This window comes from Cyclospora cayetanensis, unplaced genomic scaffold (genome assembly GCF_002999335.1).
Source record: "Cyclospora cayetanensis isolate NF1_C8 unplaced genomic scaffold, CcayRef3 CcayRef3_contig_58, whole genome shotgun sequence".
NCBI lineage: Eukaryota > Apicomplexa > Conoidasida > Eucoccidiorida > Eimeriidae > Cyclospora > Cyclospora cayetanensis.
The window spans coordinates 1-223,872 of NW_020312568.1; the positions used below are offsets into that span (position 1 = coordinate 1).

The 223,872-nt window shown below is 51.5% G+C and overlaps 20 protein-coding genes, 1 non-coding gene and 2 pseudogenes across 21 annotated transcripts; 10 read left to right on the top strand and 13 right to left on the bottom strand.

The window, feature by feature from the left end:
* Positions 1 to 3,296: 3,296 nt before the first annotated feature.
* Positions 3,297 to 6,428, bottom strand: LOC34623014 (probable nucleolar protein 5-2). The gene is made up of 7 exons (XM_026335059.1): positions 6,014 to 6,428; positions 5,603 to 5,701; positions 5,204 to 5,391; positions 4,696 to 4,875; positions 4,162 to 4,360; positions 3,633 to 3,848; positions 3,297 to 3,508 (listed from the first exon to the last, which is right to left on the bottom strand). Exons 1-7 carry the CDS (start codon positions 6,426 to 6,428, stop codon positions 3,297 to 3,299), a joined length of 1,509 nt encoding a protein of 502 aa, XP_026190844.1.
* A 1,112-nt stretch (positions 6,429 to 7,540) lies between these two features.
* LOC34623015 lies at positions 7,541 to 16,597 on the top strand. Its single transcript, XM_026335042.1, has 9 exons — positions 7,541 to 8,993; positions 9,105 to 9,976; positions 10,207 to 10,731; positions 11,032 to 11,178; positions 11,326 to 11,571; positions 11,724 to 14,273; positions 14,588 to 14,712; positions 14,926 to 15,461; positions 15,639 to 16,597. The coding sequence occupies exons 1-9, from the start codon at positions 7,541 to 7,543 to the stop codon at positions 16,595 to 16,597; spliced, it is 7,413 nt and encodes a 2,470-aa protein (XP_026190827.1).
* A 906-nt stretch (positions 16,598 to 17,503) lies between these two features.
* Positions 17,504 to 19,475, bottom strand: LOC113146752 (uncharacterized protein YloA-like). Its single transcript, XM_026335043.1, has 3 exons — positions 19,430 to 19,475; positions 18,214 to 18,287; positions 17,504 to 17,806 (listed from the first exon to the last, which is right to left on the bottom strand). The coding sequence occupies exons 1-3, from the start codon at positions 19,473 to 19,475 to the stop codon at positions 17,504 to 17,506; spliced, it is 423 nt and encodes a 140-aa protein (XP_026190828.1).
* Positions 19,476 to 19,879: 404 nt separating this feature from the next.
* On the top strand, positions 19,880 to 26,361 carry LOC34623017 (DNA gyrase subunit A). The gene is made up of 12 exons (XM_026335044.1): positions 19,880 to 20,332; positions 20,836 to 20,948; positions 21,166 to 21,285; positions 21,420 to 21,489; positions 21,745 to 21,881; positions 22,025 to 22,134; positions 22,740 to 22,932; positions 23,054 to 23,244; positions 23,547 to 23,877; positions 24,321 to 24,945; positions 26,024 to 26,180; positions 26,216 to 26,361. The coding sequence occupies exons 1-12, from the start codon at positions 19,880 to 19,882 to the stop codon at positions 26,359 to 26,361; spliced, it is 2,646 nt and encodes an 881-aa protein (XP_026190829.1).
* A 715-nt stretch (positions 26,362 to 27,076) lies between these two features.
* Positions 27,077 to 29,263, bottom strand: LOC34623018. Its single transcript, XM_022736157.1, has one exon. It carries the CDS (start codon positions 29,261 to 29,263, stop codon positions 27,077 to 27,079), a length of 2,187 nt encoding a protein of 728 aa, XP_022592390.1.
* Positions 29,264 to 30,229: 966 nt separating this feature from the next.
* LOC34623019 (protein CASP) lies at positions 30,230 to 35,505 on the top strand. Its single transcript, XM_026335046.1, has 11 exons — positions 30,230 to 30,279; positions 30,658 to 30,767; positions 31,243 to 31,542; positions 31,924 to 32,084; positions 32,321 to 32,477; positions 32,663 to 32,766; positions 33,049 to 33,183; positions 33,526 to 33,614; positions 33,898 to 34,222; positions 34,254 to 34,631; positions 34,786 to 35,505. Exons 1-11 carry the CDS (start codon positions 30,230 to 30,232, stop codon positions 35,503 to 35,505), a joined length of 2,529 nt encoding a protein of 842 aa, XP_026190831.1.
* A 714-nt stretch (positions 35,506 to 36,219) lies between these two features.
* LOC34623020 lies at positions 36,220 to 39,276 on the bottom strand. The gene is made up of 6 exons (XM_026335047.1): positions 39,015 to 39,276; positions 38,497 to 38,902; positions 37,947 to 38,013; positions 37,397 to 37,492; positions 36,641 to 36,734; positions 36,220 to 36,395 (listed from the first exon to the last, which is right to left on the bottom strand). The coding sequence occupies exons 1-6, from the start codon at positions 39,274 to 39,276 to the stop codon at positions 36,220 to 36,222; spliced, it is 1,101 nt and encodes a 366-aa protein (XP_026190832.1).
* A 6,134-nt stretch (positions 39,277 to 45,410) lies between these two features.
* On the top strand, positions 45,411 to 45,731 carry LOC34623022 (stress-response A/B barrel domain-containing protein UP3). The gene has a single exon (XM_022736161.1). It carries the CDS (start codon positions 45,411 to 45,413, stop codon positions 45,729 to 45,731), a length of 321 nt encoding a protein of 106 aa, XP_022592394.1.
* A 3,278-nt stretch (positions 45,732 to 49,009) lies between these two features.
* On the bottom strand, positions 49,010 to 49,081 carry Trnac-gca. Its single transcript has one exon. It is a non-coding gene; the product is annotated as a tRNA-Cys (tRNA).
* A 1,314-nt stretch (positions 49,082 to 50,395) lies between these two features.
* LOC34623024 lies at positions 50,396 to 55,228 on the bottom strand. Its single transcript, XM_026335048.1, has 5 exons — positions 55,148 to 55,228; positions 52,377 to 54,805; positions 51,828 to 52,304; positions 51,242 to 51,362; positions 50,396 to 50,824 (listed from the first exon to the last, which is right to left on the bottom strand). Exons 1-5 carry the CDS (start codon positions 55,226 to 55,228, stop codon positions 50,396 to 50,398), a joined length of 3,537 nt encoding a protein of 1,178 aa, XP_026190833.1.
* Positions 55,229 to 58,491: 3,263 nt separating this feature from the next.
* LOC113146753 lies at positions 58,492 to 64,502 on the bottom strand. Its single transcript, XM_026335049.1, has 10 exons — positions 64,281 to 64,502; positions 63,943 to 64,046; positions 63,329 to 63,751; positions 62,779 to 62,902; positions 62,342 to 62,518; positions 61,188 to 61,458; positions 60,726 to 61,094; positions 60,027 to 60,383; positions 58,866 to 59,267; positions 58,492 to 58,775 (listed from the first exon to the last, which is right to left on the bottom strand). Exons 1-10 carry the CDS (start codon positions 64,500 to 64,502, stop codon positions 58,492 to 58,494), a joined length of 2,733 nt encoding a protein of 910 aa, XP_026190834.1.
* Positions 64,503 to 71,415: 6,913 nt separating this feature from the next.
* On the top strand, positions 71,416 to 74,505 carry LOC34618135 (probable nucleoredoxin 1-1). Its single transcript, XM_026335040.1, has 5 exons — positions 71,416 to 71,539; positions 72,132 to 72,203; positions 72,537 to 72,688; positions 73,737 to 73,882; positions 74,445 to 74,505. Exons 1-5 carry the CDS (start codon positions 71,416 to 71,418, stop codon positions 74,503 to 74,505), a joined length of 555 nt encoding a protein of 184 aa, XP_026190825.1.
* Positions 74,506 to 75,773: 1,268 nt separating this feature from the next.
* Positions 75,774 to 78,202, bottom strand: LOC34618136 (probable RNA 3'-terminal phosphate cyclase-like protein). Its single transcript, XM_026335050.1, has 3 exons — positions 77,957 to 78,202; positions 76,365 to 77,852; positions 75,774 to 76,043 (listed from the first exon to the last, which is right to left on the bottom strand). The coding sequence occupies exons 1-3, from the start codon at positions 78,200 to 78,202 to the stop codon at positions 75,774 to 75,776; spliced, it is 2,004 nt and encodes a 667-aa protein (XP_026190835.1).
* Positions 78,203 to 78,912: 710 nt separating this feature from the next.
* Positions 78,913 to 87,820, top strand: LOC34618137 (WD repeat-containing protein 3 homolog). The gene is made up of 12 exons (XM_026335051.1): positions 78,913 to 79,878; positions 80,908 to 81,588; positions 82,153 to 82,272; positions 82,773 to 82,863; positions 83,668 to 83,803; positions 84,271 to 84,533; positions 84,731 to 84,903; positions 85,440 to 85,859; positions 86,457 to 86,711; positions 86,936 to 87,111; positions 87,379 to 87,460; positions 87,656 to 87,820. Exons 1-12 carry the CDS (start codon positions 78,913 to 78,915, stop codon positions 87,818 to 87,820), a joined length of 3,528 nt encoding a protein of 1,175 aa, XP_026190836.1.
* Positions 87,821 to 91,253: 3,433 nt separating this feature from the next.
* Positions 91,254 to 91,677, bottom strand: LOC113146751 (ataxin-8-like; the record flags this gene model as incomplete). The annotated part of the gene is made up of 2 exons (XM_026335041.1): positions 91,254 to 91,511; positions 91,543 to 91,677. Coding segments are annotated over 2 exons (393 nt in total), but the record flags the coding sequence as incomplete, so codon positions are not given.
* An 849-nt stretch (positions 91,678 to 92,526) lies between these two features.
* On the bottom strand, positions 92,527 to 94,001 carry LOC113146755. The gene is made up of 3 exons (XM_026335052.1): positions 93,810 to 94,001; positions 93,398 to 93,506; positions 92,527 to 92,843 (listed from the first exon to the last, which is right to left on the bottom strand). The coding sequence occupies exons 1-3, from the start codon at positions 93,999 to 94,001 to the stop codon at positions 92,527 to 92,529; spliced, it is 618 nt and encodes a 205-aa protein (XP_026190837.1).
* A 7,994-nt stretch (positions 94,002 to 101,995) lies between these two features.
* LOC113146756 lies at positions 101,996 to 114,418 on the bottom strand (annotated as a pseudogene).
* A 1,061-nt stretch (positions 114,419 to 115,479) lies between these two features.
* Positions 115,480 to 136,422, top strand: LOC34621136 (protein pyrABCN). Its single transcript, XM_026335053.1, has 43 exons — positions 115,480 to 115,612; positions 116,205 to 116,309; positions 116,538 to 116,634; positions 116,976 to 117,138; positions 117,780 to 118,124; positions 118,606 to 118,707; positions 119,142 to 119,248; positions 119,521 to 119,627; positions 120,165 to 120,245; positions 120,827 to 120,943; positions 121,279 to 121,416; positions 121,928 to 122,076; positions 122,325 to 122,414; positions 122,542 to 122,625; positions 123,026 to 123,185; positions 124,118 to 124,197; positions 124,522 to 124,633; positions 124,973 to 125,013; positions 125,479 to 125,610; positions 125,942 to 126,029; positions 126,241 to 126,334; positions 126,747 to 126,863; positions 127,277 to 127,337; positions 127,685 to 127,752; positions 127,914 to 128,095; positions 128,350 to 128,610; positions 129,003 to 129,254; positions 129,964 to 130,061; positions 130,368 to 130,462; positions 130,862 to 130,959; positions 131,298 to 131,431; positions 131,640 to 131,735; positions 131,919 to 131,984; positions 132,372 to 132,444; positions 132,615 to 132,678; positions 132,774 to 132,823; positions 133,145 to 133,274; positions 134,031 to 134,175; positions 134,337 to 134,439; positions 134,917 to 134,997; positions 135,557 to 135,811; positions 135,986 to 136,081; positions 136,298 to 136,422. Exons 1-43 carry the CDS (start codon positions 115,480 to 115,482, stop codon positions 136,420 to 136,422), a joined length of 5,175 nt encoding a protein of 1,724 aa, XP_026190838.1.
* A 793-nt stretch (positions 136,423 to 137,215) lies between these two features.
* Positions 137,216 to 139,601, bottom strand: LOC34621135. The gene is made up of 2 exons (XM_026335055.1): positions 138,797 to 139,601; positions 137,216 to 138,696 (listed from the first exon to the last, which is right to left on the bottom strand). Exons 1-2 carry the CDS (start codon positions 139,599 to 139,601, stop codon positions 137,216 to 137,218), a joined length of 2,286 nt encoding a protein of 761 aa, XP_026190840.1.
* Positions 139,602 to 144,200: 4,599 nt separating this feature from the next.
* LOC34621132 lies at positions 144,201 to 153,532 on the top strand. Its single transcript, XM_026335056.1, has 13 exons — positions 144,201 to 144,693; positions 144,819 to 145,645; positions 146,204 to 146,398; positions 146,802 to 147,846; positions 148,226 to 148,489; positions 148,703 to 149,096; positions 149,226 to 149,398; positions 149,818 to 150,080; positions 150,373 to 151,687; positions 151,907 to 152,673; positions 152,860 to 152,997; positions 153,191 to 153,327; positions 153,445 to 153,532. The coding sequence occupies exons 1-13, from the start codon at positions 144,201 to 144,203 to the stop codon at positions 153,530 to 153,532; spliced, it is 6,099 nt and encodes a 2,032-aa protein (XP_026190841.1).
* A 1,079-nt stretch (positions 153,533 to 154,611) lies between these two features.
* On the top strand, positions 154,612 to 155,737 carry LOC113146757. The gene is made up of 3 exons (XM_026335057.1): positions 154,612 to 155,118; positions 155,312 to 155,422; positions 155,651 to 155,737. The coding sequence occupies exons 1-3, from the start codon at positions 154,612 to 154,614 to the stop codon at positions 155,735 to 155,737; spliced, it is 705 nt and encodes a 234-aa protein (XP_026190842.1).
* A 2,639-nt stretch (positions 155,738 to 158,376) lies between these two features.
* LOC34621131 lies at positions 158,377 to 160,506 on the bottom strand. The gene is made up of 3 exons (XM_026335058.1): positions 160,138 to 160,506; positions 159,751 to 159,956; positions 158,377 to 159,619 (listed from the first exon to the last, which is right to left on the bottom strand). Exons 1-3 carry the CDS (start codon positions 160,504 to 160,506, stop codon positions 158,377 to 158,379), a joined length of 1,818 nt encoding a protein of 605 aa, XP_026190843.1.
* Positions 160,507 to 202,557: 42,051 nt separating this feature from the next.
* Positions 202,558 to 210,027, top strand: LOC113146758 (annotated as a pseudogene).
* The last annotated feature ends 13,845 nt before the right edge of the window (positions 210,028 to 223,872 follow it).

The window sequence follows — 223,872 nt, forward strand, 5'->3', positions numbered from 1 at the left end:
TTTCCTACATCTGGAGCGCTACATCCATTGCAGACGACTTTGGCGCAACCAGGTATTGTAAGTGTGAGAGTAGGCTTGTCCTACGATCCACTAAGATTCAGCCTGCGTTGTCCGATGTGTTCATTCCTGCCCTCCTCTTTGCTTGCTGGGAAGGACGAAGAGGTACGTACCATGGCAGCGCAATGGAAGTCCGTGCCTGCATCCCAGGCAGCTCCACTACTCTGCACACGGTTTCACATGCTCCGACCGTCGAAACACTCAGCCACCACGCAGTGCGCAAGATGCTTCTACAGCGTATGGACCCGACTCCATGCTCTGAGGCCTACTTAACAATACAGCGGTAGAAACTGCAACGCGGCCTGATAAATTTCAAATCATGGTTTGCGTGCTGGAGACCATGATATCATTTCGAGTGCAATGGATTACTGCCTAGCAATGCTACGCTCCATAGTCCAGCAACTAGAAAAAACCCAGAATGCATGACCCATTCTGGCCGTTCGGCAGAATCGGCGAATAGGCTACACTGTGAATGGCTGCTGCTGTTGGATTTTCGTACGCGCCAGTCGGCCTATTCAGCAGAACTGCCGTAGCGAAAACGTAGTTTAACTGTGAGTGTAGGATCCGCTACGATTTCGCCAGCCTCGTCCGCTTGCCTTTGCTTGCTGGGCCCTCAGCTGCTGCCCTTTGTAATCCCACTCCGCGAAGTGCTGGATCGACTAAAATTGACACAGCAAGACTCGCACAATTGCATTGCCAATGCAGGCTCGCCTGCAAGGTTCTATGCAGAGCATGCTATGCTCTAGAACCCAGCAAACAACTAGTTCTGAAAGCATTGGAAGAATGTCCTTATGCATTCACTGGAGACAACTAAAATGCCCATGGGTTCTGCTAAAGCAAGAGATGAAATTAAACAACAGCAGCGTGCCTAATATATCTGCTGGGCACACGTACACGGGGACACTGAACAAACATTTTCAGTGGTCATGCAATCGTTATACACCCGTTTTGGTGAAACCGACTACGTGACCGTTTTCCCACACATGCAACATGGGACCCAATGTAACATGGACCGTTTTTTTATGGAGCACCTTTAAGCTATTGCTCTGTTTCGTATGTGGTTGCTTCTTCAACTGGCATGCAAGTCCAGGCATGCTACCCTTTTTTGCCTGAAGGTCGCTTCCTGATCTACGGCTTGCGCTCAGCTACTCTGTAATGGAGCCCACTTGCTGTTATGAGCCCGCTGAGCTTTACCACCGCGGTTGAGCTGTTGTTGCCGCTGTAACACGTGGCAGTGTCTGCACTTTGTGGCCTGCTCCCGTTACTCCTCGTGCTGCACCCCGGGGGGTGCTTACCAGAACTCGCACGAGTTCCAGTTGAACTTGGAGGCGAGGCAGTGGTGACAAAGGCGTGTGATGCTTCTGATTATCAACACACTCACTCCAGGTGTCACCGGCAGTAAAGTTTGTTCCAAGGCTAGCTTCTAAGGATCGTCCCTCACTTTTAAAATACAAGTAACACACGTGATTCAATAAAATATGTCGGTGGCTTTAGTAGAGAGAGGACAGAGCGGTCGACGGAGCGGATTGACATTCCCAATGGTATGTATGCTCTTGCACTGCTTACGCGAAGATAAGCGTCCCATTTTAATTCGCAGTAAAACTGATTTGATAAGGAATTCTGGACAGTGGGGCCATACGTTAACCTTGAGTTTCGGTGGGTGGTTTGACATGCTGTACGCTAGCTCGTTATTCACGGTATACCCACGGCTCTAAGTAAGCAAAAAAAACAGGAAAACAGCCCTCTTCGAAGTAGGAACCTGTGTCTGCACCCACGTTTCGTCCTTCCTGCATTTCAAATGCCATGCAGTCCATCGTGAACTCGATTCTGTACGTGTTTATTGATGCCATAGCTTACATCTTGGCTGTTCGTGTCATACATGTACTGTAGACTAAAATCTGACTAGTGTAGTCTATCCATCTGAGGATCAGTGAGCAGCTAATCCGTGTTGGCATATCTAAGGTATTGTAGGGTGCTGTTCGCTCAACGCAAAAATACGCGATGTCGTGCTCGTGTGCTTTAGATGCTCTGTGCAACTAGCTTTGAAGACTCACAGTGACCCGGCATGCAGCTATGGCCGCACTGGCTGCCCCCCTGCCCCCTCCTCAGAGTGACGAGAGGGGCGGGTTGGGGAAAGAGGGAGTGCTTTAGGGGGGGAAAACCTCAATTTCCGACTCTAGAAACAATCTTCGTCGCTACTAAGCCCCTCTACGCATACCTTAGACAAGGGGAAATGTGCACGCTCGCAATACATTCACATGCGGGAATGAGATAGCATTCGACAGCATAATCTTCGTTGTTGCCAAAAGGTCAAAATTCTACGCCTAGTGGCTTGCGTCTGCTTGACGGTAAAACAATAAGCTGTAACTCAATATTTTCACCGTGGCCGCTTACTTCTTTTGTTGACGTGAACATCCCATTTGCATGGGTTGCTATGCAATAATAGGGCATAAGGAGGTTTTAATAAAGCAGAACGTGCAGTGCAGCCTACTAATGAATCGCTTGCGCTCTTCGGACTTGTGCACTATCTTGCCACACATTCTAGAGCAACAATGTACTTGCACCCAGTGCCACTTACAGCAAGCGTTTGAAATTCACCCACCCTGAGACATTACTCTAATACACTACTCGCCCAGTCTCTGCTGTGAAGTACACCACATCATGGGTGTATGAGCTCGCAATATTGAGGTGCACCTAAGCGCCGCAAAGCACCTAGGGTAAGCCACGTAAAAGAAGCCAAGGGCGCTGAAATGCAGTCCGGGTGAGGTAGAAATTAAGAGGAGGCCAAGAGGCCTTTCGCCCCGCACAGTAGAAACGGTCCACAGTGATTGCTAGCAAACCAACACCATCCCTCGCCATCTCCCTGTCCCCTACTATATGGGGTCTTCTTAGTCTGACGGGTAATAAATATGTGTGCATTCCTGTTGCAGGCCCAGCGTCTTAAACCCGAATAGGGGGGCTCTACGCAAACTGGTTGCATCCCATAGATGAGATTCCCGCCGAATGGGCAGCAGTCTCGAGACAACCGCTACACCCTCTCATGCGACCGCAAATACCTACCACCATTAAGGCTGGTTCGGCGCTTCTTCAAGCCTGCTGCCGCTGCTAGTCCTGGTTATTCTGCAACTAATATACAGGGAGCTCCCAAGTGGATTACAGGCTAGCACCATTCTTTGCGGCCCAGCATGGCCTCGTGTAGGCTGCGTCACCAGAAAAAGGGTCCCTCAACAGTTGTTATCTTAGTCTTGTGCCTCCGCTTTTACCTTTTTCTTCCTCGGAACCTCGTCAGTCGCTTCATCAGCCCCGAACCCAACATGCTTCATGTGCCTCTTCGGAGCATCTGGTCCTAGGACTACGTCCGTCGAAGCGTCATACTTTCTGGCCATACCGTTAGTCGCGCGGTGAGGCTCATAGCGCTGGAAAGAAGGCTTGGCCCCAGGCTTACCTCCAGCTGCACAACCATATCGAAATAACACAAAGCCTGGAACCCAATATCCGAAATGCCATCCATTCCACAAGTTCAAACAGCAAGTAGTAAGCTCCAAGCGCCCTTCACCACGAAAGCTGAATCTCACCGCTCGAGAGTTGTTGCTCGAGTTGTTCGAGTTTATTTTCCACGTAGCGCCTGCATGCAATCGCTACCGACGGCTCCGCAGGCGCGTGGTTGCCTGCAGCGGCCACGGGATCTGTTCCTGCTGCTGTCTCTGCGGCTGCTGTTTCTGCAGCCTCGGTTAGCGCGTCAACTCGGACGCAGAGCGAGAGCTTAGCTGCCAGCACGCGAGATATCTTTCCTGTGAGCCAATACACGCATCGGAGGATTGACAACTAATGCAAATTCCACAATCAAAGAGCTCCGATGCGAGAAGGCAGCCCTCTCAGAGATAAAGCAGGGAATTCTAGGGCGCCTGAAAGAACGAGTGTCCACTGGACTCGCCAGCAAGAGGGTGAAACAACACAAGGCAGCATTTGGGAGGCTACACGAGCGAGAAGAAAAAGATGCGAAGCGCCGACACGCAAGAACGATATACTTTAGTCTCATGCAGCTCGTGAGTCCCCATTTTCTGGTTCCGACATTTGTCGCTCTCGCACAAATAATCGGTTTACCCTTGATTTTAGGTGTCGCCTGTCCCACTAGGGCAGCATGATATATGATGCCGTATTTAGGGGTGTTGGACTTCGTCTTGAGCGCTCTAAACAGCGCCTTTTCGGCACCAAGAATCTGCAGCGTCGATGCTGGCTGCTTGGATAGAGACAGCAGACTGCCACTGTGAGCCATCAACCGAGCGCCAATGACTTCGCCTACCTGGAGACAGGAAAAGGGGGACGCAGACGCACCACAGAAAAGGAGCATGAAGCAGCAGTTTCTCTCCCCCCTTTCCTCTTGCGTGTGGACGTGCAGCAGAGAGGGGCAGCGAAAGCAAAGGCCCATGCAACTGCGCAGCGGAATATCCAAAAGTAGACGCGAGAGCCTCTGCATGCCTCAATTTAGCGCTCGTGCTTCTACATTGCCCATCTCCCTCGTCTACAACATAAGCCCCCTAGTGCTATTTATATCCCAATGCGAAAACGGCCTGTCAGGCCCGTCGCGACAATCTGCGCCTTGAAAGCTCTTCCAGCCGGCATACAGCCTTTGCTTACCATGTGCGTCAGATTTGGAGCCACAGCCTTCATTCTAAGCTTCAGGTACTCAGCAAGGTTGGCACGATATTCGACAAGCTCTTCGACCCTTGACGCTAGAGAAGTGATGTGGAGCAAATCATCGTCTGTCATTTCTGTCCCCATAGACGTCTCGGCAGACATACGCACCTCGGAGCATATCTGCAAGATATACACATTCAAGGTGCAGGACGCAATATACTGATAGACGTGGTGAACGCTCTTAGCCTCTCGCTCTCTCTAAACATACATACGTGTAATACGTATCTACGGTGAGCTGTGGCTCCTAGGGATATACACCCAAGTAGAGACTAGCGCGGCACAAACGCAAGAACGGCACCCTAAGCAGCTGCGCAAAAACCTAGACGCAAAAATGATTAGATCATTCTATACGACTCGCTGAGTTCTGCCATCCAGTGAAAAAATCTGCGTCTTTGATGCCCGCTTTCAAGCCCCCCACCCTCTTCGACTTTCCTAGCAGATGACTCACCTCATCAGGTAAAATCGATTCAAGATCTGCATGTTTGGTGTTCGTCCTAAACCCGATAAGCTTGACGGCTTTTGCAAAGACGAGGTTGTCCGTTATAACTTTCGCTAGCTCGGGGAAGTGCCACCCATACCACTCCTTCAAGCGCATTGCAAAGTTGTTCAGCTCTTTGTCGAGGTCGTCTAGAAGGGCTGCATCATGAAAGCATGAAGCAGCAGAAAATGCACAGAAAATCCCGATGCCGCGTGCTGCTAGAAGCCACTAGAAACGGCCCCTCTGAAGACCCCTCGAGAGTGCCCCCCGCGGCACAGCGCCATTACAATCTCGAAGAGGCTACGAGAGGACGACAGGAAACACCAATCTTGAAACCTTCTACAAAAAGTGGGATCGCTTGCTCCTTACCAACAGCTTGAATGATCATAGTGTCGAGTTTCTCTGGACTGAAACGAAGCTTGAATCTATTTAAAGAGTGCGATAGAGACATCGCCATCTGCTGACGATCTGTGCATCGGGAAGCATACACACAAATACAAGTTTCAAGTGCTGAGTGGCTTTCAGGCAGGACTGGCTCCATGGTGCCGACTAAGAGGCCGCAGATCTTGGCTATGGAACCTGTCGCCAGCCTCATAGATGTGTATATACACCCGCCCCCACCCCTCGCCTCTCGGCACCCTGTCGCAAGAAAAAATCCTCTTGATCAAGATTCAATAAGACACAGGGGTCACTAAAGAAAAGATTACCCTCCTGGTACCGCTCCCTAGAAGACCACAGCACTGAAGAGCGAAGTGCCGTGCAAGTAATCGTTGAACTGACCCTTTTCCTCGATGCCATCCATGAGAGCTGCGAACTGCTCTTTGATGCCTCTGATTATTTCGTGAGTCTGTGGTGAGAAAAGAACTTCTAAACCCAATTTATTCTTGATCGCAACCCCCAACGCCTTGTCCGCTACAACGAGCTTGCTGCTCTCGCCCTCCGCCTGGAGAAGGTTCTTCTTGAGGAACTTCTTCAGACCCTTGCCAACCTTCGAGTCTACTAAAGCGAGCACCTCCTCAGTCGCCTGCTTGGTATCCTTGAAGCGAGAAAATGCGTGCAGCTCGACAACCCGCTGAGCCGCCTCTGGGGATGCAAAATGCGCCTGAAGGGCCTCAACGTCCGAAACCTCCAAAAGCTTCCCCTTCTTTATACGGAACAGGGCGAAGCCTGCAGAGGTTTCTAGCAACGCCAACATCTTGCTGTCGAGTTACCAAGCACCCGAGGCTGCCGTCTTCCTTGCGTTCGCTGAGCCCTTTCAGCTACTTCGTCGCACTTATAGCGATCTCGTATGCCCCCGGTTTACGACGAACTCCCGAAGTCGCCTCAGACTACGGCGACGAGTTCGCAGAACCGTGTGGACTGTCACCGCCGTCCCCCTCACTGCCGCTCGCGCGCTGGCTCCCTGCGGCTGAGGGCAGACGGCCCCACAGGGCAGATCAGAATGCTAAGAGACGCACAATGGCGATCGAAACACAGAATTCGCCGAAAAGCTGTGCAACTGAAGCACTCAGAAGATCAACAGACCACAGCGGTGCGGGGCCGTGGCAGCGGCGCCAGCAGCAGCAGCGGCTGCCGGAAGAGAAGGGGCAAAGAGTGCGAATACAGCAGCGCGATTCGAGGAACGCTGCAGTTCGGCCCAAAAAAAACTTATTGCAAAGAAACGGACAAGAAGCACAAAACGAAGCAAGGGGCTCCATGCCTCCCGATGCCGCAGGGCTTGTGGGGATGACACTCTCTCCCTGCAGCGGCAGCCTTGGTGGCTTCATGAGGGGGCCCCTTGCTTCTGCGATGGCTGATCTCCGGAGGCGTGTCGATATCCAAAAGCGCCTCCTTCTATTAGCGCGACGAAGAAAGGGAAAAAATTGACACAACAGGATGGCTGTGCATATGATCAGTGCTATCAGCCTCCAAAAATCCGATCTCCCCCTTCGGCGTAAGGGGCCCCCGATCCCCGGGATTGCAGCAGGAACGCGGCAAGAGGCCCTTGTAGAGCTGAGGAGGGGCCCCCCGGTTTGTAGGCCTTCCGTCGGTGGTGGCTATTTAAGGCCTGTTTTACTCGCCTGATTTCGAAATGTCACACGAAGAGATGTGCAATACCAGCGTCGAGAAGCCTGCATCAACATCAAAAGTTTTGAGCTCCAGCAGCCGATGCTCAAAACTCGTCCCTCCGCGCTCATGAGATCTTCGCCCTTTGCCCGTAATGTTGGCTTTCAGTTGGCGATCTGGGATTTTCGGGGTGGTGTAGAGGCTTCAGACTATCAATGAGTTTCTGTCTCGCAGCGTGTGCTTGGTCCTACCCCAGAGGCAATGGCGCTGTGGCTCCGCGACTCGGAAGCTAGCGAATGTTACCGCTGTGGCGTGTCCTTCTCAGCCCTGATCCGCCGACACCACTGCAGACAATGCGGTCTAATCTTTTGCTGGCGCTGCTGCTCCCTATGCAGGGAGTCGAGGGGCCCTCATGCGGAAGGCGCTCTGAAGCTCTGTCTCGCGTGTCTTTTTCAGAAGAAGCGACAGATAAGGCTGTTGACCCCCTTGTGTCAGCAGCAACAAGATCTGGACGCAATGACGGAATGGATGCAACACGCATGGGAATCTTCCACCGGGGGCCCCATACATGACTCGGGCTGTCTTGACACCCCTAACCCCATGGTTCCCCTGCCTCCTCCAGCTGATGCTGGTGAGACGAGCCGTTGCAGTCACACGAACTCGCAGGAGAGGCTTTCAGGGGCTTCGAGGGAGGCTTGCCCCAACGGCCTGCATGCGATGCGTCTGCTGAGAGAAAGTGTTTCTGCACACTGCATGCTGGAAGGCATCCCCGCAGCCGCCGTGACAGTACTGCTGCACCTTGTCGTTCGCGCTATCTCCGCCGTGCAGCTACCCCCCTCTGCTGCTCGCTCCCTTGGAGATGCCGTTTACATTTGCTGCACCAGGGGTGAAGACATCCGACAGTCGCACACGCTCTCTGGTCTAGCAGTCCCCTTGATGCTGCAGCACAAGCAGCAGCAGCAGCTGCTGCCCATGCGAAAAGCTCGGCTCCTGCTGCTGGCTGGGAATTTAGACATGCAGCGCAAATGGGGCTTTAAAGACTTCCCGGGGGCCAGTGTTCCGGTGCTCCAAGGGGGCCCCCTTGGGGGCCCTGGGGGGCCCCCTTCCGATGAGGGGTTTGCTCGGCTCGAAGTCGAGAAGAGACGGCGAAGCCTCGCATTACAGGTGCTGCAGCGACAGTTGGCCTTGCTGCAGCCCGACGTTCTGCTGCTTTCCGGAGGTGTTTCTCAGTCGCTGTCAATCTACTTGGCTAGTCTTCGGGTAGTCGTAATACCGGGTGTCTCCGTTGCCAACTTGGTGAGGGCGAGCAGGGCCATAGGGGCCCCCCTATGGGCGTCTCTTGAAGTTGCAACGACCTCTTTGCTGAAAAACGAGAAAGCCTTGGGCTGGTGCTCCGTAGAGTGGGGGCCCCCCGCCCCTGGCGCGTCTGCACACCTCATTCTCTCCGACTGCCCCCCCTTCCGCCTCTGCACGATCTGTCTTGTCCTCCCGCCATCGGCAGACGCTGCGCGGGCTGCTGCGAAGGCGTCTGTAGCTCTGGCAGCAGAGCCGCTCACAGCAGTAGCCGCTGCAGCCGCAGCAGGGGCTGCCGCGCAAGAGCGAGCAGCGCAGAGGTACAAAAGGGTTCTTTGGAGGGCCCTTTGGACTGCTTTTGGCCTGCAGCAGCAACTCAAATTCGTTGCTGCATGCTGCTATCCAGGGAATCACCGTCTCTGTCCGTCATGGGTTCAGCAGGCAGAAGAGATGCTGCTGCTGCTGCGATCGTCTGCAGCAGAGTATCCGCATGGGTGCTTACAGGGTACGTGGAGGGGAGGCTCTGCGGAAGGGGCACCGCTGAAGGACGGGAAACAAGCGTGCGACGACGATACAGACACAGCAATCAAGCAGCTGCAAAGGCCCAATAGTGTGTTCTGCCGTGCAATTGCTGGCGATAACCGCCTAGAGAACATTGCAGCAGTGCTAAAAAAGGAGTTTCGGGGGCAGACGCTAGTGCAGTGGCTGCGGTCTTGCGGTTCCTCGTTGGGGTCAAGAAGCCCCATGGACCTGGTCCGTCGGCTGCTGCAGTGTATGTACACCGAGACACACCCGCGGCAGAGCTCGAAGGAGCCTTCAAACGCGCCAGCCGTAGCAGCAGCAGCAGCGGGAAATCACGGCAATGTCGCTGGTTCAACGCAGCTACAGTTCCTAATGCTGGTGGATGCTGCAGATTCTCCAAAGGGCAGTGATGGACCGCCAAGAGTTTCCCAGGAGGACCTCTGCTTCCCAGATCACCTCCGCGTCACCCCTCCCGGCAGGCTCTGCTGCAGTGCAGAGGCCCCCCAGCAATATGAGGATGCGAATTCTGCTGCCTTCGGCGCAGACGGTGCGGAACCTGGAGATGCCGATTCAACTTGGAGTCGCCTCCTGGAGGAGGCCTTTCTCCTGGAGGCGCAAAGGCCCTCCTACGAAATCAGCTGGAGCTGCCGGTTACAGCATTGCTCCTCCGGATATGCGGGGGCCCCTAGTCCCCCATGTGTGCTGTCTTTCAACCCCTTTGGCGCGACGCTAGGCGAAGTCCTATGCAGCTGGACGCGCTTTATTCTGCAGCAGCCTGGTGCGCGTCGCTGTCCAGCCGGAGATGCTAGATGCAAGCGGCCGCTCTCCGAGCACACGCTCGCTTTTTCGCGCGATACTAACCGCGTTCTCATCACCTTCACTGTCAGTGTTGCTCTGCAGATCCTCAGTGCTGAGCCAGAGGCTTCGTCGTGCCCCCAGATAGCCGACTGCCGATTCACGGCAGTCCCTACTTTTAAGTCCTCGAATTTGACTGCTGCTGCGTCGCCGAACGTGTAGGCGGCTTCCTGCCGCGGAACGTAGGGTCTGTATACAGAGGGCTTGAGTCGAGCTTCGCTCTCTCCTTGCTAATGCATGCTGCGGCTGCTTCGCAGGAAGGACTCCCCGCGCACCCTGGGGGGCCCTCTCATGTGTCCAGTCCGATCCTGCGGTGTAGCAGGATTGACGGATCCCCTAGTCTGTCTTCGGGGCTTCCTGATGCAGCAGGAGCATCAGCTAGAGCAGCAGCACCAAGCAATCCGGTCAGTCCGCATGCGCCTCGGGCTGCCGCAGCGTCTAGCGAGGCAAGTTCTTCTCCAGCATCAAAAGATCTCGACGCAGCGACAACAGCTTCAGGGGTGCACAAGGGAGCATGCACAGGTGGGTCTGCCCAGTGTGCAACTTGGTGGCAAACTTGCAGCCGATGTGGAGGCTCTCCCCTAGCACCGCCAGAAGAGATTGGGCGCTTCGGGGATATCCCATTTGTCCAGCTCCTAGAGCTGCTGCTTACGGACGAAACCTTGCGCGGAGACGGCACCTGCAGCGGGACGCTTATTCTCCAAAAGCAGCAAGGCCTACAGCTGCAAGGGCAGCTGGCGGCAGGCACTGAATCGTGGATTCCTTCCGGGTGCTCGCATTTGGTATTTAGGGATAGGACGTTCCACTTTGTCTGCGGAAATGTTGTAAGGCGCACCCTCCCCGGCTGCTGCTGGTGATCTCCCTCGTGTATTGGTGGCGCTGCTGATGGCGTTGCCTCGGAGGCGTGTGCTTGCAAGCGAAGTTCCCTGGAGTAAATGCGTATGAACAAACCTGATGGCTTTTATAGAACGAGTCTCGCAGCCCTGTGTCTGACGCTGTGATGTAACCTCGTTTCCGTCGTATATGTATGTGTATGTGCTAAGATTTGTATGCTCCCCTCCTATGTATCGCTTCCGCCTCAGGGTATGTCCTGCAAGCACCAGAGCCGAAGACTTTATTCCATATGCCGTCAAGGGGGTTCCCATCTGCTCCTCACTCCCGTCGCAGGGGGCCCCCCGGACTGCGACCCGACGCTAAGCTCGGATGAGGACGCAGCAGAGGGGCCCCCAGCAGAGGGGCCCCCAGCAGCAGCTGCAGAAGTAGCGCCAAGACTCCCCGCTACCACTGCCAGCTTTTCGAGTCTGTCTGGCCCTGAGCAGCATGCAGACTTGTGCATGAGTGGCGGCATCTGCTCCAAGGCGCGTCTGCTTCTGCAGGTGGCGGCAAGACGCCTGGGAAAAGCTGTCGTTGGCAGTCCCCAGGGGGCCCCCCACTTGGGGCCCCTTGACTGCAGTGCTGGGGCGACACCTTCGGGGGGCTTTTGTTGCTTAGAAAAGGCCATACAGAGGACTTTTGAGGCGGCTCTGAATGCAGTCCGTGATAGAAAGGCAAGTTGCAGGCATGCAATTTGCGATAGTTTTTTAGCAGCAGCAGCAGCAGCAATGGAGGGAGCAGCAGCCCTTGCACCCTGACAGTTGTCACCATAGAAACAGCAGCCTGAATAGGAGCAGCTACCCTTTGACCCGTCAAGCTCGTTTCCCTTGGGAAGGCGGTGCGTCACGGTTCGGTGGCCTTTTAAAACGTCTATCGTATGGTTTCTGCGGCGTTTTTGCAGGCGTCTTGGGCAAGACGAGGGGTGGATTTTCTGTTGGTGTCTGCTGCTGCAGTGCAGCAGCAGCTGGTAGCCGTGGATATGCAGGAAGGGGTGGTAACGCAGAGCGGCTCCTTTGCAGCGTCTTCCACGCCTTCTGCATCTCCTGCTCTTCCCAGTTCTGCGGATTCACCGGCACGACACCCTCCTGGCGACGTAGCCTGGGAGCTTTGGACTGTGCTCTCTAAGCTGCTGCTTACCCTTCGACGCGAGCTGGGCGTGCTGCAGGAAGAACTGCAGCAGGCAGCAGCAACATTGACCTTGTTTTGGTGCTCGTTGCAACAGGTTGTGGAGGCGCATGCGGGCCCCCAGAATCAGCAGGAGCATGGTGGTTGCTGCGAAAGGCAGCCGAGCTGCTCAGCCTCTAGAGGGCAACACGAAAGGAGTCCAGCAAACGCAGTGCAAGCACGACGGAAGTGTGGCTGTTGGTGGGCGGCCCAAAGGCTACTGCAGGTTTGTGACTTTTCGTGGAATTCTCTCGAGAGGATTTTTAGGCAGCGCTTTACCGCTATCCTCCGGAGCTTCTCCTTTGCCGCAGAGGCGGCCTTGCAGGAGTCGTCCCTGCCGAACGCCTCCGCTTGTCTCCCCAGGCCCTCTGCCAACGACACCACGGTGTGTGAGCGAGCATCATCTTCTGTCGGACTTGCTGGTGGGCTTGCAGGCGAAGGGCAGGCCCTAGAGCTCAGAGGTTTCGTTGTGCTAGAGAGCACAGCAAGGCTGTGTGCAGGCAAGGCCTTCCCTTTGACGCGGCGCGCAGCGGAACGTCCCAAGGGATCAGACGCGGGAGGGGTAGCACCGGCTGCAGCATCCACAGCACCTCCAGTCAACAAGGCACCAGCATGGCAAGAGAGCAGTCGATATTTGAGCCCCGCGATGCAAGGGGGTCACCAGCAGCTCCAGTCCGTACAGGAGGCCCCTACTGCTGCAGTGCAGGCGTGCAGATTTGCAACAAACGGATTACGTACGACATCACCGACGGCAGTCTCAGGTGCAGGGGCAGAGGCAAGCCCGCGGTGTCAGCAGCAGCGCAGCATTTCGTGCGAAGTCGTGTGGCGTCTACGCCGCAGGGAAGAGGTGCTCAAGTCCAGTGCGCGAATGAACACGCGAGCACTGTCTCCAATGAGGCTGCGTGACGGCGAAGAAGCGGCCTCAAGGCCTGTTGCCAGAAGTCCAGCCCCACAGGTGGTAGAGGGTTCAGGGTCGTCTGGAGCCACAATTGGAGGCGCAGAAGGTTCTAGAAAAAAACGCGTATCTGCTACTGCGCAAGCTGCACCAAAAGCCGTGCATTTTTCGAGGAGTTCTATCAGCGGTACAGCTGCCGCCATGGAGCCATTTGACGGTTCCCTTCGGGAGGGGCCCTGGAGGCCCCTCAAGTTGGGGGCCCTTCGGGCTAGCGCACCGGTACAGCCGACTCTACGGGGGGGTGTTCACGACACCGCAGTTAGAGAGCCATGGTTGCATGCGGTGGATTCCTTCTTTGGCGGCGTGCGCGAGGAGGCTGATTGTCTGCAGCATCTGCATCAAGTGACACGAGAAGCTGTGCGGGCACTGGAGGCATCCCTGTCTTCGGTGCTGGAGGAGGCACGCGTGATCGATCCCAGCGCTCAAGAGGGCCTCCACGGCTGCTTGAACTCGCAGGAGGCTGGAGATGCAGGGTCGCTCATCGCTGCTGCCATCCTCAGCAGACACGCGGCGCTGCAGCTGCAGCGGCGATGGGCAACTGATTTCTCGAATGTGTGTGGCGGCTGCTGTGGGGGCTTTTGTGGACGCTGCACGCGCGCGTCAACGGGTTCCAAATCTCCGGAGGCAGAGAGCACCACCTCTCTCAAGGCATGCAAATGCTGCCAGGGGACTTGCCCGGGTGCTCTGCACCGCGCACGAAGTCGAGCAGCGGCCCTAGGCAGCAACACGGGGATGCGAAGGTTGCAGGATGGTGGCCTCTTAGGAAGTGGTGGGTGTGCTCATGGCTGCTTCCTGCTTCCGTCTGCGCTGCGCAGTCTTCTTTCGGACCAGGCAGAGGGCCTTTTGAAGGATCACGAAGCCTCAGAGTGTTTGCCCAAAAGGAAAAGCGGCGCAGAGTTGCCAGCGTTCGCAGTGTCTGCTCCAGCGAGGGATGGAGATGGGGAAGTGCCGGTACCGCACACTGACGCGTCTGCTGAAGCCGTTGGTCTCCAGCAAGGGGACTGCTTCAGTTGCTGTTTGTTTGTACCGCCATTGTGCTCCGCGCAGTGGCCTGTTGCACGCGGGGCGGAGCCAACAGGACGCAGACCACGACTTGTCGCTCTTTCTTCAGAGGACGATTTGGAAAGAGTTCGTTTGGGCGGGGGGGGCCCCTTTGAGTCGACAAACAGGCCTGTGGCAGCGCTCTCGCAAGTACAGAGTGCAAAAGAAGATAGCTTGCTAGTGCTTCGCGACGTGCTTGAGGCGCCAACGGACGGTACAGACCCGCATATCGTGGTGCAACAACTCGGAAGGGATCGAAGTCATACAGTGACTCTGTTCTTCGCTCCGCAGGTCAGTTCCGAGGGGCCTCAAGACAAAGACACTGTGCTGTCTGGCTGAAAATCACTTTGCTCGGGGTAAAAGATACTCAGGGGGCTTCAAGGGTGGGTTGCTCTACCGGAGAGTCTAATGGTGGGTAATCTCTAAGCGTACAGATAACTGGAGCGGCATCTAGATCACTGCCTCCTGCTGTTGTATGAGGCTTGGCTCCTGCAGCCTTCGCTGCCGGCAAACAGGCGCTGCAGATGTTGGGCCTTTCTGTAGTCTGATATGTGCAGTCAGTTGAATCGTCTCTTTTCGCTTGTTTGTTTGTGTATGGGTTTCAGTTCCACGCGTTGCGGCATCTTTTATGCAGCGACGATCTGCAATTTTGCTGTTCGATAAAGCGGACGAGGCCAGTAAAGCTCTATGGGGGCAAAAGCGGAGCGTCCTTTAGCATCTCCTCCGATGGGTTGGTTAAAGCCCTAAGCTTCACGCTGCGTATTTTGATGAGTCTAATGATATGAAGTCGTGTAGCTTAGTGTAGTGGGGTATGTCCGATGCGCTGGTGCTCTTCTTGGTTGTACAAAGGCCACAGAGCCTCCTCAGCACACAGCCAGTCTCTCTGCTGCCGTGTATATCTGTTGACTGCGGCTCTGCACTATTCCATCTGCTTATATGTCAGGCTGTATATTCTCAAGGAGATAAACCGCCACGAGCTCAAGTTGCTTCTAGCACAGGGAGATGCCTTCTTCCGTCGTTTCTCCGGGGCACTCTATGGATCCAGACCGTCTGCCCTTACGGCTCTCTTTGGCCTCTTTCAGCTCACGACAACCGCCAGCACAGAAAAAAAGTATTTTGTTGCAATGCGGAACCTCCGATTCAGGGAAGGAGGACACCCGAAGGGACCTGTGAAGGTCTTTGACCTAAAGGGACTTGGGTGGCAGCGCTATGTTCCTGACAAGGAAGCAACCACGTGCAGCACCACCCGAAGTAGTGGTGATAGTGCTAGCACTAGAAACAAAGGAGCTGACGCTGTAGTGACAAGCCTAGGTGTAGCAGCAACTGGACGCAACGCACAAGCAGCAGGCACCGCGATGCCCGCAGAAAGGACAGGCACTTCTATGGGGCCTATAGCAGAGGAGCAGACAGGCAGCTGCGCAGCGTCAGGATCCTCCTTAGGAGCACCGGGAGGCAGGGAGAAGACGCGCATACAATCAGGTAGAGGAAGAATAGATTGGAACTCGTGAAATCGAATAGACTGGAGCTCGTGGAATTCGTTTTAGAAGTACTCTTGGCACACAGATATGCTGAGAGCGGTTCACAGACTTAAAATAGCAAGCCAGTGACAGACAGATAGGCTTGTTAGTGTGTGATATGTCCTTTCTACGTCTGCAGATGAAACTCCATGTCTTGCGCTGCCTGCTACCCTGGCATGCGCCTTATCGGCGTCTGGTGCCTCGTCTGTCGCAGTATCGGAAGCAACCGCAGTGGTAGCAGCAGGAGAGGCTCCAGAGTCCTCGTCTGCGCAGGCTGCATTAGAGGGCGTACCTGTACTGTGGGATCAGAATTTACGGGAATATTCTGGTGGATTTGCGCTGTGTTTAATTCCTCCTGACAATACCACGCTTATGGCCGCTCTGAAAGAAGATCTCGAGCTTTTGCAGCGCCTCGAAGTCGTCGATTACTCTCTGCTGGTGGTGCTGTACGAGGAGACTGGGGAGCTTTGTTTCGGGCTCATTGATTTCTTCCGTCGATACACCTGGGATAAGCAGGTAGAAAACATTGGGAAATCTATTGCCTACATGACCAGCGGACTCCAACCGACTGTCCTCTCGCCTGCAGACTACAGACAGAGGTTTGCAGAAGCCCTCGGCGGATTCTTCACAGCTGCAGTCCCCGCAGCGCCGTTCCCTCCTCGAGAATCCTTTGCTGCTCTCATAAAGGGACTGTCACGGAGCAGCTCTACATCGAAAGCTAAGGAAGATAACGCTGCAGATGCCGCTGTCCACGTTGCAGCTCCTAGATATGGCCGACCAGGGGTAACAAAGGAACAGATAGAACGTCCTCGTGGCACTCCTGCAACAAATGCTGACCTCGCGTCTGCTGTGTTTACGCTGACTGCGGGCTTCCCAGTATTGAAGGACGAATTGCCATTGCGGACGGCTTCCAATTCGCCTCCTAGGAACCGGGCTCCTTCTCCTGCGGCTTACTTTAGAAGCATTATCCTAGACCAGCAGCTGCGCGATTCTGGAGGAAACATTCCGTGGCCGCCTCCAGTGCAAGAGGAAAAAGCACAGCCTCCACAGCAGGTGTATGCTCACAGGAAGTCGGAGGAGTCTGTGCTCAATCGCTGAGTGCTGCAGCATCTAGCGGCAGGCATCTAGCATGCTCTACATAGTTTTCCCTGAGTTGCTGCTCCCTTCACAGTGGAAACAGCCGCGCGTTCAGTACTACTTTCGGGGTTAGCGGGTGCTCTTACGTAGGACGCACACTAGGCGTGAGGAAAGTTTTAAATCCTGGGCAGACTCCTACATTTGGGGGACCCTGAGAGGATCTATTGCCCAGCTTATGTTTGTTGCGTCACAAAAAACTTCATTTTTTTGTCCTTTCTACTTCCGCTTTTAGATTTTAGAGCGCACTCTGTCTTCGAGCACACAGACAGGGGACCCTAGGGATGGCCCCTCAGGAGGCACCTCAGTGCTTTCGACTCTATTAAGCCGCATTGTTTTGGGAAAAAATAGCGTCTACAGGCCAGTCCTGCTATTTGGTGACGCCCCCTCCGGCTAACTGTCGGTCCCCGTGCAGGCGTCACGAAAATCACTAGGCCTGTCTAATTCGAGGCATTGGAGGACTTGTGCGCAGCAGCAGGTGCGTCCGCTACTACAGCGACGCTTTGCGTTGTATCAGGCGGCTGGTTCAGTGTTTTCTTGTTTTTCTTGCTACCTAGTTGATTGTTTCCCTTGAGTCTCTCGCGGAGAACCTCGAGCAGGCGCGGCGCAACCACGGAGGGCCTTGTCATGAAGGTCACAAGAAACACACATCGGCAAATGAATGCATGCAGGTAGAATTGGCGTGAAAAGACCCCACCTAGTTGCACCCACACTACCGCGACACAGACACACACACAGACACACAAACACACACACAAACACAGACACGGCGGCAAGGCAGGACAAGCTTTGAGGAAACGTAAGAACGGGTGCGGAGCCACTTTGGCTTAGCAGCTTTGTGAGCTGCTCCTTTAGATGTAGGGGGCATTTTTACCTTCCCGCAACAACTTGTACTTGGCCCCTAATGGAAACGGTTCCTAAAGGAGATCCTGGTGGCTTGAAGACGTTTCTTGCCGCTGCGCACACGACTCGGCACTGTTTCTCTTCTCGCCCTTTTGAGAAATACGCCGCACAGTGAGCAGCAAATGACAAGGCCTCCGAGAAAAGGCTCTTTGAAGGCCTGTTGCACGAACTCTCAGAGGGCCATCGCAACAAGACGTGGGCACCAGGGAGACCCTCCGCATGCAACCAGAAATCGGAGGGCAGCGCCACTGAAAATGTGAGATGCTCGTTCTGCAAAAATAAACAGACGAAGGAGGACAAAGCAAGAGGCAAGGGGGAAGGTTACGGGGGAAGAAGGCGCTAAGAGAGAGCGCAAAAAGACTTGTAGAACGAGTTAGGCTTTAGTATCGAGAGAGCTTCCAACAGCGGCCCTGCTTAGGGTGGCACGTCGATAGAAGGGTTGTCACACGTAGAACACAACCAAGGCTTGGGGGATCAAGACGCCGCGTAGGCTTACAGGCCGGCATGCAGGGGGGCAGAAAAAGGATAGAGGACAGCGAGGAAGGAAGGGGAAGGGGTGACAGCTGAGTGCACGGAAGACGAGAGTGCTGGGAGAGTGGGGTTTCTTTGGGGAAGAGGCCAGACATGCGGAAGGCGACTTTTTTGGATTCGAGACGGCGTTCGCATGCAAGTTATACCTGTTTCGCATTCCGACCGATAAGAACAATGGCGCTATTAGGGTCACCGGGAACGACTTCGAGCCGCAGAAGGCCTCGCGAAAGAGCGTTTTGCTTCTGTGATCCCTGTCTTTTCTCAGACTTCGATGCATGTGCAAGGGAGACCCGTGGTGTCGCTGTCGCCTGCAGAAAGTGGCAGCAGCAGCATGCACCCGACCGTTGAATCGTCAGGCGAGGGCATCGGAATTCATGGAGGCACTTTGCAGTAAAACTCTAGAGGAGAGGCAGAAGGCGAGCGAGCCGCAAAAGAAGATCTGGGAAAAGCAGAGGCCAAGGATCCGGGGGAGGGGCTGATATGAGACCTGCTGCTCGCTTGAGTGTTCGCAGTCTGTGGGAAGCTTTTCACGGGCGGAGCTCTGTGAGGCAGTAGCGCAATGCCGAAAGAAGTCGCTGCTTCCAAGCCGTATCCAGCGGCTCCGGGGAGCGGCTGTCCTTGAGGGGGAGCCCGACCAAAGGGACAGGGGATTCGCAGAACACGAAGGCAAAACAAAAGCAAGGCGATTCGAAGAGAGTGAAACAACAGTCTCGCTGTCTGGAAGGGAGGGCGGCGCGTGAGCGGGTGTTAGGAAAAGCAGACGCCTCCCCGAGGCAAGTGACCCCGGACCATTGAAGTGCCTCAGGCACGTCCTGAGAACTACCTGAGACCAACAAGGTGCGTGCTGCATTGCATTGGGTAGCGGCGAGAGAAACAGGGAAAAGGCGACTCGTGCGAAGCAGCTGAGGCGCATCTGCAGGGACGGCGAGACAGCGCGTGTCTGAGGCACCACCTGCACAGAGGCAGAAAGGCCCTTAGGGCCTCGGTTGGAGGGGCACGATCATCGGTTTCCAGCAGGATTCAAGTTCCCAAAGAAAAGCAAAGCGTTTACGTCCCCGTATTCCAAGTGGCTATGCACTTCGATGCTTGAGGAGGGGCCCAAGGGCAGCTGTAGCCTAGCGATGGTGGGGGGACCTCCCGGGAGGATGGGAGGGTGGGCGGTAAGGCAGCTAGCGGTGGGAACTGGCCGCAATGCGATAAAAGCTCCCCAAAGAAAAAACAACCACTCTTCGAAACCAACTTTAAGGTATCCCCCTGATAAGCACGGCTACCCCCGCGTGGTTTACTCGAGCTTCACTCGGAGGACCCCAAGGCATCCACCGACCCTGTTTACAGTCTCCTAGTCTCGAAAGGCTTGCTTACAGGTTACACAGTGCTCACGCCAATTGGCGAACGCAGAATGGTTCATTGTGAATCGTAACTGTGGAATCTCGCTTCTGAGCAACTGTCTTTCGGTTCCGAGACCTCCGAAGAAGAAGGCAAGAACGAGAGAGAGATATATAAAGGGCAACCGAACCGCTATCCGCAAGCCTTGCCGCTTTTTCACCCTCGTTAACCCCGTCCGGCAAATGCCGTGTTGGTGTTCTACACACACTTCCACTACGCGGCACTTTGAACCCCTCAGGGAGATGGGAGCGACCGATCCGCGAGGCCTAAGGCCACATTTCTAGCGGGGTGGCATCTGTAATCCTAGGCGTGCATATGTATGCATATATATGTATATATGTATATATTTATCGGCATCGAGGCTTTCAAGACTTTCCCGACACTCAAGGGCTTTGGCGCTTGGCCGTAATACTTCGTAAGAACAAGATGGTCGTGCTTGGGGGGCTGTGCTGCCTCCTTGCTGTCGCCGTGGGTTGCGTGCCTCGAATTGAGGCTTTTCTGTCTGCGCCGCAGCGCTGCTGCTCTGCGGCCGTCTGCACGCCTGGACTGGGGAAAGTCTGCCCCCTCAGTTCCCCCCTGCATCTGCCTTTTACGAAAGAAACGGCAAACAGCGGCGTGCGCGCATCGCCTCTAAATCGAAAGCCAGCCCTCTCCCACTCTGACTCTGCCGAATCCGCTTCTGCCCAACCAGGCAGCACTGCGGCCGTAGCAACAGCAACAGCAGAAACAGAGGGAAATGAGGGAATCCCCCGAGAGTTTGCAAACGAGCTGATAGAGAGCTTTGGACTCTATGCCGTCTCCACCATTCATGCAAGGGCTCTCCCAGACACCCGGGATGGTCTCAAACCGGTTCACAGACGGATCTTGTTTGCAATGCAGGTACCACACATACACACACACACATGCACGCAAGAACATTTATATATACATATATATGTATGTTCAGAGGCTTAGATATCTGTCTGCATGTCTACGTGTCTAGACACACACATGCCGATAGGATGCAAAGTTCATGAGGAACCCGTTGAATACACCAAACTCAGCAACGAGGCCCTGATGAGGCCTTGCTGGCTTTATTAACAAGCTCTACCGTGTCAAAGCCTTTGGAGTCCAGGCAGACTATCTGGAATAGTAGATCTCCGATTGCATGGGCGTTCATGCTAAGGTGTCCACCTGGGTCCGCGAAAAAATGTTGTTCCTGCAAATGGAGGGCTCAACGAAGATGTGCGCGCTTCCGAATGTATATAGGATCCAGGCGCTTCTCGGCTTTTTGATGGGTTGGATTGCTTGAGGCTCAGTCGAAGCGCTACGCTGCCGGCACCAGGCGGGGTGTCTGTACGTACAGGTCTGTGTGGAGCGTGTGCCTGCGTTCGGTGTCGCAGCAACTAGGCCTGAACCATAGTGGGCCGTTCAGAAAAAGTGCAAGGGTTGTAGGAGAAGTTCTTGGAAAATTTCATCCGCACGGAGACAAAGCCGTCTATGACGCCCTCGTCAGGTGCTGTGACAGCGCTTTCCCAGCTAGACAAGCGGCAGTGGCTATAGCGGCAGCGGCCTTGGCAGCTGCACTGTGGGGTGGTTCGCTCGAGCAACTGTAGAGGGGCGGCTCACACTGGTCAGCGCAAAGCCGAAAGGCTGCAGCCATGCGGTAGAGCTGCGCATCCTCCGCAGCGAGATGCGCATTTACGCGCTTACGGTTTTTGGTCTGCATGCAGGCTGGCGCAGCCGTTCGTCTCGCACTTGCCGCTTGTGGAAGGCCACGGAAACTTTGGCTCGGTGGATGGAGATCCCGCGGCTGCAATGCGATACACGGAGTGCAGGCTCTCCGCCTTCTGGTATGCCAGAATCTAGAACCTGTGGGAAAGTCTGTAATGCGCGAGTTCTTTGGAGGAAGGGGGAAGAAGAGACGAGGGGGTGTTGGGCCCTCGTGTGCCGATACATATTTGCATATGTATATGTGTGTATTCAGCCAGGACGCGCTCTTTAAGGACTTGCACACGTCGGCGTGTAGCTTTCGCCCAAACTTTGACGCAACGGAGGTGCAGTGCCAACCTCGCTTCCCGCTGTCTCTGCCCGCGAAGGCCTGTGCCCTCTTTTTGCCAATGACGTCAGGGGTGTATTTTGAACCCTTCGGGTTGTGTGGGGTCGAAGGCATTGGCCTCGTAGCAAGTACGGTGCCGGATGTTTGTACCTGGGGATATCGAGGATCTCTGCGCATGCAGATATGGCAGCTTAGGGCCTGCCGATGAAGCGCTATACCTATTTGAAGTCCTTGAAATAACATGTCGCTGCAGGTAGAGCCGGAGTGTCTGCCTGCCCGAGTTCCTCTCTTACTGCTGCAAGGGACGGCGGGAGTTGCAGTGGGCCTGGCAACGAGCCTGCCGCCTCATAACTTGAAGGAGGTCGTCGCCGCTTGCATCGCGCTTATCGAGTGCGTTCACACTCGAAGTCGGCCCTCTTTCGAGCGTCTCCTTGCTGTCCCTTGAGAGTACAGTAGCTCCCAGTGTAGCTCTTTCTCACCGCATTTCTCGCTCAATCCGTGGCAGCCATTTCCTGCTGCTGCTGCCGCTGCAGTAACCGGCGCCTTCCCGACAGCTCGCTATACCGCCTTCTACCAGCACCCGACTTCCCCACAGGAGGCTTGCTGGTGGAGGGTAGCGCAGCGGCTTTGGCTTACAAGGAGGGTCATGGCTCGCTGCGCCTGAGGGCAAGGGGCTTCTTGGAACAAAAAACCAAGCCGAGACATTTCACAGCCAGACAGAAACACGAAGGACACGATGAGGCTGACAGCGAACACACCCAAATCGTCGTCACTGAACTACCCTACGGCGTGAACAAGGTACCTGAAGCTATTAACAATCACTCGCAGAACGCGAAGTACGCGAAGGCCTGTGTGTGTATACGCCACCCTCCATCGCCTCCGCGTTTGCATGCTCCTTCTGTTTTTCTCACTTTCCCTGTCCTTCTGCGTCCTTGCCGCTCTGCTTCTACGCTCGTGTTCGGAACGTCTCTCTGGGTGCTTGTAACTGCCAGATTTTCTGCTTCCATATATCTGCTGCGCATGCATGCCAGGGAGAGCTTGTGCGTCTGGCCACAAGACTGGCTGCAGACCGGCTGCTTCCCGGCGTTGCTGGTGAGGCGACACTTCAAGACTTGAAATAGAGGGATTCTCAAGGCAGCCCATTCCCTAGATAGAGAGAGCCACCAGCCGCAGTATCCTGGTGCCGGCGTCTTGCCGTCAGGGTATAGAGCTGCGAGTTCAGGCTTAAGGATTCAAGTGCAGTGCGAGCATCTACGGAATGCGCAGCCGTACGAGATGAGAGCGACTTTTCCGGAATTCGCGTTGTCTTCGAGCTTTCGCCTGAAGTGCCTCCCCGTGAGGCCTGGAAACACTTGCTGGCACGGACGCCGCTTGAGGTGTCTGTACAGTGTAACTTTGTGGCCCTGAAAGACGGGAAGGAACCTCAGAGGCTTTCTCTTAGGTAAGCCCTTGGTGGCTTCACTCATATATGCATACTGTTCAGTTCGGAGGCGTCTTTTTCCACAGCCGGATCAGGGCCGCAACGTTTGAGACTTTGAATGCGAGATGCATGCACCTCGCAGGGGACTTTTAGAGGCGTGGCTGGAGGCGAGGCTGAAGGCTGTGCGCGCGCGCACTCAACGGGAAGAGGAGTTGCTGCTGGAGGAGCAGCACCTATTAGAGGGCCTGACAAAGGCCGCAAGCTGCAGCAATGAGATCATCAAGCTGCTGCAAGACAGCGCGGATGCGGCTGAGGCAACTCAAAAGCTTACAGGTATCGTCAGTACTGAGGGCTTCCATACTCAAGGAAGGGGGGAGTTGTACTCCGCACTGCTCAAGAGCCGGGTGTATACATGTGCATGTATTTACATGTGTATTCCTAGCCTGGCAACAATGCGGGTGGCCCCCGACTGTGTGTATCTACCCGGAAGCATTTAGCGTTGCTATCTCTACAAGCCTCCGAACAGTTGCCAGCATGCTTCTACCTGTTGTGCGCGCGTGACCCAGGTGTAGGCGTAACAGATGTGGTGCCTCGCACTCTGTGCCTGTGTGTTGCGAGTGGCTGTAATCCCGCAGAGCGTCCGTTTGCGTTCACGGAACGCCAAGCTCAAGCATTGCTGCGCATGCGTCTCTCCAGTTTGCTGCGGTTACAGCAGCAACAGCAACAACAGAAGCTCGAAGAGACGCGCCAGAAGGCCGTAAAGCTTCGGCACCTCCTTTCGGATGATAGGGAGCTGTATGGAGTTATCAAGGAGGAGCTTCTTGAGGTGGCCACGAAGTATGGAGTACCAAGAAAGACGCGATTCCTCCGAGGGGGCCCCCCGGGGAGTTCGCAGGCCATCGATGCTGATGCCATCCTTAATGGGGGGAGAGACGAGAGTGCAGAGACACCCAAGGATACAAAGAGGTATACTTCGCCTAAATAAAGCACCGCGTGCGTCTGGAGGGGGACACAGTGTCATGCACTTATGGATGCTGTTGTTCAAAGAATGACATGTCGGCGTCTGCATAGGGAGGCCTCTCTACGCTTAGGGGGCCTCCAGTGGTCCTGCACATTCGTGCTCCTGCGGAGAGCACGGCTCCCCATATTTTTCGAGACAGGATTTGCATGCGACTTCATGTCTTCGTGCTTGAATTGTCGCTTATCCGGATAAAGGCCAGCACTCCGCTGACGGTGCAACGTGACTCGTGCCTCGGAATGTACCTGGTGATGCTCTGCTGGACCTACGCATGGAGACTCCGCGTGACAACACACTGCATGCGTCTGCATGAGCGTGGGGAAAACCGCTACTTATTGCCTGTTTGTGCTGCTGTATTGCGTTCTGATGATGTGTGTGTCTTCCTGAACAGCTACCTGCTACTCGTCACTGAGGGCGGCCTGTACAAGAGAATCCCTGAGGCTGCGCTTAGCCTCCAACGCAGAGGCTCGACGGGCCAGCGCTGTCAGAGTGCGGGGGGAGTACGTGCAGCTGCAGGCACCAAGTGGACAGTTGAGGCTTCACAGTCGCTAGACACTACCAGCCGGAGCAGCAGCAAGATGAGCGCCGTTGTAGCAGCAACGGCGTGTCGAGACAGCGACTGGCTTATGCTCATCTGGAGAGACGGGCGGTGCCTGTCTCTAAGGGGCCAGCAGCTGCAACGTCATGGTCTAAAGGCCTCTGGGTCGCCCCTTGCTGCTGCAGTCTACAGCTCGCGCCGTCGCGTTACGGGCAAGGCAGCAGCGGCAGATGGTACAGGGGAGGCAGGAGATGTGGCAGGAGAGGGGCTGTGCTGCGTGGTGCAAGTGAACAGCGGCGAGACAGACGGCCGGCTGGTAGTCGCTACGCAGAAGGGCCTAGTGAAAGCTGTACCTCTGCGCCTGCTACTGCCCTCTGGAACGGCGAGGAAGCAGCGCCTCAGACGACTGCTGGCCCTCCGACGTGGAGATCAGGTTGCAGGCTGTGTAACTATATCGGAGGGTGGGCAGCAGAAGGGGGCAGCAGAGAACCAGAAAGAGACAGAGGCGGCAGCAGCGGAAGCGCAAAAAGGCTGCTCCATTGTAATCGGTAGGTTGAAGCACTGGTGAGGTTTTCTTGTTGCATCCCGTATTCAGGCAGGGGCACCATTGAATCTTGCTCGCTGGTCACACCCCAGTATCTCCTCTAAACGCGCATGGAGGTAAGGACCTTATTTTACCGGATCGCGGCATACCAGGTGCCTCCGCCTTCCACACGGTTCCCTTTCTTCTTAGGAACCGCCCACGGCTGCGCCTTGAGGTTTGACGGACAGGCTCTGAGGGACGCAACGCCACTCTCCCATGGCATCAAGGGCATCACACTCAGGTAAGCCCCCGTAACCCTTTCACGTAAAGCGCTGCATGCATGTGGGGCCCTGGAAGGAAGGAAAATGGCTCAGAGGGTGCTTTGATAGGGTGCCGGGGAGACTTAGTGTGCGGGAAAGGACAGAGGGAGCGAACTGCTCGACGGACGATACCCCTAGAGCGCTGAGGAGGCAACTGCTCCCTCGCCAAAGGAGGGCAAATGTGTCTTTCGTGAGGCGTTTTGTGGGGCCGGCGCAGGAAGGGAGACAGAGTAGTGGCGGTAACAGCGGTGCCTTCTGAAGCCGAACCCGCGAAAGGCCATCTGCTTCTCGTCACAGAAAGGGGACGCGGTAAGGCAGCAAAACGTACAGCCGAATCTCCGCCTCAGCCCATCCCCTGCCTGCCCTTGTCTTGCTCTCCTTTTCTGTGCACTCCCTACGCCTCAGGGCCTTTTTCGTTGCCTCTATCACTATCCGCTTGCGCATCATGCTCTATGGATCTTTTTTCTGAAATGTTTTTCGCTGCCTAGCAGCTCCCTACCCCAGCGGCTTCCCGCCTCGAAAAGCCCTTGCCCCGTAATAGGCGGCAGCGTGAAGGCGGGAGGCGAGCTCAGCAGCGCACCGTTCTTCGGTTGCCTTTGCTCCGTTTGCACTCAGGCAAGCTTCTTAGCCTCAAGCATCTCAAGCTTCAGAGACGGGGAGGCACTGGCAGCTCTATAATCCGGCTGCAAAGCCCGAAGGGGCCCCCTTGTGAGGGAGCCTCTGGAAAAGAATCGTCAGAGGGCCTTAAGGACGAGGCTGCAAACGGCCCCACAGAGCAGCCAGCTGCCCTTCTCCTTGGGGAATCTAAGGAGAAGGGGTTCGCGCTGAAGAAGCGCAAACTCGCTCACGACGAGACGCGCGAAAGAGACAGCCTATGCGCTTTGCGGTGGGTTGGGCAATCGCAGCGCTCTCCCCACCAGGAGGTTGCCATCTTGAGCCGAGGCGGTTTCCTCGCGCGGCTAGAGGTGGCTTCTGTCCCGTTACACAGCAACAAGCGCTCGAGAGGTGCAACCCTCCTGAAGCTGAAGGAGGGGCAGCGGCAGGCAGCTGACGCTGCTAGTGCAGCTGTGCTGCTTTACGAGCAGCCCCCCCGCAGGGGGGAAAGTGACGATGCCAAAAGAAAAGTGCAAACCGAGGAAGGCACGACAATGCCTTCGCCCGCTGCAAGGGCGGATGTTGGTACCCTATCTGAGAACTCTTGAAATGTTTGTTTTAATGTGGCGGAGTACTGAGGCGGAGTGTATCGCAACAAGCACTTGAAGGTCAGCTAGCGCCAGGCAGGGGTCCCTTTGGCTCCCTGCCTTCCTCCCAGCGTCCCCGACGCGGAGGCGCAAACCTTGGGCCCTTCAGTCGCGACACTGCACTGTCGGCAACGGCATGCATCCCTCTTAAAGTAAATACAGCAAACACACGGAGGGTGGGGGGGAAAAAACCTTTTGCCAACCTCCACGGAACGAACAGGTAGAAACGGAAAAATCTACGTTTGGTTCCCGGCAGAGCGACCCCGTGGGAGATCCTGGCAGCCTGCCGAGATCTCGGTAGTCCTTTGCGCCTTACACAGCGCGGAGGGGGTGCGCAGTCAGGGGGTTGTTGGATAGCCCTCATGCGGTGGCTCGTGACAGTGCCATGTCAAGCCCCCTGCCTCCTTGGAAAACGGAATGGCACAGCGGGGTATCAGCAAGCATATACATACATTGGCAGCGTCGCGCAGGAGACCCCTTTCGACGGCTGCTCGCCGAGATGGTCGAGCACCCCCGCACCCACGCTTAGTCCTCGAAGAATTTGCTTCCGAGATCTGCGAAAGAAAAGGGCCCTGCTTGAAGCAGCGAGTCTGACCGCGATGCCGCGTTTGACGTAACTTGGGAGACGGTGCGCTCTCCCCGGAAGATTCCCCAGTGCTGCGGAGGAAGAACCGCCCCTCCCTCCACCAGCACGAGGCGCCTGAGCACAGGATCCTCGAGAGACATCCCGCCCTCATGACGCGTCGTCTCGAGCTGCTGCAGGAGGCTGCAGACCGCTTCGGATAGAACCCGCGTTGCCTGACGGGGCATCGCGTACTCGAGAGCACTGCCGTTCAGAATAGTGACTCCACGAGGAGGCCCCTCTCCAGCGGGGGGGGCCCCCTGGGGGCCCCCCTGCACCGACCCGAACCATCGGGTAGCGGCCTCTGGGTGCCCCCCCAGCAGATCGACGATCACAGCTCCCGCCTTCATCCCGCGCATCCACTCTTGCGGCAGCAGTTTCGGAGGGGGATCCCCCGCGGCGCTGTCAGGGCTGCAGATCACAATGTCGCTCTGCTCGGTGAAGCGTCTCAAGCGCTCCCGCAGCTCCTGAAACTCCTCCAAGGCTCCCCACGAAGGCACTCCGCACAGAATCGCCAGGAAAGTTGCCCCCAGCGACTCGACGAGCGGCTTCACAGAGAGGCTGGGATCGACCACAAACACCTTTGCCCCCGCCCGGTAGGCAGCCGCGGCTGCATGCAAAGCCGCAGTGCCCCCCCCCAGCACGAGCACCAAGGCGGGATCTATCCGGCCCGCTGCCGTCGTTAGTCCCTTGACGAGCCGCGGCAGCGCGTACAGCGCCTCGATGACTGCCCTGTATCCCCGGAGCGCCTCCAAACCCGGACTGGTGGCGATCCCCCTCGCTTGGATCGCGGGAGAAGAGACTGCCAACGTGACAACGAGCCAGTTCAGCTCGGCAAGGAGAGACAGTAGGGCGGAGCACCGGCCTGCGGGATGGCAGCACAGGAGGAGGCGGCTTTTCGCCCCCCTTCTCGCGCTGCCTGCTGTTCCCTGAGGATTTCCCCCGCCGGGTGCTCCCTCCCGCTGCATGGCTGCGGAGTTTTCCGGCAGAGCCGTTGACGAGCTCGACCGCTCCGAGAAGGGCAGGAAGCACTCCAACGGGGGGGTCGAAGGGTGAATCACGACGTCTGCCACCGCGAGGATCTCCTCCGCAGTGCCCAGCTGTGCGCCGAACACCACATACTCCTCGTCGGCGTAGGGGCCCTCTGACTGCCCTGCGCTTTCCAGCAACACCGCGAACCCCATCTGCCGCAGCCGCTTCACACCCGGAGGGTCCAGAGGTACAACAACCCCACCCCCAAGGCGCTCGCGCAACACCCCGACCGTCTTCTTGGGAGCTGGCCACGCACGGCTCTCCGTGTCTGCGCATGCAAACTCCTCTTCGATCCTGAGGGGCGGCCAGCTCCGAAGTTCGCCGGATTTTCCCACTCCCAAATGCCGAAGCGCGTTGTTCAGGCTCGAGAGAGACTTCTTTGCTTCCCCCGGCACAACCGACACCTGCGGATTGAGAAAAACGGGGTTGTTGCGCCGGCTGCCAGGGGGCCCCCGGGGGCCCCTTGAGCGCATCAACGCGAAGACGCGGGGAGACCTCCACACCTCGATGATGGCGCCATCCATCGGCCTCATTCTCTCTAGAAGCAGCGGATTCACGATGTCGTTGGCGCCCACAAGCAGGGCGAGGTCGTAAAGAAAGATGGTAGCATTTGCCTCTTCTCCCGTTATGATAAAGTGGGAGGGAACCTCTTGCAAGTAAAGGGATATGTGGCCTGTTAAGCGACCCGCAATAGGACTCACGGCGAAGGCGACTCTTGCGCCGCAAAGCAGCAGCTTGGCGATTTCGGTCAGCTCTGCAAAGCAACGGCTCAGAGCGAAGCCATACCCCGGCACAATAAGGATGCGATGCGCCTTGGAAAGGGCTGCAGCCAACGCACTTATGTCCGAGATATGCCAGCAGCCCTCGAATCCATGCGAATCGCGACGGTGGTGCTGCTGCTTCGTGGGAAGCTGCCGCTGCTTCTCATGGCTGCCGCGATGGCGCTGGTGGAAACGTTCTTGCTGCTGCTGCTGCGGTAACGGCTTGGAATGAGTGGCGCTGGAGGAGGTAGGAGCCATGCGGGGGGAGAACGGGGAAGAGGAGCCTAAGAGCGGCATCCTGCTCGTACAGGCAACGAGAACGTAGGGCGACCTACCCTGAACTCTGGCACTACGGAACCTCCTGGGCAAAGGCTCGAGCTAGCCGTTTTCCTACATAGCAGGAAAAGGCAGCCGCATGCTTTGGGAGTCTTGCTAGAGAGAGAGGGAGCAACGGACAGAGGGCCCTTAGTCGTCCACCCCCGCACCCCCGGCCAGTGGGGCCCCTTTTTAATGAGAGATCTGCCTTTCAGAAGTACTCATTTTCAAGAAATCCTGTCGAAATAAACTCTTCGTAGCATATACAGACACAACGCACTGCATGGCTTGGAGTACGCTAGTCAGGGCAGCATCGACCGCTGCCAAACACCTCGAAATCCAACCCTTTTGCTGCACACCCGCGGACATAAAGGGTAACGTTTGCGCGGAAATTGCATTTCTCGTCGTAAACCGAGAGAACGCGTGAATATTGGGAGGTATACAAAAAGGGGCTTCGAGGGCGCCGCTTTTGATACCTTGCAGGAAGCATTCATACAACAGCAGGGAGGCCTCTCATCGGTAATCCGAAAGGCTGCTAGGGGGCCCTCAAACGCGTATGCGCAATGATTGAACAATGGAAATACACTCTGTGCGCTTACATATAGTCGTTTTTAGGTATATGCACGCTTTTTCATCATGAGTTGTCCATGGTATAACCCTGTATGCATGGCTGCTTGATTCCCCTGTGCGGCGCGCATTTCTGCAAAGCCCTTCTTGTGAGAGGAACCCCGACTCGAACGCATTGATCGCGCGCACACACGCACATACACCGACACACAAAGACACACACAGACATACACATTTGCATTCCTGTTGCTAGCTCCTTGTTGGCGCCTCCCCTCGCCTTCCCCAACACTCCCTGCCCGCTGGACGCCCTCTGCGGAGGACCCTTAACCTGCAGAACTGCCCAGAGACATCTTTCGCTTTGCGTCTCCCCCACGACACGCTATGGACATCATAGGGGGCGGCAGCACGACGACCGAAGCCGTTGCTTCATGGTAGGCTGCCTGTCTTTACACTATGCCCTGCTCCCAGCCCCCAACCTTCCGATTTTCCCCCCGATTTCCCCCCCTCCGTTTTCCCCCTCCGCTACGTGTTGCCGTATCACCCTTGAGACCCCGTGAGGTGTCTACGCACCTCAGAAAGCTGGGGCGTTTCTGCGCTGTCAAACTCTCCCCATGTTTCCTCCTGCACACACGCCGAGCTCAAAAAACAGCCTCCGCCGATCTACGTTTCGGAGTCTCACGCCAGGCCCCTGCTGCTGCATATAGCTTTCCTTAACTCGTCTTCACCAAGGAGGCTGGAGAGAGCGGTGGAACGGCTCGCCTCCAACATCTTGCCACGGAAGTCTTCGGTTTTTTTTCTGCGCGCCTCAGGATTTCTTGCTGGCAGGATGTCCGCTCCTTCGCACCCTTTTGCGACGAGATCGAGAAATCCAAGCGGGCCGCAGTCGAGAGCAGAAAAAGGCTTGCCAGCGAGACCAAGGGTGTGACATTACTCACACACACAATCACACATACACACACACAAACACATACAAACACGAACACACACAAACACATACAAACACGAACACACAAAAACACATACATACACACAAACACACACAAACACACCCACCCACAAACACACACATATTCACACAAAAGCACAAACACACAAAAACACACACACACAAATACGCCAATCTCTGGGGCATTTTGAACGCATCACCACCTTCCCTCCTTCTTGAGGATCTCCTCCTTCTCGAGACGCAAAAGAGAGCATCCATACAGCCCTCTGGTAGTGACACCCTTCTGGGTCGCCTCGAGTGTCTCGAGGCGACCATGCAGGCGCGCACTATTTCCTGAATTTTTAAATTCGCCATGCGCTCTCACGCGGTGCCGTGTAGTCTGTGAGGAATTCTAATTGCGTTTCCCTCGCATGCCTTCCTGTGCGCAACATCTCCTTCTCCTCCTCAGTTCACCGTCGCCTCTGGTCGTCGCTCATCGCCGCCTCCTCCGAGAGCACACACGGAGAGGGTCGCCCTCCTTCACCAGACAATGCGGAGGAAGACCAGGAGTCTGCATGCCCGCTTCGCATGCAGCCCCCCCACTCCCCGAACGGCCCCTCCGAGACGCCGGCTGCTGGCGAGCACCTCAAAAGCGCAACGGAGCAGCTCCTCAAAGGGTACCAACAGGAGGTAGATTCCCTCACCAAGCGAGCCAAAGCAGCAGAATCCGCCTTCCTCAGCCTCCTGCAACGCCTCCTCCAGCAACCGGGTATCGTACACGCCTCAAACTATATATCTACGTGCACTTATATTTGCATGTATAGATGTGTATGTATATGTACACGTATGTGTATAGATGTATAGTGTATGTATGTGTATACGTATCTGTATAGACGTATATGTATGTATGTGTACATGGACGTATGTGTGTGTATATAGATGTATGTGTGCGTATAGGTGTAGGCAAAATTGTTTATACAGATCCACACGTATACACGCATACAAGCACCCAATTAATCACGCATACACGCGTAGCAACACACCCATACATATATACATAGAGAGCCACTGCTGCTATTATCTGTTCTTTAGCAGCGCCATAGCGCCATCGGCAGCGTAGGGTGATGGTTTTTGTGATTTGCGTTGCCAGATCTGATGGTGATCCTAAGAGATTTGGAAGCCACATCAAAGCTGGCGGCTTCTGCACCTTCAGCCTCCGAATGCGAGTCTCTGAAGAGACAGCTGCAGCTCCAGGCAGACGCAGCCAGAGAGCTGGCAGAGAAGAATGCGAAGCTGGAGAAGGAATACTTTGTGTGTTTTGGCCTCAAGGGCCTTCCTACTTCCCAGCATGCATGCGATGCCACTGAAGAATAGCACAGCAGTATTTAGGGAAAATAGCGGCGTCGGAGGCGCTGGTTGTTCTTCTTTTCACGCATTTCTCTTAAACGACCTGCGCGAAATCTGTGCAAAAAGAGATTGAGCTCGATACTGTATTGGCGGTTTAGTAACGCCTGTTTCAGTGCCTTGTGTGGTGATGGTGGCTGCAGGAGTTGGAGTGTGAGATTCAGCGGGCAAAAGACCAAACGATAACCGTGCGGCTGCTAGAGCGGCAAGTGCAACAGCAGCAGCAGCAGCTGCAGCAGCAAGAGCAGCAGCTGCAGCAGCAACAGCAGCAGCTGCAGCTGGCTCTTGCTGAAAACGCCCAGAGCAGCGCGAAGAAGCTCCAGGCTGTAAGGCCTTTCCGTCGTGTGCCTTGGCATGTTGACTTTAATGCTTGGACTGTTCAGACACTCGAGGGCGCACGATTTGTTTGGGGAGGGGTGTATGGGAGGCACTATCGGATACGTGGATGGCTGCGTTTGTGATTGACTGCATCCGGTATGTTTGCGTTCAGCTGGAGGTTGCAGAGCAAACCCATCAGCTGGAGGACGCTCACCAGCAAATTGCTCGGCTGGAGAGGCGGCTGCAGCAGCAGCAGCAACAGTTCGTGTCGGTAAGAAGGCGACGGGCGTTTTTTGTAGCACTGCTTTTGCTGTAGAGGGTAGAGCAACTTTCCGTTGCGCCTTGCTTCGTCACCTTGCTGCAGGTGCACTGGCGCATCGCGCAGAGAGCTGAGAGCTCCTTCGGCGCGGAGAAAAATCTCCTATGCGGGATAGTCGTGGGGTGAGGGGGGGAGTGAAGTGCATCACAGTGGAGAGCTTATCTTGTGGAAACCTCTTGTTCGTACTCGGACTGTTCAACCAGCAGCATCATGTGTCGGTGTTGGGGGATGCAGACTCAAGAAGCGCTGGAGAGACAGGCACACGCCTTAGCGGCAGAGCTGCAGCTTCTCACGGAAGCCCAGCAGCGAGAAGTACCCAGAGAAGGAGGCAAAGGCAATAGCGTGGCAGCGCATACAACCAACGCACTGGTAAGATCGCCAGTGCACGAGAGTCATGACCAGGGGCAAACAGCGTAAGGCTGCGCTTCTCGACACACAGCGGCGCTGTCCTCTTGCGTGAACCGGCATCTTCATCTTCCGAACTGTGCATGTTTTGAGTGGCCGCTTCGTCGCAAGCGCCGCCGCTGAACCCAGCGAGCTTCGACGTTTAATGAAGGCGAAACAGAAACAGAGAGAGGAGAGAGAGTAATAAAAGGAACAGCGCGGGAATGGCACGTTGCAAGAATCACGGCTCCCAAGGCTGGCTCGCTGGCTTACGTTCTTTGTCTTTGTTGCTGTGTGTGTGTGGATCGACTGCTTTGAGGCCTTTAGAAAGCATTGCAGTCTGCGCAAGGGCGGATAAAGGAGCTCATGGAGACAGAGAAGAGGCTTGAGGCGGATGTTCAGCGCGAGCAGCAAATGTACTGACACCCGCACAGCCCATGTCATAGGAGAAGGAGCAGCAGCTGCAGTAGCAGCAGCAGCAGCAGCAGCAGGCAACTGCAGGCAACTGCGGCTAGCCAGTGTATGCAGGTGTCTGTGGATGGAGGGCCTCGTGTGTGTGCCTGTGCATGTGCAGTCAGGTGCACTGACATGTGCAGAGTGTGGCATATATAGATACATGACGATACACATAGACATGTATATGTGGAATATATTCGTATATCTGATACGCATGTGTGCTGGACTCCTGCTGCCCTCCAGGCGATCCCGACTGGAGGAGGCGCATGCCAAGGCTCTTGCTGCCGCCTCTAAGAAAGCCGAGGATCTTGGCATGCGTCTCGTGAAGCTGGAGGTAGAACTGGCGCAAAGGGCAAGAGGGGTATTACCGGCACCCCGCTGTGCTCGCTCCCTGTTTAGCCTCTATTGTGGTGTATGTGTGTATGCCGCTCGCGCGTTGAGTGCTCCAGAAAGACAGCTGGGGGTGTTGTACTTTCTTGCCTCCGCCCCCGCCCCCCTGGGGTTTTTTTTCGATCCCTCTCCCTCCTGTGCATGCGCTCTTGTTGGGAGGCGAGCAGCAGCCCGCACGGTGAGTGCTGTGCGTCCTTGGTGTGCCTCAGGCGGAAGTGCAGGATCTGCACCGCGAACGGCTTTCAGGAAGCTCCGGGAGGCTCCCTGTGGGCTCTTCTGCCAGTTCTGGGTTGGCAGCGGATCCGCGCGATGCGCTGTTGTCAAGTCTCCGGGATGAGAACGCGCGTCTGCGAGAAGAGCTGAAAGCTGCGCAAGAGGCTGCCGAAAAAGCCTCGGAGGCGAGGTCTGCTCGACTTGACGGAGTTCAAGCCCTTGAACCCAGCCTTCACGCGCTTCATCCTGCTGCTGCCGAAGCCGCGGCTTCTGGGGGGGCCCCTCCTACGGCGGGTTCTGTGGGGACGGGCGTCTTGCAGCTAGTTGTCGCCCAGCGCGAAGCCTACAAATCTAAGCTTGCTGAGACCGAGCAAGTGCGCATAGACCCTTCCGACGTTCTAAAAACATGCCTTTTTTCACTGAATGAACCAGAGGCTTGGCGCCACCCAGCGCGAATTCCGATGCCTTACACAGCCCTCCTGCGCCTGCTGCGATGCGTGGTGTGCGGACTCCCTCTCTGTGCTGCAGGAGAGAGACTCTTGGCGCGCCGCAGCGCTGAGTGAGCAGCAGAGCCGTGCGGCACTCGCCGTCGAGAACTACAGCCTCTCCTGCGCCCTGAGGGAGGGGGGGGCCTCGCACCCAATTAACGCCCCAGAGGCGAACCTGGTGGCCCTCCGGGGGGCCCCCGGACCTTCGGGGGGCCCCCCCCCCGCCGTGGAGATACTCGGGGCCTACAGCGACGGGGAGGGGGCAGAAAGCCTCAGCGAGGAGACTGACGGCGCAGCAGCACCCCTGCCCTTTGTGACAAGCCTTGGGCAACGAAGGCGGCAGCACAGGAGTCGGCGAGGCCCCCCCTCCTTCGTAAAAGGCGTCATGGCCGTGGCAGACTGCGTGGCAACTGCTGCTGCAGATACAGCGCGCAGCATTCTGGGTTCCCGGGGGGGCCCCTGCGCAGACACCCGGGCCTCGCGCACCCCGGATTCGACAGCAGACGGCCGCAACACGCCGGCGCGGGGCAGCGGACGCCTCCAGCAGCAGCAGAACTGGCAACATCTGAGTGTTGGCGAGAGGGTTGTTGTCATTTGGGGCCGCATGCTCCTGTCCTCGAGAGCTACGAGAACTTTCGCGCTCATCTACTTCACTTTGCTACACACGTTGGTCTTTCTAGTCCTCTTCTTCGCAGCGGACTCCGCCTCGAGCGCAGGAGGCGGGGGGCCCCCAAACGTGCACGCGTATCTCAACGAGTAGCGCGATCCCGGGGGGAATCCACCGGTGTCTCCCTGCCCCCCCAACACCCTACAACAACCCCACTACAACCCCCGCAGACACATTCATCTAGGGTGCTAGGGTCTGTACACCCGACGGGGCAGGCGGGGGAGGACGAGACCCCCCGGCGTTTAGATAGCGCCATCTGTGCACACCGCTATTTACACTCGAAAGACTCTTGCCCTCGCATTTAGGGAATCAGAGAGCCCTTTTACTTGCGTTGCATGCAAAGCTGAAACCCCACTCGCCAAGTGGCGATTCTAAGGACGCATTGTAAGCAGTGTTCCTACCCCATAGACCCCCTAATGAAAAAAAGGAAAAAGCTGCCCCCCATGGCAAGCCAGAAAACGCAACGAAAAAGCTGCACGGAAACTCCTGAGGATCAACGACAGATAAAAGCCCCAAAGCCACTGAACAGGGGACGCGTACCGGCGCAACCCGGCCGGCCTCCCTTCTTTAAAGCGCAGGGGGGCCCCGCCCCCTCGCGCATGCACGACAGTCTCTTGCAGGGCCCTTAGTGTCGCCGGCTCGGCGCAGCAGATCGTTGTGTTTGGGATATGCAAGGCAAAGAGACACCTTGTTAGCGATAGAGGAAGGCGAACGCGGCTGCGCCGCTCACGCAGCGCGTTCAAGTGTATCGCTGCACGCCAGGAGAAAGGCGTTCGCTGGAAAGTTTAGCAGGGAATGAAATGAGGTTTACGGGGAGGCAGGGGCGATTTCAGTCCCTACGGTAAACTCCTCACGAAGGGCCTTACAAATGTGGCAAATAAATTCGTTAGGGCCAGCGCCGGGTACAGTGCAGCCCTTATGAACACCTGCACGTATGTACATACACTCGAGAGCCCTGAGCGTGATAGTGCCACTGCACTTCACTTGGGAGTTTTCCACGAACGCTTGTCTCGGGCATATCAAGATAATGATAGACGAGCAGTCGCTCGCAAAGAAAAAATGCCGGGGAGCCCTCACAGGAGCTCACCTATTCTGCAGTCGACGCAGTAGACTCTCTTGCTGGCCCCCTTTCCCTCGCACTCGAGAGGCTCTACACAAACCTCGCAAAGCTTGTTGGCGCTGTTCTTCTTGCTGCATGCGGCGTAAATTCCCTCAGCCGTCTGCGTGCCATGGAGGACAGCCCTCCCCCTCTTTACGCGCAGATATCGTTCTTTGCATTCTGGGCAGATGCGGCTACGATTCGAGTAAAAACAGGATATATCCTGACGCGCAGAGCACCGCAAACGCCAGCATGCAATGCAGACGCCAAAGGGGTCATCTTGAGGCAGAAGCACGCAGGCTGCGCTGGCCGCCTTCCGGCAAGCGAGCAGCTGCCATTACAGGGAACACACCCCAATTTTTGCCGGCAGAAAAAGCAGCATATTTCACGCACTTTCCCCCAAGCCTCTTGCTGCTTCGCTTACTCCCCCCGTTCCCTTCCCTTCCCTCAACTCCCGCCCCCACTACTAGGCCTGCCAACGCACCAACGCTTCTTCTTCAGACAACTGCCGCCTGCAGCAGCTGCAGTAGCCGCAACCCTTGCAGAACCAGTCACCGTCTGGCACCTGCATGCCACATCCGTAAACACCAAACCCCGCCCCTTTTCTGCGGCAAGCGAGCACTGAGATTTGAAACGAGAATGCCTTCCTTAGCAACACGCTTGGGAGCAAGGCGACAGCGCGAATACGCGGCGGGATACCGCACGAAGCTTTCAGAGGCAACACAGACACCACCACTCCAACAGTGCGAGGAGACGCCACACAGGCAGCACCGCAGCTAACCGCAAAAGCTCCACAACAACACACCTCCACGGCAACGCTGTACACTCATCCCTCCTAACATGCACAACCCACCCTCCTCCCCTCGCGATCATTTTCATTCGAACCTGAAGCACTGGCGGAGAGAGACACTCCATGTGGAATGCCCGATCACAAGCATCGCAAATCAACATCGTCTCTTCATTCTTATTGGACAGGCATATCTCGCAAATCTGAATGTACAGCGCACGCACAGCTGGTGACGCCCTCCGTCATCTCGTGCGAATAGGCTGACAAGGCGATGATAGTGATGGAAATGCAACAGCAAAAACAGCATCCCGTCAGGGGAGCTCCCCGACAGCTACGCAGGCCTATTCATCGTCTCTGTTCAATTCGTGAAAGCATCGCCATAACAAATTTCCTCCACCCCTTTTCTGCATCTCTTCTTTTAAACAGTCACCCTCGGCATACAGACAGACAGACAGACAGAGAGACAGACACATATGATTGCGCTATCCTCCGCTTTCGCGCATCTTCTCTACGCTGTGACTGCGACCCGCCTTCCCCGCTGTGCCTTGCGCATCAACCCCACGCGGTTCCCCCCTTCCCTTATCCCTCTCTATCCACAACTCGACCCTGCATGCGCTAGCCGAGATGCCGATGCTGGCTGGGCCCCACCTTGCAATCCGCACACTGCCACGGAAATCGGGTAACCATGTCAAAGTTCAGCGGCGGCTCGCAGCAGCTGCGCGCAGAAAACGTGCATGCAGCCCGTACAAAGCGTTCTAGTGTACAGACAGAGATAAACACCTACAAAGCGTTCTAGTGTACAGACAGAGATGAACATCTACAAAGCGTTCTAGTGTACAGACAGAGATGAACACCTACAAATAGTTCTAGTGTACAGACAGAGATGAACATGTACAAAGAGTTCTAGTGTACAGACAGAGATGAACATGTACAAAGAGTTCTACTGTACAGAGATAAACACCTAAAAAGAGTTCTACTGTACAGAGATGAACATGTACAAAGAGTTCTAGTGTACAGACAGAGATGAAGACCTCTCTTGTGCAGTGTTGTAGAGTGAAATTTGCAGAGCCGCTTCCCAGGATTCAGAATGCCATTTGTGTATGTCTGGGAAAGGCGCTACTCAGCCAGCCAGCCATGGTCGGCTAGCGGACCCCATCGCAAAGAGGGTAGCTGCTGAATGGCAGCCTTTGCATCGCACCTTGCATGGAAACATCGCCTGCACTTGGAGCATATGAGAAGGCCTTTGAGGTCAGAGTCGTTCCTGCAGTTCTTCTGATGACACCACACGGCAGGCCTCTCGTCGACCTCTTCTTCTCGAGAAGTTTCAATACCTGCTCCGAACGCATGCAGCAGGAATTCCTGAGTAAGCACGCCGCCGCTCCTCGGCGTACATACACCCGAACTCAGATCTCCACTGCCCCCCCTGCACACAGAGGGGCTTCCCTGTTCTTCGTCCTCTTCTCCTCTGTTGGGGTTGTAGGCGTCCGGCAGGAGGGTAAACGCTCCGACGCATGCAGACGCTGGCACGCCACTGCATGCATCGGAAGCCCCAGCTGGCCAGACGCTGCAACTTGGGCAGCGCAGCTCGCCTTCAGCTTTCACCACTGCGAGACACACACAGAGAAGAGACACCCCATGACAGCAGCTCCCTGCTCCGCAGAAGCTGCTCGCCCGTCTGCAGAGAGCCGTCCTGCGCGCTTGCGTGTGCGTGCGAACCTTTCTTCTCGCAGGCGCCGCAGTATTCCCGTCGGCTGCTTCGCCGGATGCCTTCCTGATACAGCTCCCTCTCCTGTTGCACAAGGCACTGAATAGCTTTCAGTACCGCCAACTGCTGCTCCACTTCCCCTGCAGCGGCGGAATTCGCAGCGGTAGCCGGGAGATCAACGGGGCGTTCCGATCCAGAGGCGCTCCAGGGGCCCCTTCCATACGGCAACGGAGAGAAAGCTCTCGCACAAGAGTCGGCGAAGTAATTCTTCATTTTGGGGATAGTGGACAGCCTGGAGTCGCGAAGGAGGGTGCGGGTGTCGAGGGAACTACGAATGCGCGTGCTTCGCACGCGTAGGCCACTGCGGGATGCGAAGGACGCGAGCTACTGGCAGCGGCAGTGTCACATGAGCGAACAACGATGAAACACAACAATTCGAGCCATATCTGAAACAGCGGACGAAATGAAGGCTTGGGAGCTACAGGGCAGCGGTTCTTAGGGACGAGCTGCGTGGTTATATCGGCCCGGGATTTGAACATGCGCTGCTTCAGACGGCAGCGGTGTCCAGTCCGGGGGGTATATATTGCGCTTGCTGCGTGATGCTTGAGAGAAATTGATTCTTCTTTCAGCGTGCCTTTGCCATTCTTCTTGCCGTTCATCGCGACGAATCCAATGGTGCGCCGTAAGCACCACGGCGGTCGGCATTCCAGGTGTTCGTACACCTCAGAGTGCACCAGCCGTAGCGACAGCGGCAGTCCATCTTCGCGCTCTAGAGCCCCCCGATGTCGGCGAACGAGCAACTCTAGTGAAATGCACTTAGTCCGTAGCTCTAGGCGCCCCAAACACTCCCGACACCACAGGAGAAACAGGAACCCCGAAGGGAAAACAGTAGCCGAGGCGGGCTTAGCAGCCGCTGCGGACGATACTGCGTTGCTGACACAAGTCGCCGCGCTCAAAAAGAAGGTCCAGTGCAGGGGAATCGCCTCCCCAGGGGTGTATGGGGGCAGCGTGCAGCAGCCGATGCACTTGCACCCAGCAGGTAGCTGCCACCAAGAGTACCCACCCCAACAGCAACAGCCCCAGCAGAGCCACCCGCATCATGTACACCATCATGCTACCCAGCGACTTCTGCTGTCTCCTAGCCAGCTCTCGTGGATAAGGCCTCCCGACAAGGCAGTGCTCGAACCTACGATGCCTGCTCGACCAACTTCCCTCTCCTCAGCATCAGAGACTTCGCCTGCCTGTCCATGTGTCAGCACGACCGCCACAGACCAGGCGCCATGCAAGCATCAGCAAGAGCAGCCCGAGAACCCACAGCAGCAACAGCTCTTGCAAGAAAAACGGCGGAGGCTTTTTGAAGCCTTAGAATCTCGTAGAGCTCTGAGGCATCGCCTCGCAATGCGCTGGATCCGTGACAAGAACTGGAATAAGCTCATTGCGAGTTCTTCTCTTGGTACCCCGGCAAAAGCTTCGCGTTTGTCGGGTTCTGCTCCCGCTGGAATGGCGCAGCAGCAGCAGGAGCACAGCACACTGCCAAGGACTGTACCTGCAGCAGATGTCAACTTCGTCTGCCGAGATGCAGCACCACCATCAGCCTCATCCCCCTTACCAGCACCTCCAGCAAAGGCCTTCTTCAAGAGATGGAGTTTTCTAAATCCACACAACCGAACTGGGGAAGGCCTGTATCGCTCTCATAAGTTGACGTTCTGCAAATTTTACAGACAAGGTCCCTATACACAGGTTTTTATGTAGCTAGATCTCTTGTTAAGTGTCTTCGTTCAGCTTCTTCTGCGGCTACACCTGCTGCTGCTCTACTGTCCCCTTGTTACTTTCCTCGTTCGGAACGCTGCTGCTGCAGGCTGCTGCAACAAAGGGGAAAGCTGCCCGTATTTCCACGACCAAACGCAAAGCCGCGCATGCGCGCTTTACCTTAAAGGCAACATGAGCCACATCATAGCCATGCCAGAACCTATTAGCCCTTTCCTTAGAACCTCCTGCAAAGTTGTTTTCTGTGCTGAGCTTCCTCAAAGGCCCTATTTCCCCCCTTCGACTCCAGACCAGGGAGCCTCTCCTGCCTGCTCGACTGACGCGCATGCACCTGCATTTCCTCGAGTTTCAAGTCTCGTGGTGGTAATCGTTGCTTCTGCGAACGCGAGCTGCCTCTACGCCTGATGACACTGTCTCTCTCTTTGCCCTCAGGTCTATGTTTCGAGCGTTCGTGCAGCCTGCTTCACGTTGCTGAGCTTGTTCCTGTATGCGGCAAATTCCTCCAGGGTGCGAGTGACTGCTTGCGCAGAGCTGCCCGTTCCAGCTTTCTTGGCGTTGCTGTTTCTTCAATAAAAGCCGTGAAAACGGCAAGCTTCCCCTTCAATGGCCGTTCAGCATGTCTTAAGGGGCTGCGGATGATGGTGTCTCCCTCTAGTCCTCCGGAGCTCTGTGTATATGTCTGCATGTATCTGTGGCTGTGTGCGCGCTGCCTTTCCTTTCTCCTGTCAGGCCTCTGTATTCTGGGTGCTCAGTGCATCTACAGGCACGAAGTCGATGAGCATACGCAAAAGGAAGCTGCTGTTGCCGTATGCCCGCTGCTACGGATGCTGTCTGTTGCTGGTGCATGCGCTGCCTTTTGAACGATTGCTGGCTTGCAGCCCGTCTTCGATGGCTCGCGACCAACACGGCCTTTTAGGTGCACCGGCATCTGGGTGGTGGTAATGGTGGGGTTGTTGTTATTATGTGCTACAGGGTGCTCGCGAGGGCTCTAGCAAGACCTACGCGCAGAGGAGAGGCCCGCAGGGGCCCTCTGGGGACTTGGGGGGGTCTACGACTCTTGGGGGGGCCCCCTACAACAGCAGCAAACTTGACTCTAAGACGGAAGGCATGGAAAAAAAAGTAAAGGGAGGGGTCACTCCCTGCCCTCGGTACTATGCTGCTGGACATGTTCCACTGGTTGGCTCGAAGCAGGCTGAAGAAGCTTTATCGGGGAGTTCCCCCGAGGAGAGAGTGCAGCCTAAGGAGGGCGTCTCTGCCCAGACCCCTCCGGTGCAAGGCGGTGAGAGTATGGAAGACTGGCCAGAAGTCTATCTGCCGCTTTGAAGCGAGGAGGCCTCTAGAGCTGCTTGCTGCTGCCGATACTGTGCATATGCCTTGCGTTCTAGAGCGAGGTTTAGTGTGATCAAAATGCAGCCAAGACGCTGCCGATGGAACGTAGATGAGCGGTAACGGTGGGGCAAAGGGCTACGCCTTCTTTTATTGACTAGGCTGCTTTTCATGATCATATCCTTGCCTGTGGCGGTTGATGCGTGTATTTATTTGGAGGGATGTATATATATATATGTATATATATATCCCTCCAGACCCCTTCTGTCAACTCCTGCGTAATCGGCCCCTCTGCCCCTTGTGCGCGGGAGATTCAAGAGCGCTTCAAGAGGAGCTCATTCAGAGCATACACATGTGCATCAAATGTACATATTTATAGATATGCGTTATGTCCGCATTCCTGAGCGCTGTCACCGCTGTGTCGGGGCTCTCCTCAAGCGGATACTGTGCCGTCTCCATCTGCTGTGACGTGGACGCTTGCCGTAGCGTCATGTTGCACCTGTGTTCTGAGATTCCCGTGGGGTAGTAATATAGAGTCACCTCTGCTGGCTCCGGTTTCTTTGGAAAGGTTGTCGGCTTCTCGGCTCTCGCGGTCTGGACTCACGCGTAAATGAGGTCTACAGTTTTTCAGCGATCCCTTCCATCGTGGCGGGGTTAGAATGCATGTGTATGGCTCTGTGTTGATCTGCCCGCCCTTCAGTCTCTTCGAAGGTTAGATGGACGGCCCTGTCTCGGAGGGGTCCTGCGTGGCTGCACCGGGAGTGTTCGTGTGTATTTATTTGCATGCGTGTATCTACCTCGACACGTAGCGCCCCTAGATGCGTAGCGTTGTTGCAGTGCCGTTGATACGTAGGATCTTTGCTGTGATAAGGCGGCCCTAGAGGAGCTGGAAAGAGCAGCTTTTTTTCCTCCTCATTCCCACAGCCCCTGTGAAGCCGCTCTAAAGGGGGAATGAGGGAGAAATTACGCCTTGTAGATTTTAGAATCACAGGCCACCTGCCCAAACGAGCGGCGTCCGGCTGACGCCGCTCAAGACCCCTGAAGGGATTTTGTTTGTCTCAAAAACCTCTATCTACACAGTGGTCCTTTTCTGCGTAGATCGCTGTCTCTTTTTCAGTTTTTTCCCTTTTAGCACACAGGATTTGGCGTACGACACATGCGATGCCCATAATCACCTGCTTTACTCTCAGAGGGCAACTGCTTGTGTTGCTCTTCGAGTTAGAGTGTGGCTGTTAGGTTGTGCACTGCGCGGCTGGCTTTCCCGAGTCTGCGTGCAGCCTGTTTGCCGCACCTAGCCAGCTCATCATACCGCAAGGAGACACACGGTCCCCTCTGCAGTCAGCTTGTGCTGCTATTTCGGAGTTCGGTGTGTATGCCCTCCGCACAAAGCAGGGAGCATCCGCAGCTTTGAACTGAGACGCCCGTCCCTGCTCTGTTTCGCGTCCACCAACACGAGACTGGGGGCTTCTTGGTGACGACTTTACACGCCACTGAGAGAAAGAGCAAGTTGGCAGTCCTTCTGGGTGTGTTCAGGCACGTGATTCTCTGGGGATGGGCAATCAGGGAAAACGGCCCGCTGTCTCGCGGCGCCTTCGTGCTCCACGTTGGGAGTTCTGCATTTTGTGAAATGCGCACCCGGTGTATGCGTATCTCCCCTTCTGGGGTGGTTAAGTATCTTCCCTATGCATCGCTGTAAATATGATACGCATAACACAGCTTCTAGACTTCTCGCTTTTATTTTCCATATGTTCCGTACTGCTAAGATTTTTGCCTGACTTGTGTATATCATGCCGCCATGCCAAGGCGTACAAGGGGACGAGCGTTGAATCCTCGTTTTACCCGCCTCCCTACAGGCGACCATCAGGTTCAGACCTTCCTTCTGGGGAACAGCGTCTGCCGTTTCACGTGTTTGTAGAACTACAAGGTATCTATAAATCCAAAAAATGGCCCCCCACTAAATGGTCCTGCTCCCTTTTAGCCTCCCGTAGCAATTCGGCAAGAACTATTTTCCAAGAGTTGGAAAGTCAGCACCGCTTTAGAAGGCCTTGCAGACTCTGATGCCACAGTTTTTTCGTACTACCTCCCGGTAAGAACAAGTGTATATGGATTGAAAAGGAGCAAGCCTGTCCATACATAGTGTGAGCATACATGCACAGTCGTACATTACTATTCACGTAAACAACAGATAGGTTTATGTATTACGGATGTCCCTTTTCATGGAAAAACTTGGATCAAAAGATGAATGCTGTGGCAGGCGAAAGTGTAGCACAACAGGAATCAGTTGACTGGCTGCTTGCAATTCGTAGCACACAAACTTTTGCGTTGCCGCTTTTCATTTACTTTATGTGTATGCAATAGGATTTAGTTATGTCATGGCTAATCGGCTTGGTCGCTCCTGTGCATGAGCTGTTGCACTGCACAGGGAAAAACATCAAGATTAAGAGCTTAACGCTGTGTACCCGTGTGCCAAGTGCTATGTGCGGCGGCGTGCAGATGCATGCCTAGAGTGCCCCTGAAGTTGTAGCTGGTTGCAACGCGGTTGCCGTACCTTCCCTCGAACCGAAAGCTGTGGGATGGCCGCAAGAGATAGGCAGCGCTCTTATCAGGGAAAGGAAAATGGGTTTTTTGGCATGCTTTGATAGACTTTGGGCGCTGATTGATCTGCACAGACTGACTAGTAGATTTGGAACACATGGTGCCGTACTGGCTTGGATCACTAGGGACTGAACTTTGATGCATTTTCCAGAGGCGGTAGAGGCAGGTGCCCGAAGCACTATGCCTCAGCGTGTGTCTTCTAGGACGTGAGACACAAATCAAGGAAATATGCCAAAAGCTGTCCAAAGGGTGAAGCCACTCTGTGTGGGCTTCAGGCGACAGCGCCACTAGCACCACACAAAAATGAGTGCTGCTATTGCAGGCGATGCCTCTTTAGCGTCCAGAAGAGTCTAGAGCGCCGTCCAATCTCGACAACCAAAGGCCGAATCACTCAAATAGCCACAGGAGCGCTGCATACCAAGGAGAGCCACTCAAGGCCTACGAGGAAAAAGGCATATGTACAACCAACATACAAGGACATATGTAATGCTCTAGCACCAAAATAAAATGACACATGAAAAAACACAACAGGCAATCTTGGAGAACGTGTGGGGAGATAAACTGTCTCGAGTTCTCCTCATTAGTGACCCTCTTCCAACGGGCTTGTACCCACAGGACGTGCCTCCGAGATCTTACAGAAACCTAACCGTCTATCTTAGCTGTTTTTCTTGTCGGTCTATCACTCACGTTCCTTTTCCTCCGAAATATTCAAGGTGACGATGGCAGCAGTGATCCCGGCGTTTCGCGTTGTGCATGTGGTCTGTTTCAAGTTCAAGCCGGACACTCCACCCTCTGCGCTTCTAAATATGGCTACAGAAGCCGAGGCCCTACCCGAGTGCATCAAGGGCATGCCTTTTGCCATTTCTTTCCGGCCAACCTTCACTCATGAACGTGCTAGGGGATTCACCCATGTTCTGTACTCCCAATTTAGCAACGCCGAAGACCTCAACAGATACTCAAGTCATCCAGCTCACACAAGCTTTGTCGCCAAATACAAACCATTCTTCGAGGATGTTATGGCCGTAGACATCGAGTTATAACCGCATGCATGCTCCTGTTCAAAGCTACTTGGGACGCTTGAATTTGGTTGCACAGTCCCGAAGAACCACATAGGCTACATCAGGAAATGTGAATCGACTACAGGATGCTCCATAAGAACCTTTGACGGCCTTGAAAAGGTGGACGGGAGCCGTCTACGGCGGTGCAGGCCATCCTCAGGCCTTCCCAGCAAGAAACACTGTTAGAACAGGAGAGAATCAGTTCTGAAATAGTGTTTGCGCAACTAATTTACAAAGTCTACGGCTTTTTCATGACGACTATTTGCCCCGCATGCCGCTTCCACCAGCACATGTGCGATTTGCTCTTTAGGGTGTAAGGCTCTACTGAAGCGTTTTTTGCCATGGCGTACGCGCCTAACCATGGAGCGCAGTCTGCTTAAGACGTTCAGGGTATTGGCTTGCGGACGAGCTCAGTATCACTAGCCTTGTAGATATCTACAGCAAGCGGTCTCGGTCTGCCCGTTTAGTTGTTTTCGGTGCTTCCGGCTAAAACGAAGCAGAAGGGTTTGTAGCACCTGGCTAGTAGCGCTTCGGTGGGGTAAGAGCTCCGATAAGAGCTTTGGCCTCTTTAGCGATGAAGCGCATTGGAATTTACGACATCATCTGGAAGGCCCTCGCACGTTGTCAGCCCTTCGATGCTTTTGCCCCCTCGCACAATGGATATGAGACCATGCGTGTTTTTTTCCGACGTATGGGAGCTGCCGCAATGAACTCTCCATAGAAAAAAGTGCCAAGCTGGAACCGGTGACGACAAATGTGACGGTACTTGCCCATGGGCTTCCATTCTCGTGTGAAGAAAGCTCTCTCATGCTTTTAACGCTGCCCAGTTTTCAACTGGAAGATGGCGAGCCCCCTTCCCTTGCCACAATGCCGAAACAGACGTCTTCTGTCATGCGATTTCCTCTCCATCTTCCTCCCTTTCTTCCTGCAAAAAAGAGTCATGAGGGCGAGCTTTTTTATAGGACTACGTGTTTGAATGTCTGTCTTTAGAGGCCTCTATGGCCCAACCTAGTTTAGGGTGAACGTATGCGTGGGAAACTGTGTCTCAAGGGCGGAAACGCATTCTTCAGCTCTGAGTCTCAGGTGGTTATATGTACCTCTTTTCTCCTCAATTTGTCTGCGAGCTGGCTCCCTGTCAAACTCCTGAATAGAATCCGAAAAATCTATTGTTCACCATAATGATCGCCTTACTTTTCAAAGCCTCTTCATAGTCCAACTGTAAGCAATTTCCGATTTCCAGTGTTTCGTACCTTTTGGCATGAGCATATATCTTACCTCCCTAGCAAAATCTGCTTCTGCTTCCATGGCATTTCGTTGTTCCTCCTCCACACCTTCACGGTACGCCTCGAGAGGGAGCTTTTCCTTCACAGCTGAAAAAGTACACCCATAATAAATTTACGGAACAATGCACGCCACGGCAGGAGTAAACTCAGCGTGCATTTCGTCACTGAGAATTTGGTGGCTGGGGGTCGTGAAGTTCACTTTTGTAGTCAGTGGCTCCTTTTGCTCAGATTCATGTGCTATGCGCCCCTCGCCTTTATTCAACATTTCACTCCCTATCTTTCCTTTTGTCATACCCGGGGTTTGGTTATGAACTAAGCGGACGTTCTGTGCATCCACCTTTGGTATTCGTTTTAGCCCTGCTGCTTCAGTAACTTCGACTTTAGGACGACTTTTGCAACCAAGAGGCTTGTTGCTGCTTTCAATGGACAAACGAAAGTGCAGTTTACGTGTAGTGTTCGACGATCGCAGAGATGATGGACGAGGGAGACGGCACTTCCAGGGCAGACTGCCGCGATGCAAGAGTGGTGTGGAGCGGAGACGCAGGCATCGTCAGAACACAAAGAAATACTAGAAAGAATAAGAAATTCATGGAGGAAAAACGCATTTTCCGCCCCTTGAGGTTTATCATAGGCTAGTTTGTCCATGGATACGGGGAAAACCGCTAGTACAAGGCGCCTGAAGGTGCGTTGGCACTCTCTAATGTGTAGGTACGTGTGGGAGTACAGCAAAGGGAGCAATCCTTAAAAGTATTCCTTTGCTCCAAGAATCTCAAAGGAGTGATTACATTTGCAAAGGCTTCACTTCTTTGAATGACTTGAGATGGCTCACAAACAGTGTTTTGCCCAAGAAGAAGTTCATGACTTGGTTCAAGAATCTAGCTTGAGTATTGTTTCTCGCGGAAAACCGTGATTGCATTAGAGTTGGAGTAGGGAATGTCCATTGTGTTGCCATCTTGAAGCTGAAGAGCTGGATTCGTGTGGAAGGAAGCGAGAAACAACAATCTGTAGCAATCATGGCGGGAACCCATGCCAAAGATTGTGGCCCGCATACATTATCCCTGCGATATCAATGCAGCAGTCATATTCTCGTACTTTTCGACATGTGAATACCCGCCATAAACAAATTTTCAGTGGATAAATGCACCATGGGGATTCCCGGTGGTGTATCTAAATGTTTGCCAGTAACATGACCGTGACATTACCAGGTCACATGCCAGCTGTTCCCTTTTGCGGTGATTCCCTTGACCCAAAGAGCACTGTACTCTCTTACTTCACAGATTTCTGGATTGCCTTCCTTCGGCACTATCCTTGTACAAAAGAGCCGTTTGAACTGCGGAGAATGTTTGTTGGAGCAATTATTGCACTAGAGATGGGAGAATGTTAGACACTATGGAGACTCCTTCAATCTGCATTTGCTTCCGGTGTGCTCTTTGATTTTATAATGTGCATGTGGCCACTGTTCTGGTGAGATCATTGTGTAGATTTCGTTATGGCCCTGTGCCTTGTACTTTGTTCTATGACAATGGCAAAGTTAGCCGGCCGGCAGAGTGGAAGACAATATAATGCGTACTGCGCAATCAATAGTGTGCAGAAGCAACAAAGGGTTAAAGCGATGGCTGAAGCAAAGTGATGACAACCTTTTGCATTCATATTTAATCATCTTCCTTTCGGGTGTATCTGCTTTTTCAGCTGGTATTGCTTCAGTAGTTCTTTTCAAGGTAACGCTTCTATAAACTAAATTAACCTATTATGGTATAGTGCTTTGATAGCCTTCTTGGTTTCATATTGCTCCGTCACTATGACTGCCGACCCGCAGAAACGTTGCTACGTGGCGCCGAGACGCCAGAATATTGAGGAAAGAGCTGAGCTCGAAGGGCAAACGTAGGGTTTGTCTTAATATCCTCGTTTCTAGGGACAAACAATAAGCAAAATTACTAAAAGTAATGAATACAATGCATCATTCGCCCGAAACAGAAAAGGGCGCGCACGGAATTGAACCATGAACCTGCCGATCTGCAGTCGGCCGCTCTACCATTGAGCTACACACCCGCAGGCGGAGCTTGAGTTCCTTTGGATTAGCCCAATAGCAATCGGAACAAACGAAGAATGGAAAACGCGCATTTCATAGAAAAAAAGCGAGTGTACTTGTTTATCCTTTTCGTGTGCACTAGATTTACGCAGCATCTGTACACTTTGCGAACTGGGGCGTCCTCAACGATGCCCTCCCTCTGGGCTGACCTCATGGATTCAAGTTTCGCGCAGCAGTGTATACACAGCATATAAATGTACATAGAGGTTAAGCAGTAGCAGTCGATTATTCGTCTCATAAAGACGTGCCTCTACGGAATGCATCAGGTCATCAGTAAAATTTTAGAGCCAGCAATGCGCAATTTCGCGCTGCACCACCCCATAGGCAGTTTAGACTGTGCCCATTGAGATACCAAAAGTGAAAGGAGTAACAGTAGTTACGCTACACGACTAATGGTATGAACAGACAATTGCGGAGTCACAACTGGCGTGAACAACAGCAGCAACTGCGGAAGTAGTGGGTGCGTTGTTGCGCCGGAAAAGGTTTTGGTGGAAGAAGAGCAGTAGCTGGCCCCAATCGTACAAAGAACTCGGCCTAGGGCTAATCAGCGACTAAAAGCAGACTCGCTTAGGAACCACTTAAAGAAAGAACCGTTGCTTGTAGATAGCAGGAGGGACTGGTAGAAAAGACAACACATCTGTGCATAAATAGCAAGGGGATGCAGAAGAAGCGCCTAGAACACAACGAAGCACAGCTCAATAAGCATACCTCAGAGGCGCGTTCACGAGAGGTACGCAGGGAGAGAGACAATGTACTAGGAGGGTGCAGCCCATCAATCGTGCAAGACACTTGATGATTGAGAGGGTCGCCTACAGAGAAAAACCGAGGCAAGAGCACGCGCTTTTTGCTTTCTACTGCGCTTGTTGCTCCCTGTATCCTCGGTAGAGTTTATGTGGTGGATGCTCTAAAGAAAGCGATGGTCTGGCGTGCATTGACACCGTCGGTTCGACGCCTCTTGCATGCATGCACGAGTTGATGCCTCACGTTGGGCACCCATACACAACTAAACAATTTGTGCTGCGTTTTACTGATATCAACGTGCAGAAATATCCCAAGATACCTTGAAACAAACAGCCTGCTGCGCACACCTGTACTCACATTTGTACGTATGCATTTATACACCGTGAACGACGAAGCAGACCAATCCAAATTTGCAAACTGCGACAGCCACCAGGTGCAGCCTCCCCGGCACCTGCAGCCTAACGCGCCCCCACTGAGGGAATGGGGTGATCCAGGAAGGGACATAAAAACAATCCCGCTTGCCATCGGAGACTTCAGTCCATGATATCAAAGACTTCCGTCTCTTCATCCTCCTCTTCAACGCCAGCCGCGACTGGCGAGTCGGCTTTCGAAGACGGCCGAATCGCAGAACCGGCAGGCGCTGCACGCTGCTGTCTCCTTAAGTTGGGAACTCCTACTCCTACCGCAACCCGCGAAAAAGCAACTTCCATGCTCCCCACTTCGTCAGACTGCTGCCCTCTAGCCGCCTCCATCGGCGACGCTGACACACCTCCTCCGCGAGCATGCGTTCCCTTGGCTCCGTTACGAACTCCAGAATTTCTTCCGTTGGAAACGCCAGCACTGGCGGGCTTCAGGTAGAGGGGCAGGAAGGCGTATTGCTCTGCAGTGGCTTGAGGATCAATGTGGTCTCTCGCGCTGCTCCTCGACATGAGAATGTGTGTGCCATCGTCCCCCTGCTCAACCTGAGGCAAACACACAGCCAGCAGCGGGAAGGCCAAGCCACCAAACAGGAAAAAGAAGCGCTAAGAACAAAAAAGGAATCAAATTCTTTGCACATATTCAGACTCACACACACGCTGTGGTAGACCTGACGGAGATGGGGAGGAAGGAAGAAAGAAGGGAAGGAACGAAGGGGGAGGAAAAAGGGGAGAAGATTAATGCAGACAGCCCACAACGCACGCACCAGCAGCACACATACATATACATACACATACATATATATACACATACATATACATACATATACATATACATACATCCATACACATGGACATACATACATATAGATACACATACATACATACATACATGCACACACACACACATATACATACATCCATACACATGGACATACATACACACATACATACTTGACCCACCTGAATAGAATGCCCAATATGGAGAGTTTGAAAGCGAGCACCCTCCACAAGGAGCTTTTCCCTCCAATGTGGATCGTGATGTAGCAAACCTAGTGCTTCTAGCTTCTCTGCACGGCGCAGCCTGTGTCAGAAACCGCAGACGGAGACTCCGCAAGCGAAGAGCATGAAGATGCGCGGAGAAACACGTGGCATGCACATGCGGAGAGAATCCATTTCTCGATCCCGATTCTCCCCCTCTGCCTCGAAATAAGGGGCACTACTAAAAACAATTTTTCCTCGCGCCAACGCTGGCGGGGGGAAGGCAACCGGCAGCGGCCCCTGTGTGTGCCGTTAGAGCTAAAAATTAAAATGCACAAGAAGGAGGTTCAGTTCAACAAAGCAGACACAACAAGGCGCGCTATATATATATATACATATGTGTATATATATGTACGTATATATATCCACATCGAGCTCCCATAAAGGGTGCAAAATACGTATTCCCGCCAACCCTCTTTTATTTCTTCCTCTCCTTCCCACTCCCTCCCCTCGTCTTGCTCGCAGGCTAGTACGCACGACTTTTTCGCCAAGCATGCTGAAGAATTACCTCCTTGCGTTGCTGGGGTGCAGCAGAGGGTCGCTCCACAGAGCTACCGGCTGCAGCGTGGATCTGTAGAAGTGCCCAGGGAAAATGGCTTCCCGCATGTTCGTTGGGCGTCTTCCCCGTCGCAGCACGCTCAGTGGATTCTCCAGCAAATGGTCGATTGCATCTCGGAGTTTCGAATGCGGTTGCCGCCGCTGCAGAGAGGGTGTCTGAGCCGGAGTGTCTGCGGCTTTAAGCCCAGTGCCTTTTGCTGCTTCTCCGTCAGCTTCTCGTGTGGTTCCCCGCGAAGAGGAAGGCGCGTCATCCGCAGCGGCTGCAGCGCCTGCCGCAGTGGCTGCAGCGACTGTGGGCGCTGCTTCGAGCTCTGGTTCGGGTTCGAAGAGGACGCTTGCCGTAAGCGTTGAGCCGGCAACGAGTGTGTCGGTTTCCTCCTCTCTCGCAGTGGATGCGCCCTCCGCACTCGCATCTGCGCTGCTGCTGCTGGGGAAGGGAGCGGCGTTGCTGCTGGTGACTTTGCTCGAGGCGTCCTTCTTGCGAGCAGACAGAGGCGACTTCTTCTTGGCGCCTGCGTCGGCGCCGCTGCCCGCCCTCTCCCCGCTGCCTGCGGCGGCTTCTTGAGTCGCTGCCTTCTTCCCGCGCTTGCCGTCTGGCACTGCAGCCTCCTTTGTTGCAAGCGGCTTGGGAGCGTTCGGCGGAATATCCGCAGAAACACCCCCCCCACTCGCCCCCCCCCCCTCAGCACCGGCAACAAAGCCGCCGCCAGGAACTGTCTCCCCACGGCAAACCCCCACGGAGACACCGAGCAAGGCGCACTCCAGCTCCAACATGGGGTCGAAGAAATTTTCTGCCGAGAGCCGCATCGTTCCCCAGTGCACGCCGACGCCGACTTCCGCTCGGATATCCTTGAAGAGCATGAGAGCCTCCTGCGGATTGACGTGCTGGTAGCGCAAATCCTCGTTCGGCTCGTAGGCGCCGATCGCCAAAGCCGCCAGATGGAACGGACCCAAGAGGCGACCTACCTTGCGAAACTCGTCGAAATCTTTCCTGAAATAACTCGTGTCGCCGCCGTAAAAAAAGTTGTGACGGGGCCCTTTGATGGCGAATCCCCCCCAAAGGGAGGTGTTGTGATCAGCCTTGGCTGGGCTTCGCCCGCTCCAGTGAACGTTGCCAACGTAGGTGATGGTGAAGCGATCTACAGCCGCCTCGCTCGCGCGCGCCTCGCCGAGCGACCCCTCAGCGCCTGCGGGGGGAGCTCCCGCGAGGCGACTGGCGCGAAACTGCTGCATTCCCCCCCCCGCCCCCCCCGCTCCTGCGTTCATGGGCAGCCTCCCCCCCCCGAGAGAGCGATCTTGAGCCGCGCTCCGAGCATCCACGCCGCTCCCGAGAGGCGGAGCTCCGCCCCCCGCCCCCCCGTTAGCCGGAGCTGCTCCTCGCACCGAGCGATGCATGGGCGGCATCTTCTTCTTGCTCGGCGTTGAAGGCATCCCCTTGTCTCCCCCCCTGTCATGACCAGAGAACCTCCCGCTGCCACTCCCCTCCGAAGCATGCAACGCGCCGCTAGAGGGCCCCTGCCACCCGCTCTCGTCGCTAGAGGGAGCGCCGCCACCATTCGGCGAATGCGCCTGCGAGAGAGCGTCGCCGGCAGCCGCCGGCCTAACCCACACCCCGTCGCTGCACGCATACTGCCCGTTCCGCGGCATGCACGAGAGCGTTCTGCTTTCTCCCCACGTGAACTCGCACACGCGTTGCGGCGAGCACCCGTGTTTCACGAGGAACCACGCAACCCCTTCGGGAACATACCACATCAAATGCTTAAAACGCTCCTTGTGCGTCCTACACAAGTGCTTAATGTCGCGCTCCATGATGTGGTCTTGGTGATTGTGAGACAAGATGACCAAATGCAGATCGGATGGCAACTCGCTAATGCGCGCAGGGGCAGGTCGAAGCCGCTCCCCCAGACTGCCACACAGCTTCGAATTCACGAAATTCAAGAAACGCTTCGCCAAATCACTCATTGCACCCACAATATCCTCCCCCAAAACAGGATCTATCAACACGTTCAAACCGTCGATCGTCACAAGCCCCGACGCATGCCCCAGCCAGGTGTATCGCACCCCCGGTTCTGCACCCAAGGAAGGCGCCCCTGGACCGCCATAAATATCCGTAAATTTTGGTTTCAGAACTGGCAAATGCGTTTTTAGAACCCTAGGAGGTGGCTTTCGCGCGACGCGATGATGCTTGATCCACTTGGGGAGCCACTTCAGCTGATCCGCCATGAGCCAGAGCTGCTCTCGCTCCTGCTTCGTGAACACCGACCACGGATACAGGTAGTGCCCGTCCACTTTGACGGCTCGCGTGAGCTTGTGCGGATGCACTGCGTCTGCCAGCTGCTTGTATGCTCTTGAATACGCCTCCGACATAGACAAGTGCCGGGGTGTAACGCCAGCCCGCGCCTCCTCCGCTAGAGAAGAAAACACGGGAGAAAGCGCGGGAAAAAAAGGGGAGTTTCCGCTCTTCTCGATCGCGCTCTGCAACAACTCCTTTAGCCCAAAACCCCCTTGCTGCAGCAGCAGCGAGCGCAACGCTCGAGGCAAACGAATGGTCTGCTGCTTCACGTTCTCAACAACTGACCAGCCTTCCTCCAATAACACTTCACGCAGCTCCCGCCCTGACGACGCTGCTTCAGCGTCCTCTGAACTGAACTCCGCGGAGACTGTGGAAATCCGCTGGCGCCTCTCTTCAGAGAATTCGCGCGAATCTGCTCGCCTTCGAGCCGCTGCTGCTCTTGCCTTCAAAAGAGAATCCAATGCCTTCCACGACAGACCCGCAACAGCCCCCCCAGGAGCTGCCGCTGCACGCCGCCTCTGCTGCTGCTCGAGTTGCAACAACAGCAAGACGCGCTTAATAGCGTCTTCCTCACGAGCTGCAAATTGCCGCCACGCAACGCCATCCGATTCCACAGAAAAGGCGTCCACTTGAGGCTCCGGCAGAGGTCTTAGCAGCAGTCCCTCCTCCTCCTGCTGCTGCTGCTGCTGCTGCTGCTGCTGCTGCTGCTGCTGCTCCGCCAGTCTCCCCGCAGCAGAAGACCAATAGGGAAGCCATGCCCCCACTGCTGCTGTGGCTGTGGCTTTTGCTGCTGCTGCTGTTGCGCGGATGGCGTCTACCGACAGCTCCTGCTTCAGAGTCTCTCCTCTCCACAAGAGCAGCAGTAACAAAAGCAATCCTCCTGCCACTGCACTGGCGATGGCGCGCTTATTCACATTCGAGAGCACCCCTCTTGTGCCCCCTGCGGTTGCCCCTTCAGCTGCTGCTGCTGCCGCTGCTGCTGCTGCTGCTGCTGTGTTTTCGGTTACGGCGGGAGCGGGAGCGGGAGCGTCGCTTTCTGGTGCTCTAAAGCCTTCCATTTTCCGCGTGGGGAACGAAAAACGGCGAGGCTTGTAAAGCCTCAGCGGCAGCTTCCAGATCCCACAGGGGCAGGAGGGGTTGCTGCACGTCGGTGAGGCTGCCACTGCTCGCCTGAAGAGGCGTCGCAGAGGGAGCGATGGCAGACAGAGTTGAGAAGACGCCGAGTGCCCCCCTCGACGTCCAATTAGACACGTTCTGTGCGGCTTCTGCTCCGGCTAATCAGAGCCTGCCGTCGCGAGACAAACGGGAGGATGCACCATTCGCTAGGGCGGAAGTATCGCTGCCTGTGTCTTAAGGCATAGGAAAAATCCATTGAAAGAAATCCACAAAGCAGAGAAAATCCCGCCTCCGACGGGCAAGGGAGCTGGTGGTAGGGTGCGAGCAGGGCCTTACTGCACCCGCGTGTTTCCCACCGTCTTTAAGAAGGGGGATCGCTCTGCGTTCAGAGAGCACCGCCTTCTAAGTATTCCTCATTCTTAATGAAGAAGGCATTTGCCATGAAAGGAAATGATGCCACGCCTTCAAAGGTGCCGTGCCAGAGACGCCGCGCGGCTGCGGCTTCCTTTCAGCAGTCCCCGTTCCGATCGGTCCGGGAGATCGAAGGGGGTGGTGCATGGCACCTTGCTGGGGGAGCAAATTACTGTGATGGGCGAAGTTTAGAGAATTTAGATCGATAAGACGCCGGGAAATTCTTTTTGAGGCTTGCTTGCGCCGCAACTTTAAGAGCAACACCCGCAGCAGAAGGCGGCAGGCAAGTCCGCCTAAGCCGCCGCTACAGAGAACGCATGCTGGAAAGCTGGCTTAAGTGGTGCCTCCAGGAGATGCTGCTGCTTCTTCCTACTTCTGATTATGCTTGTTGTGACAGCCTGCCTCTGGGGAGTGCGAGGCGGCGCGGCTACTTAGAACGCAGAGCAGTCATGGGCCAGGCGGTTACTGGGGCACCTGTATGTACACTCGAGGGTGTTGCATCCAGTGTTGAAGCCGCGCTGCTTTGTGCCTTCGTCCTCCGGACGGCTCCCTGATGGATGTACCCGTATCCACAGGCTTGCACAAGGGTTTAAGGGGAGAGGGTGGGGGATGTTCTGGGGGGAAACGCGCGCCTTGTCGCCAGCGTGCACCTTGAAAAGCCTGCACTTGCCACAAAATCGCCGCTATTCTCGTGTGGCGCACCGGCATACACAGACGGCTCATTGGCTCTGGGCCTGCCCTCATCAAAACAGCTCCCGTGGGCTGTATGCGCAGGCTCAGGTCCTACTGACGCTGCAGCCTGCGGGATTGGAGGAGGAACACCTTTCCTCCTGGCGCGTTGCAAAGGAAGGCGCTTCAACATCACGGCAGGCCAGTGTGCGGCCCTTACGGACGCCTTCCCAGCTTGCTTGGAAAGCACGCTCGGCGAAACAAAAGCTGATCAACCAGTGGCGAGCCTGGCAAAGTGAGCGCTCTAATGTAGTCTTCACCCACGCAGATACGCGTGGCCTTTTTGCAATGGGCAGCCGTCTATGCGTAGCTGCACTGCCTACGACGAAAACGAGGTGCTTCTTGCTCTGTGAAGCTGTAAACGCGCATACCCGAAACTAGTGAGCACAAAAAGTGCAGTTTCGCTTCAAAAGTCTATGTAGGGGAGATACGTACCGCCAGTCGTACTACAAAGTTTTCAGAAAACTTTAGATTGATTTTCAAAGAGCTACGACCTTATTCCCAAGCCCCAACCACTCTAAACTCCGGACAGGAGGAGAGGGGGCATGGAGCGGGGAGAGCTACACCAAGGTGCTTTCCACTGTATTGAATCCATGCATGAAAGCATTAGAAAGAAGTGACAAGTTGATTTTGTATTTGTATGCCTACTAGCGCACTGCAGAGACCTGTTGCATCGAGCGAAGAAGAGTTGGCATGGAATAATAAGTCTTGCAAGGCGTTAAACCAATAAGAAAGGCCAATTCTTTGATGCCCAGTGTATAATGTTTCCTATTTCAGAAAACAAAGCGCAGCTCAACGATCAGGCAGCCCATTCTTACTTGTCTTTTTGCGCGGCAGGGATGGGAAACCAGTTGCAGCAGGCAGGTAGAGGGAGGGATGTACCGTAGCGAGTGAGGCTACGGGTACACCCTTTCTTGTACACTAGTTATATTTACACCCTGTTGAGTCTAAGCACCCGTCTCTGAAATTGCACTTTTGATCTGACAACCCTTATACGAAGAGAGGCTGCAATAGCTGAGCGAAGCTGCAATATCTCTCTGTCTCGCTCTTTGTCTCTGTCTGTCTGTCTCGCTCTGTCTCTGTCTGTCTCTCTCGCTCTGTCTCTCTCTCGAGCAACCTGCCTTCCTGCAGCCAGGATTTCGGCGCTGCATTTTTTAGAGTTACCAGCAGTGCAGCGCGCTGCACAGCTCGGCGTATGGCTAGCTACGCTGCGAATGCCAATCCAGCGGAGTGGCGCAGGGGACCAATAAGGAGCGCTCGCAGGCCTAAGACTCCATGCCTGACAAGTTCGCGCCGTCTGACTAGGTAGCTAGCTAGTCAGCTAGCTAGCCCGCGGTGCTTGTTGAGGAGCGCTAGAAGGCGTTGCACATGCCCAGCGCGTCCGCAACGGAGCATTCAGGCCAGATAAGGCTTGTGCAACTGGCTCTCTTTCTCTATATATATATCTATATACACATCTATATATACATCTATATATACATCTATATACACATCTATGTACATACATCTATATATATATATATATCGGCCTCCCCATGGTACACATAAAACCATAGTGCACAGCAGCCACAGCTACAGGGCAACTTTTCTGCGCGGTCGAACTCACGAGCTCGTCACGTGGGAAGCCTGCAGTTCTCCCTCAGTGTCGCTACAAGCGTGATGCTAATCAACACACCCCAGACAGCCGCTCTGCTCATGAGCCCTAGTAATATCCGGCAGCAGAAGAGGAGAACAAGTGAACTGCTGAAACAGGGACCCTTAAAAAATGCCGCATGCTACGGGGGAGCGATTCGCATATCTTCATAGCGTATACGAGTGTGCGGCAGATACACATGGCAAGCGTACATGCATGCACTTATGTATATATATAGTCACATGTGCACATACACAACGTATGGGGCTTGTTTACTGGCGCATGCGCCTACGGGCTGCGGGCTGCGTGCTGCTGCTGCTGCATACAGACAGACGAAATACGGGAAATAAAGGGAGGCTGTCGCCCACAACGCTCAATGCACTATTGTTTTTTCGGCTGCTGATTAGCGCCGAAAAAGTGTGCTTTGAGCGCTCACTTCCAGTAGATCGCCCATTCATGCAGCCTATCGACTACTGCAGGGATGAGGGCACCTGCGCTGCTGATGATGATCTGCACAAGAGCTTCTTCAGCTTCCTCATCGCTCAGGTCCAAGCGGAAGCGTTCCTTTACTCGCTCTATCGCGATGCACACGCGTCTCCCACTTGTGCTGCTGCTGCTGCTGGACGATACAGGGCGGGGGGGAGAAGCCGCTGTCGGTGCAGGACGGTTCGTTGGTGCAGTTGCAGCGTCACATGCTGCTGCGCCCGAAGAATCGTCTTTAAAAGGGCGAGAAGGAGACGCAGACATCTCGGCGAGTGGTGCTGGTGTACCCCGAGATGCCTGCTGCTGATGATGCAAGACACTACCAGCAGCAGCAGAGGCAGCCGGAGTTGTCGTTGTTGCACTGGTGATCTCGCCTGATGCAGCAGCATTTTCTAGTCTGACTCCTAAGCAAGCCGAAGACGATACAGTCGCAGCAGGAGCGGCGTCTTCACCGGTGGTGACCACTGCGGGCGGACTGCCCTGTGGCGATTGCTGCGTTTCTGGCTGCTTTCCTTGCACCGTCACGAGATTCTTGGTGATATCCTTGAGGCTGGAGGTGGCCATACACTCGAGAAGGAGGCATATGGGATACGCGTGTGTGCGAAGGTACTTGAAGCAAAGGCAGCAGAGATGCAAGAAATAGGCAAACTCGGGAGAATCCAGAGATCCTAAGACTTCGATCATTTCCTTGCAGATCTTCATGGGGGGGGGGAACGGCTTCGGATCTACAAAACGCAAGACAAAGGGGAGAGGGAGAGGAGGAAAGGGGGATGCAGAATACATTCTTTTTTTCTCCAAGTCAAACGGGAGAGGGAGAGGAGCAAAGGGGGATGCAGAATACATTCTTTTTTTCTCCAAGTCAAACGGGAGAGGGAGAGGAGGAAAGGGGGATGCAGAATACATTCTTTTTTTCTCCAAGACAAACGGGAGAGGGAGAGGAGCAAAGGGGGGTGAAAGAATACATTCTTTTTTTCTCCAAGACAAACGGGAGAGGGAGAGGAGGAAAGGGGGATGCAGAATACATTCTTTTTTTCTCCAAGACAAACGGGAGAGGGAGAGGAGCAAAGGGGGGTGAAAGAATACATTCTTTTTTTCTCCAAGACAAACAGGAGAGGGAGAGGAGGAAAGGGGGATGCAGAATACATTCTTTTTCTCTCCAAGACAAACGGGAGAGGGAGAGGAGCAAAGGGGGATGCAGAATACATTCTTTCACCGCGGGGGCATGAAACATGTTTCGCACTGAATGTAGAGCCATACACCGGAAGCACACATAAAGGGCGAAATATACTCGTGTCGAGAGACAAGAATCCATATGCACATATGTATTCATACATCTAGGAATGGCGCACGGATATGTAAATCAGATTATACACAGCTTTGGAGCAGTCAGCATATCTAGCAAATTAAAATGACACAACTGGCCAGGCAATGCAACAACAACAGGGTTCATCAGGGAACACCCCCTTCCCGTGCATGCCTCCCACCTTCTCCTAAAATAAATCCAAAGTCAATGTGCAGCATGCGACCATCTGGTCTGATCAACAGGTTGTCAAGATGGCGATCTCCCACACCCAGCAAGTATGTTGCAACACAATAGCCTGCACAAGAAGCTAAAAAGTTGCGTTTAAGCGCATCCACGCTGCCTTCAGCATCGCCAGCACACGTGCCGGGGGGATGCGCGGATGCGCTTGCAGATTCCATGAAGGATAGCAGAGAACGATTCTCTCGTTTCACTTGCGCGAAGGAAACACATCCTTCCAGAAACTCAATTAAACCATCGGATGCAGAAAATGCAACAACCTGAGCATGCAGCCAACAACACCACGAAAGCCCAAACGCCTCTGCCAATGCCTCCAAAAGGAGCGTTTCCGATGATGCGAGAAGTAAACTCCTATGTGTACAATATGTGTATTTATGTGTGTGTATTTATGTGTGTGTATTTGTGTGTGCTTATTTATGTGTACTTATATATATGTGTGTGTATGTGCGCCTGTGTGTCCATACACATAAATATAAATATATATATATGTATATTTGTACATATTTATATATATTTATATATATGTATATTTATACATATTTATATGTATTTATATATATATACACGCAAAAACCCTCTTTAGCGACTGTCCTCTCATAGACACATCAACAGGCACTTAAGAAGAGGGGAGGCAGGAGAAGGCGGGAAAGGAGAGGGCTTGCCTTGTAGGGTGTGAGTTTCAGGTCCAAGCCATAGCGCAGGAGGATGCGATTCATGTAGGCAATGAGTTGCAAAACGAGAACATCCTGCCTGAGATCATCGTCTTCTTTGTACAGAAAGCGTTGCAGTCGAAGAGTCTCCTGTTGCTGCTGCTGAGGCTGCGCGTAGTAGATGAGGGCTTTGATGACTAGGGGATATTGGCTGCTCTTCATGACATAGCACTCCTGAGCGATGATGTGCAGCAGTACAGAGCCGTCATCGAAGGGCAAGGGGATGCCGAATTCTGCCGCTGCAGCCGCAGCAGCTGCTGCTGTGGCTTTTTTTTTTTCATCACTCTCAGACGCATGAGCGACTGTAGTCGAAGGTTCTAAACAAGCGCGAAGGAGGGCAGCGGCTCGTGCAGCAGGGGTGTCTTCCACTGCAGCAGCAGACGCTGCTGAGGTGCCTGCATCTGTGTCTAAAGACGCTAAACTAATAACGCCTTCTCCTGCTGCTCCTGCTGCTGCTGTACGTACAGCAGGAGTTCGAGCCGTCTCGGCAGCCTCCGCCGCAGCAGCCAATGCAGCCAACACCGTCTTTTTACACGACTTCCCATCATTCGCAAGTGTCTCATCTTCAGAATGCAGATCTGCTTTCGGATCGTCTGGCTGCGCCTGCAGTGGGGATGCAGCTGCCGAAGTGGGGAACAGCGAGGCAAAAGTATCGCGGCAAAGGCGCTGCAGCGGTAAATGAAAACGCATGCATAACATGTGCACATTTGCAGCAACAGCCTCCAGCGCATGCATACTGGCGCGAAGACGGGAGGATACGAAAGGGGGGGGAAACTGGAAGACGGGCTCTTCTGAGACAACAAGAGAACATATGCCCTGCTGGCAAGTGAGACGCACTTCTAAAAGCAGCCGAAGCCGTTCTGAACGCTTGTCAACCCTCTCCCTTCGGAGCTTGAGCTTGGCATCGAGGGAGTGCAGCAAATTTCGCAAGACGCGCTTTGCAGAAAGACACCAAGTGCCCGAGAAGCAAAGAAAGCAGGCACAGACACACACACAGATATATACATATGTATGCATGCAGATGTGCATACACAGACACACACACACATATAGATGTATACATATGTATGCATGCATATATGCAAACACAGACACACACAAGGAAAGACACACAAAAAATACGAATCCTTGCATGCCCGCGGAGAGAATGAAAAAGGAGCAGCTAGGAAAGAAAGGCGGCAAAGGCGTCACATGCATAGTGGCTATGCGTGGAAGGGCGGGGAAGCAGCAGGCAGCTTGCAACACGTCTTTCTGAAGAGAGACTTCTGGCACGATTCGAAAAACGGGAGAAAACAGAGAGCGCTGCGAGAAACGAAGGTGTAGCCTAATTGAGTCCAAAGGTTGAACTTAGAAGCGAATGGAGGGTTGATCGTAGAAAAGCTGGCACTACAGAAGAAAGGAGACGAGAGAGAGAGAGATGCGCATTGTAAACAGCGCGTATACATCAAGGCAGGTAGAAGGGGAAGACTCGACCCTTGAAGGGAGGTTCACGTCAGCTCCTGCGAGTGGTTGCTGTCGCCGTTTCAAAGCGGGCAAATTTTTTGCCTACCTGCCTCTCCAAGAGCTGGAGAATGCTTGCTGCCATGGCAGCCTGTTGCTGCATGCGGGGAGGCAGCGGTGAGTGCCCTTGTGCCTGCGTGTCTGCGTGAAGAAGGAGACGTCGTTGCCTTCTACGCAAGCACTGGAGGAAGCGTTGCTCAGCGCGAACAAAAAGATGCCCGTCCGCCTGCATTGTCAATGCAGTGCACCGCACCACACATGCATGCGGAGGAGAGAAAGCCTTCACATGGCGGCAAGATGGCAATAAAAAAGTCTGCATGCGTGGCAGGGATGCTGTGGACGCCTGTGCGGAGCTAGCGAGCACTCCAGAGAACGCTCCGCCTGCCTTTACGGACCGACTTCGCCAAAAGTGCCTCGTTTTTGCACTAAGCGGTGATCTCTACAGGCGGGAAACAAGCCTACTAGTCCCAGACGGAAGAAGCCTACCGAATGCTCTTTCTCCGTCTGCAAAAGCCAGAAAAAACTGGAGGCAAGCGAAGAACTGCGAAGGCTACGCCGAATGAGGGCTGCACCGAGACGGCAGCCGCTAGTCGTTACGTGCTGGTCGGTCCTGAGCATCCAGAAAAAAGGAGACAACAAAACATCCCACAGAAGCAAATATGCACATGCATTTATATATAGGTAGGCCCCTCTGCGCGCGGAAAGAAACCTCTTGTACTCCCCAGTAGACGTAAGGCAAAAAAACACATAAACTGGGGCAGGATTCGCGCAAAGATCTTGCAGTACAGAGAAAGATATACAGACGCAAACACATATCAATACACATATATATATATATATCAATATATATATATATATATACATTATGTATAAATCCGCGAGAAAAGTTGCAGAACATACACCCTGCACGGTATCTATTCAGTGTAGGGTTCCCGCTGTCTATACACCGGACTGCACTGCACAGGGCACGCCACACGAACAAAAGAGCTCTATCAGCAGCAGCAGGATAACGAGGATGTGGAAAAGCGTGAGTGACCTTATGAGCTGTACGAGCTGCTGCATGAAGAATAAAATCTCCGAATCTGGCACCGCTTCTATGGCTTCCACAGCCAGCCGCTTGACACGCAAGTGAACGGCAGCAGCAACGCTGCCGCTGCTGCTGCTGCTGCTCTTGCTGCTGCTGCTGCTCTCAAGTGCCTTGGCAGCTGTCAAGGACGCGCCTGTGGGAGATTCAACTCTTGCTTCTGCCTGTGCTGCTGTTGCAGCTGCCGCAGGCTCAAGCTCCTTGGAAAAGAGAAGAATACCTAGCACTTCTTCGACAGACAGCCGAGCGGCGTCTGCCTGCTCCAACAGCTCCAGCGCCTCCTGCTGCTGCTGCTGGCTGCTGCTGCTGCTGCCGCTCCAGTCCACCGTTTGCAGCAGCCGCGGCAGAGCGAACGGAATTCGTAGCAAATGAAACCTGCAGCAGAAGCAGCAAGAACACGCGCATGCGCAAGAGCAACGGCAACACACCACCCAGTACACGTGTGGCACATGAGTAGCATCCCGTAGGGGGCGCTTTGCACTTCCGCCGCGCCTCCCTCAGTTGTGGTTGCTGCTGCAGTAACACCAACCCCACCACCACCAACCCCACCACCACCATCAACACACCTATACGCCCAAAGAAGGGCTTTCTCCGCCGGCTTGGCCGTTGAGGTGGCGGCAGTCCCCATAGGGACCTTCTGGAATGCCCTCGTCACTGCAGCAGGAGGCACCTGCTGCATGACAACACCTGCACAGACACCGCAGCCGCAGCGTCTCGCCGGTGCTGCAGCAGAAAATCAAGCCACGGCATTCCTGCGGTAGATGGCCTTTAGAGCGCTTACTACGCAACCGACCCAGCCGTTCCATAAACGCCTCCCTTCTCCCCCCCTTCCCTCGCTAAGGGCGAGACATGGGCAAAATGCACAGCAGCGAAAACCGGAGCATCACTAAATGCAGCAGCAAACTAATGCAGTATCGAAAAATGCAGCATCGAAAAATGCAGCAACAAGAAATTCAGCATCACTAAATGCAGCAGCCAAAAATGCAGTATCACTAAACGCAGCAGCAAGAAATTCAGCATCGCCAAACGCAGCATCAAGAAATGCAGCATCGAAAAATGCAGCATCAAGAAATGCAGCATCGAAAAATGCAGCATCGCTAAGCGCAGTAGCAAACAAATGCAGCATCAAAATGTGCAGCATCAAGAAATCCAGCATCAATAAAAAAGCAGCAGCAGCAGCAACATACGCAGCTTTACTAACCAGCAGACGTTTGCATTGGCGACTGCATGGCTCTTGCAGCAGCAGGATGCGTAAGACCACATGAAGGATCAACGAGAAGCAGCCGCCGTTGCAGCCGTTCAGCGACGGCAGGATTGCGCATGAGCCCTTTCCAGTTGCGCTGTTGGAGAGATTCTTGCTCTTGCTGCTGGAGGAGAGGCTGCTGCAAGTTATCTTCTCTCGCGATCCCCTTGGCAGCGCGTTCGCCTTTTGAAGCCTCCTTAGAGGCACCGGCAATGAGGCTCCCAAGCAGTCCTTTGTCGGCAGCAGCAGCTGCTGCCGAGTCGTCCCCTTGGGGGGGTGTCTGCGTGTTTCCGACTGTTTTGCGCGTGGAGGCGTCGGTACTTGCAAGATCCGGTGTACGTACAGCTGGCTGTTGTGCTGTCTTTGGAGCCTCAGGCGCTGCTCCCGAGGACCTTAACGGTGCGACTCCCCAAGTCTTGCATAACCAATTGCGAGAGGCGGCACATGCAGGAGCAGCTGCGGCAGAGGGGGCGGCTGTTGTTGCTGCAGCTGCAGCTGTTGCCAGACGCGAGACGCCTCCCCCCTCTGCTTCGACCTGCTTGGACTGCAGCTGCTGCTGCTGCTTGCGCTGCAGCTGCTGCTCCTGCTGCTGCTGCTGCTGCTGCTGCAGGAGCACTTTCGCAGCCTCCGCAGGTGTCACGGGAGGCGCTTTGCTCGTCGAGCTTAGCGGCTGCGGCAAATACGCAAACGGCGATTTGCCGTTGATTCCTGCTAGAGACTGCGAAAGCAGGAAGGGCTGCTGCTGCTGCTGCTGCTGCTGCTGCATGCCCGCAGCGGCAGGCAGAAGCGTAAACGGAGAAGGCGCTCGTACAGTGCGGAGCTCCCCGTGCAGCAGAGGGAGGCCGTATGAAGGCAGTTCTACATAAAGGAATCCACCAAACGGCACGCCTGCTGATGATGATAATGATGATAATGCTGATGATGATGATGATGCTGATGATGATAATGCTGATGATGATAATGCTGATGATGATAATGCTGATGATGATAATGCTGATGATAATGCTGATGCTGATGATGATGATAATGCTGATGCTGATGATGATGATAATGCTGATGCTGATGATGATGATGATGATGCTGATGCTGATGATAATGATGATGATGATAATGCTGATGCTGATGATGATGATGCTGATGATGATGATAATGATGATGATGATAATGATGATGATGATGATAATGATAATGATGATGATGCTGCTGGTGGTGCTGCTGACATTCCACGCACCCTCTGCTCCAAGCTAGCTTCGTAATCCGCCTGCGCAATCTGCTGCAGCAGCAGCAGCTGCTGCTGCAGCTGCTGCTGCAGCTGCTGCTGCACTGCTGCGTCGACAGGCTCTGCCACTGGAGGGATCGCACCGCTCTGCTGCAAGTCTAGCAAGCGGCAGCAGCGCACTGCTGCTGCTTCGAGTTCAACTCTTTGCAGCAAAGACTGCTGTTGCAAAGACTGCTGCTTCTGCTGCAAAGACTGCTCTCCAGATACGGATACTACGTCGGTATTGCAGCAAAGCAGCGCAAAAAGAGAATCTTCTGCGACGTGCAGTAATTTCCCAGCGGCAGTTTGTGCGGCTCGCGCTGTACTTGCAGGTGTGCTTTGCAGCCTCTGCAAGGAAAGAGGAAGCATAGCCTCGCCAAATGCCTGCAAGGCTTGCTTTCCCTCTTCGAGCTGCGCGGTGACTTCCGTTTTCTCGCTGAGGAGGAGTGGCAGCAGGGGCACGTGCTGCTGCACGAGGTGTATAGGCAGCAGGCGCCTCCCTTGACGCATGCATGCAGCAGCGTCGTGCAGGGGCAGTACAGACACACCAAAGAGCCTCCAGCTATCACCTTCTGCTGCTGCTGCATGCATCCTCGCTGCTACACCCTCTGTGGACAGGCTGCTGTCAAAGGCATACACCGCAAACACAAGCGTTCCGTTCAGCGGCAACGTCGATACGCGAGCGGGCAGCCGCAGCAGCTGCTGGATAGACACCCAATTGATGCTGCGTTGGCTGTCTGTACAGTAGGAGCAGCAGCAGCTGCTGCTGCTACTCCTTTCGCCGTTGCTCTCATGAGCGCTTCTGTTGGATGCCTCGCTGCCAGCAGCCTTCTCTGAGGCTTCCTCGAACGCTGGATCTCGATCATTCTGCTTTCTTGACGAGAGTAGAGGCTTTGCTTCCAGTGGTAGTGAGGATCGATCTCTGCCGTCTTGGTGGTCTTCTGCCGATGCTTCCGCTGTTGCTTCGCGCGTCAAATTTTTTTGTTGTGACGATCCGCGAGCAGCGATAGTAGTAGCAGTAATAGCAGCAGCAGTAGCAGTAGCAGGAGTGTTAGTAGTAGTATCAGTAGCAGTAACAGCAGTATCAGTAGCAGTAACAGCAGTAGCAGTATCAGTAGCAGTAACAGCAGTAGCAGTATCAGTAGCAGTAACAGCAGTAGCAGTATCAGTAGCAGTAACAGCAGTATCAGTAGCAGTAATAGCACTTGTAGTATCAGTAGCAGTAACAGCAGTATCAGTAGCAGTAATAGCACTTGTAGTATCAGTAGCAGTAACAGCAGTATCAGTAGCAGTAATAGCACTTGTAGTATCAGTAGCAGTAACAGCAGTAGCAGTATCAGTATCAGTAATAGCAGTTGTAGTAGCAGTAGAAGTAGCGCAAGGAGGCATGCCGATGAGGCTGTGAAGACATGGTCGTGGCCAGACGTTAATAAGCTTCGCTCCCTCCGCAGATGATGCTGCTTCAAATTTATCTCCAAGGATATTTTTAAAATCCGCTACTGCTGCTGCATGCACGTCCTGCTGCATGTGCGGCAGAAAAAGACAGGGGGGAGCAACTCGGATGCCATCTACAAAGAGAGCCGCCGTAACAAAAAAGGAAGTCTGATACGCATCAGAAGATGTCGAGCAGCAATTGCAGCTGCAGCCGTCACAGCCATGGCCTTGTTGCTGCTCTTTGTGTTGCTGTTGCTGCTGCTGCTGCTGCTCTTTGTGTTGCTGCTGCTGCTGCTGCTGCTCTTTGTGTTGCTGTTGGTGCTGCTCTTTGTGTTGCTGTTGTTGCTTGAGCGAAGGCACTGCTATGAGACCTCCAACATTGACCGCTACAAATGTGTCTGCATCTCCCTTGAGCAGAATAGGTGCACGGCAAGTGCTCGTGCTGCTCAAGAGTCTTGTGTTGTTGCTGCTGCTGCTGCCTGCTAACAGCTTGCTGCTGCTGCCGTGCGAAAGGGGAGGCTCACCTGCGCGTGCAGCCGAGTCTTCTGCCGAGGCAGCAGACGCAACTGCATGTGGGGTAGTAAGCTGCCGCAGTTCTCTGTGTGTCTGCTGCCCCCCTGGCTTTGTAGAGGCTGCTTGCTGTGCAGCTTTTGCAGCGGCAGCAGACGGCGCCTCTGACACCCCAGACATTTCACAGAAGCTCTCTGTGTCTGTCTTCTGGGCAGTTTCTGCGTTGCGAAGGCCTCTTCCCTCACTTTCCCCGCCTCCCTCCGGGTGTCTTTGCAGCAGAAAGAAGGCAAAAAGAGTCTTCGGAAAACACACCGAGAGAGAGAGATGAACGCCAGGAATGCTCACTCTTCTTCGCGCGCGGCACAGCTAGCAGAGACGTCCAGTGCTGCCGCCGCCGCTCTGCATCAAGCTCAAGGCTGCCGATGCGTGGTCGGCAAGGATGACTCTATCCTTGATGCACATGATGGCGGTGGCATGCACGGTGTCTGAGCCCTCCCAAAGGCGCAATGACACTGTGGAATATGCGCACTGACGCAAATAGGAGGGAAAGACCGTGCTGTGTTGCCATGTGCCAGTTGCTGCTGTCTGCTACGTGCTGATGTTGCTGCTGATTCATGCCACGTGGGGTTGCTGCTGCTGTTTTATCATGCCACCTAGTGCTGCTACTGCTGGTGTTTGATTATGCCGCTCAGTGCTGCTGCTGCTGCCGTTTTATTATGCCGCTTAGGGCTACTGCTGCTGCCGTCTAACACTTGAGCATGCATCTTGAACTGCTGGCTGCGAGCAACAATAACGTGGCGCTAATCGTCAAGAAACACGTGGTACAGGTAAACTGAAATGCGAATACTTCCAAAATGCAAGTGGAAGCGGATTTCGTACATATTCTCCTTCAGTGTTGCTAGCGGCTGCTGCCGCCACTCGGGGTGCTCTCCAAGGGGTCCATCGGTCAGCCTGCGAGTTTGCACTCCGGCATGCGCCTACTGCACATCCATCTTCCAGAATCAGGAGGTTTCCCATGTACTCGTTCGCGTCTTGTAATCCGTATGAGGGGCGTTCGAAAGGCTTTCTCCGATGGCGAGTCGTTCATGCATGCCGCAGCCGCGGCTGCGGCATGCAAGAACGTTGCCAGAGTAGACACGAACGGCCCATATGGGCTCCATTTCGACATGGCACTGCGCGTCTACTGCGTGCAGACACCCCCGTGCATGCGTTATGCGTTCCGCTGTATTCGTGCTGGCATGCCACTGGCGGTGCTCTTCAACCAGGGGGCATGCAGAACTAGAGCCGCGCATCCCGTGAAACGCGCACGTAGATCATCTGTCACCTGCTCGCTGGCTCTTCAGTCGGGCGGCTCTCTAGCTGACTGTTAGCAAATCCTGCACAGAATTGCGCTTCCCTCAGAAAAGCCCAAACGGTTGCTTTTGCGCCTCCGCCACAGAGTCTCTACGCGCCACGAACACAGCGGATGTAGCAGGCTCCATGCCACATTTCGGCGTTTTGCACGACACAATTTATTTTGAGCTGCGCATCGGTGCAGAACTGGACAGCCCGGTTTCTGTCATACACCTTGATTCTTTACCGCAGAGTCCTCATCGCTCGATACGCGAAGAGAGACGCAACGGTGTTCGCTTGTGCGCCGAAGAGGTTGCTACGTGCAGCTGAGTATGAGGCTTCGGAATGCTCTGCGTGAGCAGCAACGCGCACCCTAGCTGTCTCTCTGCCTTCATTCCGGAGCTTCACGGGATGCAGGCGGGGAAGAGAGCGCGTTTCATGGCGTTCTGTATAGTTTCCGTAGAATTTAGAGTAACGAATACTCTCCTACGGCCACCATAGCTAAATGGCTACACGCATGCAGAGTCAAAGCGAATAAGGAAGGGGGGCCTAGCCTCCTGCATCCCACGACTCTGAGCGTAACCCTCTCTAGCTAGCTGCAGCGTTCTTTTCACGCCTATCTCGTGTCGCAGGGAGGTGGCAAGCGTATAAAGCACGCCGAAAAGCCTGCCTGCTACGTCTGGACCATGGGAAATCGGGTACACCCTTAGCTGTGCTGACAGGGAGGAGATTTTTGCATGAAGGATCGATCCCCCGAGTTACAGTGCTCGGAGGAAAAACGGCACTCCCATGACGCCATTCGACAGGCCAAGGGAGACACGGCCTCAAAGGGTGTTCACGCAGGAACCGCCCTCTTTTTTTCATGATAAAGTCGGCTTTTCATGTATGCCCGTCTGTTTTTGCGTCCTGCCTTTCGTATGCACACGCAGCCTGCGCGTGCGCGTGCGCTTGCGCTTGCGCATTAAGCAGTAAGGACGGCTACACTGTGCCGCTTAGACCCTCCTGTCGTGGTTTTTGCCGCTTTGAAATCCAATCCTCTCATGCGCCGCCGCATGAAACGCGCGAAATTCACGGAATGCAGCTGTCCGTGACCATGCGGGGGCGAAGATCTAACTGTTTCCCGTGCAGCGTTGAGAATGCTAGGCTCCTGCAAGAGAGGAAAACAGTGCGCACTTTATGACTCCGCCGGAGTTGGGTGTTGCGAAGCAGATTTGGTCGCACAGGGAAGAGCTTATTCCAACCCTTTTGATGTACAGGATCTTTTGTTGGAATGCCTCTGTTGTGCTTATCACCATGGGGGTCGCCTGCCTGCCACCCTTCCCACTTCCCCCCTCCCCCCGTCGTTCCCCCTTCCCTGAATGCCTCATCAGTGTTCTGCCAACATTAGCGGCTTGAAACTGGGCAGCTTGCTTCCGCGCTTTTTAAACACCCACTGGCCCTACAGGTACCGCATACGTGGCAGCGTTGCATGCAGCACGGTGCAAGCGGCACAGGCGCCTAGAAGTGCAACTGCAGGAGGTATGCGATTATGTTCGCAAAGGGGAGGGGAAGGTGGGAGGGGGCGTTGCGGAGGAAGGTTACTATGCGAGGCAGGAGTTTGCTTTCCATGAGGGGCCAACTCTCTTCGTGTTCGGTTCGGCGTGTGTCGCAAGGCACCGTGGCTAGCGTGTGTTATGTTTCAACCTGGTGCGTAAGGCGCATGTTCTCGCGCTGCCGAGCTAGCAGTCTGCATGATCTTCTAACTCGTCGTGTAGGCAGCAATGCTGGTAGAGGTACGCCTTGAAGGCTGTTGCCAACAGCGAACACGACTGCCCTTTCTCCGCCCTTCCCCCCGGATTCCGATGGCTGTATCTTGAAGGTATCTTGGAGCTATTATGCTTTTCTTAATCATTCATGAAAGCAATGCTTTGTTGAGTGTAATCCAGCGGCAGTGTTCCTTTTGCCGAGGGGCCTGCTTCCAGTGTCGATCGGTTTTAGAGTGTATATGTGCATACTCGAGCTTCAAGGCAATGTTATTCGTGCTCGAAGTGACTTAATTCTGCAGTATTACGTGCGCTGCATGCGGGAAAAACCGACAGAAAGGATCGCCGATGTGTTACTCGTTGGCAGTCAAGCGGCTAGGCCACGTGCCCTCGCTCTCGTGCAGCAGCGACAGCGTCAAGGCACCAGTGCCGAAGCATCGAAACTCACACATCACTTTGATTTCCGCAGGTACTGTTCCTACTGTAAGTCTTTTCCCCTCCTTTTTCTTCTCTTTCAAAGATGTTGCCTTACTACTGCTCGCCGTATAATGCAGAGAAGCGAAGGTTCAACGAGGAGCAGGTGCTCGCTGCCGAGGCGAAGGATGGGCAGATGCTCCCGATGCCTCCTGCCTACAGAGACATGGGTGAGCTTAGGTGCCCTAAATCTTGAGGCTTTTAGTCTCTTTTTGCAATGAAAACTCGATGAAGCAAGCGGCCTAGGAGTATGTGCAGAGATGTTCGCCAGTAGGCGCTGGTACTCCCTCTATCCTGCAGCTAGTTCCGGAGTTGTTCTCTTCAGCCGCCGTTAGAAATTGCAGTTCGCCTTCGAGGCAGTGACTGTGAACAGTCAAAGCGAGTGACAGTGCAGACGCGCCTTGGCAGGCCGAAAGCTGCCGCAGAAAACGCAGTCGAGCCATACATCTTCTCTTTCTCGCCGTGTCGCCAGGTGTAGCAGGCTCAGCACTGTGCATGCACGAGCAGCGCTCCCTCCGCTCCTTTCACGCCTTTCTTTCCGCGTCAGGAGGCGCTATTGCGGCTATTGCCTCCTAGCGGACCCTGTCGTGTGTAGCCAACTCCCTTCAGCAGCGTGGCATGCCCTGTCGCGTGCAGTGTATCACCCACCCCCGAGAGCGCTTGCGCTTCTGTCAACGGATGCATGAGACGCCTTGCTGCCGCACGCCACACTGCGTCAAGCGCGTGTGTTGCCGCTGCTGTGATGTGCGCTGCTCTGTGCAGAATTAATTCTGTTCCCCGAGGGCAGCTTGAAAGACTCCAATGGTAATGTTGTTTCTCAAAGAAACCTGATCGGCAAGTCAGTCGGCCTGTACTTCGCAGATGGAGACAGCCCAAAGTGCTCCAGCTTCCTTCCCTTCCTTTTGCAGGTAGCAACGCGCGCTCGAGCTGTATGCACACTTGATCCCCTCGATTCGAAGACACACGTATTTCACACACACTTATTGGCACGCCCCTATGCGCACATGTACGACAGACTCCTAGGGGGAGGCACATGCCTTTTTCAAAACAAAAGACGGGGGGAACGGGGAGAAGGGAAAATATGTTGCTCAGGGCAGAAAAGCTTGTTTCAGGAATTCGCGCTGCATCATGCCTTGCTGCCCTTGCGCCATCAGTTCTACCGCACAGTCAACGAAGGAGGATCTCACCAAAAGATTGAGGTTATCTTTGTTTCTGCTGATCGAGATGAGAAGGCGTATCTGGATCACGTAAAGCACATGCCTTGGCTAGTCGTCGACTACAACGACCCCCTAAGAACAATCTTGCTCAGGCACTTCAGAGTAAGCGAAATTGCTGGGAAAAAGAGGCCTCTCAGCGGTGGCGGTGCTTCTGCACCTGCATGCTTTGCGCCGTTTACAGAGAGAAATAAATTACTTTTCATCACGCAAGAGAAGTACAATCCCCCCCGCTTGCATGCCACTCATCTGAAAACGGGGGGGGGGGCAAATGGGGCTGTTGCGCGGGGGACTAGGAATAGAGGATGAGCGCACACGACATGCAAACACACATACATATGCGCATAAACACACATACATGTATGCATTAACACACATACATATATGCATAGACACACATACATGTATGCATAAACACACATACATATATTCATAAACACACATACATATACGCATAAACACACATACATATATGCATAAACACACATACATATATGCATAAACACACATACATATATTCATAAACACACATACATGTTTGCATTAACAGACATACATGTATGCATAAACACACATACATGTATGCATAAACACACATACATATATTCATAAACACACATACATATATGCATAGACACACATACATGTATGCATAAACACACATACCTATATTCATAAACACACATACATATATTCATAAACACACATACATATATTCATAAACACCCATACATATATGCATAAACACACATACATATATGCATAAACACACATACATATATGCATAAACACACATACATATATGCATAGACACACATACATTTATGCATAAACACACATACATATATGCATAATAACACATACCTATATTCATAAACACACATACATATATGCATAAACACACATACATATATGCATAAACACACATACATATACGCATAAACACACATACATATATGCATAGACACACATACATGTATGCATAAACACACATGCATGTATGCATAAACACACATCTGTACAAGCAGCTACGCACGAGTGTCTGCTAATGCCTCTAAGGAGGTGGCTGGACAGCACGGTGTGTATATCTCCCTTTTGTGCGCTTCCGTGAAGCTTTTCTGACAGGGTGCCTCCTTGTTATGTGTGCATGCAGGTTGAGAAAGAGTCGAACATCCCCTCAAAAAGCCAAGGTCCTTCCGCAGGAATTCCTGCGTTGGTGATCGTTGGAGCTGACGGCATGAACGCCCAGTTTTTGCAAGTTTGTGGTGGCAGAGACGAAGGAGAGAGAGCCCTCCTTAGGTCAGCGTCGCTTCGCGAAACACGCATGTGCCTGAAGCACCGCAACTTGCACTGTTATTGCTAGCTGGGAGTCTTAGCAGGGGTATACTCGAGCTACTACACCCCATTTAGCGCCACAGGCAGTGTCTTTTCTAGGGAAGGACAAATGGCAGCAGCGGGTGGGAGGTAGGTATTGGCTGCGGGGGGGGGGAGAAGGAGAGAGAGAAAAGAGAGAAAGAAAGAGATTGGTTGGAAAGCAGGGAAAGTGGGGGATGCCGAAGAGCTGCTGGCCATCTCTGGGAATTGTCTGACTGCAAGCAACGGGGAAGACGGGGGTAGGGGGAGGGGGTTGCCTATTTCAGATGCTTCGCTGCTGCCATTGACGGCGAAAACACTGCGAAAGGCAGCATCGGAGCATCTGTAATAGGCTCCTTGAGAATATCTTTGCTCACAGATATATGGGATAAAAAGTGAGGCCTGTAACCAGGTCGTGTTACTGGGCACAGAAGCAGCTGATCAGCAGCAGCACGCTGTGCGCAAGTTATCCGGGGTGTGTTTCGCCTAGTTGCTTCTTCTGCTGCAGATGGGACTGGCGTAACACCAAGTTTGGCGCAGACCGCTTCCTTGTACGTCGTGATGGCTAGCTGGCGTGAACAGGAGAAGCCGCAGCAGGAGGCGTCCATAGCCGTCATGTCATGCACGACTGGGAAAACAAGGGGTAGGAGGATGGTGTGCATACACTAGAAAGCCCACGCTGATGGTGGCCCTTGTTGCCTAGACGTAGCTGAGTCTTCCCCTCCGTAAATATACAATATATATATATATATATATATATATATATATATATATATATATATATATATATATATATTGTATATACATACCTGTATGCGTAAGAATAGGAATGTACATACACACATACGTACAGGTACATATACATACCTACGTGTACATACACCCCGTGCCATGGACGGCCGGAGGGCGTTTGTCTACGCCACGCTGTAGCGCAGCCACTGCCGTCACGCAAGACAGGCGGTGCCTGCCATCATTGCGCTGCAACGGAAGCGTGCGCAGGAGCGTTGCCGTCGTGTGTGCTCTTCTCTCGACAAAGGGCGAAGTCGAGAGCTTTCAGGAGTTTTCGTCGGTTCTAGGTTTTTTGTAGCAAAGCGAAACTTTCTCCGAGAGAGAGGGGCCAGAGGGCAGTCCTGCAGCCAAGGTAGCGAGCTGCCGTGAAAATAATAGCCTACGAGCTAGGTTCTGTTCGGGCATGCTTCGCAGTGAGTTGAGCAAAGACTAAAGAGGGTAAGTGATCATGCGCTAACACCAAAATAGAGAGCAGACACCCCCCCCTATTGCCAAACTAGAGCGGCACCGCGCCTACATATTATTAGCAGACACCATGCGCAGGGGAGCGAAATAGAAGGCGGCAGGACAGACAGGAAAGCACACTCATATATATACATATATATATATATAAAATCTACATCTTTACACCTCTAAAAATGTGTGACAAGAACAGCGGAGGCATCCGTCCGTACACGCCTAAGACGCGCTCTAACAAAGGTGCCCAAAGGAAGCACTCTTTCATGGTATTCTTTTATCTACAAAGTGCATGGGGCCAGGAAGTTGGCGGGGGTGGAGACGGGGGAAAATGCCGAACGGCTAGGAACTGCCAAGAAAACATAGGTTCATACGCAAGCACGTATAGCAGTGCCGCATGATGATGGGGACTACCCTATGAGCATGCTGCGCGCTGCAAACTGCGCGAGCACAGAGGGATAGCTAGCCTGCACAGCCATGGCGTCGCTAGCTAGCTACCCCGTCCTCCGCCTTTGCCTTTTGCTCCAACAGAGTCGTCCACGTGCAGCACCCTCGCAGACACGCCGTAGGAGGGGCAGCTACAGCAGAACCTCTAGAAGCTGCTCAGACCGACGTTTCTGTATCCTATACCAACGCACGAGGCAACGATCTGAGGTGCCCAAGAGAGATCTAAGGAGTCTGCTGTATTTGAAGGGCCGTTCTTCATACTCCCGTCCTCCTCGTCATCAGACTCTTGCTCCTGATGCTCCTCCTGAACCTCTTCTTGCTGAGCCTTTTCAGTGAACGTGAATGCTACACCAAAAAAGTCTCGTAGAAGCCTCAAGAAACCAACAGAAGCTGGCACTAATCGAGAGAGCAGCACCTGCACGTGCATACACCCGCCCAAAGTACAGACACCCGCATACCTGTATACACTGGTATCTAGACATACATATATATATATTTATGGTTGTCTAATTAATTGTGTATATATATTTATAGATATTGTATGCATATTTACATACACACAAATTCATAGAGCGATGCTAATCTGCTGCATGCATCCCGGTATTGGTCCCACTAAAGGGCAGCGTGCAGTGTATGTACAACGCTCTGCAATGAAGACACGGAAACAAGACAAGTCCTTCGCCTCGCGTCTCTCACGCATGCAAGGCTGCAGTATTGGAAGACGCCTCTCGCTCACCTGGGAAGGCGCATGATCAGCAGCTAAGGCAGCGAAAAGCAGTGCAAGTTTCTGAGCTCTTGGAGGCACTCTCCCTCCGAGCATCTGCTGCAGCAGCAAAAGCCGAGAGACGCGGATGCCTAGCTGCTCCTCAGCTGTCGTTATGCCTCCTGCATTTGCTGCTGCTCCTCCTTTGGTGGCTTTTGCCTCGGCCTCTAGCAGCACTTGCAATTTTCTGTTGCTCGTTGCACGCGATGCCGCTGCAGCAGCATCCTTCGCCTCTGTAGCTGAATCCAGGAGGATCGCGTCGCTTGCAGCTCTGCAGCCTCCCTTAAGATCCTCCGCAACCAGCACCAGCCCTACGGAAGCAACCTTGCTGCTCCGAAGCAGCTGTTTCTGCTCCTGCAGCAGCTGCTGCAGCTGCTGCTGCTGCTGCGCACTTGCTGCCCCTGCAGCAGCAGACACCGCGGCAGTGGTTAGCGCCTTCGATCCACGCGCGGGGGGAGCAGAGGCATCTTCCACGTAGATCCAGACATCAGGCAGCAAGGCATTCAAGACACTGCGTGCAGCGGCAACGGTCCGCCTTGGAAAGGCTGCAGAGACACCCGAAGAAAAAGCAACTCCCCGAATTCTCTTCACAGGAGGCGCTCGATCGCTCACAAGGCTGAGAGGCTGCATTGGTCCCCTTGCTACATGTGGTCCCTTGAAGGAGACAACACCAAAGGGAGCACCTGGAACGCCTCGACAATGCACCTTGATTTCAGGAGGAGAGGCTTTTGCAGCCGCTGCTACCTCCCCCCCCGCGAGCTGCAGCAAGCTCTGCAGCAAGGGAAGCTGCTGCAGACGCACCAAGTCGACGGAGGCGTCGGAAGCTGCCGCATCCGTCAGTCCCCGCAGCAGCACAGACATCCTGAATTTGCAGAAGGGAGCCAGCATGAGCAACGGCTCCAAATAATAGCTGATTCCACGACTCGCGTGGCAATTGTGTGTCACTGGAGCAGCAGCAGCAGCTGCTGCTGCTGCTGATTGCCCTACTGCCGTGTTACCACCCGCTGCAGCGGCGCATACCCCCATCAACACCCCCGGCCGAAAACGCAGCGAGGTGCCCGTCGGGTGTATGTACACCTCCGATCCCGCAGAAACCTTGCAAAGCAACCGAATAAAACTTGCCTCGTACTGCTGCAAGCCTGGAAGAGCGTCAGCCGCAGTAGCAACAGCAGCAGAAGGTTTCTCCCGAATATGCCGAATCCTTACTTCCCTCCCAGAGAGGAGCGATAAACATAGGCGCTCCCTTAAAAACATTTGGCCTTCGTATTCCAGAGTTGCAGGAACTGCGGATGCCCCCTCCGCAGGCTTCCCCGCGCGTGTCATTGCTGCAGATATTTCCAAAGGATCGCTACCACAAAAAACAAGACGCAGGATAGTGCTTCCGGCCCGTAAGGCCCCTCCTCCTCCTCCTGTTATGGCTGTTGATTCAGGTTTGGCGGAGTGAGCAGGTGGTGGTAGTGTCTTTGTTGGCAAGGATGTAGAGAGAGAAAGAGAGGGAGAGAGGGCGTTGTTTTGCAGCTCTCCGTGGAGGGCAGGAGGAGCTAAAGATATGGCCTCTTGCATGCGCTTTGCAATATTGCAGTCCGTGCGGGAAGGGCCGGAATGGCGGCAGGCGTTGCTGTTGCAACGGCAGCCCTTGCGATGGCTAAGTCTTGAATGAAAGCAGCGCCTGCGTCTGGAGCAGCGATGACGGCTGCAGTGCAGACTGCGCCACCAGTCTTCCTCGTAGACGTTCGACTGGTCCAGCGGTGAGCAGCAGTGGGCAGCCGAGAGGAGATGCGCAGAAGAAGAAGGCCGCAACAGACCCTCATGAAAGACTTGCACTCCACCCGGGGGTGGTGGTCATACACTGCAAGCGCAGCTGCACCGAAGGCGGCATGCGCGCGAAAGCGCACTGCATTCAAACCTCCTCCGAAGTGCAAAGGCCTTTGTATTCCTGTTCAAAACGTCGGAAGAAAGGCGCGCAAAGCGTAGTTCTGCCAGCTACCACCCGTGTCGCCTGTCTGCTCGCGTCTGCTGCGGGGCAGTACAGTAGCAGCAGCGGCAACAGCAGCAGCCCTTCAACAAAACACCCCAGGAGGCCTCCTGCTTGCCTTCTGCGATGAATATCGACTCCTCAACACTTCTCGCGAAGAATTTGTCATGATTGCGTCCTTTTTATTCTCGGGAGGGGTCTCTCGCCGTTCCTCGCATGAGCGCGTCTTGCCTCGATTCAGAAGTCGTCTCCCCGGACCGCCATCGCCAGAGTCGAAAGGGCGGCTTGCGCTCACTTTTCGACAGTTTCTGCTGCAGGAAGCGAAACAGGTGGAGAAGCGTGCAGAATTCGCGTTGGAATTCAGAAGGTTCAGTCCTGCCGTCGGGCAGGCTGCCCCCGCTGCCGCTCAACGGCGCTTCTGGCGGGAGTCTTGCAGCCTCTGTAGAGAGAACTTTCGACGGCTGGAATAGGGTTCTTCCCTGAATTCTCTCACTCCTTCTCTCCTCGCTTTCAGCCCCTCTCTGTCTCCACCAGCAGGCAGCGGAAATGGTGAAAGCCTACTTGAACTACAAGCATGCTGCTTCTTTCGGCCTGACGGCAACGCCTTCCGCGAACCTCGTCCTCTTGCCTGGCGTAGGACCCTCCTTCAGCAGCTGTAGCGGCGACTTAGTGTGGTGCTGCTGCGGCAGCGAAGCTGTCTTGTGGCATACGCAGCAACGCCAGCAGTTGCTGCGTCTGCAGCCCCCCCCTGTGATGCTCCCAGATGGCGAACTCGAGGTGTACAGACAGGCCGCCACGGTGGTGGCTCCTGCAGCTGTAGCCGCAGCCGTTGCCGTTGGCTACAGCGATGGCAGCATTCGCGTATGGTCATTAAATACCTCCGCTGCAGCGACTGCTGCACTCGAGGGAAAGCAACATCTCCTGCTCTCAACTGCCTCCCCCTCGCTCGTCTTGCATGGGCATCGCGGTTCTGTTTCTGCGCTTCAGTGGGCAGTCAGCAGCAGCACCACTATCCGCAGTCTCAGCAGCACGAGCAGCACGCACATTAGCGAAGACTTACTCGTGTCGGGAGGGGTCGATGGTGATGTCATTGTATGGGATGCTCTCGGAGGAATAGGTCGCTGCCGTTTGCGTGGTCATACGCAGCCAGTGACAGCTCTACTCCCGCTGCATGCAACGCTAGCTCTGGAAGCAGCTGCAAAGGAAGAGGCAGATGCAGAAGAAGACGCAATCGCAGCAACTGCGACTGCAGCAACTGCAGCACGAGACGGAGAAACGCAGCAACACGCAGCACCCGGCAAACAGAGAAACAACAAGCGAAAGGCACATAGCCACGTCAGCCAAAACAGCAGTGATGCATGCAACACTACAAACAGCAGCGTACTGCTTTTGAGCGGCTCTAAAGACGGTCTCCTCAAGATCTGGGATGTAGATCTCCAGCTATGTCTTCACACGGAAGTTGGTGCAGCAGAAGCAGGAGAAGTGTGGACGCTCGCTGTTAATCCATGCCAAGTAAATGCACAAAGTGCTGCTCTTGCTGCTGCTCCTTTTGCAAGCACTGCTTTTGGTTGCCACTTGTTGCTGTTGCTTGTGTTGCTGTTGTTGGTGTTGATGCTGCTAGTGTTGATGCTGCTAGTGTTGCTGCTGCTAGTGTTGCTGCTGCTAGTGTTGCTGCTGCTAATGTTGCTGCTGCTAGTGTTGCTGTTGCTGCTGCTAGTGTTGATGCTGCTAGTGTTGCTGCTGCTAGTGTTGATGCTGCTAGTGTTGATGCTGCTAGTGTTGATGCTGCTAGTGTTGCTGCTGCTAGTGTTGCTGCTGCTAGTGTTGCTGCTGCTAGTGTTGCTGCAGTTGTTGGGCATCTTACGAATGTTGCTGGGGGTGTTGTGCGTGAGTAGCTGCTAGTGTTTCTGCACCACGTGGTGCATGGCTCAAAGGGAAGCTCACGGATTTCTCATGTGGTGCTGCCTCGAAAGTTTTCGTTGCTTTGCATGTACTCTCAACTGAGATATTTGTGCCGACGAGATATCTTTTCTTCATAGTACAGGGCTAAAGAGAGCGCTTCACGGCTTCGAGTGGTGGCTGTATATATATCTATGTATCTATGTCTTTGTCTGTATGTATGTACGTGTGTATATATGTGTGTTTGTATGTATATTTGTGTTTGTCTGTATGTATCTTTGTGTATGTGTCTGTATGTATATGTGTATGTATGTGTGTTTGTCTGTATGCATATTTGTGTTTGTCTGTCTATGTGCATGTGTATGTGTGTATGTATCTATGTGTTTGTGTGTATGTGTATGTGTCTGTCTGTCTATGAGCATCCGTTTGTATATATATCCGTGTATGTATCTATGTGTATATATCCGTGTGTGTATCTATGTGTATATATCCGTGTATGTATCTATGTGTATATATCCGTGTGTGTATCTATGTGTATATATCCGTGTATGTATCTATGTGTATATATCCGTGTATGAATCTATGTGTAGGCATGTGTATATATGCGTGTGTGTTTGGGTGTGTATGTGTGCGTCTTTGCAGACGCGTTTGTTTGTTGGTGGAGGTGATCACAAGATTCGTGTATTTGCTCTACACCTTGGGCTGCATGCAGCGGCAGCGTCAAATGCGTCTGCCTCAGAGGCAGCAGCAGCGCAGATTACAAGGGCAGTGACAAGGTATTTGGGAAGTGTCTCTCCGAATCGCAGCAGCAAAAAGCAACGCGTGCGTTGGCTGCAGTTTGTAGCAACTGAGGAGGAGTCTCTCTCGCCAGCGGCAGCAGCAGCAGCAGCAGGAGAGGGGGTGAGCTCGCCTGTACGGACAGGAGGTTTGCTGCTCTGTTGCAGCGGAGGATCACGCATCGTGGATTTTTACCGCTGTCTGAATGCAGAAGAGCAGAAGCGGCAGCAGCTGAAGCGTGAGCGTCGTGCTCAGCAGCGCCTCAAGAAGAAGCAGCAGCAGGAGGAAGAAGAAAAGGGTCAGCAGCAGCACGATCAGCAGCAGCACGATCAGCAGTTTTCTGAGATGCTGTATGTGGGTTCGCTGCATGCATCGGCTGTCGTCAAGGGATTTAACGCGCGTGGCATTCGCACCAGAGCCAGCAGCAACAGCAGTGCAGCAGATCTCCGCCGTACAAGCAGTCTGTGCGTTCGAATTTGCATGAACCTCAACAACAACACGCTGGAAGTGTGGAAGGCGGATCCTCTACTCCTCCGCAAATATCGCGTAAACTTAACCCTTTACGCCCTAAGCAAACGCACACATAGAAAAAAGCAGCGGCAAAGGAGTCTCTGCATACCAAGAATTTGGCGCTTACGCACCTGCATATATTCATATTTATGCATGTATACCTATTACACGTGCTGCTGCAAGTTTGCGCTTGAGAGATTTATCTGTGCATGCATATGTACATGTCCGCATATGTAGACAAACATGCATTCATGTGCTTCGGCTTGCACACACAGACACATACACACAGAGACACGCAGACATAGACACACAGACGCATACACACAGAGACACGCAGACATAGACACACATACAGACACACAGAGACACGCAGACATAGACACACATACAGACACACAGAGACACGCAGACATAGACACACATACAGACACATACACACAGAGACACGCAGACATAGACACACATACAGACACACAGAGACACACATACATAGACACACATACAGACACACAGAGACACGCAGACATAGACACACATACAGACACACAGAGACACGAAGACAAGTCGGTGGATGCGTCACACGAAAACGTGCGCACTCAGGCAAACGGGGAGGACGCGTTTGAGCATCTTACAAGATTTTCTTCGGGAGGGCATGCAGGGCAGTTACGGAGTCTCTGCACTTCTCATGATGATGGATACATCCTCTCAGCTGCAGACGAGGTATGACACTCGCGTCTGCAGTCATGCGCGTGCTGCTGCTACTCTTGGTGCTGCAACTTACGAGGCGCTTTTGCAAGCAAAGCGCTGTATCGGCTAGCCAGGCAGCTTGGCTAGCCGATAAGGTGTTTGGGTGTGATTGTATGGGTAGGGGTATGTGTCTACGTAATTGTATTTGCATGTGTGTGTGTGTATGTATGTATATATGTATGTACATATGTGTATGTATATCTATATGTGTGCATACGTGTGTATCTGCGTGCGTGTCTATGTGTTTGTATCTTAGGTCTATTTGCATGTGTATCTGCACAAGTTTGTATGCATGTGCTTGTATGTGTATGTACATGTGTGTGTATATGTATGTGTGGCCATGTGTTTGTATGCCAACAGGCATGACTCTACTTGACAGTTAATATGTTAGCCGCTCGCGGCTTAGCAAGACTTTTGTGTGTATGTGTCTGTGTGTCTGTGTGTGTATGTGTGCTGGGGTTATTATGCTTTAGGGAGCAAAAGTTTGGAGTGCGTCTTCATCAACAGTGCGCTGTGTCAAGACACTTCCGTGTGAAGAGCCTCAGTGCGGCTTTGTCATGGCGGGTGAGAAGCATCGCGTTTATTCGTAGAAAAGTGAAAAAAATTTGGAGGCTTTCTCGGCAGGTGCAGCGTATTTGCGAGAATGCCGTGTTTTCAAGTGACGCCCCTTGTGAAGCATACACATACAAGCGCATGCACACAAACGTGTGCAGATACACATCACCTCTAAACACATGCAGACACACATATACACATAAATACACATAGACACGCATGCGAATACACATATACACATAAATACACATAGACACGCATGTAGATACACACATACACATACAAACACACAAATACGCACATGTGCCCACCCATACACATACGTGAAAACGCATGCAAATGGATTTACACATACACATACTTATACACATACATGAAAACGCATGCAAATGGATTTACACATACACATACTTATACACATACGTGAAAACGCATGCAAATGGATTTACACATACACATACTTATACAGATGCATTAAAGCACATGCAAATGGATATACACATACACATACTTATACACATAAGTGAAAACGCATGCAAATGGATTTACACATACACATACACATACGTGAAAACGCATGCAAATGGATTTACACATACACATACTTATACAGATGCATTAAAGCACGTGCAAATGGATTTACACATGCACATACGCATACACATGCATGAAAACGCATGCAAATGGATTTACACATACACATACGTATACACACACCATGACGCCTCCCAACACCGTATGACGCCCAACTTTTGGGAAAGGGGGGTCTGCCTGCCGCATTTGAAATTTTGCGTGTGTGGTGTCTCTATGTAGGAAATGAGCATATCGTTCTCGGATGCAGAAGCGGCGAGTTGCTTCTCTTCGATCTTGGCTCGAACGAATTGTTGCAGCGCACAGCGGCGCATGCAGGAGCTGTCAACGCCCTAGCAGAGCACCCTAAACACACAGGGTAAATCCATCGCGAAAGGTTCATGATGAATTTGAACGCATGCAATTTGTCAACAGCGGGGATCTCTGAGCCTCTCGCATCACAAAGCAGCAGCGACAGCAGGAGGACGAGCCGCCGCAGATCGCGAGAAAGAGAAAGGGAGAGATAGAGATAGAGAGAGATAGATGGAGATAGGTAGAGCTGGAAAGAAGGAGAACGCGAGAGAGCTAGAAAGAGAGAGCTGTAGACAGAGAGACCGCAGCAAGCGGTTTCGAGTGTACAGACTGGACTGTGGCGCTGCCTGGCTGCAGTTTCTCAGGGGTGACGTGTGTGGAGGTAGTGTTTGCAGTGGTGGTGTTTGCAGTGGTGGTGGTTGCAGTGGTGGTGGTGGTAAGGGAAGGGTTGGGGGGGTTGTGGGAGGAGGGCTGCAGCGATTCTTTTCATGGGGTTGTTTTTTGGTGCGCGTGGTGATGCTGTCGGGCGTTCAGGTTTGCATCTGCCTCTAGCGACAAGACTGTGAAGCTCTTTGCATTTTACATCTCCGACGAGCTGTCTGAGGCGCATGAAAAGAAGAAGAAAAAGGCGGGAGGAGGATTCTCCCCAAAAGATCAGCATCAGCAGATATCGCTTCGCTGCGAGGGTTCCTTCAACGTTCCTGATGAGGCGCTGGATGTCGCGTTTCATCCAGTAGGCAACCTTCTGATTGTGGCGCTCATCGACCACACGATTCTTGTGCTGCATGCAGACACAGGTGAGGGCAGTCGCCGAAGCTAGAGAAGCGGCGTGGGTGGTCTTGTTGCGACGCGCATGCAGACGCTGGAAGCTTGCGGAGCTGCTACCCCCGCCACACGGAATGTGCGTGGGGAGAACTAACGCGCGCTGTCGTGGATGCTCGAGTGATTTTTGCAGCCATTGAGGCTTTTTTTGCTCCTGCTGCTTCTGTTACAGGTCGCATTCGGCTGTCGCTCTATGGCCATAAGCTGCCAGTAACGAGCGTTGCGGTGTCTTCCTCGGGAGCCTTGTTGGCTTCAGGCTCCGTTGACAAATCTCTGAAGATCTGGGGATTGGATTTTGGCGATATTCGCAAAAGCTTCCGCGCGCATGAGGAGACAGTCACAAAGGTGGATCTGCAGCTCCTTTGTTAGACCCCACCAGGCGTGGACGGGGGGAGGAGACAGGCAGGCAGGGAAGGGGGGGGCAGGCATGCTGGATTTTGCATTTATTTCCAGGGGGCGCATGGCGAGTTTCTCGCACTCGAAATCAGGGGAGCTTGTAGTCGCCGCAAAGCAGAAAGCCACACACACATATACATACATGCATACATACACACATACACACTCACGGAAAGAGAGACGCCTGCTCTGCCGCAGTCGTCGTTGCAACAGCAGGCATAACAGCAGCCCATGCATTAGCAGAAGCATTGGCATAAGCAGAAGCATTGGCATAAGCAGAAGCATTGGCATGAGCAGAAGCATTGGCATAAGCAGAAGCCTTGGCATAAGCATGAGTAGCACCAGTAGCTTGAGTAGCGGCTTTTTTGTGACGGCAAAGAGGATGCTGCGTAGCCTTGTATATGCTTCTAGGGGTTCGTTTTGCAGCTTGACGTAAGCGCTGGCAAGGGTTGGTTGTCTTCGGCGACTTCGTGTTTTGTGCGCAGGTTGCATTCTTGCCATTAACGCACTATGTCTTGACGGCTGGGTTGGACGGCTTCATCAAGCAGTGGGATGCAGACCGTCACTTGCTGGTGAAGGTGTACGCATGCGGAGTTTCCGCTAGAGGGGGCTGCCTGGGAGGTGCTGCCCTCTCTGCTCTTTGTCTTTCTGCAGACGGAGACTTTTTCTGCTGCAGCGATAGCAGCAGACAGCTCCATCTTTGGCGCCGTACTGACGAGCAGGTGTTTGCGGAAGAGCAGCAAGAGCGGCGCTTGCTGCAGCAGCAGCAGCGGGAGGCAGAAGGTCTTGAAGAAGCAGCCGCGACTACAGCGGCGGCTGTTACTGCAGTTGCTCCTACAGTCATCATGGAGCGCCCTACCAAACTAACGGATGAGGCTTTAAAAACTGCAGACAAGCTTATCGAGGTTCGCATCGCATTAGAACGCCCCCTTGGATTGCGCCTTTTGGGAGGCTAGAGACATTAGGCTCTGCTGTTCAACGCCGTGGCACGCATGGGATGAAACTGCTCGGGAGAAGGGGGAAAGGGGACTTGCGTTTTGCTCATGGCGAAGGGGCGGCGAATTCTGTGTTTCCGCCGCTGCACTAGCTCTGCGGCAAATGCAGCAAGGGTGGCTGGTCAATCTGCGTGCCTGACTGCCTGCTGTTGCCTTTGTATGTATGTACTTTCGTGTCTGTAGATGCGTGTATTCATGCATTTGTGTTTCTGTATATGTATGTATTTGTGTATTGTGTGTCTGTATACGTGTGTATTCATGTGCTTGGGTGTAGGTATGTATGAGTGCATGTATTGGTGTGTATCCATGTATGTGTATATGTATGTATACATTTTAATGTATACATGTAAATGTATACATGTAAATGTATATATGTAAATGTATATGTGTAAATGTATATATGCAAACGTATGTGTGTGAATGTAGGTATCAGTGTATATATATATACTTATAGCTCTCTGTAGATGTGTGCAAGTGTGTTCGTGTCTGTGCGCATTGGCCTTTCAGGCGCTGCAAGTGGCACGACAGCAACGCGAAGAGGATGCCGAGTTTGCGACTGCATTTTTCCGCTGGGTATCTGCGTTGCCACGTGATGGTTGCAGATCTTCATTTGAAGCAGATCCTTTGCCGATGCCTCCGGCAGCTCGTCCGGAGTTGCTGGGCTGTTCGGCTCATGAGCACCTGTTGCGGTGTATATACAGCATAAGAGCGGCAGATGCAGGCGAAGTGTTGCTCGCACTCCCGTTGGACTATGCGCTGGAGGTGTGGAGCTGCTGCAGAGTTGTTGCATGCAGCTGCGGGGTGATGGCGTGGGAAGTGTATGAGCAGCAGGCTAGAACGGGAATTTTCTGAGATTTTTTCATGCAGGCGGATGCGTTTCGCTGTGGTACGACTCTCTGAATGCATTTGGCTCTGGTGAGACTCTCATCACGGTGCCTTCCCTGCTGCCTCTCCTGTTTGGTGCGCATGCGGTGCTGCTGCTGCAGCTGCTGCAGTTTCTGACAGAACTCTTGGAAACGGAGGCTGCGAGGCTTTTTAAAGACAGCGACGCTGCACAGAGCAAGGAGCGACGTCTGCAACCTCTTGAGCACCAATGCATGCTACCAGGTCCAACAGAGGTTGCTGTGCGCTTGGCTCTGCAGCTCGTGCAGCTGCACTTCCGGTAAATCCCAAAAGCGCGAAAACGGAGGGACCCCCTACGGCGACTGTTTTTCTGCCTGCGCGTTTTGTGCGATTGCCTTTGCTCCCCGTCCGTTCAATGCTACTTCAAGGGGAGGGGGAGGGGGGAGGCGGGCTGCAAGAAAGTGGCTGTGAAACTTTGTGTGTATGAATGTGTGTGCTGTGTGTATGAATGCGTATGCTGTGTGTATGAATGTGTATGCTGTGTGTATGAATGTGTGTGCTGTGTGTCTGTGTATGATTGCAAAAGCCTGTTCATCGTATGCGACAAGCATCGCAGTCTCATACAGAGGCTGAGGGCTGTTATTCGCCCGCTGCTGCAGTACCAACGCGTGAGCCGTTTTTTCCTGTTGCGGCTGCCTGCTGTTCTCCCTTCCTATTCCCTGCCTTGCTGCATGATTATTTTTTCCTCCCTGCCCCTTTGTGGGCAGCTTTCCAGTGGCAGGCGGCGTGGGGTAGCAGCAGCCTCGCCTGTTGCTGAGATAAAATTCTGCTTCTTTGCTGCTTCTGTTTTTTTCTGCCCGCAGGACGCTTTGCGTTTCAATTCCGCAGCACTCGGCGTCCTGCTGCGATGCGTTTCCAGTAGCAGCAGCGAGGCACTCCACCAGCTGCGAGATCAGGTGTCCATACACCTGCCGCCGACTAAGAAGAAGAGACGCGGCGGTCCGGCTAGCGGCCTTACAGGGCTTTAAAAAAGGGCTCTTGCCACGCAGGCATATAAATGCATTAAAACAAACTCATACTCACACACGCACACTCATGATCGTACGCATTCATACACCCGAGGGAGGCATCGGTGCGCACTGCGCACATCTCGTCGCAGTGTCAGCACTGAGGTGTCGTCGGTCCGAGATCTCGGCTTACGTTCATCGATACAAACAAACAGACGGCAATGCCGCCTCGGATGCGGCTGCTCGTGGAAAGCAATTATATGTTGTCTGTGTCGGGGGTCAAACCTTTACTTGACAATGATACACTCTCTCGTCTGCTGGTGTTTCCCTGAGCAACTGCTCTCTCTCTCTTCTCAAATGCCGCCACACGACTCGGTGGTTAACCATACCCCGCAGCCGCGTGAATGGGAGGCTACGCCAATTCAGCAACAGCAACAGGAGCTGTAGCGGCAGTGCTGCTGCTGGTCTCTAGCTGTGGCAGGGAAATTAACTTGGGGGTTCTGCCCGGCGTTGCTTGTGCATAGAGATAGCGAGATAGAGAAAACTTAAAGAGTCAACCTAGGAGCCTCCCGCACTTGTATAGCTTTATGTGCATCCTCGGGTGTACGCGTCGTCGTTTGTGTCTTCGCAACACGTAAAAGCAGTAGCAGCACTTCATGCTGCGATGGTGTCTGCTCGCTGCGCTTTGTGCTGCTAGACGGCAGCTCCAGCCAGGCACCTTACAAAAGCGCACTAAAATAAACATTCGTATCTACAAACAGCCAACAAGGGAAGACACGAACGAGCACATACACTCACATACACACACACACCGAAACGCGGTGGTGCAATGCCAGATGTACCCCCCCTAAAACCACCACAAGCAAGCGCTCTTCTATCTGCAACAGCACTAGAAATAGGGGGAAATATGGTTTGCCGCGGCTCTGTGCGCGTCTACAAATCGCTGTTTCATGACAGCATTTCCCAAAGATTAGGATGAGGCCCTTCCTCAAAATCACTCTATCGAAAAATCTCTCAAAGATAGGTCGACTAGGCTTTTCTTATCAGCTGCACTGCACTTGAGGTATCTACAGATAGCTGTGCGCGGCGAGTACAGCCCCTGGGCAAGCAGATGCGCTTTAATTGAGGTGTGCATGCACGACACAAGGAAGCAGACGGCTGCCGCTTTCAGCAGCACAGCTCTGCTTAGAAAAGAGACAGCAGACATGAGTGCAACATCGCATCTGCATTTACAATGCGCCAGCACACGACGTGGCGTCCTGTATGCAGCACTCCCTGCACGATCCTGCCTTCTATCATCTTTCTCCCTCTACTACGCCTCTCGCGCTGTGCAACGGCAATCCTTTGGGCGAAAAAAAGAGAAAATGACATTAAAAAACACCCCCTCAATACACACATCTGCTGCTGCACACACCCACGCAGATCACACTGGGAAAGCTGCCCCCTTCCCCACCGCGCGGCATTTTTTCCACCCCTTCTTTCCTTCGCATGCGCACCTGACGCAAGGACGGCAGTCAATCATCGACTGCTGGGGAAAGACGAGCCTTTCATTGAGATGCAGGCTTCTTTTTGAGCTCAGCAAGGGCAGCTGGCAGAAGCAGCAAACCGCTAAAGACAGCAAAAACGCAGAGCATCCCAAACAGCACATCCCACCCATACGCCTCAGATATTGCTGCCGTGAGGTTACCCTGCAAGACACACACACACACAGACAGACATTGACAGGAGCAGGCAAGAGCTGGCAGCTACTGCGAATTTCAAAGCAGCAGAATCAGCAGCAGCACTGCAGCCACGAGTGACTCGCGTCGATTTGGAGCATGGCTCTCAGGAGGAGGCAGCCACAGGGAAGGAGAAGGGGTATACATATATATAATATATGTAATATATATACACACAAACATATCTATGTACACCTATTTATATCTATATATATAATATATATATATATAAAATATATATATATATATATATACATCTATATGTAGATATACATCTATATATAGATTGATACATATATAGATATACATCTATGTATAGACATATACCTATAAAGAGATATATGTCTATATACCTCTATTTATATCCATATATAATATGCATATCTATACATAGTATATATTTATCTCTATATGTAAAGTACATATCTATATGTGGCCGCATGTACCTGAAGGAGAGCTCCTACAGCTCCCATGGCGTTAATGAGAGCGGCAGTTGAGGAGACAGAGGCTGCAGGCAGACCGTTCAACTCCGCTACATCCTGAGCTGCCGAAGCACCGAGTATAGAGTCGGGAGCAGCAACAAAAAAGCCAACAAGCAGCATGCACATCAGCAGAAGCTGAACCTGATGCTTCTCTGCGGCAGCCGCTACAGACGCTGCCTCAGCAAGCGCTGCAGCAGCCGCCTCTGTCTGCTCCGCATGCTGCTTCTGCAATCTTCGCAGCTCCTCCTGCTGCTGCAATTCCAACCGAAGCAGCGTCAGCGACCACTGACTATCCCCATCTGACTCGGCAGCTGCGTCTGCTACTGCAGCTGCAGCCTGAGCAGCTGCTGTCTCCCCACGGTGATCCTCTGGCTTTGACTGCTTCTCAAGCAGGCGCTGCAATTGCTGCTGCAGAGGCTGCTGTTGCTGCTGAAACTGCAGCGCAACTGGCTGTAAAGACACCTCCCCCTGTACTTCCAACATACCGCCTTCTGCTGCTGGTGCCGAGACTGCTACCAATGAAGGATCGAGCCGTCGAAGAGGAGCTGCAGAGACACCCCCCTCCTGATGCGTCTGCTCTTCCTGCCGAGGAGACACACGCATCGACAGTGCAGCAGAGGGAGATTGCTGCAGCAAAGATGGTTGCTGAGGATCTAATGAGGGTTGTTGTTGCTGCTGTGGCAACACTGCTGGTTGTTGCTGCATCAATGAGGGTTGCTGTTGTTGCTGCTGTGGCAACACTGCTGGCTGTTGCTGCATCAATGAGGGTTGTTGTTGTTGCTGCTGTGGCAACACTGCTGGCTGTTGCTGCATCAATGAGGGTTGTTGTTGTTGCTGCTGTGGCAACACTGCTGGTTGTTGCTGCATCAATGAGGGTTGCTGTTGTTGCTGCTGTGGCAACACTGCTGGTTGTTGCTGCATCAATGAGGGTTGTTGTTGTTGCTGTGGCAACACTGCTGGCTGTTGCTGCATCAATGAGGGTTGTTGCTGCATCAATGATGGCTGTTGCTGCATCAATGAGGGTTGTTGTTGTTGCTGTGGCATCATCTCAGGCTGTTGCTGCTGCAGCAAAGGCTGCTGCGGCGATACTGCCAGCTGTTGCTGCTGCTGCTGCAGTGGCGGCTGCTGTTGCTGCTGCGGCAATACTGCTGGCTGTTGCTGCAACTGCTGCACTAATGTAGGCTGCTGTTGCTGGGTAAAAGGCTGCTGCTGCAATAGTGCTGGCTGCTGCTGCTGATCCTGTTGCACTTGCTGCTGGTGTTGTTGCTGTTGCTGCTGTTGATCCTGTTGCAGTGGTAGGAGCTGCTGCTGCTGTTGCAGTGGCGGGAGCTGCTGTTGCTGCTGCTGATCCTGTTGCAGTGGTGGGAGCTGCTGCTGCTGTTGCAATGGCGGCTGCTGTTGTTGCTGCTGCTGATCCTGTTGCAGTGGTGGGAGCTGCTGCTGCTGTTGCAGTGGCGGCTGCTGCTGTTGTTGCTGCTGCTGATCCTGTTGCAGTGGTGGGAGCTGCTGCTGCTGTTGCAGTGGTGGGAGCTGCTGCTGCTGCAGTTGCAGTAGTGGGAGCTGCTGCTGCTGCTGCAGTTGCAGTAGTGGGAGCTGCTGCTGCTGCTGCTGTTGCAGTGGCGGCTGCTGCTGTTGTTGTTGCAGTGGCTGCTGCTGTTGCTGCTGCTGCTGCTGCTGCTGTTGCAGTGGTGGGAGCTGCTGCTGCTGTTGCAGTGGTGGCTGCTGCTGTTGCTGCTGCTGATCCTGTTGCAGTGATGGGAGCTGCTGCTGCTGTTGCAGTGGCGGCTGTTGCTGCTGCTGTTGCAGTGGTGGCTGCTGCTGCTGCTGCTGCAGTGGTGGAAGCTGCTGCTGCTGGTGCAGTGGCGGCTGTTGCTGTTGCTGCTGCTGTTGCTGCTGCTGTTGCAGTGGCGGCTGCTGCTGCTGCTGTTGCAGTGGTGGCTGCTGCTGCTGCTGTTGCAGTGGTGGAAGCTGCTGCTGCTGGTGCAGTGGCGGCTGCTGCTGTTGCTGCTGCTGTTGCAGTGGCGACTGTTGCTGTTGCTGTTGCAGTGGCGGCTGCTGCTGCTCCTGTTGCAGCGGTGGGAGCTGCTGCTGCTGCTGCAGTGGCGGCTGTTGCTGTTGCTGCTGCTGTTGCAGTGGCGGGTGCTGTTGTTGTTGCTGCTGCTGCTGTTGCTGCTGCTGATCCTGTTGCAGTGATGGGAGCTGCTGCTGCTGTTGCAGTGGCGGCTGCTGTTGTTGCTGCTGCAGTGGCGGCTGTTGTTGTTGCTGCTGCTGCTGTTGCTGCTGCTGATCCTGTTGCAGTGGCGGCTGCTGTTGTTGCTGCTGCAGTGGCGGCTGCTGTTGCTGCTGCTGATCCTGTTGCTGCTGCTGCTCCTGCTGCAGCGGCAGTTGCTGCAGTTGCAGGGAGTGTTGCTCCTGTTGGAGTGTTGGCAGTTGCTGTGGCTGCAGGTGTATGGACAGCTGCTCTTGCGGCACCACTTGCTGATGTTGTTGGTGTTGTTGCGGGGAATTTTTCTGTGGCAGCTCGCTGTTATTGAGTAGCTGCGGCTGCTGTGTGCTTGACACTGTTTGTTCCTGCGTGAAGCCTTGCATGCGTGAATGTTTTTCTTCTTCTAAGTGGGTAGTTGTTGGCTGTGTCTTTGGCGTTGAGGCATCGTACAGCTTTTCGCTTTTTACCGCTTGCTGCAAAGCCGCGTCTGGATGCACGGCTTCGTGTAGCTGTTGATGTTGCTGAACTTCCTGCTGTTTTTTTTGCCGTTCTTGCTCCAAGAGGTGAGTTCTTTCTAACGTTTGCTGCAGCTGCAGCGGGAGTTGTTGCGTAGAACGCTTGTGCTGCTCCTCGAGAAGCTGCAGTGTCTGCTGCTGCTGAGCGTGTAGCTGTTGCATTAGGGCTTGCTGCTGCTGTTGCTGCTCTTGACGCTGCACTCTGAGCTGCTGCTGCTGCTGACACGTGATCGCGAGCAGCAGCAGACAGAAGCCTGTTCCCAAGCTCATGCTGGCTGCACAGGAGAGCCGCTTGCCTGCAGCATTGTCAGAGAAGCAGCAAGAGACGTGCAGAAAATAGAGTGGGGTAAGCTTTTTCCTCCTCTTCTTCAACAGCAGCAGGCAGCGCACAGTAGTGCATGCAGCAACGCATACACATACACATACACATGCACATACACATGCACATACACATACACACTCATACACATACACACTCATACACATACACACTCATGCACATACACATACACACACATACACATGCACATGCACATACACACACATACACATGCACATGCACATACACATACACACTCATACACATACACATACACATGCACATACACATACACACTCACACATACACGCAAGGCGAAGCCATTTACAGCCCCTCCAACGCAGTCGATAAGGCTTACCAGAGCAAAACTTGTCAGCCACGAAGCCTGCAATGACAGATCCTAGCATCCCCCCAACGTCGAAAGGGAGAGAAGCAGCGGCTGCAGCTGCAGCGGAGAGCTGCGCTTCCTTCGCCAAGAAGAAGGGGAGCCACAAAAGCAGGCTGTATCGGATCAGCTTGATGAAAAAGTATGCCGATCCACACAAGCACACGAGAGACAAGACACCCCGAGAACGGTAGACAGCCTCCTGTGTCATCAATTTGCTGCTGCTGCTGCTGCTGCTTCCCCGTCGCATTCTGCTGTGTGAAGCCATGCCAGCGCTTCTTGTGCGCATCTGAATCACTCGGCGAGAGGTGCTGCTGCTGCTGCTGGAGGAAGAGGAGGCAATGGAAAAAAGCTGCAGCAACTGACGAAATTGAGGCGTTCCTACAGCTCCCGCAGCAAAGCTAGCAGCACCACTTGCTCCTCCCCGATAGACCACCTCTGAAGCTGCAGGAGTAGTCGTGAGAGCGACAAAGGCACCTCGAGCAGGCAGGAAAACGCGACTTCTGTTGTGACTGAGAGAGGCAGCACAAGAAAGTCGCTCTTGAATTTGGCGAGACGACGCAGCACGAGAAGCCATCACAGGCGTAGGCAGCTCTCCAGCAAGTGCTGCTGCTGCTGCTGCAGCTGACGGCTGCTGCCAAGACACTGGGCTGCTGCCGTTGCTGCTGCTGTAAACGTTGCTGCTGCAAAAAGGGTTGCTGCTTGGAGGTGTGCTGGTGTTTTCGCCAGCACTATCCGGTATGACGCCAGTACAGTCGGCAGCAGTGCTCATCGTGCAAAAGCTGCTGCTGCTGCTAAAGTTGCTGCTGCTGCTGCTAAAGTTGCTGCTGCTGCTGCTAAAGTTGCTGCTGCTGCTGTCCCCTGTACCTCCAGTCAAATTGCATGCGCTGTCTTGGGGCTGGAAACATATGAGCGCATCGGGGGAGTGTATGTGTTGCTGCAGCAACAACAGCTTCTCCTGTTGCTGCTGCTGCACTTGCAGCTGCTGCTGCTCAAACTCGCGATGCTGGAGAAGCTGCTTCTCTGCTTTTGCCTCCGCAAAGCAAGCCAACTCACGAGGTGCTTCACGTTGCTCTTGATGCTGCAGCTGCTGCTGCCGCTCGGCTTTCTTGCTGCTCCAAGGCAGCAAGAAGTAAAGCAACACTCCCGTTGCTGCTGCTGTACCCGCTGCGCAAAAGAAAACTTGACGCCAGCCTAATGCTGATTCTACAACTGCAGCAACTGCCGTTGCCGTCATAGCACCTGCACATCATCGTAGACAGAGCCATATTTAATCATATATATATATATATACATGTATGCATATATGTAGAGATGTAGATACCTGCACATATGTATATCTAGAGAGAGAGATGTAGACATAGATATGTACGTATACGTATATCTATCTATATTCATGCATATTCATGTATATTCATGCATATTCATGCATATTCATGAATATTCATGTATATTCATGTATATTTATGCATATTCATGTATATTCATGCACATTCATGAATATTCATGTATATTCATGTATATTCATGTATATTTATGCATATTCATGTATATTCATGCATATTCATGAATATTCATGTATATTCATGCATATTCATGCATATTCATGCATATACATGTGCATATATATGTATACATCCACACATATACACATGTATATGCACACAGACGTGTAAACACCTAACGAGCATCCCTCGAGCTGCTAAGGTTGAGCAACAGAAGTGTCAGAAATCTATCGACGCGTTTCAGTGTGTACCAGTTTGCTGCGAAGTAGTCCACAAGCCGAGAGCAGCTCCCCTGTTGCGAGGAGTTATCGCACTCGCAACATATTGGAGGAGCAGCGGGAAAAGCGGCGCATGCATCAGACCGTTAAAGCCCCAAAGCAGCAGCAGCGCGCCTCCGCTGCTGCTGCAGCCGACGGCTGCAGTCGCCACAGCCGACGCGAGGAAGCACGCGGCTGTCAGCGACGCGAACTGTCGCTGGGGAATAGCTGCGAGCACTAGCGGCAGCAGCAGCTGCCCAGCGGCGTAACACGCCAAGAAGGAGGTGTCTATGAACGCAAGTGTTTGCGCAGACAGTCCAACTGAAGCATGCAACGACCCCTTCACCACGCTGAAAGGCTTTCGCGTGCTGTACAGAGAGGCGTACGCTGCGTAGGTGACAAGAAAGAGAGCCAAACCGTCTTCTGACACTGGCAGGCAACGCAGCAAGCAGCACGAGCTGCAGCCAGTCTGTCTGCGCGCAGTCGCTTGCTCGACAGCCTGCTCCTCTTTCGCGGCGAGAGAAGAAGCGACCTTCTCGTTGCTCGCGTCGTCTGAGGAGCCACGCAGCAGCAGCTGCTGCTTCTCTTGCTGCAGCTGCTGTCGACGAGCAGTGAGCCAAGGAAGATCCTCTGCTCCTGAATCGACACCCGAGTGCTGCAACTGGGGGCGGGAGTAGTGCGACTTCTTCTTCGGCTGTTTCTGCTGCTTCTGCTCGAGAGTGCCATACGCACGGGAGGGTGGCTTGCTGCCGATGCGTGAGAACGCAGGAGTGGAAGGAAGCTCCCTCTCGCCAGTGCTCCAGCAGCTCCCGCTGCTGCTGCTGCTACCTTCCCCATTGCTGTCGCTGCTGCCACTGCAGCTTCGTTGCAGAGACCTCTCTCGCAGCGTTCTCTCCCTACACGCATCACCACAGCCGCACAGCATAACACAGACAAACACACCTACACCTCACACGCAGAGAAAGGCAGACATACAGGAGCAATTTCCTTAGCTAATGCTGCTGCTGCTGCTGCTGCTGCTGCTCCTGCTGCTCCTGCTGCTATTTTCACATGCCTGCCCCCTTCCCTTGTCAGAAAGGCGACACAGCAGCTTGTAGAACCTGTACCTGCGGCATTGAGGGACGGAGCGACTCTCCGCCGTTTCGAGGGGAATCATTCTAGCGGCGAATATTGCCGAGAAGCAGCAGCAGAGCAGCGACAGTCGCCACTCCAAGTGGTGCGGCTTGTTCTCTGTCTCTCTCTCTGTCCTCCTCCGTCTCTCGTTCTCTCTTGCTCTCGCTCAGGAGATCGACTGCAGCTGCATATCCAGTTGCAGTCGTGAAGGTTGATGACGCACAGTGCCCCTCAACAGACAGATGTCGCTCTGTTTGTGAGCACCATTGCGGCGTGCTGTAGTAGTCGCAGCAGCCGCGTCAGGCGTCGTCGCTTCTGATCTTCAGCGTGCCGGCGTTGCTGCAGGGGTACATGGAAAGCTCTCGCTAGGGATGACGCTGGCAATCTCAAAGGAGAACGGAATGACGCAGATCTTAGCATTGCCAGTTGTTTCGTCTTCTTGGCAGGGCTATAAAATACAGCAGCAGCGCCACCATCGAATGCAACAGTTGCCGAAGGACGACGACTCCTGCAGCGGCCGCTGCATGCACCAGCAGCCGCCTGCCCCGTTCAAGGTATTCAATTGAGCTATCCGTGAATTATCTTTTATTTGCCGTCTTATTACAGCATCGCTTTAATCTGCACGCAACACGGAAAAGCACCAGTGACAGCCGCAGAGGCAGCAACTTTGCTGTAGATACACCCGAGCATGGTCATTTGACCACACGAATGACGCGCTGCTCTCAACACTGAACACAGCGGGAAAGCGCGAATAACGAACGATCAGTCAAAACGCCAAAGTCAACATACTGCGAATGAAATCACTAGAGGCCCCATAGTCGGTCTGAACGACGAGCGCTGCCCATTCTATTGCAAGCCCTCATGTGGCTGGTGCAGCTGGTACGACCAGAATTGCCACTCCAGCCTTGGCTGTTGTTATTGCAATTGGTGCTGGCGCCACTGGTTTTCTAAATGCATTTTTTGATGCTGCCGGTCTTTATTCACCCACTATTGCTACAGTCAGTGCTGTTTCCGCCGCGGTTGGCGGTCGACTGAACGCATCCTGTGGCGATCTAGGCTGCGCCTGTGAAAAATCCTTCGAGACTCCTCATATCTTACCACGAATCGGGCAAAAACTGAATGACTCGTGTGTATGCTCGTGTGTGTTTCGATATACTGTAGACTACTGCTACGGCGATACACGTAGATGCCATGAACAAAGAGTTGCGAAAAATCCCTCGCAAGGAAACTTTACACATGGTCTGCGCAGGGAAAAGTCGAACACTTTAGAAAGTGTATGCCACAGCCTTCCACGGCTTTGCATTGAAGCTGGAGTCACGTGCGTCCTATGAGGCCCTTGACAGGAGTAACACGCTTGTTGATGCAGCAGTGCTGCAGCTGCCTTTTTTGTCAAAATCATCAATACTGCTTTTCTTTGGCAAGCGCAAGCGGACCGCGCGCGCGCGTGTGCGCAAAAGAAACGCCCTATTATCTACTTTGCAGCAGCAGTCTCTTGCGTCTCGAACGACCTGGCTTGTTCACCATCCCCTTTGCTTCAGGCTCTGCTTAGTTTGACTGGCACTCCAAGAAGCGGCACGGCACAGCGCGGCTGCTGCCTCTTACTGTTAAGCCCGCTGTCGGCAGTACGTCCTGAGTCTGTGTCGTTTCCGCTGCAGTGCACGGGATTTTCGCAGGGTGAAGTTCACAACACGCCGAAGCTGCGAACCCGCAGTTGCGCTGCAGCACTCGCCGGCGCTTGCTGCGAAAGGGCAGCTTCTAGACGCTCCAGCGCAAAGCACTGCTGAATTCCTTCTCCCCAAAAGAATCAGGAGTGTAGCTATCGGTGGCTGGGAACGTTACCCATGACTACAAGGGGGTCGCTGCAAGGGTAGCAGCTGACTGAGCGAGGCAGAACGGCAGGGAGCGTTCATGCGCTTGACTGGGTGCATCAAAGTGAGATCCTCTCACAGTGCAACGTAACGCAACAATCACCTCCCACCCTCCCCTCCCAACCTAAAATCCTTTGGATCAAGTTACTACGAGACGAGACTCGTCATTTTAGAAGGCTATGGCTAGTGAGAGCTCGCTAACTGTGGCCTTTCCAGGAGTTCAGGAAGCAAGCCAAGCCTAATGGGAGAGGGCTGCACTGTGGAAGCTGCTGTGGTGTCAGCACTGGAAGCGCCTTGCCGCTCGCTACTCTACATACAGCGCCAGCAGTCTTCCCCGGAGCAGCCACTTGCAGCAAGCACAACAAGAAGCAAAGGATAGGCCCTTTTTACAAAAAGGGGGAAAACGCAATGTCTGCCAGCGCTGCTGTCGAGAGAAACACAAGATACTTCCGCACCCCCATCGCTGGCACAGCCGCTGCTGCAGCTACAGCATGTGCACGTGACGCTGCAACGCATGGCGCTGCGTCTGCTCGTACTGCTCTGCTAAAGCCACTGGAATGGCTGCGCCTGGCCTTAATTCTGCCTGCAGACACACCAACTCAGCCTTGAATCAGCTGCTAGCTTGCCAACCATGTATTCTGCAGGTTTGCTCAACAAGCGCAGCTGCTTCCCCAAAACGGCGCATGGAGGCGCGAATGCACGGCTCCCTCCCCATCTGCACATACGGCTGTCTCAACGCTCCCCCAGAAAGCGATTCAAGTAGGGCGGCAGTGATTTCCGAGGGAAAGCACAGCCGCAGCCATAAACACATCACGAGACACCGCGAAGGGCGAATACAAAACTGACCTTCACAACATCATTCTCCCGAACGTCGTAATCCAGAGGGCACTTGCTTAGGTTTATCTGCACTGTGTACTGCTCCCTCTGCAACAGTTGGCGCAAGACAGACAGCTGGCTGGGTGAAGATACAGCTGAATGGACAGGTGCAGATGCAGCAGCGTTAAAGACTGGCGCGGCGACGTGCATCGGAGCCTTGGATGGTGCAGGCTGGTGTGCGTGTGTGTGTGGAGAAAAAAATTGAAAGTCTTCATGTGGCAGCTAAAACAAGCAAAAAGCCCTCACGGAATAGAATAGGAGCAGATCTCCCTCTGCGACGCCAACGTTTCGACTGTAGCTCTCGGAGAGTCGGCTAAGCATGGATTCAGAGACGCAGCAGCAGCAACAGCAGGGCAGCTCTCAAATGCGATAACAAGGGGGAGACACACCCTGCATGCTGTTTTTCAGACTGCATGTTGACACGCCGTGCAGAGGGATGCGGAAGGCGTGTGCAAGACTCGAAGCAAGTAAGCGCATCGCGCCTTTCAGCCTGGCAAGGCGTCTCTAGCTGAACCTTTTAGATACGTTTCTTTTTGCGCATGTGTGTGCTCCTCTGCAACACGAAGAGTCGTGGCAACCAGAGGCGAAGAAACTCACGAGAAAGGCGTCATCATGCTGGCGTTGAAGCGGAGTCGCGGCAGGTAAGGGGCCTCTTCAGAACCTGAGCATGCACACCCTGATGCAAAGCTTCTTTGCTCTTCAGAAGATTCATAGAGAAGCGTGTTGTCAGACGGAGAGAGAGAAAGACTGAAGGAAGAGAGAGGAGGACGGAGAAAATCATGAGAGCGAATCGCTTCTCAGATCAAGATGATGGTGGTAACGACCCTGCTGAACCTCATGAAGCTACGACGCGATTTTTCTGGAGCAGCAGTTTTACTAGAGGATTTATGCCCTTCCCCCCGCATGCATGCACCCGATTATTGCAGAAGTTCACCTTCAATAAAGAGGGAAATCCAGACTTTTTGAGCGTACTGTAGCGACGGTCGAGCTTCTGCAAAGAGCTGCAGCTGCCCGCGTTGCATGCGATAGTCCATGGGGCTTAAATCGGGAAGCAGCTAAAAGAGACAGACAAACGGAGAGAAACAGAGACACAAAGGCAGACAAACACCACTCAGACACGCAGCTCTGCACGGTGGGAAGCAACAGCCAATGTCGCAGCTGTTCAACAAGACGCGAAGGCGCAGGAGTCTCTGCAGTGCAGCTGTCGAGACACCGGAACGGCTGCTTTTGCATTTTAGGCTCCTCTTGTTGTCAGCGCATGAAGAAATGTGCTATAATTGGTGCTTTCGGAGGCTGAAACATACCCTGGTGACAACCTTTCGCTTGATCCACAGGAATTCAACAACATCATCCCTCAAACCTGCTTGATCCTTGTAGTACCGCATGAGTTTTCTGCGCGAAAAATACGCGCATTCGCACCAAGACACGCCCCTTCATGAGCCTTCACATACGGGCTAAATCAATCTCTCTCTCTCTCCCTTTCCCCCGTGTGCCGAGGAAACGCTGCGCGACGTGTCGATACACCGCACGAGACGGAGCGGCACGCGTCTTCTTCTGCACCATCCGTCTAAACGCCAACGCCGGCTTGCTGCCGATACTCGGCGCAGCGCTCGAAGCGGAAGGCAACAAATTTTAAAAAGACAAAGACGAACCTAAATGGCACTGCCAACGGCATCCTGTAGGTTAGGGGATTTTGTGTAAGACCATGCACATAGACGTCCAGTTGCGCCAACTGCCCCCCCGCAGCACCGACTGCTGCTGCACCTGCTGCACCTGCAGCAGCAGGTGCTGTTGGAGCAGCACCTGCCGCACCTGCTGCTGCAGCACCTGCTGCAGCTGCTGCAGGAGCAGCCGAAGGTGCTGCTGGGTTGCTTCCTGATGGCAAGTCTGACGGCAGCTCCCCCCCAGGAAAGGCTCTAAGGCTTCCCGAATGCAGCCGTCCATCCCCTCCTGTCTGCGTTTGCGGAGCTCTCTCATCAGTCGTTGCTGCGGCAGCTGCGTTGTCAAAGGCGGCTGCTGCCGCCTCCGGAGCCGCTGCAGCCAACCCTTCCGCCGGCGTTCGAACCTCCAGAAAAGCCTCTTCTCTCCCCCCCTGACCAACAGCCGCAAGACTCGCATCTGCCGCGGGAACGATCTGCGACTCGCTGCCAGGAGTGAGCGAGCCGCTGGCGGAAGGAGACGCCGATTCGGATGTCGCTACTGCGCTGCTTGACTGCTGTTGTTGCGGCTCTTGCTGCTGCTGATTCACAGGCAGCGGCGCTCTCAGAGGCACCCGCTGCCGCAGCTGCCCACGCAAGAGGAACTGCTCGTGCAAAAACAAGCGACGGCTTGACGTGGCTGCTGCTGCTGCAGTCGACGTCGAGGAGCCTGTCGCTGCTACACGCGCTGAAGCACCCCCTGCCGGTGGTAATGCGCGCAGAGAAGACGGCGCATCCTCATCACTCGGAAGGTGCGTCGACTCCGATTGCCTCCCATCCTGCAGCACAGACTCCTGATGCATGCGTCCTAAGGATTCAAGAAACGCTGAGGATACTCGCGAAGCTGACGCATGCGGCGAATTCCCCTGCAGGTTGCCAACATGCTGCTGTTGCTGTTGCTGTTGCTGTTGCTGTTGCTGTTGTTGCTGTTGTTGTTGTTGCTGTTGTTGTTGCTCGTATTCTCTGCTTCCTTGCTGGCGATGGTGTGTTTCCACGCCATGAGTGCTCATCAGCGACTGTGCAGCTGCAACACCAACGCAGCAACACACTCACAGATCTGCATGTTCGCAAGAAGTTGCAGGCTTGTATGACGGCACTTTCCCATGAGGCAAGAACAGAGCGGCTGGCTATGAGGAGAAGCATCACAAGCAGTTGGAGGAGGAAGAAAAAAACACCACCACCACCACCACCACCACCACCACCACCATCACCACCACCACCACCACCACCACCACCACCAGCAGTGAAAGCAACACTAACATTCGCGCTTACCACCAGGAGAACGCGCTTCACTCAGACCTCTAAGGAGTGGAATCAAAGCGTGTGCTGCAGCAGCAGCAATCGATGGTCGTGCATTTGCGCCTGCTGATTCAGCGAGTGACTGAGATGCTGCTGGAGTTTGCTGAGCTGTCGGTGAGAGAGGGGTGTTTCTGGCAGCGAAGACAAGCCCTCGCAGCTGCTGAGCAAGCGCTGGCGATTGCACGAGGATGTCAGGATGATCTGAGTTGCGGTGTTGCTGCAACACTTGCTGCAGCGCCAACATCTGTTGCTGCAGCAGCTGAGCCTCCTGCAGAGATGGGGTAGAAACAGCACTTGAGGGAAGGGGCGGTTGTTGTTGTTGTTGCTGTTGTTGTTGCTGCTGTTGTTGCTGCTGTTGGTGCTGTTGCTGTTGTTGTTGCTGTTGCTGCAACTGAAGACGCACTGCAGGATCGCGTAACAGCAGCTGCTGCAGCCGCTGCAACGTCCTCTGATGTACGGAGAATACGCTTCTCTGAATTAGTTGCAGCTGCTGCTGCTGTTGCTGTTGCTGCTGTTGCTGCTGTTGTTGTTGCAGCTGTTGCTGCTGCTGTTGTTGCTGCTGTTGTTGCTGTTGTTGCTGCTGTTGTTGCTGTTGTTGCTGTTGCTGCTGTTGTTGCTGCATGAGAAGCGCAGCAGACTGCGCGCTGAGAGTCACCTGTCGTGGCAGATGCGCAGCCTCCTGCTGCATGTTTGCTGAAGGCTCACTCGAACTCATAAGCCGCGAGACTTGTGCTTCTTCTTCTTGCTGTTGCTGCACTTGTTGCTGCACTTGTTGTTGTTCTTGCTCATGTTGTTGCTGCTCTTGTTCTTGTTGCTGCTCTTGCTCTTGCTCTTGTTGCTGCTCTTGCTCTTGCTCTTGCTCTTGCTGCCGCTGGCGCTGCTCTCGCTGCAGTAGCAGCAGCTGCTGCTGCTGCTGCTGCTGCTGCTCTGCGCGGAGGTAGTGTGGGGAGTGATAAGATGCTAGCCCAGCCTCGTCCGTTAGCACGAGCACCTCAGGCTTCCTGCCTGCAGCGTGATGATTTCAGCGCATGCACCAGACACTTGGCACAGAGTTCGTTTCAGACGCTGAAGGGGAGTGTTGCCTCGCCAAACACCCCACAGCGCCATCCAGAGGACGAATAGAGAGACGTCGCGACGCTTTCGCCGCAGGCACACCCGGAGACAGAGGCTCGCCAGCAGCATTTTCGGCAAGACTTTCTAGCGGAGGGAGGGGAACGGAGGGTGGAAGAAGCCTCCAGTTACGCCGCATGCAAATTCGCGAAAAGAGCGATTCTTAGAGAGCGAAGCAGACGCACAAAAGGAGATACAGACACGAAATCCATCAACACCCTGCAAGTGCGGTGCTTACCGAAGGCACGCGAGACAGACTTCGCCAAGTTGGAGTAGGCAGCCACGGAAAAGACGAAGCGTCTCGATTCTTCGCTAACAGCTGCAACAAACTGAACCGCCTGAAGCGACAGCAGCAACAGAAGCAGAAGGAGGAGCAGGAGCAGCAAGCAGCAAATTCAAGTCTCTCAATCTCTCCGAGAGCAGTGTGGCGAAGCCTAAGCAATATACAGAAATACATTGATGTACACATCTTGCTTGCAGCTTTTGATTGCACACTCACACGTGAGCGGCATGCATGCAGGCATGCAGACATGTCTGCATGTCTGCATGCAAACACACCCTGAAAGCGGTGCTTCCTCTTTCGCACTCTCAAGCAGAGAGAACGCCAGACACAGACACGCCGATAGGGAGGTGTAATGGAGACAAAAAGAGCAGCACAAGGGAGAGGGAACGAACAAGGCAGAGAGAGGCTTACAATGGGGGAGACTGATCCTGGCTGTGTGACAGCCGAACAGTCTACCTCCCTTGCAAGCTGCAACAAGGGGAGTGACGCTGCAAGACGAGGAAGCTCCAAATCCTCTGGTCGAAGTCGCAAGCAATTCGAATAGCGATGTACGACTGCAGCGCTGCAATGCGCTCGGCAAACCTGAGAAATAAAAAATATATATATATATATACATTTGCGCACATAGAGATATATATATTATACATGTACGTGCAGAGATCTATACATATGTATACATATGTATATGTATATGTGTACATACATATGCGCAGAAAGACAGACTAACACAAACACAGACACTCATCCAGACACTCATCCAGACACTCATCCATACACACATACCGACACACATACACGTGTACAGACTGACAGCAGTGGGAAGCGCACACACACACATCAAGCACTGCATGGAAGAGAAGGCAACAGACTGTAGCGGGGGTGTGTAGAGGCGCAGACTGCCTGGGTGTAAGAGAGGCTGCCAGGAGCGAGAAAGGAAGGGAGCTGCTGCACAAGGGTAGGAGATTTGGAGGCAAGAGCGATGTTTAGCGGGAAGCGTTCTAGCGAGGTTGGGAGAGCACGCCTCTGAATTCTCCTGTCGGCTAAGTGCAAGCGAGGAGCGTCTCCTGCCGCTGAAACGCGCTTGCACGCAGCTCCTGCCGCTGCTCCCCTCCCCCCTCCTCCTGCCACGTGCCGTCTGTCTGGAGGCATGCATGCAACGCACCTGCCGAAACACGAAGAAGTCGGGAAGCGGAAGGAAGCAGCAGATTTCGCCGAGCAAAGCCGCAGAGAGGCCTTTACGCTCGCTCCTGCCTTGCTGATTCGCATGCAGCGATGGAGAGGAGCCTAGACAGTTGAGCATTGCTTCTCGAGAATCCGAGAATGCAAGAAGAGGGCGTTGCCTCACCAGCGGCACATGCACGAACCGTCTGCAGACGGAGACGACGACTGTGGGGTCGAAGAGGTGTCGAGCCTTGAAGAGTTGCATTTCTTGCTCTCGTTCTGCCTTCTGCTGCTGCTGCCTCCGCGTCTCTTCTTGCTCCTTCTGCTGCCGCGACGGGGGAGAAGCGTGGTGCTGGTGAGGTTGTTTGCCGTGCTTCTTCTCGAGGTGTTCGCCTTCCTTTCGCTGGCAGCAGCGTCTCTGCCTGTTTCGCGGCACTCTCTGCCCTTCCTGCATGCGCGAGACAGAGTCTGGTGGCACCAGCAGCGTGCTGCTAGCGCTGCTGGAAGCGTCGCTGCGATGTTTCCGACTCTCTGCGAGGCTGCTGGAGGCAAGAAGCACTCTCTCGTCAGGAGGCAGCAGAGCAGCACTCAAAGTATCTGCAGCATCGGGCGCAGCGTCTGGCATGCGATCTCTCCCAATGTCGATGTCAATGTTGTTATTGTTGTTGCTGCTGCTGCTGCCAATGTCAATGTTGTTGTTATTATGGCTGCTGCTGCTGCTGCCAATGTCAATGTTGTTGTTATTATGGCTGCTGCTGCTGCTGCTGTCAATGTCAATGTTATTATTATGGCTGCTGCTGCTGCTGCTGCCAATGTCAATGTTGTTGTTACTGCTGCTGCTGCCAATGTCACCGTTGTTACTGCTGCTGCTGCCAATGTCACCGTTGTTACTGCTGCTGCTGCCAATGTCGACGTTGTTATTGTTATCATTGCTACTACTGCTCAACTCCGCAGCTGCAGCGAGAACTGCCGCAGCAAGACGCTTATGCGCCGCTATAGCTGCAGGAGGGAAGGCAAGCGGAGAGGGAGGCTCTGGAGTTGGCAAACATTGAGCAAGGGGAGGGGGAGGAGCTGCTCGATGCAGCCGTCGTGGCACTCGTGCTGCTGCTGCTGCATCAGTCGCGTTGCTGTGATGATGCGCAGAATCGAAGCATGCAGCCGCTCCTTCCGCCCCTGCTTCCTCGCAGCCATGCTGCTGCTGAACAAGGCGTGTAGGTAATAACGCCGGCGAGACATGACTTGTTTGTGCTGCAGATGCCATCGCTGCAGCTGCATGCGCTGCGGTTCTAGGAGAAGGGCGAGAAGGCATCATGGCTATGGAGAAAGGACTGCTATCGCTGTCGCTGCATGCCGTGCAGCAGCTGCTGCTGCTGCTCCACATGCTCGAGCTGCTGCTGCTGCTGCTTCTGCTTCTGCTTTCCTGCGGATGGCTGCCGTGCTCACTGCCGCTGCTGCTCGTTCTGCTGCTGCTATTTGTACTGCTGCTCCTGCTGCTGCTGCTCTTGCTGCTGCTGCTGCCAGCACGCGCGTGCCGACGAGGAACCTCCTCCCCAAAGCCTTCCCTCCGCCTACGCTTGCGCCTACGCCTCTGCTGCTGCTCTTGCTGCTCCTCTTGCTGCTGCTCTTGCTGCTCTTGCTGCTGCTCTTCTTGCTGCTGCTGCTCTTCTTGCTGCTGCTGCTCTTCTTGCTGCAGCAGCTCGCCAGAAGGAAAAATCCTTCGGTCCAGAGTGTCGAGCAGCAACGGAGACAAGACGAGCTCTCTTAACATCTGATGCTCCCTCTGCATGCGATGCAGCTCCTCCTGCAGCTGCTGCTGCACTTGCTTCTGCTCCGACAGCAGCATCTCTGCTGGCATTGCACACGAGGCGACACACAGCGAACTGTCTGCCCTACCATACTGCTGCTGCTGCTCATGCTGAAGATGCTGCTGCTGCTGCTCATGCTGAAGATGCTGCTGCTGCTGCTCATGCTGCTGCAGCACAGTCACCGGCAGCAACCTAAAGGATTCCAAGCAAAATGTGTTGAGCTGCTGCTGCTGCTGCTGCTGCTGCAAAGCAGCCGCCACTGCGAATGCCGAGCGCATGTCTGCTGCTGACTGTAACGCAGATGTCGCTACTGCTCCCTCAGCACCTGCTGCTGTAGAAGCAGCAGGAGCTGCAGAAGCTGCAGGAGCTGCAGAAGCTGCAGGAGCTGCAGAAGCAGCAGGAGCTGCAGAAGCAGCAGAAGCAGAAGCTGCAGCAGCTTCAAGAGCTGCCGCTGTCAAAACTGGGCTGAAGGTAACCGTTCTTGCAGTCGTAGCAGCAGCAGCAGCAGCAGAGGGAGTTGCAGCTTCTTCTTCAGAAGACATGTGCATGCCAGCAGCTGCTCCAGAAGCAGCTCCAGCAGCAGCTCTCGTCGTAGGCGGAGTCGACTGTCTCCCACTTGCAAGACTAGATGCAGCAAATGCTCCCATTCTCAGCGAATGACGCAAGCCTAAAGCCTCTGCTGCTGCCAGCATCAGCTGCTGCTGCTGCGGCTGCTGCTGCTGCTGCTGCTGCGGCTGCTGCTGCAGCTGCTGCTGTGGAGATGCCCTATTGGGTAGCATGCGGATTGTAGGCGCATAGACGCACAGACATACGCCATAAAAGTCTTGCTGCATGTATTGCTGCAGCAGCAACTGCTGCTGCTGCTGCCTCCACACAAATGCAAGGTGCTCCTGCATCCCCCGAGGTTCGCCAAAGGGAAGGAGTGGCTGCTGCTGCTGCTGCTGCTGCTGCATCTGCATTTGATGTTGTTGGAGCATCGATCGCAGAAGCAACACGCGTTGATGCTGCTGCTCCAGCTGCTCCAACGCCTGCACACGCTGCTGCTGCTGCAGCACCTGCTGCTGTTGCTGCAATTGCTGCAGCTCCTGCAAAGGCTGCAATTGCTGCAATTGCTGCTGCTGCTGCACACGGAGGGCGGCTGTCTGCCTGCGAGGCGCAGACGGCAGCTGCAGCTGCTGCTGCTGCTGCTGCTGCAATTGCTGCTGCTGCTGCTGCTGCAATTGCTGCTGCTGCTGCAGCAATTGCTGCTGCGCACGGACGCCAGCCGTCTGCCTGCGGGGAGAAGACGGCAGCTGCTGCTGCTGCTGCTGCAGCAGCTGCCTCTGCTGCAAATGAAAGATCAGCAGCAGCTGCCGCTGAACGCGCAGATCGTCTGGTGGCTTTCCCAAGAAGATGGATGTGCTCAGAGGGAAAGGCGGTCCGAAGCCAACGAGCACTTTAACGCTTCCACTTCTGATCGAGATGTTTCTTCTCGGAGAAAAGTTGGATCCTCCACTGCAGGAGAGTGCAAACTGCCGAGACTGAGAACTGCTGGAGCAGCACCCCCCTCTTGCGCTGTATTTACTTCTTTCCGTGGGGTATAATAAGGAGGCTCTGCCGCAGCAGCAGCCGCAAGAGGCATCACTACTCGAGCTGCTGCCGTGAAGAGAAAAGAGAACTGCGTGTCTGTTTGGAATTTCAAGACTGCTACTGTTTCTGCTGCTGCTGCTGCTGCTCCTGCTGCTGCTACTGTTTCTGCTGCTGTTTCTGCTGCTGTTTCTGTTTCTGCTGCTGCTGTGCCTCTGCCTGCTGCTGTTTCTGCTGCTGTTTCTGCTGCTGTCTCTGCTGAGATCTCCCGGATGCTGCACAGCACGCGACATCGGAGGCTCAAGCAGCAGATCTGTTCTTTGTTGCATTAAAGAAGATTCGCCAGAACCACTTTCCGCAGCAGCGTCCAACACCTCCCCCGAGACAGCTGCCGCAGTCGAGGCTGTATCTCCAAGAGACGCTGGAAAAACACCTTGTTCGCCTCGCAACAACGCTGGTGTTGCAGCTGGTGTTGTCGTTGCAGCTGCAGGTGCACCAGTACGTCCAGAGATGATACTGTTGCTGCTGCTGTTGGCACTACTACCACTGCCAACGCCGCTGTTGGCAGCATCGCTGTTATGCACTCCAGCAATTCTGTCACGGCTTGTGATGCAGAGCAGCAGGGGAGCTGTCTCGGAAGGTAGGATGCATCGATTAGTCGCAGCGACTGCGTAGAGATGGCATTCCGCGGAGTTCAAAGGCAGGCAGGCGCCTCCTGTGGAGTGTCGATACTCCCGCCGTTCCTGCTTGCCTTCCAGATGCTGCAGCCACTGGCGAACGTTCAAGAAGGTGAGGGGTCCAAGTTGAAGACTTTCGAGAGGGAGGAGTTCATCATCAGCTGGCAGCAGATCCGATGAGGCAGCACCTCCATCTCTGCAATCGAACTGCGCATCGGGGAGGGGGGGGAGGCAAACTGCCTGATTCGTCTCTCTCGCTGAGGAAGCCTTCCTGCTGCTGCTGCTGCTGCTGCTGCTGCAGCTGCATGCAATTCTGCTGCTGCATGCAATTCTGCTGCTGCATGCAATTCTGCTGCTGCTGCTGCAGCTGCTGCTGCTGCAGCTGCTGCTGCATGCAACTCTGCTGCACACCCCACAGCCAACTGCGCTGTCGCCAGTGCGTGAAGCAGGTTGAGCAATCGGACGAACAACCTCCGACGGGCTGCCAGGCACAGCAGCAGCAGCAGCAGCAGCACTTGCAGCTGTTGCTGTTGCCGACGGTGTTGTTGCTGCTGCGGCACTTGCTGCAATTGCTGCTAGCCGCTTGCTGCTGCGAACTCCTCTCAGCGTGGCGACTTGCGTGATGCTCTCGCTGCCTTCCGTCTCCTGCCTTGACAAAAGCCGTTTTCGACGCAACACGCCGACTGCTGGAGCTGCGGAAGCTGCAGCAGCAGCACTGGGGAGAGAGATCGCTGCTGCTGGCTGTCTATCCTGCGAAACGCTGAGCGTCGTCGCTCCTTCTGCTGCAGGAGAGGCTCCTGAAGAACCGCTTTTCACTGCCCTCCTGCCACCAACACACGACTCTGCATGCGACGACACGTGCTGCTGCTGCTGCTGCTGCTGCTGCGCGTGAGGCTCAGGCTTCGTCATTCTCGACGTTTCTTCTGCCTCGCCTCCGTCTGCAGCTGCTGAACAGCCACAATTACAGCTGCTGCAGCTGCTGCTAGCAGCAGCAGCCGCCGCCGCAGAGCTAGCACTGGAGCTGCTGCTGCTGCTGCTGCTGCTGCTGCTGCTGCTGCTGCCTGCAGATCGCATGCGGCAGCATTTGTCTTGCATGAAGCGAAGCCACATGAGATTGCAGCCGTCACAATTGAGTCGCGACGGCATTTGAATGCTCAAGGAGTCGGCGTCTTTGCTGCGTGCACTGCCTTCCGACGACGTCGCTGCTCTTTCCTCGCCTCCATCTGCACTCCACGCGCTGCTGGAAGTCTGCAGCAGCACATCTGACGCTTCCTGCTGCCGGAGTGTCTGCGACTGCAGTCGATGTGGCCGAAAGTATTGTTTCAGAAGCGGCTCATTCGACTGCAGCACGATGTGTCTCGCAGGAGCACCTTTCGCAGCCGCGGCGGCTAGCTCGCTCGCAGACTCCCCTGCTGCTGCCTTCAGCAGCAAATGGCGCTGCGCCATCAAGCACACAATCAGCAGCCCCCTAACTGAATACGTCGGATAGCTGTTTTCCCACGTGGAGAGCGAAATGAGGCTGCCGCCTTTATTTGCTGAACTCCCGTTGGTGGTGGTGGTGGTGCTGCTGTTGTTTTTGGTGGTGCTGGAAGAAGCAGCTGCTGCTGCGGCTGGTTCCGCCAAGGCATCTGCAGAATGCGCGCGTCTGGGGTGTCTGCTGCTGCTGCAGTTTCCACGAGAATTGCTGCACAGCCGACATCTAGAACTGCCGCAGCGGCAGCTGCCCAGAGCAGCAGCTGCTGCTGGTGCTGCAGCTGCTGTTTTCGTTGCTGTTCTTGCTGCTGCTTTTGCTGCAGTCGCAGCTTGTGCGCGCATGCGCGGCTGCACACCTGGAAGCAAGAAGGGAGCCTTGCTTGGTGCCGCAGCTTGTACTGTCTCTGTCTCTGTGGCTTCTTCTGCGTCTGCGTCTGCGTCTGCGTCTGCGCGCTGCTGCGTTGCCATCTCAGCCGCAGTCGCTGGCTTTCCTCCAGACGCGCCTTCCCCAGCAGCAGCTGCTGCTGCCGACGCAACAGCCACTGCATCTACGAGCAAAGGAGCTGCGAGACAGATCGCCTGCCCCTGGCTGACAGCGACAGGATGTCTGCATTCGCAAGGCACAAAAACGTCGAAAGCGGCAGTCTCAGTTGCAGCAGATACGCCGCAGCAGACACACCACTCAGATGACAACAACGCCTCTTCGAGTGCCTGTTGTTGCGGCGAAACACACACAGAAAGGCGTGCAAACGAAGGAAAATATCTCATTCGCTGAAGCTTCCACCCCTATCCTCCCCCTTCACCAAGATCCAAGCGAAACGCGAATGGCTTCCGTCCTTGTCGCCTTTTTCAGCTTCTCGTCACGGATAGATAACGCATTCGCGACTTTTTAAATCACACATCCGACGATACATTTGTCTGATCTGCATCCTTACGAAAGGCATGTCGAGTGCTCTAACGCCTGCATCTCCCATAACGCATGTCTTACTTGGAGCTATCGTCATGCTGGCACGGATACTTGAGACGACGGGGTAGCAAAACAACCATCACAGGCTCTAGCGAAGGTTCACTTGGAGAAGAAAGCTGCACCAACAGCAACAGTAATAGTAGCAACAACAGTAATAGTCACAGTAGAAATAACCGCAGGAAGCAATCCTCTTACCCCCATCTTGCGGCACGCAAGAAACAGAATCAACAGCCGCAAAAAAGCAGCCAACTCTCTGAGCGCTAAAGTGCCTCCCCCCGCTGCTGCAGTGGGCTGCATGCGCCACTGCACTAAAAGGGGGTATGTGTGTGCGTGTGTATTTGTTTGTGCACTTGTGTATGTATGCATATGTATGTGTGTATTTGCTAGTGTTTGTTTGCGTGTGTGTGTGTGTGCGTATGTGTATATGTGTATGTATGTGTGTACTTGTGTATGTATGCATATGTATGTGTGTATTTGTTTGTGTATTTGTGTATGTATGCATATGTATGTGTGTATTTGTTTGTGTATTTGTTTGTGTATGCATATGTATGTGTGTATTTGTGTATGTATGCATATGTATGTGTGTATTTGTGTATGTATGCATATGTATGTGTGTATTTGTTTGTGTATTTGTGTATGTATGCATATGTATGTGTGTATTTGTTTGTGTATTTGTGTATGTATGCATATGTATGTGTGTATTTGTTTGTGTATTTGTGTATGTATGCATATGTATGTATGCATATGTATGTGTGTATTTGTTTGTGTATTTGTTTGAGTAAATGTATGTCTGTATTTGTTTGTTTGTGTGTTTCCACCCCTCCCGCTCCCTCCTTCCTGCTCTATACGCTGCGCGCCTCTTTTTTCCACTTACCAAATGTGCAATGTCATGAGGAGACATCCAATCCGAAGGCGCAGAGAGGGGGAGCGAGTGGTAGTGGACGTATGCAACACGCGATAGAAGGAGGGGAACGCGCAATTTGCTGCTGCTGTTTTTGCTGTTTTTGCTGTTTTTGCTGCTCTTTTTGCTGCTGCTTTTGCTGTTTTCGAAGCAGCCACACTCTGGATCTACCCCTGCTTCAGCTGCAGCAAGCTTTGCAGCCTTCTCGCAACAGCGCAACACCTCTGCCTCTGCTTCTGCTGCCGAAGTGGCTGCTGTAACGCTTGCTGCAGCATCTGTTGCGTTTGTTGCATCGACGTCTGCCGCTGCTGCTGTTGCATCTGCGCCTGCTGCGGCTGTTGTTACTCCTCCTTCTCCACGTTGCAATCCTCCGCAGAAAGACTTCCAACGGCTGGAGCGCGCCAAGGCTGCAGCAGCCGCTTCTCCTATCTTCAAAGACGAGGCAACTGCACTCTTCACCCCTCCCGCAAACGGAGTCTGACTTGTGCCGCTGCCGCTGCTGCTGCTGCTGCTGCTGCTGCTGCTGCGCGTTTTGGGTGCTGCGGCTGCTGCTGTAGCGGCAGCAGCAGCCGCTGCAGCTGCAGCCGCCGCTGCTGCAGCCGCTTTTTTTTGATTGCGCGTTGTAGGGGTCGTTCCCTTCACAGAGGTTTCATCGCTTGCGCTTGCGCTTGCAGCAGCAGCAGCAACTTCCACGAATGCATGCGCCATATCCCACTCTTCGAACCGCTTTTGCCCAATCGCTGCCAATGCACACAAACCAGCTTCCTCGAAAATGTCTGCTGCAGCAAGCGTAGCGGCGAAGTGCGGCAAGCCGAGCAGCAACAGCGACTGCAGCAGCTGCTGCAGAGCGAAGGCATGCAGCAGACGATACTCATGGCATCTTCGAACTTGTTGCAGTCTCTGCTCCGCAGCAACAACTGCAGCCGTTGAGGCTGCCAAAGGAGCAATTACAGACACCGGGCCGTCCAGCAACACGAGGTGTATAGACTGCTGCTGCTGCTGCTGCTGCTGCTGCTGCTGCTGCTGCTGCTGCTGCTGCAGCCGCAAAAGCCTCTCGTGCAGCTTCCGCAAGCGTTCTCGTCGCTCATACAAGATGACATCTTCCTGCCGCCACTGAAGCAGCACGCGGATGTCTGCCCCTGTCAGCAGCAAGCTGCTGCTGTGATTGAGCCGTAGCAAATGAGAGTCTAGCCGCTTTTCTGCTGCCGCTGCTGCTGCAGCTGCCGAGGCTTCAACACATGCCGTCGCAGCTGAAGAGACTGAATTGAGCATTCCTCGCCAGCGGCTTGCAAAGAGAAAGGGATTCACGAGGGGAGCTGTTGGTGCAGTGGTGAAGTTTGTTGCCGCCAGTTGCTGTGCAGCAGTCTGCCCAATATGAGCTCCTGCATTTCGAGAATTTTCTGCGGTAGATTCAGACTTTCCGCTTGGCATGGCAGCAGCACTGGCTGCTGCTGCTGCTGCTGAAGCGGCGAAGTTTCCACTGCTCTGGAAGGCAGCTCCTAGAGATGCGCTATTACTGCTGCTGCTGCTATTGTTGTTGCTGCTACTGTTGTTGCTGCTACTGTTGTTGCTGCTACTGTTGTTGCTGCTACTGTTGTTGCTTCCCATCAATGCTGCTGTTGCTGTTTCGCCTGCATTCGTGTTGCTTTGAGCTCCACTCGCCGTGGTAGCCGAGGCAACAGAACGCGATGCGGCTGCAGCAGCAGCTGCAGCCGCATCGCAGTCAAAACAAGAGGCAGCCACACGGAGACGAGCAGCGAGGGGTATGCATGCGATGCCTCCTTTGATGAGAGATCTGCTGACGTCGAGACTGCTGCTGGCAGCAACTGCGGATGCCATGGTCAGAGAATCTGAAGCTGCAAGTGATACAGCTGCAGAAGCGACATGGCTGGATGATGGCTGGTTGGCTAATGCTGCTGCAAGTCGCAAACACGTCTCAGCACGCTGTAATTGTACCGCCCTATCACCACTGCTGTTGTTGCTGTTGTTGCTGATGTTGCTGATGTTGCTTTTGCTAATGTTGCTGTTGCTGCTGCCACGTCTTTTTACAGACTGAACGTTGTGAGAAAGCGCAGCTTTGGATGATGAATGTTCGTCTCCAGCTACTCCTTCCGCTGTTGCCTCCACTACACCCCCTGCCGCTGTAACAGAGCGTGTCAAAAGGCGGGTGATGTGTTCGCCTTCTCGCACAGCAGCAACACTCCCTGTAGCGGAGTTCATGCTGCTGCTGTTCATGCTGCTGCTGTTAGTGCGTGTAATATGCCGGAGACGCGACTGCGTGCCTGGTGTCGTCGCAGTCGTAGCAGCAGTAGTAGCAGGGAGTTCAGATGCAGCATCTGCATCTGAACTCGAAGCAGGAGCATCTACCCTTAGTGCCATGGTAGCTGCAGGGGAAGCAGCAGCAGCTGCTGTGACATCATCCCCTAGACTCTGCATTCGCCTTTCGAACGACTCATTGCAAAGGGTGGGCTTGCCAGCATGGATGGCTGCTGCAGTGTTGGCTGCAGCAACGCCTCTTGCAGCTGGAGCTGCAGCAAGCACTGCAGCTTCCGACGCCTGTGCTCTTCTCGCTAATAGCAGCACATGTGATGCTTTTTTAGGTGTCTCCTCGACGCTTGTGAAGGCATTATGAGTTGTCGTGCTGCGCTGCCGCTGCTGCACGACGACTGCCGTCAATTACTGCCCGTGGGTTGGTGTTACTGCTGCTGCTGGGGGTAGTCTGTTTCCACCAGCAGCAGCGGCTGCTCTGCATCCGCTAGTCCTCAGTCTGCTATTTGGCAAAGATGTAGAATTGGTGAATAATATATTCCTAATTCTTCAGCAGGGGGAAGACGATTCAGCTGCCTGCGGTGTCTGGAGTAGCCGTTGCTGCTGCTGCTCGCAGTCCTTCGAAGCCGCTTGCTCTCTCTCTCTGTGCATGCATGCAGGGAAGGGGACCTGGAAGCCTGGGAAATAGCCGGAAATAATTGGCTTAGACGTCACTGGGGATTTTAAAAGTCGTCTAACGCACTTCTCTTAACTGTGCATGCATGCGTGCGAGAGAGAAAGCGTTTTTTCTCATGCTATAACAACACAGCAGGTGGGGAGACAGCAGAAGCTGCCCCATTTGAACGGGAAGGTGGTGGCTCTACATCGCCTTTCTTTCCTTTGCAGCTTCATTTGTAACCTCGTGTCTTGTCAAACAAAGCTTAGCGGGAGGGCCCTTGCTTCAGAAGACTGAGGAACGCACTGCACAGAGGACGGAAGAAAGAGAGAGACACAGAAACTTCCAACTCGCCTCTGCCCGCAATCAAGTTTCTCTTTGCACGCGCCTTCTTCTTCCTCCGTAGAACGCGAGAAAGAGAGATACAAAGAGAGAAAGAGAGAAATAAACAAAGAACTAGCCTTCTTCGTGACGGCTAAATACAAGCCAGATCTTCTCATCGTTTGCCACCCACACGGCGGCACAACCAAGAACGCAGGCGTTTCGCTTCTTTTCCATCGTTCTTTCTCAGACAATGCGTCCCCCCCAGCTCCCGCCGGAGAAGGAGTTGCATCTGGCAGCTGCTTTTGCTGCTGCAGTGGAAAAGGCACTTTCCGAAGAGGCAACTCTAGCCGCTACTTGGGGGGGGGTGCCCCTTGGACTCAATGGTAAGCCTAATACTCTCGCTGCTCTCCACGCATTCCATCTCCCCACGTCGAACTTATTTGCGACGTCTTTTCTTCCTTCAAAGCCGCGTGTCTCACCCAGCTGCTTTGCTACATCCCGCAGCGCTTGCTTCCTCATCCTGAACTTCTTCTGGAAAACCCTCCCAACGTTGCTGCGGCTTCCTTTTTCTCCACACATATATTTATAGTGTTACCTCCGATCTCTGTATGCCTACACCTGCCTATTCTGAGCTTCACATAGACACACACATTTACACAGTCTTTGCATTTTGTAATCCCCCTTAAGACGCCAGCACTTCTGCTATTCACGTGAAAGAGCAGCGGCCTCTTCCGTCTGCGCCATCTCCGAACTTGTTTCAGCCGTGTTGAGACTTCCATGAAATAATTAAGCCTCTTTTTGCCGAGTAGCTCTTCACAGGAGGCAAGAAAACGCAAAACGCAGGGGTCATAGGGAGAAGCGTTTCTTTTGTTTCGTGTTTGTTTTGCCGAGAAAGCCGGCGAGGCTGGCTGTCTCCTTTTTTTTTGATGACTCCTTTTGCACCCCCTTCAATTTTACAAAATTTTTTGCACGCAGATGAGAAGCGCATGGGGATGCTTCTCCTGCAGGACGGCAGACAGTTCTTGGGTATTTCCTTCGGCTGCAGCTGTGCGGTGTCTGGAGAAGTTGTATTTAATACAGGTGTGGAGCCGATTTATTTCATGATCGCTCGAGGATCTGGTATTTTTGCGCCTTTAGGAAAGGGCGAGGCAACTCCGTTCAATAGTTGCCGGTGTCTGTACACCTGCCACAGCGTTTCTGAAACACAAAAAACGGGGTGTTTTTGAGCTGCTACGACATATGCGTGTGTGCATGCATGCATGCGCTTGTTTTATTGTGCTGTTGCTCTTGTTTTCATTGCTATTGTAGGGATGGTGGCATACCCGGAGTCTTTAACAGATCCATCTTACGCAGGTCAGATCCTGACGTTGACGTATCCCATCATCGGCAACTACGGCGTTCCTTCAGACGAAAAGGTGAGCTTCTTCTTTTGCATGCGCATATTCTCGGGAGCGCAGCGCATGTGGCTCAACTGCATGTCTACGCATCCCTTCCACGCTCCAGACAAAACGCTGCATGCATGCATCCTTTCTCTCTCTCTCTCGCTCTCTATCCCTTTTGTCTGTGGAGGAAAAGGAGAGAAGAGAGGGGGGAGAAGAAGGGAGAGAAGGAGACATCTCGCTTCAACGCGAGAAAAGGGAGACTTCCCCCTCCTTACCGTTTTTTCGCGGCGTTTTGCATGCGCTATCATTCGGCTTCTGCTGCTGCTTCTATGCAGGATTCTCTGGGTCTGCCGTTACACCTGGAAGGCGCACGCGTTCACGTGACAGCTCTCTTGACAGCGGATTACGTTCCTGCTCCTCTCGCTCACTGGCGAGCCAGAAGTCGACTTGGCGATTGGCTGAAGGCACAGGGAGTTCCTGCTCTGTGCGGCATCGACACAAGGGCTCTGACAAAGCATCTTCGCAAGGTGTGTTAGCAGCCTTTTGTGCATGCGCTTTAGCTCTTTTTGCAGAGAGGTAGAGAGAGAGGCAGATAGGTAGAGAGGTAGACAGAGAGGTAGACAGAGAGGTAGACAGAGAGGTAGATAGGTAGAGAGGTAGACACAGAGGTATACAGAGAGGTAGACAGACAGGCAGAGAGGTAGACAGAGAGGTAGACAGAGAGGCAGACAGAGAGGCAGACAGAGAGGCAGACAGAGAGGTAGAGAGGTGACAGAGAGGTAGACAGATAGGCAGAGAGGTGACAGAGAGGCAGCCAGCCAAACAAACAAACAGCTAGCCAAACAAACAAACAGCCAGCCAAACAAACAGCTAGCCAAACAAACAAACAGCCAAACAAACAGCACAGCCAAACAAACAGCCAGTCAAACAAACAGCACAGCCAAACAAACAGCCAGCCAAACAAACAGCACAGCCAAACAAACAAACAGCCAGCTAGCCAAACAAACAGATAGCCAAACAAACAGCTAGCCAAACAAACAGATAGACAGACAGAACTGGAGAGTGCGTGCTCGACGTCTATGTGTGTGTGTTGGCATTTCCGTGCAGTTGCTTCTGCGATGGGCGTACTGCATTTCATCTCTTTCTCTGTTGGGTGTCTCGACTGCAGGTTGGAGCCATGCTTGGCAAGGTAGTTGTTTTATCTGAAGACGAAGAAGCGGCAGTTCTCAAGCATCTGGCATCCCCTGAGGCAGCGGCGGCAGCAGCAGAGCTGCTTTCTCGGGTGTCTGCACACCCGGAAGTGCAGTCTTTACTTTCGCACGTTTCTGCAACAGCCGCTCTGCAACAGCTGATCGAGGAACGTGTGCAAAGGGCGGCGAGGCTGCAAGTTTTTGCCAGTGCTCTAAAGGCTGCGGGAGAACGACTGCCTCTTAACAACCCGAACTTGCGAAATCTCGTGGCAGACGTCTCTCCAAAACAGCCGAAAGTCTACGTATCTGCCATCAATGCATCGGTAAGCGCTTATTTGAGGGAGTCAAGTCGATGGCGAGGGGGAAGAAGGAGGTTTCTGTGAGTTCGGGTAGGGGAAGGGGAGGGAAGGAAAAGAAGAGGTGGCTTCTTTACACGAATGTCACAGTACAGTACAGCACAGATCTGTTACAGGCTTCGTTTATGAGACGCATGCTGCTGTCTGCCAATCCTGTTCTTGTCTCTCCTTTCTATATATATATATATCTCCTTTCTCTCTATATATATATCTCTCTCCTTTCTCTCTCTCTCTCTCTATATATATATATATCTCTCTCCTTTCTCTATCTCTCTTTCTCCTTTCTCTATCTCTCTCTGTCCTTTCTCTGTATCTCTCTCTCCTTTCTCCTATCGCATTTTCTCTCCCTTCTCTTTTTTCCTTCTCTATCTCTCTCTCCTCCCTGAAAGCATCACTGTTCCCTGTGTGTGTGTGTGTGTGTGACTTCTTTTGCGTCTGCCAACTGCAGAAGCCTCAAGTGAGGATCCTTGCGGTTGACTGCGGCATGAAAGCCAACATTTACAGACAGTTTCTCTATACAAACTTTGAGGGATGCAACATCGTCCTTAAGGTGGGCTCCCTCTCCTGATGGTGGTACTGCTGGTGCTCCTTGTCGATGCTGTTGCTGCTTGTTGATGCAGTTGCTGCTTGTAGATGCAGTTGCTGCTTGTCGATGCGCTCTCGCTGGTGCTGCTGCTTGGTGCTCTTGCTGCTTGTTGATGCGCTTTTGCTGCTCTTCTTGTTGCTGCTCATGTTGTTGCTCCTGCTGCTTCTCTTTCTAGTGTTGCTGCTCATGTTGTTGCTCTTTCTGCTACTCTTGTTGCTGCTCTTTTTTGCCACTTTTTCTCCGGCTTGCGTTTCACCTTGGCCATTTGGCGGCGCTTTTCGCAGTGTATCGAATTGCGACGGCTGCTCGCTGTCATTGCAATCAGATGCACTGCGCTTTCTGTTTTTTCTCCCCGAGACAGAAGAGGAGTGTGCCGATGCCGGATGGTGATTGTGCAGGCTGTGCCGTGGGATTATGACTTTACGTCTGAAGAATACGATGGTCTTTTCATTAGCAATGGTCCCGGAGATCCTGAGATGTGCAAAATTACGATTGCACATCTTGCGTAAGTTTTGTCGAATTCGGTAATCGCCATGTGTTTCGCAAGAAGCCTCGTGCTCCTGTCGTTTGACATGCCCCTGTGCAAGCTAGAAGCTGCTGTAAAAGAAGCGAAGGCTTCACACATCCAGCGCATTCGCGCGAGTCTTGAGGGGTTACTGCGTACCCGACTTGCATAACTTCTCGTGTTGGTAGGAGGCAAGAATGGAGGCAAGAATGGAGGGAGACAAGAGAGGAGCTGTCACTGTCTTGATGCCTGTCATGAGTGTTCGGCTGCAGCAAAGCTCTCAAACAAACCAGGCCGATATTTGGCATCTGTCTCGGTAATCAGCTCCTTGCTCTTGCCGCAGGAGCTAAGACATACAAAATGAAATTTGGAAACAGAGGTACAAGCAATGATTTTTTTCGACTCCTCTTTGTTTCTCGGTTTTTCCGTTCCGTCTGCTGTCTCGCCTTCTCTCCATGAGGGCTGTGTTCAGAAAAAAACCTTTTCTGAATGGTCGTTCCCTGCCGCTTTTTTGTGCGTATTGCGGTGTACATGCATGCATGCCTATACGCATGCAGGCATTTCGAGATCTGCGTTATGGGCCTGAGTATGGATATATAGAGAGAAACTGCGATGCCTGTGGTGTTCATGCACTGCAAGCCTCTTTGTAATCGTCCTTCTGGACTGTGCGATGTTTTGCTTGACGGCTGCACCCTTCCGGTGTATGCATGCACGTGGGCTTCTTCTTCCGCTGGAATGCGGTCTCCTCATGCATGGCTGGGGGATTTAAAGACATGCCATGAAAAAGTCTGCATAAATATACATATATAGATAGATATATAGATATATGTGTATATATCTACCCCCCCAGCTGTCTCTGCGTCTGCATGTGTGTGTGTGCGTTTATCTCCCTCTCTCTGTCTGTCTGCCATTCCAGGGATGAATCAACCTGTCATCGACTTGCGAACGACACGATGCTACATCACCGCACAAAATCACGGCTTTGCCGTAGATACAGGTGCTTTCAGCTTCCTCTCTGCACTCTCTTGTTGGGGTTCTCTGCGATTCACACTTTAAAGGGAGACGCGAATGCCGCTGCTAAGGGTTGAGGTTGCATGAGACGAAGCTTTCTCTTGATCGCACGGTGCACGTGTTCATATAGAGAGAGATATATGTATGTGCAACACATTCATATTTACACTCCCACATACATATATGCACTGCTACATACACATATACACTGCTACCCTCATACATATACGTACGCGCATCCATACATACACATACTCATACATCTACATATGCATACATGCATATGCATACATCATAAGCCTGGATACTTGGATGAAATATTCTCCTTCTGCGATGTGTAATACAAGGGCACTAGTTGCTGCTTAGCATTCCGCAGGGCAGTGTGGCTCGAGATCTTTTCGACCTAATTCGTGCTTGTGTATTTTAGGAGCCTATAAGTACATGTGTATTGTACATACACACATACACATATATATATATGTATATTTATGCATAATAGAGATATCTTGTTGCTTGATAGCCGCATAGACTTTTCGCTCTTGTTGGCGGCTGTCTGTTGTGCTGCAGAGAGTCTTCCTCCAGATTATGTGCCTTTGTTTGTGAACGCAAACGATCGAAGCAATGAAGGCATTTCGCACAGATCTCTGCCTTTTTTCTCTGCCCAGTTTCATCCTGAGGCTGCAGGTTCGCCAGAGTGTTGCATGCAGCAACTCCTCCCCTTTCCGCCTCTTCTCCCTTTCTCCCCCTCTGAAGCCTCTTCCCTGACGGATTTTTCAAAAGTTTAGCTGAGCTTTCGAGAAGTGTCGTGAAGCTTCAAATTGTGCCCTGTGAAACGCAAGTCTCTCTTACCAGCATTCGAATTTCGAAACTGCTTTCTCCCAGGGTGTACCCCATAGGGCGCTTGATAAATCCTTGCCAGGGAACACATACATCTATACATATACATACATATATATATATATCTGAACGCATGCGACATGTGCTCCATGCAACCGTCCCCATGTCTTGTTATTCTGCAGGGGGTCCGACTGACACGTTTTTCCTCTTTTCGGAGTTTATTGACTCCCTGAAAAGGCAGCAGTTCCGTCAGTTGGCTCGGTGTATCTACACGATCCCCTATCAGTTTCCAAGTGGCTATCGCAAAATTCTCCTGCTAGGTGAGACAGCACATCGCCTCGCGGGAGTTTCCACGAGGCGTTCTTTGCTTCCTCTGGCCTCACGAGTAGACTTCACAAAGCACGCTCCTAGTGTCTGATGCTTTCAGCGTCATTCGCACGTATATTTCGCATGCTAAGAGTTTGTTTAGCCCTCAAGATCCCGCGAGACAGTGCCCTCCGCACACCGTATGCAGAAAGCCTTCTCCCCCTCCTCCTACTGCCTCCAGCTTTCCGTTTTCCGCGTGCCAGCAGCAGCGCCTAGCCTTTCGTCCTCCCTGCCTCAAAAACGTAGCGTCTACAAAACTCCCGGATGGGAGGACGTACAAGCGCAAATCGCGAATAGCGTCGCTGCTCTCAATTTAAAGATTTTCCGCCATGCCGCATCAGGATAAGCGGCCTCGATGCATCGACCCCTCCTCCTGTAACACCCCCGACCCCTATCTGAACACCCGAAACAACAACACCAACCCCTCCTCCGTGACTTTCTCCCCCTCTTCTGCTCCGTTTGCAGGCAGTGGCGGGCTCAGCATAGGGCAAGCCGGAGAATTCGATTACTCAGGATCGCAGGCTATCAAAGCTCTCCGCGAGCACAACATTACAGTCGTGCTAGTCAACCCCAACATTGCAACAGTGCAAACTTCGAAGCACATGGCTCACAGGGTAAGCGCTCCGTATTTTTACACACGGCGGATGCATGCGCAAAGAAAGAATACATGTCGAGAATAAGCGGCACACTCGAAAAAAATGTCGAGAGAGAGAGAGAGAGAACGGGAGACTTCTTCAGTCTCCTTTTCACCATGCGTAGAAAGCTTATAGGGGAGTGGGCATCGCGGCATATCTGGCTTTGGCAGCTTTCTTTTTTTTTCGAGCGATCGCGTGGCTGCTGCTTCTGCGACGACTCTCCTCAGGTGTACTTTGTTCCCGTCACTCCGCAATTCGTCTCGGAGATTCTCGAAAAAGAGAGACCTCAAGGCGTTCTTTGCTCTTTTGGCGGACAGGTATCTTTTAATCCGTCAGAAGGCTGCATGCCGCGACATTCCTGCATGCCTCTACACCCCTGCCTGCCTCGACACGCTTCATTAGGATGCCTGTCGGTGCAACCCTGTGCATGGTTTTGCCTCGCAGACGGCGCTGAATTGTGTTGTCGAGCTCCACCGCACGGGAATTCTGAAAAAGTACGACTGCCAGGTTCTTGGCACCCCGATTGAGGTGAGCATGGATGTCGCGTTCGGGAGACTTGCGCATCTGGAAAAATGAAACGAAAAAGGATGGCTAGTGCGCTTTTTTCGACGGTAGCAGTGTGTCGCTGGTGCCTCGTTTCTTGCACTCGCATTGGGGTGTCTTTTGAGGTCTCTCTTCAAATTCTTAAGCAGACGCTTCAGTGTCGAATGAACGCTAGGAGCCACGCCAAGCTTTCTACGCGGCAGTCTGCGTAGACACCTCTAGGAGCTGCAGTCTGCGTAGACACCTCTAGGAGCTGCAGTCTGCGTAGACACCTCTAGGAGCTGCAGTCTGCGTAGACACCTCTAGGAGCTGCAGTCTGCCTGTATAGCTAGCTGCACTCCATTGGCACTTCTGTGCTTCTGCGCTGGGGAGGAGTGTGATGCAGGCTATTATTTCAACAGAGGACAGAGAGATCTTCGCGCAAAAGCTCATGGAGATAGGAGAGCAGGTAGCACCCTCGGCAGCAGCGACGAACGTCGAAGAGGCTGTTGCAGTTGCTGCTCGCATCGGATATCCCGTCCTCATTCGCGCAGCCTTCGCTCTGGGTAATACTTCTCTCTTGCGCTTTCTTGACACACTGCCAAAGCGCATGCTCCTTGCTGACCTACTGAGGAGAATCAATTCTCTTCGAACAAGGCAGACAGCCGGGGTGTTTAGAGACAGAAGCGTGCGACGCAGATTGCAACTGCAGACGCTGAACATTAAGGCTTCTCTATAGGTTTGTGGGTGTAGTGTAGATGTTTGAATGTGGAGCTGTATAGATTTATAGATGTATGAATGTGTATAGATGTTTGAATGTGGAGCTGTATAGATTTATAGATGTATAAATGTGTATAGATGTATGAATGTGGAGCTGTATAGATGTATGAATGTGGAGCTGTATAGATGTATGAATGTGGAGCTGTGTATAGATGTTTGAATGTGGAGCTGTATAGATTTATAGATGTATGAATGTGTATAGATGTTTGAATGTGGAGCTGTATAGATTGATTGATGTATGAATGTGTATAGATGTATGAATGTGGAGCTGTATAGATTTATAGATGCATGAATGTGTATAGATGTATGAATGTGGAGCTCTATAGATTTATAGATGTATGAATGTGTATAGATGTATGAATGTGGAGCTGTATAGATTGATTGATGTATGAATGTGTATAGATGCATGAATGTGTATAGATGTATGAATGTGGAGGTGTATAGATTTATAGATGCATGAATGTGTATAGATGTACGTACGTGGAGGTGTATAGATTTATAGATGCATGAATGTGTATAGATGTACGTACGTGGAGGTGTATAGATGCATGAATGTGTATATGTACGTATATATATATATATATATATATATATATATATATATATATATATGCGTTCGCATGTGTTTATGTATTCTTATGTCTATGTATATGCATATATATATACATATATGCGTATGTGTGTGTGTGTTTTGATGGTGTACAACACACAAACGCAGGCGGACTTGGCTCAGGCTTTGCCGAAGATGAAGCATCATTGCGTCGTGTCTGTGCTGATGCCTTCGCGCATTCTTCCCAAGTGAGGTATAGTTACAGTGACGGGTGGCTACTGTCTGGAGAGGTGTGCAGTGAGCTGAAGGGCAAGCCATGCTTTTGCCGCCGTTGATATGTATAAATGTATATTTATATAGACACTTATATGTATGTACAACCTGTTTTAGCACTGCTGAGCAGAGGGGAAGGGTTTTGTGCAGCAACGCGTATTTTTATGCCCTCGGAATTCAGCGTTTGACAGCCGCCTGTACATGTACGCACCTATGTGTGTATGTATATGCATGCATCCACGTAGAGAGCTTCATGAATTCAGCGCTTGTAATGAGTGACGGAGATCTTTTGTTCTTAGGTCTTCGTGGATCGAAGTCTGAAGGGATGGAAGGAAGTTGAGTATGAAATCGTTCGAGACGCGAAGGATAACTGCGTGGCTGTCTGCAATATGGAGAACCTCGACCCCCTTGGTACGTGTCTTTACGACGGCTGCTGCAAGCAGCAGGGAAGAAGCTGGCTGCCTGATGCTGCATTACGTGTCGAAGACCATGCATGCACGCACACGGCGCTGCCGCTTTAGCCGAAGGAAACTGACTTTCACGCTGGAAACGCTCGAGCGAACCTGCGAAAAAAACGTCAGGAAATTGCGTCAAATAGCATTCGTGTGAGGGGGGAAGGCTTGCTTGCTAGCTACCTGCATATACCGTAGGGGCATGCAGAAAGCGGCAGAAAAAAGCTATTCGAATGCATCTAGACTGACTAGAGTTTTTGCGCGTTGCTTTCTGAACCTGGTGGCTGCATGCATACAGGTATACACACGGGAGACTCCATCGTAGTTGCACCATCTCAGGTAGGCTCCTACTGCTTTGCGTCTTCTGCACTGCAACCACGACAACAATCGATACATCCTCAACATGTCTACGAAGGGGGCACGACAATTATCGCTTCCGGCTAATCAACGTGCAAGCCTGCTGGGGATGAGCCTCACGTCTGTCTATCTCTGTCTGCGTCTGCCTCTCACTATCTCTGTCTACCACTATGTATATATCTAGATATGTATCTATCTATGTCTCTCACTATCTCTGTCTATCTCTTTCTCACTCTCTCTATATATACACGTCTCTGTCTCTCTCTCACTATCTCCGTCGCTCTCTTTCTCACTCTCTCTCTCTGAACATGTCTCTGTCTCACTCTCGCTATCTCTCTGTCTGTCTGTCTATGTCTCTTGCTCTCTCGCTTTTTTCCATGGTTTTCGACTCGGCTTTCCGATTTTCCCGCGCTAAGAAGTAATTTTTCCTTTTTCTCTGCTCCACAGACTCTCAGCAATGAGGAGTACTACCGCCTGAGGGAGTGTGCCTTGAAGATCATCCGGCATTTAGGCATAGTCGGGGAGTGCAACATTCAGTATGCACTTGATCCTCACTCAGATCTCTATTACATCGTGGAGGTGAGGGCTGGAAGCTAAGGATTGGCAGCAGCGCTGTAATATGCAGAGATGCATATATGTGTATATATATATGTATATATTTTTTTAATGGGCTGGGAGGTTGCTGCTGCAGCATGGGCGTATCGCGCCAGTGCGTTATTGCGATGCCACGAATGCTTGTTGCTGCCCAGTTCTGTTTTCTTAGAAATGCTTTTTTTCCAAATTTTCGCGTATCTCAGAAGGCACATATTCTTGGCTGCCTGCAATAACTATATAAATATATATATATATATATATTGTGCACTGTACGACATGTCGGCTTTCTTTTTTAATTTTTTACGCACACATGCAGGTGAATGCTCGCCTCTCGAGGAGCAGCGCTCTGGCATCGAAGGCTTCCGGCTATCCTCTCGCATACATTGCCGCGAAGCTGGCATTGGGTGAGGCGGAGTCTGAAGCTCCGCTACGTTTTGTGTTTTTTCGTGACCACGATGCACCACTCGCACAAGAGAATGTGTCTTTCCCGCCACGTGCAGAAAAACGCGTTTTTCAGCGTACTTTCGCCGCTTCTTGTGGGTGCAGAGGTTCCACCCGGGTGCTCACATCCTCAGAAACTTGTTGTGATGCATGCTCTGCGAAACTGCTCACCAGGTCATGACTTGTTGCAGCTCTGCAACGAAGTCACCAAGGAAACTACTGCCTGCTTCGAGCCAGCCTTTGATTATGTCGTCACTAAGGTTCCAAGGTTGGCAGACGGAGAGAGGGAGCACGGAGAGGGAGGGGGGAAACAACAGTGCTCGTAGAGACATGCCTCGCTCTTTCAATACGGTCAAAACAAAATACAAACTCGGCAGATGAACGCGCAAAAGGAAAAAACCGCTGCGGAAGCATGGAAGCACACAGTTTTATAGATAGAGATATATATATATCAATATGTACAGAGATACACATATATTTATAGAGATATATATGTATGTATGATGCATACATATATATATCTCTCTCTATGTATATGTGTTTATATATGTACATATATTCTAGGGACGGCGGAACCACAGCGCTGTTTTGCCTACACGATTTTAGGGGGTATGCACGTAATCCATGCGTTTCTGCGGCAACGAGCATATCGCTGAATTATTTGGTGCTGCTGCATGCAGATGGGATATGAAGAAATTCGACGAGGCAGATCCTTTCATGGGGTCGGCTATGAAGAGCGTTGGAGAAGTCATGGCAGCAGGGAGAACTTTCGAGGAGTCGCTGCAAAAAGCCTTGCGGTGAGACACCGAAACTCTCTTCTAGAGCACCCCCACTCCTGCCCTACAGTGCCGCTTGTATTGACAGAAGACAACTCGAAAAAGTCGCACTTTTTGGCAGGCAGTCTTTATTTTGTAGCGCATGCAACCCCTGGTAGGAGAAAGCGACCGCAAATATACAGGGGAAGCAGTCAGCTCGCGTCTCTATCTATCTATCTGTCTCTTTCTCTCTCTCTCTTGCTCTTTCTCTCTCTTGCTCTTTCTCTCTCTATCTCTTTCTCTCTCTGAAGGGACAGTTTTGAGGTGTCTCAATAAGCAGCTGCTCTCAGGCATGTTTTCTTGTATTCGCGTATCGCTACGGCGCCAACGCGTTGGTGCGATACGCAGCTTTTTGGATGCGTTTTTGTACTGTGTCGACTTGCGGAAATTCTCAGAATGGTAACGGGAGACGCGAACGGCTTTGACGAAACGATGTGCCCCCAACTAACTCCAAAGGTGTGTGTGCATGAATGCCTTGGGGACGCTTGCATTGCAGCAGGAGGCTGCTGTCTTCAGCATCATAAGGCTAGTCGGCACCAGGAGACAGACAAACACACAGACAAACAGACAGACAGACAGACTTGTTGTCGCAAGACACATGTACCGTCGTGCTTCTGGCGAAATCTAGCTTGTTTAGAAGATTGATTGCTCTGTGTACAAGGGAGAACAGTTGCTTTTTATTCAATTTTTGCGAGGCTCTCCGTGGCATAGTGGCATTTTCGCGCATGTTGTTTGCTGACACGCATGTCAGCCTTGTTGAGGATCCCCTAACTGCTTCTAGCAAACTGTTTTCTTGTATGCAGACTGGAGAAGATTTCGCTGCCGCGAGAGAACGCTTGGAGCGAGAGTTGTCACAGCCTTCCGCTGCACGGTAGGCGTCTTGCTCTCTTGCATGCTTTCTTCTTGTTTTGTTCCGCTTTTTCTGAGTGTCTGCTGCTGCTGCTGATCTCGCCTTTTGCCAGCGTTGTGAGAAGGCGGCATGCAAGAGAGAACCTCCCCCTCAATATGCATGCATGCGCCTGTGGGGTGCAGCATATGGGCTTTGGCAGAGGCTTTGCGTCAGGGGTACGATGTCGAGAAGCTCCACGCTTTGACACGGATCGATCCTTGGTTCCTCTCGAAGCTGAAGCACATCCAGGATATCAAAGAAGGGCTTGCCACCAAGTCGCTTGCGCAGCTAACCAAGCGCGATCTCATCTTTGTCAAGAAATACGGTGGGTTCGTTGGCGAGCCGCTGGCGTTTCTTTTTCGTATTGCATCCACGACGCATCATTTTTGCTCTAGCGATGCGGCAGCAGGGGAGTTGGCGATCGAAGTGTCAGCTGCGCATGTGCTGCGTGTTTGAGGCTACGAATCGCGGGTGTGCTTCCGTTCGACTGCCCGCTGTCTCCTCACCGATCTCTCGACGTCGGTTCCTCTACACGCAGCCTTTAGCAGCTCCAAGTGCGCGCGTGCTTCGTCCTCTCAGGATTCAGCGATCGGCAGATTGCAGCGTATACCTCTCAAGGCTCGCTGCAGACACTGCAAGTCACGGAGGAGGATGTGTGGAGCTATAGAAGGGCCTTAGGCGTTCTGCCTTTCGTGAAGCAAATCGACACTCTTGCAGCAGAATTTCCAGCGCAGACGAACTACCTCTACTTGACGTATCTTGGCACTGAGAGCGACGTGCATCCGCTATGCAGCACGGATCTCCCTGCATGTCAGTCAGTCCTCCCTCTGAGAATTTTCAGCAAAGGCATCCCCTCTGGGAGCTGCTCGCTGAGTAGACGTAGAGTTGCACTGCTGCTCACACAAAGCTCGGCTTGGAGCGCGACGGCAAGCAGAGTGTAGAAGGGAAGGACTGACGTTGAGGGGGCGGGAAGCAACCAGCAGCAGCGGCAGCAGCGGCTAGCCAAATTCCAAAGAAGGTGCACGGCAGCGAGCCAGTCTCCTTCTTTCTGCAGGGACGGTGCAGGATTGGACTTGAGGCTGCTGCATGTCTCACGTAAAGGGCATCTTTTTTCAGTGGCTGCCCTTGAATGCGTGTAAATTGTGTTCTGGATGTATGTATATATACACGCATATATAACTGTAATAAATATATCTATATATGCATGTATGTTTGTACATTTGTATGTGGAGAGGCGAAGCTTTTTCCGGCGAGAAGGGGTTTGTTTGTGTGTGCTGCTGCTGCCTGGCGTGCAGCAAGTCCAATGTATAGGCAGAAGCAGGGAAGTTCAAAAGGCGTGTTATCTCCGACTGCGGGGGGAGTAGCTCCCTCACCGCTCATGGAGCCTGAGCCTGGCTCCATCCTCAGCCGTCTGTACAGCTCTCGGAGTCATCAGACATCGTGTGCAGAAGACACCCCTGCGTCTGGCTGCTATGTAGTGCTCGGTAAGCTGGCACTTTGAGAGGCAGCGAGGTCGTTAGATCGCAATCAGGCGGGAAGTAGCGCGTGTTGCGCGGCATTTCGAGGAAGGCTTCGCTTTCTGACAAAGCGGCGATACACGCAAGCTGCTGCTGCAGCTGCAGCAGCAGGAGGGAGTGGCAAGGATTGCCGCAGCGTTGCTGAATATTACATGCCCTGCATGCACGATGACATTTCCAAGTTGCAGGCTGCGCTTTTCCCGCACTGACGTATCCCTGGTGTGGAAGGGGTATTGTCTGTATTGTGTGTCTGTGTATCTTTTTGTGTATTGTCTGTGTGTATTGTCTCTGTGTGTGTATTTATGTGTGTATTGTATTGTATGTGTCTGTGTGTAGTTTTTGTGCAGTGTGTATGTGTATTGTCTCTGTGTGTGTATTGTCTGTGTGTGTGCATGTGTCGGTGTGTAATTTTTGTGTATGTGTATGTGTGTATCGTCTCTGTGTATTTCTTTGTGTATGTGTATGTGTGTATTGTCTCTGTGTATTTCTTTGTGTATGTGTATGTGTGTATTGTCTCTGTGTATTTCTTTGTGTATGTGTATGTGTCGGTATGTATTTTTTGTGCATTGTCTGTGTATGTGCATGTGTGTGTTGTCTCTGATTGTGTATCTATGTGTGTATTGTATTGTATGTGTGTATTGTCTGTGTGTAAATGTTGCTGGCTTCCCCGCTGCAGGTTGCGGCTGTTACTGCATTGGTAGCAGCGTTGAGTTCGACTGGTCAGCTGTCTCCTGCATCTCTACTCTCCGCACACTTGGCCATAGAGCCATCGTGGTAAGTGTTGAAGGGGGGAAAGAGATACAGCAGGCTCGAGGCATGAAAACACTCAGACATGGAGCGGGGAGCAGACAGTGGACGTGTAGAGAGGACTCGAGTTCAAGAAGTATCTCATGTGCAGCGAGACGCTGCGAGAGAAGGACAGATATATATCGATAGATACATCGATAGATAGAGAAATAGATAGAGGCTGCTGCAGATGGGGAAGTTCGACGAAAATTCGCCATAGGGGGGATGCAGGAGGCACCTGGGAAGCGCATCCTTTAGCTGCTGGCTGCGGCTTTATGTGGGTTGCCTGTGAAGGTAAATTGTAATCCCGAGACGGTTTCTACCGACTACGATGTTAGCGACAGACTATACTTCGAGGACCTTACGTTAGAGACAGTGTCGAACATCTGGTGAGTGCGGGCTTTAGGGGCTTATGCCGGATTGCTGCTGTGCGTGCTATCTCTGTCTCTCTGTCTGTCTGTCTGTCTGTCTGTCTGTCTCTCTCTCTGTCTGTCTGTCTGTCTCTCTCTCTCTATCTCTATCTCTCTCTCTCTTCAAACGATGCTTCTTCCTTGCGGCTGTCTCATGAAGACGTGCTGCAAATAGCGACAAGGCTTGATGGTTGCTTCCAAAATTACAAGAGACGATTAGTTGAAACCCAGTCTACCTGCTAGAGTAGACAGTGTTTGTGAATTCAGACCCAAGCAGGTAAAATATACATATATAAACTGATTGGTTTACTTCACTTTATTGACGAAGCATCATGCAGAGTTTCCTATTCGCCGTACAAATGCGACATCTGGCTGCAGGCAGATCGAGCAGCCTGAGGGTGTGATTATTTCCGTCGGAGGACAGACTCCTAACAATCTGTGCAATGCGCTGGAGAATCGTGGTGTTGGGATCATGGGTAAGGGTTATTTCTCATGTTTTTTTTAGTAGAAGAGGCGGCCATAGCTAGCTGCGTGTACACCTGGACTAGCGTCTGTGGACCTGTCTCTCTGTATGCATGCACACGCATTTATAAGTACTCTATGAACGCATGTGCATTGATATATGCATATGCGTTCATATTTATATATATTTATGCACGGAAAGCCTTTTCCCGCCTCAGAAACGCGTGCACCCCCTGCGTGCCGCTTGATCGGTCTGCAGTCGTAGTATAGCGTAGCTTTAGGTGAAAGCGATTTAGGCATATGTTGAGAAGAAAAAATATGCGTCTTCATGTATCATGCATACCTGTCCCAGGCACAAGCGTCAGCTCCATTGACTGTTGCGAAGACAGGCACAAGTTCAGCAAGCTCTGTGACGAGCTGCGCCTTGACCAGCCAGCCTGGAGTGAGTTTACGAGTTTCGATGCTGCCCAGGAATTCAGCAACAAGGTGCGTTGGCTTTTCTTTCCCATGCAGTGGAAAATTTTTTCCATTGATAAAAGCTGCGCAGGTAGTTGGATGCCTTTATTCGAGAGGCTGTATGCAGTGCATTCTCCGTCCTTCATGGCGTCTCGCTCGCAGGCTGCCCAATCGTGCTGCCCCTCTCTGAAGTGTATGTACAGGTGTCTCTTTTGTGCATTTTTGCTCCTGCTGTCAGGTCGGATTTCCAGTGTTGGTGCGGCCTTCTTACGTCCTGAGTGGCGCTGCTATGCGCGTTGTTACGAATGATGAGCAGCTGCGGGAGTTTTTGCAGGTGAGTGCACTGATTTCCTCCTGGCATGGTGGGATTTTCAGTTGTACTACATCCAATTGCTGTGCAGACGTCTTCGATGAAGAAGTGCAGACAGACAGGTAGACGTAGATAGATAGAGCTGTCTTTATTTCTATCTTTCTCTGTCTGTCTTTTTCTCTCTGTGTCTTTCTGTGCTTCGATTAGGTGGCTGCAGTGGTTTCGGGAGACAGCCCTGTTGTGATCTCAAAGTTCGTCAGTAATGCTAAGGAGGTGGGAATTTGCATGCCGATCTGTTGACTGCCCGATGCATGCTCGTTTCTTGGCAGCGCGTCCGCTGCTGTTAAAGCCGCGCATGCATAGATATAATGCTACAAAAGGCAGGGGTTAAGGAGAGACATGGAAGCAGGGTTAAGGAGAGACATGGAAGCAGGGTTAAGGAGAGACCTAGGGAGAAGGTAAAGGAGAGAGAGGATGGCGTGCAAGTGTCTGCGGATGCCTCGAGGGTGGCACTGGCAGCCCTTTAAAGCCGAGAGTTGCGCAGACTCCACGCATCTGTTAGAGCGTCTGGCCTATGTGCGATTCGCTTCCGTAATGCATGTATTGAAGGCTGTGGAGATTGCTGCCTTTGTACGATGACGACGACCGCTGTTTCCGCAGGTGGAGTTTGACAGCGTCGCTAGTCGCGGAGAAATCCTCAACTACGCCATTAGCGAGCATGTTGAAAATGCGGGTAAGGATGTTTATGGAAACTACGGCGCAATGTGGGGGCTGTGCTTCGTGTCTGCCTACTATCGTTCATGGAGCACGTGCGCTCTTTTTAACTGCATCGAGAGCCATGTGACTGTTCAGCTGCTCATGAGAGCTCCTAGGCGTTGTATTCAACTGTCGCATGCTACGCAGGAACGCACTCAGGGGACGCCACTCTGATTCTTCCTGCTCAAAAGCTCTACGTGGAAACAATCAGGTACTTTATTTCTCAGTGGAGTCTAGGGGTTTGCTGTCCAGAGGCTCGGCGGCATCTTGTGCCTCATGAGACTTTGACTTTCCTTGCCGCTGCAGACGGGTGAAGAAGATCGCACAGAAGCTCGCACGGGCGCTTAACGTGTCTGGTACGTGCTGCGCTTTGCATGCATGCATGCAAAGGGCAGGGGCAGCAGAGCGAACCGCACTCCGTTTCGCTGTAGGGCTTGTGGTGGAGCTTGCTGGGAAGGCAGTTGCAAGGAAGGGAGGCGACGGGGGAGGAAGAGGGAGGGGGGACAAAGACACGAAAGAAACAGGCTTTGTCCACCATATAAGATGTGAACTTGTGTAAATATAATTATAAATAAATATATATAAATATATATATAAATGCATATTCCATTTCAAGGAGACATGGTGCAAGTCTTGGGGCTGTGTCAGTGGTCGTCTCTGCGTGGTGTGCATCATAGGGCCCTTCAACATTCAATTTATCTGCAAGAATAACGAAGTAAAAATCATTGAATGCAACCTTCGCGCGTCTCGCACCTTCCCGTTCATCAGCAAGTGCTTCGGAGTAGACTTCATTGAGCAGGCAACCAAGTGAGTGTCTTTAGTATGAAGCACGAGCGCAGTTTTCAGGCTCGATTGTTTTTTCTTGCCTCGGTTTCTGGGGAGGTTGGTCACCCAAAAAAGAGAGCTGCTGTCGAATCTCTCATTGTTTGCTCGCTGAAAGGCTGATAAAAAAGAGAGCTGCTCTTTAATCTCATTGGTTGCTCGCTGAAAGGCTGATAAAAGAAGAGAGCTGCTGTCGAAAAGGCTGATAAAAAAAGAGAGCTGCTGTCGAATCTCTCATTGCTTGCTCGCTGAAAGGCTGATAAAAGAAGAGAGCTGCTGTCGAATCGCTCATTGCCTGCTCGCTGAAAGGCTGATAAAAGAAGAGAGCTGCTGTCGAATCTCTCATTGCTTGCTCGCTGAAAGGCTGATAAAAGAAGAGAGCTGCTGTCGAATCTCTCATTGCTTGCTCGCTGAAAGGCTTATAAAAGAAGAGAGCTGCTGTCGAATCTCTCATTGCTGGCTTGCTGAAAGGCTGATAAAAAAAGAGAGCTGCTCTCGAACCTCTCATTGCTGGCTTGCTGAAAGGCTGATAAAAGAAGAGAGCTGCCGTCGAATCTCTCATTGCTTGCTCGCTGAAAGGCTGATAAAAGAAGAGAGCTGCTGTCGAATCGCTCATTGCTTGCTCGCTGCATTGCAGCAAGAACGTGAGCGGCAAGGAGGGAATGCCTGTTGTCAGCGGTCGGGTAGAGTATGAACAGGAGTCTTGACCAGCGCATGTGGCTGCTCCGCTGCTGTTTGCAGAGTCATGGTGGGTGCTCCCGTATCAGCCGAGTCGATTCATCTCATGGATTTGGAATTCGTCTGTGTAAAGGCCCCTGTCTTCTCCTTCAACAGACTCCGAGGCTGCGATCCTCTGCTCGGAGTAGAAATGCGCAGCACTGGAGAGGTCAGTAGAGGCGGGGGGGGAATTTCTCAGGCTAGCAGTGGCAGCTCCAGCGGTTCAAAAGTTGATTTTGCTGCGAGGAACCTGTCGCTTTTCATCACCCCTGCTGCTTCGAGGGGGCCTACAATTAGTGTCTAGGATGCTTGCGGCTTATGTGCGCCCAGGTTGCATGCTTCGGAACGGACAAACACGAAGCATTCCTTAAGGCGTTGGTGTCGACTGGCTTGCGATTGCCTCTGAAAAAACGTTCAATCCTACTTGTTACAGGTTAGCCTCCAGAGAGGTCTGCCTTCGCTGTTAATGTATATATATATATATGTATGGATATATATACATATATGTTTCCGTATTTTCTAGCACTTCGCACTAATAGCAGCGTCGGCTTTGATTCGGTCTTTTCGAGAAGCGGCTCGCAGCTGCTCAAAAAGTCCTTTATATCAGAGACGTCTGCCCAGCGTTATATATCCAATATGTGTGTATGTATGTAAGTATACATGTATCTTTGTGAATGTATGTGTGTATATACATGTATGTAAGTATTTGTACGTGTGTATATGTGTATATACATGTATATAAGTATCTGTATCTGTGTGTATGTGTATATATATATGTTTGTGCGTATATATGTACGTATGTGTGTATGTGTCGAGAAGCTTAGGGAAAGGGGGGAGGAGGTCAGGGATTTCTCGCTGTTGTTGCGCCTTCAGACGAATACCACCCTCCTTGTTGTTGCGTTGCCTGCAGGGCCTTTGTGGTCAAAAGTCGAGTTTTTCCCATTCGCCATCAAGCTGATGAAACTGGGCTTCACCATATACGCCACGGAAGGTAATTTTTTGTGCTTGCGTTGCTGCGGTAAAACATGCCTGCGCAAGGGAGCTGTTTGATTGGGCTGTCTGTCTCTTCTGCCAGAATATCTGGTTCGGCTGCTGCTCAACAGTTGGAAGCAGCTGCTGAGTGCAGATAGCATCTGAACACGCATGCTACAGTGGGGGAATCTCGTGAGAATACAAGAAGCTCCTTCGTCGAATTGAGTGTATTTCTCGCTTGGCCGTCCATTACAAACCTATTTAGCTGATGCTGCGTGCGCGGAGGTGATATATATATATATATATGTTTCCATGTATATATGTGTGGGGGTTTTATATATATATATATATATATATATATATATATATGTCTATGTATATATGTACATACATATATGTTTCTATGTATACCTATATATATGATATATGTGCTTATGAGAGTTGTATGTTGTGGCCCCTTGTTGCGCATGCTGGTTTCTTTTTTAGGGAGTCGTTTATCTTCTGTCTGTTCCATCTTTCCTGTTTCCTTTGTGTGCGTTGATTTCTCACATGGGGTGTTGCCGATGGCATGCTCTCAGGCACATACGAGTTCCTCCACAAGGGAGCTCAGGATGCAGACAGCGGCCCAGCCTGTGTCGTTGGGGAAGACTTCGAGGCTGACGAACCTTGGGGGTATTTACCCTCGAGAGTTGAGGACGGGAAAGGCGGTGCTGCAGCCTGTGCGACTGGACTGGCGCCTTCCTTTGATCTGGATAAGCAGCTTATCCCCGTCAGCAAGGAGGAAACACCGAGCGGCTCGGATCGTCAGAGTGCAAAATCCATCATTGCGGGAGGTATGCGAGGAATCGCTCATTTGCAAGTGCTTTGCCTGCCGTTTTTTGATGCACAGCAAGCAAACCTACGGGGTAAAAGTGGGCAGTGAGGGCCGCCTTACGCGTAGCAGCTGTTTTTAGTAGAGTGTTTTCTCAGCGTCTCGCTCAGTTCTGACGGCTTGTGTGCATGCGCAGGCATGGTCGAACTGGTGATAAATACCCCAGGCAGGACAAGTACCGAAGCCATTACTACAGGATACCTAATCCGGAGGGCTGCAATCGATGCAGGAGGTGAGGAGGGACGGCTCGTGCTTCTTCCCTGTGTGCGCTCGGGATGGTTAAACGGGAGTCGCATGCATGTGGAATGCTTCTTCTTCCGGTAGACATTAGGAGGCTCTTTAGGATAGTCCGAGGGAAAACGCCTCCGCTGCTGTGCAAAGGCTGCAAAGGTAACAGCGCTGCAGAATTGCCGATAGATGTGCTGTGGGATGCGCTGTCTTCCCGCAGTTCCCCTCATGACGGATCTCAAAGTGGCGGCTTTCTTTGTGGAAAGCATCTCCAGGAAAATCGCGAGGGAGCGCGAGGGCAAGCGCTTCTGGGAAGTCCGAGCATGGGACGAATACCAACCGTAAAGTGTGGCGGTTTGGGTGGGGTTGTACTGCGCATTGAACTCCGTCTGCCTCCCTGCCCCCTCTCCCCCCTGTTTGTCCTGCCTGACGCACGATGTGTGCGAAGGCTTTGTTCGCAATATGCCCGCCCCCATCTCATACCTTCATACGCTTGCCTCAGAGTGACTAACTTGTGGGGGTTCGTTTCTCGTATTTCGTGGCATACATTTTAATGCACGAATAGGCGTGTGTATACGTATAACAATGCAGCAGCAGCAGCATTCGCTTGCCAGCAGTTTTCAGAGATCCATATTTCCATAATCTTTTGCATCTACACCCCGTGCCGCGGGCGTTGTCCTCCTTCTACAAGGGGAATGAATCTAACCCTTGAAAGGCACCAACAGACTTTGACCTTTTGTGGGAATTTCTCATGAGTAGTTGAAGGCACGCGGTGTAAAGGAATGCTGAGAGAGGCCGATAAACGGCCCTTCCTCATGAAGGAGAGCGGTGAACACTCTGTTCAAATCCGGCGACATTCCCCCCCTGCTAGTCCCTAGCCTCGCAATCCCTCATTACGCCCCTTCCCACTGAATATAAAAATATATATTATATGCATATACACTATTTTCTAGATCACCCAGACCTTGTGATCGTTCGCAAGTTCAACTATAGCTACAAACACAGAAATACGACTGCACGCGCCTCTTGCCTACGCTAGCTAGAAACGAACACATCTACCCGGTTCTGTCGGGCGAGCCCTCTAGGCTGGCTATCTATCGCAAATGCAGCATCAGTCCGCGCGGCATTTGCAGATGTATCACGAAGCAGTCCTGAAGGGATGGTAGCTGTCTCGATAGACACCCCAGAGGTGCACAACTCCCTCTCCATCCCCGGAGGCGAGAACGCCGTTGGTAGGACACCAAGCCGTGGCAGAGACAGCCGTGTGATGCCCCGTTAGCTCCCCCAGGGGCCTAAGCGCCTTCCCCTCGTACAATTGCACTTTCCCGTCGGAGCAGCCACATGCACCAACTAGGCCGTCGGAGCGCACAGCTAGCGATGTCATATGGAGCTCGCCAGTTTCAAGTTGCATGAAGTCGATGAATGCCTCTTGGCAAGACTGGGCCTCAAAAAGCCTCCCCCTGTTGGACTTCTGCGCGAAAATACACGCGGAAGCAACCGGTACCAGACACGTCTTCCTGCCTTCAGTTTTATTGCCGGTGACTGCGCCGCTGCGCGCGCTTCCCCCGCAGTCTTCAGCAGCACTCAACGAACTACACGTGGGGTTGCTGGTTCTGCTTTGGGTCGCCTGAGCCGTGGAGACGGGCGGCAGTTCGCCCGCCTGCGTGGCACGGAGCTTCTTCGTGGCGATGCGAAGAAGCTGCAGCTCCCCCTCAACGCATGCAATCCAAGCCCTGCTACCCCTCACAACTTCGAGTTCTGAGGGAGGAGATGCGGCCTGGGGGAGAGGAGCAAAGGCAAGAGGCGTCTTAGGCTGCCGTAGATCCCACATCGCCAAGGATGGCAGTTCGTACGCAGCGAGCAGCAGGGGGCAGCTAGAAGTCGAAAAGGCAAGCCCTTGTAGGCTTCCCGCGCTCGTTGCGTCTTCTCTCTCCGGGAACGCCTGTCTGATCTCCGCAGAAGGCAGCCGCAACTCCAAGGATGGAGGCGTCACTCTCCGCTCACCGGATGCGTTCTGCGCCGCTCGAAGATCGAAAAGCCCAGCAGATTCAAGTACGCTGGTGGGGGCTGCAACACACTGCCCACCAAGGAGCGCATGCAAGGCGCTGCTGGAGTTGCTCGATCCCTCGCTGGCATCATGTTCGACACTGCTGGCGATGTCTTCTGCAGACTCTGCTGCGGAGCTCTTTCCGAGGAGGGCGCTGCACTTGCAGAAAGAGAAAGCGCCCGTACGGAAGGCACCAGCGAACTTCTGAGCGGCCATGTCAAAAAGGGAGATGCGCGAGTCTTTCTGCTGCAAAAGCACTTTGCCGTCGCTTTCCCCGCTGCTGCCGAGGAGTGGTTCGATGTGCAGCACCGAGCTCACGCCCTTAGAAGCCTTCAATTTCAAAAAGGGGGATCTCTCTGAGCCGAAGGGAAGGCCTATGGGAGCAGCAGCGATGCATGCTCCCTCCGACGGCAGCAAGAGAGAGAGAGGGCGCCGTGAGGCTAAGTCAAACATGCAGGCACATCCCCCTCCATCTCCCGCAAGCAGAACGCGTCCATCCGCAGCAAACAAGAGGCAACGCGTCGCGCTGCCTAGTGGATTGCAAAGGCGGATCTGGGGGCTCAGATCTGATTCTTGCATGCCCGTAATTCTTTCTCTTTGTATATGTGTGTCTCTCTCTGCCTTTCTTTGTCTCTCTTTATTTCTCTCTTTATTTCTCTCTCTGCTGCTCACTCGCGTCCTCGTCACCTTCTGAAAAAGCACCTAAGGAGAGAGACTTGTATTCAGCGTCTAGTCCTAGCTCCTCGCACACAATCCTAGAGAAAAATCCCCTGCGAGGCGGCGGTAGAGGCAGAAGGCACTTCTCCCGCTGCTCCCTTGCCTCTCCTGGTGCTGCCTCTGCGCGGAATGCTGAAACTGCGAACGGGCGCTGCCATGCCTCCAAAGTTTTTGCAGGGAGTTCGGAGAGATCCTGCAGCGTCACACAGTGTTCTCCCGCTGCCAGCTGTGTCGCTAGCTCGGCTTGGTGATTGTTTAGGAGCAGAGGATTAACGCAAGCAACAACCTTCAGGCGCTTCCTAAGGGCCTCAAGAAGAGTGCCAGCCCCACAGTGCGAAACGACGAGGTGAAACGCAGAAATGCTGGCAGCGAGACAGGTTATATAACGGACGACTTTCACGCTGGGAATACCACGAACGTCTACCAACACCCCTCTCGTGCTGAGATCAGGATGCACAGGGGATATGCCGAAGGGCACCTTATGGCCCCTGCCGATCTGAAAGGTGAGAGCAGCACAGTCTATACGGCGAAGAACGCGTAAGAAAGGTTCTGAACTGGCGGTAAGCACGAGTTCGTCGAATGAAGTAGTGCCGACTGTCACCAATACAGAAGGGCCCCTCGATGATGCGGCTGCTGCCAGCTGGCTCTCTGCGGCTCGTAAGGGAGAGGAAACCCCACAGACAGCTTGAGAGGACTGATCGGCAAGCGCGTCAGCAACCTCTGGGGCAGCTGTCGTCGGCATGCACCCAACAGCCTGCATACAGCCGCGTCGTAAGACGGAAGTAGATGGAAGGCAGGCCTCGCCGCGGGAGCAGCTCAATGAGCGATCAAAACTCTAAAGTCAAAAGTGACCAGCAGGCTGAGGAAAGGCTCAGCCTGGACGGCGGATCACTGCAGACAAACATCCACCACGCAAGTGGCAGGCGGGGGATGATCGCGGGGCCAACAATAATGGAGAAAACTGGCCTGAGAGCCTGAAAGAAATGTTCTTTGCTGCTCAGATCCGCGAAAAAGCGTTTAAGGAGGCTGCATGTTGGCTCAGCAAACAGCGCTTTCTCAGCTACTGCAGTAAATTGAGAGGGTCGATGAAGGACTCAGTTTCGGGAGGCGGATCAGCTAGGGCGTGAAAGCTGCGTAAATGAAAGGGATATGGGTACAGTCTATCATCTTGCGTTTCAGGAAACGACTTGCAAGAACAACGTGGGCTAGTCAGTGACTTATAAAGACACTAAAGACGCATGCTCTCTAAAGCTACTTTCGGCACTTGGGGCTTGTGCAAGTCGGTGCGGCAACAGTCCCCAAACCGAGACCAGTTCATGTCAATTCCATAGCCATGACCAAACGAAGAGGTCGAATATCGGGCACTCGAAATTCTGTGTGTGCTGCAAGAAAACCAAAAGTTGCATGCATCGCGTCAGTTCATACTGATGGAAAGTATGTCTTTGCACAATTCGTAGGGAAACTGCTAGTGTTGCTCTTGGGAATAATTGTGCTGCCCTGTATATAAATTGGTGTCTGCCATATAATTGGATGCGATGTACTGAGGTGAAGCGCTCAGAGGCCAGGCGGAGGTGGTGCAGAAGTGAATTTTGCCCGATACAGCTTATCTGGGTTGAAATTGACCGAGCAAAGAAATCGTCAGTGCTCATTATTTGCCCCTGCATTCGGAATCTACGCAGAATACCACCTCAGAATTAGCTCTGTCGAGACAGAAGAGTTTGAGTACCTGCTGCTGGCTCGTCTTGTCTTGATGATTCATGAGCGAGCTTGACACATTTGTTTCAACGACACGAAACCTTGGACAGGGCCAACTGGGGGTAACCTTACTCCTTCAGATAGTTGCATGAGATGTCTGTTGCACCCCGCGGGGAAAGCAGCCCAGGTGTCAGTTTTCCCCCTCAGCCTTCTATTAGAGCATGAGTTCGTAGGCCCTGCAGTTCAGCCTATATTTTGTTTCCAATGCGGGCTAACGGGGGTTCTGCTGAAGGGCGTAATTTTTTAAACGCGAGCCTTGCCGCTGGGCCTAGTGGAAGGGCATCTGCCTCTGGAAGTATCTTATACTCGCATCCGCCTGCGCGAAACTCGCGTTCCCGCCGGCTATCTACTGGATGCGGGTGGTACGAGTACGGCCTGTACGATGTAGCTGTGGAGTTGACGAAAGTGCCTCTGAAGGCATACGAGCTAGAATATAGGGAACGCACACTGTTTAGCAGCAAGCAGCTAGAGCCCGTGGAACTCCCCAGAAACCAACCCAAGCCAGTGGTGCTTAAGTTTAAAGCTAAACCCAAAGCCTGTGCTCCTCCACACCCATCAACTGTGCGCGTGTCCTATGAGCCTGCGGTCGCGCCCTTGGTACAGCCTGAGGTGCCGGCTCTTCACACTCAATCCCTCCCAAAAAAGCTGGAGAAGGGCGAAACTGTGCCCCCGCCTCTAGAAAAAGCTGAGAAGAAAGAAAGTTCACACAATCTGACAAAGGTGGCAAGGAAGGACAAGTCGGAAAAGCACAGCAAAGAGAAGCATGAGAGGCATGACAAGGAAAAGAAAAAGGTACCGAAGGAAGTCACTGAAGAGGCAACCCCCCAGGAGGGCCAGCAGCAAAAGCCAGTATCGTGCACGGAAGTTCCGCAGTGCTAAAAGAGGAAGCCGTGTATTGAGCTGACGCCGCGCTAGAAAGTTTGTAGCAGAGGTTCCATGCGGTTCTCCGTCTAGGAAGACAGCCTCTGTGTGCTAAACAATCTCGCAGAAAGTCATGTCTCAACCTCCACGGTTAGGAGCTTCGCGTACTTGCTTTCTCAGCTGCACTGCTTCTTTGTGGTGTGGCGGGGTAGCCATAGACCAGGTCTGCAGAGAAAGTCGGTTCTCATGGCATACTGGTGCCCCAGCAATCAGTTTACGAGAGCTCCTTGAAAAAGCAAAAGGAGTCCACAATAGCTGCACGGCAATGCCACCGATGCAATGAAATGCCTTACGAACCCCAAGGATTTCCTTCTCGCCGCGTGGCTCTCGAGGCAATTATCAAGGCGCTATATACTACCGAATGACGCACACAATCCTGCGATACGGGAAATTCGCTCGTCCCACTGCTGCAACCTGCGGAAATATACCAGCGTGTTCTTCCTACATGACTTTCTCTGCTCGTACTGTGCTGCGCAGAAGGCCTACTCTGCAGAAGAATGCAACTGGAAGGCGAGTGCCTTTGTCATCTACAAGGCGAAAAATTGCGAATACTAGGGGTGTGCAGTTCCAGACACGACTACCATACACTGCGTACTCTTTGGACAAAGGACATCATGCGGTTAAGGGACATTGCGAACGACTTCGACTGTATAGTCTCACCACCTGATTGTATTCATGTTTCTTAATCGTTCCAAAGCCACTTTTACACGGGAATTAGATCTCCAAGCGCATTCAAAGTCTGGGGGAAATGGTGCCCCTTCTTCATTTGTTACGTCCAGAGAAAGGCGATGTTCAGCAATTATGGCACAATGTATAGTAAATTAAACTATGCCTGAGCTATTTCTACTACTCTACTTGTATTGTCTATATTGGTAATATATTGAAGCTTAGTTAATTGTTCGTAAATGCTATTTGCTCCCTACCAGAGTAGGTTCAATAAAATAGGAATGAACAGTGTTATCTGTCGGTGCACTCCAAGTTTTGCGATATGTGTCTCTGGGCATAAAAGAGCGCTCAGAGTGTTAAAGCATGCGGCGACGTGTTTGAACGCTTGCAATGCCTCTTCCCTCATGGAAGGACCGTTCAATTCAGCGAGTTTAACACGTTTTACTGCAGCAGCTTTATCGACTGAGAATCAGTGGAGAACTGAACGGTAGCTGTGTGTGCTCGTAGACCCTAGTTATTGCGAATACTGGTAGCTTAGTACTAAAAGACACAATGTTGTGTACACGTTCGCTGGATGCTATGGCAAGCAGCCAGGAATGCTTTCAGTGCTTGGAGGGTGCAGTGGCGTGGTTCCTAGCTTCTTGAACCCCCGCATGTCCGCGATTCGGGGGATTCTGGGGACGAGGGCGGAGGAAGGAGAGTGCTGCTTTAACCACCAGTCAATAACTTCCTTTCAAGTCTGTATCAACTCCAGAGTAAAGTGTCTCCCCAAGGAAACCTTGGATGGGGCGTTTACATAGTGCAGGCGAAAAGGAGCGGGAGAGGGAGCTTTCTGCAAGGCCGCTCACTAGTTTCCTCTTCCGCTGTGTGTTGGGCTTAAGGTTGAAGTGCTCCGCAAGTACAACCCTAGGAGAGGAAGCGTTGCAGTAGAGAAGTCTGCCTGTCACTCACCGAGTGCATGGGCGCAAGCGGAGAAGGCGATGATAAGCTCTGCCCTGACTAGAGAATTCGCCGCAGTGCGCAGCACTGAACTCGGAATCTGAATGCACATACAGGGTGCTCCTTGATCAAAAGGTCGTATGGAATATTAATCGGAATGCGATGTGGTAGCATGCTTTATCTGAAAGCCACATGTGAATAGGCTTGCGAATGATGGACAGAGCATGCAGAACTTCAAAGCTTTCAAAGCGAAGAGCTAACCTCTCCGATGTTTGCCAGACCGCCCCAGGTGGTACAACGCCAGGCGCTCAAACTCTGTCTGATGCTACATAGCGAAAGCCCCCTGTCTAGCAAATCCGAGGCGAAGGGGCATTAAAGACGTGAAATAAACTCAATTTGAGGGTTAAGCAATCGCTGTAGGGTCCATTATTATTTTGCTGTGGGCCCCATGCTCTCCCCGGGGGCCCCCTGGCCGTGCCAGATTCAGGTTCCGATGTCTTCTTCGGCGATCTCACAAATGCACATTCCCCGATATAAAATATCTCGGTTATGTTGGACAACCGCTTGTTTGTTCACTGGAAGGCTCTCAAAAAAGGGGGAAAGCGCATCGCCTCCTGGCTCGCGACAGCGTGATTTTTGGGGTGTCTGCTGCAGCCGCTTACAGAGCTTCCCCCGAGCATAGCAGCAGCTCCAACTGCCGAAACCTTTGAGGCTTGGTGCTTGCGACGAAATACAAAGCGGGAGAGGAGTGTAGGGTCAGTGCTATGAGAGTCTGTAGGCCTCCCATCTAGCATACGACCGCCTTTAGGCAGCCGGAACTACTCTTTAGAGTGTTTCGACTTTGAATTTCGTACGGGAGACATGACTCAAGCGTCCTAAATGCCCAGAGGTACGCCACCCCTTCATATGCGATGAATCCACTCATGGCGGACCTCTACAGCTCGCTTCTCCTCCTCCTCCCCCCTCCTGCGCAGCAGCTGCCGCTGCTGCTGTTGCTGCACAGGGTGCAGCGAGCATGAATCCTGTGCAGCAATAACGCGCGCAGCCTCCTCCCTGCCGAATTCATGAAGAGGAGCAGATGGAAGCCTCCCCCAGCAACACGGGCTCCCTGCCCGTTGATGTGTTAAACACCTTCAACGCCTTCGCATTTGACGCTCCCTCAACCCCCGTAGGACGAAATACGCGGAGGGAGTCAGGATCTGCAGAGGCTGCTGCGAGCCGCTTCCGTCCTGCTGGGGAGTTTCGCACCAGCAGGGGGGTACCATGCGGGAAAAGACGCAACAGTAGCAGCATGCCCAAGCGCACAAGCTACAAACGCAAGTCGATAAGTGGCACTTCTCCTACCACCGCTCCAGTAGTCGCTGCTGCACCTGAGTCGGATGGCAAGAGCCACGACAAGATCGGTGATGGCCTCCCATCGGAGTCAGATCTAAGCCTGTCGGTTCGAGAGTCTCTCGAGTGGCTTGCTACAGCTGAGCAGCGGCGAAATCTGAGCAGCGCAGAGGTTGCCGCATCCTTCCAGTGCCCTCTTTGCCACCGCTTTGGCATGCAATTTCGTTCCGGACGGTATGGTGAGTAGTAGTTTCGAGCAGCTTTCCTCCAGCTTGCGCTTTGAGTTCGGAGGCTTTGCGCCTATCACGGCCATGTGCAGTACAGAGTCTGGAGGTGTGAATGTTTTTGCCACTGCTTGATGCAGGTGTTTTTCTAGGATGCTCCGAATACCCGCAGTGCAAGGGTAAAATCAGCGATTCAAAAGTACAGAGGTGGCGCTCGTGTACAGGAGACAAAAACTCCGGCCTGTGCGTTGTCTTCGAGATCGAAACCCCTCACACATTCAGAATCCATCCGGGAGGCTGTGCCACCACTGGAGAACTGCTTGCTCATGCGCTGCCTCGTATCATTCAGACCGCCGCTCGGCTGTACACGCAGCAGCAGCAGCAGCAGCAGCAGCAGCATCACGGAGGCACGTGGGATGGCGCTTCAGACGCGTCGATTCCCGAGGCTTTGAGACCCCTCTCTTGGCTGCCGCGGAGCGACTGCATTCGAAAAGATCCCACGCTTCTGTCGCAGTTTAGCAGCGCCGCTGTGCTGCATCATGCTCGTAAGGGGAAGGGGGAGGAGGAAGGCGAACGGCCTTCCTCAGAGTCAACTCCTCCCCAAGTTTTATCGGAACAAATAAAGTTTTCCTCTAATGCGGGTGTCTTGAATGGCCATGCGGCATCGGCGGGAGAGGGGACGCCCTCAAAGGCTGAAAGTTTGCGTCTTGGAGTCGTTCCTCATGAAGCGGCAGAGGGCAAGAACCGCCTACGCTTTGTCGACTGGACTTGTGGCGCTTTGAAGCCTCCTGCCGATGGCTTGCGCTACACTGACGGCTGCGTCTTCTCCCTGGATACGTATCCGATTATTCTGCAGGCAGCTGCTGCTGTTTGCGGCTGGGCACGCCTCATTCCAATTCCAGGACTGACGCTTCGCTTCTTCAGAGACACTCTCCGGAGTGGACAGTTCCTCGTTACGTCCAAGGAGGTGGGGAAAAGGGAAAGAGAGAAAAGGAGGGAGATAAGAAAGGAGAAAGGGAGGGAGATAAGAAGGGAGAAAGGGGGAGAGAGAGCAAGGGAGCAAGGGAGGAAGGGAGAAAGGGAGAAAGGGAGAAAGGGAGAGAGGGAGAAAGGGAGAAAGGGAGAGAGAGAATAGGAGGGAGAGAGAAAAGGAGGGAGGAAGAGAGCAAGGGAGAGAGATAGAAAAGAAAAGGAGGGAGAGAGAAAAGGAGGGAGAGAGAGAAAAGGAGAGAGAGATAGAAAAGAAAAGGAGAGAGAGAGAGAGAAAAGGAGAGAGAGATAGAAAAGGAGATAGAAAAGAAAAGGAGATAGAAAAGAAAGGAAGAGAGAAAAGAAAAGGAGAGAGAGAGAGATAGAAAAGGAGAGAGAGAGATAGAAAAGGCGGGTTATTTTATGTCGTAATTGTGTGCATGGAAAGCGTGTGCTTTGGAGAGCGTATATACGCTGCGAAAGCTGCCTTTGATGGTTTTGCCTGTGTTGCCGTGTGTATGGCATTGCGTTTGCCGCTGCGTGTGCTGCTTGTTAGCGCGCCTTAAGAGTTGCGTGGTGGATGCTGCCTCCGAAGCTGCGGGAGCACTTGCTGCCTTTTCAGTGGGAAGGTGTCGTGTTTGCTGTACAGCGGGGAGGACGTGCACTCATTGGAGATGAAATGGGGCTTGGCAAGACGGTGCAGGCTATTGCATGCATTGCGCTGTATCGACAGTTCCCGTGTCTCATCGTGGTGCGCCTGCGACATGGGATCATGGGTGTAGGGGGGTGGAGTGAGTGGGGTTGTTGTACTTTTCTCGAGAGGGCTCTCTCTGCGCAGTGGGGGAGGGAGCAGCGGCTCGGTGCATGCATGCGTGAGTCGCTCTCTCTCTGGATATTTTTGCATTTGGGTAGACGTGGCGACAAGAGAAAGCTGCGGAGTACACGTATGTGCGAGGGGACTGACTGACTGTCACAGCGCAGACTGGTCCGCATATGCGCGGGGTGTATACGACTTGCGGGAGCCTCTCGTGAGCGCTGCTGGGAAGACACGATTTCTTTTGCGGAGGGAGGGAGGGAGGGCGCTTTGTTGCACTGCGGCTGCGGTAGTTCTAGTGGGATGGATGACACTGCTGTTGTGAGCTTCGCTTTCGCAGGTTCCTGCCTCCATGCGGCTTGTGTGGGCAGATGCCTTGGAGGAGTGGCTAGCGAATTACAGTGCACCACCTCAGCTTCGCGTACTTTTTGCCAGCGGAGATCGTCCTGCTCCCGATGAGGAGCACTGCATATGTCTATCCTCCTTCGAAATGGCTGGCAGGCTCTACGATAGTCTGAAGGCTACGCAGTACAAATTCGTCGTCGTGGATGAAGCGCACAAGCTGAGAGGATCTGCCTTTCCACGGAACCCGTCATTCTACGCGCGTGCTGAAGCAGCAGCAGCAAGAGTGGCTGGGATGAAGGCAGAAAACGCAGCAGAAGAGGCAGCAAGAGTGGCTGGGATGAAGGGAGAAAACGCAGCAGAAGAGGCAGCAAGAGTGGCTGGTACAACACGCGCTGAGGAGCATTTTAGCAGTGTCGATTCTACCCGTTTTGTGCAAGCCCAGCCACCACTGGAGAAGTATGCGACACGGCAAGACCTCTGTAGAGTTCATGGCGAAGAGAAGAGGCGTTGGAGGCTGTCTCAAACAACAAGCAGTCAAGACGCTAACCGCAAGATTCTGGATCTGGTGAGGGGCAGCAGACATGCGCTGCTCCTCTCAGGAACCCCTTCTGTGCGCCTTCCCGCAGATTTGTTTCCACTGGTAGAGGCGCTTTTGCCTGCACGCGATGAACAAGACGCAATCGCCGTGCGCGCACGACAACTGCAGCAGTGGCGGGAGCTAGAAACCTTGGCAGAAGCAGAAGCGAGGAGATTCCAACGCAGAGACTCCTCACTCGACAGCCTCAAGAACCTCGATCCTCCTCCCCCCGGTGTCGGGGAAGTTCCCTCGCCAGGAGCCTTAGCCACTCCAGCGTGGAAAGCAGCAGCAGCAAAAGCAGCAAAGGCGAACGAGGCATACGGCAATCCTTTGGATCCAGCTCGCTGCTCGACTTTTTTTTCTCAAGATCGCGAGAAGAAGGCTTTCTCCCCCTGGACCGTTGGGGAGCCTACATGGCAGCGTTTCGGAAATATACTGCGAGACGAGCGCATCCAATTTGCTGGTAAGAGGCGAGTCTGCTGCCAGACAGCCGAAGCTTTTTGACTGTGGAGTTGCTGTTATCTCGCGGGTGCTGCTTTCAAGCAACTGAACGGCTACGGTTCGCCACACAGGCGACAGTACAGACCCTTGAAACATTCTTCGCAGCTTTTTGCTGCTGTAGTCTTTCTTTTATGGCACCTTCCGACTGTGCAGACAGCTGCCACGACAGCCGCTGGCATGCATACAGATGCTCACGCTTCCTCCTACACGCTGCATTGCCTCCCTCCTCCTGTGTCTTTCTCCTACACGCTGCATTGCCTCCCTCCTTCTGTGTCTTTATCCTACACGCTGCATTGCCTCCCTCCTTCTGTGTGCTTCTCCTACACGCTGCATTGCCTCAGAAGAATACTGCTGCTCCTCCCGCTCCTTTGGATCGAGACGTCGATTTGAGGCTTCTCCCCGCAGTTGGGAGTTGCATCTGCTCCTTACACGGGCAGTGCTCATTCGAAGGCGAAAGACGCTGCGTGATTTCCCAACTATCCCCTTGCCTTCTCAAGGTGCCGGCGAAGCTGGCAGAAATAGTCCCCTCCTCTTAGAGGCAGATCTGCATGCAGAGGCTGGCAGTGAAGTCTGTGGTGTCTCTACAGTCGCCGCTATCGCCGGAGGCCATACACCGGCATCTACTGCTACTACTACTACTGCTACTGCTACTACTACTATTACTACTGCTACTACTGCTACTACTACTGCTACTACTACTACTACTACTGCTACTACTACTGCTACTACTACTGCTACTGCTACTACTGCTCCTGCTGCTGTTGCCACATCTCTCCGTCCTCCCCCCCAAGACGCTTCAAGAAGCGCCTGCTCGTTAGGCTCGATGCCTCCAACGGGAGATCCTCAGGCAACCCTGAGAGACGCTGAAAGCCTCATAGAAGGACTGCCGTGGGCAGCCGACGCCTCTGGAGATTGCGACGCGCTGGTGCTCCCGCGATGCATGCGGATAGTCCAGCTGCTTCTGATATTCCACTGCAACAACAAGCTGCTGACGGCTATTGGAGAAGGCCTCGTGCTGCAAAAGCCTGAATACCGTTCTCTGCGAAGCGACACGCTGAAGACAGCTGCCGGCGGTGTGCTTCTATCGGAAGATAATTCGATCAGCAGTGACAAAGGCATTACTGGTACAGCTCCTGTGAATGCCGATGCTGGACTGTCTGTCTCGACCGTCCTGTTGGATCTGCTGCTCCCATCGCGAGGCGAGCTCGCTGTGTAGGCAGCCTGGCGTATGAGTCTTCGATGGGTTGGGCGCTCATTTGCATATTTTGTCGGCTTTTACGCAGAAGCACGGCAGCAGCAGAGAGCCTGCGCCTGGTCGTATGCGTGATGCGCTGCAGCTAGTGGCCTTTCTTCCGCTGGCGATCTTTCAGCTGCCTTACGAGATGTGACACGTCGTCCTCCAGCAACGCCTGCAGAACGAGTAGGACTGTGTAAGGTCGCAGCGGCTGCTCAGTGGCTTCAGGAGAAGTTTTTCAGAGATGTGACAGACAGCGCTTGGCACGGAGAAGGAGCCGGTAAGCGGGGGGGGAAAGGGGGAAAAGAAAAAAGCGCATCTAGGACTAAGCGGCCGCAGCCTGAAGCCTTGGAAATTTCTATATGTCGAGGTTTTAAAGGCGAAATTCGCACATCCGCCTCGATAGATAGCTACGCGGATACTTAGACGCGTGTGTGGTGGTTGGTTTTTGTCGGCACACCCTTCGCTGTATGCATTTTGATGTAGAAGAAGCTTTCTGCAGTCCCTCGCAGACAACATCCAATCGTATCGTACACGGCAGAAAACGTCTCGTGATTTTTTGGAAGGAGCAGAAGTAACAACGGCGCAGCCGCAGCAAAAACGAAGGGCCCCTTCTCATGGCGCGGCCTATCGCAGGCAGTGTACATACACCCGAATCGACGACGTATCAGTGCGGTTTTTTCTGAATATATTTTCCAGACCCTCCCCCGAAGGTCATCGTGTTTGCACATCACCGCCGTGTCATGGACGCCTTAGGAGCTCGACTGCGAGAGCTAAGAGTGAGTTGTTGCCTCTCCGGCGGAGCGCGAGGCTTGCGAGGAGAACAACACGGACGAACTCAGGGGTTCGTGCGCATCGACGGCAGCCTTCCAGAAGAAGAAAGACAGAGGCGGCGTCGTATTTTCTTGACAGATCCAAGGTGTCTCTTGGCCCTTATATCCATCACATCGTCTTCCCATGGCGTAAGACGCGTGGACGCTCAGCATCTTAAGCCCTACCTTTCCTTCTTGCCTCGAGCTTTTCGCCATGGGCCTACTACTACTCGGTGTTTGCATGCCTTACCTGCGCCTGACACGACGAAGAAGCTTCCTAGTTACCCTCCTTCTTCCTGCGCTTGTATTCGTGGCGCGTATCTACAAGCCACGACTTTGCCAGTAGCCTTCAGCGGCACGACCGCTGGGAGAACGTGTTGCGTCATCCTCCATCGCTGTCTGTCGCTCTTGGGGTGCATGCGTGTGCTCTTTGCACGCGCAGCTGGACTTCTCTGGAGCTTCCGTGTGCATCTTCCTCGAGCTTCTCCCGCCGCAACACGAGCTACTGCAGGCTGAGGCACGACTGCATCGCAGGGGGCAGGGAAGGACTGTAACAACCTACTTCCTAGTAGGCCGTTGCAAGCCCTCAGTAGCAGCTGCTCCTCGCTCAGAGTCTTCTCACTGTACGCGTGCCAACGCTTTGCGGAGCAGCGCTAGCGACTTTCCAGAGGAGGAGGCAGAGGCTGGCGCAAGTGCGAAGCGAGACGCATGCGAACTTCTTACATCCCTACCAGGTGGACGTGGAGGCTGCGCAGCGAGGCGGATCAAAAGAGACAAGGCCTCTTTCTTGGAGCCACAGGGAGGCAGCGCTCCCCCACTTAGCTTCGCAGATGCCGTCAAGAAGTGCTGCTTGCACCTGCAGCGCGAGGTAGAGGCTGTAGACGAGGCGGCGTGGTGTCGCATCGTGCAACAAGCTGCGCTCGTGCAACAGACACTTGACGGACCGCTGTCTGCTGCCTCGCAGCTCGATGCGGTTCCAGCCGCCGCTGCGACTTCTGACGACATGCACCTCCCCGCATCCACCTTCGCACCAGCAAGCCTCACTTCTGCCTCAAACTCCCTTCCCGAGCGGCAGGAGCAACATGCTCACCCAACGGAAACACTCGAGCAGATCCATCAGCCAACGAGTTGCACAGCCATTCGTGCCGAAGAGATGACAAGCCTCCACGCAAGAATCCCTCCCCCACGCCAAGCAGACAAAACAACTTCCGACGTACAAGGGATGGACGAAACGTCACCAGGTTATTCGCTGCTTCAGGATCAACAGGCTCCATGTGTGGCTCTACTGCAAACTGTCTCACCAGCAGTTTCGGAGGCATTTCGCTTTCGAGTCTCAAGGTTTACGCAACGTGTGCATGCGTTCAAAAGCGACCCAGTAATTCCCCTGGGTGTCTCCTTCACAGCCAGCGAACTTTGTATACAACAACAACCCCCTCCACAGCTGCCGGAGCAGCAGCAGCAGGGGGAGGAGCTTCCTGAGAAGTTGCAAGCGCCGTCTCGCCACACAGACATGCAGCAGATGAAGGCCTGTGACAGTCTGCTGCTCTGGCATGCACGGCATGCAGCGTATCACTACAGGAGACTCTTTGGCTTGCTTTCATCGTTTGATCAGCGGCGAATGCGTGAGGCTGCGTTGACGGTGCAAGAGCTTCTGGAGTTCGTGAAATACCGCTATGCGGCTCTGCAGCAAGACGGCGAGAAAAAAATTTCTTCTGTCTCCGACGACGCGAGACTCTCGTCTTGCAATTCATACAGAGGCCATGGCGTGCCGCTGAGCCGCAGCTTGCCTGCTTTCCTGGATTCAGAAGTTGCAGCCGAAAAGCGTCCATTGCATGCGCCTTGCCCGCTGCTGCCACGCCACACGACTGATCCAGTGGTGCTGCTGCAGACAGCGCAGCAGCAGTGGCGGCTCGAGCAGCAGACGGTTGGTGGTCATGAAGGGAAGCGAGTCTCCTCCTCAGCGCGTACTTCTCTAGATTCGCTCGATTCATGGAGCAGAGTAGACAGCAGGGGGAGTCACCATGACACCAGCTGCCTGTCAGTCCCCCTAGACGAACCGCAGAGCAGTAATGCAGTTTCGTCTCGATACTTCAGCACGCCGTCGAATACGCAGCCATCAAAGAGAAGTCTCGAAGGAGCTTCTGCCTCGCACGAGAAAGCAAGGCGAAAAACGCAGGCAATCACCTTCAGGCCTTATACACGCGAACCCTCGCGTTCCATCCTCATTCCCGTGATCCTCGACAACCCACGAGTTAAAACGCAGCTGCCTGCCGCACCGCCTAAGCACATGCAGCCTTTTTGCCGCGAACGGCAGACTGTGCTTTGTGTATCTTGCATGAAGCCAATTTGCTCTGTCAGCACCTCGCGAACTTACTTGCGCATCGTGGAGAACACGGAGGAAAGTCGCATTCCCCCATTGCAACCGGAGTCAGCAAAGCCAGCGGGCATCAAAGTTTCAGATCAGCTAGCCGTCAAGACACTGCAGAGCGGTGCTCCAAACGCCTTGCGTCAAACAGCGGAGCCGCAGACGCAGCTCACAGTTGATCTGTCAGCACATGTGGATTGGGGAGAAGCATTCGGCAAACCACAGAGCAGCGTGGAGGTTGTCACAAGCCGCCAAAACTTCGCCAATGATGAGACGCAGTGCTGGCTTATCCGCTGTTCTGAGCAAGACCTCACATGCAGCGGGCGCTGCTCAGACGCGTATGCTGCGCGGAGACGTAGGCAAGCCTTGAGACGCCAGGTGGGGAAGGCTTCTGTAGCTTGTCGCATCTTCTTCGCAGTCAACGTCTTCAACGCGGATCTTTTTTGCCCACTCTTTGTGTTGCTTTCCAAGGGCAGATGCATTTGACCGCTTCGGCCCGATGCTGCTTTGTCTGCCTGAAGGCTGCATATTATTCTAGAATCGAGGTTTCGTTTTATGCGTTAGGTGGAGAGATGTGACAACGGGGTATGCAGCCACTGTGGCCTAGACTGCGGCGAGATGCTGACGGCTCTCAAAGTCATGCATGCAGCGGGAGAACCACAGTGGAGGATAGAGGAAGAGGTTACCCGTCGTGCACCCAGCGTAAGTGCTGTCGTTGGCATGCGACTACAGCGCAGCGCTCGATCGGAGACGCCCGTTCTCTGGAGTTTTGCATTGGATCTATCCGCCTCAGCATCCATCCATGCTCGGCGGTGTCGAAGAGCACGTCGTCTGCCACAAATGTCTAGTGGCATGTGAGCGCAGTACATGCGGTGCGCTGCCAATTTGCTCGCAGTTTCGCCCATGGCCTGCACTAATTCGAAAGCTCGCATGCAGCCTCACGCCGAGTTGCGCATGGGAGGCGGATCACAGAAAGCCGGTTAAGGATGGAGGAGGCCTTGCAACTGTCGATAGTGTACAGACTCTTTGCCGGTGGGAAAGGAAGCCTGCGCAAAAAAATTTTGCTTCCCGTCAAGTTTGTCTAGAGCTTCGCGATTCTCTTCCTACCAGAGTCAGCTGCTGCCTCTTTGCTACGCTGCTGTTGCGCAGGGCGTGTCATTTGGAGAAAACCATTGAAGAGGGAAGGAGGGGCCAGAAACGCCGCCATGTAGGCACGAATGAGGCCTTTAAGACCTAAGGTATGACGCTGGCGTTGTGCAATGGGTAGAAGGGCTCAATACAAGCTTTGGAATATAAATGGGGTCTCTTCTTGCCGAAAAGTATTCTGTCAATGACATTTTTTTCAATCTATACCCTACTGAGATGGAAGAGTGCGAAAGGATGCGCGCGTCTTGCAGAATTGTAGGGGCGTTCGAACCATATCGGTCAACGCAGTTCTCCACACATAATACAGACGGATGATCGTTGCAATCATGCATAGAGCGCCTAGGCTGCGTCGTCGGCAAGCAGGCGTCTCAGGGACTAACCCCCAGACAGAGTATTTGATCCATGAATGGAGCAAATAAATCGATTTATTATGATAAACAGAGCCTCCGAAGCTGCTAGAGCCAGGCAAAAACGTCTAGGGCTTTCACAATGCATCAATACTGTTGGACGTGAACGTCTGAGCATCCTTACGAATGCTTCCTAGTGTAGATAAGTGTATCCCTACCACGGCGAAACGGTGCTCTTTCACTACTCGGATACGCCTGATTTTTTTAATCCAGGAGAATAATAGTACACTGACCACCTGATGCTATCCGGAAGATAAAGACTGCACAAGGGCATACGCAATTACAGCTTCCAGACATGATTTTCACCGATTGAAGGTGTTTCAAGGCAAGCACATTGCTGTATTTCGAAGCATCAAAGCTAGGTCGGCAACAAGTTTAATTTCTTTCCATATGTAGAAGCAGGATAGACTACTTATTTTACGAGATTCCTGTTTACTATTTATTCATTAGTTTGCCTTTGCTGGAATGACTATTGAACGCAGATTGCCTGGATCACGAGTGGTCGTGGGGGTCTACTGAAACATACGGGTGCAAATTCTTGTCGGACAAACGCGACACATTTCCCCGTCTTCTACGATAAAAACTTTGACGCACCATTTCCAAAAACCGTATTTGAGATGCATGCATCCAAAAAACCTGTTTCATGGGTGATCTTTGCTGTTCTGAACAACTGACCACGCCCTATTCCTGTGTATCTTGGCCCTGTGCAGTCCTCCCTAGATTCTGCTTCTCGTTAATATATGCCTTGCACAGTATACCAACAATGGCACTTAAAAAATTTGGAGAGAAGCTTAAGTGCTCCTTGCAACATCTTTCTCCAAAGAGCAAGAAATGTGAGGAGACCCTCGGTGGTGACCTCTCCCCATGCGCTCTTCCCAAGCTTGCAACTACCCAGCAGCACGCGATTCCGGCCCCTCAAGCCGATTGTACGCAATGTGTCCAACTTCTTGAGCATTGTGAAGATAAAAATGCGTGCGAGAAACAACAGGAATGCCAACATGGACAGCCACATATCGAGCAACTTCGGACGGAAGATTGTCAAACACCGTCAAATATGAGGACCCCTGAGCTTGTCCCTCCAAACGAACTCGTTCAGATCCCTGATTCAACCTCGCAGATACAAGCATGTGGTAGGCAGTGCGAACGTTCCTACCCTAGCTGGAAAGGTTCTGAAGATATTTTCCCATCGATGTACTATGCACTAAAGGTCACCACTAGAAAGCCAATCCAGCAAAGCGTACTGCTCGTCAACCCATCTACGAACCACAAGGTTAGACTACAGTCAATAATGAGTGAAACTGCAGTGTAGGGAAACCGCGCAACTTATTTGTGCCAACGTGGCCATCAGGAGAACGGTAGATTATTTGTTGTGGTAGATGCTGAAGCTTTCGTCTTCAAAAGAGAGCCCAGTGCAGTAACTTGCGAACTAATTGCTTGTGCATTTAATTAATAATTAATTGCAGAGCTTCAGTCTTCGATTGTCCAGAGACAGTACAGGCAGCGCGGAGCTTGAGTACGATGCTGTGAGCATCCCCGGCGATTCCGTGAAGCGATTAACGGTCACAATAACCCCAGTGCGTTTGCACCAGCGCTGTCCACCATCTCTTGTATTGTGCTGGAAAAGTGTCAATCTAGATCTGCAAGAGGCATACACGACACATCTGTGGAGAGCACGCCGATACGCGTGCGAGCATCCACGCTGTGTATTTGAACTCGAGCATGACACTCCGCAGGAACCCCCTTTTGAAAAACGGGTACTTTAGAACTGCGAAGCGTAGGCTTTCATTGATTTGCATGTGCAGGAAACGGATGTGTCAGATGTTTTTATTGAAGTGCTGGAGGGTGACAGCCTTTACGACAAAATCCGTGTCCAGGCGAAGGTTCTATAAAGTGCCAACTGAGTTCCAGATGTCAGCAAGCGATTTCCCACAGACACAGATCAGGGAAAAGGCGTGGCATGAACCCGTTGGGACCTCAACATACTTGAAACTTACGACAACACTACGGGGAAAACTATCTACCCAAAGTTGCTACCGCGTGAAGGAAGTCCTTTCGACCAGGCAAACAATTGTTTTGGTCATATGAAAGCCTCTAGGCAAATAACGGAATTGCATAGTTTCCAACTAAGTAACTGCGGAGTTCCTAGCCCAACTCATTATAATCAACATACTTAACTGATGCCTTCACTTTAATAACCTCCAACCATGGTCTACAGTAGGCAGGTTACACAGGGCTAAAAGAAATTTGCGATCCTACACTTGCTCTGAGCGATACTTTCCATACTGCTTTGCAGTGCATTGGTTCGAGTTCGCGAAACTTAAGATAAAGTGTTGAGAGCCCTAAGATATTTTAAACGAGAAGCTTACGCGCGAGCAACAGCTGGAACATCCAGCATGGCACTGCGCGAGAAACTTGCCGCATAAAATTCTTAATCTCAAATGGAAAAGACGTCTGCATGTTATAAACTCTTTGCCCATACCAACAACGGCCTCTCGTCACAAACTGCCTTATAAAACCCCCTTGAAAATGCGAGCATACGCCATACCTCTTCCTCCAACCCGTTGATTCAATCTGCTGCTGGCCTCAGCAACCTGGCGGCCCAAAATATCAGATTGCACCACGGAGACGAACCACAGTGAACATTCGATATAACGCTCCATTGACGGGTTATCCGCCCTTTTTAGCAATTACATAGGCGCATGCACACCAGTCAATCCCGAAGAAACGTATGCATTTATAGCAGGTACCCTGCACAATATGAACCTTACCATGTGTAGCCATGGCCCAAGATAGTGTTCCCTATCTGTCCTCAACATCACTTGATATCAGTATACCACCAGTAGCTCCTTCTCCAGCCGCTTGGCTACGTGCCAAGACACCGGTGCAATTTCAGGGTGCGTCAGAAGTGTCATAAAGAACTTCGGACAATAATGAGCAGCAAAGGAGTGTTTGGGTCGGGTGCTTCCAAGCCCCAAACAGTCATGCTTTCTTTGATTTCTTGTTGCTACGCTACGTTTCCCATCACCAAACGCAGTAATTAGCCTCATGAACCCTGAAAGTCGGCTATTTGGTGATCGCTCGCCTACGCCGTTTAAGGGCTGGCCCAACCACTACTGACACCAGTCACAGCAGCAGCTTCACCTAAATACATGAAAGGCTAGGCCACAGCCCACGAGGCACACCACGAAAGCCAAAGAACAAGACAAGGCAACGAAAGCAAAAAGCCCGAGCAGAACCCTGCCTGCAAAATGATCTTCTGCTGAAGAAAGGGTGCGACAAAGGCTTCATATCTTGGGTACGTCAAGAGGGATGACAGCGCCAGATTGAGCCTGTAACGCCGTCTACAATGAACGGAAGGGCAGTGTGCCCCCTAGACCGGCGTAACTGCTGCTTGGCGGAGTCATGGGTAGCGAACCACGGGAAGAAAAACGGCTCAGGCAACAGCGGGCTGCTGCATCGCCTGCAACGTGCGCAGGGACGTGATGATAGATACTGCTGAAGGCAGCTTCCCCAACCGCGTTCGAGTTGAACCCCAGTTGGGATCCATGAAGATGAGAAGGAGGGCATGTCTAGTTCTGATAGTCCGTTCAATTACTGCATCCCTGAGCACTCGGAGGCTACCGAGAAGCCGCGCAGGCCACTGTTGACTCCAGCTAGCCCAGAAGAAAAAATACTCGACGGCAGCGGAACAACGCAGCCATCAGAGCACTGCGACAACATTACAAGCGCTCAGCTTGAAAGACACTAGGGGGAGGAGGGCTCGAAGCAACATGAGAATCACGTGAAGGAGCAGGAGGAGATGTAGAAGAGGGGGACGGACAACAAGAGGGGCTGATGCTGCTGAGATCCCGCAAAAGCCCAAAGAAAAGCAGTCTGGACGTTAAAATTGAAGAATCAAGACGGATCAAGAAACGGAATCCATAGAGGCCTTTAAATACCAAAAGCCGTTCACCATGACGCTAGAGACCAACAACGAATGCGTCTTGTCGATTATCACATCCTGTGCAGTCCACGAGCCAGGAGAAATCGGGCGTTCACGAGGAAGCTGAGTCGACCCCAGCGCACTGGATCTTCTCCCCCGCGTGCAGAACGAATGGCCGCACGTACTCCTTGGTGGACATACACATGAGCAATTCGTGTTGTTTTTACCGAATTACCATGGTGGCAGTTAGCCGGGTTTTAGCACGACCACCCACGCGAGAACGCAAGTGGGCATCGATCGTTTATTGGGGAAAGCCCAATTGCAGTCTCGGCGCTGCAGACTTTTGTCGCTAGTAGGCGCTCTGTGGCAGAAGAATTGTAGAGGATCTGTAGAACCGAGCGAAGCAAGTTGCTGCTTGTACAACATATGTACGTATACATGTGCTGTACACTTCTCTGGTCGGCGAGCTCCGTGCCGGCTAAAGCGGTAAGAAGGGAGAAGAAGAGTTCCTTCTTGGAATTGAAATGTCAGGGGGCTTAAATGAAAGGGCCGTTGTATTTTGTGCGGCGTCTCGCATGCGTACAAGGACGAGAGGCAGCACGCAGATCAGGGAGCCTCTGCAGCGAGCACGTCTCTTAGAGCGTTCATTGGGCTGGCGAGCTGCAGCTCCTCATCACTTGCAGCTGTGGTCATCTTGTCATCAGTTTCCATTCCAAAGCCACCGCACAAGGACAGACTATCTCTGCTGCTGCTCCGGGAGGGCGCAAAGCTGTTGCTTGGCGACATAGAAGCCTCGTACATGATGTATTCTCCCTTGCGCATCATGAGGAGCTGCTGTTGGCGAAGTAACTGCTGATGGTGTTGTTCCTGAAACACTTGCTGCTGATGGTGATAGTCTCGCAACAGGAGCAACTGCTGCGCCATTAGCAGCTGCTGGTGATGCTGCTGCTGCTGCATTTCTTGAACCCTTTCCTGACTGTGCACCCGACTCGGCTGCTTCGGAACCTGCTGCTGTTCAGCAGCAGCGCAATCCCAACAGTGCAGTTGGTAATGCTGCGACTGCAACACGCGACGCGCATGCTGCAGCGGGAGCTGCTCCTGGTGTTGAATCCCGACGAACCCCATACCGCAATTCTGCCACTGCCGCTCTCCCCCGTGCTGGTGCCACTGTTGAACGAGATGCCTCCTCAAAGCCTCCTCCTGAGAAGCGCTCTCGTCTCGGTGAGCTGCACGAACATTCCTGTCTTGAATGTGACCTTGCTGAACAGCCCCCCGAAAAGGCGCAGTGCCACATGCAGCACTAGGCGGCACATAGGGAGGACCAGACTCCGGAGTCGTCGACACAGTTGACGAATTGGATACTGCCACGAAACAGCGGAAGCAAGAGGCTTGTTCCTGCTGCTGCTGCTGAGTCTCCTGAGATTTGTCTTGCTGCTGAGCCAGCGCATGCAGAGCCCTCGGCGGTTCGGCAGCAGTAGGCGTGCTCGAGATATTCGCAGTAGTAGCAGTAGCCGTGGTAGTAGCAGCTGTCGACTCGAACTCGTCCCCTGCGGCGTCTGAAGAAACCTTCGAAGCTGCACCCGAGGAAGGACCTTCTGGCGCCTCCTCGCAGGAAGCGGCGCTATTCGCCTCCGCATGCTGCTGCGAAAGCTGCTGCTCTGTTCGACAAGTTGTAGTTTCGGCTGCGGAACGTCTAGGGCAGGCGAGGAGCACAGTCTTGCGGTACGTCTCGTAATCCTCCTTCGATACAGCAAGATCAAACTTGACTAGCTTTAAAAACGCCAACTCGAGCCGATTCAGCTCCGCCAACCCCACGCCACCAACCCTGGCATAGTATCGATTGCTGTACCTGAGCGCAAAAAGAATTCGCAGACACGCCTTTCGCATGCAGGCAAGCAACAGCTGATGTGACGCGACGTCGAAAAACTGCTCGACACCCTGGGCAGCACACATCGCCACTCATCGCTTCTTCAAGCTTACCGCACATCCTCCACGAACTTGACCCCTATGACACTGGCCGCTAGAACAAGCCTGTGGATGTTGAGTGCGTTGATCTTGATGTTGTTTTCTCGGATCACACGATCCAAATATATCAACGCGAAGACGAATACCTCCTCCGAGCAGCGGAAGTGTCGGTAGAGGCGGGGGATGTAAGCCGAAATGGTAGTGGCGGGAGGGCAGATAGACTGCATACGCAGAGACGCAAACCCGTTCAAATGGATTGTGCATAAAACGCCTTGCAACCAATTACGAATAAAGCAACTGACACCCGCATTACACTCGGTAGAGAGCTTTCAAGCAGACAGTTGCTTGCACTGTGAAACCTCGAGCGTCGTCATCCACTCGGAGCTGCGTATCGACACTCACGTCAAATCGTGTGGCTACAGTAGGCCGTCCACTCGTCTCGTCTCCACAAGTCGCCAACTGCTCCATTAATAAAGACATCTTCTCGACAAAAAGTGGTCCAGCAGGTTCCACACCCTCGTCGCCCCCACATGTTGAATAACCTTGGTGCTGCTGTTGCTGTTGCAACGGCATCTGCTGACGTTGCTGCTGCCGGGAGCAGTGCTTCTGATCCTGTTGCAGATTGAGCTCCCGCCGAAAAGCTTGTTGGTGCAGTGTTTGTTGCTGCTCGCGTTGCAGCAGCTCTTCCGGTTGTGCGAGCACCTGCTCTGCGATGCAGCCGTACTGAACAGCTTCCTCTGGATGCAACTCAGGAACGATATCGGATTCCATGGTCGCTGCGGCAAATAGTAAACTGAGAAGCAATGTATAAAAAGGCACACCAGGCAGACAAATGGTTGCGCTCTGGCGGGTGCGTTTGAGGCTAAAAGCCTCAGCCGCTTCGACCCCGTTTCCTCAACACCGCACCAAAGGCTGCATGAGAGTCGTAGTACCGCAGTCCGGAAGACGGTATGTGGTATTTTCCCGTTCCAGCTGCAATTGCGTGCAACTCGCCCCGAAAGAAGGAGAGGCACCTTAAGCTGAAGCCCTTGAGCGCCAAAGAAAGGGAGAGTTCATGGTCGTCCCAATACAGAGGGGTAGCAAATACGTAATATTTGCCTATCGTTGGACCGGCTGTAATTCGGCATTTAATCAGCAATTTGCTCCTCCTGAGTAAAGTGCTTCCCGTACACCGTCGAACGCAACTCCGCTTTTAAAACGAGGCAGTCGCGCTTCAGCTGCTACTTAGGCATCAGATGTTGAAGAAGAAGAATAACCGCGCCTTAAAACACCACAAAGCATCTCCCTTGACGGCTGCACAAAAAGAGGGGTCTAAGCTGCGTTGCAGAGCTCTTGCCACAGGGGTTTTTGCTATGTGGTCCCTGGGGGAGGGCAGAGAGCAAATGGAAGAGTGGGAAACCTTTCCTATGCCCAAAACGGGTGTATCAGAGATACTTAGATGCAAAAAGCAAGAACCTCCCGATAACAACAGACCAAAAAGTGTGTCAGCCGCAGACATGCGGAGGGGCAGAGGGGGAGGCGACCAGGGCCCAGGCATATGCTGGAGTACAGCCACAACACGTTCAATCAAGGTACGAAGTTTACCATGTCCAAATACTGCAATAGCTAGTTACAAAACGCACCGTTTATTCCCCGAAGCTTGGGGGAGGGCCCCTCGAAGTCGCTGCTGCTGAAGGTAGCACGCCGAAGCAGCTCTGTGCGCCATCGAGTGTGCGAGGGCGCTGTTCTTGTGGCACCTACATGGGGAAGCAAGGGAATGATACAGAACCGCCCAGTACCGAGGCAAGGTGTTTGTTTGCCAATTCCTCCCTTACCCAAGGAAAGGAATCTAAATGCTCATTATTTTCACGTGCATTCTCATTAGTGATGCTTCGAACCATCTGCTGAGATCCGGGAGTGCAAACTCGTTCAGAGACGCGGTTGTGGTTGGCGTTGGTTATCGTTTGGTATTCCGTGGTTTTGGCTCCCGTGCCATCAGGATGTGATTTGAAAACTGGATGCTTTCCTGTTTCCATGCGATTTCCTGCTTCACAGTCACGCGTTTCCCCTATGTTCTTAAAAAAGTGCTCCAGCGCCACGGAGCTCCTCCGTCAGCAGGCAAAGGTTTACAAGGGCACTTTCTACCACGCATGTGTGGCGTACTCCCGAATTGCCTATGAATTTCGTCGTTAGATTGGCTCTTAGTATATTCTATCTGTTGCAGAGTGGCGTTGGGTTCATACGCTCGCAGTATAGGCGCAGGCATAACGCCTCATGAGTGTGGCTGGCTAAATCTGCGCCTTGGCATTCTCTTTACTCTAGGTGAGTTCGATTATGTAGTAGTTATGGAAAAGCTATTGTGATAGCTCGTGTGCACGGGCTATGTCGTACAGTGGAATTAGCTAATACGATGAGATTTTTTTTGTGAATGTCTGTAACACTCCACGATAGTGGCACTTCGGTGCCAAACGCAAAATGTACAGCATAGAAAGTTATTGAATATTCTTCTAAAAGTAGCTTCCGCCTTTACACGTCCTCTGCCCACCGGGATCCGGCCTTAAGAGAGAGGCTAAGCGAGAGGTATATCAGTAGTATGCAACGTAATGCTCCGTCTAAGGCCCCCGTGGAGAGACACTCTACTCCAGGCTCGATGCAAACTTCATGGAAAAATGAGTGACCGAATAATACAAACATAATAGAAAATTACTGAGGGCCGTTCTAAGTGTTGTCTCCTTCACCTGACCCGGCCCCTCAGAGCTTAGACCCGAGTGGAGAGGGACAACTAGTATGCTTTCTGCAGGACTTTTAAGCATTTCAGCCAAGCAGAGCTAGTTTGCACATAGTATCTAGTGCACGTCCACACAGCATTACGTCTTCGTGTATGGAGCTGACAGTACTCTGCAAAAAAGAGGATATACAAACAAACAAATCAGTCATTTCTTCACCAATACCTAGCTAAATATGAGTGGTGAAGTAGCACGTGTTATAGTATAGCTTAGCACGTCTTGTGTTCAGCATCTGTTTATTCAAACGAACGGCGTGCAGCACAGCTTAACAGCTCCCATCCTATTGCTGCTCCTCAGGCAGGCAAAAACACAAGGAACATGGGAAGTTAGAAGGGGGGAGTCTGCATGTACTCGTAAAACCAGTTGAGCGAAAAAATGGCACACACTGAATGAGGCACCAAGTCATAATGAAGGCGTTGGCTCAATGACTTACTCTTGTCGGAGCGCAGAAATGTGCGAGCCTCCGGAAAACAAAAAGAAGACCCGCAAGGTCTGTAAAGCGAAGCAAACGCATACACTACTTCCGCAGTGTCTCCGCACCTCACAGAACAATGCCCCGAAATGCGAGGAATAATGTTCATAGCAACCAGCGTTGTTCAAGGAGCCATGCGAATTCTTTCGAAGACAACATACCCCACTCCTGCTCCTCCTTCATCGAATGAAGTTGGCGTTCCACTCATCATCTCACTAGAAACACCCGTCCAGAGTGTGCTTGGCGGTCGATAATTCTACGATGCAGCACATCTACGGCTCTTTGTGGATCCCCTTCTTCAAAGCATGTCATGTGCCTTCAGGGCAAATTTCGCGAATGATTTGGGAAGTCTGAGCCTTCTCTCAAAGTCACGCGTGATAGCTTTGTGGCACCTTTAACTGATCGGGAAATTGATACAACTACAAAACTATTTTCATGGGAGAATAGAAAATTATCCAAGCCACCTAGCGGCAAGCCTTTTCGTTGGTTTACCATGGTGTGCCCCTCGAAAAGGCTTCCGATCCACCAGGACCAAATCTGCGGACTCAAAAAACAATTACCAGTTGCCTATCATAATTCGGTGCTTCTACTTCTTGATCTCTTGCGCCCGCGTTTGCATGCTTTAGTCAGGTGCTTTTTGAATCCTTCCATTGCTAAGGGTGGCGGCTGACTCCGGACCACCAGGTCCAGGCTGGGGTGGAAGAGACACTTCGAGGTGGAGAACAGGGATGCGGAGAACACGAGGTTGACGAGTGTACTGTTGTATTATAAAGCCACCCAGGACAGGAAAAAGTCGGGGCATGCAATTGAATGCTTGTAAGCATAGAGTCGTACATACTGCATAACAGTATGATTGGTTGGAGGTGTCTGTCCATCTGTCTCGGAACAGCTCGCAGTAGGCTTATAATACTCAACTTGTAGGGGGCCATAGAGCCACGCCAGAACGACTTTGCAGGCTTCCATTTTTTTAAATGAAGACACTCTTGGAGAATTCGTAAAGCTCTCAAACATAGCGCATGATTTCTTGAGCCTTGACACAGCTGGAGAGAGGGATGAAAGAGGCACTGTGGCCAGGTCTCTCAAAGAGGAAGATGCTGTCCTGAGCCTTGACCTACGCCACCTCAACAAAGAGACTAAATTCAGGCAAGTCCGAATTCTTTTACGAGCCCTCAGGCTGTGCAAAAGTTTAGGTTAAAGGGAATTCCGCGACTTCAGCTGCCGAGAATCTGGGCATGAGAGTGCATAAACCTCTGCTATGAGATGCATCCTAGGTCACCAGAGAGACTGTAAGAGCTTTCCCACCTTAGTCCAAATCCCATAACAGCCAAAAATTCAAGTTTTTGTCCCTTGAGCAAGAAGGCATTGCAGAGAGAAGTCCGAATGCACAAGCAAAGGAGTTTCCGTATTATTTTGTACCGTAGCAGGTCAACCTCAACGCTGTAGTGCTTCACTCATTCGTCACTCTGAAATTCGGCAGTCGGAGCAGATTCATCTGAGTCAAAAACAGAGGACTCAATTAGAATCCATAGAAGCCGGGAATCGCATTATAAACAGAAAACACATTTTACACCACGAAATGCCGCTCTTTTAGTGCCAACAAAGAAATGCTATTGCATGAGTCTTGGGTGAATGTGCTTCTCGTCATTGCCTGATTCCCAAACCGACAGTTCCCGCTGAATAATGATTCATGGGTGCTTTCTTTTCTCTCAGGAGTCTCTAGCATGACTGCTCCCCATGTAGGAGACTAGCTTACCGCCACCCTATAATTCAAAATAGTTCAAAGACAACGTTCCCCAAGTATTTCTACTTTGCAGCATAAGATCCCTTCGCTATCAGCTCAGATGTTTATCAGTGGCTTTAATGCCATTAAATACCACAAGTGGCGAATCAGAAATAGAAGGGAGCGACTTTCTATATCTACAGAAATGGAAAGGGTAGCTTCCAGGCCGTAGAGTTGGTCTAAAGGCGACTTATAATGTGTCCTGACACGCAGCTCTACTGTGCACCATAACACTCAAAATATGTATCGACAAACAAATTTTTGACGTTCAGATTAATTTATCATGAATGTCTTGTAAGAAAATGCGTAAATATGTGTTGTTGTGTTCTGGTGCTAGTTAGGCAAACACAATGCAGCTGCCTGGCGATGGAGTGTGCCCCTGCAGCATCACCGCCCTATTGCTCAACGCTCCTACCATCGGCACACTCCGTCAGAGTACAGGTCCACGGCCTATGCTGCACTGTTTCAGATGCCGCAGCACATGTTACTGCGCGACGTGAGCGCTAATGCCTGCATGCGAAGATGTTTCTGTGGGGCACATCGAAATTGGATGGCTGACTGTAGCCTTGGTGGGCTGCACGGTGCCTGGGAAGCAGACAGGCTTGGTTCTCACATATTAGAGGGTCGGAGAATTGTACGAGCACTGCAGAGGTCAGGAGGTGCCAGACTCGCGAACGGCACACCACGTACGATGCACCAGCGACAGGTGTGCAGTCAAACACCTGCTTGAGCTCATCAACTTTCCTTTCGGCATCATGTTGAACATGACGCTCAAGCTGTTATATTGGTGTCACTGCCATGCATGTACTGCATAAACACAAGAGCACAGAACCTCACACCCTACCAGAATGTATTCTTTCGGCGAAGGCTAAACATCCTGCTTCAGGACGCAGTCCTGTGCCTCACCATGTACAGGCACAATCATGCGAGCCTTCACCCCGTAGAGCCTTGGCACACTCCACCCACCAATGAGGCACCCAAACTAGTTATCCCTCTCTAGCTATGTATTAAATATGCACATCCCTCTTTTTGTGCATAGCCAGGCAGCACTATTCGTACTGTCTCGTGAGCCATGCGCTCGGCCGCTCCTCTCTACAGGCAGTGAGTTGTCGATAAAATACCGCCTAGCTGCAAGCTAGTTGGGGCAAGCCACGAGTCCGCAGGCAATATTGCTTGAGCACCCGGATAAATATTGATATCCATTTATGGCTCTTATTATTGCTGGAGCTCAATAATTAAGAATGCAGATGATGTTCCAATAGCATGTAAGAAGCTTGATTCCTGACCAAAAGACACTCGGTGACTGATCCTCAAAATACTTTGCACCAGTCCGTCTGTTCGGATGATTAGCAGGACTTCGGCAGTTACAGCAAAGGTGCTAAGATCACAAACGCGTTTGTTGAGCGCTCCATATATGATAAGTGCTCTGATGCAACGCAAGACCACACAATGAAAGCCGCACACTGAAGTTGTAGAGGTTCAATGTGTTTTGCGGCAGGCAATCCCCGATGCCACAAAATTGTGTAGGCCCAGTCAACAGCGAAGGTATCTGGCGTGTAATGCGGGTTTCAGCTGCTACACTACCGAGCTACTTAACTCTGAACATCATTGTGTGGGGGTGCACAGTGCTCTGCAAACATACTGGCGTTTTAACTCCAAGTGCAGCAAGCATATCTGCTGAAGAGGTCGTTGGAACCCCACGCGCCACGGCATTGTCCGTTACTGACCCAGATAAGCACTTTATGCGCCAGGAGATGCACAACCCTAATCCCAAAACGACTTTTGATGCTTTATCCAAAGATGCGGAGCCCATATGTCTGCTCCCGGGCGCTTCATATTTAATTTCTCTGACGTAGGGAAGCTGCGAAGGCTGTCCAACATGCTTGTGACAATGGTTTACCCTGCTTCACGGCGCTACATCTTTTGAAGAGAGCAGCTTAATTGCGGGCTGGGGCGTAGCAACTGATGGAACTGCTTTTTCTTCACTACAGGAGCAGCCTTCAACGCTATACAGATGCCCATGCAAGCCGTTACCGCCTAGAGCCTTGGGGCACCCCACCCGCCAACGAAGAACACAAATCAGCCAGTCTCTCTAGCGACGTATCAAACATGCTCTTCCCTTGCGCCTAGTCATTTTGTGCTCAAACCTTTGCTGATCAGCCTATAATATCGTATTGTTGTAAATTGCATTCCTCCCCTTCACGACGACAAGCTCTTCGTCGTAAGTTCTACAGTTTTCTACAGTGCTGGGGAACGTACCGAATTGCTGCTCAAGACGAATTTCCTGCCGACGACTACGGACTCTCAAGTGTAGCTAAGGGCACATCAATTGTTGTTGCACTCGGTCTTTGCCTTTACTGAATTGCTGGTCCTAATCGCATAAGAGGGTAATAAGCTACGACGTCATTTCATTGCCTTCTCCGTCACCTGCCGCTGTAGAGACGACAACCGATTCTATGGCAGGGATAAAGGGTCCACCAAAGGATACAACGAGGGCTGTAGCGATTAGGTCTGGGCGCTGGGTAATCTAGGGAATCAAGCTGATCAAGTCGGGCAAGACTTCTTGTGGGTTGGACTTTGCCACATCTCGGCTAGCCACCTTACTAGCCAGTTTTGGGAGTTTGCATAGATGATCATTCCGAATGTGCATGCCGAGCTCCTGTAGTGGCATTTCCATTAGAGTTGAGGGCTATGGATTCCGGCAGAGGAGGTATATAAATAGCTTGCGTTCAGCAAGCTCGACGAAAAGCCACAATACACATGCTGGCCGATATTCACAAATACAGAATTTGTTTGAAGCTAGTGATATGCAATATGCACATTTTGTGCAGCTGGAGTTCCTCCTTTGATTTGTAGTAGACACAATGGACTGCTGAAGCGATTATGTAGTCAGACTCTTCAGCTTAAAAACTGCGTCGCCCTTAACAGATCTATCTAAGTCTACCAGTCCATCACACGAGTTGGTCCCAAACATTTACCCATGCTGCAAAGCAGGCATGATCCTGCGGAGTATATATCAGTGTTCTAACGGGTCTCTTCTAAGTACCTAAAACTTTCCCCTAGATTCAACTGTCCTCATATGTAAGGCATTCTGTGTGAGAGTCCGCTGCAGTGCACCTGCCAAACATCTTACTCCTTTGGCGTATGTAGGTGTGCAGTGTGCAGCCTCGGGAGTGCGGTCTCAGGGCTTGTAATGGCATGCATTCAGGTGGCATCTCTGTGAATAGCTCGGCGGGGTTGAGCTTTCTAGGCCTGAGGTCTGAGCTGATCTCTGGAGTGGCTTGTAGATATGCTAATGACAACGCCCTCGGTAGACACAGAAGACCTTTGTATATCTTACAGAAAGTGCAAACTGTCATAGAAAAGAGTGGCTGCGCCGCACAATAAAGAACCGCTGGAGCGTCGCGAAGGCTCTTTGGCGCTCACACGGGTGGTATCCCTCATGTAGCTCATCGTAAAGTCCTACCGCAGGAGGGGCCCAATCCAGCACACGTTTTAGGATCACCAAACCCCTGAAGTATTTTGTACAGTACAGTTTGCTGCTCTGTCTGGGCAATATAATGCTGCCCATATAAATAGTGCGGGAAAAGAAGCTTAACACACAGGGTTGGAGATCCTTTTCCAGCACTCAAAACCAATGCTTGATTTTGATAACGCAATGAAAAATGAGAGCAATAATTCGTTGACTTGGGGAGCCCTTAGTTTGTTTGGACGGGATAAAATATATCACGAAGTCACTAGCAGCGCTCGCTGGGAAGAAATGTCACTCAGAGTGGGGCAGCGCAAGTACCGGAGAAGTTGCGTTGCGGTCAAGAAGCGTCCTTTCTCCGGCATCAGCCTCCTTTTAGGAATCATACTTTGCGTTTCAAGCAGATCGACCAAAGGAACAGCCATTTAAGCAGCCCCTGAAATGCAATTATGGCAATAAGATGGAAGCCCATGAAGCATTGCACGTCCATGGCGGCCGAGTAAAGGTGAAGGCCGCTCATTGATTGCTTCAGTTTCTGCCAGGTCTGGCTCAAGTACTGCAGCCAAAACGCAGATTTTCAAGCGCATGACTGTGTCTAGAAAAAAGCTTTCGAGCCTGTCCAGCAACACCGGAAGTGGAAGTCCTAGGTGTTGGAGGTTCCAATCAACTTCCTCGTGCAGTTAAGCAGGAGCAGTAACAATTCAAAATGGCAGAAACTTGAATTATAGTTTGGGAGTGCGAATGTAGGACGGCTTTTAGTGTTCAGTATTAGGGTGAATGGGGTTTTGTAAAAGAGCATCTGTGAAGGCAAAGGCCGAGTAGGGTGTCGGTACACGTATTTTGGCCAGCAGACATAAATAATAAGGGGCGTCGAGACTTTATGCAACGCAGTGATGTTTGCTGAATTTTGGCATTAATGTGCAAGCTTTTCGTATCTTTCTTTCTCGGCACCAACACCGGGCCATGCCTAGCAGCGCTGGTCGGTTCCAATACTTTGCCTTGTTCCAAAAAATCATCCACATGTGTCCCATCTGCTCTTCATGCTGAGAATGCTTCCAATATTCTGGAATGCAGCGTGCTGCTCGCCCGAAATAAGCTCGTTTCAGTGCACTGAACGACCAGCAGGTGGCCTTCCTGGTGGTAGCTTGACGTGATCAAGCAAATGCGCAAACTCCCACTTCGTAGCTGCCCGTTTCTGCTGTTCTCGCTTCTTCGCTAAAGCCAGAATGAATTCCCCAATGCGAAGCCAACGGCAGAGCACCAAGACGTGATGCATTTCCGGGCCTGGTACTGATCTACGGACGTCCTCCCACGGCTACTCTGTTTTATGTTTCTGCGGCATCGAATCTACCCTGGTTACCACAGACGAAATGACCGCTATCGAGAAGAGCAGACTTTGCTTTTTCCTTGCGCTTCCCTGGCATTCTAGCCTTCACAGCTCGGAGGTGTGACCGTGTGAGCGCATTCCATCGGCCAACCAACGGCATACATAGGAGAACGTCAGGTTGCGCGGCTATGAAACATGCTTTTAGGATCCAAGTGAGATTCGCGGTAGCATCGAACTGCCCGTAAAATTGCTGGTTTTTGCGTTCTAACGGTGTTCAGCAAACTGGAGTCTTAGGGAATGGACTGACGATTGAACAGCAAGATTGCACTTTTGCATCGTCTCTTCGGGTGGCACATCTACATCACATTCAGGATCAAGTGGCGCTACAACTTGTTGACCATAATATTGAACTTTTTTTGTGCAGGATTGACATGTCATAGATCTGTCGATGGTGTGGCTTTGGGCGGACTGAAATCTTAAATTCCTCGATACACTGAAATTTGATGGAATTCCTTGCTCAGGCTTCCTCAATTCTCCTTAAGCTTGTTTATAAGCCGATCCCGGCCTAAATCGATGAGTCAAAGCCCGTTTGAAGGCTTGAGCCTAGCACAACCCACTAGACTTTATCTGCATCCGTAGAAATACCATTTCCCATCAAATGACCTGCGGTAAGTGGTTTTCCCTATCTGGGGCGTACATAGGGAGGTACATTGTAAGCGCAACCGGTTGATTGAATTTTCGAGAATTTATTTTAGCTCACGCTGGTCATTTTTTCGTGTGTGGCACAAACACATTGACGGATCTGGTGAAATGCTATCAACCAACAGCTTATTCCTTTTTCCAAGAAGCTACTACCCTGAAATCAGCTTACACGCCGGCTGCTGCCGCCTCAAAAGGCGTTGTGCGGCCTTTAACGCCCATCTTCAGAGTACTCTTCTCCAGACGGGCATAGCGGTAAGCTACCAAATCTTGAGCGGAATTGGATACTTGTAAGAAAACCTGTTATTTTACCTCATTTACCTCACTCGCAGTCGATGGATAAGGGGGTAATAGGTACATCGGTCCCCGTAGATAGGCACTGATCTGCAGACGCAATAGAAACTCATAAAATTATTGGGAATTTCCCAGAGTGAATCTCCCTTTCCTCTGCCTTGCCCTTCAGTGGTGTCCGCAAGCGGGGAGAGGGACTGCTTTGGTAGGTGTAGCAAGCTGAACACTTGAGTACTCCGAGCATAAGTACCCGGCTGCACATGGACACTAGAACACCTGTATACAACATTGCACCTTCCTCTATTCATATGACAGAATTCTCCCTAAATTAACCACACACAAAGCAGTTATTCAATTATTAACTAATACTATCCGAAGTAAAGCGAGTGTAGTAGAACGTGTTCCAGTGCAACTCAGGCCGCTACACTTCTAACTGCGCTAGGTGTATTGATCCAACAATGAGTAAAAATCCTCCAGGTGGTTTCCGTGTTCTAATATAACACATTGCACAATAGCGCCGATGACCGAGCAGTGCCGAAAGCATTGGACGAAGTGCATTACGGATGTGTTTCGAGCATAATAAACCCCAGAATATTTACATTATAGTTCAGTAAATCTGAACATTGTTGCTGAATCTCCCATTATTACTTCGAGCCAAACATGCAGGTGCAACCTTCGTGAGAATGTGGGGTGGTAGGTCTTTTGCTGGCATATCAGAGCCGCTCATTCCACTTCGTTAATCTAATATGAGCGAATTTAATTGAAACGTATGCAAAATAGGTAAATGTGTGCAACGTCAAATAGTGGAGGCTGCAATCCGCTGGTGCACCGCCTTTCTGGGCGCTTGTTTTCCTTCTTCAGCGCAATACTTGCTGTGTTTGACTTGCACTCACCACTCCACATGTATTTATGAGGCATCAACATGAGACACCCAGTATGTCAAGTCGTGTATCCTACCTTCAGCCGCACACTTTCGGTCGGACAACCCAAGCAGAACAATACACCATCATCTCTTCTCAGCGGAGCTTCCAACCTTTATCATTTCTTGAAAGACATAAGGCTGCCTCCTCTCCCGAAAGTTTAGTCCATGCTTTTACGATGATCGTAGCCGAGGTGCGTTTTGTGTGTGGTGCTGTTTACGCACTGTCTCCAGCAGCCTAACATGCTTGAAATTCTGCCGCTTCAGCATCTACGGCTAGTGCAGTGTCCACAAAGGGTCTTAATCTAGATGAGATGCTGCTAAGCACTCATGGTATGCATTCCCGATCACCAATTCAAGCCGGTGCTACGAGAATTCCAAGAAGGCGTCCAGTCTTGTCAAAAGGTGTTTTCATGGCTTCCGTTACCATTGCCCTGCCAAGCCCATACTTTGTCCGGCATACCCAGATTTTCAAACCAACGAGCAAGCCTTAGACCATTCAGAAACAAGCAAGGATCAAGCATCCTCTAATCGTGTGTGTCCAAACTGAGGCTTCAGCGAAGAATGTCACACGGCCAGAATACTAGTTGATCCTGTTGCGCAAAGCAGCGCTTGCATCTGTGCTGCATGGCATTATATAACTTGCTACTGATTGGCTAGGCTCAAATCGAGTAGTAGAGCTACTGGCAGGTCTTTGGCGTTTGTATTCAGGCTTCCTTACCTAAGCATCTGGTGAGCAGTAAGAGTCTTTTATTTACATTGGTATGGGAGATGCATGCTGCGGAGACAGCAACAATACTTCTTCCTAGCTAGATAGCATCCCAGTGGCCACATATAGCAAGCATCGTGCTTAGGCGATGAATTTATACCTTAGAATTGGAAGGGAACGCGCGAGAGGGGCAAGTAGCAAATTGCCACAGTAGCAGGTAAGCAAGTTTTGACGGGTTTCAACCGTGTAATGTGACCACCAAACGTATTTTAGCTTTCTGTTCTGTCCTATAGTTTCCACTGTTACTTATAAAGAGATATATCGAGACCTTTTCCTTGTAGCACTTAAACTTTTAACCGTGTGAAGACCCCAGCTTTCCCACTTACAAGGTGCCATTAGGCCTTTCAAATTGGAACAACAGCGGTGCGGTGATCGGTCTCTTTCTGTCTAATTTCTTCCTCACATATGTTCGTGTTATGAGCACAAAATGTGAGTTTATTGTGTGCAAAAGATGACGCCTTGACAGATTTGTCACGCAGATGTGAGACGTTGGCATTTATGGGCAATTTGCATGGCACAGGCTTATACTCTTGTGGTTTCAGCTATTGGTATCAGAGACTCGCCTTGCAAAACAACCGGGAGAAGACTTTATCATATATTTCGGCATTATCACCACATCTTCTACCTGAATGTCACACAGCCGATCCATCGACTGCAACTCAGTATCCGCTTGGCTGGCAAAAAGTGCCACATTGACTATCCTCCAGCAGGCACGCCCTATTGTACCGAAAAGCGAAAGGCTTTTGCATTCTGTGCACAATGGTTAGTCCGTCCGGCACTACATAGTAGGTGTAACAGGCGATCCAGGCTAATCGGTGCTATCTGCGGTACATTTGGGCATGCAGAATCTTTTGTCAGTTTCAGCAGCAGGCGCCGTCCTTGCGTGCACGTTCCTTTGCAATGTGCAATGCACGGAAATGCCTCCAGATAACGTTTACGCCGGTGGTGGCAAATAGGGCTACTGCATCGGCAACAGTGTCGGCGGTCCTTTCGTGGCTCATATGCCTTCCACATGTTTGCAATTGCGATGAACAGCAAGCTTGGAATACCGATTTTGCGCTCGACAATAAGCTGTACATTCCGCTCATTTCCAAATATTCAACCAGAAGATAGTTACTAAGCCAACAGGTTTCAGCGTCTACCACAACAACAGTCCAGGCACCAACCCAACAAAGACTCCTAAGTGTAAATTTGCGGTGCAAGAGAGCAGAGGGTACACAAACGTCTTTGTATGCAATGCACTCATTTAGCATAAGAAAATGGATCAATCCAAACAATTGGACTTCTGTGAGCATAGAATCTGAAATTCTGCAGCAGAGTGACGTTAGTGCACCCTATCTCTCCATTTGCCTCAGGGAGATTCGCAGTGGTCATGTTATGATCAATGTGCAGACTGGTCACAGAAGCACGCATGTGCCCACTAGCAAACTCTTTGGCTTCACCTGCTGGCAGTCTAGGCATTAGGGTGCATATTCCTCTGCTGCAGAACACATCACAGGTCTCCAAAAAATTTGTTTGGAATATTTTATTGTTACGTGAATCCCTCCATTGCCCCCATAGGCTTAATCATGTGTTTTGCACAAGACAATACTGTGAAGCAATGTTGGAATGAACACTCTATGGAGTCCCTGCTTATTCTGAACCGTATTATCTCATCCTGAACGCAGTAGTATTTTAAGCTTTGCCATTCTAAATTTTGAAACGACAGGGGATGCATTGGTGGTACAACAGGAGACACACGCAAGTTTGATCCAAACCGAGAGCATTCACAAGCCCTAGCGGTTGCTCTGCACCCAGACCACGTTGACGACCAAGTTAGTGTTCCCCCAAATATACTTTACCGCGAAAGCGCACAGCAGGAGGTGCTCAAGCCACCCAACAGCTCTAGAGTCACCGAAGGCATGGACAATCTTCATTTGATGCATTTAATTCCGATTTAGGGTCTTTATACCACGCGCACACCCACATGTATGGTACTTGCATTTTCCACGCCTAGTCCCCACCCATACAATTGCTATTTCCTTACTGGATACGGCTACTTGATTTTTTAAAAAGTAGGTAAGTGGGTAGAGTTCGGATTGGGGAATCTGGGCCTGCATGCGTGTTGCTGTTCGCAGTAGTATGCTTTGCAAGCAATGATGTGATACGCACGCGTGTATATGTGTTAAAGGGTGGGGGCTAGTCACGCTGAAAAGAAAGCCTGCTTGGTTTATCTGTGCGGGCTCGTAGAATGTCTGGTTCTAGCTTTAGGGCGAGCAAAGTGCATAGGGTTCTAAGGCTGTGAAAGGGCGCAAAATGCGTTGAAGTTCGGGCAGCTTTCAGAGGCGTTTCCATGTGAATTCATGGTGCCGGCTATATGTTGGCATAGCTATGCGTGAAAAGAGGGTTTAGTTGACGGGTTTTTAAAGCGTGCCTTGCGCGAGGCAGTGTAGAATGTGCAATGGTATCCGTTTGATATTCCAATTATAAGAGCATACCATGCACTAGTAGTACATTGTGTGGCGTGTCCTGAAGATTGGTGCGGGTCAGGGGTGTGGAATAACCCAAAGGCTTTAACAACGCATTTGATAATTTGGCCATAGGCTCAGGTGCCGCTACTACGGACTGTGGGCACTTCACCCAGCACACTGGCTTCCTTAAGCGCATAGGTTATTTTTGAGTGATGAAGCCGTATACGATGTCTCTATTCTGTGTCAAAGACTAATCCAAAGTGCCTAGACCAGTGCCAAGTGTAATTGTGGCTAGTACTGTTGCAGGTGCTGCAGGGTGCTGCCGACATGTGGACACGGCAATGCGTGGGGCATGGATGTTTCGGCAGTTGTTTAACACCAGCAGCGCAGCGTATGAGTATGTTCGCAGGCAGGAACTATGATTTGATTTGCATGTGACATGGAATCGTGGTCGTGGCTTGATTAGAAAATAGCAGCTTGCTGTGCATGTATAACAATGAACTGGTCAGTTGTCTTCTTTGGTTCGCTCGCACTTTGTGTTTACAGTACTACTGTTTAGCTGTCTTACACTTGTCAGAGTGGATTGGATGCAAGGCCCCCAAAGGCAGTGCCGACGTGCCTGCGAGAAAGGAGGACGTTTGGCTCGTCTGTTGCTCGTGTGGCTTTTGCTCACACTTTGTTGGCAACGAGCTTGGTCACGAGTTGAAGATATATCCTCATCTGTGGGGAGCCTTATTGATTTTCTGTAAAGTTCTATAATATTTGTGTTCTGCTGCTGTAGTGCTGTTTATGAACTGGATGTTCACTGTTTGTGGGTAAAGTGAAACTGCACGAGATGCGCAGGCCCTACGAGCTCTCGTGTGAAAGCAACAAACTTACATAAACTTGTGGTGATGAGCCGGAGTAGAGTGCCTAGGAGCATGGGGATGGTTGGCTAACGCCGCCACCTGCAGATCACAAGGGCGTGCCTCTACACAGTAGCTCTTGAGGATATGGCAATTCGGAGTGCAAGAGCAGCGCCCACGAGCGAATCAAGGCGGGCACCTTAGGGGCATCCTTGATCAGAAGAGCCTGAGCACCGTGGAGTGGCTGCAGTCCCTCCATTATTCGCTGTTGCATTTAGTGCGGCAGTGTGCATTAATGGTACTGGCGTGCTCCAGTGCCGCTGCGTTGGCGAGGCCCCGAGAGTGCTTTGTGCGAGTCATGTGGGGTTTCGGTGTGGATGAGCAGAAGGAGCCAATGCGTATTCGGTGTTGTTTGGTTTCATTGTTTCTTCTTAATTGTCTTGCCGAGTGTTGGTGTTTGGCAGGAAGTCGGCAGTGCATTTTAGCCGATTCCTGTAGGACCTTGCTGAGTGGGCAGGTCCTCTGAGAGCCACTCAGAGTGCGCCTCCTGTGCGTATATCTGCGTAGATGTCGTGCAGCATTCCATGTGCTTACAAAAGAATATCATTTCCAGTCCTTGCATCCGATATGTGATCATAGGGCTAAGGGCAATGCTGTTCAACTACTTCTAGAGTATTGTTCCATGGCGTGTGCTTAGGGAAGTGGTCAGCTGTGTTCAGCGTACGATGTCTCCATGCGCGTTTGCGCAGAAGCGGGGAGTGCTCGCGCACGTTTGATTCGGCTAGCGCTTGGCATCGCTTCACAGCGGAATTGGCATGACAAACACTTGCTCGTTGCCTGACCTGGGATGTAGGCGCTTTGCTTCAGGCGGTGTGGCGGCTGTAGGTGGTATTCTGTCCTGCAACTAATGCACTGAGGTTCACACCAGCACTTTGCTTCTGTGATCCACTGGGATCGTTAGCACTGCTGCTTAGTGCAGCGTCACGGAGAGGACTAGGCTGCGTACTGCACTTTAGGTGTGTTTCAGTTGGGTGTTTAGAAATTATCCATTGTTTGGCAATAGCTTAGAGCAACAAGGAGGCAGCATCGTTTGCTTGAGGAGCCTGAGAATTGTGGAGTGCCTGCAGTTCTTCCATGCTTCGCCGTTGCATACAGTGCGACCTATGCAATGATGGTGCTGGCGTGCTCATGCGCGGCTGCGTTGGCGAGATGCAGGAAGTGGGTTGTGCAAGAAAATTCTGGTTTTGTGTGGATAAGCAGAAGGAGCCAATGTTTATGCTGTGGTTTTTTGTTGCACTGATTCGTCACATACCTGTTGCCGCGTGTGTGAGGTTTATTCGATTCCTGTAGGGCCTTGCTCAGTTGGCAGGCCCTCTGAGAGCCACTTAGAGTGCGTTTCCTGTGCAAATATATGCTTACGTGTCAAAGGGAAATACCATCTAGTCTGTTAAGCTTACTTAGATCGGTGTCAACGTTTGTGTTCTAACATATTTTACTGGAGGCGCATTGTCTGAGATGCTCCAAACAATCTGCATAACTGAGGAAAGAGAAGGCGCTACGTGTTTCTACCCTTGTATAAAAGTTTTCTGGCTGCAACTTTTCTCTTGATGTTTTGTTGAAGAGGACCTGACCTTTCGTCGCTTTTATGCCATCCCTGACGGTCAAGTGTATGTTTTCCAGGCATGTTGCATCGATGCGGAAACAGATGTGCAGATACCACGCGATTGATGTGGACATCAAGCTGGAAGTCTTCATTCGAGAAAAACATTCTGCCAATTATCTGCGACGGGTGAAGGGGAAAACCCTGCTGAGTGTCGTGCTTGGAGTGGATCGATTGGTGCCTCAAGACTGTGTGTACGTTTGGGGGCGGAGGGGGAGGAAAGGTAATGCCCCATGAAAAATGAAAAAACCAACCATCTTATTGTTAAAAACATTCGGCAGAAATAGTTCTATCGTTGACTACCGTTATAATAATAATTTGCTCACCAGAATAAGTGCAGTACTCATTCGGATAGCACAGTACAACCTCCGTCGTTGCTGCGGTTGGGCACTCTTATATTTGTGCGGCACAACAATACCCTCACCGAAAGGTTTTCTTAGCCAAATTGAATTCGCTGCTTCTTACTGTGCTCGCAGGAAGCTATCATGTTGGCGTTGCCAGTAAGATGTGGTGGAAGAGATCACTAGCAACGGATCAACACAGCTGTGGCTACTGGGGTAGTGGCTCCTGCATTACTGAGTACCGTATGTTAAATGTTGTCAGTAGTTTTGTGAACGTGGGTTTTGTGCGGAAAGGGTGTGTAATGGGTCGTCAGCACTCAAATAGTGGAGCGGGAAAGAGACATCACGAGTGTTGTTGTTTATAAAGCTGGTCCAGTACAATATGTGATTTTCCTCCTAGTGGTCTACGGTTGCTCCGCTGGGTCCAATTTCAAAAAGCTTTCAGCCATCATTTAAACAGGCAGCGATGTGCCTAGGCTAGGCATTTAAGCATAATCCGCTCAATGATGCAACAAATGCATGCTTGACTATTCTCTTGAGGGATATCGATATCAATGCTAGGTGCACATGAAACAGCGACCAATATCAAACAACGGTCCACATGCTGAAAATGATACCAAACAGCGTTTAGACGAGTATACTATTAGTTACTTGTGGTCAATCATACACAGCATCTACAATAAGGTAAAACAAACGCTTACTGCCTTTTCATTGCTTACTCAGGCCAGCCAGAGAACTCCGTAGCCGTGACTGCGGTCGGTCCGGTAGAAGGATAAGCTGTTTTGCAGGTCAGTGGATGATTACCAGACTAGCATCATGCCGAGCGAAATTGTTACACTTTCATAGCACGGGGTATTAAATATATATGTACAGATTTGCTGCAGTTAGCATTGGGTGGCATGCCCGACGGTCACGAATGCCTAGGAGGCTTCTTATTGCACGGGGTGGATGCCAGGTATCTGGATGTACTTATGACAAAATGTTCTCAGTTCTGCAAAGCTACGTGTTATTAGTTATTTCGCATATGTGTTGTTTAAAATGACGCATATGCACCACCATGGGTCTTGCAGGCTTCTCGAACTGCACGCTAAGAACACTCATCGAATAAGACAGCTTTCAATCTCAAATACTTATGGACAGATTAAGCGACATGTGCGGTTTACTCAATGGTTGTTATCGTTTCACGCTCACCGGAAAATGTTGGAACTGCACACTTACATACGGTGTCACGAATGATTCTACGAGTTACTTGGCGCTATGCAATCTTTTGTCACCGCATGGAAGAAAAACATTTGTGCCTCTAGCCTCACCAGGTCCGCATAGCTGGCTGTAGGCCCCAGAGAGGCAATAATCATGTGGGCTAGTTGATGATCTCGAAAATACAACAGACACCTAAAATTCTCAAGAGAGCACTCAGCCAGCATGCTTAAATTAATTCGCACTTTAGCTTACCTTGCTCATGTTCGCCGGAGCTACCAAAAGTCTTTGACAGCAAGCAACGGTTTAGTTGTCAAATATTTTGAAGCGATAAATGAGGTATTCATTTCCCACTGTCTCTTATTTTTATATGCAACTAACCTCTGAAGTGCGTGTAAAAAAATCACTTTACCCAGACATTGCGCCAAACAAGATGGGACGCACTGGTTCATGACTTGTAGCTTCCTCTGCGCAGAGCTTCAAGCCTACCTTATATCAGTTACAGAATGAGGTTTGGTAGAGCTCATCGCCTTGGGCTTGTGCTGGAGACCCCACGTTTCCAAAAGTTGTTTCAGCCTTAGTCGCTGTCCGTATAAAGATCGTACGCATGCGTCAAAGGGCGTAAAAACATCCCTTCTAGTAGGTTGCCAACGCTTTTTTGAGTGTGCTGGAGCGGGGATTGCTGCTGTTTACTTGGAAGGATGTGGGCTGCTCGCCGGTACCCTCTAGCTGGTGTTGTGGAGGGGTGTGCATGCTAGTCTACGGGGGTGTTGGAACGGTAGCTGATAAACACGGGGTTGACTTAAAGTTTATCGCCATATTAGTTTGTATGCCAGCACGTTGCCTGCGATAAGTATGGACGTGGCATAATGTAAACACCGAAACCTAGCTAAGAACAGTTGGAGAAGTTTCCAAGGACTTACTTGACTTTGGAAAAGATCAGAAAGGAGGCTAGTTATAGGGATGCTTCTGAGTGGTCCATTGTTTCTTTACGAAATGTGAGTTGGTCGATTATGCTGAAGGGCGATGGCATGCAGCAGTTCCCTAGTCCGAATTTTACTGAGGAAGCAGGAGGACGATACGAAGTGAGCAAACGTCTTGCATCTCACGTGTGCCACTTGCTGCACTTTGTATCTTAGTTCATGTGAATATCGTGCCTGCACACCATATTTGGTTTTTTCTGCGTGTACAAAGTGCATTGCTGGTTTTAAAACGAGTTCAGATTTTGAGCTTTTCAAGTATATTTAAAAGCAGAACAATTTGAGACTGATACGGCTAAACAGCCTAAAGTGCAGGTTTTATCTGCGGAGGGAAAAGAAGTAGCAGCCGAATGAACTGGGGGAGCCAATATGCTCGCGGGGTCTGATAATGGCATTATCAAGCCAATGCGCTTTTATAGGAACAAGTTTTTTGAGTACGGAAGGCCATTCCTTTTTCCGCAGTTTTGATGTATAATTCAGGAATTTGCAGCTCCTTGGCTAGACCATGGTTAATCCACTAAGTGTTATGCATCGGGTTACCACACGTTTTCCGGCATTGTGACAATCCGCACGTATGTTAGCATAAGCCACATTATCTATCAAAACACATATTTCGGCAGCCGTTTAACACCGTCTTGTAAGCATTGCACCCTAGAAAGTCGCCACGAGGATTCAAACATCATGCAGTGTCAAAATATGTAAAATTGTGCCTTTATGATTCTAGACAAACAATGAAAAAAATAGCTGGAAGAACAAAGGAAGCTCTTTCAGCGTGATCAACACTTGTGGATCTAGATAATGTATCCAGACAAACTTCAAATCCCAATTTCTTGCTGGAAGAAAGCGGACGTAAAGACGCGAGAAATTCTATGTTTGGTTTAGAGAACAATGCACTACTGTAGGCGCAGGTTTCCACACATGGGCGCTACATGGGTCGCTGACCTACAATTTTCACCAGGCAGCCTCTACAGGCAACAACATTACGCAGGCTTTTATTATCCGAACTTAATTACGAACACAAAAGTTGTGTTGAAAGGAAAGAGGTAACTGGCTGTTTTGGCTGTCCGCCACCAAGCGAAAATCACTACTAGTTATTGACCTGGTTAGAGCCCGTCCAACTCGTGGAGTTCTTATTTGCTTACCATTCTACACAATGCTGTCTTCAGCGTTACGTGATAAACGACACAACTAGGAGTTCATTCCAACTGTCTTGGCATCACCTGAACGCACTTCCAAATAAGGACGGTCACCCCATAAGAAACCATGGTTTTAATCCTCCACTCCCGACTTGGTCCCTGAATAAGCCATTCCAATGCCAAACTACCCCATCTCAATTATCTGTGTTGAAGAACAGGGCTCTCTAGTGGTCTCGAACGCTTGACGCTCCCCAGCATTCTTAGTGGACTTTGTGGCATGCATCTTTCCGTTGCATGTGTCCTTTTGCGCAGGGAGTAGGAACTGCTGTGCTGCTTTATGTGCTTGCACAAGTCATGCTTCGGTTAGGGCGGAGAGCTGTGGACTTTTGTACGCGAGGCATGATGCGTGCCCTTTACCCTAAGCATTTTATGTGTAAAGGCCACACTTCAGTCACACTGCGGACAATAAGTAGCTAGTGGAGCATGACGGCAGAATACGGCGTTCAGGATGGCATTGTTGTAAGTAGTCAAGGTTTTATTTGTTTCTTTGTTTGTTTAAAACTAGAGTGCTTAAATGTTTCGAGCAACTGATGGCTAAATTCTGTGAAACTGGAGGAACGTTTTGCAGTAGTAGGTGCAGGTGCTGCACCAAGTTGAGAAAAAGCATTCATTAATATGATGGGTATGAATGAGTTGCCAGTTTGTGAAGCTTGTGTGTGTACAAGAACAAGTTGGATTACTGCGTCACTTGCAGGAGAATCGGAATGGAGCTCTTTTTTTCCCTGGTACTATGAGAGCGCCATAGAGTCGCTTTTAGGTCTATTTAAGAAGTCTAAACGCCGCCAATATACCCTGGGACACTCGCTGAAGCATCAACAAATGTTTATTGTTTCTATAGGCATTTTCTGTAAAATAGGATCCAGCGTACCAAGACCTCTGAATGTAAGGCTGCCTTGCTGCCAGCAATTTGTGCCTCTCCTTGGTCATTTATCTTTTTACCGATGGTTGAGTGCGAAGGAGCCCACTAGGTGCTGCGCATCAGTGTGCAAACGATGCGGGAATCCATACCATATAGCAATATCCACAGATTACGAATTTTCTCTCCATACCCTAGAGCCTTGAAAAAGCCCAACAAAATGTCGAATCGCTAATGGTCAGAAAAAACCACGAAATAGCATTAGAACATATAAGCTAAGGGTCGCCACTAAAATAGATTGCAGTACACGCTACACAGACGAGGTCAAAGGAGAGGAAACAACGGCACCCCTAATATGCAACGCGTTCTAGCACCGCATGGGTATTCCCTCAAAATGCACTTCTTCGAAGTATGTGCTTTTGGAAAATGTAAAGAGCCCTGCAATACCTGAAGTATCTACTGTCACATCACGCCCCTGCACGGGGATCATACTCGAGGGGAGAGAAAATGAATGCAGTCACCAGGGGTACCCGCTGTGAACCACATAATTCATACGGGATGCATCAATCTGAACGGACAAAGTTCTATAGTCTTTGTGAAGAAAAAAGGAAAAGTCAAATTATGGACGCTTGCCAGCCAGCACCAGCCCGTTTTCGCTGACTCACTGGTCCACCTTGTTCCCAGAAGCAGCTGACGCCCTTTATGCTGATTATGAAAAGGATGAAAGAGAAGCTGCTCCCACGCTATACAATTGCGTGAACCGCCTTTACCGATTTGCAGACGTTTTCGATTTTGAGTATAACTAAAGCAGGGTTCAAAACTATTGCTGTACGCCAACATGGCTACAATGATCTCCCTTTCTGGTTTCCGCTTGTTTTTGCCGCGTTGGTGAGTGCCGCTGTTAAACAAAACGGCAATATTTTCCTGAACACTGAATTGGCTATCAGCTATGACAAGGCTGGCAGAGCAGATCCGACAAGTAATCAAGCAATTGCAGTGACCCACCTTCAATCATTCCAGAAGGATGACGATGGCTTTTTGGGGAAGAAAAAGCTATCCCTGGCGTTGGCAGCAGCTATCGGAATTCTTCTCGCTACCTTGCTGGTCTTGAACCGGTCTAAACTTATAAGACTTCTTGGCTTCGTCGAGTCTGTACATGGAGATGACCTCTCTGAAGAGGTGAGTACCACTGGCTGACATAGTCTGCTGTATGATGGTAGCATTCTTACAGAGAGTCGACAGGCAGCATAAATGCTGAATACCAAGGTTTGAATAACACGGTTTCCTGGAATGCAAGTAAGGCACGGCATTGTGTTAGGCGACTCGGTATCGACCGCAATCCAGTCCCACATCAGCAGCCGGATAACACGGACATGGCGAATTTTGCCAGATGCTAGGGGTAAGTTTGTGATCCAAGCGTGGCCAAGTCAAAGGGATAAGCAACTATGTAAGTGTTTTACCATCTGCAACAAGACGTTGCAAATCACGATGGATCTCCTGCGAAAGGCAAGTCCTGTGCATGCTAACCAACTATTAAGTTGGCAAGCGTTGTTCAAACTGTATGGCGTTCACGTTGCCCATTCATCTGACTCTCTGCATTTTTGAGGGGCACGTGAAAGGCTAGCCAGCAGCTTCTAAATAAGGGCGTTCTACAGGAATACACTAGATAATGAGGAGAAGCAATATGGCCACTGTGTCGCGATCTTTCTGAATTTGAATCAACGGCGGGCCTTCAATGCGCGTGGGTACAGTTGTATCACTATGTTGGGAAATGGACGTAGGGCTGCTAACGTGGTTTTCTGACTTCATCTAGCTAGTAGATGCGGCACTGGGAGTATTGGTGTGCGTGCAGATTTGGACGGCTTGTTGTGAGGGACAAACCTTATGCGTTTTGTTGCGATTTCCCAGACGATGCTGTAATGCGCCAACTTGGCTAGCAGAGCGCTGTTGTGCTTTTAAGTGTAAAAACCGATAGGAGCAAGCAACACGCGGCACTGAGTAGTTCGACGGAATCTGCGCTTCGCCACAACCGTGATCACAGGACCGACGTTCATACACATTATCTGGCCTACGAGGTAATGCGCTGTCATGGAAAATAAAAATGTCTGGGCACCTTGATTGGCAAAGATTCCTTGACTGTTGTTGTTCTCGATACGGCAGTCGTTGAGTAAATATGAAGGGGTGCTTGAAAGTACGTTGAGCAGTGTATCGGATAGGGGCGACAGACGATCCGTTACACTGTGGCATGCGTTCGGCCTAGAGATACCTGGTTGACCTGCGTGACTTACGAGTACTGAGAAGCTACGTGTGCCGTTGGTCGTCTAGCTGCTTTTAGTAATTGTTAGCACTCCAGGTTGAGTTCGAAGATTAAGACAAGCGTTAGTCGCTGATGCGGTTTCCTATAGCGCAACGCGGTGTAGTAGGTACTTGCTGCAGCATAGATCAAATGTTGCTGATTGGACGACGCTGAAATATACCCAGGGGTGGCCGTTAAGAGTTTAGAGTGCACGCATACCACAACACATGTGCATGTAAATTGCCACTTATAGTGCAGCCTTTGAAGGTGCAGAGGCAGTGGGGGTGACAGCTGGAAGCATCGCCGGATAGGTTGCACAGCCCTTTTTGCATGGAAGCCGTTGCTTGGACAGTCAACATCATGCTGTGAGTGCAGTGCCGGATGGACATGTGCTCGAGTCCACGTCGGTCGGCACTGGGCGTTTCCGGGCTGCTTGACTGGATTGTCCTTTATGGATCTGCTTTTCATGAGTACATTACAGTGATGCCGTGGTTGGCGGATTTTTGTTTGGGCGTTGGCCGGTGCTTGGTTCAGTATGTGGCCTTCGGGTGCCAACTCAGTGACTCAATATATATTATTGTGCATTTCCTGCTAGGGCTGGATGCATGACATATTCGAGCCCGCAATTGCGCAGGGGAGTCTATGACAAAGTTACATGTAGGTAGAAATGCGATGTGGTGTGTAGTGGTAGTGACAATCCAGTGTGAAGGGCTGGGATTTGTGTTGGTTAGTCGGGACGTGTGTACGTACAGGAAAAGCCAGTGAGCGTTTGGCGCGCATGCTGCTGAGTTGAGTTTGGAATTATCGAGTTGCTGGAGGTAGTGCTGTGCTTCAAAGGTGAAGTAGCATTGGGGTTGGCGGGTGCACTTCGGTGCAGAGCTAGATATACTGTATTGGGTAGTTTTCTGAAAGCAGTTGTGCGCGCGGTGGGTTTTGGGGTTTGGCATCTTGGTTTTTAGAACTGCTTGCGGCATGTCGTGTGGGCCTGTGGTGGACTTTAGAGCTATGGGGAGTGTATGTTCACAGTGTGCTACACAGCCTGCTTGTTGATGCTTGAACGTGGTTTGAGGAGTTTACGATCATGCCTGTTTTGTGAAAGGACGCTTGAGCCTCAATGGAGATGAGGTGCAATTTTAGTAATAAAGTGCGTGTTAGTGTTTGTTGCTTGCTAGGATTGGATGCAGGGATCGTTTGCGTGGGGATTTGTGTAGGGGAGTAAATGGCAAGGTGGCGTCTTAGTAGAATATGAACGATGTGTGTGATGGTAATGGAAAATTAGCGTGGAGGGTTGATCTTTGTGCTGGGTGTGTGGGCTTATGTATATGAGGAGATGTCAGTGAATGTTTGCAGCGCCGGCTGTTTCGTGCGGTTGTGTTCCTGATTTTTCCATAGCAGTGCCTTCCATCGGAGGTGGAGGGGCATTCGGGTCGGCGGGTGCAGTTGGAGGCAGAGATGGGTAGCTTGTATTGAATTGTTTTGTGATCATTTCTGTGTGCTTGTCGGCCGTTAGTATTATGTTGATTGTCAAGCAGAAAATGTCCTTTCCTCTTGGCACATGTTCGAGACAGCCGATTTGAGTGGTGGATGTTTGCCTGTGTTCGCGTACATGTTTGTTCATGTTTGGTCATGCTTTGGGTAGACTGTGGTAATGCCTGGCTGTGTGAGGGTGCTTGAGCATTGGTGGGCACGAGAAGCTCGTTTGGTAGTAAAGCGCGTGTGCTTGCTTGCTTCTTGCGAAGATTAGATACAGGGTAAGTGTGCGCGAGCGCTTGCATATGAGAGTGAATGGCAAAGTTGCATGTTGGTAGAAGGGAAATGAGGGATGGAATGGTAGTCAGAATTCCATAGAGAAGCAGGGGCATAGTGCCTGTATCGTGAATTGAGGACAAGGGTTTGGCAGTTTATTTGCTGAGGAGCGCTAGATAACAAGAAGACCCAGCAGTTAGGATGAAGTTTGTGGGACAAGTCCGGGGTAATTAACTTTTACCTTTAGGTTTGTGACATGACGCAGCGGCACTAGTGCTCAGCATGGGAGGATGGCAGACACTTGTTTGTTTATGGATTGATTGGTAGCGGCATTTTGAATAGGACTGTGTGATGTACTGTCTCGTTGAATGTTTGGCTCTAGTTGTAGACTGAGCGAAGTGCTTCGGCTGTGTTGGGTTGAAGAGTATTTGTAGTGCGTTGCTTCTGCAGCAGCAGTGAAAGGATCTTGCAGGCTTAATCAAGCTGCCATTGGTGTTTTTTCTGAGGTGCCTTCAGAGACAAGTCTGCTCTCAGGGGTTGGTTTGCAAGGGGCTGCGTTAAATGAATCATGGGATGTATCTACGAATTCCTTGCATAGAACCCACAGCATTCATTGCTTCCATAGTATTTATTCTTGTCATGTCTGAATGTGGATGTGCAGGAATAACTGTTGTATGAACACTTGGCAGCCTTCGTTGCCTTGCACTTCGTATATGCAGCTCAGCTGCCGTACAATGATTAGAGGGGGATCTGCTGAAAGATACCGAAGGAAAGAGCGCTTTTAAAGCGCCTGCAAGAACTGAAGGCCTTTGGCTAGTATATCGCTCATGCAGGTTCCTGGTGGTTTCCAATGAGTCTGGTCGCGATCTCACGCAATACCCGCATCCACGGAAGACGTTAGGGTGTCTCTGTCGAATACATTGGTGAATATTTTATTTTGATTGAGCGCCGGTGTTGCAGTGACGTTCCAATGTTCGTGGGAGACATGGTACTTCACAGGAAAAGTAGGCACCCTGAGCAGTTGTTTAGAGGGAGCAAAGCGACGCAGCCGCATGCCGGCGGGTCGCTGCAGGGTTGTTAGGAACCGTGTGGGCTGGTTGGGCCTTGCTCTCCTTTTACTCCAAAGAGTGAGAGACGCTATGTGCCAAGGCGTTGGTAGCAGCTAATTGTGTGTATGACGTACGTATGGAGAGTGAGGTGTTTCTCCTTATTTAAAAAGTTTTTCGTCGGGGTGTCTAGCAGCACGGGAGTGGCGGAGTCATGCCGGCATATGCTGGACGTATGGCAGACCCTCCAAGAAACTTAATCAAAAGTTTTTGATATTTATTTGCCAATCATCTGCGCAAAATGGAACAGACTGCGTTAGTAGTACATTTTGCGGCTTTGCTTGAAAGCTGGTACGGGATCGGGGTGTGCCCTGACACAACGAATTCAACCGCAGATTGAATAGGTTGAACATAGGCTCAGGTGGCGCCACTGCGGACTGTAGGCACCTCGTCCTGCGCGCTGGTTTCCTCAGGCACAACGTTTATCGTGGCGTGTCGTAGGCGTATGTGGAAGTTTCATTTTTGTGCCGAAGACTATTCCAAAATTTTCACACCTATTCCAGCTGTAAAATGTGGCAGGCACTCTCGTAGGTGCTGCACGCTGCTGCCAACATGGGGACAAGGAATTGCGCGGCGCATGGATGAGTGGGTAGCTTGTTGAAAACTGGCAGGGCGTAGCTTCTGTTTGCAAACGGGCACATGCTGCTTTTTGGCTTGTTCATGAAAAGGAATCGTGGTCGTGTGCTGTTCAGAAGCTAGCCGTTTGCTGTGCAAAGGTAACCATCAATTAGGCAAGTGCCTTCCTTTATTTGCTACCACTTCTGGAGTTCAATTTTGTAGCTTAGCTGTCATTCACTTGTCAGAGTGAGTAGCATAAAAACCTTTAAAGGCAGTCCTGAAATACCTGCAGGAAACGAGGGCCTCTCGCCTCGTCTGCTGCGCTCGCAGGTGTCTGGTGACATTGTGTTGGCAATGCGTTTGGTCACGAGCTAAAGCCATACCCCTTCTGTGAAAGAAGTTAGCAATTCGAATGTGGAGCACTGTTGTGATCATCGGCTGCTGCTTGAGTGATGCCTATACTGATATTTAGGCTCTGTGGGCATGCTGAAACTACATAGCACACGCAGGCCCCATGAGCCTCCGTTTGAAAGCAACAAGCAAATGCACAGTTATGACGCTTCAATGCATGGTGGGAAGCAGCTTGGAAGTAGCATAATCATGCGGTTAAATGCTAAGCGCATAGTACAGCCCCGTATTTCCCCAATAAATCGAATACTCAGGAAGTGGCGACTTGGATTGCAAGACAAACGCACGAGTGCAAGGTGAGGCATGTAGTTTAGCTAGATCCTTAGCCAAAAGAGGCTGATGACCGTGGATAGGCTGCAGGTTTTCCTATATCTCTATTGAGAAGGCAGTAAACGGTAGGTGTTTTCCAATTGACAGTGCCAGGCCAGATCCCCTAGCAGTCGTCAGGACTGTCGATCCTGCGCGTGAAATCCGTGTAAGTGTCATCCGGTCAAACTGCGTGTGGTCTGAGCAGCAGCAACTATACTGCTCCTTATACCTGATTTGTGGAAAGGGGACCAAGCGGAGTGGCGGTTCAGTAGGTGCGTAGTTTTGTTCCATGGCTTGTGCTTGGATATGTGGTCAGTTGCTTGCAGTGTGTGGAAACCTATCATGCGTTGGTGCAAGAAACACAAGTGGTTGTAGCACGTGTACGTCGGCTAGGTTCTCCCAAGCCTTCGACGCTAATGTAAATTAAGGGCCGTTAAATGTTTGCGCGTTACATAACTCAGGAAGTATGCACTTTGCGTCCAGAGGTGTGTCGGTTGCAGGCGGCAATTGTTCCTGCAGCTAACTTATCTAGGCTAATGACAGCACCTAGGCTCTGTGCCACACTGTAATCATTAGCACTGTTGCCCAGTGTAGGTGCACGGAAAGGAGTAGGCTACGCTATGCACTCGAGGTTAGTTTCACTTGCGCACTTAGGAAAGGTCCATTGCTGAAGCAAAAGCATAGTGGAACAAGAGGAGGAGGGTGATTTATTCGTGCCTTGCCTGGATATTGTATTGTCAAGCTGGAGCATCGCTACATGAAGCTTATTTGAGGCGATCACGTAGTTGGTGGAAACAAATAGAAGGAAGCTTGTGTTTGGGAATGCGGTGATTGTGTGTGATGCTTGCGTGGCAAAATAATATGCGCAGCACTAGAGGCAGCCGGCATGCATGATGCAGTAATGTGTGTTAATTGACATGATTTGTGTGCGCGTGTTGCTTGCACAAAGTGCACGTGTAGTCCGCTTGCTGTGAATTGCCGTTTCTCATTGCGTCCTCACATCTTCCGGGGAAGCGCAGAAGCTTTCCGTAGTTGCGCTTGACAATCAAAAGGGCCATTTTCTGTCGACGGCCGCAATCAGGGGTGCTGATTTGAAACTATGTGAAGGGAAGCCTCAATGCTTGCCGTCCACGTCCATGCCACCCCTTGCGTTTTCGTCAAGTTGGTCATCGAGGGGAAGTGGCCATTTTGTAGGATTCTTTCGGCTGCGCAATAGTACGCATGTTAGAATATTTGGAATGTGGAGGGCGGGGAAAGTTAGCAAAGGCTGCTTGGCGACTTGTATAGATGAGCCCTTGGAGTCCTTGGCTGAGGAAGGGCTCACAGCGCTGGCGGTACTGGCCTTGCTTCAGCTTGAAAGTTTTTTTGTAAGCCATCCTCTGGCTGGGCAGGGCAACGGCAGCGGCCTACGTGCTCGTTGCTGCTGGCAGGGGTGAACTGTGTTGGTTACATTGGCCTGCTGCAGCCTGTCTGGATGTAGCTGGCGGTCCTGCGTGTTCGAGGTGTGCCTTTCATAATTAGCAGCCACTGGTCCAAGCTATTGAGCACACATTTGTCCCGCGCGTGGCTTTGCAAAAAACAACGGGCTGCACTTACCAATCCGCGGAAATAGAATGCTTAGGGGTCGATCGAGATGACATGTTCAAAAATTTCTTTGTTAGATGGCGTGTTGTGCCTACCGACTCGCGGAGTATTTAACTTCGGCTATTACGAGCTGCGAGTAGAAGACTTAGGCGGTGGAGCCTATTGGGAGGAACGCACTGCATCTTCGTGCGGCCTATGCTTGTGGCCGTTCTCACGTTTTCTTGCCTTTGGCTTATTTGATTGTGCTGCTAGCTCTAGCTGAATTCTACGAGAAAACATTTGTCGATTCTGCTCTTTATGTTGATGCCTGCGGGAATAGTTCATGCCAGCTTTATTATATGGTGGACGGGGTTCCTCAGCTTTTGTTTAGTGCCGTGTTGTGAGTGTTCGTTGGGCAAAAGAGCAGCAGTGCACTAGTGGGCGGGTTAGTGTTATTATCTGCTACCAGGCTGAAGGGTACTGGCAGAGCATCAGGCTCTGTAGTGGGGTAAACGCGTGTGGATTTTACTGCAATTAAACCAGCCCACAGCTATGTACGGTGGGGGGAGCAACGATGATGTGCTGGTTGCAGACCACGCCATTTTCCATGATTTAGATAAGTGGATTTGGCCACAGGTGAAGGCTGTTATTCGGTTTGGGTGTTCGTGCGCAGCTCTTCGGTGAGAATAGTACCAACATAGTGTAGCTTCAGCCTTTGCCTTGTATGGATGTTTGAAAGTCACATGGTGTTTGTAGCTGTGTCTGGATGTAATGCCAGCATTTCGCTGTTCATGTTACATGTGAGAAGTGCAGTGCGTGTTTCCACGTGTATCGGCAGACAGCGTGCGACGACCTTGTAGCAATGCTACATGTTGCATCTGCGTGCAGTGCTGTGTGAGCAGCATAAGGGATCTATGTTACGAAGAAGCTTTTCAGGCAATGTCATCCACTTTTAATTGTGATTGTTGCCCCGTCCTGCCCACGTTCTGTATTCGTTCCGTATTTGTGTAAATCAAAAGCTGCCTGCGCGCCATTGGCGCGTTAGTAGTGTAGACTGCGTGAGGAAGGCTTGAATTTGGATGAAATATGTTTGAACAGAAGGTGCCCTATATAATGCTGGATGGAGCGTAATTGATGGGAGTGTCAGCTGGCAGGAAAGTAGGCACTAGCTTCTTCGTGAAGCTGTGCTGTGATTAGGTTAACGGGGTGGGAGTAGTTGCGGCGTAGCGGTTCTAGTGTATCCGCGAGCTCAGGATGTAGGCTCTGGGGTGGCAAGTGTATGCACGAGGTCATACACTATGACCCTGCGGTGCCCGTTTTTCTTTCGAGAGATTTATACAGTATATATGCGGCAGCCACCAATTTCGGGTGCTGGTTTTGGTGGTCCCTAGGTTAGCAGCGTGTTAGAGCGGCACTAGTCAGTGCACCAGCTGAAAGCATGTCTTCGATGTTTGTTTTGCGAGTGCCAGCGCCATGGTTTGGTTGACCTGTTCGCCAAGAAGTGCTCGGTAGCAAGCAGGGAGAGTAAAAAGGGTATAGGGTAACGATATGTAGGTAAGGAGTTAGACGAGCAGAATTTGTACCTGCAGGTCTGTGACTTTACGCAGCAGCATACTTTGAGAGCACTCAGCGGTTCACGCATATGTTTTTGTTTGTGAACTGGTTTAGGCTGGTGCCGATGAGTAGAATGTCTGCTTGCATTCATTTTGTGCTGACTCGATGAGTGTTTGGCTGTAGATGTAAGGTGAGCAGACTGCATAGGCTGTACAGTCTGCAAATGCACTCAAAGTGTGTTACAGCTGGAGCAGCTCTGAGAGGCAGATTCGACGTCTTCGGGTTCATCAACGTTGCCAGCTATGCTTTGGCTTAGCTGTATTCGAACACGATGTGTAGCGGACAGTTCTCGAAAGCCTGCATGCACCAGGCAGTGAAGAATACACTATAGTACTCATTTGCTAGTCCCTTGTTGAAAAATAGTGTCACCCATAATATGTGGACTATTTTACGCTGGCAGTTGTGTAGTGTGGTCTGCCAGTATGATACCTATTGGTATCCCAATCAGAAACCTGAGTTAGCGTGCTCGTGGTGTAGCAGTTCAGGAGCGCGTCCGGGGATGAATGCATTCGGCTAGTCTCTTGCGTAAGCAGGTTCCTGGTGGCATTTTGTTCACAATTCGTTTGGTCATACGCTAAAGCCTTTATGTGTGGAGCACGTGAAAGTGTTAGTGTAAATAAAGCTGTGATTATCTGCTTTTGATTGGATGATGCTTTTGTACTAGATGTTTATTTTCCGTGGGCAAGCTGAAACTGTACGAAACCCGCACACCCCATGAACATCTGTCCAGAAGCAGCAAGCGTACACAGACTCATGAAGACGCGTTGTGCGGGATGGCTACGAGCCCCGTAGATTAGTTCGGACTAGAGGCTGGTCGGGTTTAAAGAGTGAGGGACGCTTTGTGGAATGGCGTTAGTAGCAGCAAGTGGGGCATGGGTCGAATGTGTGGAAACCTAAGCATTTGTCACTATCGGAGGTTCGATTCTTGGTCATCAGCCTAGAGGTGGCTTAAAAATGCGTCAAATACCGAACTCAAAGTAACGCCTTCACACAATGAACCGTAAGGAAATGGCATTGTAGAATGCAAGCGCAACGCACATGTTCGAAGGTAGGCATGTATTTTGGCGCAATGGTCAGAGAAGCCTGAGCACCGTGAAGTAGCTGTAGTTCCTTCGTAAATTGATGGTGTATCCAATGCAACCTATGCGCTGAGGCGGCGGCTTTGCTATGCGTGGATGCGTTGATGGGCTCAAGCAAGTGGGCTGTGCAAGGCCAGTGCGGTTTTGGTGTAGGTGAGCAGAAGCAGCCCATGTGTACTCGGTGTTGTTTGGTACCACTGGTGCGATAGACTTGTTTCTGAGTGAGAGTGTAAGCTCGCAGCCGTCAATGCGTTTTAGCCGACTCCAGTACGACTTAACCATCTTAGGTGCGTTTAGGCTGTGCAGTAAAAGGCACGAACCGGGAGGCGTTATTCAGTTGGCGGGTCCTCAGGAAGCCGGTTACAGTTTGGTTCCTATGCGTAAATGTGTGTTTAGGTGTTGTCGTGTCTTATTGCATGTGCTCAGAGCAACATTTTAATGCCTGTCTCCGCATCGGATGTGTGACCCTGGGGCGAACAGAATGGTGCTTCATCAAATGGTGAAGTTTGCTTGGGGTTTGGAGAGCGGGGAATGGTAAAGCTGTTTCAGCGTTTGTTGCGCTGTGCTAGGCAGCCATTTCTGATTGTGGTCTCCCACATAACACTTCTCATACATTACCCAGCTGCCAAGGCTGCTTCCACGAAAATCTGCGCTGCTCCACGGGAATATTGGCATTTTAAAGAAGTTTCTACCTACACAACTCGGACATCACCATGCACAGTGCAACGAGCTGGAAAGTTGGTTTCGTGCTTGACATCCCATGTTCCTTTTCTGTGTACTGTGGCATTTGTTTGTATGGCGGTGAGGTACAGGCTTGGTGCTGTGCTAGCTGGTGCACCTTGCGTGTCAAAAGGCTACTAGGATATCACAAGAAAATGTCTTTTGTCCAGTGTGGATAGTGCCTGTCTTGCTACTAACACGCATAGGCTGACGCTAGCGCCTGGCTTCTCTACTGCATTGTGATTGGTAGCACTGTTGCATGGTGCATCCGTTCTAAGAGAACTATGCTGCGCACAGTACCTGGGGTGTGTTTCAGCTGCGTGCTTACAAATGGCCCATTGTGGTAGCAGCCGTTCAGGGTGACAGTGTGGGGGCCGAGCAGAGCTCGGGCTATGGCTGGAGGTTTTACTGGCAAGCTGTTGTACCACTACATAGAGCTTATTACAGACGCGCACGTCGTAGACGGGAATGGGTTTGGGCTAGCCTTTACATATGTCCAACATAATGTGGTGTGGTACGATTGTGTCAGAAGGGTTTACGCAAGGTTGGAGGCAGCAGGCATGCGGGACGCAGCAATAGCTGTGACATGACCTGATATGGGTGTAGCGTGGTCGGACGAAAAGCGCATGATGCGATCCGAGTGGCATAGATGGTAACTTAGTGCCTGTATATCGTTCAGGATGGTGCATATGCACTCAACAGCAGTTGTAGCAGATGGGACATGTATGAGAATTGTTTTGTAGAAGACCGTAGTAAGGTGTGGCTGTCTAGCACTATCATATTCTGGGCAGGTAGGCTGTAATGCTTGTCTAGCTTGTCCAGCCTGCCATTTACATATTTGCGAGGTTGATCACAGAGGTGCAGAAGTCATTTGGAATGAACTCTATAGCGGGCTGTGTTACGCGTGGTGGGTGGTGCAAGCATTCGGAATGTGAAAGCTGAGGAAGCTGGTGAATGGAGTTTCATCCTGTTCGTTAAGAACATGACTACTTAAAGGTTTATACTCGCTTTGTTTGAGATGGCACGTTCACGCATTGGACTGTAGGCTAACTAAAAGGAGTCGAAGGCGCACGCCGAAGTGTTTTTCATCGTGAGAAGGGCTGAAATGGTTTGGGCACATTAGCGTACTGCAGCCTGGCTGGATGTAGCATTTTTTGCCAGTGTGAAACTGCGCCGCATATAATGCGGAGCAGCCGGTTTGAGGTATTGAGCAACCACGTGGCCACGCGTTCCTGTGTAAACGCGACACGCTGCGCTTGCCGATTTTCGCAAGTAGTATGCTTGGGAGGTCGATGTAGATGACACGTGGCACAGCTCCTTTGTTAACACGCCTGTGTTGCTACTGAGGTGTATTGGATTCAATTTTGATTCTTTCAAGTTACAGGTCGTAGTCGTAGGGATTACACCCTCATGGGCAAGAAGGCATGGCGGTGCGTCTGACGAATGTAGTGATTCTCACCTATTTCGATGCTGGCATAGCTCGTCGTGCTACTTGGCCTCTATGGATTCTGCGAAAAAACGTTTGACACTTTTGCGCATAAGGTTGACGCCTGCGGTAATAGCTGAAGCCAATGCTTCTATACGGTGCATGATGTTCCTGTGTGTTTGTCTTCAGGATCGTGTTGATTGCTTGTTCGGCAATGTGGCGACAGAACATTAGTGTGCCGGTCGGTGTGATTGCGAACTCAGGGGTACTACTGGCTTACCTGCTGCCGAGCGGCAAACGGTCCTCATATTATTTTAACGTGGTTGCACCGCATCATAAGTGCATGAGGTTTGGCGAGGGAAGCAGGCATGCTAACTGTGGATCATGCTGAATCTCGTACATCAGAGAGTGGGTGTGGCCTCAGGCAATGGCGTATATCCCTTGTTTTAGATTTCTAGGTGCAGCCACCAAGTGGCAATAGTTACAGCCTTAGAGCGGTTTTATCATTTGCCTTGAGCCGGCTTATAGGGTCGTTTGAAGGCCGAGTGGCTTTTGTATCAGCTCTAGGCCCTTCGGATGTTTTCCGAATACTTGATAGTGGTTTGATGCTAGTGCACAGATCGCGAAAGTCTTTGGCTGACGCAAATGCTACAGGGCAAACAAGGTGCTTTACCAAGTGACAAGCAAAGAGTGGTGTGAGAGGGGGCAGTACCAATTGGTCTAGTGCTTCGGCACGATGTGCACATCAATAGCATGGAGCTGCTGGTGGCAGCTGTGCGAAGTGTCGTGTGTGCCTCCACATGCGTCGGTAGACAGCGTAAGACGACCTTGTCTTACGCCAATCTGTGGCGGCTGCTTCCCCTGTTGTGTGTATGGCCTACGAGATTATTGTTGCAGAGGACCTTTCCACGAGCTGTGTTGTCCGTTTGCATAAGTTTGTTGCCCTGTCGTGTCCACATTTTGTATCCGTTGCAAGTTTGTGTATATGAAGAGGTACCACTGCATCATTGGCAAATCACTAGTGTTTAATGCCTGAGGGGAAGGTTACATTTTGTATTAAACAGGCTTCAGCAGAAACTGCCCTGCATCTTACTGGTTGGTCTGAATATGGTTGATGTGTTTGCAGACCGTGGAGCAGCCTCCATCATTTCCGTGCAGCTATGCCATGATTGCCTTTGCCAGACAGTGTAGTTGCAGCGTAAATGTCTTTATCTATCGACGAGCTCACGCTGTACGCTTTTGGTGAGAAGTGTATGCAGGGGGCAATACACTGTAAGCCTGCAGCGCCGGCTTTCTATTCAAGAGATGCCTACTGTATACATGCGGCAGCCTCTTTTTTCGAGTGTCAGCTTTGGTGAGCCCCCAGGTGGACAGCTTATTGAAGCCTCAGTTGTGAGAGCGCCAGAGTGGAGCAGGCATTCGATGTTTGTATTGGGAGTGCGGAAACGACAGTGGTTAACTCATTTACCAAGGAGTGCTAGGTACCAAGCGGACGCAGTAGGCAGGGGAACGGCGGGTGGGTGGAATGAGGTTTGCGGAATTGGTTTCTGCGTGAGTGTGGCTGTTAGCAACAGCATGCTTTGCAAGTAAGGAGGTGCTGCGCACAAGTGTTTGTCTTTTGAATGGTGTGGGCTGGTTACGATGGAAAGAATGTCTATTTGTTATTTTGTGTTGTCTCGTAACTCTACCAGTAAGGCGAGCAAATAGCGCGAGGTGAAGAGGTATCGAAAATGTGCAGAGTGCATTATGGCTGGGGCAGTTGTCAGAGGCGTTTTCATGTAGGTTCATGTTGCTAGCCATATTTCGATATAACTGTGCTCGAAATGTATGGCGTAGAGGACGGCTGTTAAAAGAGTGTTTCTCTCGGGGCACGGTAGAAAGATCAATGACATTCGTTTGCTCATCCGTTTTTCTAAAGAGGCATACCATGGATCAGAAGTACATTGTGTGGCGTGTCTTGAACGTTGGTACGGGGTCGGGGTGTGACGCAAAAAGTGCACCTACACATTGAATAGCTTGGATGCAGTCTCTGGAGGCGCTACTCCGAGCAGACACTTCACCCAGCACACTGGACTCCTTATGCACAACGATAATTTTGGCGTGTAGCAGGCTTATGAAGTGTTTGGAGCTTGTGTCGTCTACTATTCCAAATTGGCTAGACTTGTGCCAGGTGTAAATGTGGCTGGCACTCTCGCAGGTGCTGCAGGTTGCTGCGGACATGTGGACAAGGCAGTACTCTGCACGTGGACGACTGGGTAGCTTTGGGGAAACCTCCAGCGCACTGCTTCAGGTCGTCTAGAGGCAGAGACTGTGCTTGAGGTTGTGTCCAGTATGGAATGGTGGTCGTGGGTTGTTTGGAAGATAGCAGTTTGCTGTGCAATTCTGACCCTTATTTTGTCAATAACCTTTCTTGCTTTGCTCGCACATCATGTATGCAATTTTTTTATTTAGCTGACTTACACTTGTTAGAGTAAATTGCATGCAAGGCAGCCAAAGGCAGTTACGACGTGCCTGCAAGATATGAGGACCTTTGGCTCGTCTGTTGCTTGGGTGGCTTTGTGGTGACAACTTGTTGGCAGTGCGTTCGGTCACGAGTTAAAGTCATACCCCTATGTGTAGAGCACGTTAGTACTTGATCGCAAGGTATTGTTGTGGAAATCTATTGCTGTATGAGTGCTCCTTCCGAACAAAATATTAACTATTTGATGGCAAGCCGGAACCGCACGAGAAACGCAAGTCTTATGAGGTTCTGTTCAGAAACAAACATAGAAAAGCTGATGATAAACACATCTGAACAGGGTGCCCTGAAGCCTGGTGGGAGCATGGTGATACAGCCAAGTGCTGATCATAAGGTAGCGTCTCTAAAAAATGAATTGTAAGAGACACCGCAAGGTGAATTGCAAACGCAGCTCAAGGCTGAGAAGATAGGCGTCCAGGTTAGCGGTGTCCATGGCCAGGGGAGCCTGAGCACCAAGGAATCGCTGCAGTACTTTCATGGTTCAATGTTGTATATATTGCGTCATGTGTGATGTTGTTGGGGCCTCCTCATGGCGGTCTGAGCTGGCGAGGTCCAGCATGTGGGTAGTGCAAGGCATGCGCGCGTTGGGTGTGGGTCTAGAGAAGTGGCCAATGTGTACCCCCTATTGCTTGCTGCCTCTCGTGCTTTAGAGTTGTGTTTTGGGGTGGCAGATGATACACGCAGCCCCCGCGACATTTCCTACCATCCCTTCACCTCCCTACTAAGCAGGAGGCTGCTATGGAAAGCACTGAAGACTGCAGCCACTCCGCCTAAATCGGGGAACGTGAGGCTGTACAGTATTGCATGTGCTCAAAGCAACAATATCAATAGTGGCAATAGAACCGCGTAAATGAGTATGTAGCTATGCCGAATTGCTGCTTCTTATGATGTGGAGGTTTGTTCCATGGCATGCGTTTGGAGAAGTGGTCAGTTATTCTCAACGTATGGAATCGTTATGCGGGGTTGGCCATAAGACTAGAGTGGTTCTAGCACGACCACAGTGGCTAGCACTTGACGTCGTTTGATGCGGAACTGATATGGAGGCTGGCAAACATTTGCACGCTGGACGATCCAGGCAGTGCGCTCTTTGCATCCAAAGCTGTGTGGTGTAGCATGAGCATTTTCCTGTAGCTAATGCATGTACGGTCAGGCCAGCACCTAGCTTCTGTGGTGCAGTGGAATGGCTAGCACTGTTGTTATGTGCAGTTGCACGGGGAGGAGTAGGCTGCGCACTGCACTCGAAGTGTGTTCCACTTGGGTGGTCCGATATTATGTATTGCAGTGGGAGAAGCTGAGAGCGAGAATTGGAGGACCGAGCGGCATCCCTGGCCAGGAGAGCCTAAGCACCTTCGGGTGGCTGCGGTTTTTCAGTGCTCGCTGTTGTAGATTGTGCTACATATGCGCTGATGGTGCGCATTTGCCAATGCCGGTCTGCGTTGGCGATTTTCAGGAAGTGGGTTGTGCAAGACAACTGCGGTGTCGATGTGAGTGCGCGCTCGCAGCCAATGTGTCGTAGGTTTTGTTTGGTACCACGTGCGCCTTCAATGTGTGCTCCTGGTTTTTCAATTCAGGCTTGCAGCCGTCAGTGGGTATTAGGCGGTTCCGGTCGGATGCTACTGATTCCGGGGTGTCTGTGATAGACACTGAAGGGTGCGGGTCTTTTAAATATAGCTGTATAACTGTCGTCTTGTTGCATTGCATGTGCTCCAAGAAACAATTTCCTTACCATACGTTGCATTGGATAGGCGAGTATGGAGCCAGGCGAAGTAGTGCTGTATTAGATGTGGGATATTGTTCCCTGGCTCGTATTTGGAACATCACTTATTTGTTTTCAGCGTATGGAGTTTCGATGCAAGTTCTCCATAGCAATCAAGTGAATCTAGCATGCTCACATTGTCTAGTGCCCACGCGTCCACGCTGAATTGATTTGGGAGCTGTCAAGCGTTTGCAGGGTGCATGAGGTGTTTGGGTAAACATAGGTCCTCGAAATGTGTAACTACATTTATGGGACTGTTCTGAGCGGCATGGGTTGCCATTATGGTGGCTACACATACGCTTTTGCCTTTTAATTGGTCTGGATCCGTCACGATGAAGTGAATATCTTCTCGCACTCGTATATTGCGGTTTCGTTTCATGTTTTCGCTCCAGCTGCAGGGTAAAAGAATTCCTTCCCCTTCAGTAGACAAAGAACTCCAAAGCGCGCTGCACCTGCGGCTGCAATCAGCTGCTTTTCTACGTGTATTTAGCCTGCCAGCAATGATTTGGCCTAGTTATATTTAGACAAGTAATGTAGCGGACGACCATCAAAGGAATGAGTTGCGAGAAGATGTGTAGCATGAAACATGGTATTCTTTTGCTGATTCTGTGCAAAATTACAGTATCGCAAATTATCGCGGTGTCGTTGTGCTATTTACCCACCTTATTTAACTTACTCTTGTTGTGCACAGTTCAGAAAAGCCTGCTGTGGGCTAGTCTGTCGCTTGTGTAGGATCCTGATGACATTCTGTTTGCACTGCGTCTGATTATGAGCTAAAGCCATGCGCGCATCTGTGTAACACATAACCGTGGTTTTGTTGAATGCTCTTGCAACTAGCTGCTTCTGACCCAGTGAGGTCTTCGGTCAGGAGATTTTATTCTTGGTGGGCAATCTGAAGCCTCATAGTTCACCCTGAACCCATGCGCATCGCTTCAGAGGCAAAAAAGTACATAAACTCATGAATATGCGTTGGTTCAGGATGGCTTGAAATTCACGGGAATAGTTTGGACTACAAGCCTATTCGGGGTCACGGAGTGAGGGACCCTACGTGAAAAGCTGTCGGTAGCAGCCAATTGGGCATGGGTCACACCTTGTATGCATGGGCATTTGTCACCACTTGAGAGTCCGTTGATGCCCATCAGCCTTGGGTTGGCATGACGTCAAATGCTGACCACATTGTAGCCCCTCCGCAAAGTGTATCACCAGGAACTGTCAATGTGGCATGCAAGATCAATGCACGCGTGCAAAGATCAGCATGTACTCTAGCAACGAACCTGGCCAGATGATTCGAGCACCATGAAGCCGATGCAGTTTTCACATTTTGCTGTTAGTTTTGATGTGGAATATGTGGTCATGTCGCGCTGTTGCACATGCGCGGCTGCGTTGGGACGATCTAGAGAGTAAGGCTGCGCTTGCAACGCACGGTTTTGGTGCGGGTAGGCGGCAGCGACTATTGTGTAATGGATGTTGTATGGCTCCATTGCGGCCTGCGTTTGTGATTCTGAGTATGAGTGCAATGGTGCAAGAGTGTTTTCCCTAGTTCCTGTAGGATTTGCTGTTCTTCGTTGGTTTCCGCGTGCAGCAGGAATCTTGGAGTGGCAGATGTGTCTCAGTTGATTGTGGTGATGCTGGTGTTCTTTATGTTGACAAGCGTGCGTTTGCGCAGACGTGTACACCACATCTTTACTGTATTTCGGGTTATTCTTCCGAGGTTGGGCCTTGCGTTGAATGCATGAATGTGGCATGACGACGGCTGGTGTGCCTGCGGACCTAAGTTTGCATTGTGTGAAGATAGTCCCAGTTGTTTTCCAGTCCACAAGCTTGGTGTTGGCATACTTTATACACTGAGTTCCTAAACCAAATGTGTATTGGTGTGGCTACACCGTTCGTGTGATTGCAGCTGACACCTGAAACACTTGAGCCTGCCCTAGATTGAAGGTGAAGGTGTGTGCGCGTCTACACATTGCATGGCCATGAACGAGTGTATCCAGTTAGAATACCTTTCTTAGACGACTCAGACAGGCTGCGATCGGCATATTGAAGCTAGCACATATGTTAGTAGCAGGAATGTATATTCATCCATCCGCGTGAAGTTTTGCTTCGAATAAATATCCTATGACTTGTTACGAAAACAAAGCGCAACAGGACACGAATCCAGTAATTCTGTGTTTTGTAAGCTACTGCTTCACACTGTATGCATATGTCTGGGGGGGGAGCTTTTGCGTCAGCTGTGTCATGTGTTGTAGTATTTTACTATGAGCCACCAACTGCGTGCAAATGCGACATCCCTTGCATGCGAATGCTCAAAATGTATACAGGGTTTTGAGATGCATACCATGATTAGCCGCACTAAGCTGAGAGGTTTCCATTTTTACGCTTAGGCGCAATAGCGGTGGGGCTTTGACAAACTTCAGTAATGAGGCCTTGCTTCAAAGCACGACGCGTTGCAATGTAGGTGCGTACATGGCTCATAGTGTAGGGCAGTAACGAGATCTTGAAATGTGAATGTAGAGGCAACCAGAAGAAGAGTTGGAGAAAAAGCATTTTCGCCGGTGCTGTAAATATATGGTGAGCGACAGGTTTGCAAAGAACACCGATTTTCTGAGTAGTTTATAATTCGTCCACCAGTGGGGCATCTGGACCAAGTGAGCTTAAGAGGACTGAAGCAGTGATTGATCAGAGCAGAGCAGCTATGTTAACAAGAGCAGTAATGATGTGTGATGTTGTAACGGTGAAGCTACGACAGTCATAGGTCCAATCAATCATTCGTGTAGAAGTAGTTACAGATAGGAAGGCCCGCACATTGTTGCTTGCATCAGCAGACGCTCGTGTGCTTCCGGGGCTTAACATATTTTCCGAGGTCACACTAGAATTTTACAGGGCTCTTCTACTTTTCGTGATCATACTATCCTATCTGGTGAACTCGCAGGCCTTTTCCCTAGCTGTACGATTTTCTCCAGTGCATATTTTGGCGCCTCTAAAACAGTTATGGAATACCGAAAACCTCTAAGCTAAGTGCCTGTTCTCACTCAAAGCTAGAGATCAGAAAAAGATAGTTGGAAACTTATCTCTATTATTCGCTTGGCTCTACGACGGGCAGGGCTTCAGCTGTTGGGCCACAACCCTCTCGCGCACCAGTGTGCGCCGACTTACCACTTTAACAGGCAATGCGCTTTCGCTGCGTATGTCCTGCTGCTCCGACAAGTCCCAGATTTATTCATAATTTGAGGAGGGTCGTCCTAATCTCAGTACGGATACGTGGTTTCGGATTGTTTGTGGAGCATATGCAAAGGCCTGTAAGCGATTTACAGCGTTTAACAGCATTCCACACGCATTATTTCATAAAGTGTTTGCTTGTAACTTGCCCGTACGGCAGTAGACTAATGGATCTTCCAGTTCTTGCTATGCCGCTTATACAGCATCACCTCTTCTATTGAGTTTCAATACTGTACATCTACTGAAATGACACATTACCCGTAGAATGGAGTATAAAGACTATTCTTGCATATGCCTCTGCAAACAGACACTTAAATAAGGCTTTTCTTATATATTTTCCTTATTAGCCGGATCAGCACATGCGACTGTGTGGTTTTTCAAGCATATAGACTGCGAGAGGCTGTGATTTAGATATATCTTTCGTGCACATTCTGTCTACGACACACTGATTACAATATTAATGGGGGGAAGACCGCTTTAGAAAATGCAATATGGCTTTTTATTTTGCATGCCTTACGGTGGAACTGCAACGCTGTGGATCTATGAGTCCAGCTGCTAGAGGGCCATACGATTTTTGGTTTGCTCTAACGTGTGAGCACATTACTGAGCGCAGCTGATTGGCTCCTCCACTGGTGTAATGTACGCGTCCGCCATTGTCACCGTGCTACGAAATATAATTACCTTGTTGATTTCCAGGACTTTTTGAGGCTTGAGAGCTTGGCCAATTGCATGTTCATGACACTCAGGAGCAAACGAATATGATTGCTTTCACCAAACCCAGTGTTCCAGCACGTTGGAGGTGTGCCTAGCGTTGCTGGTGAGCGTCCAGCACTGTTCCAGCATCAATCACATTTTGAGGACAGTATATTGCGTGGCACTTTGCTGACAAAAGGCTGAGCAATGCAAGCCTTTAAGTGACCCAGTAGCGTACCATATTTCTTGTCCAAACCATCAGCACCACCCCCACTGACAGAAAAGGCTTCAAATGAAAATCTCACCATGCACGGTTCCGATCAGTATGCAATCGGCTTCTAGGCAAAAGGCATTGTAGCAGTATTATCGGAGAGTACCCGCTACGGTTTTTATGCATACCGTTGGTATATTCGAAGGTGAGCATGATTGGGAAAAGCTAAGCATATGTTCGCTGAAGGCTTTGTGGCCTTTCTAAAGACCGCAGATGCTGCGTGCTGATGGCGTGTATAGCGGCTGGATCTGTAACCGTGCTGCTTGAGTATGCAGGCATCATGGTTTCTGCAAGTGATGCAATCATCTATTTACCTGTGGAAAATGAATGAAAAGTGCACTGAGTGACCTTGTTTGTTTTGCAGTATCTGCGGACTGAATGTGCGAACTTGTGAAGAAGATGGTGCTTGGATGCAGAGCCCGCTTTGCGTAGATGTGTGTACACCAGCAAGTCTGCTTATCAGTAGTGCTTTGCACACCTCAACTCAAGCGTGAAAATTGCATATACATTCTAGTGCGCATCGTATTTGTTTACCTAGTAGACAAGCTTTTGCTAGGACCACGCCTGTTGTGCTCTCTAATTTTGCGTCTCTGATGTAATAAGGACAAATTATCAGTGTTGTAAACAATCTCATGTTGCTTACTCTAAAAGTGCACGTGTTCTATGTGGTTATAAGAGGGGATGATGGACTGTTGCAGGGGCAGCAGGATATGCATTCGTCGCCTCAAGTTGGTTGGAACTGGCACCAGTTGATTCAAGGGCGATTTAAGGAACCCTTCTTTTATATTTGCATATTCGCGACCTCACCATTTGAAAGTGCTGTGGGCACAGTGAGTGCGTTCACATGTTGCCTTGGTGCGGCTCATTGTCCCTGATTCCTAGCGGTTTGATGTAAATTTGTGATTTCCATACTCACGTAACTGTGTCCTAAACATTTCGTGTACCAGAAACACGCTGCAGCCCTGGTTTCGTTGTACTGCGATAGATCATATTATACAGCGCTTACCTGCACGACTAACTCGCTTTAGAACCCCACAGAACAATCAAGTGATTCCTGATTAGTGTACCAGCACCGCGCCTATCTGAAACTGCAAACAATGGTCCATGGCCGGCTCAGTGGGTTCCTAAAGCGTAGATCAACAAGCGATTGCCTTTACTGTACATACATGACAGCCCCTAAAGGCTTCTATATATGTAGAAATGCCTAGTTGAAACGTGCGCATCATGAACAACAGGTACACCTACCAACATCAGTAGGAACGGAAGAGGCAGGTATAATGTAGTCAACAACACAGGGATGGGAAGCGCAAGCAAACGAGGTTTCATGACGAGGAAATCAAGCGGCCTTGCCGAAGCTGGTGGCTCTTGCCATACACTGCAGCCTTCTTTAGTAAAACATTAACGTAACGTGCGTTAGGGTAATGAGTATATGTTTTCAGTTTTTAAAATACAGCAACAAAAATAAATAATCACTCAAGAAATTTCTCTTAGTGCTCGGCGACTGTGCTGTGGCAGCATTCACAACTGAGTCTGTTCTAGTCCGCTTCCCAGTTTCGTCACAAAATTTTTTCATATTTAACGCATTGATTGGTAAAAGCTGACAAGTCAGTCAGCGGCAGAAGCGGGTGCTGGCCTTGAGAATTTCTACCTAGATCTGAGGGGATATATGTGAAGACGTTGGTATTATAGAGCACTAAGCTTTGGTTTTCAGTTCCATGGTCTCACGTGCATGACAAATGGTTTATCACTGCTACTGCGGTAATGCAATGCAGTTCAGTCTTTGGTACTCTGTCGTGACCGGACGCTTGAAGAGAGATGTCTGCTACCTTCGATTTTCGAGGCCGCCTGCAAGACGTCTTGCCGTGTTTGGCAAGCGGTAAGTAGAACTTGACAGTACGTATCAAGACTCTGAATGATCGATGCTTTTTGGCCTCATGGGCCTAGACTGCACGAGTTTGACTGCGTTTGTACAGCTCAGGCTGTGGCATATCATATCTCTACTTTACCCTCTGCCTCTGGCGCTTTAGAGTCTTGATCACAGTGGCCACAGGAAGGGGCAGCTTTTTTGTATTGTCCAGTACCGTGCCGCTGAAAGAGTCAGCACGGATTTTACGAAAATGTAGAGACATGATATAAAGCTGTCTAAATAAGCTAACACAAATTTCTTCTGAAACGTCCACACCGCTGGAGAAACGGCGTCTACTATTATTTGATCTCATGGGATGCTTTAAACAGGGTCAACTAAAAGTTATCGCCCACTTACAGGCGGTGGTAGCGGGTCTATAAAGGCAACTTGTTGAGGTGAGAGCAAACCCAAGGAGTTTATTCCCTTGTCAGTCTCTCGTGCACGAAGACGGAAGTGGTATGCAGGATTTCTTGAATTTGATAGAGACACAGCTTCTAGAGGGAGAAACCAAAGTTACTCAGTGGGGCGCTGAAAACACTTAAAGCGTCTTGCATTGCACTATTTGCTAGTCCCAGGTATACCAGGGCAAATATGGAGGATTGAAATGTCTTCCTATAAAAACGCCCCTTGAGGCGCTTTCATAGGAATACACGAAAGGTGAGGGTTAACCTGGCCAAAAGCAAGATAGATCATGATGAATACTTTGTGGGGCTTTTACAGCTTGTTTACCATGGCATTGTGTCACAGTCCGAAGATGCCTTCAGCGAATACTTAGCCAGCCTGCCAGACGAAACACAAAATAAACGACACAGAGCTATCCTTGACTGAAAGGACGCTGCAGCTACGTTTTGAAGCTCAAAGACTTTCGGACCAGTCATGCGCAGAGTGCCGCAGGTACTGTCATTACATAGGAGATGCGCGACGCCAGAGTCAGCAGGGGTACCCGGAAAAGGCGAGCGAGTACCCAACGACACTACGTGAAATTTGTAGAGGGAGAGGCGGGCAAGCGTCGATCGATGAGGATCAACGAGAATGAGCCGATGAGGCCGCCGCTGTTACGCAATAATACAGGGCAGTTTGGAACAGACTGGTCTCTGCGGAATCGCATTTAGTGGATGTTAGTGGAGTTGTGCTGCAACCATAGAGGCAAGGACGACGGTGGCGCCAAATGCTCAGCGCCACTAGGGCGTAAGCCATCAAGGGAAGAGCCACTCATCAGGGCACCATTTAGCGCGGACGAAAAACAGAAGCCTTCAAATTGTCAAGCACTCAAGAAATGGCAGACACAAGTACTACGAGCAACCATGCTGCGCATGGATTAATATGTTCCGTCGCCACGGGACGCAACACCACCTTAGTCTTGCCAGACTGAAGGCAACGTCTCTGTCCCCAGAAGATAGACGGAGAGAGAACCAGGGAAACCGAAGCAGGTATGCTATTGGGATGTCTAATTAAATTGTGTTTACTGGAGTACGATGAGCCGAAGGTTGGTCATAGAGGACTAAGAGCGATGAACGCATAGATGGAAGTACGTCAGAGACGAAAGCAGGCAATCGTGTTAACGGGGATTGCTACACAGTATTCGAGGGTGAGGAAGAATAGACGGTGGTCTGGAAACGTCATTGAAGCTTGTAAGCTACTGTGTGTCACTGGGCGCACAGCAGAGTTGTTTCTCGGCATAGTGGAGCACAAGCATGAAACGCTGTAATACAAGCGAGTATCCAGACGCCTGATTAGCCGGGCACTGGTGCAGCACCTGGTCCTGGATGTCGTCTTCCCACATCACGAGAGTGGCTGTAACCCGGCTAGCAGGCAAAGCTCGCAAATAAATCTTATTGTTACGCGGCCATCTATGTGGTCTGGCTAATTATTTCAGGGCGTATACCTGGTAGGGCCTCTTCCGTGTGACTTTATTGAGAGGCTATTCTGGCTTAGCAGACATCAGCTATCATGGTATTATTAATTGGATAAGCTGAGTGGAGATGTGAACCGCCACTGGTGTGACCTGCCAGTGCTGCTGCGAGAGGGGTTCGCTGGAGGCGCGTGACCTCACCTCCAGGACCTACTCAGAAGCTGCAGCAAACCAGGCATACGATGCCCTTGCCCAACAGGCTACTCTCATATCGATGGTGGAAGCGGTAGCCTTACCACAACCGCCATCTGAGTGCTACAAATCATTCCTGGAGCCGAAGCGCGCGTCTCTATTACGAGCGGCACTTCAGCAGCCGCCCTCGAGCACTGCAAGCTCTAGTCAGCATTGCAGTCCTAGATTCTCTCCCCACGACACCTGTTCCTGTAATAGACAAGGCGGATCCGCTTCCTAAGCCATGCAGGGGTTTATCGTTCTCTATATTCGTCGAGCATCAGTGTACTCTCGGTCCAACAGTCTCAACTAGTGAGCCCCCCACTTTGCCGCACACTTGCCGGTGGTAGGCGAGGCTGACAAAGCGTCTGTGCGGCCTATTGCACTGGAAAATACACATATTTAGGTTTATGATTAAACTGAGCTTTAGCGTAGAAACTGCCGTCGCAGGTGCCGATAGTTTGTCGAGTCAAAAGCATCTTTTTCCTGGTTGCCGTGCAAGGGTGCTGCCTCCCAACCGTCCTGTTGGCCACCAAATATACGTACCGGCAAGACTACAAACCTCCCTGTTGATAATGCCGGACTCCACAGTGCGATTGATGCACACTGCCCTTGAAATGCTGGGCGCCCCCCTAAATTTTTCGACGCTTTCCATAGAAGCCGGTCTTTGCCAGATAAGGTTTGCACCACAAACGGACAGGTAGCAGATTGTTTTCGGTTAAGTTATGCGTTTCTTTGAACTTAAGGTGATGTCCTTCGGTATCCAAGATGCACACGCTTTGTCAAAGACCGATTTTAATGCTTTTCTCCAAATTGTATTGGCTCAAGGAGTACTTTCCCATTTTGACGACATTCGCACATAGAGTCTGGACTTAGTGTCTCACGTGCAGCTGTTATGGCGATTGCTGAGCACCTCCTAATAAGGTTTCTGTACTACGAATTCAGAATTCATTGAAGACAACATGCAATTTTAATCTGTTCAGAGCTACTACCGCACGAGACGCAAGTGCAGCAGTTTTGGGGGACTGCCAAGCACGGCGCGTATTCGTGACGCCCGAGTTCGCCGACGTGGCACGGCCGCTTGAAGCATATGACACTACCTGGACTCTACCGCATACGTTTGTTGTGGGGCAACTCAAGAAGCGGCTAGTCAAATATACGGTTCACCCAATTTCCGACTCCACCAGACCTGATCGCCTTGGAGCTACTGCATTAGGCTATGCCTGAGGCTGAGTAGTGGAACGCGACAACGACCGAGCGCGGTTTGAGCCAGCTTACGAACTTTTTACTGCAAAAGTACTCCATATCCACCCAAGAGGCTCAGACGTTAGTCAACGCATGAATACGTGGGGATACGTATTCCCGTGTGCAAAGGTTTCTCCCTCACAAATCACTAGTGACCTACTTCCAGCAGTCAGATACTTCAAATCCACTGATAAAACACATGGAGCATTGGCCCAATTTTCTGGACAAATTCCAGAAGCTCATGATCAACTATCTGAAAGACACCCGCTACCAGACTGTAGACTCTCTCGCCGGCCATCCGCACTTTGCCTGTGGAGGAGATGGCCTGAACCTGCTCGTCACTGCTTGCATCACTTCCTACGGGTGTATGACAACCACTACTGCAGCCGCTGATGTGCCAGAGCAGCAGAACGGGATTCAAAGAACTCACGTAACTATTGTGGGGGCGCCAGCTCACTCAGGGGTTCAAGCGGTCCCCTTCTAAGCTCCCCCATCCCAATCGTCGCCGCCTGATCCAGTGTCACAAATCGAGAGACCAAAGCAAGACACCGATATGTCCTCCTGCGCCGGAGTGTTCAAGTGCAGGGACGTGATCGCTCAACACCGGTGAAAGGCAGGCCTTGAACCGCGAGGACTTACCTTCTTTGTCCCTTGATGCTCACCCCATACGAGCTCAAGCTTGGGCTGCTTAATCCAACTGGCCCGACCTCATCGAACCTTCCGAAGTGGTCGAGTGGCACAATGGCGAAGGGGGTCATTCCTACTTTGAATCCAACACAGAAAGCACTTCGTCTCAACTCATTCTCTGCGCATTTGCGTACTACATGTGGCACATTTGTGTCCCTCCGCTATCTAGGTTCTATGTGTTGTCCGGAGCCATGACCACGTCATTGCCTGCAAATGCCTTGCTTGCAACCGATGTAGTCACGTTAAGCTAGACCTCATCACAAATATCCCTTTTGGAATCCGCGATACTATGCAAACTTATTCAACTGTTCATGGGGAGTGCTGTGGCGAGCCTGCAAGGTACTTATTCGGAGCCCAGGCAGCGTATATCAGCCACCCCGCATTGCTATCAAACGATTCAGTCACGTTAAGCTAGACTTTATCACATAATCCTTTTTCACGACGACAACAGTTCAAATCCCGTTCAGAACACTGAGTTTTAAGACTGCGCAGCTTATTTTGACTATCAAGGCTACTTCAACAGCGAATACGCTTGAATTGGTGGCATCTGGCCCATTTTGATTTCATAGCCTTTCAGAGGTCCCTTTTGATCGGGGCCCAACATGTCAATCTGACAAGTGGGAGCGTCTATGCCAGCGTTTGAAAGTCAAGCGTGTGGTGGCACCCGCACATCACCTTCTAAGGAACGGTGAACAGAATGCATGGGCAGATGCTGCGGAGTTTGATTCCTTAATCCGATGAGAGCGAGTGTCAGATCGTGCCTCTCGCTCGTGCGGTCGCATAAAGTACCACCGGCGACCAGTGAGTACCATACTACGGCATCACGAATCGACATGCTTGGGAGCGTCGCGCCAACACTCACGCCAATTGACCGCGTTCTATAGGCAAGTGTGTGAGCCAACCTAGAGTCATATTCTTCATGTAAAATGACAGCAAAAGCTTTGAGCTGATTTCGGGCTAGGGAAGTTGAGTTTACTATCGGTGGCGAAGTGTGGTTTAGTACCCCCAAACTCTCGGGTGTGTCCATCTGCTCTAAGCTTGGGTCGTGTTGCTGCGGACCAATTTTGATATTCTAGTGGGTTTGCACGCTTACCAACAGCGGTGCCGCACCGCCGAGACGGGCACCACGATGTTCACGGCATCGCCATGCATGAGAGCTCGATTAGGCGACATTCAAGCGACGTTTCAAGAGCCGGCGGTTGGTCAGCTCTACATTCGGGACACCACAGGGCAGGCATCAGCCATCTAAGGAGTGGACTAAACTGTTACGGATGAGAGTAAGGGTGACTCCCCTCGGTATCTGCGCAAATGACGCGGCAAGCCAGAGGACCACGCCACCTGGAAACAGACCCAACCTTACAAATTTCCGGCTTTCCTCCGCGCCTGGCAGCGCAACCGACTCAAACCTCCCCAACAGGCAACAGCAGGCTCTATCAGTTTTCCAGAGGTAAGGGTCATGGGAGGAGAGCAAGCGGCTGAATCATCGCAGCCGCTTCACGGACTTACAAAAATTGTTATAGCGAGCAAGCTCTAATGGTGTAAATTTACTTGGACGGCAACTGGAGAGGCAAATCCCGAGAACCCACAATAATCCCTGCAAGATACACGGAGGACGATGCCCTTGAAGAAAACTTGCAGTTGACCCCGCTGACGGGTAACGCGACGGTCACCAGGGGAGCAGGGCTCCTTGCGAGACGAATGAAAGTGTAATGCAGGACACTACCTTAGCAAGGTTTTAGCAGAGAAATACAGACATAGACAAATAAATCCAAAGAAAAAGAGGCTCAAACATACAAACGCTACGCCTTGGCTACAAGTGCGCGACATGGCCTCCGTGGGGCGTAAACGAGAGGCACAAAGTATTACCTCCAGGAGCCGGTCTAGTGGATGAGTCTGAGGTCTAAAGCTCGAACACTGATTTTCTCGTAAACGGCAAAAAATGCTCCGCCACTTAGTGCTCTTTCCATATCAATAACCTGCCTGCAGTAGTGTAAGTGTGCGCCCAACAGACGTCAAATAAAATGCAGCGCTACCCGACCGCCCATCCAGAATGTAAGCGCGCTTTCTCTGCAAAGTAGCGCCCGCCGACAATAGTAGCCCCCACAATTGAAATCTGTTGTCTCTCGAGCTGCTAGTGGCAGGCAGGCTAGCAGGAGAAATGCTGCCGGACAGTGCGATTTGTTTACGAGTATAGCAGGGCCATGGTTAAGTCTCACGGCCATAGTCGGTGGCATTGCCATTCAGCACAGCATACAGTTTTTCAACAGCTGTTTCAAAGACGTTGCGTAAGAATCACCTTAGCTGCTCTACGATCTTGATGTAATGCGTTTACCACGCTTATCAAATGCAGATGCGGGTTGCTTAAAACGTTAAATGCTTCTTTGTATATAGAATGCAGGCTGACATTGCTGCTTTCCTTTAAGGAACACTAACAGCACAGCGATCACTGGCACTGCAGTCAGGGAAGAGCCTCATTAACCTATGCATTGTGCAGCTGCCCGCAAACATGGATGCACCCGGTGGAGTCCAGTAGAAGGCCTGTTTCATTGTTTGGAGTTTGGTGAGTGTGTAAAGGTCTGAGCGGCAGATCTAGTGAAGACTGTAATATGCTCGGTACCGAGCCAGATAGTCATGATTTAACAATCGGGGATCATTCAGAAAAGGTTTCGGTACTAGCTCTCGGCGATTTGAAGGTGTAGTTGTGTAGTAGGTGGACGTTTGGCGGTAGGTTTTTGTCACAACTGTCCATATGGGCTTATGAGCGTTTCACCCTGCTGGACGGTTTGCCAGCCTGTTGAAACGAACGCATATCTCATGAGTGGCATGTAGCAAGCCTGCCTACCTCATGCACCGCGTTTGATGTACTCGATAGCTTCTTTTCCGTTCTGCCCTCAATTTGCATACCCGGTGGCTTTCCCCCTTATGTAAAACAACGCATCTGCTAACAGATGTACAAGCAGCCAGCGTACCGTGAAGGGATTACTGTTACGCATTCCAGGGCTGGGTAGGTAGTGTATGCCAGACATAGGACGAGGTGTATTCAGTAAGCATTACTTACAGTGATTTATTAGTTATTTGAGAGAAACTGCACCGGCATCAACTGCTCTATGGCTTGCAAAGGGTACATCTGTGAGGATGAAAAAATGCAGCTAAGCACGGAACAAAAATTTCTGCGTGCCGTTGCATCGAGAAGGCTTAGCAAGCTTGCATTTTGGGGCTTCGAGGCAAGCACTATCAGGTTGGTGCTCACTCCGCTTCCGAAAGTGACAAATACCGACTACATTGCTCACAGCAGAGGCAGTGTCGATTGGGCATGCGGCCTTTGGTTACGACAGAGCTCCTATTGTAATAGTAGACGTAATCGTCTGAAGAATTGAGATTCGACGAATGGCTGACAAAGCAGTACGTGCCGGGTGTAAGTTGGCTGCAGTCTGACAGGCCTATAGAATTCTCAGTGTCAAGATCCATTTGCTGCCAGCGAATTGCGAGGCGAGCTCTGTAGAGGTACACAACAGCAATGGAGGGAGGGAACGCTTGTGGAGTCAAATAACAAATGCGAAGCGTGTGTCAGATTACTGTTAAGAGTGAGCAGAGCTCTCGGCTGCCAAAGCGCTTTGTACCGTGCCATAAAACGGATCAGACGGCTATGGTAGCGCGCCTTTATACATATAGGTTTTCCGGAGGAGACCAAAGTGTTTCTTGATGCCCAGGAGGGGCGGTAAAGACCTTAAACGTTTTGCTCTGCCAACCAGAACCACTGACGATCAAAGTCGATATTCAGGTGCTGTTGAATCACGGGGCAGAAGATGTAATGTGTAAAACCCTTTTAAGATAATTTCCTCTGCTCCAGGCTGCAGCGTTTCCATGGTACGGAACTGGGAGACCTCGAAGTCTAGGCATTCTGCGTCGTTTCAAGCTTTTCATCAGGTGACTTTGAATAATTCTAGGGAGGTGCCTATGGAACTACTACTAACAAGCTGTGATTCCTTCATACGTCAACCCTCAAGCGTTGCCCTGCACAAGAACATGCTATGCGTCGTTGTGTGAAGATTCCTCAGCAGCACGTTTAGGTGCCTTGGCCTTATTGGCATGCTGCAGGCATCTTACGCAAGAGCACCATCAATCGCAAACATCGCAGCCTTCCAAAAATATATAGCCAACCTGTATCTAGTTGAAAACCTATGTGAGTTCTCTTTCGGGGGTTGTCTATGGGTAAGAGCCATCACGCAAATAATCGCATAGATTCCTGCTCTAGAAGAGTAATTTTTAGTATTGCACCACACAGATCAAGCAACAGACCGACGCCACGTACCTGCATGCATTGTATGAACCAGGATTCAGGTGTCACGGAGAGCCATGCAATCCTTGACAGCAAAAGTCCCGATTTTGTGTACCAGCAGGCCCCGACACCTTCAACCTTCTAGTAAACATTCTTTCAAAAACACGCGTTTTCATGCTTCCCCTCGATGTTTGTATGAGTGTATAGTCGACTATGGGCTCACCTATTTTAATCCGGACACATTTTACTTCATGCCAAGGGAATTAATAAATCTGGTTAAAACAGGGGGCGGATATGTGGACAGTCTATTTTTGTCGACGGCGCCACACAGTCGGAGTGGCTCGATGCGGAGATCTTCTGGTCAGAAAAAAGAGGTTGCCTTTTGTATGAAATGTCCTGGTTTTAAAGTCCTGGTAGGACCCACAATATGGTCTCAGCAGCACAATGCTCTGGCATATCCCAGTCACTTTGCAGCTGGATAGGGTAGTAGGTTGCCGAGTATTCCCAACTTGGTTCACCTCATATGCGATCTTAATATGTAAAACCCCTTCTGTATTATGTATGACTGTGGAACCACAGCTCTCTTGATAATTCCCACATTCGTATTTGGCGTACGTAGTAGATTTTCGAGATCACTGAATGCAACGTGCTTCGTGGCTACTCTATTTGTAAGTGGTTGCTTCCATATATATGCTTGGTATGACCTGTTGCTTTGCTGCAGTTAAGGACTGTTGAAATGGCAGGGAAATTTTTTTGACACCCACGCGTACGTATATGGTGTCGAGAGCGAACCGCAGTAATAAAAATGCGAACATCAGTCAGTAAGAAAGCATATGATCTAATTCGTATTTAAGTGAAAAAATACCAGTCATATGTCCTCGCAATCGTCATACAAGGAAAATGATCTTAACTGCTCGTTTGACGGTAATTGCTTGAGGTCAATATGTTGCAGTTTGCAAAGATACTGGCATGAAGCGTCGGTAAGAACTCGCTCCTGTTTCTATTTGCAGCTGCACCTAATGAGGTCTCTCGACAGGAGCACCCGCGTGCAGGGCAGTAGCCGATGATGGGACAATGGCACCACTGAATTTCTCAAGAACTAATGCTCAAAACAATTCTGCTGCACTTGTTTTTCACAGAAAGGTCAAAGCAAATGCAGTAGAATGCGCATGCTTGTGACATTTGAGTTCATCTACTTCGTTATGTATATCTTGACATTATGAGGGAAAACCATTCCTTAAAAGTGGCTCGTTGGAGTGCAGCGTGGCTTGTTTAGAGATCAGTTACTCTGAATGATTAAAAGTGGAAACCTAGCTTCACATAAATATTTTGACAAATCCGTGGCGCTTGGAGGCGGTTGATTGAGCAGCAAAGAGGCTGTGCACGGAGGTTTAGAGACATGGCGAATGTATCAGGGTATGCTGTGCCAGGGAATACTTCTGTCTGTTTTGCTGTACGGTACGATTCTCGGTATGTGAATTCCTGCTGATAAAAAGCTTGAATAAATTTTCCTGAAGAGCATACAAAATAAAATATTACTAGTGCACAATTCGCATTATGGAAGATGGAGGACGAGCGCTTTAATGAAGGCAGCCGATGCATGCTGATTGTTCTCACTGCTGATCTCTAGGATCTCTCTACATGGGTGTCATGATTTGATCAAGCCGCCTAGTGTGAGCTGTGTGACTCTGAATTTGTCCCATGCATTTGCCCACATTCCACAGTGATGCACAGTCCCTGTCACACATGCGATGCTCTGATGCACACATGAGTCAACTCCCTTTTAGGATGTGTTAAAGCTTTACCTAAGTTTCTAACTTACAAGTGCTGCAGGCTTTGCTAAAAGTAGCCAACAACGGCCTTTTAAAAGCTCGAAATGCTGCCATTTCTGGCTGGTAGGCACTGCATGATGTAAGCTGCGCGTTGCCTCTTACATATTTGGTGTGTTGTCCCTAATAGACCTTCCCATTCTGCCATCTGAACATTATGCCTGAGTATCTACATAAAAGACATGAGACATTTACCTGCTCAAGCCACTGTGAGTTGGATCAGAGACTAAGTATTTCCCAGACTATAGTACTACTACAATGCACGTTACTGGCATTGATTTGTGTGTGTGTGTGTGTGTGTGTGTGTGTGTGTGTGTGTGTTTCAGTGCATAAAGTTCCAAATGTAGCCCTTCCCTCAGATCTTTGGTGGTGTTTTTACGGGAGTATATTTTGGGGCAGGTGTTTCGGCAACTGGGATTGACCTATGGAAATTCAATACCTTGAAATGCCTCAATCAGAATTATGCGTTTGTTGTGTCATCCCTGGGCAAGGGCCATGCTACTCGTTGTTGTATCGTTCCAACTTTATCGGATGTCGATTTCCACAGGAGGCCACCCTATGACGCCATACTTGTTGCTTGGCAAAGAAACACTCCCCGCATCACTAGTTTGTTAAAAATAAGTGAACTGCCTAAAGTTTGGAAACAGCATGCACGAACTCGCATCCATTTAAGTTAACCAGTGAAATGTGGGCTTTAAAAGCATTACCATTCCATGCGACAGCCTAGGTTCGACTACAGACACTAGTGCTTAGTCTGCGCCTGGTGGTTTCTCTTCTGGCTGCTTTGGGTGTATTAATACTCGTAAAGGACTACTAATTTCAAGTAAGGCACCCTTGGAAACAGCCAAAGAGTACTAGGCTTTGTTCATGAAGGTATCACACAATTTCTCATCAAAGTATCGATATGTAACCCTGTTTCCGGTTATGCTTACCTTCCGGCTTTGTTGTAAAGTTACAACTGCCCATGCACCCCGTCCCTAGCCTGTTCTTTAGAACCATAAATTATCAGGAGGTTGCGTCTGGAGAAACTTTTCCACAAGATCTTAGAGCTAATTGGGCTTCTGCAGAATAATCGGTATTGGATGCCGGGTCACGGCAAGTTCAAAATTTACTGTCGGCATAGGCACTCGCACACTTTTCCCTGTGTTGCCTTACATTGCCGCCAGCTGCGCACATCATGAAGTCAACTAGTGTTTACCCTCTGATGTTGATCCATGTCATGTCCCTTCCTGAGGTTCATTGTGTGTTTTGTACTGGTCGGGTACAACCGATAGGGCATCCTGCCTTTCCCTTATTTATATTACACACAAAGGGTCACATCACATGCGTTTTAGCTCCGCATACTAAGGAGTAGCAGCCACAGTGAGTGCAAAAAGTAGGGCATTTACGTAAGCGTCTGGCTGTGAATAAACCTCGTTGCCCCTTAGCGAGAACAGCAATTTTAAATGTTTTCTTGTGTTTGGTATCGTCCATTTTTTGACTGAGTGGCTGTGTTCGTTGAATGAGTGATGGTATTTAGCGGAGTATCTGATGCCTCTGTGTCTTTTTCTTTTAGAATGTAACCTCAAAAGATAAGGAGATTTTTCTTAGTAAAGTATACAACGGTATCCATAGACGGTATGCAATGCAATTTTCCCCACCACTCTTTTCGTCTACTGTGGCAGCTAGTATGAATGTGCCGTCGTAATCATGCGTAAGGCATAAGAACGGAGAACCGGGCTCTGCTGTTACTGTGGGTATGTGAAACATGATTCACACCTAAAAGTCTTGTCGCTGTGTGTGCTTGCAAGCTGCGTGGGGCAGCTGTCTTATAGGTTGACAGCCCGGCGGGGCTGAGCCTTAATTGTTCTCCAGAATCAGATAGCACTAAGGCTACTGTCTCGTGCAGGCTAAGGAGAAATGTATATCGATTCGTTCAGTGACAGTTTTCGTGAATACATTGATAGGTCTGCAGGAAAGAGGTTAAAGGCTGTGCTATAAGAAACGTGGCTCTTGGTCAACTTAGGAACTCGCTGGATGAATGGGAGGACAAGTTATGATATAAAGATATAACGGAATCTTGTATTTCGTCGATCTTTGTGGCTAAACCCATATTGTTAGCGTGTATGTATGGTCATTTTAAACTAGTGCAATAAGTTACTAGCTGCTTCTGCCTGCTTTGCCCAGTTAGACTGCGGCACCTGTGCTAAAGAGAGAAATGGGGATGGCCTCGAGTAACGTGCCAAGCTACATCAGATCTTCTGATATCTACGTTCCGATAAACTAGGGGGTCGTGATGCACATGCGTGAATCAAATGGTCATATTTAAAAACATGGGGGCATGCAGAACGTGGAGTGTATAGCACAGCACCTGCAGTTACTGGTGACCTTCCTGCTAAACTGTCTGTTGATTAGCGCCAATGATGAAATGCGCTTTAAAGAGATTCTGCAGGTTCCTATGATGTTTTCGGTGTCCTTGCTTTCAATATCAGAAATTTATATTTATGCTACGGTCACTACCAATTTAAATTGCGATTAACGAAGCTTCCCCCAAACCGCTTGCAAGCCAGTATTACCGTGATCTCGAAAGCTTCTTTGAGCGAACGCCGTGGAAATGCTTTAACAAGTCATTTTGACGTGGTGTAAGTCTATGTGTAGTATGTAAGATTTGCCTTGCCAGAGGTTTGCTGAGACAGCATGTTGGCTAGCAGGGGCAGTGGGGATTTCTCGTGAAGGGATGAAGGAAGCTGACCATTATCACCCCTATATTCCCCATCTGCAGTCTTGGTGCCTGTTCGACAAAGCAAGAATCGCCATCCCCTATGACGTGGGACTATGTCCGCCTATTGTAGGCCACAATGTAATATGCAGTCTCGGCGAAGCCTTAAACTTCGACATTGCATGAAAATGGGGTGGTTTTCTTTGCTGGTTGGTAAATATAATGGAGTAAGCTTTTGGTACAGCTTTTGAACAACAGCTTACGAGCTGATATCTCTAAGCACATACAAGTCGGCTGCTGTTGAGCCATTGAGAAGCTGACTGCTGTCCCCCGATTTTCCGTCCGGCTAGCTGTGCTCCGAATGGCTTTTTATGATTGAAGCTCGTGATTTGTGCGTTGAGCACCGCGAATACCCTTTTCTACTCTGCCGGCGAGCTCATGTTGGAGTAGCATGGAGAAGCAAAGAAAAGAAATTAAAACGTCTTCTTCTTTACAGATTCTAATGGCTTGCATCCTTCGCACGAAAATTGCAGATACATGACTTTGTACGTTTTCGAAAAAGAAGCCATTTAGATGCTACAAGTGGAAGTCTAGGCATGTCCGTACTTTTTGGTACTAGTGTGATCATTGGGGATGTAGCCGGTAGTGATAGTGCAAGCCTGCACGAGTGGCGTATAGTAGCTTGAGAAATTACTCCAAATAAACTTAGGAGCTGGATTACAAAAGGCAGAGCATATCTAAAAGCCTGAGTTGCAGATTCCATGTTGAAAACAGCAAACCATCAAGCGCTCCAGGGCCTGTGCGTGAAAATTAGTGGGTACAAAAAACTGATGCAAGCCATATTAGTTGTACTGCAGGGAGGAAAGAAGTGTATCGCTCTACATGAATAGTATTTTGTGTCCACTAAGATGCTGGTTGATGTACCGTGGAAGGACACATAATACTAGTGATGAATGCGTTGACTAGAATTTAGCCGTGAAGCCGTATACTGCCGTTCGTATGCAGCGCTATATACTTAGTAAATGCCTACTGCTTCTGTAGCCACCAAAACACCATTCCAGTTTCCCAATTTGTATATATTCTATGGCTAGCTGGCCGAGTAGCACATGCTCCACTTTAAATACCGACAGCGAACGCCGCTTAGCAATGAGTTCCACTGTGACAAATTATATCCTTCACGTTGTCCCTATTTGTTGTTTTCCCCTTTACCGTCATGCCAATCGGCATGATTGTTAGTGGTTTGTCGAAATGCCCATTTTTTCAAAATATTGCAGGGAAATACACGGAGCTGGGGGTCCTACCTATTTAATTGTCGTATTCATTAACATGAACTTTGTCTGTGAAACATCTTCCTGAGGATATCGTGTACATTAATGTTGATTACGGCTGCTTTTTGTACCATCTCACAGTTTGGTTCCTCCCTCGAGCTTGAGTCATTTGCAGTCACGCGGCTCAGGTTCGAACAAGTTGGTATGCTTCTCATGCTTTGTTCTACATGCATGTAGTAGGGGCTTGTTGAAGGAAGCTTGACAGTAGTGAAGCTGAGCGTAGCACTTGCATGCATATGCTGTGTGGCTGTTCCCGTATCCGGTGCTAGCGGAGACTTTTTGCGCTTTATATGTTTTGTTATGGGCATACGTGCAATTCTTTTGACAGATATGCTTCGTTTTTTACAACTGTATTCCTTGTCGTCCTCTATGACGTACACATGCTTCTTGCTACTAGCATTTCTGCCATTCTTTCGCCTAGGGCGTAAGGTTGTTGCACTGCAAAGATGTCTAAAAATGATCATTCTTACAGACGCACCGTGACGCAGATGCTCTGCGCCTGCGTCCTAATTTCTAGAACCCACCGTGCCACTGACTCCACTGACTATGGCAATGATCCCAGATTAGAAACCAGGTCACTTGGAATCAATAGGAAGATCAGAACGACAGTACGCTACCTTCATGCATGTCTAGCCACGTAGCTTTCAAAACACTTTGCTGGAACCTCACATGATATTCAAGGCTTCCTGAGTTGCATTGGTGTCTACATATCGAGGCGTATTTTACATGGTTTCATCGCAACAAGCCACGGTAGCAGTGTGGAAAAGCCTATGCTATTCCACGAGTATCTCAGAAGCTGCTGCATGCTCTTAATTTGGAGTATGCTAGTATTACTATACTAAGGCACCTGTGAACTGCATTTTGTATCATGAGTTTTTTGTTCCATATAAGCCCGCATCATGGAACGGTGAGAAGCGAGATCTGGGCTCGGATTAGTCAGTAACCATACCAACAATTCCGGCCCCATGTATTCCCTTGATCCGAGTGTATGCTTCTTCTCTATATTAGGTATCCTTTCTGGTTTATGTAATTCGTGGATCATGAAGATGTTAACAAGTAGATTCCAGTTTTGTTGTTTGGCATCTGCGAATTTCCCACAAAGGCCTCTTGGAGGAGAGTACTGGTGTAGTAGTCAGGTACCTTAATTCTGATCCCTCTAAAACTGTTCCACACAAAACGAAGGATGTAGTTGCCTTTGACGGCTATGAAATGTATGGCACTTTAGAGTGCTAGATAATGCCGGCATTACGAGAGACGTCTATCTGATATTACGCTGATGCAGCATATGCACACGCCGCTGAGTGGTTTTACCGAGCTAACATCGATATGCATTGTCAATTTACATAGAAAGCTCTACTGCAATATATTCGAGCACTACATGATGCATGACAATCAAAATACTACCTGTCTTTGGTTAAGGAGCGATATATTGTAGTTGAGTGCAACTTTCCTGAATGTTTGATGGGGGTCAGACAGAACTAACACGCTTTGGCAGGCCCCAGTAAAGGCTCGCCACAAAGGCAGTAGTCTGTTAAAACAAGAACAGATGCTCCCACCAGCCATTTCTTCGCAGACTCTGAAATTGTCCTGTATACACAGCGGTTCTTTATGTTATATTTGACAAGTTCGGCGGATGCATACTTTAGCTGTGACTTGGTAGCATTAGCGGGTAGATGCATGCAAAGAATATTCCATCACCCGTGATAGCTGGAGCCAAACTCCGCTCGTACCATTATTGTTTCATGTGCTCCTTAGATGCCAATACTACATTCGCGCCAAAGCAAGAATTTCGCTGTGCTCAACGAAGCACAATATGCGTCGTACAAGCCGCGACATGAACAAGCGCCTGCTGCAGTACAGTTCATTCAAATACGCACTCCACATTCTACGGAAAATCGCACTCTGGCACACATGGAGTTCTATTAACTTGAGTACTCGGCTGCAGCTATCTCAGCAGCTGTACTTAAACTTCGCAGCCCAGCACCCCTTTCTCATTGCTTCAAGTGCGTATAGAGGCATTAGCTTTTTTCGTTAATGTCTATTTTGTTTTTTACTTTACGGTGAACATGTAATTCTTCGCTGGCATCATGTAAAACTGGGTCGTGAAAGCTTTTTTACACTATGTGCCATTGTCGAATTCCTTGGCAATGCCTTCCAATAAATGCCGGCCCTCTTCAGTAGGAACTGGCCAAACGATACTGTCTCGTTTCTGCTATTGTATGGTCAGTAGTTGACTAGGTGCCCTTTGGAAACGTGTTTGATGGGTGGTGATTCTTTTACTGGCAGTGCTTTGTTTTGTTTCTCTGTGCATTCTGACTGAGTTGGCCGCCTCGAACAGTTCAGCTGGCGTGTTAATCAGTGAGGATCGTAAGAATGAGAGTAAAGCTCAATTTTGATTGTCTGCGTTCTAGGACGTATTGCTGCACATCATTGCCCGCGCTTACAGAGTAGAATCGCCTGCTGTGCATCACGGCAGGAGATGCACATATGTTTATCGGATGTAGCGGAGACCATAATCGTCACTGAGCTGACGTATGTAAGCTTTTAAAGCAATGGAAAAGTTCAAAGTTGGGGCCACGATTAATACTTGAGTGCATACAAAAAGAAATGTCTCTCTGGGAACGCAGTCCTCTGCATAGTGGCTTTTTGACGCAACTTGGACGTCATGTGCACTAAAAGATGGGTTTCCTGTGATTGAGCAGGTCATCCAAGTATTAATAGCGGTGACGACTGCAAGCGACGATGGTATTACTACAACCATGCATGAGGAACGCAGCACGCCTGGTGTGCCCATCCGCAAGTGACCAATTATATGTATGCTTCATACTCACCTGGAAGAGTTATGCATTACAGCAAAATACAAAGCAAACGACAAGAAGCCAATAACGCATGGAGATGGCAAGGATTGTCTTCCCATAATCTGATGCAAGCCATGACCACATTAATCTTTTTGCAGGAGTGAATTTCCAGAACCTGTTCGCGCATGGGCACCATGGCTAGTGAGCCTTCTTACAGTCACTAATTAGCTGGATATCGGCACTCAAACGCCACTTTGCTTCATTGTATGCTTCAGTTTGGTGAGCTTATACATATGATTATTCGGGTACATATCCATGGTACTATCTGTCTACCAAGGGCTCTTGATAGTTTCAGTTACACACTAAAACTAACTTGGCTAGCGGCCGACCTCGTCAGCAGTACTAACACTGCATTCGGCCCAGCCGATCAATCTTTCCAGTGCCAGCAAACGTCTCCCGTCCCGCCGGTGCTGGTACAGTCGTGTGACACAATATAATCTGTAAAAAGTAGGGAGAATCTATACTAGAGCCAGCTCTTCCAATATGGTTAGATTTTTGTGGAATGCCCTAAGAGCAATTCATATTCATGGGTATTGAAGTGCACAATCTTATATTTATGTAAAATACATGACGCCTAGAGCAGCAGTGGGCCATGATCACAAATTGCCACTGGTCAAAACGTAGTGTGCAAAGGCTATGTCTTCCAACGCAGCCCGATTACTCAGTCCAATACTTTAACAGGCAGTAACCAGCGTTCCTTGCGAGTATAGGTAGTGCTTCGCCCAGTGCTTCATTGTGGGTTCTCACTTCACATTGTTTCCAGCTAAACCATACTTAAGTATGTGCAAAGCATGCTGCGACCTGTTCCATTAAAACAGTTTTAGTACAAAGCGATATCTGCCGCGAGCTCGTTTGGTCATTAGTCAAATATACGTGAACACATACCAGTATCCGAATGTTTCTTGTTTCAGAGAGTATGGTGCTCTACAAGTTATCTAGCCGTGTTCATACTCACCATTAGAGTCCTGCTTCAACATGATAGTGCTAAAAGTGTGTCCCATCTAGACACCTATCCTGTTCCTGTGGTCAGGTGCAACATTACAAGACCAATCAATAAATAATGTTTAGTGACCTGCTTCTACGGATCTAATAGCTTGGCGCCTGGGCTCACAAAATGGGCAGCTAGTAGCAAATGTTTTTGCGGTAGCTATCATTGAAGCGCCAGTTCAACCAAACATCAGGTGAAGTCCAGACTATGTGGTATAAAAGTGTGGCTGCGAGCAGACAGCTGCAATACATGTGAATCCAACACGAAAATGATCATTTCCGAACGCTTACGCATCACCCTAGCTTCCTGCGATCTGGTTGGTACACTTGGGGACTTTGTCCTTGAGTATTTTCTTTGGACCGAACTTTATTTTGCATACACTAACCAGAATGACTGGTGGTAATTTAGCCTCGCTGCAGTGAAATTCGGTCCACTCTCTATGCGTGCGATGAGTGTGCGAAATGAGTTTATGTGCGCAGCTGAGTACATACGCGTAAGACGCAGCAATGTGCAGCCCAGCTCTCCTCTAGTATCTGACCCCTATGAGGTGAGTACTATGAATAGAGGGAGATAGGGACTGTCTGTGTGTCAGCCATTAGCTCTCTATGAAGTTGTATGCTTTGTGGGTCTCGCTTCCGCACTTTCCACAGCACTACTGATATTTTATCAGGATATACTTAAGAATTACATAATTTGCTTTGCCTGGCGTACGCATTATTTATCGCAATGTAGCGTTAGCCTTATACGATAACGCACCGCATTGTGCCTGTAATCCCTCGAGGCTTTGTGCAACAGGATGTTAACTTCCGGAATTCGTTGGAGGCACAGCAACGCACACCCTAGCTATCCTTCTCCCTTCATGTCAAAAACTCGAAGAGGAGCGGCCGCGGGAAAGAGGGATCTCGTTCGAGGAATACTCAAGATCATATGATTGCTTTTAA

What these genes read in the sequence shown, in the direction of transcription:
- LOC34623022 (XM_022736161.1), top strand. Translation starts at nt 45,411, where the DNA reads ATGGCAGCAGTGATCCCGGCGTTTCGCGTTGTGCATGTGGTCTGTTTC.
- LOC34623018 (XM_022736157.1), bottom strand. Translation starts at nt 29,263, where the DNA reads ATGCCGCTCTTAGGCTCCTCTTCCCCGTTCTCCCCCCGCATGGCTCCT.
- LOC34618137 (XM_026335051.1), top strand. Translation starts at nt 78,913, where the DNA reads ATGGTGAAAGCCTACTTGAACTACAAGCATGCTGCTTCTTTCGGCCTG. An exon ending in ATGAGGAGACAGTCACAAAG is followed by an intron (nt 84,904 to 85,439) that starts GTGGATCTGCAG and finishes TTTTGTGCGCAG; the next exon opens with GTTGCATTCTTGCCATTAAC. An exon ending in CTGCAGACAAGCTTATCGAG is followed by an intron (nt 85,860 to 86,456) that starts GTTCGCATCGCA and finishes TTGGCCTTTCAG; the next exon opens with GCGCTGCAAGTGGCACGACA.
- LOC34623019 (XM_026335046.1), top strand. Translation starts at nt 30,230, where the DNA reads ATGGACATCATAGGGGGCGGCAGCACGACGACCGAAGCCGTTGCTTCA. An exon ending in AGCTGGAGAAGGAATACTTT is followed by an intron (nt 32,085 to 32,320) that starts GTGTGTTTTGGC and finishes TGGTGGCTGCAG; the next exon opens with GAGTTGGAGTGTGAGATTCA. An exon ending in AGCTTGCTGAGACCGAGCAA is followed by an intron (nt 34,632 to 34,785) that starts GTGCGCATAGAC and finishes TCTGTGCTGCAG; the next exon opens with GAGAGAGACTCTTGGCGCGC.
- LOC34618136 (XM_026335050.1), bottom strand. Translation starts at nt 78,202, where the DNA reads ATGAGGGTCTGTTGCGGCCTTCTTCTTCTGCGCATCTCCTCTCGGCTG. An exon ending in GGACTGCAATATTGCAAAGC is followed by an intron (nt 77,853 to 77,956) that starts GCATGCAAGAGG and finishes TTGCCAACAAAG; the next exon opens with ACACTACCACCACCTGCTCA. An exon ending in CTGATCATGCGCCTTCCCAG is followed by an intron (nt 76,044 to 76,364) that starts GTGAGCGAGAGG and finishes ATGCACGTGCAG; the next exon opens with GTGCTGCTCTCTCGATTAGT.
- LOC34623015 (XM_026335042.1), top strand. Translation starts at nt 7,541, where the DNA reads ATGGCGCTGTGGCTCCGCGACTCGGAAGCTAGCGAATGTTACCGCTGT. An exon ending in ACGCAGCAGAGGGGCCCCCA is followed by an intron (nt 11,179 to 11,325) that starts GCAGAGGGGCCC and finishes CTGCTTCTGCAG; the next exon opens with GTGGCGGCAAGACGCCTGGG. An exon ending in CTCTGTTCTTCGCTCCGCAG is followed by an intron (nt 14,274 to 14,587) that starts GTCAGTTCCGAG and finishes TATGGGTTTCAG; the next exon opens with TTCCACGCGTTGCGGCATCT.
- LOC34623014 (XM_026335059.1), bottom strand. Translation starts at nt 6,428, where the DNA reads ATGTTGGCGTTGCTAGAAACCTCTGCAGGCTTCGCCCTGTTCCGTATA. An exon ending in GGATGGCATCGAGGAAAAGG is followed by an intron (nt 5,702 to 6,013) that starts GTCAGTTCAACG and finishes CCCGATGCACAG; the next exon opens with ATCGTCAGCAGATGGCGATG. An exon ending in CTCCAAATCTGACGCACATG is followed by an intron (nt 4,361 to 4,695) that starts GTAAGCAAAGGC and finishes TCCTGTCTCCAG; the next exon opens with GTAGGCGAAGTCATTGGCGC.
- LOC34621136 (XM_026335053.1), top strand. Translation starts at nt 115,480, where the DNA reads ATGCGTCCCCCCCAGCTCCCGCCGGAGAAGGAGTTGCATCTGGCAGCT. An exon ending in TCGCGCAGCCTTCGCTCTGG is followed by an intron (nt 123,186 to 124,117) that starts GTAATACTTCTC and finishes ACACAAACGCAG; the next exon opens with GCGGACTTGGCTCAGGCTTT. An exon ending in GGAGAACCTCGACCCCCTTG is followed by an intron (nt 124,634 to 124,972) that starts GTACGTGTCTTT and finishes GCATGCATACAG; the next exon opens with GTATACACACGGGAGACTCC.
- LOC34621132 (XM_026335056.1), top strand. Translation starts at nt 144,201, where the DNA reads ATGGAAGCCTCCCCCAGCAACACGGGCTCCCTGCCCGTTGATGTGTTA. An exon ending in AGTTCCCGTGTCTCATCGTG is followed by an intron (nt 146,399 to 146,801) that starts GTGCGCCTGCGA and finishes TCGCTTTCGCAG; the next exon opens with GTTCCTGCCTCCATGCGGCT. An exon ending in TCACATCGTCTTCCCATGGC is followed by an intron (nt 150,081 to 150,372) that starts GTAAGACGCGTG and finishes TTGCACGCGCAG; the next exon opens with CTGGACTTCTCTGGAGCTTC.
- LOC34623017 (XM_026335044.1), top strand. Translation starts at nt 19,880, where the DNA reads ATGGTCGTGCTTGGGGGGCTGTGCTGCCTCCTTGCTGTCGCCGTGGGT. An exon ending in TGCAGGCTCTCCGCCTTCTG is followed by an intron (nt 21,286 to 21,419) that starts GTATGCCAGAAT and finishes GTGTGTATTCAG; the next exon opens with CCAGGACGCGCTCTTTAAGG. An exon ending in GGCTTTGGCTTACAAGGAGG is followed by an intron (nt 22,135 to 22,739) that starts GTCATGGCTCGC and finishes GTGCAGTGCGAG; the next exon opens with CATCTACGGAATGCGCAGCC.
- LOC34621135 (XM_026335055.1), bottom strand. Translation starts at nt 139,601, where the DNA reads ATGCAGGCTGTTGGGTGCATGCCGACGACAGCTGCCCCAGAGGTTGCT. An exon ending in AGAAGGTGACGAGGACGCGA is followed by an intron (nt 138,697 to 138,796) that starts GTGAGCAGCAGA and finishes CGGGCATGCAAG; the next exon opens with AATCAGATCTGAGCCCCCAG.
- LOC34621131 (XM_026335058.1), bottom strand. Translation starts at nt 160,506, where the DNA reads ATGGAATCCGATATCGTTCCTGAGTTGCATCCAGAGGAAGCTGTTCAG. An exon ending in CTGTAGCCACACGATTTGAC is followed by an intron (nt 159,957 to 160,137) that starts GTGAGTGTCGAT and finishes CTGCGTATGCAG; the next exon opens with TCTATCTGCCCTCCCGCCAC. An exon ending in AAGTTCGTGGAGGATGTGCG is followed by an intron (nt 159,620 to 159,750) that starts GTAAGCTTGAAG and finishes TTTTGCGCTCAG; the next exon opens with GTACAGCAATCGATACTATG.
- LOC34623024 (XM_026335048.1), bottom strand. Translation starts at nt 55,228, where the DNA reads ATGGAAGGCTTTAGAGCACCAGAAAGCGACGCTCCCGCTCCCGCTCCC. An exon ending in GACGCAGGCGCCAAGAAGAA is followed by an intron (nt 52,305 to 52,376) that starts GTCGCCTCTGTC and finishes TCCCTTCCCCAG; the next exon opens with CAGCAGCAGCGCAGATGCGA. An exon ending in CACCCCAGCAACGCAAGGAG is followed by an intron (nt 51,363 to 51,827) that starts GTAATTCTTCAG and finishes TTTCTGACACAG; the next exon opens with GCTGCGCCGTGCAGAGAAGC.
- LOC34618135 (XM_026335040.1), top strand. Translation starts at nt 71,416, where the DNA reads ATGTTGCCTTACTACTGCTCGCCGTATAATGCAGAGAAGCGAAGGTTC. An exon ending in TCCTGCCTACAGAGACATGG is followed by an intron (nt 71,540 to 72,131) that starts GTGAGCTTAGGT and finishes TGCTCTGTGCAG; the next exon opens with AATTAATTCTGTTCCCCGAG. An exon ending in TCTTGCTCAGGCACTTCAGA is followed by an intron (nt 72,689 to 73,736) that starts GTAAGCGAAATT and finishes GTGTGCATGCAG; the next exon opens with GTTGAGAAAGAGTCGAACAT.
- LOC113146753 (XM_026335049.1), bottom strand. Translation starts at nt 64,502, where the DNA reads ATGCTGCATTTGTTTGCTACTGCGCTTAGCGATGCTGCATTTTTCGAT. An exon ending in CATTTTTCGATACTGCATTA is followed by an intron (nt 64,047 to 64,280) that starts GTTTGCTGCTGC and finishes GTCATGCAGCAG; the next exon opens with GTGCCTCCTGCTGCAGTGAC. An exon ending in GGCAAGCCCTCTCCTTTCCC is followed by an intron (nt 60,384 to 60,725) that starts GCCTTCTCCTGC and finishes AGGCATTGGCAG; the next exon opens with AGGCGTTTGGGCTTTCGTGG.
- LOC113146752 (XM_026335043.1), bottom strand. Translation starts at nt 19,475, where the DNA reads ATGAACCATTCTGCGTTCGCCAATTGGCGTGAGCACTGTGTAACCT. An exon ending in GCGTGAGCACTGTGTAACCT is followed by an intron (nt 18,288 to 19,429) that starts GTAAGCAAGCCT and finishes CTCTTTCGCGAG; the next exon opens with GCCTTCTGCGGCTCGAAGTC. An exon ending in TCGGTCGGAATGCGAAACAG is followed by an intron (nt 17,807 to 18,213) that starts GTATAACTTGCA and finishes TTATTTTTGCAG; the next exon opens with AACGAGCATCTCACATTTTC.
- LOC113146755 (XM_026335052.1), bottom strand. Translation starts at nt 94,001, where the DNA reads ATGGCTTCTCGTGCTGCGTCGTCTCGCCAAATTCAAGAGCGACTTTCT. An exon ending in CTAGCTTTGCTGCGGGAGCT is followed by an intron (nt 93,507 to 93,809) that starts GTAGGAACGCCT and finishes TTCTTGGCGAAG; the next exon opens with GAAGCGCAGCTCTCCGCTGC. An exon ending in GGCTGACAAGTTTTGCTCTG is followed by an intron (nt 92,844 to 93,397) that starts GTAAGCCTTATC and finishes CAGACACTGCAG; the next exon opens with CTTCTCGAGGAGCAGCACAA.
- LOC34623020 (XM_026335047.1), bottom strand. Translation starts at nt 39,276, where the DNA reads ATGAAGAATTACTTCGCCGACTCTTGTGCGAGAGCTTTCTCTCCGTTG. An exon ending in CGGCGCCTGCGAGAAGAAAG is followed by an intron (nt 38,903 to 39,014) that starts GTTCGCACGCAC and finishes TGTGTCTCGCAG; the next exon opens with TGGTGAAAGCTGAAGGCGAG. An exon ending in GGCAGTGTGCGGATTGCAAG is followed by an intron (nt 37,493 to 37,946) that starts GTGGGGCCCAGC and finishes CAGATTTGCGAG; the next exon opens with ATATGCCTGTCCAATAAGAA.
- LOC113146757 (XM_026335057.1), top strand. Translation starts at nt 154,612, where the DNA reads ATGGCACTTAAAAAATTTGGAGAGAAGCTTAAGTGCTCCTTGCAACAT. An exon ending in ACCCATCTACGAACCACAAG is followed by an intron (nt 155,119 to 155,311) that starts GTTAGACTACAG and finishes AATTAATTGCAG; the next exon opens with AGCTTCAGTCTTCGATTGTC. An exon ending in TAACGGTCACAATAACCCCA is followed by an intron (nt 155,423 to 155,650) that starts GTGCGTTTGCAC and finishes TTGCATGTGCAG; the next exon opens with GAAACGGATGTGTCAGATGT.